Below are 288,358 nucleotides of genomic sequence, written 5' to 3' on the forward strand. Positions count from 1 at the left end.
GAGTCTGTGAGAGTCGGTGAGTCAGTCAGTGAGAGTGAGTGGGAGAGTCTGTCAGCGAGTGAGAGTGAGTGGGAGAGTCTGTCAGCGAGTGAGAGAGAATGGGAGAGTCTGTCAGTGATAGTCTGTCAGTTAGAGTGAGTCAGTCAGTCAGTGAGAGAGAGTGGGTCATTCAGTCAGTGAGAGAGAGTGGGTCATTCAGTCAGTGAGAGAGAGTGGGTCATTCAGTCAGTGAGAGAGAGTGGGAGAGTCAGTCAGAGAGAGTGGGAGAGTCAGTCAGTGAGAGTCAGTCTGTCCGTCAGGCAGTGAGAGAGAGTGGGAGAGTCTGTCAGTGAGAGCGAGTCTGTCAGTCAGTGTGAGTGAGTGAGTCAGTCTGTGAGAGAGTCTGTCAGTCAGTGAGAGAGAGAGAGTCAGTCAGTGAGTGAGAGTCAGGTAGAGAGAGTCAGTGAAGGAGAGTAAGTCAGTGAGAATGGAGTCAGTAAGTCAGTGAAAGAGAGAGGGAGAGTCAGTCAATGAGAGAGTGAGATAGTCTGTCAGTGAGAGTCTGTCAGTGAGAGTGAGTCAGTCAGTCAGTGAGAGAGAGTGGGAGAGTCAGTCAGAGAGAGTGGGAGAGTCAGTCAGTGAGAGTCAGTCTGTCCGTCAGGCAGTGAGAGAGAGTGGGAGAGTCTGTCAGTGAGAGTGTAGTATCTTGATATTCCCTATGCTATCCTTCTCTACCTCTATTGGAATGTTCCTGTGATGCACCTTTGAGAATGTTGGTGATCTGCCTGACAGATTACAGTTGGCTGGGCTGAGCACCATGTTGGATGCTCCTGGTGGGGTCTCTATACAACTTATAATAAAGCATCACTAAATACTACTCAACATGTGGACCTCTCTTCATTACAGAGAGTCTGTCAGTCTTTGAGAGTGAGTCTGTCAGTAAGTGAGTGGGTGAGTCTGTTAGTGAGAGAGTCTGTCAGCGAGAGAGTGAGAGTGAGTCTGTCAGTGAGAGTGAGTCAGTGAGAGTGAGTCTGTGAGAGTCATTGAGTCAGTCAGTCAGTGAGACTGAGTGAGTGAGTCAGTGAGTGAGAGTGATTGGGAGAGTCTGTCAGTGAGTGAGAGAAAATGGGAGAGTCTCTAAGTGATAGTCTGTCAGTGAGAGTGAGTCAGTCAGTCAGTGAGAGAGAGTGGGTCATTCAGTCAGTGAGAGAGTGGGAGAGTCGGTGAGAGTGAGTCAGTGAGAGTGAGTCAGTCAATGAGTGAGAGAGATTCTGTCAGTCAGTGAGAGTGAGTCAGTCAGTCAGTGAGAGTGAGTGAGTCAGTCAGTGAGAATGAGTGAGTCAGTCAGTGAGAGTGAGTCAGTCAGTGAGAGTGAGTCAGTGAGTGAGCGAGAGAGTCAGTCAGTGACAGAGTGGGAGAGTCTGTCAGTGAGAGTGAGTCTGTCAGTCAGTGAGAGAGAGAGGCGAGTCTGTCAGTGAGAGTCTGTCAGTGAGAGCGAGTCTGTCAGTCAGTGAGAGTGAGTGAGTCAGTTGGTCTGAGAGAGTCTGTCAGTCAGTCAGTGAGAGAGAGTGAGTCAGTCAGTGAGAGAGAGTTAGAGAGTCTGTCAGTGAGAGTGTGTCTGTCAGTCAGCGGGAGAGTATGTCTGTGAGAGTCTGTCAGTGAGTTGTCAGTGAGAGTGAGTCTGTCAGTGAGAGTGAGTCTGTCAGTGAGAGTGAGAGAGTGAGTGAGTGAGTCAGTCAGTCAGTGTGAGAGTGGGAGAGTCTCTCAGTGAGAGTCTGTCAGTGAGAGTGAGTCAGTCAGTCAGTGAGAGTGAGTCTGTCAGTCAGTGAGAGTGAGTCTGTCAGTCAGTGAGAGGGAGTGAGTCTGTCATTCAGTGAGAGAGACTTTCTCAGTCAGTGAGAGTGAGTGAGTGAGTTAGTGAAAGCGAGTGAAAGCGAGTGAGTCAGTCAGTGAGAGAGAGTGAGCCATTCAGTCAGTGAGAGGGTCTGTCAGTCAGTCAGAGAGAGAGAGAGGGAGGGTCTGTCAGTGAGAGTCTGTCAGTCTTTGAGAGTGAGTCTGTCAGTCAGTGAGTGGGTGGGTGAGTCTGGTAGTGAGAGAGTCTGTCAGTGAGAGAGTGAGAGTGAGCCTGTCAGTGAGTGTCTGCCAGTGATAGGCTGTCAGTGAGAGTCTGTCATTGAGAGCGACCACTGTGCCTTACCTAGGCCTGGTCGCCCCCACGCTCCTCCTCCTTCCTGCTCCTCACGGCCCGCTCCTGATTTTCGCCGCTGCCTCACTTCACTTCCCTGCAGGCGACCCAGCCGCCGCTGAGCCGCCCGCCCGCCCGGCCGCACCCGATTTTCCCGCCGCTGCCTCCCTGCGGCCCCGCCCCCCGCCAGCCGATTGGCTCACCCGCTCCCGCCACCCAGCGGACCCTCCTTCCCGGCTCCCTTCTTATGACGCCCCCACGCACACGCAGCGGGCGCGCCGATTGTGCGCCGAAGGCGCACCAAAGGCAAGCCGGTCTGCGCACGTCCTCGCCTGGACCGCGCCCAGCGCCAGAACCCCTGGCCCCCCCAGATGCCAGCCCTCCCGCCGGACCTACGACTTCGCCACCCTCAATGCACTCAACACAGGCAGGATCACCGGATGCTACCGAGCCACCCCGCGACGCACCCACGGACCCTTCTGCTGCCGATCCTGCAACTTCTCCTGCCTCCGGACCTGCACCGCACCCGCCAAGCCGAACACCAGCAGCAACCACCTGAAGTGCATCCTGCTCAACACCCGCTCCGTCCACAGACACGCCGTGGAACTCTGGAACCTGCTCGACACCACATCCCCAGACGTCGCCTTCCTCACGGAAACATGGATGAACGCCTCCTCAGCGCCCGACATCGCCATCGCCATCCCGGACGGATACAACCGTGTCAACCAGACAGGAGGAGGCATCGCCATCGTCCACAAGAACACCATCCGCATCACGACCAACTCCGACGACACCCTCACAGCCGCCGAACATCTTCACTTCCAGATACACACTGACCCCAAGACCACACTCAGAGGCACCCTCATCTACAGACCCCCGGGACCCCGCACACAATTCAGCGAAGACATCACAGACTTCATCAGCCCGCACGCCCTCGCCTCCTCCGACTACATCCTCCTAGGGGACCTCAACTTCCACCTGGAGAACAACAAGGACAGCAACACCACCACCCTGCGATACAACCTTGCCAACCTCGGACTCAAGCAACTGGTGAACACCCCCACCCACTACACCGGACACACGCTTGACCCCGTCTTCTCCTCCAGCAAGGACGTCTCCTTCAGCCACTCCACCGGACTCCACTGGACAGACCACAGCTGCGTCCACTTCAGCTTCAGAAGGACCATGACCCACCACCACCCGCAACAGGTTCCCCGAAGGAGCTGGAACAAGATCACCTCCGACCAGCTCTCCACATCCCTGAACCTGAATCCTCCCACCAGCTCAACGGACCCCAACCAGGCAGCCAACAACCTCACACAGTGGATCACCAACTGCGCTGACGACCTCGCACCCCTGAAAAACCTTCCCAGCAGACCCAGCAGCAAGATGGCCTCCTGTTTCAACGACGATCTCAAGAACTCCAAGAAGAACTGCCGCACCCTCGAGAAAGCCTGGCGCAAAGACCCGACTACAGACAACATGACGGCCCTCAAGCACGCCACCCGCAAACACCACCAGCTGATCCACGCCACCAAGAAAACAGCATTCAAGGAACGACTAGACAACAACGCACACAACAGCAAAGAACTCTTCAACATCGTCAAAGAGCTCTCGAACCCCAGCGCCGGAACCAACGACATCACCCCCTCGCAAGAACTCTGCGACTCACTCGCTACGTTCTTCCACAACAAGATCGCCGACATACACAACAGCTTCGGAACACAGACCACGCACCCAACCACCAAACCGACGCCACCCACCACCACCCTCCGCGCCTGGACCCCGGTCAGCACCGAAGACACCATCCACACGATGAACACCATCCACTCCGGATCACCAACCGACCCATGCCCCCACCACGTCTTCAACAAGGCCGTCTCCGTCATCGCACCCCAACTCCGAGACGTCATCAACTGCTCCTTCAACACCGCAACCTTCCCGGAGAGCTGGAAGCACGCCGAGCTCAGCGCCCTCTTGAAGAAACCCACAGCGGACCCCACCAACCTCAAGAACTTTTGCCCCATCTCGCTCCTCCCGTTTCCTGCCAAAGTCATCGAAAAGACCGTCAACAGACAGCTTGCCGCCTTCCTCGAGACGAACGGATCCCTCGACCCCTCGCAATCCGGCTTCCGAGCCAACCACAGCACCGAGACCGCCCTCATCGCAGCCACTGACGACATCCGAGCCCTGCTCGACAACAGGGAAACAGCCGCCCTCATCCTCCTGGACCTCTCCGCTGCGTTCGACACTGTCTGCCACCGCACCCTAGTACAACGCCTCAGCAACACTGGGATCCAAGAGAGAGCTCTGGAGTGGATCATCTCGTTCCTCACCGGAAGAACCCAGAGAGTCCGCCTCCCCCCGTTCAGATCCGAGGCCACCGAAGTCATCTGCGGCGTACCACAAGGATCATCACTCAGCCCCACCCTCTTCAACATCTACATGAGCCCCCTCGCGGCCATCACACGCCAATACAACCTCAACATCATCTCCTACGCCGACGACACTCAGCTGATCCTCTCCCTCACCAACGACCCAGCCACCGCCAGAACCAACCTACATGAAGGGATGAAAGAAGTAGCCGAGTGGATGAAGAAAAGCCGCCTGAAACTCAACTCAGACAAGACGCAAGTCCTCATCCTGGGAACATCTTCCTCCGCCTGGGACGACTACTGGTGGCCCCCTGCCCTGGGCAGCGCACCCAAACCAACGGACCACGCACGCAACCTGGGCTTCATCCTGGACTCCTCCCTCTCGATGACCAGACAAGTCAACGCCGTCTCGTCCTCGTGCTTCAACATCCTACGCATGCTCCGGAAGATCTTCCGATGGATCCCCACCGAAACCAGGAAGACGGTCACCCAGGCACTCGTCACCAGCCGACTGGACTACGGAAACACCCTCTACACCGGTACCACAGCCAAACTGCAGAGGAGACTCCAACGCATCCAGAACGCCTCCGCACGACTCATCCTGGACATCCCCCGTCACAGCCACATCTCCGGACACCTTAGAGACCTGCACTGGCTCCCCGTCAACAAGAGAATCACGTTCCGACTCCTCACCCACGCACACAAGGCTCTCCATGACCTGGGCCCCAGGTACCTCAACAACCGCCTGACCTTCTACACTCCCACCCGCCAGCTTCGTTCGACCAGCCACGCCCTCGCAGCCGTTCCCCGCATCCGAAGGACGGCCATGGGAGGAAGATCCTTCTCCTACCTGGCAGCCAAGACGTGGAAATCTCTCCCCATCCACCTCCGTCAAACCCAAGACCACCTCTCCTTCAGGAAACAACTCAAGACCTGGCTGTTCGAGCAGTAGCAGACCCCCCCCCCCCCCCCCCCCCCCTAAAGCGCCTTGAGACCCTCCGGGTGAGTAGCGCGCTATATAAATTTCTTGATTGATTGATTGATTGAGAGTGTCTGTGAGAGTCGGTGAGTCAGTCAGCCAGTCAGTGAGACTGAGTGAGTGAGTGAGTTAGTCAGTCAGTGAGAGAGAGTGGGTCATTCAGTCAGTGAGAGAGTGGGAGAGTCAGTGAGAGTGAGTCAGTCAGTGAGTGAGAGAGATTCTGTCAGTCAGTGAGAGTGAGTCAGTCAGTCAGTGACAGTGAGTCTGTCAGTCAGTGAGAGTGAGTCAGTCAGTCAGTGAGAGTGAGTGAGGTAGTCAGTGAGAGTGAGTCAGTGAGTGAGAGAGATAGTCAGTCCGTGAGAGTCTGTCAGTGAGAGTGAGTGGGAGAGTCTGTCAGTGACAGCGAGTCTGTCAGTCAGTGAGAGTGAGTGAGTCAGTCTGTGAGAGAGTCTGTCAGTCAGTGAGAGAGAGTGAGTCAGTCAGTGAGAGAGAGTCAGTCAGTGAGAGAGAGTCAGGTAGAGAGAGTCAGTGAGAGAGAGTAAGTCAGTGAGAGTGGAGTCAGTAAGTCAGTGAGAGAGAGTGGGAGAATCAGTCAGTGAGAGAGTGAGATAGTCTGTCAGTGAGAGTGTGTCAGTGAGAGTGAGTCAGTCAGTCAGTGAGAGAGAGTGGGGGTGTCAGTCAGTGAGAGTGAGTCTGTCAGTCAGTGAGAGAGAGTGTGAGAGTCTGTCAGTGAGAGTCTATCAGTCTCTGAGAGTGAGTCTGTCAGTAAGTGAGTGGGTGAGTCTGTCAGTGAGTGTCTGTCAGTGAGAGTGAGTCAGCGAGAGTCTGTCAATGAGAGTCAGTCAGTGAGTGAGTCAGTGAGACTGAGTGAGTGAGTCAGTGAGTGAGTGTGAGTGGGAGAGTCTGTCAGCGAGTGAGAGAGAATGGGAGAGTCTGTAAGTGATAGTCTGTCAGTGAGAGTGTCAGTCAGTCAGTCAATTATCTTTATTCGATTATTAAAAATCATAAAAGAACGAGCATTAGTACATAGCAACATTTCATCATAACACAGAGTTAATACAGTCAATATTTAAAAACTCTAAAATCACAATGTATAAAATGAGTTATGCAAAAATGTTAAGAATATTAAAATCAGTGAGATAAAAACAAAGGGTAATCAATATTCAGGAATAAGGTGCCTAGTTCTTGTGCGATGCTTATTTATGCGTGCTCCTGCGACTAGAAAACTAGCAACATGAAAAGCTACTTTTACATTAGGAAGTAGTTGCAGGAACATCAAGGCTGGTTTTACTTATTATTATTATTATTAAATTACACTTGTATAGCGCTATCTACCCGGAGGCCTCGTAGCGCTTATGATTAAAACTTGCTAGCGCGGGCTCAGGGCAGATCAGCATGATTTCGCATACAGGTGTGTTTTCAGGGCTTTCCTGAAGGAGAGATGATTAGTAGTTTCCCGGAGGGGTAGAGGGAGGGTGTTCCAGAGCTTGGCCGCAGTGTATGAAAAAGAGCGGCCGCCCCAACGGGTTTTCTTGACCCTGATGGAAGTGGCCAGCTGGAGGGAACCGGAGCGGAGGGAGCGAGAAGGGACATAGGGAGTGACCAAGGACTGTAGAATTGCGGGGCCAGTGTGATGAAAAGCCTTGTGTAAAATACACATAGCCTTGAACTGTACTCTCGCCGCAATAGGAAGCCAATGAAGTTCCCTTAGGGCATTCCTCGCTGACTGCCAACGTGGAAGATTGTAGAGTAGACGGGCCGCACTGTTTTGGGTGACTTGGAGCTTCTGAATAACAAAGGAGGGGGCTCCCATAAAGAGAGCGTTCCCGTAGTCCAGGCGCGATAATATAAGGGCCTGAACCAGGATCCTTGGCATGAAATGGAAGCAGGGGGAGGACCTTCCGCAACATCCTCATCAACCAAAAACAGGTGGCCGCGATCTTTGTGGCTTGCACCGAAAAGTTCAGGGCTGAATCAAACCAAATCCCCAGGCTTTTTATCTGGGGCTTGGGAATGGGGGGCGCGCCCAAACATGGTGGCCAGATGGATGCAAAGACAGAGGGGGAAGGGTTACCCAGCAAGATGACATCGGTCTTCTCCCCATTAAGTTTTAAACAGGAAGATTGCATCCATCTGGCGACCGCCACCAGACAGGGGCCTAAGGTGTGGGACGATCCCTCCGCGTGGTCTAAGGAGACCACCAGTTTTACCTGAGTAAAACCCAAATTGCACAAAATTGGACGCAAATATCTTTTTCTAATCTCAGTATAATGGCTGCAGAACATGGTAAAGTGAATCGTGTCCTGGATGGAAAAGTGATCACAATCACATGGTCCAGCATTATCGGGTCTATTCCATATTTTAAAATTGCCCAGAATGAAGTGAATCAGATCAAAACGAAATCTCGTTAGAAGGAAACGATGGTATGGTTTAGTTACCAGGAAAAGATATGGTTCCATTCCTGGGACAGATGTCAACATACAATGTTTCCTAACCATGGGTTTATTTAGCTCTGTGGCTTCCCTCTCCATAACATATAAATTTGTCAGGGTATTTTTTACTATTTTTAAATCCTCCTGCTTTATCAGATGTGGAGATGAGAAAAGCTCAGGTCGACCGGCTAAAATTAGCTGCATGTGAACATATTTTACCCACGGAATGTTTTGAGCTCTATCCAGGGCTAAACAATCTTTTAAGATGATATGATTTAATGTAAGCTCCTGGTTAAGCCAAATTTTCATCCATCCAATAACTGGGGCTATTTTTAAAATGTCGGTTATATAGCCCAATCCAAGCTCTGTATGTATTGCATAGGTGGGAATCGATTGGGGGACAGAAAGCAGAGTTCTCAGAAATTTATTTTCTACTTTCTGGATTTTGTCATGATTAGTATACCCCCAAATAACAGAACCGTATTGGGCAACAGACAAACATTTTGCTTTATAGACCTTTATAATGCATTCCATGGGGCGGGCTCCAAGTTTTTTAGCAAAGCCAAGCAACCCGGCTGCCGCTCTTGCCACAGTGTTGCATTTGACGGAATGCTGGGGGCCCCACGTGCCCTTTTCATCAAAGGTCACCCCTAGATATGGAAATGATGGAACTCTCCTGATCTCTTTCCCAGCACAAAAAAATGTTTTCGACTTTCTTTTCCTGCCTGCAGCTCCTACAATCATTACATGAGATTTATCTGTGTTGGTTCTCATGTCCAACAAGGACATGAAATCCCCAAAAGATGAAAGGGGTTTATTTAGTGCCACTCCGGAGCGTGCCAAGAGGACTGCATCGTCCGCGTACAGGAGGACAGGTATCTTTGTCTCACCTGCACGCGGGATGTCGGTGTGGGATGCTGCCAAGACTGCCTCAAGATCGTTTATATAAAGAGTAAAGAGGAGGGGGGCAAGGATACACCCTTGCCTAACCCCCCTCTCTGACTTAAAGTGGCAAGTGCATCTTCCTTCCCTGGTCACTCTGACCGAGGTCATAAGATCCCTATGTAACTCGGCCAGGTAACCAACCAAAGGGGGGTCAATGCCCATGGTCAAAAGGACCCTCCACAGCTTAGCCCTGTTGACCAGGTCAAAGGCTGAGGAGAGGTCCATAAAGGCCATGTACAGAGAACCCCCCTTGGCGATCGCGTATTTATTTATGATCAGTTCTAGGTTTAGGCACTGATCTAAAGTTCCTCTTTTGGCTCTAAAACCATATTGTGCGTTTGATAGGACAGCCTTCCCTTCTAAAAGCTGAGTCAGTCTTCCTAAAAGGACTCTTCCCAAGATTTTAACGCTGGAATCAATGAGAGAGATTGGCCTATAACAGGGCGGGTCTGTTCTCTGACCTTTTTTAAAAATCGGTATTATCGTGGACTTGGCCCAACTAGTAGGAAAAATGAACTCCCTTGTAGCATTAAAAATGTTTGTAAGAATTTTGGCACTTAGTTCAGGGGCACTCTTAAAGAAATCAGCGGGAACCCCATCGGGCCCCGGTGCCTTTTTATAGAGTGTGTCATTGATTGCTTTTTTCACCTCCTCTAAACTAAAAGGAGAGATGGTAGTTACTGCTTGTGTGAATTGCATTTCACAGCCTGGGGTAATATCGGAACAGCTATAGATGTTACTGAAATGTGTGACCCACTGTTCGTCAGGTATGATGCAGTCTGCTCTCTGATTCTCTAGTCCCACGAAGTATGGATGGTTTATTATTGCCCAAAATCTAGCACTATCTCTCAGTATATCAGGCGACAATAAGTCATTCCAGGCCTCCTTTTTAATCTCAGATTTCCTCGTCCTGATAGCATAACTGTATTGTTTCCTCAGTGATGCTATCTGCTCTTTATCTCTAGGTTTATTTTTTAGAGCATTTAGGAGGATTGAGTGAGCCTTGGAACAATTTGAGTCAAACCATTTGGGGCCCCTGAGCATATTAGGCTTTTTCTTTACGGTCAGGTCTAGATTGACCTGACGGCAGATAACATTAAAGGCCTCTATCATGATAGAACCAGAGTTGTTATTATCCAAGCAAATGGCAACCTCCCCCTCAACTTTAGCCAGAGTATCCTGTAGAAAGGTGATTGGGGTTACGTGGTCCCATTTCAGTCTGCGATTCTGATCTCTCAGGACTAAATCTGTCACACATAGAGCATCAATCTCCCTTTTTTCCAAAACTCCCTGTGATACGATCTCTAAAATTACAGGGTTGTGATCACTAAAAACTGTAGTTTCTACCTTATAGTTAATAACTTCAGGCAGAATACTAGAAGATAAAAAGATATAATCTACAATTGTACCTGTGTTGTTGCCCGTGTATGTTGGTAACCTCGGGCCTGTGGGGCAACTATGAGATCCAAAGAGATTAAAAGTTGCTAGGAGCGATTCTAGAGCCTCTCCACGTGATGAGTGTTCAAAATGCGGTGTAGAGGAATAGGGGGAAAATTCCTCATGTTCCACATGGCAATCCACATGGCATGGATGGATGTTAAAGTCGCCCATAAGGATCACCTCATACCCATGGGCACTATTCTCACTGTGGGTAGACAGGAATTCCTCTAGATTTACCAAATGCTCATTTGGGGTTTGACTGACAGGAGAATTATAAAAATTAACCAATAATCTGGGCTGAGAATTTGGTGTAGTTAGTTCAACCGCTAAGACGTTTATTGAATTAGTTTTAATCTGTCTTGGCTTTCCTTGAATATCTAGCGAGATGTATATAGCCAAGCCCCCCTTTGCCCTTCCAGCTTTACTAGGATCTGCCGGTACAGTGAAGTGGGAAAAGCCGTCCAGAGCCAGTCTGTCTGACGTTTCCCAAGTTTCTTGAAAGGCAAGAACATCGTTGGATCTAATTATCTCCAGCCAGTTCTTGTCGTTATATTTGGCTCTGAGGCCAGCGATGTTCCAGCTCATAATTCTACAGACCCTAGTGCATGCAGAATTCCGAACTAGTAGCAGGCTGAAGACCCTCACCATTATTGTCTTGTCCTGGGGACAGTCAATCGTTTTGGTCCATGAAGGATAACGGGGCATAGCGATTAAACAGTTGAAGGGGTTCTGCAAAAGGATTGTGCTGTACTAAATGGGAACGATGGACTGCTACGTTATGCCTTGGGTCCTGCCCCCATCTAAAGTTTGAATCCCAATTTCTATCCCACCCTGGCGCGGGGGTCCTTGGGTAGGTAACATTCTGCTGTTCACCATAAAAGAACTTTAGGGTTAAGGGAACAACAGTACCCTGTCTGCGTTGGGGAGGGAATAAGTTAACAAGAATGTTGGGAAGGACGTCTTGATTTGAAAAGCTTACTGCCACGCAGTCCCCTTTAAACTTTTTTGGCCGGTTTCCCAACCAGGGGACCCTAGTTGCTGACTTAATTACACTTGCCAGATGATCCTTTCCCCCTGGTGCTAACCGCATGTTACTGGTTAGCCAGTGTAAGGCCTTACTTGTGAGAGAAGTGGAGCTTTCCGCTGTTCCCCCTTCCAGAGGAGGGACATTTGCTAAAACTAAAACCACCGGTGTGGCTTCGACTATAAATTGTAGGGGGTCCATTGAGTGAGCTTGTACTAGGGGGATGGTGACAGAAGGGGTTATATCTGTTGGAATGTTGACTAATAGAGAACCCTCTCTGTTAGCAGTCAATGTTGAGGGATACGGTGGCGAATTCTCTTCTGGCAACTGATTACCTACGCCATCACTTGCAACCTCTCTAACTACATTTCCCCCTGTGTTATTGCTCATATTTGTAATTATCATAGTTATATTTTCTACCCCACCTGCAACCTTAGTATGAAGACCACCCAACTTTTTAATCTCCGCTTGCAATTTATCAATTTTTGATATTAGGGGTTTAATAATAGTGTTGATTTTTATCTCAAGAAAATCAGCAATTCTTTCAAAAAATGCATCCTCAGATGTATGATTTGATTTGTCCTCCACAGTATTCACTTGCTTTGAATTTGGAGTAATGGCCCTCTTCCTTCTTATCCCCGATCGTGGTCCACCCTGCTTTGGTGGGTTTTTGGTGCATAATCGTCTTGGCCTGGTGGCACGTCCTTTGGGCGACTGCTCGTCAGATGAGACATGAGTCTGTTTCTCCTGATCGGAGTCAATGTCAGTGTCGCTCTCAGCCTCTACATTAGGTACCTCAGAGGCCGGAGCTACATTAACAGATGTGCCACTTGGTCCTTGAAAAATAGGGCCGCTAGTTATAGCCTCGTGATCAGCTTCCTGCAGTATGGTATCGTCAATCAGAATAGATGCGGAGGGGGACAAACATTGTAAGTCTGGGGATTGGCTCAGCCCCAGAGAATTCCTCCTCTGCGTATTAATTTTTTTGACAGTTTGGACAAGGTAATTGTCAAGAGTGTTTAGCGGGGCTTCCTTAGATTTTGTAGACATGTTTACGATATACACACAAGTTCACTTTTGTTCAATTTATAATGTCAGGTAGCAGAATCTTAAAACGAAAAAGTCTTACTTGGGGTGAGGGACACGCAAATATTTCCTGCAGCGTTTCTGGCCCTGTCCCTGCCTCCTCCTGCCGATGAGTGCCGTAGAGGGCCCGCCCTTTGCCCGGGCTTCGCCCCGGGCGTCCCGCGAAGCGGGTTTCTGTGGCGCTTATGTGCGCCTCCTGGCGCCCTCGCGGTGTCGGAAAGCGCGCCGCCGCGTAGGCTGCCGGGATTTGTGGTCCCGGAGCGGCGGCGCGTGTAGTCAGCTGTAAATTGACTCCTGGCGGTGGCGGCGTGCTTCAAGGTACCTGGCTGCCTGTAAATGACTCCTGGCAGTGGCGGCGTCTAGCAGGTAAGTGCAGTTTCTTTTTTTGTTCGTCTCCCCCGCTCTGCCGGTTTCTGTGGCGCTTATGTGCGCCTCCTGGCGCCCTCGCGGTGTCGGAAAGCGCGCCGCCGCGTAGGCTGCCGGGATTTGTGGTCCCGGAGCGGCGGCGCGTGTAGTCAGCTGTAAATTGACTCCTGGCGGTGGCGGCGTGCTTCAAGGTACCTGGCTGCCTGTAAATGACTCCTGGCAGTGGCGGCGTCTAGCAGGTAAGTGCAGTTTCTTTTTTTGTTCGTCTGTTGTGAGTCAGTCAGTCAGTGAGAGACAGTGGGTCATTCAGTCAGTGAGAGAGTGGGAGAGTCGGTGAGAGTGAGTCTGTCAATGAGTGAGAGAGGTTCTGTCAATCAGTGAGAGTGAGTTTGTCAGTCAGTGAGAGTGAGTGAGTGAGTCAGTCAGTGCGAGTGAGTGAGTGAGTCAGTCAGTGAGAGTGAGTCAGTGAGTGAGAGAGAGAGAGTCAGTCAGTGAGAGAGTGGGAGAGCCTGTCAGTGAGAGTCTGTCAGTGAGAGTGAGTTTGTCAGTCAGTGAGAGTGAGTGAGTCAGACTGTCTGAGAGAGTCTGGCAGTCAGTGAGAGAGAGTGAGTGAGTCAGTCAGTGAGAGAGAGTTGGAGAGTCTGTCAGTGAGAGTGAGTCTGTCAGTCAGTGAGAGAGTGAGAGAGAGTGGGAGAGTATGTCAGTGAGAGAGTCTGTCAGTCAGTGAGGGAGAGTCTGTCAGTGAGAGTGAGTCAGTCAGTCAGTGAGACTGAGTGAGTGAGTGAGTGAGTCAGCCAGTCAGTGAGTGAGAGTGAGTGAGTGAGTGGGAGGGTCTGTCAGTGAGTGAGAGAAAATGGGAGAGTCTGTCAGTGATAGTCTGTCAGCGAGAGCGAATCATTCAGTCAGTGAGAGAGAGTGGGTCGTTCAGTCAGTGAGAGAGAGTGGGAGAGTTAGTGAGAGTGAGTCAGTGAGAGTGAGTCAGTCAGTGAGTGAGAGAGATTAGGTCAGTCAGTGAGAGTGAGTCAGTCAGTCAGTGAGAGTCAGTCAGTGAGAGTGAGTCAGTGAGTGAGAGAGAGTGAGTCAGTGAGTGAGAGAGAGAGAGTCAGTGAGTGAGAGAGAGAGAGAGTCAGTCAGTGAGAGAGTCTGTCAGTGAGAGTCTGTCAGTGAGAGTGAGTCTGTCAGTCAGTGAGAGAGAGGGTGAGAGAGAGTGGGAGAGTCTGTCAGTGAGAGTGTGTCTGTGAGAGCGAGTTTGTCAGTCAGTGAGAGTGAGTGAGTCAATCTGTGAGAGATTCTGTCAGTCAGTGAGAGAGAGTGAGTCAGTCAGTGAGAGAGAGTGGGAGAGTATGTCAGTGAGAGTCTGTTAGTGTGAGTGAGTCTGTCAGTCAGTGAGAGTGAGTGAGTGAGTCAGTGAGGGTGAGTGACGGACTCTCTCACTGACTGACTCACTCACCCTCACTGACTTACCCACTCACTCTCATTGACTGATAGACTCACTCTCACTGACAGACTCTCACTGACATACTCTCCCACTCTCTCTCACTATCTCACTGACTGACAGACTCTCCCACTCTCTCTCACTGACTGACTCACTCTCTCTCACTGACTGACAGACTCTGTCACAGACTGACTCACTCTCACTGACTGACAGACTTGCTCTCACTGACAGACTCTCACTGACATACTCTCCCACTCTCTCTCACTGACTGACAGACTCACTCTCACTGACAGTCTCTCACTGACAGACTCTCCCACTCTCTCACTGACTGACTCTCTCACTCACTGACTCACTCTCTCTCACTGACTCACTCTCACTGACTGACTGACTCACTCTCACTGACTGACAGACTCTCTCACTGACTGACTCAGTCAGTGAGGGAGAGTCTATCAGTGAGAGTCTGTCAGTCAGTGAGGGTCTGTCAGTGAGAGTGAGTCAGTCAGTGAGAGTCTGTCAGTGAGAGTGAGTCAGTCAGTGAGAGTCTGTCAGTGAGAGTGAGTGAGTCAGTCAGTCAGTGAGAGAGTCTGTCAGTGAGAGTCTATCAGTGAGAATGAGTCAGTGAGAGTCTGTCAGTGGGAATGAGTCAGTCAGTCAAATTCAAATTCAAAAGAGACTTTATTTCGGTTTGATTCAACCATAAAAGTACACATTTCATACTGTACATACATAAAAAATTAGTAGAATCTAATTACAAGGATAAGTTTCCCTATCCACATTAGTTCCACAGAACTGTAATTCATTAGTATATTAACATTCATTGATCCAGACAAATTCTCATTCTAAGAGACAATTTTAAAAATTTAGTTATTAGGAGGACACTATCACTGTGCAACAATTGTAAATATAAAAAGGATGGTCGTATCTGATTAAAATGAAGTTTCTTTAAAAGAACAAGCAGGTAGGGTTTACGCGGATATTCATAAAATCTACATAAAAACATGAAATGCAGCATATCCTGTGGAGACTTTCCGTCGCAGCCACAGGATGCAGGAAGTTTATTAAAAACATCTTTTTTTGGTCTTATAAGCAGATGGTGGAACAAATTCAATCTAAATCTTGTTAACAAGAACTTTTCATGGGTACTAAATGTGCCGAGTAGGTAAGGCTCCATTGTCATACAGGTTTTAACCATGATATATTTCCTTACACTTGTTTTCTGTAACCCAGCACCCTCCCTCACGGCCTTCCTTCTCAGAAGAAAAGACTGCTTAATTGCTTCAACATCCCCTTTTACAATTTCAGTCGGACGATCGAATAGTTCAGGGCGACCCAACTCACAAAAACTGGTTTTTAAATACTTCAGCCATGGGGTGCCTAGTGCCTTATCATGAGAAATGAAATCATTTACAATCAAGTGTGTTAAGGGGATGTCTTGGCTCAGCCACAGTTTCAGCCAGCAGGTCAATGGGCGTAGGGATAGAATATCGCTCAAATACTCTACTCCTAACTCCTCATGAACTGCAAAGTTGGAAGTGGCGGCCGGGACACACAGGAGGCGTTTAAAAAATGCATTTTCTGTGATCTGTAGTTGTTCACAGGGCATATAACCCCAACGTTCACTACCATAGACTGCAGTTGCAACTGATTTAGCTTCATATAATTTCATCATTGCAAGCGTTGGTTTTTTCCCTAATTTTGAAGCAAAGTTAAAAATAAAAGCATTAACCCTAACCACATCACATCTTTTCTTTGCAAGTTGTGGACCCCACGACAGTTTGGAATCAAAAAGAACTCCTAGATAAGAGAATGTATTGGAAAATGGAATTACCACATTATCTAGTTTGAATGTATATTGTCTTTTTGGTCGATTACCAACTTGCATAATGAATGATTTGGAGTTGTTAACCAGCAGATCTCTTTCTTCCATAAACTGTTTAAAAGTATTAAGTCAGTCTGTCAGTGAGAGTCTGTCAGTGAGAGTCTTCAGTGAGAGTTTGTCATTGAGAGTCTGTCAGTGTGAGTCTGTGAGAGTCTGTCAGTGAGAGTCTGTCACTGAGAGTCTGCCAGTAAGTCTGTAAGTGAGAGTGAGTATGTCTGTCTGTCAGTGAGAGTGAGTCAGTCTGTCAGTGAGAGTGAGTCAGTCTGTCAGTGAGAGTGAGTCAGTCTGTCAGTGAGAGCGAGTCAGTCTGTCAGTGAGAGAGAGTGAGTCTGTCTGTCAGTGAGAGAGAGTGGGAGAGTCGGTCAGTGAGAGAGTGAGTCTGTCAGTGAGAGTCTGTCAGTCAGTGAGAGTCTTCAGTGAGAGTTTGTCATTGAGAGTCTGTCAGTGTGAGTCTGTGAGAGTCTGTCAGTGAGAGTCTGTCACTGAGAGTCTGCCAGTAAGTCTGTAAGTGAGAGTGAGTATGTCTGTCAGTGAGAGTGAGTCAGTCTGTCAGTGAGAGTGAGTCAGTCTGTCAGTGAGAGTGAGTCAGTCTGTCAGTGAGAGTGAGTCAGTCTGTCAGTGAGAGCGAGTCAGTCTGTCAGTGAGAGAGAGTGAGTCTGTCTGTCAGTGGGAGAGTCGGTCAGTGAGAGAGTGAGTCTGTCAGTGAGAGTCTGTCAGTCAGTGAGAGTCTGTCAGTGAGAGAGAGTGGGAGAGTCTGTCAGTGAGAGTGAGACAGTCTGTCAGTGAGAGTCTGTCAGTGAGTTGTCAGGGAGAGTGAGCCTGTCAGTGAGAGTGAGCCTGTCAGTGAGAGTGAGTCTGTCAGTGAGAGAGTCTGTCAGTGAGTTGTCAGGGAGAGTGAGTCTGTCAGTGAGAGTGAGTCTGTCAGTGAGAGTGAGTTTGTCAGTGAGAAAGTCTGTCAGTGAGAGTGAGTCTGTCAGTAAGAGTGAGAGAGTGAGTCTGTCAGTCAGTGAGAGTGAGTCTGTCAGTCAATGAGAGTGAGTTTGTCAGTCAGTGAGAATGAGTGTCAGTCAGTGAGAGTGAGTCAGTCAGTCAGAGAGAGAGAGTGGGAGAGTCTATCAGTGTGAGTCTGTAAGAAGTCAGTGAGAGTGAGTCAGTTAGTGAGAGTCTGTCAGTGAGGGTGAGTGATTCAGTCAGTCAGTGAGAATGTGGGAGAGTCAGTCAGTGAGAGAGTCTTTCAGTGAGAGTGAGTTAGTCAGTGAGAGTGAGTGAGTCAGTCAGTGAGAGAGTCTGTCAGTGAGAGTCTGTCACTGAGAGTCTGCCAGTAAGTCTGTAAGTGAGAGTGAGTCTGTCTGTCTGTCAGTGAGAGTGAGTCTGTCTGTCAGTGAGAGTGAGTCAGTCTGTCAGTGAGAGTGAGTCAGTCTGTCGGTGAGAGTGAGTCAGTCTGTCGGTGAGAGTGAGTCAGTCTGTCGGTGAGAGTGAGTCAGTCTGTCAGTGAGAGAGAGTGCGTGAGTCTGTCAGTGAGAGAGAGTGGGAGAGTCTGTCAGTGAGAGAGTGAGTCTGTCAGTGAGAGTCTGTCAGTCAGTGAGAGTCTGTCAGTGAGAGAGAGTGGGAGAGTCTGTCAGTGAGAGTGAGACAGTCTGTCAGTGAGAGTCTGTCAGTGAGTTGTCAGGGAGAGTGAGTCTGTCAGGGAGAGTGAGTCTGTCAGTGAGAGTGAGTCTGTCAGTGAGTTTGTCAGTGAGAGAGTCTGTCAGTGAGAGTGAGTCTGTCAGTCAATGAGAGTGAGTTTGTCAGTCAGTAAGAATGAGTGTCAGTCAGTGAGAGTGAGTGAGTGTCATTCAGTGAGAGTGAGTCTGTCAGAGAGTGAGTCAGTCAGTCAGTGAGAGAGAGTGAGTCAGTCAGTCAGTCAGTGAGAGTGAGTCTGTCAGTCAGTCAGTGAGAGAGAGTGGGAGAGTCTGTCAGTGAGAGTCTGTCAGTCTTTGAGTGAGTCTGTCAGTAAGTGAGTGGGTGAGTCTGTTAATGAGAGAGTCTGTCAGTGAGAGAGTGAGAGTGAGTCTGTCAGTGAGTGTCTGTTAATAGAGAGTGAGTCAGTGAGAGTCTGTCAGTGAGACTGAGTGAGTGAGTCAGTGAGTGAGAGTGAGTGGGAGAGTCTGTCAGCTAGTGAGAGAGAATGGGAGAGTCTGTCAGTGATAGTCTGTCAGTGAGAGTGAGTCGGTCAGTCAGTGAGAGAGAGTGGGTCATTCAGTCAGTGAGAGAGAGTGGGAGAGTCGGTGAGAGAGAGTGGGAGAGTCGGTGAAAATGAGTCAGTGAGAGTGAGTCAGTCAGTGAGTGAGAGAGATTCTGTCAGTCAGTGAGAGTGAGTGAGCCAGTCAGTGAGAGTGAGTGAGCCAGTCAGTGAGAGTGAGTGAGTCAGTCAGTGAGAGTGAGTCAGTGAGTCAGTGAGTGAGTGAGTGAGTGAGTCAGTCAGTCAGTCTGTGAGAGAGTGTCAGTCAGTGAGAGAGAGTGAGTCAGTCAGTGAGAGAGAGTTGGATAGTCTGTCAGTGAGAGTGAGTCTGTCAGGCAGTGAGAGAGAGAGTGGGAGAGTATGTCAGTGAGAGTGAGTCTGTCAGTCAGTGAGAGTGAGTGACTGACTCAGTGAGAGTGAGTGAGTCTGTCAGTGTCTGTCAGTGAGAGTGAGTGAGTCAGTCAGTCAGTGAGTGAGTGAGTGGGAGAGTCTGTCTGAGTGAGAGAGAATGGGAGAGTCTGTCAGTGATAGTCTGTCAGTGAGAGGGAATTATTCAGTCAGTGAGAGAGAGTGGGAGAGTCGGTGAGAGTGAGTCAGTGAGAGTGGTCAGTCAGTGAGTGAGAGAGAGTATGTCAGTCAGTGAGAGTGAGTGAGTCAGTCAGTGAGAGTGAGTGAGTGAGAGAGAGTGAGTCAGTGAGTGAGAGAGAGAGAGTCAGTCAGTGAGAGAGTGGGAGGGTCTGTCAGTGAGAGTCTGTCAGTGAGAGTGAGTCAGTCTGTCAGTCAGTGAGAGAGAGTGGAAGAGTCTGTCAGTGAGAGAGTCTGTCAGTCAGTGAGAGAGAGTGAGTTAGTCAGTCAGAGAGAGTGGGGGAGTCTGTCAGTCTGTGAGAGAGAGAGAGAGTGGGAGAGTATGTCAGTGAGAGTGAGTCTGTCAGTCAGTGAGAGTGAGTCAATGAGAGTGAGTGAGTTTGTCAGTGAGAGAGTCTGTCAGTCAGTGAGGGAGAGTGTCAGTGAGAGTGGGTGAGTGAGGCAGTGAGTGAGAGAAAGAGGGAGAGTCTGTCAGTGAGAGTCTGTCAGTCAGTGAGAGTCTGTCAGTCAGTCAGGGTCTGTCAGTGAGAGTGAGTCAGTCAGTGAGAGTCTGTCAGTGCAAGTGAGTCAGTCAGTGAGAGTCTGTCAGTGCAAGTGAGTCAGTCAGTGAGAGTCTGTCAGTGAGAGTGAGTGATTCAGTCAGTCAGTGAGAGAGTGCAAGTCAGTCAGTGAGAGAGTCTGTCAGTGAGAGTGAGTTAGTCAGTGAGAGTCTGTCAGTGAGAGTGAGCGAGTCAGTCAGTCAGTGAGAGAGTCTGTCAGTGAGAGTGAGTGAGAATGCATCTGCGAGAATGAGTCAGTGAGAGTGAGTCAGTGAGAGTCTGTCAGTGAGAATGAGCCAGTGAGAGTCTGTCGGTGAGAATGAGTCAGTCAGTCAGTCAGTGAGAGAGAGAGAGTGGGAGAGTCTGTCAGTGAGAGTCTGCCAGTGAGTCTGTCAGTGAGAGTCTGTCAGTGAGAGTATGTCAGTGAGAGTCTGTGAGAGTCTGTCATTGAGAGTCTGTCACTGAGAGTCTTCCAGTGAGTCTGTCAGTGAGAGTGAGTCGGTCTGTCAGTGAGAGAGTGGGAGAGTCTGTCAGTGAGAGAGTGAGTCTGTCAGTGAGAGTCTGTCAGTCAGTGAGAGTCTGTCAGTCAGTGAGAGTCTGTCAGTGAGAGTCTGTCAGTGAGAGTCTGTCAGTGAGACTCAGTGAGTCAGTCAGTCAGTGAGACAGAGAGTGAGTCAGTGAGTGAGAGTGAGTGGGAGAGTCTGTCAGTGAGTGAGAGAGAATGGGAGAGTCTGTAAGTGATAGTCTGTCAGTGAGAGTGAGTCAGGTAGTCAGTGAGAGAGAGTGGGTCATTCAGTCAGTGAGAGGGAGTGGGAGAGTCAGTGAGAGTGAGTCAGTGAGAGTGAGTCAGTCAATGAGAGAGAGATTCTGTCAGTCAGTGAGAGTGCGTTTGTCAGTCAGTGAGAGTGAGTGAGTCAGTCAGTGAGAGTGAGTGAGTCAGTCAGTGAGAGTGAGTGAGTCAGTCAGTGAGAGTGAGTCAGTGAGTGAGAGTGAGTCAGTGAGTGAGAGAGAGTCAGTGAGTGAGAGAGAGTCAGTCAGTGAGAGTCTGTCAGTGAGAGTGAGTCTGTCAGTCAGTGAGAGTGAGTGAGCCAGTCTGTGAGAGAGTCTCTCAGTCAGGGAGAGAGAGTGAGTCAGTCAGTGAGACAGAATGGGAGAGTCTGTCAGTCAGTAAGAGAGAGTGGGAGAGTATGTCAGTGAGAGTCAGTCAGTGAGAGTGAGTCTGTCAGTCAGTGAGAGTGAGTGAGTGAGTCAGTGAGAGTGAGTGAGTCAGTCAGTGAGAGAGTCTGTCAGTCAGTGAGGGCGGTCGGTCAGTGAGAGTGAGTCAGTCAGTCAGTGAGTGAGAGAGAGTGGGAGAGTCTGTCAGTGAAAGTCTGTCAGTTAGTGAGGGTCTGTCAGTGAGAGTGAGGCAGTCAGTGAGAGTCTGCCAGTGAGTGAGAGTGAGTCAGTCAGTCAGTGAGAGAGAGTCTGTCAGTGACAGTCTGTAAGTCAGTGAGAGTGAGTCAGTTAGTTAGTGAGAGTCTGTCAGTGAGAGTGAGTGATTCAGTCAGTCAGTGAGAAAGTGGGAGAGTCAGTCAGTGAGAAAGTCTGTCAGCGAGATAGAGTCTGTCAGTGAGAGTGAGTTAGTCAGTGAGTGTCTGTCAGTGAGAGTGAGTGAGTCAGTTAGTCAGGGAGAGAGTCTGTCAGAGTGAGTGAGTCAGTCAGTCAGTGAGACTGTGAGTCAGTCATGGAGTGAGTAGGAGAGTCAGTCAGTGAGTGAGAGTGAGTGGGAGAGTCAGTCAGTGAGTGAGTAGGAGAGTCAGTCAGTGAGTGAGTGGGAGAGTCTGTCAGTGAGAGTGAGTGAGTCAGTCAGTGAGAGAGAGAGAGAGAGAGAGAGAGTGGGAGAGTCAGTCAGTGAGAGCAAGTGGGAGAGTCAGTCAGTGGTGAGAGGTGGGGAGAGTCAGTCAGTGGTGAGAGGTGGGGAGAGTCAGTCAGTGAGAGAGGGGGAGAGTGAGTGAGAGTCAGTCAGTGAGAGTGAATCAGTCAGTCAGTGAGAGTGAGTGACTCAGTCAGTCAGAGAGTCTGTCAGTGAGAGTGAGTCAGTCAGTGAGTCAGTCAGTCAGTCAGTGAGAGAGAGTGAGTGAGTTAGTGAGAGAGAGTGGGAGAGTCTGTTAGTGAGAGTGAGTCAGAGAGAGTGTCAGTGAGAGTGAGTGAGTAGGAGTGTCAGTCAGTGAGAGAGTCCATGTGAGTGAGAGTCAGTGAGAGAGTCAGTGTGAGTGAGAGTCAGTGAGAGAGTCAGTGTGAGTGAGAGTGTGAGTGTCAGTGAGAGTGTTAGTGAGAGTGTGAGAGTCTGTGAGAGTGTCAGTGAGAGTGTGATAGTCAGTGAGAGTGAGTCAGCCATTAATGCAAGGCATTTACAGTTAGGGTGAGTACTCTAAAGCTCAACTTTCATTGTGAAAATAGTTCGAATATTAAACCTGTACATGTTTGCAGAGTTTAAAGATGTGTGGCTATTCTTAATGCTCTGAGGATACAACATTATTATATGCAAATAAATACATGCATAACAAATAAAAGAAACAATTATAGTGAAGACTTGAATCTGCATGTTCTGAAAACCTGTAATTTCCCATCATTCAAAAGAGCAGGAGTGGTGGGGGAAGGGGAGGAGCGTTGAAGCCAGGTAAAGGCACTCAGCGCGGTCATAAAGTGTGTGCACAGGAAAACAAGATGTGCGGCCACAAGAGCAGTCTTCACTTTTTCAAGCACTGCACTCATACTTGTGTGGTGCCACTGCGCGCTCCCGCAAGGTGGATGTCGCCACAAACATGAGTGCAGTGCTTGAAAAAGTGAAGAGCGACGGCTAAAGGCCCTCCTATGCAGCTGCGTAGGTGAGACCTAAACATCCCCCTCCTGTGATAATGAAGGACTAGAACCACTTTTTAAACTGGGAAATTAGACCGAAACAAACAGGCAGGGACAAGGACAAGGCTGAGCAAGATGAGAAGGGCGCTGCTGTTGGCATGATCCTGTGCATACAGCTCGTGCGCCCCTCAGAAAATTGGCGGCCTGGGTCTAGGTCACCCATGCTAAAGGCCGGTTCTGTGCCTCCCTTCTCTCCAGCAAACATCCACCTAGTGAAATTGGAACCAGCATCACTGCCTGTGGTGAGTCACAAGCATCAGCCTTGAAGCTCCTCTGAGTTATGAGGTTGGCTTTGGCATGTATGCAGCAGACAATCAGCTTCCTTTCAAACTGCAGGAGACTGGTATGGGCATCTACTGCACACCCAGGGCTGGGTGTACGGTGATTGACAATGTCTAAAAATATCCAAGATGCTGGTCCTGCTAATCCAGGCTCTACTTTTCGAATGGTCGCCTCTACTGGGTTTGCATCCTCACCCCAAGTGTACAATCAGGAAGTAATCTTCAGCTGCAAGTGGAGACAGTTTCCACTTGCAGCTGAAGATTGCTTCACTTTTACCACCAGGGGCTACTTTGAGGCCGCCTCTCTTATCTGCCAGCACCGAAATGGATCACAAGTTTTTTTCATCCATCCTGCCTGACTAGATAATTACAGTTGGACACAATGTGGGCTGCCTGCTGAAATGTGGAGCAATGTACAATGTGCTCCAAACTGTGGCGCCCACCTCATCTTCGACTTAAAGAAAACTGGCCACAACTCTCAGGCCCAAAAAAATGTATGCTGGCTCCCAACAGAACAACGCATGACTGCAAGACAGCAAGACACTGTACAAGGGCAAAACATTTTCTGTGGCCAGGTGCCATTTGTTTTGGATTCCAGTGCTAAACCCACTAACCAGACGCCTAAATGAGACTTTTAAAACCTGTTCCTCTCCAGATACACATCAGAGACCATTGAACTTTACTGTGCTCTTCCCTGCACCTCTTTGTCACCCCTTCTTTTCCACTCGTTGATATTGTCAGTGCTTTGGAGTGCCTTTATATATATGTTAATATACGATATCCAACATAATTTTACAAAGAAAGCAATAAGACCAATAGCCTTGATCATTCGGCTGGTCACCATAATCAACTCGACCCTACTAATAAGTGCAAACCAAGACCTCTTGTTCCAGCAGAAGCACACAACTATCTGCACAATCAAATCCTGTACGAAGGAAAAGCAACATGTGGGCTGAGCCAATGCCCCTCTCTCAGTGGTGCTTCTTTAAGCTCTTTTTGTGTTGATCACATAGGGCCAGAAAACAGTTTCTCCGTCAATCAAGACCTAAAAAGGTCAGACTCATTGGCTACTCATTATAACTGCATCACAACCAAAGTTGCTGTCTTATTATGTGATAATCTACAGCTGAAGAAATCCTAGATGATGGGGATAACCGAGGAAGACACGTCCACTAACTTGATTAATTTGCACTTGTGATAAATCGGAGTCCATGATCAGCTCCAGGTTTCTTGCTTTATCTGATGTCTTCGGAAGTGGTCCAAGTTACTGCTGACAGATGGTCACAGGGTGATAACTCTAGTAGCTCCTACAGCTTTTGAGGTGTTCAGTTGCATCTATTTGTCCATGTCTCCATTCGAGGCAATAGTCTAGGCCAGAGAAGTGTAAGTCTGTCAGGCTTTCGATCTTGAGGATGATCTGGTTATTGTAGGATGTCATATTTGTAGCACACAACAAAATGTAAATACCTGTAAATGAACTGTACACATTCAGCTGTTAGGAAGTCAAAAATGAAGCATATTTTTTGTAGTTCTCAAGTGTGAGGGAAACAAGGATTTTAATGGGATCAAAACCAAGAAAGACACTTCACTTGGTGATGCACAAATTATAAATATGAACTGAAACCTGCTTATCACAGATTATCATTTGTGTGCATATGGTTTTATCAGTACATCTGTGCAAATTTGGTGGCCATGTCAACGAAAAATGTGCGGTCTGTAAATTACAGTGCGCTACCCCACGAAGCTTTAGTCACATTACAAAAAGTCTCATATTCATTAAAGCTAGATGGTTCAAGAAAGTTTGACGGTCTATAAAGTGGGTTGTGGTTCTAAAAAGTTTGTGAATCACTGGTGTACATATTTGTATTGAATTACATTGAAAGATTTGATGAGGACTTTGCGTTACTGTATACTATGTCACTGCATATGTCATATATTACAGTACAGTTTATTTTACAGGGTAATTGAAGGATAGCGTAGTCAGTGAAATTCAGGGGTGTGAATCTCAAATTTCTAAACTAAAAAAGTAGTGGGCTACAAGGCGAGTGGGGGAGAACACCAAGGTTCAAGATGGACTGTTCCCACAAGGATCAGGGTCAGTACAGATTTACACTAACTAGGCTGCGGCTGATTTAGAGTTTGGTCGACAGGTACTCCATTGCAACAGTGACTCAATGCTGCTCAAGATTCACACGCCTGATTTTGAGTCCGGCAGACCAAGTTATACAACAATAGAGTAAAATTTCTTCTGTTGGTGTAAAACTTCATACAACGGCACGACAGAGTAGGTGGATTTGAAAGAAAGCCATTCGACCATCCGCCCTATTTAGAGTGATAGTCAGATTTTGTTTTCCATCCGTCACCACTAGGTTTTTCCTGAAGGCAACGGACCATAAGAAAGGAAAAATTATTCTCACACCCTGGGTGAAAACTCCTGTGGTGTACAGATCATTATTTCTTTTTTTCCCCCAAACAAAACGTTAGAAACGTTTGACCATTGGAAGTCATGTTTGATGGAGCTGTCTGTCACGCTTACAATAACAGGAACCACCATGGTGGTGGTTCCTGCCAATGAAAAAAGAGATGTCTGCGAGGCCAGCAAACATCTCTAAATATGGCGGGCAGAGTAAAACCAGAGTGGCAGTTGTAAAGTCCTTTGCCGCCCTGTCTGTCTTTACTCCATCCACCAAACCCCAAATCAGGTTCTTTGTCTAGATTGACACAATGGGCTAAAAACAATGATTTGGAATGCCAACCTTAGGGATTGCCAGTGGTTAGACTATTTGCAAACCTTCTTTACCATTACATTTGGGTGTTTGATTGCTAGTAGTATGCCTGCAACCCAGAGACTGGTGCAGCGCTCCAAGCCTACTCCTGGCAAAGTTTGTGCCAAGTCTTGGAATGACCTCCCCCTTCACCTCCGAACCTCAGGAAAGAACTCAAGACTTGGCTGTTCAACTGAACCTCCCCTCTGCCGCAGGGTTTGCAGCGCCTGGATACCCTTACGGGTGATTAGCTGCACTTTACAAGTCCTGTTCGATTGATTGAATTCTAAAAAGTAGCACATTTGCATTCCTTCAAGGAGTACTTCAATGGGTGCAGATTTGCTCATTTTTTGGTAAACCGGTCACTACATATTTATGTCCCGATCCAATAAAGGAATCTTTTTGTGAAATCAGGACGACAAGCAAAAGCGACACATAGATAGCAGGCCCAACTTTCGGCCCACAGACCCAACTACCAACCCAAGAACGGATTCTTTTGGGGTGTGTCCTGCCCAAACACCCCCCTAAATCTATTCCCCCCCCCCCGAGTCTTATGTACACTGATGTACAGTTTGATGGTGATTTATTTCCTGTGAATTGCATATCAGACCCCTGGCTGAAGACACAAGTAAATGCTCCCAAAAACCAGGAGTACCTCTCTGCTGATGCCCTGCCCAGATGCAGCTTGTAGGCGCCTGGCACACATGCAGTGGCAGTTCATTTTCTGTCAGTTACAGCTTATCTTGTAATGAATCGGCGGGAAGTGTCTGACCCGTTTATCTCTCGCAGGCCTTGGGACAGCAGTGCTGTTTCTTATCTCTGATTTCATCAAAGATCAAGGGTTGGAGCTGAGCCCTTCGCCCATCGGCCTTGTGCAGACTCGAAGACGGGTTCATTTACCTCATCGGGCCATGCTTGTGTGGGCGCCCTCTGCACGTTCAGAGATAAACCTCGCCTCACACAGACACGACCCCACCACACACACGGCGCAGGGGTAACTGACCACCAGGATCTTTGTACACACGCACAAACCATCACAACAACTTCGTGCTCACACAAGTTTAATACAGTCACACTTTGTCCCACCACAAGCACAATGCAACGTCAGCTGATAGCCACGATCCCTTGACAAACACACACAGAGGCAGTGCACCCGTCACACTATCTCATATTGTACCCAAAATAGCAGGACTTCAAAGATTCACCTCAGGCACGTTATCCCAGCACAAGCTCAATAAAGTGCGTGCTGTGAGAGAGAGATAGACACATACAACTCTGTTCAAACATTGAATACAAAAAAGAACCTCACATACACAATTATACTGCACAAGTAGCGTCAGTTGACAACCGTAATCTCGCTCACAAACACTGTACACCCTTTAGAGTCAAAATCACAGCACTGCTAATAAAAACACCGACTATCCTGCACAGACACGATTTAGTGCACCTGCTGTAGGCACACAGTACGCACTCAGTTCACACAATACACTCAATCCAGAATCAGCTAGCAAGCATGATCTCTTCACCCACACAAACACGAAGGGTATTGGGTCGAAACTCGAAAGCTCCTGATACGGCAGCCGCCCTGCTCCTCCTTTTCTCATTCTGACTGACTAGCATGTTTTCCTGTGCAGGAGACTCGTGCTATACATGTCCTACATGGTGCTACACTGTTGTGCTGTTGTTCACCAGCAGAGCTAGACTTTTACTAGTACCTTTAAAGTGCTTCCTTAAAGTGCTTCATAGGGAGTCCGAGCTGCTGACGGCCACTCCACTGCTCTTTTAATCTCTTCCTGCAGATATTCTTGTAAAATAAGTGCATATGACCATTTTACATGGACTGACCCTGAGCAGGTAGAGATTTTTATGTCGACCAAGCCAGTGCCAGCAGGTAAGCCTGCGGCCTGGACAGACGGCCACGCCAGCCTCCCACACTAGTGTGGACTGCCAGCCAGCCACCAACCACGGCCTCTATCCTGAACTGTTAGAGAAGCAAAGGGCCATCAACAGCGCTCGGTTTGCCCAAGGACTGTCTGGCTTCAATCTACCCTGAAGTAGCCATGATGGGCACCTGCAATCCCCAAGGAGACCAAAGGGAGCCCCTTTAGCAGCTGATTGCCCTGGACCTCTACATCACCTACAGAAAGATGTTCTTTCCAACGAACGGCTCCTGGCGAAGCTTGGCACAGCTTTAAATTGGAGTTCTCAGTTGGCCTTGGACTGCCAATGGCCGCTGCCACTTGCTTACCCAGTGTTCGCATCTTGACATGGAAGAGCTCTGTATAGCTAGGCAGAGAAAGGCTGCTAGCAGAGACAAGATACTTTGGATGTCGATTCTCCATAGTGGAAGAAAAGACTGGTGCTGCAGCGACTTGAGGAAAGCGAGGTAGACTGCGTGGCAGAGGACGGAACCGGCCTTATTTCAGTCCTGCCATGAAGCACCAGAGACTGGAGGCATGGTCACTGCCCAGACTGACCAAGATTGCACATCCCAGTTGCCCAGTATTGTATGGAAATAGTGAGAGCACCAAAAGGGCAGACTGTTAGCAAGTGTCAGCTGATCAAGACTTTTTTCCCCCCCAGTGCCTTGTTCATTCATGAATAGTATCTGGATTACACCACTGCTGATCAACCAGGGAAGGTTGTACAATGGTAAATACATTGTATGCCTTTGCCACGCATTCTTTAGCACGCATGTTTTACTGGGAATGTACATTTATAACGCATGCCAATACCACATTTTTTTTAGATTTAAAAACAATGCATTTGTGGGGGGAAAACCCCCACCCCCGAACTTACCTTAAAAGTGTGGTATTGGCATGCTTTGTAAATACATATTTGCCGTAAAAATGTGGGTGCTAAAAATGTGTGGTAAAGGTACAACAAGGTAAAAACTTTGTTGTAAAGGTGGTTCCCCCCAAGGAATGCTTGTGCGCCTTTGTATCAGCAGCCACCATACAGGTCCCATGCATTGATGGTGTCAACCATCCACGAGGACCCGTGAACCTTCCTACCAGCAACAGCCACACCATTAACCAGCTTGGTGGGACTGACCCTATACATGCGGGCCCCCTCATCCACCAAACAAGCGCTATCCATCCAGGACAGATGAGACCTCCAGCTTGGCTCTACTCCTGGTACCACCTCCCTTTGTGCCAACCACAACCGTAAGAGCCTCCGACTCTGGTGGCCATATTCTGTAACAGCGTCTCCTTAGTCTACGATAGGAGTGAAGATGAGAGAGCGACCACTGTACAGCACAGCCAGTGTCAGAGCTTGTTGCCAGATAAGCACATCATGCACAATCCCCTTCTTCAAGAATGAGCAACACTGAACTTCAACCTCAGGCTCACACAAAAACTTCACTCGGTGCTATGGCTAAAATTAACCTCTCTCATTTGAATGGTACCCTCGCTATAAACACATCCATACATCCCTAAGGATAAGACAAAGATACAGAGGATGGCAGAACCTTATTTAACACGATTAACCACACAATAGAACTTCCATAAGTCCCAAATTGTGAATGGAATCATTTGTTTTAAAAAGAAATACCACTACCTGGGCATTAGATTTATTGTGAGTGATACAGGTGCGTTCTGAACCTACATGGGACAACTAATGCACATGAGAGGATGGTGTCCAAGATATCTAGGTCCAAAGTTGTAGAATGATCTGATCTTCGCAGGCTCCAGAATCACCAGTCATTTCAAAGGTCCTCAGGGCCTTTCTCTAATTGACTCACGGCCCAGAGCGTTTATTATTAATCACAACCTAGTCACTCTGTTGGTTACTAGTTGCTCTTAGCATCATGATGCACCCTTACACATTTTCGAAATAACAAATATATGAAATAAAACAGGGTGACAAAAGCGGGTGATACAGGACCTCTTTGGCCAAAGTGCAAAATGGAAAGGAGTGCGAGTTCTGGTGTCAATAACAGAGCATGTATTGAGAAATATCCCAATAGAAGACGTTGCACAGTCAGAAAGCCATCTCTCCAAGTTCAGAGGAGCCTGGAAACCATAAAATGGGGAATATTGTTTGGAAGACGCAGGTAAATTGAACAAGTCTTGGTTATATTCCGCATCCTTGGCCAATCTGATAATTCCCAAAGCCAAGAAACTCACCTGGGGGGTAGATTTTTTGTCGTGGGAACAGCCAAACTACGGAACTCTACGCCACTGGAATTAAAAGTAAAAAAAATGCAACCTATTGGCATTCCACAAGGCCCTAAAGACATGGCTCGTTATTAAATAGGTATGGTTAGACAGGTATATTATATCCATTTGCATGTTATTTTCTTCCTAGGTATTTCCATCATGTCTCTCCTTCCCTCATCCAAACAGAAGCGGGTTCTCACTCCTGGCCCAGAGCACAGCTTGTAAGAATGTTTCAATCACTTATGAGCTTATCCATGATGAGCATCAATAATCCATGTACTGCCAAAAGTTGTAAGTCCATTATTTTATTTCTTGATTCTTTGTTGTGAATAAACACGCAAGATGAATATGTTTTTATACAGCTTCTAATGCCTCGGGTATGCTCATCCAAGCCTTTGCCCGGGCACGTGGCAAAAACATAAAGCATTCATAGTTGTAGTCATAGTTCACAAATCACCCAATGCATTTCGGGCTATCATTAAGCCCTTCTTCAGCGGTTTACTACAAATAGAAAAAAACATTAATCAGAATAAGATCGTCTGGACATCATTCCATCACATATACATTTGCCATGCTAACAAGTCGATACTCTAGGTTTTCCCCGCGCTTTTCCCTCTACACAAGCGGAACTGCACTCCTCCCGCTATTATACCTAAAAAAAGTTATCAGCAATTATCACTGTTGTTACTAATGTTTAAATCACCTTTAAATCCCCTCCCTTAAGGCCACCCAGGACAGTTTTTCAGTCATGTCATAAAATACTAAAAGAGTAACCCGTACCTTTCACATCTCCGTTGCGTCTATTCACGCTGAAAACCATTTTCTCAATTCGAGACTGAAAAACTAACAACGGACTTCCTATACCAATTTTAAACCAACCTGACGTTACCCCGCCTCCAGTAGTTGACCTATCGCGATGTATATGTGATGGAATGATGTCCAGACGGTCTCATTCTGATTAATGTTTTTTCTATTTGTAGTAAACCCCTGAAGAAGGGCTTAATGATAGCCCGAAATGCATTGGGTGATTTGTGTACTAGGACTACAACTATGAATGCTTTATGTTTTTGCCACGTGCCCGGGCAAAGGCTTGGATGAGCATACCCGAGGCATTAGAAGCTGTATAAAAACATATTCATCTTGCGTGTTTATTCACAACAAAGAATCAAGAAATAAAATAATGGACTCACAACTTTTGGCAGTACATGGATTATTGATGCTCATCATGGATAAGCTCATAAGTGATTGAAACATTCTTACAAGCTGTGCTCTGGGTCAGGAGTGAGAACCTGTTTCTGTTTGGATGTTTAACTTTGCACCATGACATCGGGTAGATCACGGTACCCAAGATGCACGCAAATAAACTTTAAAGCTGAAGAAAGTAAATGATGTGGACTAACAGGTGTGCACAGCAACCTCCCTTGATAATGCTTCATTTTTTGTCTACCCGACAAGCTAGATGCACCCGCAAAGTGGAAAACATTGGACTAATCGGTACAAACACGTAACTCAACACACGTGAGATGAACATTCGAGTTTGTTGAAGAAAGCGTGAGCTAGCATTTGATTTCATGGACACAAACTATTGCATTGTATTTTTCCATTTTTTGAACACTGTTTTTACCATCAACCACTAAATATTTATGTATGTACAGGCTAAGGATACGTGCTATTTTGCGCTATATTTTGACATCGTAAGGGAGGGCGGGGTACACAATTGAAACGTTTATTGCTACTATCCAAGAACGATAGTAAAGATAGTTTTTGACCAAGTTGAGGGTTGCTAGATATTCGATTAGATGGTGTATGGGATATGTAGGCAACAGAGGTCGGTAACGACTACAGGGCAGGAGCGATAGGTCAACTACTGGAGTCGGGGTAACGTCAGGTTGGTTTAAAATTGGTATAGGAAGTCCGTTGTTAGTTTTTCAGTCTCGAATTGAGAAAATGGTTTTCAGCACGAATAGACGCAACGGAGATGTGAAAGGTACGGGTTACTCTTAGTATTTCATGACATGACTGAAAAACTGTCCTGGGTAGCCTTAAGGGAGGGGATTTAAAGGTGGTTTAAACATTAGTAACAATAGTGATAATTGCTGATAACGTTTTTTTAGGTATAATAGCGGAAGGAGTGCAGTTCCGCTTGTGTAGAGGGAAAAGCGCAGGCAGGGAAAAGAGTATCGACTTGTTAGCATGGCAAATGTATATGTGATGGAAAGATGTCCAGACGATCTTATTCTGCTTAATGTTTTTTTCTATTTGTAGTAAACGCCTGAAGAAGGGCTTAATGATAGCCCGAAATGCATTGGGTGATTTGTGAACTATGACTACAACTATGAATGCTTTATGTTTTTGCCACGTGCCTGGGCAAAGGCTTGGATGAGCATACCCGAGGCATTAGAAGCTGTATAAAAACATATTCATCTTGCGTGTTTATTCACAACAAAGAATCAAGAAATATTTATTTATTTATTTTATTTATTTTTTACATTTGTATGGCGCACAGCTACCCAATAAGGGTTTCCCGGCCCCGATGACTGAACAAACAAACAAGGAGGAAGCTGACGAAAGAAAAGGTGATTTATTTCTGGAAAAGCCAAATAAAATAAAATAATGGACTTACAACTTTTGGCAGTACATGGATTATTGATGCTCATCATGGATAAGCTCATAAGTGATTGAAACATTCTTACAAGCTGTGCTCTGGGTCAGGAGTGAGAACCCGCTTCTGTTTGGATGTTTAACTTTGCACCATGACCTCGGGTAGATCACGGTACCCAAGATGCACGCAAATAAACTTTAAAGCTGAAGAAAGTAAATGATTTGGACTAACAGGTGTGCACAGCAACCTCCCTTGATAATGCTTCTCCTTCTCTCATGCCAGAAATACTTAGCACCTAGACACCACTGGGTAGTAGAGCACTCTACAAATTGCGATTTCATTTCATATCAGCTACTTGAAGGGCCATCATCATTTCAGAATCATGAAGGACTCTCTTGATTATGAGTGGTGAGTCTGCAGAAGGACAACTTCAAGGTTTCGGGTCAGACCTGCCTTGGAAAGCAGTTAACTCATGCTGTGCTGCACCTACCAGAATATCAGGCTTTGACACGTTTACCTTGAGGTTGTTTTGTCCCGTCCAACTATCAGTGGACAATAGACAGCTGGAGAAGTTTTCCAAAGTTGCAGGAGTGTTTGGTTTAAGGTTGAACAGAAGTTGGGTATTGTCAGTGTAATTATACAAAGCAAAGCAAGTGGAGCAAAGAATCTTGATAAGTGGGGGGCAAATCTGCTACAAAATAGATGAAGAATGGTTTCAATCCATACAGAACTCCACAAGTGATATTAGAGAATGAAGAAAAATGGCAGGGTTACCATAACCTGCTCCTTCAATCAAGCAAACTGAAATTCCCACTGCACTCAGTTTATCCCGGTGGATCTCGGAGGGGACAACATTGAAAGCTCCTGGAAAGTATACAAGAATGAGCCTTCTGACACTGCCACAGTCTGCCTCCTGCTTCAGGTCTCTAAAGATTGGGAGGCCTGCAGATCACATGCAACCAATTTGGTGAGTGGGTGCGGAGCTCCATAGTATCTAGGTTGTTATTAGATTATAAATCCAGTGCTTTAAGTACAATTCTTTGCAATGTTTGATCAGAAAGAGGTGATGTTTTTATATACGTTAATAGGTTTTCATGTATGCTTCTTGTGAAGAGAGTTGAAAACAAATACAGAGGTGAAAGTGACTTATATGATTTATTTATGAGAAGGCAATGCCTGGTAGCACAGCACACATCCTAAAAGATGCTGCTGGGCAAATGTTGAAGAGAGTGCCTGAGTAATTTAGCATTTTTGATGACTTAGGTAAAACTCTTTTCTGCTAACGAGACAGGCCTAGTAAGGTAGGTCAGGAACAGTTATTCTGATTAACTGGCCAGATGAAGTGAATGAGCTGTCTCAGAAGCCGACTGTTAATCAATATCTCCTGAGATTTTTCTTTTTTCGAACATGTGGATGAAAAATATGAGAAGGGAATTACTGTCAGGGAGATCACCTTTGTATTGCTTCCAGGTCTTTAGTTTATCCAAGATGGGAAATAATTCATTTAGCCAGTACTTAATTTGTGAAAAGAAAAAAAGTGTCAGGGCCCTCGTCAGGAGGCCACTGAAGCTTGCACCAGCCATTGCTCCTGCCAGCGCTGTCAATGATATGACTTATACAACTACTAACCATCACATTCAAACAAGTGTGACAATTCAGACTATTTCAGCACCCCCAAAGCTATAAGAATTGCGTGGGTGGCAGGTATTACTCATTTTTAATATATATTCATGTGTTTAAACTGTTATTTTGAATTTAGTCAAACAGCATCACCATGTGGAGGACTGTAACACGTGCCGGTGTGGTTGATTAAGTGCCTGTAACGAGCACCAGACACCGGCTCAAATTAAGCACTGCATTTGGCCTTTTTTGAAGATAAAGTCTCTCAGTAAAGTAGAACCTCTTGCCATTGTGGGAAAGTTTGCAAAAAAGCCTAAGGTGTCTTAGAGTTCAAACTGGTGTTAAGAGGATATATTTGCCTCCAGAGTATAACTGATAATTTGTCCAGGCTGCTGTCTACTCCCAGCTGTGGCATGGGCCATTTTACATTTATTTTGTATTTAAGATTGTGTACTTTGAGTGTAATATGCATGTCAAGGTCTCTAGTGAACAGCTGATAAAAGTAGACTCATGATTACGCAGAGGTCGCATCACTGGAAGATTCAAAAGGAAGCTGGAAAGGGTAATGGTTGGTCTCAATGAGCAAGTTGGCTTCCAGATACATTTCAATAAATTTCAAGATGAGCAGTAATTATTGAATTTAGTGGTGGAAGTCTAAACTAAATTGTAGAATGGTAAAACCAGCCTGACATGAAAGGTAGGATAATTATAGTTCTCTTCAGAACAAGATTTGGGTTTATGCATGTAGCCCCAATCGTGTGCTGGGCCAAAAACATTTTGCTGAAACCATAAACACTTCACATTGGGGAGCAGGGTGCCAAGTTGCTGGTAAGTGAGGCATCCCTGTGATCATCAAAAATTCCCCAGAACAACCAAAAAGGTGCATTTCATTTTATGGTTAGGAACAAAATTTGTGAGATTTTTAGCAAACTATGCATCTGGCTCGCGAAACGCTCATTGGAATTGGGCGAGATAGGATGTGGAATCAATACGTTTTCTGTGATCACTGCAGTGTCTCCTCCTTTCCACCATGTGTTTAATTTTTAACGTACATTAACATCCTGCCAGAATTAGATCTGAAATGATGTTTATTTGTAGTTCAAATTTCAGTTATAAGTACTGTAACAAGAGATTGAGGTCTGACCCGTGAGCACCTCAAAAGAGGAGAAAAGATTCATAGAAATTGGGTGACATAGCCGGTGAAAGCAATAGGATTTCTCCCTTGGAGTAACTGTTTTTGGGAAGCGATATTACTTTAAGAGATTTTCTGTGGACCACTGAAGGGCTTCTTTCTTCTCCCAATCTCTTGATTTTTTAAGGTGTACTAATACCCTGCTGGAAGGAGGTCTAAAATTGCCATTTGTGGTTCAAAATTCATTCACAAATACTTCATAAGACTATTGATGTTTGAAAATAATTGTGAATATTCTGTGTTTTATGACATACCTTGCATTAACAAGGGCACGGGAGATCTGCAACAAAAAAGAATAGATCCCACCCTTAGCAGAGGGACACTGTGGTGGGACTGGTGGGGAAAAATGGGATTTAGTGCATTATACAATAACAGATATCTTCTGGGAGTGGGGGGAAAAGGTGGAACTCCATTCAATGTGGATTATTTTCCATGGGAGGGAGAAGTGGGACAGAATATCCCGAATGTTCCGGCCCAGACAGGTTTCCCTTTGGAGTACCCCAAACAAGCACAACACGTTTGTACTCGGAGCTATTTCCAATGTATGAGGTTTGCGACATAATGGTAACATGGTCATAGCAAGAAACGGTTGCATGCTGCACTGCAAAATGTTAAAGAGACTCATAGTGGGGGACTTCTATTAGGAAGTCCTAATTTTGCCCTATTAGGGTATCAGATAAGGATTAAGCCACAATTCAGCATGACTATCAGCTTAGTGGAGACATGCAACATTGAAAAGTCTTGGGTCAGGGCAGCTAAAACACAAAAAACAAACTAATGATCTGCAAACAATAAGATAGCTGAGTCTCATACGGACTATTTGAAGGCTTGTTTTCAAATATTTTAAGGGGTGAAAAAGTTCAATTGGCAGTATCGCAGCTACGGACTAGCACTTTGCTGCGTAGATTGTGGTTGGACAGTAACAGAAATGGTCATTCGCAGTAGCTGGCTGTTACGGAGGCAATGCTGACTTTGCAGTATTAGGTACACTACAGGGTAAATTTTTTTGAATCGAAAAAAATGGTTTGGAGTCTTTTAAAAACAAAAGAAAGTTCTGACGAGTATCTTGTTACAAACTGCCCCATGGCAGGGTTTGTGCCACCCAGTGTCATCTGTGGGGGGCAAGTGTAGACTGGGCCAGCTGCGGCTAGGTCAAGTTCTCCAGGTTGGTAGTTAGTAAGGTTAACGGGATGTAATCAACAGTTTGCAGGTGCCTTAAAAAATTAAACAGGTGTGCAGTGCACTTAATTCTGAGGAATTAGGGAAAGCATTTGGGAAGAGTGCGGCAGGTGCCAGGATAAAGATTAACACTGGTGAGACTGCTCAAGGTGGTTACAGCAGATACCATGGGATCTCCAGGGCAGGCTCAAAGGTCTTGTGTCATAATGGGGCACTGCCACCATGGGCAGTGAGGACCCCATCCCACACCACCAAAAAGGACTTGTTGTTTCACTGTCAGTGCAGGAGATGAACTGACAAGAAGCAGTTTGTCCCCCCACAAGTTGCAAGGCAAAATCTCCCCATTTCAGAGAGGTCAACAAAAGACCATGGTTATCCCTACAGGTGCCAAATCTATAGCCATCCTATGGGTGCCTCTTTTAGTCACTCCACCACTCTGCTTGAAAGTCAGGTTGGTGGGCTCAAGCACTCCCTAGTTACTGGCAATATGGATGAAACAATTGCCTGGATTTTACTGCACAGAGTGTAGCAACATGACAGGGAACCGCCCATGTCAATAAATAAAAAGCAAAGTGCTTTTCAAGGTAAGCGGACATCATTGAAGGTTTCGCTTACAACGTCTGGAATTCCAGCCAAGGGTCAATAACACCCCTGCTATTGACTCAGAGGCGTCATCGTGGTGTGATAACTCGTGAGGCGGAGTCATGAAGTACGCAGGGTTTATAATGCTGCACACCTGAGGAGAGGGTATCCATTCACACCATCACCTTCCAGTACTGCGCTCTACCCTCTGCCGACAGAAACATGAGTTTCACTGGAAAATACGAAGTGGAGAGCCAGGAAAACTATGAAGCCTTCATGAACCTTATTGGTAAGTAACATTTTAATGGAGTATTTGTCAAGGGACATGGTAAATGAATAGGAGCAGTATGTGACCCTATACGAGAGCGTGCAATGTTTATTACCACAAAGGAATGAGCAATGTGTCAAGCTGCGATAGGAAGAGCAATGTGCCATACTCACACAGGCGGATGGAAGTCTGATGATATGAACAGATAAGCATTAGGTAACTAGTTCACAGATGTTTAGAAGTTATGAATCTTAGAAGGAAAAAAAAAGGACCAACGTGTGATGTTGAGCAACATCTAATCTGGAGGATGGACAAGCGATGAGTAATATTGTGGATAGAAGAGCAGCATGGGATAATGTAGATAGCCTGGGAAAGGTGTAACTTTGCGCATAGATGAGCAATGCTTGGTATTGTGGACGAATGACCAATATGTGGCTTTGTCAATAGGCGAGCAATGTATTGCATTTTGGACAGAGGGACTGTTCGCCATGATCTAATAACATGCAGGTATTGAAAGTCATGGGATTACTAGTTAAATAGGGCCATAGATAACTAGACAAACTCAACAGTCACCTACTGGGGTCCACAGTGGAGGGCCATGGGTGACAGTTAAGTGTTAAAGGGACTGTAAAGAAAGCATTCTAAAAACAGAGTTGCCAAACAAGCAGTTTCCGGATTGGTGTCAAGGACCGGAGGATAAATGTCTGCATTAGTTGAAAAGCAGTGATCTAGAGGGGCACGTGCATGGTTTGCAGACAATGATGATGTACGGAAAATGCATTCTTCATTTACTTAGGAGTGCGGGACTGTGCACACAGCACAAAATAAACCACATGCATGATTGACTACGGTGTGATCACGAAGGAAACATGGGTTTTGCTCAGCTGGAAAGAGCTAGCATAGATTCTGTTTTTTTGATCATACTGGCAATGCAGACAACCCAACTAGAAAACATGTCAAAGAGGGCCAGGCGAGTGCCGGATGACAGCACTCTGGTCTGGGCAGGGTGACTTACTGAAACAAAAGGCTGCTTTTGTACACTAACTATGGAGGATGAGCTCACATTCCCTAAAAGCCTTCATTTCTTCCATTCCGATTGTTTAAGGTATTCCCAGTGATGTCACCGCAAGGGGAAAGGATTTCAAAATTGTCACAGAGGTTGTGCAAAATGGCAACGACTTCACCTGGTCGCAAATTTACCCTGGCCAGACCATGACCAACAAATTCACCATTGGACAGGAATCGGACATGGAGACAATGGCTGGTAAAAAATTCAAGGTAAGGGAATGTCATCACTTTTGAGCCTAAATTAACAAAAATATGACAGTATAAAATAGACCACCCTCAAAGACTATAATTACCTGTGCCCTTTCAAAGGAGCACTACCATTTAATTCGGATTTGCGAAGTATCGGTCATCGAACCCTCAGTGTTTTCCATTTGATGTTCCTCCTGTTCGATCCCCAGCACATTCCATTCAATCACCCCCACATATCCCATTCCACCCTGTCTCCAATCTGATCCCCCTGCACTTCACATGAAACCCCCTTCGCCTCACATAAAAACCCACTACTTCCCCCATGTAACCAGCATTACTTTCTAATGGGTTGACCCAGTAAACCTCAGGATCCGGGAAACAAGTGCTCACACTTGAAGCGTCAGACCGGCTTGGCTAGCGCTCATTCCTCCTAACAATTTGGAATAGCGAAAGTATTGCCTATTGGCCCATTCGTTTCCATTCGTTAGTTTGAAGGGCTCATGTCTAGTCTAGTGTTTTCATTTATTGATTTTGAACTGATTGAGACGAGCAGGCTTGCCGTCTTTTTACCCTCCATAGGACCCTCGGGAAACGGCCTTTACAACGAAGCCGTTTCCCCGAAATCTTTAACCACGCATGCAGTACAACGCATGCGTGGTTACCACTAATGCCTTTACCACGCATACCTTTACTACGATGTTTGTAGTAAAGGCATATGTGGTAAAGGTAAAAATAAAAAAAGGGGGGCTTGGGGGGGTCTCCCCCCCAAATAAAACAACTCACCATATGTCACGTCGGCGTCAGCGTCGTTTAAGAGAAATCGGAAAAAAATGCCGTTTTCTCTTAACGACGTATGACGTCACCACGCAATTATTCGAGGAAAAGTTTATCCGTGGTAAACGAATTCCGTTGTAACGCATGCGTGGTAAAGGCATGCGTTGCAACGGAATTCGTTGTATCATCATATATTCAGGACCCTCATGGAAGGTTTCAAGCTGCCACAAGTATGTGGGCCGAAATGTCGACGATATTAATTGTCTGCACTAAAGTAATAGTCAACCGTGGACTTCTAAGAAACTTCTAGATGCCCCTCGGGATGAGGATTTGTTCATTTTGTTTTGGGCAGACAGCTGGCAGCTGCTCTAGCACTGCATTCTATATTGTATTGTATTTAACAGGTACACTTTATACTTCACATATTCACTCTGCATGAGCACTTTTGTTACACTGTTCTAACTACTTGGAGCAACCTTAAGTCTGTTGTACATAGATATCTTCATGTACCTGCGCTAAAAATACATGCATTTTGTAAGAAAACATTTCTCACTGATTGTGTTTTCTGATTCCTCGTGCTGCTGTCGATCAGTTCTTCGTTTGACCATTAATTCATTTTGGTCTTGTATGTAATTGATTGCCGACAGGAGTTTTGTGGTTTATACTACCCATGCAATCACCAGCAGCTCCCATTTAAACCCTCGCGCCTCACAGTTTCTACAATAAGCTGCTGTATCTGGAAGATGCAAACTCCAGATTAAGTCTCCCAGTTGCATTGGTGTGTGGAAACAAACTGCAGAGAATATATAACAACTACACAGCAAAATAATCAAGCATATCCAAAGTCATTCAATTAGTCAGAAAATGCTCTGCATGCAATCTACCAATCAATGACAGGCAAATGTCAATTTAGAAAAACTACTGAAATGGATATTTTTCCTTCCCTTTAAATGTAATTTTTAATGACAGAGATTAAACACAATGAGAAAAAGCAGAGCATGCGCATGTAAATCATTATCTAGTGGGCTCGAGGAGAACGCGCTTGATCTACCTCTGAGCTGCTCACAGAAGTGGGACAAGAAATCCTATTGGGACACTACACAAGTAGCCTCTCTTGCATTTTCAATCAACTATAATTCAATATTGTATCTTCTTCTTGCAGGCAACTGTAAGGCAGGAAGGGGAAAAGCTGGTTGTGGACTTCCCGAAATACCATCACACATCTGAAATTGTAGGCGGAAAACTAGTGGAGGCAAGTTTTGAAGTTTAAGGTTTTGGGGCAACACTTGGTAAATTTGTGAAAATCCCTTCAGGTGAATGAGTGGCTCCTTCACACAACTAAAGGGGCGTTGGGGGGGGGGGGGGGGGGGGGGAGGGGAGTTGTCATGACATGGTAGCTTGCTTAATCTCCACAACGGCCCCATCAGCGCCGGGGTACAGTGCGCTTTACAAGTAAACTTACCTTACCTTTACCTTTATGGTGCCTTTAATTTAGCTCAGCAGTGGGGCGGTGATTGTTTCTGGGAATATTTGAGATGTATTGTCTTGGGGGTAGACTTAGTTACTTTGCAAAAATTATATTGGGTGGATGAATTACTTCTTTCAACAACTAAGTGGGTGAGAGCATTGCTTTAAATGGGCCGGTACTGTCCGCTACGGAGTACCAGCCATTTTTTATTTTGAGAGGCAGAGTACTGGCACTTCTCAAGAGAAATGCTGTACTTTTAATTGGAGAGTACCGGCACTTCTAAGAAACAAGCAGGTACTCTAGTACAGAATACCCACACTTCTATTTTTCCATTTGAAGCACTGGGTGAGAGGAAGAATGGAATCTCATGAAGTGTGCCGTTGATTTTCAGCAGTGGGAGAGAAATACTTTGTCACTAATATGCTTCTGGCTTGGTTTATTGCAGACATCAGTGGCTGGAGGTGTGACCTTCAAAAGGACCAGCAAGAAGGTGGCATAAGGAGAGAGCCTGAACACATTCTTAAACTAACAGATAGACGGTTTCGAAGTCTGGCAGCATTTTTATAATGTTTTTAACGCACCATATGAAAAATTAAAGTTCATGAAAATATAGTATCTTTGGCATCTCGTGTAGTTTTTCTGGCCTGGAGGGGAGGAACTATTTAACATCTGTAACAGAATTTGGTGCCCTATGGTAAAGGGACTTCGTGAACTGAATTACAGTAGCGAGGAATTTAATGGTCATACTCCAGTATGTTACTGTGACACCAGTGCATGGCAGTGGTGGCAGGGTGTGGGAGTGGATAGACCAAGAAAACAAAATCTGAATCTTCTTGGCAATCAAATTTTCTGTCAAGGTTCTAGCTTGCAGAAGCCCAGAACCCTGGAGGGTGTATGGTCCATGCGAGGTTCCACCAGTAGAGCAGCTGTAGTAATGAACTAGACACATGGCAAATAACCACATTTATTGTATGCTACACACGATTGCTAATTGGATTTTGAAGAGGTGACCAGCAGGAGTTTTAAGCATCAGGATGCAAGACTGAATTAGATACTTATGTTTATGGAGAATAAGCAAGAGCCCATGGTCCGCACCATGCAGACATAACTTTAGCCTGCTAAACATACTCTAAAAGCCGCACAAGATGCACAGTCAACAGAATCCAGACCATCGAACGAATCTCTACCACTGGAATGATTTGAAGTACCTCCATATGAGGACCTGCCATTGAACTTTAAACAAGGACTATGAAATGACTATGCTATATAACAATCTCTGTGCATAGGACCATCATTTTTTCTGCCGGTTAGCACAAATATGCACTAGATTATACGGATGGTATTTCTGATTACAAAGGCTTTTACAGTGTTTTCAGTTGGTCTTGAAGGAGAGTAAGGAGGGAATACCCCTGAGATCTAAAGTAGAAGGCATTCCATTGGACAGGGCCAAGTGGGTAGAATGAGCAAAAGCTTGACTAGGCACAGGAAACATCAGGCACTGTGAAGAGGTGATGGTTAGTACATTACAGTAATCAAGCTGGGGTGTAGTAGGTGAGGAATGCGGCAAGGTGAGAGGGGGCCAGGGCTTTAACAGTTTGTGGGGTAAGAAATTTAGGTTTAACTCAGCAGCAGGGTAAAACAGGCTGTGTGTTCTTGCTGTGGGGGTGTGAAAAGTAACCTGGTTTCTAAGTTGATAACTATCAATTTGGGGGAAGGCTTTTTCGGAGAGTCCCACGAACTATCGCTTGTACTGGTACAGCTTGCAGGCACGTAGGTGTTCAGTATATTTTAGGATTGCCGGGGAGTACATACTAAAAAAATATGGACAACAGTGTTATCAGAATGGGAGAACAGTTATTATGGGTATCTTCAAGCAAGTCTGTACCCCACACACCTTGTCTTCTAACTAGAACAAACTCGTACAGATGGTACACCCGATAGCACACTTTAGGCACATTTAGGCAAATTTGCAACAGCAATAATGTTCTACTACGGGTCGTTTGGAGGCAGAAAGGCATTGACAATCTTAAGAACCTTGTAGATGGATCAGCAGTAGGCTAGAGTTACTCCACCCCACTCTTTCTTTCAAGACTGGGATCGAAAACGTGGCTTTGTCGAAAAAGGGTTGAAACAGAACAAGGATCCTTCTTGAATCTATACAGTAAATAACACTGGCATTGAAGTGGGTGCAGGGCCATCAGAGCAACCCTACCTAAAGGGAACTTACAGATTGCTTTTGAATTTACAAGGACCAACCAAACTATTTAAACCTCCAGAATTTGGCATCCAAGTTACAAGAAACTACACTTTCATTTACAAACTCAAACAAAGTTGAAACGACAGCAGTTGTGTAAAATGGTTTTATTGGTAAGAAAGATTTCTGGCAACGGGGAACAAGACTAACAGTGATTCCCACAACATGTTTACTTGGGTACCAGACATCCAGCTGGACTATGCAGTGAACCAGGGTACCCGTTACATAGTAGCAACACTCAGGAGGGCCACACACATCAAAACTTTCTCACTGCTGATCATTTGGTAAAGACACACAGTCGAAATGGGGTGTATAAGAGGAAGTAGCAATACATTTCGCATAAATACAAAAAAGATAGTTTAGAGAAAAAAAACGACTCCACTAATTGCTAAACTTACGTGTTTTAAGCAAAGAAAGGGTCTCTAAACTGCTCACAAAGCTGTGTATTTCCCTTAGTAGTTCCTATTCTCTGCTGTACATGCTCAAAACTTTGACAAATGTCAAATGGTACTCAAAGTAAAGGTTGCAATATGCAACATTGGAGGAATTCTAACAGTTACTGCAAGTTCAAGTTTGCAAACCCCTCTGAGGAGATTTCAGTGTGCTACGGTTTCTATAAAAACATACAAACTTGATTCGCTGTACATAAAATACATACGTTCAGCAGTGTGGGCGACAGGGCAGTCTTTGTTGAGTTCACATCATACAGAGACTTTCAATGAAGAGTAGGAGCTGCACACTCCAAGTTATGTTATGGTCATATTGCACATTTGATCGATCGGGAGACATCCTGAGAAACCAATCTACGTAAATACATTTAGAGAAGAATGAGATGCAATTGCTGGTCAGGTCCCAAAGGACCATGTGGACAAGTGACCCCAATGAATGTGGCACTAGAGAAATGCCCGCTCTTTGCAATAAAGACCACTTCTGTGGTGTGGAAGTAATGTTAGATGGTAAGCACCATCCTGAAAGCCTTTGGAAGCACAGTCATTTAGGAAACTTTGAGATAATCCGTGCAGGCCGCAACATGAGCAGGTGAGGGGAAGACACCTTCAAAAGAAATTGTGTCCAAGCTAAAACAAGATCACCCTACTGCTCCGAGGCAAGGCCAGGTTTCTATACTGTTCCCAAGGCACCTGTATTGTGCCCATGGCCAACATCATGGGATCGGTCAATGATGTGCAGAAAGAGCTGTCGCCCTAGGTATTTGGCATGCCAGGTCGACCAGGAAGCATGCAAAATCTGAAATGTCAACATACAAAGGCCCAGAGAGAACATCACAGACCGTGGCAGCAGTAGTGTGTTGATTGTACAAAACAGACTTAACGTCACACTTAAAATTGAAGTAGGTAGTTAGCAAACAACACATAAAATCAGGACAATTAAACACTAAAACATTTTAAATTATTTGCTTGAACTACAAGCCACAAGACTATTTAAAGCCTCCAAAACGTTATCTGAGCACAGAAGAGAAACTGTTTTAATTCATAAATAAAAACAGCAACATTTGTTCAAGTATTATTCTGTGAATCCCTGATATAAGCTCCTATCGAAAGTCCTTTGACTCTTGCTCATTATCAGTCCATTTAAGGCAGCAGCTAATAAAATAAAAATTGAAACTAATCTCCCAACTAAAGGCAACATCTTATAAAGAAATAACCAAATAACCAACCTATGTATATGGATTTTTAAGGCAAACAGAATTGCTTTATTGGTCGCCTGAAATGACCAAAAGATGCTTTTCTTCATAAAGTAGTAAATTCCCTTTTGAAGCTTTGCAAGATGTCGCCTATTCTGGGAGGGTATAACAACAAATTAAATACTGCACCTCTCACCCTCCTATATTGGGGGCTACTATGATACAGCTACAGTAATAAAAGTGATACACTCCTAAGTATGGTGGATGGGCAGAGGCATCTGCTTGATTGACGAATGGGTCAATATCTCATGATGGGAGTGCCAATTATTTTTTGTCGGTCACTACCAGATATCTCTGCTGTAAGGACTGGTCACCCTTGGAGAGGTGGTAGCCATCGTCCTGGTGCTAGAATTAGGAACTTGACTCCAAGCAAAAGGTAATAAACAGACTCCAGTGTTTCTGCAATCATCTACCTTCCAAACAAGTAGTTGCCAGAGCTCTATGGCGGTTGGAATCACCTTGTATTTGGGAGAAACATTGAATCGGAAGTTCTCTACCAACTCTTCCTGTAATAAGCCTCTCACCTCAGTAGAAGGTATTCTAGCCCATCATTGGAGCCCGCTACCTAGAATCTGTGGGAAGCACTGCAACCAGAATCCCCTCTACACATGCCTGCAACAACAAGCTTGTATCTTCAAAAGACTGTTCCAACATCGCTTTTTTCAGGACCCACCAGTCTATTTGTGAGGTCAGTCATCAACATTTTTCATGCAGTTCGCCTTAGCCGTCTAAGAGCGCCTGAATGAGAAAAGCACAGCTTAACAAAATACAAAAATGAGGTATGTGTTATTGCGTTTCTTAACATATCTTACAAAATCTCAGCTTTAAGGCAATATCTTAATACTTGTGGTAAACAAAAGTAGGTAAAAACAAGAGAAGTCCCATGGAAAAGATTTCACATACGAGTCAAGTGGAAAATGCTAGCCTCACTTTCCGAGGATAAGCTCAGAGTTGCCATCTCCCAGCAACAAAAATGTTTTCCAGTGCCTCAAATGTCATCTGTTAAAGCATCCTGTGGCGTACGAGTGGCCACTGAGAAAGCCACTTCTGTAGGTCATGGAAATGCAGTGTCTGGGTTCGGTTGTGATCGCCACTTGCATGGCAATGGGTCCTTGGATTGGCAGTGTTCGTACAGTAGGTTGCAGGCCAGTCTGTAGCGTAGAGAATGAATGTAGTGAGGCACAGTGACTTCCGGCGAGCATGCTGGGAGGTCGATGGGCCTGTAGCGAATCCCGGTAGGCCGAGCATAGATCCTGCACTGGTGACTGGAACTGGGAGAGTGGCATTGCTGTGTGCGGCAGAGGCTGGTAACACGACTGCTGGAAAAGAAGTGGTGCGGCTGTTTGAGGGTGTGCTTGGACAACCATTGATTGATGTTGAGATACAGTTGGCTCAGACTTCAATTTGCTTGCTTCTTTGACGTCATTATCATGCGCTCTGTGGAAAAACACGCAGATGTAAGACTTGGTGAAGAGTACTCCAACGGTAAACACAATGTGTACAAAGCAAGAGTGCATAACAATCTGTTTTCTGGCCTTAAAAGGATTTCTCAATCCAAGTCAAAGAATAAGTACAATAACTTGAGTTCCTGTGCACAATCTGGGTGTTTGAAACACCGCAGCTCTCTAGCTGGGACCCAGGAATATTTTTCACATTCTCAATGTGCAGTGCGAGTGTCACCTATCGAAGGTCACTACACCAGCAATCCCGTTGGTTAATGACACCCCCTTCCCAGGCCCCTCAATTTCCAGACATTTCAAGTGGCTGATACACTGCTGAACTATATAAACTCGATTATAAGTGATGTTCCCAATCAAAGCAAGCGCATAGACATGGTTTACAGAGTCGAAGACAGCAGTTGTGTCATAAAACAAAAACTAGAATAGATAGGGTTTTTTTTTTTATTCAGGAGACGTTATCATTCAAGTTTCAACTCTACATCCTGTATATGGCACTTTTTTATTCCCCATCACTGCTAAGTACCCTACACTGCACTTCATAGTGGAACTGAAATCTGCTTCTCAAGCTGTTCAAAGGCGGTTCCTCTGGTGCCACCCATGCATACAAAGGCAGCCACTCCCCTTGCATCCAAAGACGTTCTCACCCTCACCAGATCCCTGATGAAGGCCCATCACTGTAACTTTGACTAATGACAGGGGGACAAGAGGGTCTGGTGTAGGAACAAGAAAAAGGCTTGTATTAGGAGTAACAAAATGGTTACTTACCAGTAGGAGTAGTTTTGCAGCTTGAAGAGTTTTCTGGATTCACATGCTGTGCATTATTCCACTATCTAGTGGTTGTGTCCAAAATAGTCTTTGTTTGTTTTTTTAGGTTGAGCCTGAGTCAGCGGGCATGCACTGCTATGGCGAGCTACCATAGTGGAGTATGGAAGAAAAGTCCCGCCCACACTCCACCCATATTTGTCATTGGCTTGTGCCTTGTCCTTCGTAAAATGCAGGCTTTTGATTAATAGGCTTGTTAGTCCCTCCTTAGTACCACCTTGTCTTCATTTGTAACCTTCCATGGCTACTGGCCCCTTTACTTCAGTTGTTACACGATATCTGCTATTTAGTCTTGTAAGCCCTATTTTCTTGATTAAGTTTCTCTTTCTGCCGGGACCACACGCTCTGCTTAGATTCAGTGCGCCATGCACACTTTCACTCTCTAAGCAGCCGGACAACCGAGGCCGCTTTTCTTTATAATGCATTTAGACATCTAAACATTATAGATCAATACTCCTATTTTACTAGGTGCTTTTTATGCATATATGTATGCACTTACTAGCAAAATTATTTTTAATAAACATATTCCCGATATTGTCCAAACGTTTAATAACTTTTTACTATATCAGTATCTTTTCACATACCAAAGATATTTGAAGTCGTACAGAGTGTACCTAATTTAAATTATTTCGAATAATTGAACCAGCAATGAAAGCCTCCTACCCTTCTACTGCTATATTTGAACTGCAGAGGTTGCAAGATGGCCATCTTACTATTCAGAGACTGCACTAAAGCCGGTCGCCCCTAGTACCCCTTCTATATCTCTTACCTTCTTTGAACACAGACACGCCGGGCTCCCATCCCGTCCCCTCCATTTCCAGTAACTCACTGGACATGCTGGCTGGACATGGTGGCAGGAGCCAGAGTGCTATCTGCTTGAGGGTCTGTACTGAGGGGCGCGCAGCTGCTATGAGGTGAACGGCATGGGGCGCACGACCATTAAGCAGGAGATCGCTCGTGCCTACCGCCACGACATTACGACCCAGATCGCTACCGCAGTCAGCCCGGAGACACCGACCAGACTACGCACGAGAAGTTCCTGCTGGTAGCAACCACTTACGAGACATTGAAGGTCAGCTATGTCTTCAGTCCAACTGACCTGTATATCATTCTGTTGCAGCAAATTGCAGGCAACGGTTTAGGAATTCCATTTTGAGGGGACAACGCGTGAATGAGAGATTGGTCAAATACCATCCGTATCGATAGGTTGTAACACTCACGTAAAATGAATTGCAGCCATCTCAAAAGTGAAACCTTTAAACCAGTCTTGGGTAGGATATGTTTGAATTTACAGATTTTACCGCGGTTAGCTAAGAAGCGAGGATAGCAGTGATCGTTCTATGAGGACACTTGGCAGAAGGGTGGCAAGAGAATGGAAAACTAAATTACTGCACACGATGGGTCTCGTATATTTAAACACCAGTTAGTTCTTGTGCTCATGGTTAGCACTCGCATTCTTGTCATATTTAGTTTTCTATAGCGCGAACATGACCAGTGGGAGTATCAGATCGCTTTATATTAAAGGACGAACGATATAGAGGGTAATATGTTAAGGGTGTGTATGGATCAGGTATTTGTAAAGCACAAACTTAGCCAAAAGGTAGGTGAGAACTATAGAGGGTCAGAAGCAAGGATACAGTCGGATGTGTCTTCAGCTCCTTCCCAAAATGGAGAAGGGTTGGGGTAAATGTAGTTAAACTGACAAGCAGTGTTTTCTGTTTTCATGAAATGTGCTTTTAGGGCACATTTAGAGAGTTCAAGGTATTTGATGAACACTTATAGCCACAGAGATCTACCTTGCACTAATGTGCGATAATATTCTGCATCACTAAATAGTTATCCCAAAGGAGAGACGGCTGCATTGCAAATGCTTGTTTACCTTCTGTTTGGGGTGTCAATCATCATTTGGTGCTAGGTCCATCCCTTGTATGATGTCAGACGGTGCCCCGGAAGTTCCTGTGCGTGGTAGCCATCTTTGGATTCTTTTTTCCCCCTTTTTTCCTGTAGGGAATGTCTTAAATTCGGTTTAGTTTAGATGATGGTTCTTTGGTTTCAGTGATATCTTGGCCCACCTGTTCGTATTCCTGACTATAGGGGAAACTACTCCTACTGGTAAGTAACCATTTTGTTTTGCAGCCTGAATCCTTTTCTGGATTCACATGCTGTGCATTAGATTATGTAGCGGTTCCACCTCCTTGGGGTGGCTGTGCAAAGAGGAGGAAGACTTTGTAAACAGGTGTTGAAGTACCTTTTGTCCTACATGAGCTTCCTTACTCATCTGAATAGGCATACAGTAATATTTGGTGAATGTATGTGGAGATGCCCATGTTGCAGCAGCACATATGGTGTCTATTGGCACATTGGCCATGAACACTAGGGTTGCTCCTTTTTTTTTCCTTGTTGAAAGTGCTTTTGGCAGTGTGTTTAGGTTCTTACCTGCTGAGGCATAGCATGTCTGGATTGCTTCTACAATCCAACAAGCAATTGTCCCCTTTGTCACTGGTGCTCCTTTTTTGGAGTTTGAGTAAGAGAAACAATTAATTGTTTTCAGGAATTTGTTTTGTTGTACATAGTACAATAAAGCCCTCCTTACATCTATGGTATGGAGGCTCCTTTCTATTCGTGTTTGTGGATCCTTGAAGAAGGCTGCTAGCTGTATGCTTTGGTTGAAATGGAAACTGCTTATTACCTTAGGTATGAATTGAGGATTTGTCCTTAAGATGACCTGGTCTTTGTGGATTTGCATGTATGGTTCTTCAGTAGTTAACAGTTAACGCTTCTAGTCCACTTACTCTTCCTAAGGATGTTATGGCTATTAAAAAGGAAGTTTTGATAGTGATGTATTTAATGTTCTGCTTTGTGCATGGGCTCGAATGGTTCCCTCATTAGTTGTGTTAGGACTGTGTTTAAGCTCCACATCAGTGCTGGAGACTTTCTTGGTGGTGCAATTTGTTTTGATCTTTAAAGGAATCTTTTGATGACTGCTGCTTTGAAGAAGCTTTTACATGATTTCCCCCTGGTATAGGTTGGCAGGTGTACCTTGAGGCTTGAATGGTTGCTGTTACTGTTGAGCAGGTGTATCAGATATATGAGCACCGTTTCCTGCGTGGAAATTGAGCTTAGGGTATTGTTTTTTGTACACCATATGGTGTACCGTTTCCACTTTGCAGCGTAGCATTGTCTTGTGGTTTGTTTTCTTGCTTCTCAGTATTTCCATTGTTCTTTGGGAGAAGGTCAAATGTCCGAACACTATGTATTCAAGCAACAAGCTGCTAGGTTGAGCGTCGCTGGTTCTGGGTGAAAGACTTGGCCCATTTGCATTGTGAGGAGGTCTTGGTCTGCTTTGAGCTTGATCATTTGTCCTTTGGAAAGTTCGAGCAGGCTTGAGTACCAGGCTTGTCTTGCCCATTGAGGGGCTAAAAGTATTAGATGTGTTCCTGGTTGTCTGGCTTTCTCTAGGACTTTATCAGCGGAATCAGAGGAATAGTGTATGCAAATGTCTCTGACCAGTTTAGTGACCGGGCATTCCTTTTGATAGGTGGTGATGAAACCTGGAGGCGAAGAATTGGCATTTCTTGTTCTCTATTGTTGCGAATAGGTCTGTCTCTGGGGTCCCCCATAGGTTGAAGATTTGTTGTAGGGTCCGGTTTCCTTTCCCACTTGTTTGAGCTGCTGGTCCGTCTGCTAAGTTGATCCGCTTCTGTGTGGTCTTTTTCTTGGCAGGTGAATTGTCTGTAGACTGATTTTCTTTGAATTGGCCCATTTCCAAATCTCTGGAGCTAGCTTGCATTGTGTAAATGACATTGTACCTCTCTGCTTGTTGAAGTTGAACATAGTAGTGGTGTTGTCTGTTTGAATTATTACGGTTTTCTTCAGTATGTGGGTTTGGAAATCCTAGAGTTGAAGACGATGTTCCTGGCACTGAAGGAAGTTGGTGTGCTTAATGGAGTCTGGTTCGTTCTTTGACTCCGTACCCTCAGGTGGCCTGAATGAGCTTCCCACCCCTTGTGATACGCATCTGTTGTGATGGTGACTGAGGAAGTTGGAGTCTTTAAAGGTCTGCCTAGTGTTATGTTTTTGGATGCCCACCATTGTATCTCCGTCTGCACTTTGTGTTACAACCACTACATCTTCCCAACTCCCTGTGGCTTGTGACCAACTGCTGCAAAGACACTCCTGAAGAGGGCGAATGTGAAGGCGTGCATGAGTGATAGGGGGGGATGCATGATGTTATCATGCCCATGAGTTTCAGGACAGTCCTCACTGTCAGAGAATGACCCTTCTGGTATAGGTGAGCCGTTTGATAGCTTGAATTCTTTCTTGTGTATGTTTGTGCAGGTTTGGAGTTTAATCTTGCTCCTAAGAAGGTTTTTTTCTTGTTCTGGTTTTGTGGATGATTTTTTGTGGTATATTGAAAAACCCAACCTTTGCAGTGTGTTGATTACTTGATGGACTTGTGTATGTTCGCTTTGATTTTGCCTTAATTAGCCAGTCGTCTAAGTAGGGGGAAGACGTGGATCCCCGTCCTTCTTAGGGATGCTGCAACTCCAGCTAGGCATTTTGTGAATACTCGTGGTGCTGATTTTATTTGGAAAGAGAGTACCTTGAAATGGTAGTGCGTGTTCTCGTGGAAGACCCCGAGGTATTTCTTGTGAGCTTGGTTCATGGGGATGAGTAGATAAGCATCTTTTAGATCTATTGTTGCTATTAAGTCTCCTTTTTGCAGCTGTGGGATGATCTCTTGTAGTGTTGTCATTATGAAATGTTGCGTGTGAATGAACTGGTTTACAAATCCAAGGTCTAAGATTGGTCTTAGTGTGAGATCTTGCATTGGGAATAAGTAGTATGGTGAATAGTTTCCTTTGTTGTGTTCTCTCTTCGGTACCCTTTCTATTGCTTGTTTTTGCAGTAGTGGCTTTATTTGTATTCGTAACTGTAAGAGTTCTGATTTTAGGAACTTTTTATTCTTTGGAGGGATGGTTGGTGGTTTGTTTGTTAATTCTATACAATATCCGTGTCGTACCAAATTTAAGATCCAACTGTGTGGTGATGTCTTCCCATTGTTGCAGGTGGTGCGCTATTCTGCCGCCCACTGGTGTTGTGTATGGGACTTTTGTTGTGCGCACATCACTTTGAATTTGCTCCTCCACCTCTCGAGGGCTGCCATCTGCCTCTTCCTTTGCCTCAAAAGGGCTGCTTTGGCAGTTGCTGCCAGGCTTGATACCCGGACTGCTGGTTGACTGCTGTAAGCTGCCTTGATTCTGTTATTGTTGCTAGCCTACTGAGAAGACTCCTCTTCCTGCTGGTCTTCTTGTGTTTAAACCTCCTCTTTTGAGGGTGCCTCTCTGTTGTAGGGCTCCCATTGCCCTAGCGGATTCATGGTCTTTCTTTATCGGATGTAGTGACTCATCTACTTCCTTTCCAAAGCGGGCGTCTCCTGTGAAAGGTCTGTTAATAATTGAGGTTTGGACTTGACGGATATTCATAGCTAGGCGTGCCTTCATAACGTAACTGTGCACATTAGTCTGCTGACTATCGGCTGTATCTAGGGCAGATTTTAGGAAGGTATTAGTTATGTTCTTACCCTCTTGTATGATGTATTTGGCTCTTTTCTCATCTTCCTCTGGGATCTTGCTCATGAGTTCCTCAATGGTATCCCATTGTTAGTGGCCATACCTGTTAAGAAGAGCATTGGAGTTAGCAATGTGCCATGGTGTTGCTGCTTCTTTCTCCCTTTTTCTCCCCACCATGTCCATTCTTTTGCTCCCTCTCTCTCAGGAGGTGGGCCAGTGGAAGAGTGGGCGTTGCTCCTCTTTCTTGTTGAGGTGACAATGATGGAGTCTCGCACTGTGTTTCCTTTAATGTATTTAGCATCCTTAGTTGAGGGTTTATATTTCTTTTCCACTCTTGGTGTTATCCCTTTAGCTGAGGCTGGTTCTTTGAAGGCCTCTTTTCCCTAGTCCAGGATGTTTGGTAGCATTGGTAAATAGTGTGTCCCCTTGGTGGGTGGTGTTAAAGTCTCTAGGAGGAAGCAGGAGTCTCCCTTTTCCTCCTGTAAGGGAACCCCAAAGGTGTCAGCTGCTCTCTTGATGAGGCTGTTGTAGAAGGCTAGGTCATCTGGTGGTAAAGCCTTCAAAGGATAGCAACAGACTTCTTCTGGGCTTTCTGTGTCGAGGTCGTTCCATTCTTCCTCAAAAGTCAAAGGCTTCTTCTTCTGGAGCGTTGAGTTCTTCGCAGTCTACTTCACGTGGTTGGGGGTTGCTGGCGAATCGAGGACCTCCTCCTCCTCATAGACAGTGGGCTTCGCGGGAATACAGAATTCCTAGAGCGCTTCGTCAAACTCCTTTTTTTCTTTGAAGGAGTGCTGCAATTTCTAATTTGAGGCGTCTTTTTCTCCACCTAGAGGGCCCTTTCGGCGTATGAGGCCTGGGAGATCCTCTACTTATTTGTGGTCATTTCAGGCTTCCAAGGTGATGTCTTTCCCTTTGAGCCTTTTTGTTACTTACCTTAGGCGTTTGACGATCTTCCATTGTCGGTATACCTGGGGTGGGATCCGTGGAGTTCTGATCGTGTCTGACCCTTGATTGTGATTTTCTTCGATGTCTGGGCTGCCTTTTGTTGTGCCTTCTTTTCTTGGCCTCTGTGTTACGATGGTTGAGGGTTTCTTACCTTGTCCGTCTTTTTCTCAGCGTCCTTAGTCACCTTCTTCGCGGTACGCCTCTTCTCGGCGTTCCCCCTAGAGCATCTCGACGTACGAGTCTCCGTGTTTCAATTTTGAGGGCGCACCCTGGTCGTCCTAGTCGCTTGAGAAGCCCAAGTCCCTTAACAAAGGTTGTTTCTGGCTCTGTGACTTTTAAAGGCAATAATTTTACTTTGTTTATTGTATGACATGGGGTGCCTTTTATGCTTCCTAATACTGCTCTTATTAAGCATCATCTACATTAATGAACAAAAAAGTACGTTTCTATTTCCTAGATTCCTTGGTTAAAAAAAAAAATAAAAAAAACATCAATCGCAACACAGCAACTTTAAATAATCCCAAAGAGTAAGTACCAAGCTGTATTTTACGGCAGAATGTGACAACTATTTTCGTGCTACTGCACACAAGTTATGGGCTCTTTGCTTTTCTCCTCATTTTGCCATTGATTACATTATATAAACTGTCTATTTTCAATTGGATTTTAATCACAAAGTTGCTTTTGTTTCATGCCTTTTTGTGTACCTCTTTGGTAAGATTAATTCCTCACTGTGCTGCCTCTGGTGTTGTGCAGGAGACCCAATTCTCCTTATGGCAGGATGCCTTGCCATAGATTTAGGCCTTGTATAAGGAAAGCTTTTAGATGTCTGCTGCTGATCTATTGTGTACTATATCAATATTTTAAGCCAGCTTCTGGTCAGCTCATGCTTTCCATTGGTTGGCTTTCTTGTCAATGTCATCTGCCTACTTCTTATTCATCGGTTTTCCTTCCTCTTCTTGTGTTTGCCACTCTTGTGGAACACAGTTCCTTACCATCTGTTCGAGCCTACGATTTGTATCCTTCCACTGCTTACATTCAGGAAACAATTTGTTTGTATTTTTCTTTACCACATGAGTGGTAGTATTTTCTTGCTCTTCCCCTTGTGTGCGGTTTACCCTCATCAATTCCCCACCCCCTGATTTCTCCTTGTCGCTTCCCCAGCTCTCCCAATCCTACTTTTCTTTTGTTTTTTTAAACCCCACCAACTCAAAAATACTCTGTTGCTCCCTTGTTCCTCTCCCAGTTCCAGCAATGACTTCTCCACACTACCCAGTCCTCCACTTCTCTCTCACCACTCCTTTTCTCATGTTTTTTTAAAATTCTATTTTCTTATTTTGTGGAGGCTCTTGCAGCAACAACTGGGACGTGCCCCGGTTCTGGTATCAGACTGCTTTTCCTCTTTGTGGAGTTTAGGCACACATTTTGAAAAATATTAAACTGCTTCAAGTTTGGTGTCTGTTAGACGGGGACCCGGAGGGTCGGCCGAGTACAGGGGGGAGAGGCCTCCGGTGAGGGTCCTCCCCGGTAATCGTACAGACAGGTAACTTCCCCCCCACAGATAGACACCACACAGGGACGCGTTCTTCACACTTTTATATTTCTTAAGAGCAAGGTAATTGACGGTACAGCAGGACCAGGATACGAGGACCCTGTCAATTCTAGTCTCTTTGGGGGGAAGGGTAGCGGGACAGTCTCAGTACCGGACCGGTACGGGGGTAGCAGGTGTGGAGCTCACAATCCTCGAGCTGATGGTTCGCAAGTAGGGGCCGCGGCAGTGCTAGCAGGCCTTCGGGATGGTTCACGAAAGGATGAGCCGCGGCAGCGCCAGCAGGCCTTCAAGATGGTTCACGAAAGGATGGGCCGCGGCAGCGCCAGCAGGCCTTCAAGATGGTTCACGAAAGGATGAGCCGCGGCAGCGCCAGCAGGCCTTCAAGATGGTTCACGAAAGGATGAGCCGCGGCAGCGCCAGCAGGCCTTCAAGATGGTTCACGAAAGGATGAGCCGCGGCAGCGCCAGCAGGCCTTCAAGATGGTTCACGAAAGGATGGGCCGCGGCAGCGCCAGCAGGCCTTCCAGATGGTTCACGAAAGGATGGGCCGCGGCAGCGCCAGCAGGCCTTCAAGATGAGTTCGTCTCGGTGTCTCTCGACTCCAGGATCCAACTGCCTTCCTGCTCTGGAGCTGCCCCAGTTATAGGCCTGGCGCCCTTTGATGTCCGGACCCTCGCACTTGGAGGTCGGGGGTCCGGGATGAGGGAGTCCAGACACCCAGCAGGGGGGTGGAGTCAGCGCCCAGGGAGGCTGGGGCGATCGACACCTGGCGGAGGGGAGCCGTTGACACTCCTTCTCCCATTGACCTGCCAAGTGGTCTCTTTACCCCCTGGGTGGATGGTGGTGCCTCGATGTCGGGGCCTGGCTGGGCCCGAGGCCGAGGTCGACCCGAGGCCACGAGGCCTGGTCGAGTAGTGTCCAAAATGGCGGCTGGGCCGGGGACAGGGGTTCTGGAAAGGACCCGGGCCAGCCGATACGGTGGTGTTCAGGAGCCAGGGTTCCGTCGGGGAAGGGCCGGAGGTTGCCCCGGCGGGCTGCGGGGGTGGTTCTTGTCCGGGGAGCAGGAGGAGCAGGGGTCCGCGACCCGCCATGCGGGGAGGGGACAGCCTGGCCACGAGGCCTGTCCAACATGCGTCCCCCCCCAGCTGAAGGCAGGGAGAGTCAGCCATCCGCTTGGGTACTCTCCTCGCCGAGGTGGAAGAAGCGGGACAGGCCGTCTGCGTTGGCGTGATCTTGGCCTGGGCGGTGCTCCACAGTGAAGTCCATTCCCTGCAGGGAGATGGACCAACGCAACAGCTTCGGGTTTTCTCCCCGCATCTGCATCAGCCATTGCAGGGGTCGGTGATCTGTTTGTACCCGGAAGTGGGTACCGAAGAGATAGGGCCGGAGCTTCTTGAGGGCCCATACTACGGCGAAGGTCTCCCGCTCGATGGTGCTCCAGCGCTGTTCTCGGGCCAGCAGGCGTCGGCTGATGAAGACCATTGGCTGATCGACCCCCTCGGTGTTGAGTTGGGAGAGGACGGCCCCTATGCCATGATCTGAGGCGTCCGTCTGCACTATGAATTCCCGGCTGTAGTCGGGGTCTTGGAGTACGGGGGCGGTGCACATGGCGGACTTCAGGTTCTCAAAGGCCGTCTGACATTCCGGCGTCCAGTTGACTTTCTGGGGGTTCTTTTTGGATGTGAGTTCTGTGAGGGGCCCTACAATGCTGCCATAGTCTTTTACGAAGCGCCGGTAGTACCCGGTGAGCCCCAGGAAGGCTTGGACCTCTGTCTGGGTGACCGGGGGCTCCCAGGCTTGGATGGCGGCAATCTTGAGCTGGAGGGGGGCCACCAGGCCACTTCCCACCTGGTGTCCCAGGTAGGTCACGGACCCTTGGCCGATCTGGCACTTGCTGGCCTTGATGGTTAGCCCGGCCTGCCGGAGGGCGTTCAGGACCTCCCGGAGGTGGTGGAGGTGTTCTGCCCAGTGGCGGCTGCACACAGCAATATCGTCCAAATAGGCGGCGCTGAATTCCTCCAGACCCGCCAAGACTTTGTTCACGAGTCTCTGGAAGGTGGCGGGTGCGTTTTTCATTCCGAATGGCATCACCTTGAAGTGGTAGTGGCCGTCCGGGGTGGAGAAGGCGGATCGCTCCTGGGCACCTGGAGTGAGGCCGATCTGCCAATAGCCCGCTGTTAAATCGAAGATGCTCAGGTAGCGGGCGCCCCCCATGCGGTCGATCAGCTCATCTGCCCGGGGAAGGGGGTGAGCGTCGGTCCTGGTGACGGCATTCAGACCCCGATAGTCTACACAGAACCTGAGCTCGGGGGCGACGCCCGGGGCGGCGGCCTTGGGGACCAACACGACGGGGCTGGCCCAGGGGCTGTCGGACGGCTCGATCACTCCCAGAGCTAGCATCTTGGAGACTTCCGACTGGATGCAGGCGCGTACTCGATCAGGCACCCTGTACGCCCTGTGTCGGATAGGGGGGCTATCCCCGGTGTCAACGTCGTGGAGGCACCAGGGGGTGACCCCAGGGATGAGGGAGAACAGGTCGGCAAACTGTAGAAGCAGCTCTCTGCAGTCTTGGCGTTGTGCTGGGGACAGGGCCTCGGAGAGGTGGACTCCCTCCACGGAGCAGTCTTTCTCGAGCGTTTTCATGAGGTATGGGAGGGGCTCTGAGTCTTCTTCAGCCCCACTGTCGGTAGCCATCAGGAGGCTAAGTTCAGAGCGTACAAAGTGGGGCTTGAGTCTGTTGGCGTGGAGGACCCGCAGGGGGTTTCGGGGGGACTCCAGGTCCACCAGGTAGGTGACGGGGCCCTTGCGCTCCACCACTTTGAAGGGTCCTGTCCATTTGTCCTGGAGGGCGCAAGGTTCAACCGGGGACATCACCCAGACCTGTTGTCCCGGCTCGAACTCGATGGATGAGGCATTCTGATCATACCAGCGCTTCATGTCCTCTTGGCTGGCTTCGAGGTTGGCTTTGGCGAGTTCCCTGAACCGCCGGGTCTGGTTACGGAGAGTCAAGAGGTACTTGTATACATCAGGGGGAGTCTTCTGAGGGGTCACCTCCCATCCTTCTTTGACTAGGCTGAGGGGGCCCCGGACGGGGTGTCCATACAAGAGTTCGAACGGGCTGAAGCCCAGGGATTTCTGGGGGACCTCCCTGTAAGCGAACAGGAGGCACGGGAGCAGCACGTCCCATTGGCGACGTAAGGGTTCTTCCAGGCCCATGATCATCCCTTTGAGGGTGCGGTTGAATCGTTCTACTAGTCCGTTCCCTTGCGGGTGATAGGGGGTCGTGAATTTGTAGGTGACCCCGCATTGTTGCCATAGGGACTTGATGTACTTGGAGATAAAGTTCGTGCCCCTGTCACTGACGACTTCTCGGGGGAAGCCCACCCGCGAGAAGATCCCCATCAGGGCTCGGCCCACCACGGGCGCCGTCACGGTCCGGAGAGGTATGGCCTCGGGATAGCGGGTGGCATGGTCCACCAGGACAAGGATGAACCGGTGTCCCTGTGCTGTCCGGGGCTCCAGGGGCCCCACAATGTCTATTCCCACCCGCTCAAAGGGGGTGGTGACGATGGGAAAGGGTTGCAGGGGGACCTTCAGTTTTCGACCGCTTTTCCCGCTGGCCTGGCAGGTGGGGCAGGCCCGGCAGTGGTTCGCTACATCGTTCCGCATCTTCGGCCAGTAGAAGTGGGTCACCAGGCGGCTGTACGTCTTGTCCTGCCCCAGGTGCCCGGCAAGAGGCACATCGTGTGCCAAGTTCAATAGGACGTCTCTGAATTGGAGGGGGACCACCAGCACCCGGCTGGCTCCAAGTTCGGCGATCTTTTGCTCTCTGTAGAGCAGCTCGTTGTCCCAGTAGATCCAGTGGGCCCCCGATGTATCCCCTGCGCTCTGGGCTATGGCTTGTTGTCGGAGGCCCTCGAGGGAGGGACACGCTCTTTGTTCCTGGCGGAACTGTTCCTGAGTGGGGCCACCTTCTTGGCGCCACTGGGCCAGCTCCGGGAGGTCTGGGGGCTGATCCCGTTCTTCGTCGTCGGACCCCGGAGGACCAGGCTCAGGGGTGGTTTCTTCGGTGACAATCGGTGGGGGAGGCTCGGGCCACTCTGGTTCCTCTTGGCGGGGGATGGCGCGGGCGGCCATGGATCGGGTCGTTACGCAGACCCATTCAGGGAGACCAAGCATCCCCAGGTTCTCCCTCCGTTCAACGGCTGACCAGGGGGAGCTTTCGAGGTCGTTCCCCAGAAGGCAGTCCACCGGTGCATCGTCGCGGTCAGTTACTTTTAGCATGCCGGACACCCCCCCCCCCCACTCAAAGGGGATGCGGGCCATCTGGCACAGGCTTTCGGAGTCGTCTGCCGACCGCACTGGACAAAGTACATTTGGTAGGATCTGGTCAGGGGTCACCAGGTGGCAGCGGACTGCGGTCACACTGGCCCCTGTGTCACTGAGGGCTTCCGCCCGGCGTCCATTGATTGTGACCCACTGGCTGTATTTCTGCGTGTTGGCGGGGATGGGCGCCCGCGGGACCATGTCCCTCTCTCCTAGACAGACCAGGGACATGGCAGCTGGTTCCCACTCGGGCTGGTACGGCTCGTACTCTTCGGTGTCTTCCTGGCCTAGCTCTTCTCCCAGAGCGGCGGCAGTGATCTGGCGGTTCATGGGACTCTGATTTTTCGGGCAGTTGGGATCATTGGCATAGTGGCCGGGTCGCTGGCACTTGTGGCAGGTAACGTTGGCGCGGAAACCTGGTCGCGTAGGAGGGCTACCTCTTCCGGCCGGGGGCAGGGGGTTGCTAGTGGAGGGCACGGTGACGGTGTCCCGGCCCCGACCCTGGCCTCCTCCTCCTCCCCGTGGCCGGTGGGGCCCTTGGGAGGCTCTGTTTTGCTCGCTGGGCCAGCTTCGAGGGACTCGGGTGCTTTCCCATCAGTCTGCTTCGATGGCGAGTTTCCGAGGTTCGGTCAGTTTACTATCAAGGAGGTGCTGTCTTAGTTCGACAAAGCAATTATTGGAGAGGTGCTCCCATACAATCAGGTTGAATAATTGCTCGTAGGTGGTGACCTGGCTGCCCTTGATCCATCCCTCAAAGGCTCGGCTAAAAAAGTTCACATACTCCACCCAAGTTGTACCAGGGATCCGTTTGCAGTCCCGAAATCTCTGCCGGTACATCTCGGGCGTGAGCCCATAGCGAGTGAGAAGGGCGGCCTTCATGTGGTCATAGATGTCATCTGGTGGTCGGGGAGTTGCAGCAGGGCGTCTCTTCCTTCGTTAACGAATTTACCCCATAGCCCGGCTCCCCAGTCGCTCCGTGGAATTCGGTGGGAGGTCATTGCTACCTCGTAGGCTTTAAACCATTGCTGGATATCATCGTTCCGGTAGTATTCCCGGACGACGTCCTTGGGGATGTGGACCTTGGGGTCTGTCGGAGCAGTGGGGCTTGGGTGCCCGGAGACGCCGAGGTCTTTGTTCTGCCGTCGAATTTCTAGCTCCTTCAAGTTGCGCTCATGCTCGTATGCTAGTCTTTTTTCTTCCAGCTCCCTCTGGCTCTTTTTCTCTTCTCGTTCTTCCCTGAGCCGTAAGTGTTCGAGTGTTATTTTTTTCTCTGCCAATTTGAGTTCTCCATCTAAGCGGAGTCGAGCCAGCTCCAATTCGTGGAGCCGGGTTTTCTCCCGTTCTCGGGCCTCTTCGGACGAGAGGCCCGATCTTCTTTCATCTGCAGGGGTGGTACTTGTTTCGGTGGTCTCGAGGCTTTGATTTTGGGGTGGGGATGTTTCCGTCTCCACCCAAGCTTCTAAGGCTTGCTTGAGGTCATCTTTCGTGCTCAGTCCCGTGGTAGCAATGCCCAGCTCTATGCAAAATTGCTTTAGTTCTTTGTGGCTGTATTCTTCCAGCTTTTCCATCTGAAATTTTTCCGTTGTTCCACTCTTCTTTGTCGTCATGGTTGCTGTGTGTCGTGGGGTGAGTTACTCTCTGTACGATTATGCGTCGGCTCGGATCGCGGCGCTGGCCACCAATGTTAGACGGGGACCCGGAGGGTCGGCCGAGTACAGGGGGGAAGAGGCCTCCGGTGAGGGTCCTCCCCGGTAATCATACAGACAGGTAACTACCCCCCACAGATAGACACCACACAGGGACGCGTTCTTCACTCTTTTATATTTCTTAAGAGCAAGGTAATTGACGGTACAGCAGGACCAGGATACGAGGACCCTGTCAATTCTAGTCTCTTTGGGGGGGGAAGGGTAGCGGGACAGTCTCAGTACCGGACCGGTACGGGGGTAGCAGGTGTGGAGCTCAAAATCCTCGAGCTGATGGTTCGCAAGTAGGGGCCGCGGCAGTGCCAGCAGGCCTTCGGGATGGTTCACGAAAGGATGAGCCGCGGCAGCGCCAGCAGGTCTTCAAGATGGTTCACGAAAGGATGGGCCGCGGCAGCGCCAGCAGGCCTTCAAGATGGTTCACGAAAGGATGAGCCGCGGCAGCGCCAGCAGGCCTTCAAGATGGTTCACGAAAGGATGAGCCGTGGCAGCGCCAGCAGGCCTTCAAGATGGTTCACGAAAGGATGGGCCGCGGCAGCGCCAGCAGGCCTTCCAGATGGTTCACGAAAGGATGGGCCGCGGCAGCGCCAGCAGGCCTTCAAGATGAGTTCGTCTCGGTGTCTCTCGACTCCAGGATCCAACTGCCTTCCTGCTCTGGAGCTGCCCCAGTTATAGGCCTGGCGCCCTTTGATGTCCGGACCCTCGCACTTGGAGGTCGGGGGGTCCGGGATGAGGGAGTCCAGACACCCAGCAGGGGGGTGGAGCCAGCGCCCAGGGAGGCTGGGGCGATCGACACCTGGCGGAGGGGAGCCGTTGTCACTCCTTCTCCCATTGACCTGCCAAGTGGTCTCTTTACCCCCTGGGTGGATGGTGGTGCCTTGATGTCGGGGCCTGGCTGGGCCCGAGGCCGAGGTCGACCCGAGGCCACGAGGCCTGGTCGAGTAGTGTCCAAAATGGCGGCTGGGCCGGGGACAGGGGTTCTGGAAAGGACCCGGGCCAGCCGATACGGTGGTGTTCAGGAGCCAGGGTTCCGTCGGGGAAGGGCCGGAGGTTGCCCCGGCGGGCTGCGGGGGTGGTTCTTGTCCGGGGAGCAGGAGGAGCAGGGGTCCGCGACCCGCCATGCGGGGAGGGGACAGCCTGGCCACGAGGCCTGTCCAACAGTGTCCATCTTGGAACAGTAAAGTAAAGATAAGGAAGAAAATGGCCATCAGGATATGACCATACAAGGTGACATGAACACGCATATACATCAGAAGGTTAATTATTTAAGCCAATGGTGCTCCACAATGGCAAACAAGCACTTGTGTCAAGTAGTCTTCATGAACATGTTTCTGCACTAGTTAAATGCCTCGTCTGGATGAAATCCAGGTTTACTATTTAGTGCATATTCATTGGTGAAGTTAATTTTGGTGCGGTCTATGTGGTATAGAGGCATATATTTGGATTATTTCACTGTAGTTGGTGTGAAATGAGAGGATCCATAGTAGAGTGGATCTGAACAAACCTGCCTGTTTTGCAACCATAAAATAAGTTGGACTCATGACTTGTACAATGAAGAAGTTAATTTTGATGTGGTCTATGTGGCACAGAGACATATAATTGGGATATTTGGATTATTTCACTGTAGTTGGTGTGAAATAATATGATCCATAGCGGAGCGGATCTGAATATACCTGCCTGCTTTGCAACTTTGCCAACAATGTTGTTTGTTCAACAGGGCTGTAGGGAGCCGCGTATTCAAGCGATGTCAGGGCTATTTCGATGCTTTTGTATATAGCTAGGAAGAGCTCTTCTACAAAGTTTCAGATTAAGTGACTCCCCTACTCGCATCCGCTGGCTTTGATGATACCGGTGAAGGCAGTTTAGCTCAATGCACCTTCGAAGTCCTCTTGTTACTTCCCCTTTAATGATTTTAATAGGAAGGTGGAAGTTGGAGATTTGCCGCAGTTTGCCAAGATCTAAGGGTATGTGTTGGACTTGGCCCTTCTGGCAGGTTCACCCCTAAACTTTTTGCTTTTAATGGTGACCTGGTGATGGTGATTTTTGGTTTCTGCGCACTTTCACTGTGTCCCAGGGTAAAGTGCGTGTGCACTCTGCAAGTGGTGAGATAGGCCTGCCCTCCCATAGGAATGCATGGGGAAAGTATGTCTCCCTGGTAGTTCCTGATGCGTGGGGCGTGCAGGCTCGAGTCTGGTATGTGCGGACTCGTGTGATTGAATGCTGCGCAATGATGCATGCGGCGTGTAGGTGTCTAGTATGGAAGTGCCACTTCTAGAAGTGTGCCTGTCTGTGCAGTGAATGTGCTGGCGTGTGATTGGCTGGAGCTGGCTGGGGTGCCATGCTCCATGAGTCATGATGGGTCTGCCCGGTGGTGAGTGTTGAGATTAGCATGTGTGATGTGAGCGAGTGGTGCACCTGGGACCTGAATAGGGCTGGGCTTTCCCCACACAATGCTGGCTCCGCCCCCTGAGGTGCAACTGATGACCATAGCCTGCCTGGTGAATGGAAAGGGTGGCTGAGGAAAACAAAGTACTCAAAAACCAGCTGCGACTGGTTTCTCCCCCACCCTGCACCCTGAGACAAAGGATTTTAATGTATAAAAAGGGGCTGTGTCCCCTTGCAATTTGTTCTCTCTTCCAGGACCCTTTTGCTGAGGGGGGCTGCTGCTGCTGGGCGCCAGGAGGACCGCCACATGGACTGCGTCCATGCCTGGAGGCCCAGTGAGCTGGCTCTGGTCCCAGCCTTGCCCCCCCTTCTCTCTTGCTGCACCTCTACAAGGACTTTTTGCTGGACCTTTATTTGCCCTAGCGCTGGGAGCGCTTCTTGGGGGTCTTCCTGATGTCACAGCGCTTGGAAGCGCTTTATTTATACTTCTAGCGCTTGGGAGCGCTTTCTTTATCCCCTATAGTGCTTGGGAGCGCTTCAAGTGCTGCTAGCGCCCAAGCGCCCTATTTCCACTTATAGCGCTTTGGGGGCGCTCTATTTATCTTTAAAGCCGGTGCCCACCCGGCATTGCCCCCGCGGGATTGTTGCCTCGAGGGTGCCCACCCCTCATTAGGCCGAAGCGCTGCCTGCGAGCGCTGGGGGAGGGCCGCCGCGCTACCCGCGGCAACCCAGAAGGACTGTTGCTCAAAGGCGGAAGTCCCGCCCCGCAGCCTCGCCGCTTGATAGAGGAGCGCCGCCTGGAGGAGCAGCCGGGGCTCCAGAGAGAGGAGAAGAGCGCTGTGTCCGCCAGCGAGGCGCCGGAGAGGAGCCCCGCCCGCGGCACCAGGGCAACCACCGGAGTGCTGCTGGGAGCGAGGCTCCCATGTGAGGAGAGGGAACTCTCCTTCCCTAGCCGCCGCCAGACCCGGTGAGTGTTGCAGAGGAGAGGGGGGCGTCGGGACACATTGCCGGTGTCCGCCCCCCCCAGTAGCGCGATCTCTGGTGCGTTGTTGTGAAGCCCACGAGGGCTTCAGGGGCATTTCCGGTGGTTGGAGCCCACAAGGCTCTGGGGGCATATTGTGCAAGAGTCCTCCGAGCGGGACTCCGACGTCCGAGGCCCACGAGGACCCCCGGGGGCAGATCTTGGTTCTGAGTCCCCCGAGCGGGACTCCAACGAAAAAGGCACCATTTGTTGAGGAGTCCACGAGGGGCTCAGGCGCCCCAGTTGTTTTTGAGAGCCCAGAGAGGCTCAAGGGGGCATTCGTCTGGCATGGTAGAGTGGCCCCAGAAGTCAGCGGGCCGCTCCCACCTTGCCCCACATTGTTGTGCAGAGCCAGGGAGGCTCTAGGGGGCATCACTTTGCTTTAGAGCCCAGCGAGGCTCCAAGGGGACAGTCAGTTGGTTTGTTCAGAGCCTGCGAGGCTCCCAAGTTGGCCCCCTCATTATCTACACAGCTACCCAGCACTTAGTGGGCAGCTGCTCCATTTAGGCCCCCTGATATTGGGATACAGGGCGACCTAGCCCTAGAAAGGCCAGTTGGCCTAGGGACTGCCACAGGTGGTGGTTGATGTGAGTACTGCACAATTGTTCTTACACCTCTGAATGTAGGTTTATGCATCATGTGTTTCCCTGTGCTGCATTTCTGAATGTGTTTTGATGCATCATGTGCCTTGTTCTTACACCGCTGAATGTATGTTTATGCATCATGTGTTTTCCTTCCCTACACCTCTGAATGTTTATGCATCATGTGTAATGTTCCTATGCTTATACCCCTAAATGTATGGTGATACTTAGGTGGTTGTTTTCTCCTAGTACAGGTGTTGCTAGGGAGGTCCTGGTTCCCTGAGAAATATTTTCCTAAGGTGGTTAGGGTTGCGTAGGTGGTACTTACCAGTTACCAGTGGTTACTGGTTGTGTGCTTTATGTTCTATTTTTTTTGCTACATTTTCTATTTGGTCGTACAAGTGTTCTATGTGCTAATTACTATTCCTGCAAGTGCTAATTCTACCAAGTACTAAGTCTAAAAGTGCATATTCCTGACAGTGGTCCAGGTGGCCCTGTCTTGTACATATCCCCTGTAAATTCTGCCCGTGCCTGTTGGCACATTGTAATGTGTGTTTTTATCTAATGTGTTTTGGTAATACAAAGGCTATTTGTATACATAACCTTGTGTGGAGTTTCCTTTGTGGTGGGCCTTGGGTGTTGTTGCTGGGTGCACGCGCAGACGCTTAACTCACATTGTCTCCGAGTTTAGCCTTACTGCTCGAGTCACGTTACCAAGGGGGTGAGCAGGGGTTATCTTGGTGTGCAACACCCTTGCCCTGAAGTGGTGGTCTGTGACTGACTTTGGCGCAAGCCCTGGCCAGGCAGGGATCCAATTTCTAACAGTATGCTGATCAGCTGATAGAATAACACGTGCATTTGTAAAGCACACATTCACCTTAAAGGGTATCTTGGCGCTGAATAACATGTTTATTGATTATCATGAGGGGATTGCAGATGTGGTTCAAAGGTGAATCCAGACTTAAGAGACATTAATATGGTTTGGAGAATACAAAGACGAGAGTAGGTAGAAATTGTGAAAGCATGCTGCTAATGAAGGAGCCACAGGAAAGTTAGACACTTGTCTAGAGAACCAGTCCTAACTCTTAGACTTTAGTGGTCTGAATGAGATTAAAAAAACAAAATAAATACCAGAATGTAATCAAGGAGGTTATGGAGATGGCTTTACTTATTTTTGGCCTCCAATAACTCTGGTTGGGGAACAATTGAAGGGGGTTTTTAGAGATTCAGATCTCTCAGGCGCACTACCTCGGTTATACGTTACAAAGTATAGAGTGACAAGATGGTGTGTAGTGCGTAAAGAGCAGGCGGAAAAACACCCTTAACCGTCTAAGAAGTCAAGGGACTAAACAAATATATACAGTTATGCTCTCGCTACTACAGTAAAGTATCACATAAACAGTACAGTGACTGGTGAGTTTAAAAATAGACAGAAGCAGATTCTTTGGTGTGTTCTTGGTCACAGCAAGACGATGGTTTATTCTCTCCAGACTTGAGGACTGTCATACAAAGCCGACACGTGTTTCGTCGTGTACAGTTGAGTCAACACGACTCTTCAGGGCTGATAATACAAGAATGAGATATGCAAATTCAGTACTGTGTCTTGTAGTAGTGACATACTGCAAATGGTGACTAAAAGTGCAGCCAACATGCAGTAGTGCAGTACGTCTGAGTATGCACCTGGTGGTCGTGTAAGGTGGTGACGCTACATATCTGGGAAGTGTGTCACCCCAAGGCTGTGGGTGGTTGCCCTTGGGTGGCGGTGCACAGACGTGAGGTCTTGTGAACATGAAGCTTGGGTGTGTGGTCTTTATTGACACAAACACGGTGATCTTGCACTCCAAAGGTTCGTGTGGTAGTGAATCATCCAATTAGAGATTGAAAATGGTGAACTATTGGGTGGGGGTGTTGGTGAGGGACTGTAACGGTAACATGACGTGGTTTGAAAGTGGTGTTCCTCCGTGAGGTATAAAAGCAAGCAAAATTATCCGTTACCGCGCAAAAAAAAATAAAAAATGTATTTCATTGTCTAATAGACCATTATAATCTCTCTCATCATGATCGCTTGTTTACCTTAGGGCTCAGTTCAGTAGTAGTGATTCACAGTAGGTCTGGACTAGTGTTCAGGTTTATTGCGTTAGTATAGGAGAGAGACTAAAGGAGAAAACATAAAGGGATCATTAGGAAAAACATTCCAAAGGGGGGATGGCATCTATTCAGTAAAATAGATGGTGGACAGCGGATACTAAATTCTTACCGCTGTATTGATCCAATGTGACTATTTAGAGACAGTAAGCTCTATATGGATAGTTGCGTAGAAAGTACTTATGGCTAGGCAATCTGCCTTATTGATTGCCAGAAGTCCTTGAATTTATGCACTCTATTTGCAAAAAAAGGAACAAAATAATGAGAAAAGGAAGAGAGGAAAGTCACATTAGTTATGACAGCTGAAAGCGTGGTGTGACGCAATGCTTTAAAAAACAACCAAAATACATCTCGTGTTGATGGTTTAGGCTCATGAAATACCTGACTACTGGTGTGTGTCAGGAGGTAGCCGGGAGGGGATCCGTCTTAAAGAGTCTCGCTAGAAACGGGTGCGTTTCACTAGTGGCGGTGCGCTGCAATAGAAAGAGCAAGTGCACAAGTTAGCTTTAGGAAAGCCCGAAAATAAGAGCCTCACACTATACAATGAAGGCGGGATATTAACTGGTGGTGTGTCCTACGTTCACGCTTACCCGTATTCAGGTATCCCTCCTCCCGTGGTTCCCGGTCGCCGTCTCACGGTACGGACACGTGACCAAGTGGGAGGGGTCTCTTTATAGGAAATATGGACATCGAAGATGTCCAAGTAAGCGGTGGAGTGAAAGCAAAAGGCTTCGCCATCTTTACATGGCAAACGTACATCAGGAAATAGGCAGTTTTATGAGAATGTCGTCTCATAAACACGAAAAGAATACAGTGTTTGTAAAGGAATCCACACTATAAGAAAACTGCCAAAAAGGCATGTCTAAAGTTTCTAAGTAAACGATCGTAGTTTTAGCTGGTAAGGACTCGTGGGTGTTTAAGAAATGTCAAGTTATGGGAGGAATAAAGATCCACGCCGTTTTCACATGGAAAAAGTGTAAGGAGATGAATACCGGCTGGAAATAATTCTTCTCCTCAGACATAAAAAGGTGGTGATACCGAAGCCTTTAAGAACGGTAAATGAATTATGAGTAGGGGGCGCGTCAAAGAAAACCAGTATAGGTGTAAGGTATTCGATCACAATCGCTGAGCGAGATGAAAAAACGTGAATTTAGTGATCCTAGCAATTATGTTGACGCCTGCTCAGTGGCCAAAAGTTCTATACGGTGAGCAAAAAGAAAAATGTGATGGCTTCTCGAGTGAAAGTGCCCCACTATCACCCCTTATTAGTGAGAGTATCATAATATTCACCCAGGGGATTTCAGCAAACAATTACAGTCTTATTCTTAGCATCGTACGGTTATTTAACAATATTAGACCAAGGAAATGGTCAAAAATATTACATGGTACAGCCGCTCATGAAATCATGTCTAAATATAGTACATACAATTATTATCATGTTTGTCTTACATGAAGCCTTGTGAGCATGTCTAACAACGTCTGTGTATAACACTGTGAGTTCCTAGCTGTTCATACATCAAAGGTTACGTCGGTCTTTGTAAAGGAAGGATCCCCAGGACGGCTAGTTAGTCGCCCAAGAAGAATTGAAGCTCAGGGTCATAGTTGAGCCCCTGTTCCACGCATTGCAAACGCATGATCCAGGTAGTCTCCCTACGTCTGAGTTTCAATTCGCGGTTGCCCCCTCTGATGTCGAGGGGAATCATGTCTATCCCGAAAACACGTACTTTGATATCATCTCCCAGTGGTTGACATTCTGCTACATGTAATGCTACCGGGTATTTGGGGTCTCTCTTCTGAATTGCTCTTATGTGTTCAGAAATTCTTTCCTTGAAAGCCCTGATGGTGCTGCCTACATAGATCTTGCCACATTGGCATTCTATAATGTATACAACAAATTTGGTCAGACAAGTGATGTTATGTTTGATTTTGTAGATAGCTCCATCAGGGCCTGTGAAAGTTTTAGTGCCATGTTTGCCCCAGATGCACATGGAGCAAAACCCACATTTATGGAAGCCAAGACCTCGTGTGGATAGCCAGTCCTGCCCTGATGTGTTGTGGGGGACTGTAGGACTCAATTTATTTCTCAGGGTGAATCCCTTTCTGTAAGTGATGGACGGTCTGCTTGGAAGAAATTCTTTGAGTACAGGATCATCTGTTAAGATTTTCCAATGTTTGTTGAAACTCTTTTTGATGTAATAGTTGAGAGCATTGTATTCTGTAATTAGTCTGATTTGTTGTCTGGAGGACTCAACCTCCGTACGTGTCCTCAGACAATCTGGTCTAGGGATGTCTCTGGTTCTTCGTTCTGCTTTCTGAAGGGATGAGTTCGAATACCCTCTCACGTGAAATCTGTTTTTCATGTTTGCAATACAATTGTCAAACTCCTTCGCTTCACTGCAGTTACGTTTCGCCCTTAAGAATTCTCCATATGGGATAGAACGTAGTTGGTGCTCAGGGTGAAAGCTGGAAGCGTGGAGAATAGAGTTACAGGAGGTGGGTTTCCTGAATAGTTTAGAATGCAATTGGTTATCCTTCACATAGAATTCTAAATCTAAGAATTCAATATTAGTCAGGCTGTGGCGCATAGTGAAGCTGATTTCCCACAAATTGTTATTCAGATACTCAAAGAAGGAAAGAAGAAGTTCCTCAGATCCTGACCACAAGAGAAAACAGTCGTCAATGTATCGCCCCCAATAGACTATGGAGTCGATATATGGTCTGCCTTTGGTGCCCCAGATTAAGTCAGCTTCCAAGGCCCCCATAAAGAGATTAGCGAAGGAGGGTGAAAATTTCGAGCCCATGGCTACTCCCTTCTTCTGTCTGTACCAATTCCGATCAAAAATGAAAAAGTTATTCTCTAAGATAATCTTCATCATGTGTAGCAACATGTTGGTATGTGCCCATAGTGAAGCCGGTCTGTTAGAAAGAAGTTTAGTAATAGCATTGATACCAAGTTCAGGATTGATGCTGGTGTACAGGGACACCACATCCAAGGTTACCAATCTGGTATCTTGTCGCCACTCTATGTCTGACATGATGTTTAATATGTGTTTCGAGTCTTGTATATAAGACGGAAGGTTCTTTACTAGAGGTCCCAAAAAAAGATCCACATACTCTGCGATTCTTTCGGTGGGCCCCCCAATCCCCGATACTATCGGTCTGCCTGGTGGAAATGGTAGATTCTTATGGACTTTGGGTAAAGTATATAGCCAAGGATACGTAGGTCTGAAGACTTTAAGGTACAGGTACTCATTGTCATCCAGAAGACCGGATTGTTTCCAGTTCAATAGGAGTCCATTTAGTAGTATTGTTAGTGGACCCATCGGGTTATGGTTGATTGGCTCATAGCAAGAGTCGTCCCTTAGTTGGCCAAGGACCTCCCTGTTGTAGTCAGTCAGATCCATGACCACCACGTTACCCCCTTTGTCCGCCTCCCTGATGATAATATTGGGGTTGTCGCTGAGAGTAGAGAGTGCTAACCGTTCCCCCTTGGTTAGGTTGTCTCTATAGGTTAGGGGAAGACACCCAGAGGGCGCAGGTTAGGGGAAGACACCCAGAGGGCGCAGGTTAGGGGAAGACACCCAGAGGGCGCAGGTTAGGGGAAGACACCCAGAGGGCGCAGGTTAGGGGAAGACACCCATAGGGCGCAGGTTAGGGGAAGACACCCAGAGGGCGCAGGTTAGAGGAAGACACACAGAGGGTGCAGATAAGGGGAAGCAACACAGAGCAAGATTTAGAGGAAGCAACAGGGAGGGCAAGGGCTAGGGAAAGCCACATGGAAAGCCCGGTTGGGAGAAGCAACACAGAGGATGCGGGAAGACAATATGTTGAGAGGGGGAATAAGCAACATAGGGAAGAGAGTGCACAACCTGAAGTGTGGAAAAGAAACTCACGGGCAAGAAAGCAACAGGGAGACAGAAGCACACAAAGGCAAGTGCAACACAGAGGGAGCAGGGGAGAAGCACACTGGCAGGTGCAAGTAACCCAGAGCACAGAGATGGAAGAGGACGGCATGAGAGAGACCGCTGAAAAACACATGCACTTTTATGGACTGCTTAACCAAAAAGGAAAAGTAGTGCCTGCGAATTAGGCATTGGAAGGATACTAGTGATGAGGCCATGCTTTAGGGACTGTCAAACACAAGAAGAGGAAGAAAGCCCGCACAAGCTAACAAATAAAAATAAAGCAAGTGAGAATGAAATTAAGCCAGCCATTGGTAAGTGACGAGCAGGCCCTAAGCCCACTGTAATATGACCATAGGTCTTTTCGCAAACAGTCAGCTTTCGTTGTTTGGTAGGCAAGACATAAACAAGCATTTACATTGCAACGTTTCGCCTTTGGAAAAGTTAGAGCTATTGTCATTGTAAATGACCAAATTTTTATTTATGTGTTGGTTTTGAAAACAGATAAATAAATGGCATTGTCATTCACATTGCCATTAGCTTAATCTCGCGCAAATGTGAGACCTATTGTACCCTACGGTGAGCAGAGCTGCAATTGTGATGTTCACAACCTCCTTCCTGACTCGGGATTGCTTGTGCTTCACATGCTCCAGCAATAGGCAGAGCACCTCCTGTGGTCCTACGACTTTCATTAGCTTCATGTAGGTCTTCATGTACTCCTGCCTGATGACTGCCTTGTTGTCCCCCAAGACTTTGACCGTGGCGGAGATGACGGGACGCAGGTACTGTCCAGTGCTTTGACCAAGGTTCAGCACCAACAGGTTGAGCACTTCCAGTGCACAGTGCAGGACTGTGAAGTTAGAGTCATCCATCAGGTTACCCAAGAAGCTGAGGAGACCGAGGACACTGGAAGAAGGAGCCAGGGCGGGGGAGAAGTCCTGCGCCTTGGCTTTCAGCTCCTCCATTGCACAGGCACGCACACACACTCTGATGCGTACACATATATAGGCACACACACATAGGGACGCACACATCCCCAGACTCAGATGCTTTCACATACACAGGCAAACACACACAGATGCGCACACACGCACACAACCCCTTAGTACACAATTTGCACCACAGCTGGGATTCAAACTTATTTTGCAGCACATCGGGATGTACACGGCCCTTGGGATACAGAAACAGTGTCCATCAGGAAACAAGACAGATTGGCTGACAGTAAAACCAAATGCTTTCAGTTACAACCTCTCGTCTTTCACAGGGGAGGGTCGAGGGGTCAGGGCTGCTCGGGTTATATTGTTGCCATCACCGAGACAGTTGTAACCTCAATGGACTGATGCGCAACTGAGTGCACCAGCAACAGCTCAGAACTTTTCACACGTGAACTCTCAGGCCAAGCACAAGATGAGAGCTTAAATGCTTGCGCTTGGACATCCCCTATTATCAGTACTGCGTGGGGTTGAGTCTCAGCAGAACAATTGGGTAATGGTACCCGATAATTATAGCGCTTAGAAACGGCAGGCATGTGTTGAGTGACACCCTTTAGAGAGAGACAATTTTTGTTTTAGTCCATTTCTTGTTCAAGTGCTGGTTTTTCGCTGACACACTGGATGCAGAACATGCCCTCTTTAGGCGCCCACGTGTAGGAGTGTCGACCTGTTGTGGGACTGTAGCTGCTGAGAATGCGTGGCTTGTAGTTCATGTGCGGGGCTACGCCCAGTCCAGCGAGATGTTTACCTCTGGGTGCCCCATAGCGTGAGGCATTAACGGGGCTTAAAGGGGTCCGTACTGATGCTTGATCCCCCATCGCAGTTTCTGCACGGGACGGTTTCAGTGTGGGCCCATGCGTGTGAGGTCCGCGTGCGATGTGTGCCCCACGCATGTGGTTTAGCATCCTGCGCTTGACCAATGCATCAGTAACTTTACTGGACAAAGAATGAAAACAGCGGCCAGTTCGTTATTTAGTGGCTTATACGAGACAATTGTCCTGGGGCAGATGCAGTAATACTATAATATTTATTTGAAAGAAACTGTATCCGAGACCCTAGTACACCAATGGTGAACTGCAGTATCCATCATGTTGTATCATGCGCGTGATAGTAACGTGAAATCACTGCGCAGCTAGTATCGTGGAACTCCTGGTCACATCCCATGCTTGTGGATTCAGTGACCTAGATGTTATGGTCGGGGACATGTTAAGGATTTGGGGTCCCTGTTCGGATGAACTTGATATTATGATCTGGTTTCAGTTCTTTTATGCCTTCTTCAGCCTGGTCGCTAACATTTGGCTACATTCTAAACGTGTTTATATCTAATATTCAAGGATAGTGCTGTGTGCTTTCAATATAGTAACATTACCAAGACAGGGTCTGGGCTCACTGGTTTGTAGTTATTCAATATAGTAACAGCAGCAGCTCACTAATATTACTGTAAGTAATCTCTGTGACACTTCCATTTCTCACATGCGAGGTCCTGTTTTGGATCTAAAAGAAACTTATTTTTTATGGATGTTGCATACAACAAACACATCTCAGCAAAATGTCTGTAATATTCTCACACATCAATCACATTAAACATAAATTAAAGTAAACCGGTATTAAAAACAATCTATTGAAGAATTATTCAGGGGCATCAGGGCAAGGTCTCTGTAGAACAGAACTGGGTGGAATCAGTGTGTGCATAATATGATTGTACCACGGTGCGCGGTATGGTGGAATCGCTGCAGCGGATGTGGTGGAATCCTCTCTCTGGCTTTTTTCCCCGTTGCCCACTTTAGCAGTCTTTGATATTTCCCGTTTGTGCCCGTGCTGGGTGGCAGAGGACATCTAAATACTGCGCCTACTTGTGTCTGGCAGCTGTGCCGAGGATTTGCGCCTTCTCCCTGATGCTTGTCGCTGCTGTCAGCCGCCCTCTGTTGGAGGGCTGCCCGCCTGGCTGTGCCGGAGATGATGTGACACCCGCGCCCCGCAACCCACCAAGGCTTCAGTTTCTCGATTCAAGATGCAGACCCTTTGAGGGGACACCTGTAGGAAACTTGGTGTCCCCAAAGTACAGCGGGTGAGACTGACGTCTGGTGATGGCGTACACCGACAGCGATGTTTCGACAAGTGATGCAGTTATCTGAACTGACACAGCCAGAAGGGCGAGCAATAGAACCAATACAAACAGAGGGAAAATGAGACGATTTGTAAACCCAAGTGAAATGCCCTGGGGCACGTGCATTAAACCATCCGTGCTTGTTTGCATCAGTTTGCAGAGAAGGAAGAGTGCCAAGATTGCCCTAGCGGCGGATTTGGACACTTTGTGAAATCCCAGATTACTTTCATGCCTTACACTAGGAAAGGGATTCACGGGCCAGATGCTGGGCGCTCTGTGCTGTAGCGTAATGGCAATATAAAGTACAGTGAAACGTAGTGTAGTGGGCTATGTAACCTTAATTGCTACCCCATCGTCACTACTTCGACATGTGCTACCCCTGGGTATAACTATCCCCTCTGCCCCTGGCGGCTCCTTCCGAAGAGGGTTCGGGGTGCTCTGCGGCTCTCCTCCGGTCAGTGCCCCAAGGCTGGCACTGGTGCCCTGCTGCTTACTCGGAGGACGTGGAACGGAAACGTGCATCTGCCACCACGGAGCGGTGAAAAGGGAGAGGTCTGGAAAGCCGAGCGGTGCTCCCTGGGCGCTCGCCAGACCTCCAGTCACCAGACTCCGCCGCTCATCCTCAGACCCGGAGTCACATCTCTGGAGACCCTTGTTTCACCTGAGCCCCCCCCCGTTAGTGGATTAGCACTTGACAATCCTTTTTGCGCTCTGTGATGTTGGAGTTTGTATTGAAAGCTTTTCTAGCGAAAATGTAAGCAATACAGGTTCAAGTTTGATTAGTTTAAAAATAAGCAACGAAGTGCATGGAAAGGAATACAAGATAACCACAGACGATGGCTGAAGGGCGCGAGGGGTGGGGGCGCTTCCGGCGGCGGTCGGCCGCAGAATGGCGAAACACAAAAAAATAAACGAAACTCCGCCCACCGCCGCGATGACGACATCGCAGAGGCGGAGAGGGAAAAAATCTCGGGAACGCCTACGAATCTGGTCCGGCCATGACGGACAAATCTCTGTTCCAATGGCTAGCCTCCATTTATGGAGCTAGCCAATGGAACAGAGGGCGTAATCCCAAGCCCACTCTGTTGTATAATAAGATTGGAGCTCCGGCCCCAGGCGAAACCTAAAAAGGCAGGCTTTGACATTACATTCAATACAAAGGACATGTTCCAGAGTTTATCCATGTGCCGATATTAAGCTCTAGGGAACACAGCAACTTACAGGGATAGGTTTGGAGAGCTTCATCAATATTCACAAACTGAAACGGTTTAGAACTACAGCATTCAAACCAATGTAGTGCACCTTTAGCAATTCCAAACCTTTAAGTATATGTAGGAAGATTTCATGTGTGCAGGATCTCAAAGCTGTGGATAAATCAAATAAAACTAAAAGACTGATCTCATTATGTCAAAAGTTTTAGAATGCCTCCCTCCAGTTACCATGGACGTTTACGGACTACGACTAAATATAAATCTGGCGGTTCTTTGCTTCCAAAAACTTTGAGTTGTGTGAGGGCACCGTTTTCGAAGACATTCAGACGGAATATTAATTCCATAATAGGGTGAAACGTTTAATGAGGATTTCCATCCTGTTGTAGTTTTAGAAGAAAGGTTTTCATACCGTTTAGAGTCAGGAACAATACCCTGTTTAAGGAGGATATGCTTACTTTAACCAGTTAGGAGCTAGTGCGTGACGGTTTCTTTTCGCTAGATTAGGAAGAAGTGGATCAGCCTTATAATAGCTGGTTTTTGTGCTACCGACAATCTTTGAGTGACCTCAATTTACTGGAGGTGGTGCTCATTAAATACAAGTGCATCACTGATTTTATAGTATAAGATTGAAAACTGAATATCAATGACCACCTTTAAAGTCCTGGTAGTTTAGGTGCTTAAAGTTTCTTTTCTCTGTCGAGTTAAAATTACATGTGATTTGCTCGTTTTGGGTATTGTTCAAGATTAAAGTCTCACAGAAAGAGAGTTAGTTTTTCATGTATGTGCGGCACTCATTCACAGGTTGTTTTGCCATCTGGTGGGTGCTAGATAATATAGTTTTGCACAAGTATGTCCATTTGTAGGCACTGGAAAGAATGGAATACAGGAGTATTTATTTTAGGACATTCCAGTAAGACCACAGGAATTAGGCCAACCATTCCCCACTGGAACAGTCCTGACCAGTCTAACGATCTCAAAACCAGAGGGGACAGGTAGATTCATATGGAATTGAGAGACGTATTGTTAGACGGGGACCTGGAGGGTCGGCCGAGCACAAGGGGAGAGGCCTCCGATGAGGGCCGTCTCCAGCGATCGTACAGACAAGTAACTTCCCCCCCACAGATGGACACCACACGAAGATCAGATTAACACCTTTTATAGGCAGTTCTTGAAGTAAGGTAGTACGATACAAGGAGATCAGGACACGATGATCCTCTCAATTCTAGTCTCTAGTAGGGAAAGGGGGTAGCGGGACAGTCTTGGTACCTACGGGTACTGAGGTGAAACGGCGGTAGCTCACAATCCTCGAGCTCGGCGGTCGGACGGGTCGGATCGCGGCAGCGCCAGCAGGTCCAGAAGAGATCGTAGGGGGCAACGGGCCGCGGCAGCGCCAGCAGGTCCCACGAGGATGGAAGTTACAACGGGCCGCGGCAGCGCCAGCAGGTCCCACGAGGATGAAGGTTGCAGAAGGCCGCGGCAGCGCCAGCAGGCAGGACGATAGTTCACAAGGCAGGGCTGCGGCAGCGCCAGCAGTCCGTCAAGGATGAGTTCTTCTCGGTGTCTCTCGACTCCAGGATACAACTGCCTTCCTGCTCTGGGGCTGCCTCAGTTATAGGTCTGGCGCCCTTTGATGTCCGGACCCTCGCACTGGGAGGTCGGGAGGTCCGGGATGAGGGAGTCCAGACACCCAGCAGGGGGGTGGAGCCAGCACCCGGGGAGGCTGGGGGCGATCGGCACCTGACGGGGGAGAGCCATCGACACTTCTTTCTCCCATTAGCCTGCCAAGTGGTCCGTTCACCTCCTGTGTGGATGGTGGTGCCGGGATGGCGGGGCCTGGCCAGGCCCAGGGTTGGGGTCGAGCTGAGGCCACGCGGCCGCGTGGTGCAGTGTCCAAGATGGCGGCTGGGCCGGGCAATGGGGCTGACGGGGGCCCGGGCCCGTGACACAGAGATATCCGGGAGCAGGCGTCCCGGAGGGGACGGGTTGCGGGTTGCTTCTGCGGGTAGCCCCCGGAGAGCCGGTGTCTGGGCCCTGTCATGCGGGGAGGGAGCGAGCCCTTCGTGGGGCCTGTCCAACATGCGTCCCCCCCAGCTGAAGGCGGGGAGAGTCACCCATCCTCTTGGGGACTCTCCTCGTCGAGGCGGAAAAAGCGGGACAGGCCATCCGCGTTGGCGTGGTCTTGGCCAGGGCGATGCTCCACAGTGAAGTCCATCCCCTGCAGGGAGATGGACCATCGCAATAGTTTGGGGTTCTCCCCCCGCATTTGCATTAGCCATTGCAGGGGCCGATGATCTGTTTGTACCCAGAAGTGGGTTCCGAAGAGGTAAGGCCGGAGCTTCTTGAGGGCCCATACTACTGCGAAGGCCTCTCGCTCAATGGTGCTCCAGCGCTGTTCTCGGGGCAGTAGGCGTCTGCTGATGAAGGCCACTGGTTGGTCGACTCCCTCTGGGTTCAGTTGGGAGAGGACGGCCCCGATGCCATGGTCGGAGGCATCAGTCTGGACGATGAACTCACGGCTGTAGTCGGGGGCCTGGAGCACAAGAGCGGTGCACATGGCGGCCTTCAGCCTCTCGAAGGCCGCTTGACAGTCGGGAGTCCAGTTGACTGTTTTTGGGTTGGTCTTGGATGTGAGTTCCGTGAGGGGCCCCACAATGCTGCCATAGTCCTTTACGAACCGCCGATAGTATCCGGTGAGCCCCAAGAAGGCTCGGACCTCGGTTTGGGTAACGGGGGGGGCGCCAGGACTGGATGGCAGCGATCTTGAGCTGGAGGGGGGCCACCAGACCGCTCCCCACTTGGTGTCCGAGGTAGGTCACGGACCCCTGGCCGATTTGGCACTTGCTGGCCTTGATTGTGAGGCCGGCCCGTTGGAGGGCCTGCAGGACCCCTCGGAGGTGGCGGAGGTGGTCTGACCAGTGGCGGCTATACACCGCGATGTCGTCCAGGTATGCGGCGCTGAACTCTTCGAGGCCTGCCAATACCTGGTTCACAAGTCGTTGAAACGTGGCTGGAGCGTTTTTCATGCCGAATGGCATCACTCTGAAATGGTAGTGTCCATCCGGGGTGGAGAAAGCGGATCGTTCTTGTGCCCTGGGGGTGAGGCCGATCTGCCAGTAGCCCGCCGTCAGGTCGAAGATGCTTAGGTAGCGGGCCGCCCCCATGCGGTCAACTAGTTCGTCGGCTCGGGGGATGGGGTGAGCGTCGGTTCGGGTGACAGCGTTCAGACCCCGATAGTCGACGCAGAACCGGAGCTCGGGTGTGGTGCCCGGGGCCGCAGCTTTGGGGACCAGTACAACCGGGCTGGCCCAGGGGCTGTCCGAGGGTTCGATGACTCCGAGTGCGAGCATCTTGGAGACTTCTTCTTGGATGCAGGTGCGTACCCGATCTGGTACTCGGTACGGCCGGTGTCGGATAGGAGGACTGTCGCCAGTGTCCACGTCGTGCAGGCACCAGGGGGTGACCCCGGGTGTGAGGGAGAATAGGTTTGCAAATTGCAGCAGGAGGGCCCGACAGTCTTGGCGCTGCTCCGGGGTCAGAGCCTCGGAGAGTTGGACCCCGTCCACCGAACCATCTTTTTCCCCGGTCCCCAGTAGGTCAGGGAGGGGCTCGGAGTCCTCTTCCACCCCACTGTCTGTAGCCATCAGCAGGCTGAGCTCCGAGCGCACGAAGTGGGGTTTGAGTCTGTTGGCGTGGAGGACCCGGAGGGGGTTCCGGGGGGATTCCATGTCGATGAGGTAGGTGACGGGGCTCTTACGCTCGACCACCTTGAAGGGCCCCGTCCACTTGTCCTGTAAGGCACAAGGTTCGATGGGGGACATCACCCATACCTGCTGGCCAGGCTCGAATTCGATGGAGGAGGCATGTTGATCGTACCACTTCTTCATGTCCTCCTGACTGGTTTCAAGATTGGCTTTGGCGATCTCTCTGAATCGCCGGGTCTGATTACGGAGGGTCAGGAGGTACTTGTAGACGTCTGGAGGGGTCTTCAGGGGGGCCATTTCCCACTCTTCTTTAACTAGGCTGAGAGGCCCGCGAACAGGGTGTCCGTACAGGAGTTCGAAAGGGCTGAAGCAGAGGGACTTCTGGGGGACTTCTCGGTAGGCGAAGAGGAGGCACGGTAGTAGCACGTCCCACTGGCGGCGTAGGGGTTCTTCCAGCCCCATGATCATCCCCTTGAGAGTGCGGTTGAATCGCTCGACCAGTCCGTTTCCTTGCGGGTGATAGGGGGTTGTGAATTGGTAGGTGACTCCGCACTGTTGCCATAGGGATTTCATATATTTTGAAATAAAGTTCGTGCCCCTGTCGCTGACGACTTCCCTGGGGAAGCCCACTCGAGAGAAGATCCCCATTAAGGCTCGACCTACCACTGGGGCTGTTACAGTTCGAAGGGGAACCGCCTCAGGATAGCGGGTGGCGTGGTCCACCAGGACCAGGATGAATCGATGCCCTTGTGCTGTTCGGGGGTCCAGGGGCCCCACAATGTCTATTCCCACCCTTTCGAACGGGGTGGTCACAACGGGGAATGGTTGCAGAGGTGCCTTGAGTTTGCGGCCGCTCTTCCCGCTGGCCTGGCAGGTCGGGCAGGACCGGCAGTGGGTGGAGACGTCATTTCTCATTTTCGGCCAGTAAAAGTGAGTCACCAGGCGGTTGTATGTTTTGTCTTGCCCCAAGTGTCCAGCCAGGGGGACATCATGGGCCAAGTTCAAAAGGAGGTCTCTGAAGCGGAGGGGCACCACCAGCACTCGACTGGCCCCCAGCTCCGCTATTCTTTGTTCGCTGTACAGGAGGTCATTGTCCCAATAGATCCAGTGGGCCCCTGCGGTGTCTCCTGCGCCCTGGGCGAGCGCTTGCTGTCGCAGTCCCTCGAGGGAGGGACATGTCTTTTGCTCTTGCCGGAATTGTTCTTGGGTGGGCCCACCTTCCTGACGCCACTGAGCCAGGTCCGGAAGGTCTTGGGGCTGAGCGGGCTCTTCGTGGGTTTGTTCCGGGGTGTCGGGAGGGATGGAGTCTCCCTCTGGAGCGATCGGGGGAGGAGGTGCTGGCCATTCGGGTTCTTCAGATCTAGGGATGGTGTCGGCGGCCATGGACCGGGTTGTTACGCACGCCCAGCCCGGGAGGCCTAACATCCCCAGGTGCTCTCTTCTTTCAACGGCTGCCCACGGGGAACTCTCGAGATCGTTCCCCAGGAGGCAGTCCACGGGGGCATCGTCGCGGACAGTCACTTTTAACATACCGGAGACTCCTCCCCATTCGAAGGGGACGCAGGCCATCCGACACAGGCTCTCCGAATTGTCGGCCGATCGGACGGGGCAAAGAACGTTTGGCAGAATTTGTTCTGGGGTCACCAGGTGACAACGGACGGCCGTCACACTGGCCCCTGTGTCACGCAGGGCTTCCGCCTTACGCCCATTTATGTTCACCCACTGACTATTTCCTGGTGTTGGCTGGTAGGGGGGCCCGCGGGATCAGGTCTCTTCCCCCTAGGCAGGCCAGGGTCATGGCGGCAGGTTCCCACTCGGGCTGCTCCTGCTCGTACTCTTCAGGCTCTTCGGAGACTTGCTCTTCTCCTAGGGCGGCGGCAGCCACCTGGCGGGGCCCGGGTGTCTGGTTCTTTGGGCAGGTCGGGTCACTGGCATAGTGGCCGATTCGCTGGCATCGATGACACGTAACGTTGGCTCGGAACCCCGGGCGCATCGGGGGGTTGCCCCGGCCGGCCGGGGGCGGGGTGTTGTTGGCGGGAGCGGCCGGGACGGCGTCTCTGCCCCGGCCCTGTCCTCCTCCTCCTCCTCGGGGACGATGATGACCTTGGTTGGTCCTGTTCTGCTCGTTTGGCCCACTCCGGGTCACCCGGGTGCTCTCCCATCGGTCCGCCTCGGCGGCGAGTTGCCGGGGGTCAGTCAATTTACTGTCGAGGAGGTGCTGCCTGAGCTCGACGAAGCAGTTGTTGGAGAGGTGCTCCCACACCATGAGGTTGAAGAGCTGTTCGTAGGTTGTTACGTTGCTACCCTTGATCCATCCCTCGAAGGCTCGACTGAAATAGTTCACATATTCTATCCAGGTTGTACCCGGGATCCGGGTGCAGTTGCGGAACCTCTGGCGGTACATCTCGGGCGTCAGCCCATATCGACTGAGGAGGGCGGCCTTCATGTGGTCATAGGACATCATTTGATGGTCCGGAAGCTGCAGCAGGGCATCACGGCCTTCATTGACGAATCTCCCCCATAGACCGGCTCCCCAGTCACTTCGAGCGATCCGGTGGGCAGTCATGGCGATCTCGCAGGCCTTGAACCACTGCTGTATGTCGTCGTTCCGGTAGTATTCACGGACCACATCCTTGGGGATGTGGACCTTCTGTTCGGTAGTACCTGGGGGCGCGGTGGCTCGGGCACCCCTAGGTCTTTGTTCTGTTTGCGCATTTCTATCTCCGCTAGCTTGCACTCTTGTTCGTATGCCAGTCTTTTTTCTTCGAGTTCTCTCTGTCTCTGCTTTTCCTCTCGCTCTTCTTGGAGCCGTAAGTGTTCTAAGTTCATCTTTTGTTCTGCCAGTTTCAATTCTCCGTCTAATTTGAGCCGTGCCAACTCTAACTCGTGTAGTCTATTTTTCTCTCGTTCTCTGATCTCTTCCCGGGAGAGATCCGTTCTCCTTTCTTCCGTCAGCGTGGTGTTTGTCTCCGGGGCTTCGGGATCCCGGGGTCCGGCGATATTTGTCTCTGCCCAGGATTCTAGGGCGTGTTTGAAGTCCTCTTTCGTGCTCAGACCGGTGGTGGCAATGCCTAGTTCTATGCAAAATTGTTTTAGCTCTCGGTGGTTGTACTCTTCCAGTTTTTCCATCTGGAATTTCTCTGCAGATCCGCTCTCTCTGGTCGTCATTGTGGATTAGTCGTAGGGTGAGTTACTCTCTGTACGGTTACGCGTTGGTTCGGATCCCACCGCTGCCACCAATGTTAGACGGGGACCTGGAGGGTCGGCCGAGCACAAGGGGAGAGGCCTCCGATGAGGGCCGTCTCCAGCGATCGTACAGACAAGTAACTTCCCCCCCACAGATGGACACCACACGAAGATCAGATTAACACCTTTTATAGGCAGTTCTTGAAGTAAGGTAGTACGATACAAGGAGATCAGGACACGATGATCCTCTCAATTCTAGTCTCTAGTAGGGAAAGGGGGTAGCGGGACAGTCTTGGTACCTACGGGCACTGAGGTGAAACGGCGGTAGCTCACAATCCTCGAGCTCGGCGGTCGGACGGGTCGGACCGCGGCAGCGCCAGCAGGTCCCGAAGAGATCGTAGGGGGCAACGGGCCGCAGCAGCGCCAGCAGGTCCCACGAGGATGGAAGTTACATTGGGCCGCGGCAGCGCCAGCAGGTCCCACGAGGATGAAGGTTGCAGAAGGCCGCGGCAGCGCCAGCAGGCAGGACGATAGTTCACAAGGCAGGGCTGCGGCAGCGCCAGCAGTCCGTCAAGGATGAGTTCTTCTCGGTGTCTCTCGACTCCAGGATACAACTGCCTTCCTGCTCTGGGGCTGCCTCAGTTATAGGTCTGGCGCACTTTGATGTCCGGACCCTCGCACTGGGAGGTCGGGAGGTCCGGGATGAGGGAGTCCAGACACCCAGCAGGGAGGTGGAGCCAGCACCCGGGGAGGCTGGGGGCGATCGGCACCTGGCGGGGGAGAGCCATCGACACTTCTTTCTCCCATTAGCCTGCCAAGTGGTCCGTTCACCTCCTGTGTGGATGGTGGTGCCGGGATGGCGGGGCCTGGCCAGGCCCAGGGTTGGGGTCGAGCTGAGGCCACGCGGCCGCGTGGTGCAGTGTCCAAGATGGCGGCTGGGCCGGGCAATGGGGCTGACGGGGGCCCGGGCCCGTGACACAGAGATATCCGGGAGCAGGCGTCCCGGAGGGGACGGGTTGCGGGTTGCTTCTGCGGGTAGCCCCCGGAGAGCCGGTGTTTGGGCCCTGTCATGCGGGGAGGGAGCGAGCCCTTCGTGAGGCCTGTCCAACACGTATCAAGACACCGGGCTAATGTTAGCACCATGAGATATGTATGTTTTGTTTGATGCTGTAGTAGGCTATTTTTATGCTACAAGCATATCGATAGTAATGCAAATCACATTTTAATTTTCCATCCAGAAAGACGTTTGGGAAGACTGTGATGAGAAGGATTCAGTTATTTTTATTGGTTCTCCTGCGTGGTTATGGCCACCTTTGAGTAAGTCTTTTGTAGTTTTGGATCTGGTAATGACGGACATGAAACTAACAATATAATATCCCTTTCAGTGGACTGCTACACATTTTGAGGTAACATGTCAGTTTGCAATTCTGGAGTTGATGCAGGATGAAATTCATCAGTTTTAGAATAGTTTGCCAAATTATAGGACTTATGCACTACTTTCATTTGAAGATTCTTAAGGTTTTCATCATTCTTTTGTTGCTAGCCCACTATCAGAAACGAATTATCCCTCACTTACTGCCTTTGCTCATCTGCCTGTCAGCTAGATTTGACTTGTACAAATACCACATTCATATGTTTAGAATAACACCTAAAACCCACTTCTGTGTCTTTATTTTTTTCTGAAATCTGTTTCAGTAGTATTTTTTCTAGTAAAGCTGATGCACTGGCCTTCAGAGATATCATTTTTTATAAATACCGGCGTAATTTAATTCACAATAATTTACCGCTCCATTTATGGTCTACGCTGTTGCACAAGTGTATAGGAGCTCAAATTTAGGGTTATAATTCTTGGGGCATCACCAGAGAACAGGCAATGGCCCTCCAGACAAATACATCAACTTGCCAGGCACCTGAGGGGGACCTCTGTACAAACCCCATCATGTCAACGTTACTTACCTGTAAACAACATTTTTGCTGGTTTCTCTGCAGAGTAATGTGTGGTGTATAAACCCACCATCAAAACAAACTCCGATAGACGGACTACTTTAAAAACATTTTTTAAACATAATCACACTAGCCACAGGCAATCTAGATAGCATTAAAACCCATCACTTTTAATTCACTGTGCGTCTCCAAAAGGAGGCCTTTCTTATGCAAATCAGTAGTGACCTTCCCCTGCATTGGAACAATCTCTTCCAAACTGGCAGGCAAGACCCCCCCCCCCGCAGAAGAAAACACAAGCAATACCAGACCAGTTTCTACTTTGTTATGCCTCGTCAGAGAGTATTTGTCGGGTCAGGTTTCAGTGTAGAGTGGCACAGTGGGTAAATAAGAAAGGTCTGGAACGCCAACCAGAGCGATTGTTGGTGCTTTAATCTATTTGCAGGTATTCCTCCCTTCTGCTTTTGTGCATCAACTGAAAATAGTTTGAGGTTGCTCGTGTTCACCTACGCACGCAACAAATCCCCCGCAGATGCTGGAGCAAAATCACCACAGACCAGCTCCTCTCATCACTAAGCCAGAACCCGCCCGCCGACACCGGGGACACCAACAACGCAGCCCGCAACCTCACACAGTGGATCACCAATTGCGCAGACGATCTCGCTCAACTGAAGAACCCCCAGGCGAGTCCCGCAACAGGAAATCCTCATGGTTCACCGACGCCCTCAAAAACTCAAAGAAATCCTGCGGAAACCTGGTGCCACAATCAGACTACCGAAAACATGACTGCCCTCAAGAACGCCACTCGCGAACACCACCAGCTGATCCGCACCACCAAAAGGGCATCGTTCAAAGAGCGGCTAGACAACAACACCCACAACAGCAAGGAACTCTTCAGCATCGTCAAAGAGCTCTCCAACCCCAGCAACAACGACATCACACCATCACAAGACCTCTGCAACTCCCTCGCCACGTTCTTCCACCGCAAAATCACAGACATACACGACAGCTTCGGACCCCAGACTCCGCCTCCAGCCACCGAACCCCACCACCATCCTCAGCGCCTGGACCCCCATCAGCACTGAAGACACCACCCTCGCCATGAACACCATCCACTCTGGCTTCCCCTCTGACCCTTGCCCCCACCATAACTTCAACAAAGCAGACATCATCATCGCACCCCACCTCCGGAACATCATAAACTCCTTCTTCACGTCAGCCACCTTCCCTGAGAGCTGGAAGCACGCAGACATCAACGCCCTTCTGAAGAAACCCACAGCGGACCCCAAAGACCTCAAGAACTTCCGCCCCATCTCTCTCCTTCCCTTCCCGGCTAAAGTCATCGAGAAGACCGTCAATAAACAGCTGACTGCTTTCCTCGAGGCAAACAACTCGCTCGACCCATCCCAGTCCGGATTTCGAGCCAACCACAGCACCGAGACCGCTCTCATCGCAGACACCGACGACATCCGGACCCTGATGGACAGAGAAACAACCGCTCTCATCCTCCTAGACCTCTCGGCTGCCTTCAACACCGTATGCCACCACACCCTGATAACCCGCCTCCTCAACACAGGGATCCAAGGAAAGGCCCTGGACTGGATCACCTTGTTCCTCTCCGACAGAACCCAGAGAGTCCGCCTACCTCCTTTCCGCTAAGCGGCCACCGAGATCATCTGTGGCGTACCCCAAGGCTCCTCGCTCAGCCCAACCCTCTTCAATATCTACATGAGCCCCCTCACCGCCATCGCACGCAAACAACATCAACATCATCTCCTACGCCGACGACACCCAACCGATACTCTCCCTCACCAAAGACCCAGCCACCGCCAAAACCAACCTCCAGGAAGGAATGAAAGGCGTCGCAGAATGGATGAAACTCAGTCGCCTGAAGTTGAACTCAGACAAGACGGAGATCCTCATCCTCGGACAATCCCCTTCCGCCTGGGATGACTCCTGGTGGCCCACAGTGCTGGGCTCCGCACCAAAACCCACGGACCACGCACACAACCTGGGATTCATCCTGGACTCCTCCCTCACAATGACCAAGCAAGTCAACGCCGTTTCATCATCTTGCTTCAACACCCTGCGCATGCTCCGTAAGATCTTTCGGTGGATCCCCACCGAAACCAGAAAAACCGTCACCCAGGCCCTCGTCACCAGCCGACTGGACTACGGAAATGCCCTATACGCAGGAACCACAGCCAAACTTCAGAAATGACTCCAGCGCATACAGAACGCATCCGCACGACTCATCCTCTACATCCCCCGCCACACCCACATATCCGCCCACCTGAGAAACCTCCAGCGCCTTGAGACCCTCATCGGTGAGTAGCGCGCTCTATAAATGTACCGATTGATTGATTGGAGGTGGACTTGTCTAGCAGTTTTGGATGGACAGTTCCAATGAGGAGCAGGTGAGTACTGATATCCATTTGGTGGGTCTCGTTCTAGAATATAACAGTGGGCGCATAACGATGGGCTAGAATGCCACCCACATTTTAAGCAAGAACTACTGGCTCTGCTAATGGTCGTTTATCATAGTATGCGCATTCTTTTGCCAAATTGAAGTAAAAACATATACATGTGGTGCATAACACAAGCAGTAGATTATGTGGCAAGACCTTAGCAGGATAGCGGACCAACCCAGCCCTCAAGCTAATTTAATTACATTTTGCATGATATTACACCCCAAAAAAAATGTAATAGAATGTCTATTACTTCACCTATATTCTGATGACTAGCATATAATAAATATACTAGTCTATAGCAGAGTAGTAATGAAGGCGATTTATTCAATTTTTAGATTGTCACCACCTAGTCTTCCAAGGCCAAGTACCATCTATTCAACCCAGCCGAGGAGGTATTTAACATTTCTAATGTGTAGAGCAACAGGGAATAGTGGTTTAGATTACTTGCAAGTATTCCTCCCCTCACCTGTTGTACTATTGCTATAAACCACTCATTCACCGTTAAGACTGAAATTTGGATACATGTTCTTTCAAGTTTTTTTTCAGGAACTGGCTGAAGACATTCTGCAATCACTTTGCACTAGGCCACCCATACAACTTAGGGACACAGACTTCCCCTTATAACACAGTCACACATATAGTTAGTTGTCAGATTCCTTTCACTGCCCATATTATTCCTTAAACCTTTCTCAGAGCATTTTAGGATCACCCTCTGCAGTAATACTGTGCCTCGAAAAATAGGAAACAAAAATCAAAAAAGATAAAGGGGAGGTGGCTCACCGGAGCAGGCGCTCGATGCACGGAGTCAGATGTTCCCAGGAATAAGCAGATAAAAGCTGAAGCTGTGTAGTCCAGGATGGGGTAACCTGCAAACAAATCCGAGAAGCAGCAACACAGGCGGCAGCAACTAGGGATGGGCGGAATCCAAGGAAAGTGTGGTCTGGAGAACACAATGAGGTGCAACAATTATAAAGGTGCACAAATACATGAAACTACACATTATGTGCAACTGCTTGATCGCATTGCATGTCTGAATGTACACTAGATTCACTGTGATTGTATACACAAAATGTTGAATAAAAAGAATGTTAAAAAAGACACATTATGCTTCACTACTAGGTTTAGCCTACACTTCACTATACCATTCTTTTTTGCATAATCCAGGATGTAAAAAGTGAGCCAAATACTCACTTATTTTCCCCGCAACCAGTTACTTCCATAGCAACATTATTTTAGCACAGATTCAAAGTAGTATGCATGTCTGGGTCCACCCGATGCTGAATCTTCTAGTCCTGAAGTAAGATTCCGAGAATGGAGTCTCTGGTGGCATTCAAAAATTTTAGTGGGTGGGGGATTTCCTACTTGTAACTCTAAGACATAGAATTCTGTGAAACTAAGGGTAAGCTGTGAGACGCCGGGAGAACTGTTTTTCACCAAATGGTCATTCTTAGTGTCAACTCACCCATGTAGATGGAATTCTACACACCTCTCACATCTCTCATGGTGCCACTACAAATGCACTTCAAGAGCACCAGCTAAAAACCATTGTTGTCAATTATATGCCAGAGTCCCCATTTAACCTTTCTATTAAACTTGCGCCATTACATGCGCTATCCATGCAAAAACTGCTCAACTTTAAACCGTTTTCATGGAAACAACTAATCAAGTGCCTGCTCCACCCAACAGTTCTAAATAATTCTAAAAATGTCCTCTCCTACCAGCTTGTACACTACAAAACATTCTAAGAGCTTGCGACTGTGCACCTTGTAAGGAGACTTCCAGGAAGTAATGGGTATATTTCTCCATGAAGACTTTGATTTTGGCTAGGGAAGTGATGGGCCAGCCATTGTGCAGATCACCCTCGCAGACGGACAGGATGAGGTAGTAGTCTATATAATGTGCTGGAGTTGGCAAACACAGATTCCAGTTGAAACAATCCAGGACCAGTAATTCCATCTTGAGCAAATCTTTCTTATTCAGCGCCAGATTCAGGCTGCACATGAAGCCCAAGTTATTGATGTTCTCCAGCTTTGGTACTCGGTCTTCCTTTTCTTCAAATTTGCCTGCAATTGAAGAAAAAAAACGGATTGATTTCTAATAATTGATCACAAGTTAACTGCTAGGCAACATTATCAAACATTATGAACGTTATGTGCATTTGAAGCTGCTGAACTTTCAAAGTGGTGGAGCATCAACACCAATCAGCAAACTTAGCCCATTCCTACTTGGAAAAAGTCCACCAACCAGCCAAGAAAATATTAAAACAAACTGGGCCAAATGTTGCATTTTACAGCTCTTTCACATAAATTGGGCTAAAAATCTAAAGAGGCTAACAAAATATTCCAAAACTTTAGTGGTGTGCCAGGCAAGTCTCATCCTCCCTGGGCGTGTTGAGGTACACACTCACAACATTAAAATGTGTAAAACCTAAAGACTGGGCAACGGGCTACCGACAGAGACAAATCTGATTCTGAAATGTCACAGGGACTATTATGAAGATTCTCAGCTGTCATGACAGATAAACTACTTGTATGGGGCTGTGTGGAACAACTGTTACATGTCTCTCACAATCATTGGTAAGCATATAGGCTTTTACACGAATACTGCTGCTAAATTATTCAGATTTTACAGAATCAGCCCAGAGACAGTGTCATTTTGTACCAACCAGGAACTAGAAACCGCGCTAGGCCTCGCAAACTCTTTATGAACTATGCATCAAATATAACGCTTACATTTATTTCAGAAATACAATAATTGTTTCTGTAAAATGAGCTGTCAGTTTCAATAAGCTATCCCACACTTCAGTCACATCCTACTGTATTGTTGTGACCATACTAATATACATGAGCATATACACCATATGTTTTATGTATGTATTATTGCAACGGCTACTTATTTCACTGATCTGGTATTGTTGATGCAAAAAAATAAAAGCATAAAAAATAGACCTGTTGTCCTGAAATAAAACATTTTCATTTTGCACAAATGATTACCCCTAAACAGGAGTTTGTCATTTTCTTGGAAAGAGCAGTATTTTTAATCTACAAAACACCAGATATTTAGCAGAATCGTGTTTGGTTCATAAACATCAGCGAAACTATTTCAAGTTGCATCCACGAGTACTACCATCATACAGACAGAATTTGCCTCTCATGTCCATTAACCTCATCATAATTCTCAGCATTATCATCTTCGAGGGATGTTCACCACCTGGAAGACGTTTCCACGAGCACTGTGCCAGGGATAGTCATAATTAAATTAACACTGGCAGCAATAAATCAGGCTGGGGGACAAGGCATTCATAGAGGGCCAAACTCTGAAATGCAGAAATTCAAAGGTAATGTCTACTACACTTAAATAATAAGGGAGATGGCTTATGAGACACTAACAAAAGCATGATGTTCTATAAATAAGTGCAAAGCACAACACTAAAGTAGTAAGATTCAGCAGCATCCTCTGGGTTGTGTATCACTAAATTTTAACTGCCACAACCATTTTCACAGATCGCAGACGCTTTCGGAACAACTCTTATCGTGACGGTTGCAGTCCTCTACTTAAAGGCACAGGAATCTTGGAGGAGGGCAGGCTTTCATGTTCATTTGCGCAGTGACCTCTGAGAAGTGTGTAGGAAAGTAGGATCTACTTCTATGGTTACCCCCACTTTTTGCCTGGTACTCAGCTGTATTATGACATGTCTGACTGGGATCCTGCTAATCAGGACCCAAGTCGGTCTGCTTTCTCCCTAACTTGTTGTGTTGAGTATTTGGGTACACTCCAGATGGGATACTGGGGTAACCTTATCGGTACCTGGTATCTGGTACTAAGGTACCCAGGGCATAGGTATCCCAGAGATTCTCCCATGGGCTGAAGCATGCATTATGCCACCCATGGGAGACCATGCAAAATGGAACTACATGCCTACCATTGCAGCCTGCGTAAATTGGTGCATTCACTACTTACTGAAGATATAGGTTTACTATATCTAAGGGTCACTGCACTTAAAACTTATAAGTTAGCCCTATAGGAGGCCTTTGCAATCCTGAAGCCAGGGTGCTTAGTTCTAAGTGACAAGGTGCCCCTTCAGCCTACGGAGTCCATTCTCCCAGGTTGTCAATGAAGCAGCCCTATACTATATAGAGGGGCACTGCGTAATTACGCGATGACCATCTCGAAAACGGCTGCAACTAATCCCATCGGTATGAAACATGTTGGAATCATACCCCACACCGTAAACAGTGTGGGAGTAGGATTCCAAGCACTGAAAGAGCTTGCGTTAGGCTCTCCGTGTTCCCAGGGCCAGTCTTCCAGAACCGGACAGCACAAAATCTTTGCTGCTGACCAGAGACACATTTCTGCCCTCCAGCTGCTGAGCCAAACAAGAGCAGAGGAAGGTGGAACAATAGGCATCCTGTTACAGGGAGGTGTGACCACCTCCCAGACAGGATTTAGTGGATTTGGGCCAGGTGGCAAGAAGTCTGCATGAGGGGCACACTTGGTGTCCCCATGCATAGTTCAGTTCAAACCAGTTCTGGGAGCTGTTGGCTCCTGCTCTGGCACAAAACTGGACAAAGGACATGGGAGTAATCTCCCCCGCCCAGACCCTCCCCTGGGAGGGTCCCCTGAATCTTCCCAACCCTTTCCCTAGGGTACTGGAGGGCTTACCTGGGTGTAGGTCCATAGATTTGTCGTGGGATAAGAGTCAGATCAGACACCACTGCACTTCTACCGTCTGGGCACTTTGGACTTCACTGGACTTCGTTTGGGCCGGACTTAGTCTCCCTTCTAGTCTGCTGCATCGTCTGTGCATGTGCATCATACAGGAACCTTCAAAGGCCTGTGAAGCATCAAATGCACCTGAAGTAATCTCCCTTGGAGTCACTCCCCTGCATTTGCAGGCACCGCAACCAAGTCGACCGGTCTGCAGATCCTGAGCTCCTCCGGACTCCGTGGGCTCTGCAACACAGGTGGTGGTTTTCCACAGCTCCAGAGGCCGGCTCTACCCGCTCACCAAGTTTGAGGCTAGTATCCCTCGTAGGGGTTGCAATAACCGAACCCCTGTGCACTGTGTCCAACTTGCAGTTGCAAAGGCTTGTTGGCTTATTTTCAAGAAGATCTTTGGACTCCAATTAGCCCCAACCTCGAGCACCTCCTGTGACCAGAATATTCAGCCACACCGCATCGTGTGCACTGTGGCCTGCATCTTTTGCTGAGCTGCTTGAGGTCCTCTTACAACTCCAGTGCCTCCCATTTAAAACAGTTTGTAAGAGATAAATTCTTGTTACGATTTGGGCGATATCCCACAAAGGACGGAATTCCTTTTTGGGTACAAAACTGGCCATCAAACAGTTGTAGACTATGTGGCTTCCATAATGACTCATTAGTGCATATTGTATTTATTTGTCCACGATTGCTATAGAAGAGGAGAGAGCCCGGTTAAAGTCAATCCTTAAAGAAAATGGGGTGAGGACATGTCATCATGCAATTATAACTTGCCTTTCTAGGAAATCTGCAAGTTTGACAACACAGTTTGTAAAGTTCATCCTCGCACTATAAAAATAAGATCACTTTTGAGTGGCCTCCTGATACTAAGGGTAGTTTGTAATGACTAGTAATCTGTTTTGTCAATGTTTAGTATGGCGTAGGAGTGGAAATTTTATATGGTTTTATTTGATTCTAGTAAGGAGTAATAACCTGAACTATTAATTACTTGACCGACTTGGTGTATGTTAACCTATGGGAAATATTTTATTCGTATAAATTAGAATATAGAACATTGTTTTAAGTAAGAATGGCACTTTTTGAATGAGATGTATAATGGCACCTTAACTATGGCACTAACTCAGGAATTTAAAAGTAATGTAGTATCAATAGTTTTATGGAAGATTTCATTAAAATATAAAGAAGCGTTTTGATAAAGAAAGATAAATTAATTGAAATATAAAATGTATAATGAAATGTAACTTTAAGGATGGATAGCCGTGACAGCTATGTTATGTTATCCCTAAAATGATTACAAAATCAGTAATGTATGGTCTTGCATTTGTTGACTGAAGAAAATAAAATTGAACAGCGCGTGTGTCGTAGTCACTGGACCACCAAAGACAGGTCCTAATAAATTTCTCAGATCCCTCGTAGTGCAAGCAAAACAAGGATTGACGACACCTCGTACTGGCCACAGATAGTTTATTGTGTCAGCTGTTTCGGACACGTTTCGCCTGACCAGCAGGCTTGATCACCAATAGTTTTAAGTTCGTAATGCGCCCATTTAAACCATTGTGTACATCTTAAAACTTCATGTGATTGGACTACAAAAACAGTGTATACGAAAACAGACTCGTAGTTTCACATTGGGACATGTATCAAAAGAGATTACAAACATACTCTGCAGTCCTTCATTCCTACTAGAATTAAAATTACTATAGTAGAGTTTATTTACACGGTGCCTTTTCCCGCAAACTTTTAATTAAGCAGCGCGGTAAGCGGGATGAGGGCACCTGAGTTAGAAAGCTCTCTCCTCACCTTTCACCCAACTTTGACACCCTGCGCTCACATATGCACCACAATTCTTTTTTTTTTTAAATTTAAAGTTTCAAAAACCTTTATTGCCAACATCTCACTTACACAGCTTTCAATGCCTACAACCAGGAGGGCGGCAGCAAGAGATATATATATCAGTCAGACCACTGTAACACAGCCATTGTACCGACAACCAGCATGGTCCGGTGGCAAATATACTAATGCACATATATACAATGTCGTAATGAGTGCAGAATGAATTCCATGGGTTACAGTCAAATCGCTTTCCATAGTATGCAAGTTATGCGCTCCTGTTCCCTGCCTCACATCCCTATGTCTTTGTAGGCTCCCAGAGGGTAAACTATACCTTACTCTCTATAACTGTCCTATGTCCTACTCTGCCCCACTCCGACATATGCACCACAATTAATACAAATTAATGTACTTGGCGTCATGCTGGCGACAAGGGGTCAATAAACCACCTTTGAATTCAATCTATGCGCTGTGGAGTGGTCTGTACCTGTCTTTCTCTACTGGAATTGTTATCAGCAAGGGAAGTGGAGCAGGAGTGAGAAATATATAGATATATATATATATATACACACAAATTAATGTACTTCAAATATTTCTTGATTGTAATGATTTTTATTAATTAACAATAAAGACTCTTCTTCTTCAGTGCCTCCAGTCTGTGGGTCCACTTGAGGGTCACTCTTTTTCTTTTGGGCTCCCCTGATTACTCGGGGCCTGCCCAGACTCCCCTGCCTTAGGTGAGTCCCCTGGCCCCTGCTGGTCCAGACGTTGCTCCATCTTTGATTCCTGCGTAGCTTGCCTTTGCCAAGGCTTGTTGGTGCTCCCGCTGGACATCAACCCCTCAGCACTAGACATCCTTCGTGGGGCAGCTTGTGCGCGGCTCCTGGTCTTATTCAGCGGCGCCTGATCCTCACAGCTGCTGATAGTGTGAGTCAAAGAGGGACCCCCCTGTGAAGCTCTAGAACTCCTAGGACAGGGCAATAGCATAACGAGTACAACTTTACTAGGCAGTAAGTACTGTAAATATTACATTGGTCTAATTAGCATGACTGTGGCTCACCTGATGGCCACAGCCCATGCGAGCAGAAATACGGAGCATAGCGTGTTCCCACAGTATATTACATCGACCCGATCTAATCACTAAACTGAGGTCAGTGGAGAAAGTGAATATGCTACTTACCAGTATGCATCTGTTCTTGGCATGTAGGGCTGCTAACATTCATATCTATTGCATAGATCGCCGCCTAGTGTTGGGTCCGGATGATTGCACATTGTTGTCCTGGAAGAGTCTTCGAAGTATCACGAGATAGGTGGCTCCTCCCCTGGACTAGTGCGCATGGGCATCGACTCCATCCCCAGATTGTTTTTTTCCGCCATTGGGTTCGGATGGGATTTCGACGTCTCCGTGTCGGAATCGAAAAACTCTCTTCTTTAAGGCCAAAAGGCCTTTGTTACCTGCGTCGGTATTGTTTGCGTACGGTCTCGAGCATCTCCGGCTCTTTGAGTCGGAATTCTGCGGAGTCGAGTAACTCTTCGGACTTCGAGGCCCTCTCGTCGCAGCAAGTCCCAGACGACCTTATCATGGAGCGGAGCCCGTTCAAGTTCTGCCCCGTCTGTGGATCCAAATATCCACATATCGACGTGCATCCAGTCTGTAATAAATGCCTCTCGCCGGAATAGCATGTTCCCGCAGTAATCGCATGTAATATGACCTACTCTGTACACTGGGGTCCTGGGAGCTTGGTGGCTCCCGTTTAGTCTGTTGCCATTCTGATCACGAGCACGGCGGTCTGTACTCGTATTTTTACATCACTGAATAAACAAAAAGATTTGGAAGATTCCGGCACTGCATCGCTATATATCTATGGCACACTGACCTACATGAAGCCTGATTATAACTCTTAACGCATGAACAGCATTGCTCTATCTTAGGTCGCAGATAGCACAGCTGTACCCTTGCCCTTGGTTACCCCAGGTGGATCCCCTGGATTAGTTTAACCCTACCCTTTTCTTGATATTCTGTTGTGGCTTTCCTGACGAAGGCACGCCTTGTGCCGAAACGCGCGTAGAGATTTTGTCACCTTTAGCCACCAAATATCAACTGTGTGAAATTTTGTACCTGAAGTTAAAATATATCAATTGTCTATTTGAATCGTGGTCCATTATGTTGTACATGTATTATGTTTGATTTTTATTGTGTTGTTGTGTATAAAGTGCGTACCGCTCGTAACTCATGGTAAATACACCGTAACTGATGTTTAGGCACTTATGCACAAATGTTTTTTGAATATTCATATGCCACACTTTAAAATAAAATCTTAATAAAAGAATCATTAACATGTTTTAAACAGTTGTCAATTGATTGCACGGAGCTTGGGCTATCCCCCACATCATGCTAAGTAGACCAATGTAATATTTACAGTACTTACTGCCTAGGAAAGTTGTTCTCGCTTTCCTCACAGCTGCTGAGTCATGGTCACCTTCCCTGAAGCACCTGACATCAGATGGCATTCGTCTTCTCAGTCTGTGACAGACTCAGTCCCCTCTGCTTTCAGGAACTCTTCAAGAATCCTCGTTTGGATTCCCACAGACACTTTCTTCTCTTCAAGCAGCAGCACTTGCCTGAAGTCCTCCAGTGGGTTCAACTGCGGTTTCCAACACCACTTCACACGTATGCACCCGGCTTCCCTGGTGAAGGTAACGTGGCTACTAGGGTATCTATGGGTGAGGTGGCTTTCCAACCTGTCTTCCACGGGGTATGTTCGGGGTCCATTGGGAAGGGCCCTCAATCTTTAAAAATCCAACTGCGACTTGCACAAAGAGTTGTACAGAGCACGCAGTCATGTTTCCACACTGCACACGCTCTCCGTGGGGTCCCTATCTACTCCCCTTGGGTGGTTCCTTGGGGTCCCAGCACTTCTACGTCCTCTCGACATGGTCTTGACCCGAATTGTGGTTCTTATACTATTTTCTTAGTATATGGTTTGGTCCCCCCTGGTGTAAATGTGTATTTTGGGCTATTTTTTATTTAGAAATTTATAGAGAGCACAGCTACTCCCAATGGAGGTGTCCCGGCGTTCTCAAATATGGAAGGCCTCATGGTATCTCTATTTCAAACATATGACAATAAGCAGCAAGAGCCTAGCGCCAATATTGGTCTCACTCTCTACTTTTGTTACCTGCTTGCGATGGGTGATAGCTGGTCACTGCAGGATAATGACACAGTGATGGCTGGTGCCATAATTAATCTATGCCGGGCAGGAGAGCTTTGGCCTATCATCTATGTCTGCTTTCTTCTTTGTCTCTGCCTAATATAACTTCCTAAATTGTGTTTTCTCATCTCTTTCATCGATTTTCACAGCTCTGTTATCCCAAGCTACTACATCTTTTATACCCCAAATGCTTCATAGTTTTCTCCCTCTGCCTTTAATATAAGTCTGTTCTTTGATCGGCATTACTGTCACCCACAGTCAATATTTTCCACCAATTTCTGCCACATTGTCTAAAATATCACACTTAGTCTCTTGGGTCTCTCTCTCACACATTCTCCACTCTGTCGATTTCCACATGTTCTAAAACTCCTTGTCTCTCATTTTTACAAGTTCTCACACATTCTCCTCATTTCCGGTTCGGCCTCTGGAGTGACTCCAAGGCGAGAGGAGCAGAGCCCGAACCGGAAACCTAGAGGTTCGGATGTACACGTTCGCACCCGCTCGTGTACCACCTTTACCCATGTCCTTTTAGCACGGACTTACCCGTTCGGCTGCCTTCTACTCTTATCGACCGTCCACACCCGTGGCCCCAGATACCCCGTTACCGGTTCGGAATTATCACCGGTACACCGATCCGCGCCATCACCACGCGCCACTTCAGCCCTGAAGAGTCACAGGCTTGGTCCTGATGACGAACACGTGTCGGCTGGCGTTGTTTTGTACATATGAAGAATTCCATCTATATAAACAAATGATTTTGAACCACCGGTATCACCTTCCTTACGAGTACCTGAATAGTATCTATACTGTTTATTTGAAAACGTGTGCCCAGTATTTGTTGTATAGTCGAATGTTCTAAATTAATAAAAAAGGGAGAGTCAGATAGACAAACATTGGGTCGTTAGAGCAGAAGGTCTATACCACTCTTCATTGGCTCGTGCCACTTCTGTCTTCAACTGAGCTCTCAATATACTAATGTAAGGTATTTCACAATGTGTTGTTCCTACAGTGTGGTGATGACACCCAGGTACAATATTAAACTAAAGCAGGGAAGCTTTTCGCTGCACTCAAGATTTCAATAAAGGAATATGAACCGCACAGTCATGTTAAATGTTTTGCGTTAATAAGGACACAGGACTAGAAATTAATTTTAAGTTACTAGGGCCGTATTAATAATAATTTCAAACTTGGACAGCACAACAAACTACCTTCACATTTGGCTGAATGGTCAAGGAAATGTGGGCCTTTGCGAAAGACACCTGCACTACAACTCTGACATGCTCTCCCACATAGCTGTACTTTAAGTTAAAGCAGTAAGCACTATATCAGCCTTGACTTCTTACAATGCTTATGTCAAAGAGCAACTTGTGCTGCTTCTCTGTCCCTTTTATGCTAGAGGACAGTGGTCCCTAATGATAAAAAACTACATATTGTATCCAAACGGTATTTTACGCAAAGTACAAAAAAAATAAAAGAAGCAATAAAAGCAGCCACAGAGTGGGTGATAAGTGCAGAAACTTGCTCGGTGCTCTCTAATAAGCGATATGTAAAAGTGATAATAGTGATCAGAATGTGTACCAATAAAACAAGAATCGCACAGCTGTTTTGGTGTAATGCAAAGTCCATGTTTAATTTAAAGTGGATGATGTTTCGATTCCTGCGAGTGTCTTGGGATCATCATCAGGACCAGAGAGGATAGAGAAGGAGAGTAAAAACAAACAATAAAATATATGAACATGAGAGTTAAGCTGCAGAATTTAAAGAAGATAACGGAAAAGATAGAAAGGAGGCTTATTTACATAATGAAGGAAGGAGCGTGACCAGGCAAAAGCTCACCTTTGACGGGGATCTGAGCATATGGTGCTCCCAGGCAATAGTCAATCCCTTCTCCAGCGACCACCATTCCACAGCTGTCTTCTTTTTCCACCTGGCATCCATGTATTTTTTCAATACTTTATTTAAATGTTTCTGGGCCCATTTAGTTACAGGCCAATACCTTGGTTGTACTTCCTGGCACAACCCGCTCTGGGCCATCGGGTCCCCATCAGGGTGAGCCCATTTACCAGGTACTCTCCTTCCTTACTCGACTCCACCTTCTATACAACCTTATATAAGTTGCCTTTCTGTTTGTCTTTTTAGTGAGACTTGCACGCGCCTTCAAAGGAGTAGGAAACAGCAAGCCATTATGTAAATAAGCCTCGTTTTCTGTCTTATATCTTCTTTAAAAACGTATGCCTAAATTTCATCTCTGTATATTTTCTATCAAGAAGGGAGACTGGAACTGAACTTTTAGAGGAAGGAGTGATTAAGATTTGAAAGTTGACGTGGTTTCGTACAGAGGTATAGAATCTGTTTTGTAGGTTATCTGGGTGGGTTTCTACAGCTCTTGTATGAGGCTTTAGAGGAGATGCCTGAATCAGGCTTTGCAGAGTGGGGTAAAAAGGTTTTATTGATGGGATCTTGTAGATGAGCCTGGATAGGTCTTTGCAAAGGTGATATGGATGGGGCTTACATGGGGAATTGTAATGGGGCTTTGGAGAGTGTCACAATGCGGCTTTGCAGAAAGGGTATGAAGGACTTTTTGTATAGAATGTTTGTGCTGCCCTGCGGAAATGGTTAGCGGTGAGAGATTTAATGAGTTGACGATATCGTTTTCTACAGTGGCTTTGCACAGGGGTCTGAAAAATGGTGGTAGTTGCTGCTTTAAAGAAGACAGTACATTGGTATTATGCAGCAGTGTTACAGATAGGCATTTGAAGATGGGGTTTAGCAGGATGTATGGTGCGTTGTAAAGGGGTTCTGAATGGGATATAAAGCTGTGCCTAAATGATGTGTAAGAGTGGGGTCTGGAAGAGGCTTGGTAAAGGATGCCTGAATGATGCTTTGTAGAATGGGGTGTGGGCACTGCTTTTGCAGGCGAGATATGTGTAGTGTTTTGCACAGAAAGCTAAGGGGGTTCTGTCCGGGCGGCTTTATAGAGGCTTTCTAGTGGACAGTGCAGTAGAATGAGCCTGGGTGCAAATTTGCAGACTGTTCAGGAGAGGACGGTGAAAGGAAGAGTCAGGATGGTGCTTTGTAGAGGAGGTCTGGACAGGGCTTTTATGAGTGAACCTAGGTGGGAATTTTGTCCAATACAATCCTCGCTGTGCTGAGAAACTAGTAACCCTGGTCTAAATCTGACCTTTCAATAGATTGATAGGGAACAAGACACCCAAACAGTGGAGAGGGTCTTGGTATAAAGTTTGAAGACCGCTGCTCTATATGCACAGGATCGAATAAGACTTTTTCTTGCACATTCCCCCCTCAACAGGACATTTTCACGTGGGACCCTCAGTATCAGCCTCTCCGCAACCCTCTCATATCTGCCATTGAAATTTCATCAGACCAGACAGGTTTTACAAATATGGATCCACTCCACTCCAAGTCAAAGAGATTTATTAAGTGCACATATCACCCAAGGGGCTCAAGGCACTAGTGTAAAATTCCGCTGGGGCTGAAGGTCAGTAGAACTAAGTGGCTGGTAAAGGTGATCAAAAAGCCAGGTTTTTAATTCCCTGTGGAATGGCTTGTGATCTGTGATAGAACGGAGCTATGATGGACGTTTATTCCGAAGGGCAGGTGCCAGAAAGGAAAAAGATCTATCGCCATTCCTGACCGTACGAATGGTAAGGAGGAATTTAGTACTGGACCTCAGTGTCCTGTTAGCTGATACCAGCTGAGTTTTTTGGCAAGGTAGTCTGGCCCATTTCTGTACATGCTTTTGTGTGCCAGACAGAGTACCCTACAGTGGTTTCGCTTCCTGATGGGAAGCCAGTGGAGAGTCTTCAGACTGGACGCCAATGGAGACCTCGATTGGAGCCTTAGTTGCGGCCTGGCAGACGTATTTTGCAGGACCAGGAGTCTTGAATAGAGCTCCTCGTTGATGGAGGCAAACAAAGCATTTCCATAGTCGATCCGGCTTATTAGTCCCTGGACAAGTGGTTTCCTTGATTCAATTGGGATACATAGAAAGGTTTTCGTAGGCTGCGCATTATTCCGTAACAAGTACTGGCTACATGATTTATATGGCTATTCATGGACAACTGATTTTCAATCTTCACTCCAAGGTTTCGCACTATGGGCTTGGGAGACGGACAGGGGTCTAGACTCTGGGGCCACCAGTCATTCGACCAAAGTTTGCGTGCCTTGCCAAAAAGGATGACCTCTGTCTTTCTTCCGTTGAGTTAGTGACGATTGGTGTGCATTCAGTTGTCAATGTGGGTCATACAGTTTTTTAAATGGAGCCTTGTGTCAGTAAGGTCGGGGCTAAGATGATCAGTAGCTGGGTGTCATCAGCATATGATATCACATCAAACCCGTATGACCTGACCACTTTGTTTAGCTGTGGCCCAAAAAGGTTGAAAAGCATGGGGCTTAGGATGGATCCTTGGGGGACTCACATTTTTACTGCCGACTGCGGGAGACCAGGGTGCCCAGTTGTATGGTGGAGGTTTGGTGGCTTAAATAGTTCCTACGCCAGTCCAGGGATAAACCCATGAGTCCCATCTCCCAGAGCCCCTGTTATAAAATACTATGGGAGATGGTGTTAAAAGCGGCCGACAGGTCCAACAGGAGATGCATGGCTGACTTCCAGTTGTCCTGGGCCAGTCTTATATTATCGATAACTTCCACCAACGAGGTTTCAGTGTTATGGGCGGCCCTGAAACCTGATTGCGAGGGATCCAACAATCTATTGTTCTCCAGATAGGTGGTGAGCTGCTAGTTGACCAGGGACTTAAGTACCTTTCCAAAATAAGGAAGCAGTGGGATTGGACGATAGTTACTGGGAATCTTAGAGTCAGTAGATTTTTTTTCAGAATGGGCTAACCCTTGCTGCTTTCCATCTTCCGGGCATGTTGCTTGCGACAAGGACTTGTTAAATAGGTCGTTAAGATTACTGAGGAGCAGAGGGGCAATGGCTAAAAAAAACCAACAAAAAAAAAAACAGCGAGGTGAGATCGGATCTACTGGGAACCAGACTTGATCTTAGAGCAGCTAAGACTTCGCCAGAGTAAATTCAATAAACTCTTCTAAAAGAGGAATGGTAGGGTGGAGGTTGATGTCAGACTCAGTGAAGTGATTTTTAGTGTTGTGGTGTGAGAAAGAACTATGTATGGTACTGATCTTTTCCTCAAAAAAAGTGGACGGCGTGTATAAGCAATCTTGCAAAGATGGGTTACAAGGCTGACATAGGGGAGGGTTGGTAAATTCTTTTAGTATTTTATAGAGCTTCTTGTTGGAATTGGCAGTTTCGTTGATTCTGCTGATGAGATAGTTTTTTGGCTAGTTTAATAAGGGCACTAGCTGGCATTTTCCGCTGAGCCTTGAAGTTGCCAGATGCTCTTTTCTTGCCCGATTCTGCCACCTTTGCTCCCTTATTCTTTTTTACCATTCTTACTTTAACACTGTTTTCTTCTCTATACTACTTGTCATTTTGATTCCCCTGCAATCACTAAGTTATCACGGTTGTCTACTCTTCTATCACTTCCCCACTCATGGTCTCCTCCTTGTTGCTCAAAGAGAGGAGAACTCGTAGCGTAAACACTTTTACCCAGTTAATGCTCTTAATTTTGCTATTAATTTGTCCCTATTCACTGTGTTGGAGGGAACCACAGCCATCAATACTGTGAACAGGAAGTATTAGGAGTTTGGCACAGGAAAGAGGTTAGGGCATGACCGGACACTAGCTTCTTGTGGTACATGGACAGAGTGTGAGGGGCTTGTAGGGCAAGGGAGCATGGGGGGAGGGTTTCAGTCGATCAGACAAATAGGGTCTGAGCGCCTAGAGGAGACAGCATGCAATGCACTCTACGTGGACAAAAATAATCTAGGACTTTTTAGATTTGCACTGCTTGATTCTGTTATATGGCACGCCACTAGTTGATAACAGCACATTAAAAAGTTAACTACATTGCTCACAGAGACTGCAATATATGCTTGCATAGATATCCATCTAGCTGGTTCTAATGTCACAAATGCCTATCATGCTCTGAAGTCACCACTATCCCAAGCACGCACACTATAATTTCAAGATTATAAAACTATTGGTTCCCGAAGGACTGACTGAAATTACTGAATGCCATTTTGAGACAATCAAATGTGCATGTCATTTTAAAACAGAACAAAATAAATGAAAACAAATGTTAGAAAAGAAAAATGCTGAGAACATACAGTCAATGAAAAAGGAACAAATAAGCATCACAGTCAGCAGGTGCCCTGATAGGTTCTGCTCGAACATAAATGGCTGGACACAGACTCTTACCTTTAGTTATGTTACCCAAACTAAATAAAGAGATGGTTGAAAGATCTTGAATGTGTGGAGGAGAAGGAACAATTCTCCCAGCTCTGTGAAGTCGACTGGGGGTAGCTAGGGCTTCTGTGTGGCTTGACTCCACTTTAAGGTCCAAATGACTGCTTTCCCCAACATGTTTGTTCATAAGGGGAGCCAGCTTTGTAAACTATCACAACATTAATAAACGCATAGAGTACATTTGTTATATACATTGAATAAAAGAAAGATAATCCAGTCATAAGTGGGTGGCCACAAGCATTATATAGTGAAAAAAGATGCAGAAGGGAAACCGATATGGTAAAGGTGCTTGCGAGTGAATAGAGAAAAAAGATGAGTAACATGACAAAGATACAATGTCAAATAGGAGACCTTTGTACCATAGTTGGTGATAAATCACAGTGATTTTTGGTTCTGCAGGCATAACCATGCACATATTGTGTAGAAATGATTGCGTAAAGCACACAGACAGTAATAAGTTAAGAGTGTTATAGGCTTATATCCTGCTAGTGGTCTAGAATAAAACTAGTTGTGAGAAGTGTAAGACCGTGAAAATAAAAACCGAGCCAAAAGTATTATGTAATGGGTACCTCTAAATCGTGGGTACCTTACAGAGAAACTAATATTATTATAACACAATATTTGGACCCGTTCCGAAATAAAAAGGTCAAGGATACAAGGTTGAAGGTGGTGCTGAAAGGTGTACAGAGGATCGTCAACAAAAAACCGAGGACCGCCATTAAACGTGTATTCGTAGGTACAATAAAATGACTGTGGTAGAGTAATATTAGACTGAAAATGCTGCGGACCACTAGCAGCATATTTCGATTTGCCACTAAACTTGGATCTAGAAGCATCCCAGACATGATCAACATATATAATGTTCGCTGTGTCTCTTCTGCACTGTATGGGGCAGGTGTATGGGGCCACAGCGAAGGTCCATCCCTCCAAACTGATGAAAATAAGTTTTTAAAGAAACTGTTATGTGCTCCTCCTTCCGCCTCTGTTCAATTGATCCATGATGAGGTAGGGATCGAGTTTATATCTGACTTAGCAGCCGTTCGGCCACTCTTATTGTGGCGTTCTATTTGGGCTAAGCCAGAGACTCGATTCACTCAAGAAATAATTCTTGATTGTATAGGTTTGGACCACTCATCACGCATACAGTGGATGAGATACATTCATTTCTGGTATAACTTTTTATTTAATATTGATGTGTTACTTGATCCAGAGCAGGCAGTCGCCATCCCTAAAAAAGAAATTAAGTCAACGTTCTTAAACTTCAAAAAAACAGAGCGAGACAAAGTACACGGTAAGCTAGCCACCGTGAAGTTCTACAAGGACCTGAAATTACCTCCGGGACTCCAATCTTACCTTGTATACGTGACCCGTCCATCTCACCAATTTGTATTAACTCGCGTCAGATTGGGTATTGTCCACCACCTTGTTGCGTTCCCAAACCAGAAAGTTAGATCCGAGACACCCTGCCCGTGCGACAGTACTTCACATCAGAGCTGTTGCCACTTTTTACTTTTTTGTAAATTTTTTCACTTTCTTAGGGTAAAATACCTTAAGCCCATTTTTATAAAGTATAACATCCGATCCACAAAGACCGCATTGATATTACTATCCTCATTGGAAAATGAGGATATTTGCTTCTTTTTGGCTACCTATATTTTGAAATGTACAGCTGCCAGGAAAGGTATAGTGTTGTAACCCTCTTATACTTAACTGTCTGTACTTGAGATGTACAGCTGCCAGGAAATGTATAGTGCTGCTATTATTTTATACATTCCTGTCTGTACATAAATGTTTTAATAGTTTTGTAATATTGAATAATCTTTCATGTTTGATGTCCACAGTATGTATGGTATGGTCCCTTTTTTTATACTCCAAATTTACCCTTTTATGCCCATTTGAGTGGTCCGGATTTTGTTTAGTTTTAATGTACAGCTGCCAGGAAACTTCACTTGTTATGACAAATTTATTGATTTCCTGTCTGTACACATATGAACGTTTTGTATATATCCTCGCATTGCTTATATTTTTAAACTATTAACTGTTGCCCACTAGCTTTTGTGCATGTCTGCTATTCCCCTTTTTTTCATACTATTCCTGTAAATATTGTGCTTTATTTTTTATATATAAGGTTTTGTATTTCAATGTGCTTGTATGATTTGTATTTTCAAATCGAATAAAAGCTTATGAATTGAACTGTGGTAGAGTCGCCATCTCCTTGTAATTTATCTACGGCACAATACCACATAACATATGGACAGTCTTATTTAAATAATTATAGAAGCAACATTCATATCCGAATTTACATGGCTTAAACAAATGTGCAAAGCATAAAACAGTACAAGATCTGCACAACTGAGCACATGGAGCTGGAAGACATACTGGGTTTCGGGCGATAATGGGAACAAAGAAGCATGCGGCCTCGTAAAACGATAAAACTGTGGGACTAGTATATTAGTCCTAGTTCAGGACGCTGCCTTTAAGAGGGCGGTTTTAAAGAAACACGGAAATCAGCCTGCCCAGTCCTGGCTTTCGCGACTTGGTACAGTTTGAAACTCCCGGCCTGCTTGCAGGGCAGGGCCACCTTCTGTGCCTTTCATGCGAGGCATCTGAAGTACAATTTTCGGGAGGCTTAAGAGATCTCCTCTTGAAAATTGCGACATTGATACAATCTTTACACAATGTATTCCCGGTTTGGAAGCTCCCATGTGCAATCAATTACTGGTTATGCTTAGTACTTAGCTTATGGAGTTTAGCAAGCATGTATACGCTTCAATTACGTTTCAAAAACGTTTGACAACTCGAATTGCTTTTTTGGGTTTTATCATAATACTCTTTTGGGGATCTGGAACTATTATTTATTGCGCTTAAGCGTTCAGAGACCCGTGGAAATCGTAATGGCTGTTAAAATACTAATCATTAAAATGCCAAGTCGAATTGCATGGAGAAAAACGTTTTTTTTTTTAAAGCATACTGGGCAGGCAGGAACTGTTTAAGAAACCACGGTTCTGGCGGGAAACACACACCAAGTCAGAGAGATGGAGGCGGAAGAGACGGATAACGGCGACAGGAAGGGGAGTAGGAATAAGACGAGAGTGAAAGATGGGCTCGCAAAAAGAGCGGGAAGAGGAGTGAGGACAAAAAAGCTTATTTATGCGTCATATGGGCTCTCAGTAAATAAGTGATACTAGTATGTAGCTATTCCTTTGTAGCATAAATCTGCAATTCTGGAAGGGACCAGGTCGCCAGGAGGAGTTCTCACAAATCAGAGGCGGAGAAGCAATTCCAAACACCCCTCGGAAACCCGAGACGGCTGTCCCGAAGTGTAATCCAGAGTGCAGCTGGAGCCCGAAGGGTTTAGATGTTGTTTGTCCCCTGGCTTCTGGGGGCGGGAAGGTTCCCTTTGTATTTTCCATGGGAGTAGAAGAGCTGCTCGTCTGCCCCTTGGAGTCCCCCACCCCCGCACTGTCTGACTGCGAACTTAAAGGCAATCTCGTGGGGACCGCAGCTCCTTTATCAGGCAATTCAATTCGGGAGGTGTCTGGTCCTCTGAAAACCCTCACAATCACATACGATCACCGTAAAGTAATTACATTTAAGTGTGTTTACTAAAGGCTGGGTAGAAGGGCAGGCTGCACCCTTAGCGAGCAAAACCAACGCTTTCTGGGACCGAACAAAACGCACTCTCTAAATGGAAGCAAAAGTTTGCAACAATAAAATACCAAAAATTAAACTAATTTAGGGAATAGTTTAAGTTTTAATATGATGAAAGACGACTCGCCTTCACCACAAACGCTGTTGTAACAGGCATTTGTAAGCCGCAGCATTCGCAGCGGTTGTGATTCATCCAGTGATGATTCTCCACCAAAGGAGCGCGCCCAAACTATAGTGACGCGTTGCGTCGTGTTAAGGGTGTGTGTGTTATCCGCACAGAGGGTGATGAAACCTCCAGCCAGGGCTTTAAGTGGAATGAAAAAACGGGGGGGGGGGGGGGGGGTTCAAAGGGGCGTAGTCAATGTAATTAAGAGTGTGGCTTAAAACACATAAGCTAAAAATGTGATTAGCATAGTGTGCCGCCCGACTCATATTTTGCGGTTTCCCTCATTGCATCCAGATATATGATACAATTAACATCATACCTAGAACAAGTCAGGACTATTGGCGTTGTCAATGGTTGTTAGTTCCATAAGATAAATAAGCAGCAACTATGGCTTGTATATAATATTGAAAAAGCTTCCACTTAAAGCCCTGGTGACACCACGAGAGAGTGTTGTTGCTCCTGAGTTTCACAAAGAGAAGGGAAATCCAGAGAGAAAATGCCTCTTCAAAGGATTTCCCTTCCCCCTACAACGCTCACGTTGCATGACGTCATGCCGTGCTGTAACTTCTCCACTTGTGTTGGAGAGAGCAGTGTGAGCAGCGCACATCGATGTGCCTGCTGTCACTGAAGTCCGGGAAAAAACGGACCGCCTGTGCCAGGGCTCAAAGCAGAGCCCGATAGACTCGTTTCGAGGCCTCCTTTAAAACACTGCCGGTGCTCAGCACCAGTGAGACCCGGCCCACTTAAAGCCGTGTCTTCACCCTACCAGGGTTTAAGTAGGATGAAAAAATGGGTGGTCTCTCAAAGGGACATGGTCAATGTTTTTAAGGGCATGGCTAAAAACACCGGAGCTAAAAACCTGTGCTCAGCATAGTGCCTGACTAGTATTCTGTTATTGCATCCAGATATACAATACAACAGGTAACATTACACCTACTAAAAGCCAGGAATAGTGGCTTGGTCAATGCTTGCTATTTGTATAAGATAAATAAGCAACAACTAATGTTTCGTTGTATGGAATATTAACAATGCTTCAGTTCTGAAATGTTGAGAGTGTGAAAGAACTATAACGAGACTCTAAGTTACATCAAAGGTAGTGAAGGGTGGTAATGCCTCAGAGTTGAGATTGCTTTCCACCCTGAGGGTGAGGGTAACAATGGAGAGACCGATAGGGGCCCTTCTCTGCACCGGCTTTTGAGAGCGGTTTAAGGCTTGTTTAAGACGCAGCAATAAAAATAATATAATGCAAGCTTAAAACACCTTTACTGACTCTCCAATGACCAGAAGATTCCCTTCTCAAGCCATGTCTGAGAAGCACAGGTGTGCAACAATGGCCCCACCGGCTCAGGAAAGGCCTATTAATAGCGGCAAAACAACAGAAAATAGGTTTGGCTTTAGGATCCGCTGTGCGGATGTGGTGGTAAGCGTTCCCGAGCTCATCTGCCCGTTTTTGTGCAATAAACTGGTCACCGAAATTCAAAACGCTCGAATACAGCGAATTTTAAATAAACTCCCAAAACGCACCTTTCCAGGCACTCGTGTAATTGAATCTCTTTGTTGAGCACTGCTCTGTGGTTTCCCTTCTATAGTTTCTGTCCTTTGCGCCTTGCATTCAAGCATTTTAGAGCAGCCTGTGCATGTAGCGCTAAACTTATGAACTCAAATATTAAGAACGATATGAAATATTCCTTTCTACATGAACCTCAGCTGTTGTGCTCTTGCTTCTCAGCTGGGGAGAGCAGAGGATGGTTGAAGGTCTCCCGCTTGCTCTCTGCCGCCCTGTAACATATGGCAAAGGCCGGGCCTTACAGGCAGCCCTTCAGGAACAATGGGCTCTCCGGTGCCAGGCTCTCCCCCGAGCACAAAGAGCCGCAGCTACCGCTCCCGGGGCAGGGCTCCGAGCTAATGAAGGCAGCCAGGACAGGGTTCACGGGAAGCAAAGTGCCCAGCTCCTGTCCTGCAGCGACCGACTGACCCCGCGACCTCGGGAGATGGCAGAAGCTGAGCTCCGGACCAGAAGGGAGGCCAGGGGGCGCGGCGCCCGCATCATCTACGGCAGGATTCCTTTAGGGGCCTAGCAGCAACTGGGGTGGGGGTGGGGGCGGGGGCTTGACTGTGTGCAGAAGGCTTGGAAACTGATTTGGGAAACAACCTTGGTGTGCCTCGGCTACTCGGGCAAGGACACTGCGTCTGCAGGCCGGAAATCATAGGCCTCAGCCGGAAGTACACGATCCCAGCTACTGGCGCTCCAACTCCAATCAACTGCCATCATTCCATGCCCCTTCACATTCACACAGCATCCAGCCTCAACCTTCTAAAGCTACACAGTCAAAGGCGCAACTAGAGCCAAATTTCGGGGGGGGGGGGATCCCACTTTTCCAGTGCATATATGAGTACACCCAGGGCTCGAGTCGGGGTTACACGCAGGTACACGGCGTCCCCCCACTCTTTACACAGGGTGGACGCCGTCCCCCTTGCCAACACAGAAATATGCTGAACATGTTTCGGTGTAATTTTCAGACACCAGGACACGTTCAGCACATGACGTCATGAGCTCATTTGCATATTGTCAGTCCCCCCACTTTTTTATAGGACTGAGTTGTGCCCAGAGTACACCTTTTCCACGACACCTATGAGTGCCACCTTTCTCCAGGACATATAAAAGGGTGCCCCCTTTTAAGAGCATACATGAGAATGCCCTTTTTAGGTCTCGCCTGAGCCAATGCGCTTGCAGATTGCTCCGGCGAGATTATAGTAAGGGGAAAAGAACAGTCTACCAAAACGGTGGATTAGACACAGTTCATGTGATCTATGCGCGTGCACAGCGCCAGCCATGTCACACACCACCATTTGTCTGTGCCACGCACCAGACTTCAAAGGCTGCCGCTCCCCCATCCCAATCAGACTTCAAAGGCTGCTGCTCCCCCGCACCAGACTTCCGCTCCCCCCCGCCACAGCAATGCCGAGAGCTTATTTTGCTTGCTACTCCTTGCCCTCTGGTCTCCGCCTGCTCTCCCGTGTGCTTGCATCTTTCTTCCTTGGCCATGGGTGTTTACCATGTTCTCCCATTCAGTGTCTTCTCGACCCCGTACTCGATCGCTGTCCAAGCCCCAGCCCTCGCTGCCTCTATCATACACTCTCCTTGTGTTTTCCCGTTTCCCCATGCTTTTTCCTGGCTCCATCATTCTGTGCTTTGATGAACTGAACGCGCTTTGTAGCACTCAACACTGCGTGTTCTTAGCTCCAGTCTCTGTGCTGCTGCACCACATCACTCAGGGGCACCACCACATCACTCGGGGACACCACCACATCACTCTAATACAACACCACATCACTCTAATACAACACCACATCATCACTCAGCACCACAACAGCACTGTCCTTGCTTGCTACCAATAAGCATTGCCATAGCCAATAGGACTCGCATTAGGAAAGTGTAAGCTATTGGCTTTGTGAATAACAATGCTATTAATTTATATATTTTCAAAGCCAACACATTAAAAAGAAATTGTCATTTACAATACCAATAGCTAACACTTTCCTAATGCGAGACCTATTGCATTGCAAATGCTTGTTTTTAGTGCGTGGAGTAGAGCACGGGTACTCACAAACTTTATCTCAGGGCGGGGGCCAAAGTTCAGTCTGTTTTGTGGCAGAGGGCCACATCGATGGGCCGACAGGTAGGGGCGGGGTTCGGCAGGGTCAGTGGGGGCGGGGCTACTTGTAGAGATAAATCACCACCTTTTCAAAACTACTTAACAGTACTGCATTTTATAAGCAGATGCAACTATAAAGCTATAAGGAGGAGGCAAGAGGGTTGGCTAAATTTGCACTGTAGCGTAATGTTGCATGTATTTACTTGCATTGGTTCCCCTCTTCTCTGCGCCTACTTTGACTTTAACGGATTCAGAAGTATTTATTGCACCATGGTGGGCAATGGGCACAGAGCTCATGCACACTCACGTACGCGCATGTAAACACACGTTCATAGACATGCACTTGTGTATACGTACAAACTCGCTCACATACAAACAGTATTTGAGGCATTTCACGTTTTTTTTTTTTACACTTAACTCCCACTGCCAGGGGCTGCATCTCCCCTCCAGTTCATTGCTGGAATACTGCAGGCAAAGTTACTACTGGCATTCAAAGGAGGAGGGAGTTAAATATATGCATGCCTCAAGCAAATGGGTGAAGAAGCGATTGTGTGGGGTTTGGGTGAGCAGGGAAAGGAGGCAGAGAGGACCATAGATTGTATTTTGGGCAGCCAACAGAAGAAGCAGAGAGGGTTATAGGATATGCTTTGAGCAACTCTTGGGACAGTAAAGGAGGGCATCACATGTTCTTTTTGGATTTCGGATAGGAGGAAATGGAAGCCACTGAGTTTGCTTCATAAATTGAGAGAGAAAATGGAGATGATCATTGGATGTGTTTCAGTTTATATGGAGGACTAAGGGGGGCATTGAGTGAGCTTTGGCAGGTAATATATGGAAGGGCGGAGGGGTCTTACACTGTGCTTGGCAGCCAGTGGAAGGTATGCAAGGGGTCCATTGGGTGTGCTTACAGTAACTGTGGTAAGGGACCACTAAGTGTACTTTAAGTGGCTGAGAGGGAGGTGAAAAAGGGGGGTTAGACAGGAGTGCCTCCAGGGTCCGGCAAAGGATTGCTGGATTAGAAATCTTTGGGGGTCAGGAGAGGTGGAGGGCTGGGCAGGCTCTCATAGTTCCCATCTGCTAGACGCTTCCCTTCAGGTGAACGTAAAACCTGATAACGTCTGATACATGCAGACTTCAGTACAGAACTCAAAATTATGTAGTACAATACACCATTTTCTTGAGCATACGCAGAATATGCAGCATGTCACACATCTGATAAGTGCCCCACAAGGCTGCCCCTGGGTATGGGTGAGCTGGGTCCAGTCCCTGGGCACAAATATTCCGAGGGATGCTGCCGGGAGTTAACTGACAATGTCGTACAAACAGCAGCTCCTTTATCCCACTTGGTCTCAATCGGTTCACATTAAAGACTTTGTAATCAGCCCTTAATGTTCCTCAGAGTAATTGTTATCACCCCATCAACCCCCATCCTCCCCCCTACACACCTCCTACCATCACACCGTAAGGACCCCCTGCCCGCACAACAAACCCCACATTTTCAATCTGCCCAGGGCGCTGTCCGGGTCATTCCGATGTAGAGCCGGCCCTGGTGCAACCCTCGTCCCAAGTGTTGATATTTACCAGGTGCAGTAAATACCCCACCACCACCAGCCTCACTTATAATTAAGTCCAAGGTAGTCCTGAAACGGAGGCAATCACCACAAGGGGGAGTTTAACTCTAAATCTTAGCCAAAATCTGGTTTGCACAAGGATTGGAAATCTAGGTAAACACCACCCCAATATGCATTAAATTTCAATACATGCAGTAGTATGGAAAGCATCACTCATGTTATTCCTAATTTTCCATAGATAAACTTGGAATAAGAGTATTTATCGTATCCATTACAGGCTCTCCCATAATGAGGATCAGAGTATATTATTGAAATATGAATGTGAGTGTTTATTACGGTTAAAACAGTCAATGGTTGCCCAGGTAAACCTAGACATTATTCTGCAACAATCATGAAAGAATGTCATTGATAATATGACATGATAAAAGCATACCTTGGCACAAAGAGTTCAAAGCACCTTCAAATGGAAAGCATATTGAAGTCAAGAGTTTCTGAAGCATTTTCCTAGCTCTACACTGAGCACCAAGCTCTTTATGGCTGGTTGAGTAAGGTGCTACTCCTTTTATGTGTACGGTCGGATGACAGTGATCAGTGATGTGTCGAATAAAAGTTGTGTGAATTGATAATGTTTGCTAGACTCAGACTTGATACAGCAGCATGTAACAGGATTTTATGCATGGAATGATCTGCAAAAGGCTAAGAAGGATAGTGTTCTACTTTCCCTATACAAATCGGAGTGCTTTGCTAACTGCAAGGTTGTTAAAGCATGGCTTCCAGGAGAGAGGGTCTGATTCCTGAAAGCACAAAGCAGAAAACATTTCGAAGTTAAAAGCAACTGGATGCAAACCAAACCTCAGAGCCAGGGGCACTTTTATTCAAAAAGACCGTAGAACTGAAAATTGATATTTTAGTGCCTAAGAGTAATAGGAATTCCTTCCTCGCCCTCTTGTACTGGTGAGGGGGTGAGGAGGTGAGGAGGGGCACAGGCTAGCCCAATCCACGGGAGGCACCCTGCAGCAGTCCGCAAAAGGCTGCATCCGGCGTTGAAAAGAGCAGGCTGTGGGTGGCGACGTCATTGGCAAAGGCAGCAGAAAGGTTTCGGAAGGGAAGGCCCCTTTAAAGTCAACTGTGAATGTGCAACAGCTGACTTTAAAGGGGCCTTTGCTTCCCGCCAGTGCCAGGCGTGCATCACCATCAAGGCTCACGAGAAACACAAAAGAGGGCCGCTGGAGCATGCGTAGGAAGTTATCATCACGCATGCTCCAGCGACCCTCTTGTTTTTTTGAGAGGCCGGCTGCTACAAATGTGGTTCGGTGAAAAAGGTCGGCGGCCTGCCTAGGAAGGTCTGCCGGGCTATACTTTACGTACCACGGGAGTACAGTGAAAATGGTAGTAGGGAAATGTCCCTTTTACTGAGAAACCCCTTTCCCAGTAATCAAAAAAAGAATGCCCACTTTCCCAGGGTACAAATAATCAACGAGGTCCACCTCATATATAATTTGTGTATATATTGGTGTTAATGGAATACACTGTGTGTTAAAATACCCCTCACACACCAAAAGGGCCCTTGGTGTCATGCTTCATCATTGGGGTCTTCCCGCCCCGCTGCGGGACGGGGCGGTGCTGCGACAAGCGACTACGCTGGAGCACCTTTTCATTGAGGGTACTATGTGAGTGGATAGGAGTGAGTGTCAGTGGGGTCGGGAGTGATAATGAAAAGTGAAGTTAAAAAATACCTGGCCAAGTGGAAGAAAAAACTATTTAATAGACACTGGCTGGTATTGTTAAAAGGGTGATGCGGAGAGATAAAGCAAGTTACTGGGCTTACTCTCCTGTGTGGGTCAACATGTTTCGGGGCACCATGCCCCTTCGTCAGGACCGGGTATAGATCCCCCTGTCACTCACTAATGTTAATGCCACAAAAATGGGTGGGTTATATATTCTTATTATCAATGTGTATAAATATAATTTATAATTATACGTGTTCCTAGCTATATCAGAAGTTCTGAAATTGTGTGCCTGAAAGGATAAGAGCACAGGGTTATTAGTGCGCGGATCCCAAAGCGCTAGACTCTAGGTCACCTGTAAGGGAGGGAAAATGAAAAAACACTCACATGTAGACTGTGGTATCTGGCATCGCAGTTGAATCTGGGATATGCCATGTTACCAGTCATTACAGTGTAAATGACACATAGTGACAACACACACACACATATATATATATATATATACACACACACAACATAACACTTAAAGTTTGCCAACACAAGGAGGAAGTATTCTATCCAAGATACATACTTAGGTAATTGTGAATAAATGCCCCATGAGCCATGGCTGGGCGAAGGGTATTAAGGGGGGTCCAACTGCAATTGGAGAGAAAGTGGGAATAAAGGAAAAGAAAGGAATTTTTGCTGGTTCTTTGTTGTGCTACATATAAGCTATTTTTTAAGTGAAAATAGCGAAAGAAACTTTCTTCTGGTCCATCCGGCTATGCCGTACTTACTCAACCCCCAGCACCACGGTGCTTCCTCCTTCGTCAGCGGCTTCCGTGTGAATGAGAAGCCAGGATGGGGCGGGTATTATATACTGTGTGGTCAATTGGATAATGGCCAGTTAATTGGTTGAGGATTTTTACTCCGGACAGGTGTGTCCGCGAGAGCGAGTCATGGAACCCGGTGCCTGCGGCGGCCATTAATGCATGAATCATTGTATGAGAAAGAAGAGGCAAAACAATGAGTCATGCGCTCCCGAAAAACACTGCGTGAATGTGCCCCCTGGGTTGTATTCGAAAAGACTTTAGATTGGTCTCTGGGAGCAGGAGCTAGCGGCGAGGCGGGGTTCTCAACGTAGCGCGCATGCGCGAGGGAGTACCGGCTATTTTGATATAGTGCGCATGCGCGAGGAAGTGTTGTGTTAGAGCGCATGTGCGTGCTATGTCTCTGATGCCTCGGGGAGGGGAGGGGTTATGTTGGAGACGTTCCACTGAGTATATGGGCACAGAAAAAGAACAACAAACCGAACAAAAAGGGGTATTGTACACTGTGTACAATTAGTGAGAGGGGCATTTGAGAAGTTTATTAGGGAAAGGGTATTTAGGTATTTCTAAGTAGGAGGAGGGATAGTACATAGGGTTCTGCTGATAAAGAGTGTAGTAGACACTTTTGTGGTACAGGTTACATTTTTAGTTGGGACCAGGGTATTTCATCATTCAAGCCTGTCTGGTGAGTGCCCAGGCGGTACACCCAACGTTGTTCCTTGGATAGGAGGTCCTTGTCATTCTTGTATGACTATGACTGTCCATTTCAGATCATGGATGCTGTGTCCCATTGTCATATAGTGAGTGGCCATTCTGGTTGTGGTTTTTTTGCAGCGCACATTGCTGCGGTGTTCTTCCATGCGAATTTTCACTGGCCTGGTGGTCATTCCCACGTATTCTTTCTTGCACGGGCAAGTGACCAGATAGACTACGTTACGGCTGTTACAGTTTGTGAAAGAGCGTTGTTCCCAAGTGGACTGATTGGAAAAGGTAATGCTGCGGCTTTTTTGTGTATATTGACAGGACGCGCATGAGCCACACGGATAATGCCCGCTTACAGATGTTAGTTTTGGGGGTTCATCAATTTTGGAGGTTTTTGGTCTAGTATGGACCAACAGATCTTTTAGATTCTTGCCCCTTCTGTGTGAAAACATGGGTTTTGGAAAATTCAGTTTGTCGCAGTTGAGTATTTTCCAATGTTTGTTTACAATCTTAGTGATGCGGTGCGAATTTGTGTTATATGTTGTAACGCAAATGGGGCGTTGGTCAGGTTCCTTTGTCACTGATGGTTCTAATAACGCCTCTCTGTTATCGCGAGCTCTTTTGAAGCCTTTACTAACCACAGTTCTTGGGTAGTTTCTGTTCAACAGTTTCATCTCTAGATCAGCTGCTTGAGTTTTGAAGTCTTTGATGGCACTGCAGTTTCGCCTCAGGCGAAGAAATTGCCCATAGGGTAGATTATCACGTAAGTGTCGTGGATGGAAACTGCTGTAAAGTAACAGGCAGTTCTTTGCAGTGGGTTTAAAATTGGTACATGTTTCTAATGTACCATTGATGGGATAGATATTCAAATCAAGGAAGACAAGGTTCTCCTTGGAAACTGTGTGGGTGAACTTTAGGAACCGGTCTTGTTGGTTCAGCCAAGTCATGAACTGGTTGACTGAGTCTTGATCGCCCCTCCATATGACTAGCACATCGTCTATGTACCTTTTCCATGTCACTACATGGTTCTTATATGGATTCTGGTCGTTGAGGATTTTAGTTGTTTCAAGGTGGTGTACATACAAACCGGCTAGGCTGGGTGGGGGCACATGTGCTCCCCATGCTCGTGCCGTGTTTCTGTAAATAGTACGTCCTTTCATACTGAAAAAAGTTTTTCTTCAGGGATAATGATATACATTCAAGGACCACCTGTCTTGGTGTATGGTATGCCCATGGAATGGAAAAAAAGGACTTCCTCTATAATATCCAAAGTTTCTTGGTGAGGGAGACTTTTATAGAGGCTCTCCACATCCAGGCCCAAAAGGAGGTCCTGTTCTGGATCAAAATGTACTTCTTTAACCAATTGTAGGACAGCTTTCGTGTCCTTCAAATAGGTATTAGTCGCTTGCACTACAGGTCTCAGGAAAGCGTCAGCAAATTTAGACAAAGGTTCAAGGATTGACTCAATCCCGGACACTATCGGACGGCCAGGTGGATAGGGGGCTTCCTTATGAATTTTAGGTATCGTGTAGAAATACGGTGTCTTTGGATTGTTCTGACAATGCAAAGTTCTGGCGCTGCAAAAAAACCACAACCAGAATGGCCACTCACTATATGACAATGGGACACAGCATCCATGATCTGAAATGGACAGTCAGAGTCATACAAGAATGACAAGGACCTCCTATCCAAGGAACAACGTTGGGTGTACCGCCTGGGCACTCACCAGACAGGCTTGAATGATGAAATACCCTGGTCCCAACAAAAAATGTAACCTGTACCACAAAAGTGTCTACTACACTCTTTATCAGCAGAACCCTATGTACTATCCCTCCTCCTACTTAGAAATACCTAAATACCCTTTCCCTAATAAACTTCTCAAATGCCCCTCTCACTAATTGTACACAGTGTACAATACCCCTTTTTGTTCGGTTTGTTGTTCTTTTTCTGTGCCCATATACTCTGTGGAACGTCTCCAACATACCCCCCTCCCCTCCCCGAGACATCAGGGGCATCAAAGACATAGCACGCACATGCGCGCTAACACAACACTTCCTCGCGCATGCGCAGTATATCAAAATAGCCGATACTCCCTCGCGCATGCGCGCTACGTTAAGAACCCCACCTCGCCACTAGCGCTAGCCCCTGCTCCCAGAGACAAATCTAAAGTCTTTTCGAATACAACCCAGGGGGCACATTCACGCGGTGTTTTTCGGGAGCGCATGACGCATTGTTTTGCCTCTTCTTTCTCATACAATGATACATTCATTAATGGCCGCCGCAGGCACCGGGTTCCATGACTCGCTCTCGCGGACACACCTGTCCGGAGTAAAAATCCTCAACCAATTAATTGGCCATTATCCAATTGACCACACAGTATATAATACCCGCCCCATCCTGGCTTCTCATTCACACGGAAGCCGCTGACGAAGGAGGAAGCACCGTGGTGCTGAGGGTTGAGTAAGTACGGCATAGCCGGATGGACCAGAAGAAAGTTTCTTTCGGTATTTTTCACTTAAAAACTAGCTTATACGTAGCACAACAAAGAACCAGCAAAAATTCCTTTCTTTTCCTTTATTCCCACTTTCTCTCCAATTGCAGTTGGACCCCCCTTAATACCCTTTGCCCAGCCTTGGCTCATGGGGCACTGACTCCCAATTTCCTAAGTATGTATCTTGGATAGAATACTTCCTCCTTGTGTTGGCAAACTTTAAGTGTTATGTTGTGTGTATATATATATATATATGTGTGTTGTCACTATGTGTCATTTACACTGTAATGACTGGTAACATGGCATTTCCCAGATTCAACTGCGATGCCAGATACCATAGTCTACATGTGTGTGTTTTTTCATTTTCCCTCCCTTACAGGTGACCTAGAGTCTAGCGCTTTGGGATCCGCGCACTAATAACCCTGTGCTCTTATCCTTTCAGGCTCACAATTTCAGAACTTCTGATATAGCTAGGAACACGTATAATTATAAATTATATTTATACACATTGATAATAAGAATATATAACCCACCCATTTTTGTGGCATTAACATTAGTGAGAGACAGGGGGATCTATACCCGGTCCTGACGAAGGGGCATGGTGCCCCGAAACATGTTGACCCACACAGGAGAGTAAGCCCAGTAACTTGCTTTATCTCTCCGCATCACCCTTTTAACAATACCAGCCAGTGTCTATTAAATCGTTTTTTCTTCCACTTGGCCAGGTATTTTTTTAACTTCACTTTTCATTATCACTCCCGACCCCACTGACACTCACTCCTATCCACTCACATAGTACCCTCAATAAAAAGGTGCTCCAGCGTAGTCGCTTGTCGCAGCACCGCCCCGTCCCGCAGCGGGGCGGGAAGACCCCAATGATGAAGCATGACACCAAGGGCCCTTTTGGTGTGTGAGGGGTATTTTAACACACATAGTGTATTCCATTAACACCAATATATACACAAATTATATATGAGGTGGACCTCGTTGATTATTTGTACTCTCTGAAGAGGAGGATTCGCCCACCTCGGTGCCGACCGGCACCACCTCTTCACTCCCCTTTTTGATATTCCTTACACTTTCCCAGGGTGACACAGTAAGTATACAAAAACAGTGACGGATGACATGCTTGAATTATTCTTAGCTACTGGTAATCATGCTGGGCCGCATCCCAATCCATCATTATTTTGCATACCATTGCCACCGCATGGATCCAGTAATATGCAAATCAGTTTTTACCTTGTTCCAACAGTTACGGTCCAGCTCGAACAGCCAAGACAGGTCCTCCTTGAACCAACCCAACAAGCAACCCAGGACCAGTTTTTTTTTTCTTCTTTTTTTTTTAATAAAACAGTTTATTGCAGGTGGTCTAGCATACACAGCTGGTCAGTGCATACAACCCGGAGGCTGGCAGCGTTCAACAGTTGTAAGATATGAGAATGGTACACAGCCTAGTTGCCGACATCCCGGGGGTTCGGCGGCGATGACATATCATGATGCGGTGATATAACCATGTATTTGATCACGGTAAATGCAAGCAGACTGTTCGGTATTCACAGTTAGTGCTGCATATAGGAGTCAGTGTCTAGTTTAAACAAAACACCAGTTAGCGCTGGTGTCGTCCTACAGGATCATTATGTGACATAGCTAGTTCAGCCGTAGGAGAATCACAAAGTTCACCCCTGTAAGCATTCCAGTGCCCCCACTTTTTGTCCCACACCCTAGGACAGCCACGAACCTTATACACTGTCTTTTCTGTGATCATGCAGCGGTCCATCTCGACCACCCAGCCCACCACCAGCAGTCTGTCTTGGGCGCCCCATTTCATTGCAATAGAGCGTTTGGCCAGCAGGAATCCTAGTGCAGCCCATTGCAATTCGTGATCATTAAGGTCATTCGCACCCCATATGTCAAGGATACACGGTTTGGGCAAGGAGGAGAGCGGTTTACTCAATGAGGCACTCATTTTCCCAACAACGCAGTTCCAGAACTGTTGCACATTCGGGCAGCTCCACAATATGTGAAAAAAAGTGCCAGCATACCACAGCCTCGCAAGCACAGTGCGTCAGGGCGTCGCCCAATTTTCGCCAGAGTAAGAGCGGACATATACGTCCTATGTAAGACCTTCAATTGTATTACTCGGAACCTGTGGCAGATAGCAGATTGTCTAGGGGACATGAGGGCCGAGCGCCATTCCTCCTCATCTAATGGACCCAAGTCTACTTCCCATTTGGTCCGTAGTGACTGGAAGGAGTTGGGAAGATTATTGCATAGTTTGATAGGTCTAACAAGGGGGGTGAATGGGACTTGCACTGCTTCTTTCCTCTGTGGTATGCATACCACAGAGGAAAGAAGCAGTGCAAGTCCCATTCACCCCCCTTGTTAGTCCACTTTTTCTGTCCAAGGGACACTGCACGCCATTGATTTAACCATGAATTTCGACACCATTTCCCCAGCAGTGCTCGCAGGAGACTACCCCCTTGTTGGGGTTGCTTTGTAATAGTTTGATAGGTGTAAGAGATGGCTTTTCAGTAAGTGGCTCAGAAAGCAATCTTCTAAGGGGGAGATGGCAGGAATGAGGGAGAGGTCCGGAATGGCGGTCTGGATGGCATGTGTGATCTGTAGGTAGCGGAAGAATTCCGTGGATGCAAGGGAATATTTAGCCTGAAGGGCAGTGAAAGTCAAAATAGCACCCTTCTGGACCAGGTCTCCCAACTCTGAAATGCCGATCGTGTCCCACTTATCGAAACCCTGGGAGAAGCAGAGGGAGCCCAGGCATTGTGACGACCACAAGGGGGTAGCTTTAGTGAGCTTGTCTGCCCATCCCAAACTCCTGTTGGCTCTGTGCCACAGTGCAACTGTATGAGCCATGGGGCCAACGTACCGATGTTTAGTGGGTGTGTGGTAGAGGGCCCCCAGATATCCCTCTCGCCCGGTCTGGCTTCTGTCAAGGAGGAAGGCCGGTTTAAGGGGCGAACCATGTATCCAGTGGTTGACAGCCACTAGTTGCGACGCCCAATAATAGAGGCGGAGGTTGGGCAGAGCAATGCCACCGTCGTACCAGCCTTGAAAGAGCTTACATAAGGCAATCCAAGCGGTTCCCCCATCCCACAATAGGAGACGGAGCTCGCCCTCAACCGTTCGAAAATAGGAGTCAGGGATTAAAAAGGGGCAGTTTTGCAAAACATAGAGAAAGCGCGGAAGAGCTAGCATTTTGAAAAGCACCGCCCTGCCCAGAAGGGAGAGCAGGAGGGAGCGCCAGTGGGCGACGTCGCTACAGAGTCTACGCAGGGGGCCCAATAAATTACGGTCATGGAAGGTCTTCGCATCCGGTGTGACATAGATTGAATATGCTACTTACCAGTATGCATCTGTTCTTGGCATGTAGGGCTGCTAACATTCATATCTTAGCATTAGATCGCCGCCTAGTGTTGGGCTCGGATGATTGCACATTGTTGTCCTGGAAGAGTCTTCGAAGTATCCTGAGATAGGTGGCTCCTCCCCTGGACTACAGTGCGCATGGGCATCGGCTCCATCCCCAGATTGTTTTTCGCCATTGTGGCAGAAGATGGAGTGAAAAGTGTAAAGGATGTCCATGCTAATGAATAAATACAATAGTATATCTGCAGCTGCGACAGGCACCGGGGAGGAGGGCGGGCGATATGAATGTTAGCAGCCCTACATGCCAAGAACAGATGCATACTGGTAAGTAGCATATTCAGTTCGAGGCATGTGGGCTGCTAAATTCATATCTTAGCATAGAATACATAGCAGTCCCTCCATCAGCGGCGGTTGCCCGTGCCAGCTGCAGAAACCTGAAAAAGTGTTTTGAGAACAGCCTGTCCTACAGCAGCTTGCTGCTTGGAATGCACATCAACATAGTAGTGTTTTGTAAAGGTGTGTGGTGTAACCCACGTGGCTGCTCTGCAAATATCCTCTAAAGGAATGTTCCCTAGGAAAGCCATGGATGCCCCCAGTTTGCGTGTGGAGTGCGCCCTTGGGGGTATTGTTAAAGTGCGCTTGGCCTTTTGATAACATATCTGGATGCACTTAACAATCCATCTGGCTATCCCTGCTTTGGAAATAGGGTTGCCTTTGTGTTGTGGTGCGAAGGCAACAAAAAGTTGTTTTGTCTTTCTAAAGGGTTGTGTTCTGTCTATGTAGTACATCAACGCCCTCCGTACATCTAAGGTATGGAGCATTCTTTCTGCCACCGTTTGCGGGTTTTGAAAGAATGCTGGCAAGTCAATAGTTTGGTTTAGATGAAACTGTGACACCACCTTCGGAAGGAATTTGGGGTTAGTGCGTAGCACTACCCTATTTGGATGAATCTGAATGAATGGCTCTTGGATTGTGAGCGCTTGCAGCTCACTGACACGCCTCAGAGACGTAATAGCTACCAGGAAAGCCACTTTCCACGTAAGAAACTGGAGTTCACACGAGTGCAGTGGCTCAAATGGCGGTCCCATCAGTCTGGTGAGAACGACATTGAGGTTCCACACCGGAGCTGGCGGTGTTCTTGGGGGAATGACTCGTTTCAGACCTTCAAGGAAGGCTTTAATGGCGGGCACTCTGAAGACAGAGAGGTGCTGCCTGTTTTGAAGATAAGCCGCTATGGCGGATAGATGTATCCGAATGGAAGTGTACGCTAGATTGCACTTGTAAAGATGCAACAGATAGCAAATGATGTTGGGGATAGATGCATCTAGCGGGTTGATGTCATTGGCTGTACAGTAAATGACAAAACGCTTCCATTTCGCAGCATAGCATGCTCGGGTAGTTGGCTTCCTTGCCTCCTTGATGATGTTCATGCATTCTGGAGGTAGGTTAAGGTATCCAAACTCTAGGACTTCAGGAGCCAGATCGCCAGGTTGAGCTGTTGCGGATCTGGATGCTGAATTTCTCCATGGTTCTGCGTCAAAAGACTGGGCGTGAGGCGCAGTCTTTGATGCGGCACCACTGAGAGTTCGAGGAACGTGGTGTACCAAGCCTGGCGCGCCCACGTTGGAGCAACTAGGATGAGAGTCATCGCGTGTTGCCTTAGCTTTCTTGCGACCAGCGGTATCAGAGGGGCTGGCGGAAAAGCGTACGCAAATTTGCCTGACCAGTTCATCCATATCGCATTCCCCTGCGACTGTGGGTGAGGGAACCTGGCGGCAAAGAGTTGGCATTTTGCGTTCTCTGCTGTGGCAAACAGGTCTATCTCCGGATGACCCCACTGCTGGAAGTACGGGTGGAGAACAGATGGGTGTATCTCCCACTCGTGCATTTGATGGCTGTATCTGCTGAGCAGATCCGCCATCTGATTGTCCTTTCCTGGGAGGTGTTCCGCCATGAGGAAAATGTTCCTCTGAATGGCCCACTTCCACATGCTCTGAGCCAGATGAGACAGCTGTGGCGAGTGGGTGCCTCCCTGCTTTTGAATGTAGTACATCGCGGTCATGTTGTCCGTCCGGACTAGCACGACTTTGTTGCACAGATGTACAATGAAGGACTTGAGCGCCATGAAGATTGCCATCAGTTCCAGATAGTTGATGTGCATCTTTTGTTGCTGCGTCGTCCATAGTCCCTGCACTGTGTAAGTGAGCACATGAGCTCCCCATCCCTGGAGAGATGCGTCCGTTGTCAGGACAATCTGCGGCACGGGCTCTTGGAACAGTCGGCCCTTGCAAAGGTTGTGTGGAGTCCACCAATGCAGAGAGTCGTATGCCCGACTGGTAACCAACACTAGGTCTGTCAATTGCCCACGAGCCTGTGTCCACTGATTCGCTAAGCACTCCTGGAGCGGGCGCATATGTAGCCGTGCGTGAGGGACTATGAAGATGCAGGAGGCCATCATGCCTATCAACTGCATGAACACTCTCGCTGGAAGCGAGTGTTGTGGTCTGAACTTTTGGATCAGAGCCTGCATGCTGTCTATCCTGACTTGGTTTGGCTGAGCCATGGCCGTCAGGGTGTTGATCGTTGCACCCAGGAACTGCCGGACATGCGCCGGCTGAAGATGCGATTTTGGGTAGTTCAGGGAGAAACCCAGATCGTGAAGAAGGTGAATTGTAGTCGACATGTCTGCGGCGCACTGTTGCTCTGACTTGGCTTGCACGAGCCAGTCGTCCAGGTAGGGGTAGACATGGATGTTCTGCCTCCTGAGGTGCGCCGCTACTGTCGCCAGACACTTGGTGAACACCCTCGGGGCTGTTGTGACTCCGAAGGGTAGGACTTTGAACTGGTAGTGCCTGCCTTGAATAGTGAACCTGAGGTATTTCCTGTGTGACGGGTGTAGTGGAATGTGGAAATAAGCATCCTTGAGATCTAAGGTTGCTAAGAAGTCTCCCTGGTTTAGCAAGGGAAGAATCTGTTGCAGTGTAAGCATGTGGAAATGTACTGATAGTATGTACAGGTTGAGGGGACGTAGATCTAGAATGGGCCTGAGAGATCCGTCCTTCTTTGGAATAAGGAAGTACAGGGAATATACCCCCGTGCCTTCCTCCCCCACCGGCACGAGCTCGATTGCTCCCTTTTGCAGCATCACCACTACTTCCTGCTGCAATAAGAGCAAGTGCTCTGCGGACATAGGCCGTTGCCTTGGCGGGATGTTGGGTGGAGTGGACTTCAACTCTAGGCAATAACCATACTGGACTAGTTGTCGCACCCACCTGTCTGTGGTGATGTTTCTCCAGACGGGCAGGAACTGCTGCAGTCTCCCCCCGACAGGCGTTAGGTGGTCGGGGGGCAGTGACAGAGAGTCACTGCTTGCTGGGAGTAGAGGTGCGGGAGCTGTTGTTTCCTCTGCCGCGACCTCTGTTGCTGTTATTCCTGTAACCTCCCTTGTTCTGTTTAGTGAACGAGGATTGTGTTCCACCTTTTGCGAACTGGGATTGTTGACCCATTTGTCCTCTGGTGACTCCACGTGCACCTGAGCGACGAAAATTGCTGCCACGAAACTGTTGTGACTGTAGGGCCCCCATAGACTTAGCAGTTTCTGTGTCCTTTATTTTCTCTAGGGTGGTGTCAACATCCGGACCAAACAGACTATCAGGATTGACTGGCTGATTAAGAATTGTTGTCTGAATATCCGGTTTAAACCCTGAGATGCGGAGCCACGCTTGTCGTCTCAGCATAACGCTAGTGTTGATAGCTCTAGCAGCTGTGTCCGCAGCGTCAAGTGCACACTTGATGGCTGCGTTTGAGATTAGCTTCCCTTCCTCAATAAGCAGTTTGGTGCCCTCTTGGAACTGTGGAGGCAGGTGTTGTACAATCTGTTCTAGGGTGTCGTAGTGCGCCCTATCATAACGCGCCAAGAGCGCCTGTGTATTGGCGATGCGCCAAAAGTTTGATGCCTGTGCAGCTACTCTTTTGCCCCCTGCCTCAAGCACTTTGGATTCCTTATCCGGGGGAGGAGCTTCACCCGTAGTCTGGGAGTTGGCACGTTTCCTGGCATTGGCGACCACAAGAGAGTCCAGTGGCAATTGTCCCCGAATGTATGCGGGGTCTGCAGGTGCAGGTCTGTACTTTTTTTCAATGCGAGGGTTGACCACTCTCGCTCTCGTAGGCTCCTTAAATATGTCCCCAGCATGCTTGAGGACTCCTTTAAGCATAGGCAGTGTCTTTACTGTCCTTTCAGAGACTGAAAAAGTGTCGAAAAGGAAGTCTTCCTCAACAGGGTCGGCATGCATGTCCACATCGTGATTGGCTGCCGCCCTTTCGAGTAGTGCATGAAAACCTGCTGAATCCTCAGTCGGGGATGCCCGTGCATTAAAAGGCTGCGGGTCCTGCCCTGCACCTTGGGTGTTCTGGTCACCAGTGTCATCATATGAATCCGGTTGCACATCAGGTTCATTGATTGGGAAATTGTACTGCTCGTCCTCATCATACCCCTCACCCGCAGAGTGTTCTGGGGAGGGAGTAGGGCTCCGTCTCGGAGGAGGCTGGATTGGTTCCGTGAGGCCTGAGGCGTCAAGGGGCACCCTCTTCTTCTTTAGTGGGATAACATAGGGGTCCACTGGCTCCGAAGTGATTTTCCTCTTATAGAGGGTCAGTTTGCCTGTGTCAGCGTCGATGAAATGCTCCTAATCGTCCTCGGATTCGAGTACCTGACGTGGAAGTGGGCCAGTCGGCGAAGAAATCACCTGTTTCGGTGCCGATTTGGTTGAAAATGCTTTTGGCGCCTCCTTCGGCGGCAAAATAAAGAGAAGTTTCCCAGACGGCTTCTCTGTAGTGTCTTTTCGCGGCTGCGTTGATGGTATCGGAGCCGACGGGGCAAAGGCCTTTTCCCTGATTCTTTTCAGTGATTCGGCTATGGGGGACGGCACACTCACAGGTTGTGTCGGCGCTGACGAGGATGGCCTGATTTTCCCCTCGGATCCGACGTCCTTGTGGGCCTTGTGCGTTTTGGGCGCGGATCCTGTCTTTACCGCCTCCGATTCCTGCGTTCGGGGCACAGACTTCTTTCCGTGTGCCTGCGTAGCCTCCTTGGAGCCGACTTTGGCGGGTTTTGACGGCGTCGAAGCCGCTGTCCCGTGCCGACCATCTTTCTTGGAGGACCCCTCCTCTGGCGTCGGTTTCGATTTCGCAGCATCGGAATCGACGGACTTCTTCGACTTCTGCGGACCGGAGGTCGACGGAGTCGATGGGGTAGCGGGCACCGTTGGTTTCACCGGCACGGCAGCCATCTTAGGGACACTCGAGTCCTTAACTTTCGGTTTCGTTTTCGGGTCGGCCATTTTAGGTGTTGTCGATCCCGATGGTTTCGGTTTCGGTTTCGAAACAGTCTGCCCAGCAAGTAAGTCCGCGGCCGGGCCCGAAGGCGGGGCTGTGGCTTGCGGCAACGGGTCTTGGGTAAGGCCGACAGGCGATCCCGTGTCCCGGTCGGTATCCTCGTAACCTTCGGGGCAGAGCTCGTCCGCTGAGCTATCCGCCGCGGCCCCATAAATCTCATCGTCGTCTCCTACCTCGTCGACGTATTCAAGGCCTTGACCCGCGACTCCGTCGTCGTCTCCCGGATCCGCCTCGACCTCCGTCTCGGGTGGGGAGATTTGGAGATGATGACCCTGGTCCTCTTCGTCTTGGTCGCCGAAGATGTTCTCCGGATCCGGGGCCGCTTGTTTAGCTTCCATGCGCATCGCGCGCCGAAGCTTGAGAGTCTTCTTAGACCGGAACTGTGCACACAACTTGCACTTGCCGTCGTCGTGGTCAGGCGAAAGGCATTTGTTACACACGGGGTGTAGATCGATGTGTGGGTACTTGGACCCACAGAGCGGGCAGTACTTAAACGGGCTCCGCTCCATGTCCGAAAAGGCTTGCAGTCGTGTCGCGATGAGAAGGCCTCAAAGTTCCGAGAGCGAAGAAAACTCCGCTTATTCCGGCTCCAAGAGACGGAAGACTCGAGACCGTGCGCAGACAATACCGACGCAAGAAAATCGAGGCCTTTTGGCCGCTAAAAGTTAGTTTTTCTTGGTTCCGACAGTAAGACGTCGAGACCACATCCGAACCCAATGGCGGAAAAAAACAATCTGGGGATGGAGCCGATGCCCATGCGCACTGTAGTCCAGGGGAGGAGCCACCTATCTCAGGATACTTCGAAGACTCTTCCAGGACAACAATGTGCAATCATCCGAGCCCAACACTAGGCGGCGATCTAATGCTAAGATATGAATTTAGCAGCCCACATGCCTCGAACACCGAGGTATTGGAAGCCATCAGTAGCAGTCGCAATGGAGAACCCTCAGGTCAGCCGGGGAGGGGGGCCGTGCAGCTTGTAGAGCGTAGATTTAGTCCAATTGATCGAAAAGCCCGAGTATTTCCCGAAATTGGTGAGGACATGAAACAAACTGTTAATGGAAGACCGAGGGGAAGAGACATAAATGAGGATGTCGTCGGCGTAAAGGGAGATCTTGTCTGTCACATCTTCCTTCCATTGGAGACCCCTGATCGAGACATCAGTCCGGATCCAGTGGGCAAGGGGCTCGAGAGTAAGGGCGAAGAGTAGTGGGGACAGAGGGCAGCCCTGCCTAGAACCCCGGTGGAGGCGAAACCGCCGGGATGTGTGGTCGTTGACCCTGACTTGGGCAAAGAGGTCCGTATATAGGAGTCTCACCCAGCCAATAAATTGGGGTCTAAAACGGTCAGAACCTCGAAGAGGTAAGGCCATTCGATCGAGTCAAACGCCATCGTAGCGTCAAGAGAGAGGATAGCCGCATCCTGCTGGAGAGTGGATTGGCGGCTTATGACATTGTGGACCCTTCGCAGATTCAAAGCTGTGTTGTGGCCCGGAAGGAAGCCGGATTGATCGTCATGTATTAGAAAGGGGAGGACGAGGAGAAGACGGTTGGCCAGCAGTTTGGCCAGGATCTTTGCCTCCGCACTGTTCGGGGAGATCGGTCGATAAGAGCCGCAATCAGTGGGTGGTTTAGTCGGCTTGAGGATTACAGCAATGGAGGCCAGCCGTTGGGCAAACAGGAGTATACTGTCTTCGCGACTTTGTAGAAACATATTACGTAGATGAGGGACAATCTCCCTGGCCATGCCCTTGAGGAATTCAATAGGGACACCATCCGGGCCCATAGCTTTCCCAGAGTTGACGGCGAAAAGCGCTGTAGTCCGCTCGTCCACCGGGATGTCAGCGTCTAGGGTCTCCCGATCAGTGTCCGAGGTGACAGGGAGGCGCATTTCCTCCAGGAGTTGCCTAGATTCTTCAGGCGTATAGCAGGAACCAGCGGTGTATACGCGCTCCAGATGGTCGGCAAAGGCCTCCGCAATGTCTTGCGGGTCCACAACTGTGGAGCCATCCGGCCTAAGGATGGAGGGAACCCATCGGGATCCTTGGTCTCGCCGCTCCAACCATGCAAGCATTTTTCCCGTAGCGTCTCCGAATTCATACACACGGTGGCGTGTGTGGAGTAAACGGGCCTGCGCTTTCTCCTGGGTCAGCGCTTTGTACACCAGTTGCGGAGTACGGAGGTGGTGGGCAGTGTCATCGGTGGGGGCGGCGTTGTGTACCGTTTCGAGGTGGATAAGGTCTGTTTCTGCCTGGAGGATCCGTTCTCTATGGGCCCATAAATAGCCCGTTTTTAGTGCCAGTGCCTCACCCTTTACGACCGCTAGATAAGCCTACCAGAGCGTTACCGTCGAAGCAACCGAGCCGACGTTTTCAGTGAAGTAATATTCGGTGCGCTCAAGGAGGCAGTCTTTAATATCAGGGATTTGCATGAGCCAAGGGCTAATGACAATAGGGCCGCGCGTGTATGGACAATGATAGGTCAAGTCTACGCTGAGGGGTGAGTGATCAGAAATGCCCCGCGGAAGACCCGTTGGGCGAATGAAACAGCCGAGGTCAGCAGTGGGGCGGAATAAATATTCAATGCGGGACATGCTTTTATGCGCGTTTGAATAGTGTGTGAAATAGGATGTGGTCGGATAATGGCGGCGCCAGATGTCTTCCAGCTCTATGGCGTGTGCAAAGTCGGAGAGGCCGGAGCGCGACCGGTGAGAGGTGCGCTTGGGACCAAGATCTAAATTATCGCACATCGTGCTGTTAAAAGTCTCCGCCGATCAGAAGTGTACCTACAGGGAGGCTCAGCATGTGAGCGTCCAGCTCCTTAAGGGAGTCTTGGATTAATGCCGGTGGAATGTACACAGAGAGTATGTTCAGGGGGCGGCCCTCCCAGGAGGCCTCAACAATCGCAAAGCGACCCATGGGGTCAGCCCATGTCTTGGAGGGAATGAGTGCGAGGTTCTTTTTGACCAGGATACTGGTGCCGCGGGACCCAGAGGTGAAACCGGCGTGTACCAATAGTGTATAGCCGCTTCCTTGAAGAGCGCGACAATAGTTTCCCACAAGGTGTGCTTCCTGTAACAGGACGATGTCAGGGGAGCGACGCCGGAGAAATTGGAGGACCACACTCCGCTTAATTTTGTGTCCCAGGCCATTTACATTCCAAGACAGGATCTTGAGGGTTCTAGAGAAAGGACGTGACATAATAATAAATCAAGTGGAGTATGTGGAAGGAGAAGTGGAAATAAGGCCGGCCAAGGCGTCAGGACAGAAGACCAAAACAACAAATTGGGGTAGGAAGCCTATCAAGCTCTAGGGGACCAGGCAATCTCTTGGGTGAACAGCTCGGCAGTCTGGGGCCCACAATGGGCCGAGAGCTATAAGCAATGTGACAAGTAAAGACTCCGCGTGAAGGCGAAAAAATAGACAAAAGGAACAATGCAATGACAACAAAATAAAGCCACATTTCCCCACCCCCCGTTCCAACCCCCCTCCCTACTTCCCTGCCCGCGGACCTCAAACTATCCACACCCCAACTATGCAGAGTGCCTGTCGCCCTCCCAACCACGGTAGGGGTACCCGGTGAGCCGGTGCCGCCCCTCCGCCTGTCACTAGCAGTGGAGTGACCAACATGCATATGAACACAAAGTTTAAAACAGTTCCCAGTGCTATATCCTCATGGTAGAAAGAGTACCTGGTAAGCAGTCAATGTGGCCCCGGCCGGGACCGAGGGGTGCACCGTCCAAAATCAGGAACCAACAAGTCGTGGAGATCTGCTATACAGAGCTGCCCTCACAAAACAAACTCCCAGGAAGAGGAGCAGGCCCGCAGATCAATAGCTAAGCCCGGTGAATGAAGAACTGCTAACGGCAAAGGGTCTTCAATCATCGATGGAGTTGAGGACTGTAAAGAGTTCCTGACTTTCCGGCAGTTCATCTTCTCGCGTGTGTTCGTCCTGGTCGTTGCGAGCGTCGTGGTTTTCTCGGAGATCTCTCCACTCGGCGCCAGCCCTCAAGCCAGTCCCACACCTCATCCGGTGATAGCAAGAACCAAACCTTGCCTTCATGTTCCACACTCAATTTCGCTGGGAAGAGCATTTAACATTTGATGTGCTTATCGCGTAAGGCCTTCTTGACCTCCAGGAAGCTGCGTCTCCTGGCCTGTACCTTCATGGTGAAATCTGGGAACAGCGTAATGCAGGCATTGTCCAGGAGGAGAGGTGGTCCCACCCGGGCAGCCTGGAGGATGGCGTCGCGGTCCCGGAAGTTGAAGACCCTCGCGATGATAGGTCGGGGGGGAGCTCTAGACTTGGGCTTACCTCCTGGGACCCTGTGCGCCCGCTCAATTGAAAAGTAGCCTGAGAGTTGTTTCGGCTGGAGATGGGTCGTAATCAATTTTTCCACAAAGAGGTCCGCCGCCGGCTCCTCCATGCGCTCCGGAACGCCCAAAATGCGAATGTTGTTGCGTCGTGCCCACCCCTCATAGTCGCCCAGGAGGTCGCTCATTTGTTTTTATTGCTGCTGGAGCTGCGTCACCTGTCGCTGGCGCGTGGAGGTGTCATCAATGAGAGCTGCTGTATTAACTTCAACGTGCTTTACTGTGGAGTCCATTTTCCTCAGGTCTGCCCGCAACAGTGTCACCTCTATATTGACTGAGTCTATCCGTGTCTCTAGGGAGGATCTCACTCCAGCTATCGCCTGCATGATGTCCTCTAAGGTAGGGGGTCTTCGCCCTCGACGAGGGGGATGCAGAGTTCGGGGTATCAGGGGAGGTCACTGTTTTATTTTCTCCTTTAGTGCCCCAGGAGTTCTTATTAGGCTGTCTCTGGCTGGAGGACCGGTTTCCTTTGTTCGACGCCATGAGGAACAATGCTGTGAGGGTGGAGGCGTGCCAGGCTCAATGGGAAGCAAAATGTGGCAGTAGAAGCGGTCTACGTCGTTGGAGCGGGCAGTATAGATTCGTCAGGTCCAACCAAACCCAGCCGGCAGAGCAGCGCCCAAGGAGCAGCAAGTAGTGGAGGGCACTGCGTGCGTCGGCGAATCGTGGGAATCAGGAGCAGCACAGAGGCGCAAGGATCGTATGTGAGGCCTAGGTGAGCGCCATGACTTACTGCGACTCAACCATAGCCCAGGATCACCACATGTTAGCTGAAGGGCGGACCCGATGTCAGCAAGGGCAGCGGCGGACCATCGAGGTGAGCAGGAGGATTAGGCCGCGTCCAGGGCTCCTGGTGGAATAGGATCGACAGGGACCACTCTGCGGGCGACACTGTGTACCTGAATCACGCAGGCGCTAGAATAGCGCTAAAGCAGCCCACCTCTGCAGTGTCGTCCCGGTGCCCAGCGCAGGTCCGGTGATAGGTCGGGTCCAAAGGCAGTGACGTTCAGGCTCACGCTTCTGGTGGAAGTACGCCGCAGCAGGGCGGAGCGGCAAAGGTCCGGGGGCCCGCTGGCCAGGGACAGAGAATGGAGGCAGCTCAATGTTGTCCCCGCTGTCAGTCCCTCCGGGCACGCTGTAGGAGAGCCTTGGCTGAGGTGGGGAGCGGGCAAGAGAAGTCATTGAGTGTCGGCCGTCACGGGCCCAGAAGCTGGGGAATTGCGTGGTAGGGCAACACCGGCAGAAGCTGCAGTGTAGGCGAGATCCGACCCTGGACGGGACGTGGGCGCCGCAGCAGCGCCGGAGTGCCCCACAGGTATCGCGCCGTCCCAGCAGCCAGCACACCCCCAAAGAAGAACTGGGCCCTCTGAATGTGACGGTCTGGCCCTCACAGCAGACGGGGGTGGACCGCAACGGCGGAAGCCGGGGCGGCCCGAGATCCGCCAGCAGGAGGGAAGGTCAGCGTGTCTCAGCCGCGGCTCACAGTCAGACGAGCCTCACAGGTCCGCAGCGGCAGAGTAGCAGTGAAAGAAGGGGCGCGAGTGGGGATAGTTTATATATGCACGTACCACAGCCCCAGAAGCCGGGGTGTCGCGTGGGCGGCACTCCCACAGTGAAGCGCCTGGATATAGTTCCCCCAGGGCAGCACAGCTTTAGTACAATGCCGGCGAAGCAGTCTGGTCAGCCAGGGAGGTCACCCGCTGGGCTCCGGTACGGCGTAGGAGGGTCCGCCACGCAATCTCGGTCCCGGACAAAGCAGAGGCAGCGGGGACATTCTGTATCGGAGTCGGAGCTCAGCTGTAATGCCATCTTGTAGGCTTGCAGGACCTCCGCCCCCCAGGACGAACCACCCCCGCACAGCAGCAGAATCTGGGGTCGCTTCAGCACCAAGGCAGGTACTGGGGTCTTCTAGACGGTACCCTCGATGTTTTAGGGGGAACACAGGTCACGAGACGGATAGTTTGTGGCGGATAAGCAGGCGGGGCTCGGGAGTCGCTTTAGTGTGCGACCATTCCCGCCGGCTGCTGGCCACGCCCCCACCCAGGACCAGTTTCACCCTAGTTGTGTGCTCATCATCCAGGTACAGTGTGGTCCCAGCGACAGTGTGCATGAAACTTATGTTTGGCCATACAGGTCGCACTTAGGGCCTCAACTGCAACAACAAGACGATGGATGGATTGTTTGAATTGCTGAGTGATTACCAGTGGCTGCTAAGATTAATTCAAGCACTCCATCCATCACCATGTTGTTGCAGTTGAGGCCTTAAGTGCGACAGGCATGCCCAAACGTGGGTTTCGTGCACACTGTGCTGCTGTAATCAAGCTATACCTGCATGAAGATCCCAAAATAGGGCGAAACCTTTCCTAGTAGGCTTGTATTCCGGTTCATGGAGGACCTGGCTTGGCAGTTCAGCCGGGACTGTTCCCATTTGAGCAGAGTCAGGCCTGGGGTCCAAACTGCAGTGGCATGGTGGGTGAAAAGCTATGGATAAGGATGCGGCCTGAGCATTTGCCAGTGGCTGATATTAATTCAAGCATTCCAGCCATCACCTTGTTTTTTGTTTTACTTTTACAGGGCACGAACAGAAGAGCACCCCAATGCCACTGTGTGTAGAGGATTGCGTCCACCTTTGCCAGAGCACACGAAAGACAGAACCTCTTTCCCTGTGCAAGCCTAAGTGTCCTTTGTGCAGTACATGAATACGAGCGTGTCCTTTTTCCAGTTCAAGTAAGTGATCCCATCAAACTGTGCACTCAACACGTGCCTAAGGCCGATACCTATGCCATTATTTATAATAACAGACATTGCATCTTGCAATGGCATCCCTGTGCCTCTCAGTGCAGGCTAGGATCACTGTAGTGGGAAACAGATGCTGTGTCCGCGTCGTACGCATAAAGTGCTTCTAACGCAACCAAATTATAACAAGATAGAGCAATTGTTCTAGACAACTATTCAAAAGCCATCTTAAGTAGATAATACCGTATAGACAGCAAGACACTTACTTGCAAGGAGCAAACAGGAGAGAGCAATGACATACAGCTGCTTGATTGCCACATCGTAGTGATCCATGAAAAGGTCCAGCAAGTAGACGGCGAGGTGCCGTGCAGTGGGGCAGAGGTGGTAGCGGTTGCAGAGTATAGCCAAGAGGTCAGCAAAGTATCGCCGCATGCCAATCTGTGGTGAATGTGCATGGTAGGTGGGAAGCTTCAGCTCCTGAAAATAAAAACACAAAAAGTTCATGAAGATGAGGCTCAACAAATTGACATATCTGCTGACCTCCACCTACATATTGCATACGATCAGACCCAAGTATATTAAAAACAAGCATTGGCATAACGGTTGATCCAAGGATATTGTGCTGCTTAACTAAATACTTATAAGGTCCCAAAAGCGAGACCTGTTGGCTTGCTACCAATAATCAGTGACCCATCAGTATATGTTAAACAGTTCCACAATACTCTTTAAGTAACCACCAAACAGCTACCTAAACTGCAACCTAAAGCACCAAATTAAAGGAATATAATTAAATTAAGGATACAGAGTGAAGTCTGACCCTTCTGCAGAGGATGCAAAGTTCTAATATTGGTGTTATGAGGATTGAGCGCACTGTCTCCTTCCGATACCTACAGAATCCTTGCTTACTCTGGTTGACCTGTGGTGGGTGATTTACTTCCCATGGAGGTGGACAACATGGCGAAAGGGATGAGAACATTTCTAGATGAACAGCATAGGCCCGAATTTGCCCTCCCACCAGATCAGCGGCTTGTTTGTGCTCAAACACGGTGACTCTGCAAAAACACAGCCCCTCCGAGTGATGTAACAGAGCCATAGAGATGGGAGAAAAGAGCAGTACAATCACACGCTGAATCTTCAAGCATAAGTGCCATAGAGTTGTGTGTCCTTTTTTTTCAAACGAAACAGGGCATCTACTAAAAACTTTCAAACACAAGTCCCCCTTACAAAGTGTTTAATTATCTAAATGTAGAAGCCATTATAGACAAATAACAGACACACAATAATTTATTTCTAAATGTATTTTAATGTTAAAATATATTTTAGGTTTAATATTTGCAATGGCATTTTCCAACTGCAATATGCTTCAGAGAACGAATTAAAATTATACAGCAGAAAGTAAATAATTTTTTCAGAACTTTTAGATAAATAAGGGAATTAGAGATAAAAGAAATAATCTGACTATAGGAGTTCTCCTTCAGCATTTTCTCATCCAATGTGGCAGCAATGCTAAAGTAAGGATGTCAGCAAGTTTTAAGGAACATACGTTTGTGTTTTCCCTCTTTCTATAGACGGGCTTGTTGTTGAACCGAAAGCTTGGAGGTGTAAGTCTTCTTTTCGTTTCAAATCACGCTGCTGTCATGGCCAGAAATAGCTCTAGTGCGCAGTGATGGTGCCTTCTAGAAATCAGATGATGCAGTGGAGTCTAGTCCTGTCTCTTCAAGCAGAAGAAAATAATTTGAAGAGGTCTGCAGTTAATTTAAATAAATAAATAAAAATGTTTGGGCGCTGAGTGCACAACAAAAGAAAGGCACGGGGCGCCATGTTAAAGATAAAGAGCGGTGTGGCGTGTTCGAAAAAAAGAAAACGTTTTATGTATATACACAATGCTCCCTCGGGTAGCATGTTGCTTCTTCTCAGTGTTGGAAGCAGGGAAACATAAGGCGTGCCCAGCTGATATAAAAAAAAAAAAAAACAGTTGGGAGGAGTGGGGGGATTGCGGACGAGAGAACACACAGCGTTTCCCTTGCGGGTGCGAGCACGGGCACCATCTGTTTGAAAGTTAATTACAAACAGATTTCACCAGAGCTCACTCCCGCAAGGTAATCCCAAACTTGCACACGTTGCCATTGAAAGCAATGCAATGTGTGCACGTTTTTGGCCTAAAGAGCGAATCGATTTCAAGAGGTTTCCTCCTATGCAGTGCATACGCGCTGAGTAGGCGAGACCTAAAAACCTTAAAGGACACGGCACAGAGGTAATGCTAAGACGTAATCAGCTGGACATCAGGGAACAAAGAATTCAGAAATTAGAAAGAGAAAAAAAAAAAACTATAAAATATATATACACATTTATAAATCAGAACCATTTGCAAGTTAAAAGGACTCGAAAGGACAGAGATAAAATAATGAAACCGGGAGAAAAAACCTCAGCAGGGTTTCTGTTCTTTTTTTTTTGTTTATTTTGAAGTGAAATGGGAATGTTGTCTTAGTGAAAATGACTCACTCCCAAGTTTAGTCCTCAAGATAAATATGGCAACATTAGGAAGCTCTGAAGAGTAATCTTTAATGGTAAGGTATCTAGGCAGTATAACTCCATCAGTCACTCTTTTACATTTCACTCAAATTTTAGACCATTTTTCAAACAGTCCCCTAGAGCATTGGTTCTGACTTCTGTGGACCCCCACTGAATCCTTACTGGAATGCGGTGACCCCCACTGAGTGATTATTGGAATTCAGGCACCTTGGCCTAAGCAATTTTAATGAGTAACTACAAAACAATACACAAAAATACTCAAATAAGAATTCATCAAACAAATACACAAATAATTATTTTATATAATTCACAAACAAATATTAGGAAAAACTCGATCAATTTATTTTAATCGTCCAGTTGGAGATTTTCAAAACTAAACTGAGATCACCCATCATTCATACTATATTTTGTTTGATGAACTTGCACTGTTCCCAGACAACAACCAGAGGACAACCACTTTATTTTTAGCATCCTATTTCAAATTCCTTCACATTTACAGAATGTTTTTTTGCATATTTATATACACCTTATTCATCTGTTAATATTATTTCATTTGTTAAGAAGTCGACGATTAGGTGTCGTAGACCCACCAAGGGTCCCCAAACCACAAGCTAGGGACTGCTGCCTCAGAGCAGAAGGTTTACAGGTGTCTAACATTCACAACGCCACCATATCTGATGTATGCAGCTATGCCCTCAGTGTTGTCATTAGCACAGTTGTGGGTAAGGAGGTTCTCTTGGGATACAGCTGTTCAGTAAAAGAATGATCACTCCTATAGAAAACAAGAAGCAGAAAGTAACAGTGGCAGACAGTGGAATAATGGACTGAACCAGCACAGTTGAGTACAGACATGGCCAATGGAGGAAACAGGCAGGACTGGGAACTCAAAGCTGCCCTGGCAATTCAGTCAGGCGAGCTCCCGGGGGGATGGTGAAGGGGGGAGGGAGCAGGAGGCAGTGCAAGTGTGAAGCACTGCTGCTTTTGTTACTGGGGGCAGATATTGCAGTACTACTGCAAAACGAACCTGCACAATTGCAAAACCGGCCCTCCCCCTTCCAGCCTTCCAGGGAAACGCCTGATATCTGGAACTGCCAGTCTTGCCCTAGGAGGAAATGCCAACAGGTGCAGAAAATACAAGTGCAAGCCTAAGTAAGTGGAGGGAGGCAAAGAGAAAGTCGATGTATTACCAATAGGGCTCCCTGTTTATAACCTTTCCGGTTGTATTTATCCAAATTTATTTTTTGACGATCTTATTGATATTTATCCATATTTATTTTGTTTTTTGAGAATAAATGGAGTCGTAAAATGGAATATTTCCACATTTATTTAACTGATAAACATGCACTCATACCTTGCTACTTTCAGCGTTTTAGCAATTAAGCAGCCAAATATAGTGAAACATTACACCTACATGTAAATATCAGCATTATAATATTCATATATGTTAACATATGCCTGTAGTCAGGGAAATCTGAACCTGTTTTTTAACTTCCCATGCTGTCTATCTGCTCAGCTGTTGGCTTGGAATTCATGACGGACAGCATGGAGAGTCACTAACAGGAAGCACAATTTCCATATTTTTCCACTTTTAAAAGTAAATACAGACTGGAAACACATTGTTTTCTGTCTGTATTTAGCTTTAAAAATCTGTAAAAACGGAAAACTGTGAGCCCTAATTACCAACAGCGAGGTAGCAGGGTCTACTAAAAGTGACTCATTGAAAAAGTGTATGGTGGCCATCTTCCCAAGTACACATTCTGTTGGGAAATCATGGCAGCTCAGAAACCGAGTGGACATCAGCATTCTTTAATAATGAAATTTGGAGGGATGTGGGTTCACCACCTCCAACAAAACTTACTAAGGTGCCCAATGCTGCTGCAAAGAGCACGGTGGGAAGGTAAGGGAGGCTTCTTCTTGGTTGTTATAACTGGAAGAAAGCTCCAGTGGCAAGAGCATACATTTTGGGTGGGTGTGCGGAGATCCCGGTCCAGGGACTTAATTGTTTGGAGAGAAGGTTGCTCAAGGGCAGGGAGAAAAGGGGAACTCTTTAAAACGGAGGCATTGGAGAGGGTGGTGGGTCTAGCGAGAGAATTTGAAACAGAATACATAGCAGATTGGCCAGTTTAATTTTAGGCTTTTTCTTTTGTTCCAGATTAGAGTACTAATGTACTTGCTCCCCCAAAACCTCATAACAATAACAGAAAATCTCCATCGAAGCCTTGGTTTGATGAGGAATGGAGAATACACAAGCAACTTTGTTGGAGACTTGAAAGGAAATGGAGGGCTAATTATAGGTTAGAGGACAAGATGATTTATAAAATTACAAATCAGACATACAAAAACATATTGCTCAAAGCTAAAAACGAGTTATTTTATCAACAAAATTAAATCTGCCATTACAATCCCTAAATACTTATTTGCCACTGTGGTTAAACTCATCAAGCTCCCAGAAGTCAAAAACTTTATGGCTGACCAACCTTTTAGTAATACGCTAGCCATAAAAAAAAAAAAAAATAAATAAATAAATAAATAAATAAAAAAAAGCATTTGCAATGCAATAGGTCTCGCATTAGGAAAGTTTGAGCTATTGGTCTTGTAAATGACAATTTTTTTATTTATGTGTTAGTTTTGAAAATAGCTAAATTAATAGCTTTGTCATTTACAATGCCAATAGTTATAACTTTCGCGAATGTGACACCTATAACCTGGGGTGGCGCCGAGTGATGGCTGGGGTGGCGCCGAGTGATGGCTGGGGTGGCGCCGAGTGATGGCTGGGGTGGCGCCGAGTGATGGCTGGGGTGGCGCTGAGTGATGGCTGGGGTGGCGCTGAGTGCTGTGGTGCTGCGGAGTGATGCTGGGGTGGCGCGGAGTGATGGCTGGGGTGGCGCTGAGTGCTGTGGTGCTGCGGAGTGATGCTGGGGTGGCGCGGAGTGATGCTGGGGTGGCGCGGAGTGATGCTGGGGTGGCGCGGAGTGATGCTGGGGTGGCGCGGAGTGATGCTGGGGTGGCGCGGAGTGATGCTGGGGTGGCGCGGAGTGGTGCTGGGGTGGCGCAGAGTGGTGCTGGGGTGGCGCAGAGTGATGCTGGGGTGGCGCGGAGTGGTGCTGGGGTGGCGCAGAGTGGTGCTGGGGTGGCGCAGAGTGATGCTGGGGTGGCGCAGAGTGATGCTGGGGTGGCGCAGAGTGATGCTGGGGTGGCGCAGAGTGGTGCTGGGGTGGCGCAGAGTGGTGCTGGGGTGGCGCAGAGTGGTGCTGGGGTGGCGCAGAGTGATGCTGGGGTGGCGCAGAGTGATGCTGGGGTGGCGCAGAGTGATGCTGGGGTGGCGCAGAGTGATGCTGGGGTGGCGCAGAGTGATGCAGGGGTGGCGCAGAGTGATGCTGGGGTGGCGCAGAGTGATGCTGGGGTGGCGCAGAGTGATGCTGGGGTGGCGCAGAGTGATGCTGGGGTGGCGCAGAGTGATGCTGGGGTGGCGCAGAGTGATGCTGGGGTGGCGCAGAGTGATGCTGGGGTGGCGCAGAGTGATGCTGGGGTGGCGCAGAGTGATGCTGGGGTGGCGCAGAGTGATGCTGGGGTGGCGCAGAGTGATGCTGGGGTGGCGCAGAGTGATGCTGGGGTGGCGCAGAGTGATGCTGGGGTGGCGCAGAGTGATGCTGGGGTGGCGCAGAGTGATGCTGGGGTGGCGCAGAGTGATGCTGGGGTGGCGCAGAGTGATGCTGGGGTGGCGCAGAGTGATGCTGGGGTGGCGCAGAGTGATGCTGGGGTGGCGCAGAGTGATGCTGGGGTGGCGCAGAGTGATGCTGGGGTGGCGCAGAGTGATGCTGGGGTGGCGCTGAGTGATGCTGTGGTGGTGCTGAGTGCTGTGGTAGTGCTGGGGTGGCGCGGAGTGATGCTGGGGTGGCGCGGAGTGATGCTGGGGTGGTGCTGAGTGATGCTGGGGTGGCGCGGAGTGATGCTGGGGTGGCGCGGAATGATGCTGGGGTGGCGCGGAATGATGCTGGGGTGGCGCGGAGTGATGCTGGGGTGGCGCGGAGTGATGCTGGGGTGGCGCGGAGTGATGCTGGGGTGGCGCGGAGTGATGCTGGGGTGGCGCGGAGTGATGCTGGGGTGGCGCGGAGTGATGCTGGGGTGGCGCGGAGTGATGCTGGGGTGGCGCGGAGTGATGCTGGGGTGGCGCGGAGTGATGCTGGGGTGGCGCGGAGTGATGCTGGGGTGGCGCGGAGTGATGCTGGGGTGGCGCGGAGTGATGCTGGGGTGGCGCGGAGTGATGCTGGGGTGGCGCGGAGTGATGCTGGGGTGGCGCGGAGTGATGCTGGGGTGGCGCGGAGTGATGCTGGGGTGGCGCTGTGGTGGTGCTGAGTGATGCTGTGGTGGTGCTGAGTGATGCTGTGGTGGTGCTGAGTGATGCTGTGGTGGTGCTGAGTGATGCTGTGGTGGTGCTGAGTAATGCTGCTGAGTGATAATGTGGTGGTGCTGAGTGATAATGTGGTGGTGCTGAGTGGTGCTGTGGTGGCGCAATACCGAAGCTATTATTATTGTCTGACATGAAACTTTAGTAAATATCACCTGCCCTAAGACCAGACAATTAATCTCAGGGAAAGAAGTAGATTAGAACTTATTTCACTAGCTCTGCAAGCATTACCAGGGCCTTCAGGAAATGTCCAGCAAGCTTTATTTTGCACATGTTCCTAAATAAATGAATACTTTTATCATTTACAAGCGAACCGGTTTCAATAAATGACGACCCGGTAAACAGTAAAGTTTATTATATGCTTGGTGGTTAATATGCATGGTAGTAGTTTATTTTATAGTGCAGTTTTATGACTATTCTTCTTCAGTGTTGTAACTGCGTGTCAAGCAAGTTGCATACATGTATGGTCAGATAGCTCTTTGAAGACAAAGTGGTGGCTTGTTCAAGGAACTAGCAGTAGCATAAGCAATAACAAAAATTTAAAAAGCACAAAGCAGGAACGAGAGTTTGAGCTATTGGCTTTGTAAATGCTGTTTATGTGTTTTGAAATCTGCAAGCGGTGCGTAAACACGCACTTTGTACTTATAGTTGTTCCTTATGAGAAGTAAGGCTGGCAGTAAAAGAGTATAGGTACAAAGTGCATGTTTACACACCTCTTGTAGATTTTTAAAGAACATAAATGAAAGCCAATATCATTTACAATGTCGTTAGTTCAAACTCTCGCAAATAAAAGACCTATTTAATTGCAAATGCTTGTTAACGACGGGTCTTCGGCACCGGCAGGACTGGCTCCAGTTAAAGCTCTGCTTTCATGTCATAACTCTAAAAGATTCCTCTTTTACCACCAATGTTGAATCCTTTATACCAGTTAAAACGTCCGCTTTTTTCCCTACCTTTTCTATTATTTCCGAATATCGAGCTCACTAATTAAAAATCTATTCATGTTTGGAAGTGGCTACTATTTTCAAGTGCAAAACTCTTAAAGTAAAAATAAAATCCCAGGCTAATTCAACATTGAAAGTCGCTCTGATGAGTGGATCTGTAGCGAGAAAGTGAGATGGGAGTCCTTTGTGAAAGGGACAGTGTCTTATGTACCAGCAATAGCGGAGTTTGTCCATCACTCATTTTCTTCACACAAAACCAGGCCAAACCTGTGTGATCATAAATCAAGGGGCAGTTCTACTATTTCCATTTTAGCAGCATCAACGTTCGAATAGCGAAGGATTATGAATTAGTGGAATTCTTTTTTTTTTTTTTTTTTTAACATGAATACTTACTTATATGTTATTGATGTGAATACCTGTATATGTGTCACCATCACCGACTGAACAAAGCACTGTAGTTTTGTAATTCAGAAACCATTCTACTGTAAAGTATTTATCAAAAAAAGAACTTCGGCCTTAGTGAGACCTAGGCAAATGATTCTCCAGTCAGGTGGTGGCATGGGGTGAGGTGTGGGCGGGCACCGTCTGCCGTATTTAGAGATTCCCTGTCTTCTTATTGGGGATCTTTGTGCTTCGAAGGAAGTCACAGTGGCTCTGAAGGTTATTCCGAGCTGGTGCTTTGGTTAAAGAGTACACTCTGAAAACTTTTTGTTCAGAGTAAACAAAAAAAACAAAGTGGGACTGTTTTATCTGAAAATTAGCTGAAAAAAAGTAAGTGGCCCAAAACCACTAGGAGCTTTTCCGTACGTGTCGGGGCCAACAAACATTTTCCCTGTCTCTTTCTGCATGACCTGCATGGCAGCAACACTGAAGATGGTGGATAGATAACTGTGCAGCAGTCGCAAGTGGGTGCAGCAGCTGCGAGCGGGTGCAGCATACTGCTCCCGGCTGAGGAGGATCTGTGGGCTGTTAACTGCGCTCTCTACATGTTATGTGAGCGTCTATGCTCCTTCATGACCCATAGTTCGGCGTGTGACAGCGAGCGCTTGCTAAAATATTAAGTGTGGCGCCTGTGTTAATCTGAAAGCGGGGTGCTCAATGGGTGGGCCGGAGAAGAGGGGCTGCAAGCCAGGAGACCATTGTTGACATGTGTTGATTGAATTTGGCGGCTGCACATAAAAGCAATGCGCAGCCACCGAATTGCAGTGTACCTTGCATTTCAAACAAGCATTTGCAATGCAATCAGACAATTGGATGCATTTACGCGAGACTTATTGTACTGCAAATGATTAGCATCGCAACAACGGGAGGGAGAGCGGGGGGGTGGAGAAGGCACGGACAACGGGGTGGGAGGGCGGACAGGGGAATTTTGATGGCACGGACAACGGGAGGGTGGGGGAGAAGGCACGGACAACGGGAGGGTGGGCGGGGTGGTAGAAGGCACGGACAACGGGAGGGCGGCTGAGGGTCGAAGGCACGGACAACGGGAGGGGGGAGAAGGCACAGACAACAGGAAGGAGGGTGAAGGAAAGAAGGCACCAAAGCACGTCGTGGGGCCAACTAACATTTTCCCTGACCCTTTCTGCCATGACCTGCTTGGCAGCAACACTAAAGATGGTGGATAGATAACTGTGCAGCAGTCGCAAGTGGGTGCAGCAGCTGCGAGCGGCTGTAGCATACTGCTCCCGGCTGAGGAGGATCTGTGGGCTTTTAACTGCGCTCTCTACATGTTATGGGAGCGTCTATGCTCCTTCATGACGCATAGTTCAGCGTGTGGCAGCGAGCGCTTGCTAAAATATTAAGTGTGGCGCCTGTGTTAATCTGAAAGCGGGGTGCTCAATGGGTGGGCCGGAGAAGAGGGGCTGTAAGCCAGGAGACCATTGATGACGTGTTGATTGAATTTGGCGGCAGCACATAAAAGCAATGCGCAGCCACCGAATTGCAGTGTACCTTGCATTTCAAACAAGCATTTCCAATGCAATCAGACAATTGGTTGCATTTACGAGAGACTTATTGTACTGCAAATGATTGGCATCGCAACAACGGGAGGGAGAGCGGGGGGTGGGGGTGGAGAAGGCACGGACAACGGGGTGAGAGGGCGGGCGGGGGGATTTTGAAGGCAGGAACAACGGGAGGGTGGGGATGTGGTGGGGGAGAAGGCACGGACAACGGGAGGGCGGGCGGGGTGGTAGAAGGCACGGACAACGGGAGAGCGGGCTGAGGGTCGAAGGCACGGACAACGGGAGGGAGGGGGGGGAGAAGGCACAGACAACAGGAAGGATGGTGAAGGAAAGAAGGCACCAAAGCACGTCGTGCGTGCAGTAGGAGAACCTCATTAACAACAAGAATATACATCAACCATGTATAGCTAGAGTGTAGTTAAAGGAAAGAGTCACGTGGACTGAAGTTTTCTCTCTCAAAAGGAGTTCTGAATAAGCCGTTATGTGTTGAAGGAACAAGGGAAACAGCTAAAACAGATCGTGCAGTAACAAGCATCCGCTGTAAATGAAGTTCGCTAATGGAACTGCAACTGCAAAACTTGACTCAAAGTCGATGCGTATCAGTAAGTTGCAAGAGTTACCTTCTATGCTGCGATGCACCCTATACGCCGTGCCTTATGGTTGCCAGCTGTGAAAGCAAGTGGAAGCCTATTAAGACCAAGGTGTCCACGACCATGTAAACAACATCAAATATTGTGCGTCATTATCCTATAAAAAACATGGATTTAAACTTACTTGAACTTCTCTGGAGACACTTCTCTCTACATCCAGACCCCCAAACGCTAGAGTGATGTGACATGCCCGATAATGAGTGTTAGCGTGCTAGAGAGAAGGGGGGGGGGGTGATAAGCGTGAGGCGAGAGACGGTCTGGCGGCCGTCAAAGTGAAAGCCGTGGGCAGTGAATAAATTAGGGGAGGAGAAATGCCTTAAGCACAGCGCACGCTGGGGGATGCCTGTGGGAGGGAGGCTGGTGGCTTTGATGTGCACGCGCTTTTTAGGTCAATGCGCATTGAGCCTTGCTTTTCACGGGCACAGCATCAAATCGCCCAATGGTTAAGCTCTGGTTAAGCCCCAATATCTCTCGCAGCTCAATGAGCAAGCGCATTTACAGGCTTGACCTAAAAAAAAAAAAAGTATAAGATTTCTTTAATATATTGCAATGAGTCAGAGTGCCGGCTGTTAGGGATAGTCGATATCAGGGAAGATATTGACATGTGTTCAGGGCTGGGCTCATCTTTGCCATGTGTAACTTTGAGACACCCCCTAATTCACGTAAAGGGACGCCTCCCAACACAAACTGTTGCTTGGCTTACTGATTCTTTCATGACCACGCCCTCACCTTGCTTCCTGGTTGTTCCTGTGTGGAGTTACCGGTTCGGAGCCTTTCCTCGCGTTCCCTATTCGGAAGGAATCTTGGTTTGTAGGCTTCCACGCCTTTCCTTCCTGAATTGGCCGCTTTGTATCCTGCTTGTTGCTTCGTTCGAAGCATATTTATTTACCCGCATTTTGCTTTCCTTTCTCGAACGGAGCTCCGCTACCCCTCTCCACGAGTGTGTCTCTGTTCCGCCCAGTAACCCCCACAGCCGGACGGAACTCCTCGTTGCCCGTATTGAGTGTGTTGCTGTTCCGCTCTGTCCCTCCTCCTAGAGCCGGACGGCACACCTCTTGAGTGTGTGTCTGCTCCGCCCTCAAAGTTTCTCTGGGAGCCAGTCGGAACACCTAAATTCCATTCCTTTCCCACTTTTAGAGGTTCTGTGTCTCTCCAGTGGCCATCCGAGACGTACAGAGCCCCCTATATGAGTATTTGCTTTATTGGGGTGTTTCGCTTCTACTCTTCTTTTTTAGCGAGACCTCTCACCTCCATTGTCCCCTCCACTTACTTTCCCCTGGTGTGGATGTTGTGTGAGAGTACCCCCTCTGAGATAGTGCCCTATATTGTGCTCTCTACTGAAGACTTCAACCAAAATGACGTCATCTGTGACTACAAACATTTAAAACCATTGAAGGACTACCTTGGGGTAAGTGGAACATGAGAACTGAACACATGTCAATGTTTAAAAAGAGTGTAGTGTGTTTTAGAGAGTATTGTGCATTATTGTTACCACACCAACTATTTCTTTACAGTACCTGTTGCTCCTGGCAGATCATTACCACCAGCGCATCCAGTGGTGGACACTCCCTGGTTTATTCCCCCATACTTTTAGAGAACAGTTACTGAGAGTGTGTTTTATACTGCATTTTGGGTGCTGGTCTTCAGAAGTTAGGGGTATTTATCTTCGCTCCTGTGGAATCTGGCTTAAACAGGGCCTCACCCGACACCGGCAACACTAACAGGTCCAAAACCACGCAAGGTGATGGGACTTGTCATACCGGGAGTCTTACAGACAACAGCCTTGGAATAATTTCAGCAACAGCAGTTCAGGAACTCGTGCCACAGAGGGACGGCTTACTGATGTCGTTTACCCCTCTCTCAGGGGGAGCAGGCCATTGCACCGTTTAGTTAAATTAAATCAGGTTCACCACTTGACCCCCACACCTCTTAGAGTTCTCCACCTAGCACCTGATGATGTTCCTGGACATCTCATAACTATCTTTAACTGAATGTTCTCCCTGGGCTATTTTCTAAAGAAAAGCTTAATGTAGATACTAGTATGCCTAGTAACTATAAACCCATATCACATCTTCCTTTTCCAGAAAAAAGTTTGAGAAAGACATGAACGTGGAGTTCACATTTCATTCAGAAATACGAGCTGCCGGACCCCTCACAATTTGGTTTTAAAAGCCAACACAGCACCGAGCTGCCATGGATTACTGCCACAGAACAGATCATGAAAACCCTAAACGGTGGAGGAAGCGCTCTTATCCTATAGACCTCTCGGCAAAGTTTGACACAGTGAATCACAGTCTTCTGATCAAACAGCTCTTTGCCTTAAGCATCAGAGACAAGGCTCTTAAGCTATTTCAGTCTTTTCTCTCGGATAGAGAGAAATCTGTGGAACAAAATGGCCACAGAACCTCCTCTTTTCTATTACCGTGTGGGGTCCCTCAAGGGTCAGCCTAGAGTCCTACCCTTTTTAATTTGTATGTTACCCCATTAGGTAATTTGATTAAAACCCATCGATTCACAGTAGTTTCATATGCGGACGACACGCAAATTGTCGTGTCGCTCACAGGGAACCTGGAGAGGACTGCCTCCCGTTTTCATGACCACATGCAACAGATAGGTAGATGGATGACGAACAATTGTCTGAAATTGACTCTGACAAAACTGAGGAACTGTTATTCGGTAGAAAAACCTCGTTCTGGTCCCCAAGCTGGTGTCCTCAGGAACTTGGAACACTTCCGACTCCCATCCACAAAGTTAAACATCTGGGAGTTCAATTTAACAAAAAACGTATTTGAAGGACATGTAAACTCTTCCACCTCCTCTTGTTTTCAACTCTCAAAACAATATTTCCTTTCAGTACTATGGACCTGCATAAAGCAGGGATTACAGCATTTTGCTCCCCCTAAAATTGACTACTGGACTACTCCTTAATATGCATAAGAAATCCCCACATAAACTTCAGGTTCAAAATGCGGCAGCTAGGTTACTTCTTGAGATCCCTACATATGAATCAGTCTCCCACACTCTCCCTGCACTCCACTGACTACCGGTCAAAAGCGGGTGGAGTTCAAATCTCACTGCATTGCTTTCAAGGCTCTGCACCACAACAGCCCTGAATCTTTGAGGCAATACCTTCAGTGGTATGTGCCGCCAAGATCTTTAAGGTCAGCATCCTCGGCCATCTGATTATTCCCAAAGTCAAGAAAGACACTTGGGGTGGTAAAAGGTTTGCTGAGAGAACGGCCAAACTATGGAATTCTATGCCCTTGGATCAGGGAAAAAAAACAGCCGTTTGACATTCTGCAAGTCCTTAAAAACTTGTCTCTTCAATAAATAGGTATGGCTAGAAAGGTAGATTACAATTATCCTCATGTTAGTCTCTTGCTAGGTCTTTTCATTCGGCTTCTCCTTTCTCTCATGCCAGAATCTTAGCGCCTAGACACCTTTGGGTAGTAGAGCGTTCTACAAATTGCTATTTCATTAGTTTAAAGCAGCAACCAAATAGATTATTGGTAGATAGTGCAATGGTTTCATCTGCAATTTGCATCGTTTTAGTTTTCATTTCATTCTCACCTTTTCACTGCATCTTTGCACATCCCTACATGGCTCCCACAAAGCCATGTTATTTTAGGCATGACAAAGTGGGCTTCATGGCATAACATCAGGTAATGTCATTCATCATTATTGATGCAGGGGCCTAAATACTCCATGCCCTTTTTTGAGTGGAGTATCATCGCATTGCTGGTTTGCTGCTACTCCTTGCTCGCACCCATCTGTTAACACTGTGCCCAGCTGGGAGAGGCTTGGATGAAGATGGTGGTATGAACAAGGCACACAGAAAAATGTCACAAAAGGCATCTAGAAAGAGAGCGGTGTACAGCTTACTGCCTAACACCCAAATGTCACATTGGTTCTACTGAGAGCAGGCTTGCAAAGAGATAAGACAGAGGGACAGCATATTAAGAAAGGCAGAGCATGCAAACACAGATTAAGTGGACCCAAACCAGATATGGAAGGTGGATGTCAGTCCTATTCCGGGTAGTGTCTCTTGACAACTAATTGTACTCAATGTACAGTCAAAAAGCTTTATTTGAATGCGAGGATAATAGAGCAGTAAAATAATCGTACACAGAAACCATTCCTAGTGAGATGGGAGCCCTAGGCAGTCTGACACCAAAGAGACATGCACAGCCATAAGCTCAGGCTTTCCTTCTCCTTGACAAGAAAGACTGAACCAGTATCAGAAATGATATAGTTGCCAGAGAAATGCCCTCTACAAAGGTAAGTCTATAGCCAGGCAAAGCACCTTGGCAGTGTAAGTGCTGGAGATTGTGTTTCATCACTCCCACTACCTGTGCCACCTTTCAATTTATTTTTATTTATTTTTTTAAACGCTTACCCTGTGCTGTTATAGGTTGACTCACCTGATGAAAGTGGGCATTCACTGACTTTGGGTTGAAAATGAAACTGACAAAAATGAAAAGCACCAACCATGGATTTTTATCAACAATCTAACATATTTGTTTATATTTATGACCGACTGACTGACTGACTTCAAAGCAGACAGGTGGTTTGTGCAGCTTTCAGATGTTCACAGAAAAGAACCATCTTTTGGATCCTTGGTATCGATGTTCCTTCATTTTTGGATTCTACATCTCTTTGGTCAAATTGTCAATACCGCAACATTTTATCTAATAAACAGAGAAATTAATGAAAGCAATTCATATTCCCCTTTCTCTCTTACCACCACTCCTCAAACAGACTATCTTTTTTAATGCTCATTTGATTGATAAAGTTCTGTTGAGCTACAGAAAGTGAGGAATGTGAATGATAGTCAAGCTGTCGTAGAGTAAATGAGTGCTCCTACAAATTTTTCGGGGCTTTTGAAAGTCTAAATCAGGGGTCTCCAAACCGGTCCTGGAGGGCCGGATACATGCCAGATTTTTAAAATAACTACATGTATCTCAATGGGGATATCCAAAAAATCTGGCATGGATCCGGCCCTCCAGGACCGGTTTGGAGACCCCTGGTCTAAATGATCCTCAAAAAGAGGAGAATACTAGAGGCTTGATAAATAAATATAGAAGATACAACCAGTTTAGGAATAATGAATAGTGTTTGGCCAGTTGATAATGAATGAGCTTCTTTTGCCCTAAGACCCAGCCATGAACAGCGCTTTGAAACAAATTCTATGTCAGCTATAAAGCTTCATCTTACTCCACTTTATTGAATAGCAGCCATTTTTCAGTCAAACCAACTACAATTCCCATGGAACACTGCGAACAGTAAAAACAAATTATGTCCAACAGTCCCACAATGCAGTAAGTGACCAATCAGAGGCTAGTATCCCCAACATAGTCCTTTGCCTCCGTCATCAACTCCTCTTTCTTTACTGCTCACAGCCCAGATAAGTGTTTTTTTATATTTTCTGCACCGCATGAGCTATTTGTTTAATTTCTTGTGCATGTTGTTTTAGCATTGCAGGAATGCTTTGCGCTTCTACACGACCATACTATATATTCCTGGCAGTGGTAAAGTCCGGCGGGATCCTCCTCCCACTAGGGGGCATTGTGGTAGCACCATTTCTCTACGGCCCACAGTGTGCGCTGGGGATCCAGAACCGCACACTATTTGCCACCGCCTCTACCTGCCCCTGGTAAGTGGCACCCCTATCTTGGGTCTGTACAGGCTTGCAAGCCTGAATGGATTGTTACCGGACGCCCTGAGGGGCCGGTTTGAATGCCTGCTTTGTCACCCCACTGTGTTCTGTATTGTTGACCGCCTGTGAAGCTTGTATGGGACCCGCTCATAGGTCGCCTCAGCACATCATCATTAAAATTAAGAACCAGGTGGTGGTGTCCCCAGGGCTTGGACACCTCTGACTAGGAGTCTCTGCTCACTATTTGACTCGCTGGACTCAAGCACCCAAATTGCTAGCCCTTCGCGCTTATCCCATATTAATAGGCACGGATAGAGAGACACACGGGTTTGCCCTAACCAGGTGCAGCGGGCGATTTTTGCATACTTATAGATTTGCTGCATAATCCATTATCTGCCACATAATCTGCAGATTTTACAAAGAAAATGTGTTTCCAGCTCCCCAAAAAAATGCAAAATTACTAAAAATGCAGCAAGACGTGCTGCTGCATAATGGAAGGTACTTAAACAAAGCTGTGAACCTCTCACCTTTCTGTTGCATATAGCTTTATTTGGATGTTTAACAGGTACTAAAAAGGTGCAACCAATACCCAGATAGTATCAAGTTTAACAAGTATTGGCATAGTCTATAGGTCTCGCCTTGGGGAGTTACAAGTGTTTAGACAGAGCTATTGGCTTTGTTAACATTTTTAATATGCGTTGTAGAAGGTATCACGCACCACAGCTGCGGAGAGATGTGAAAGGAAGCACACACCACGGTGATGAAAAAACGTGAATGTTAAAAGGTGCAGTCAATTTTTAAGCTGTGTATTGTGCAAGGGGGGGGGAGGAAGCCCGCACCACAGCTGTACACTGTGCAGAGATGTGAACGGTAGCAAGCACCACAGCTAAGCAGAGGCATTATTTAGCAGCAGGTGCCAGCAAGCACAAAAAGCAAGTGTTGATAATTAAGTGCCCATGTGTGCACCGACAGACACCCAGCAAGGGCCTGCGTTACGCCCCTGTATCGAGTGAGCACCAAAAGCAATGTGGGGAAAGGAAACGCGCACCACAGCTGTGCACTATTCAGAGACGCCAAAGGTAGCACGCAACACAGCTGCGCAGAGGTGTGAAAAAAAGCGCGCACCACGGTGATGAAAAAAAGCTAAAGTGAAAAGGTGCAGTCTATTTTTAAGATGGTACCGAAAAAGAGGAGACTATAGAGGCCAACAGCAAATGTCTTGACAATAACATACTGATACAAAGAACGGTACAGGAAGAGAGTGTTGACATGGATGAAACGCGAGTGCTGGAAAAAGAAGCGTGCGCTCTTGTGGCGGTGGGGTCTGTCCCTTGACCGGGGTGGAGGGGACGCACCTAGTTAGTCTCTTATTGTCATGAATGCGAGTGCTGGAAAAGAAGAGCGCACTCTTGTGGCGGTGGGGTCTGTCCCTTGGCTGGGGTGGAGGGGACACGCCTTGTAAGGAAAGCTGCATGGTCTTGAAAAGAAGCATGATCCACAATAGATGGCACGCTGCGCACCACTGCTTGCTCCAGACACCTAAACGCTGTGGGAGTAAACATTTTCAGAAAAGGTGGGACATGCACCCGCCTTTGGCCAATTGCATGCTTTCATTTTTGAAATTTTGTATTAAACAGGAGTAAAACCCATAAACCACGTTGAGATTTGGGAAGGTACATGAAATAGAGCAACAATATATCAACTGTTATCATGAGACAGGACAGTTAAACATGTATGTAAAATAAATTACACAAAAAGAATAGGAGACGGTCTGTGGGTTTTTTGAAATGTGCACATGGCATCATATAATCATGTTTGAATAAGAGGCACAGTTGTGACAGCACTGTAGGCAAGAAATTGCCTGAACAACCCGAATTGGACTTGGTGCTCAATTGTGTACGTGACACAAAGTGGCGATGCAAGTGACAATGTGTAATCAGCGAGAAACTGCGCAAGGTGCAAACGTGAACAAGTATATAGAGTGAGTATTGTGGGTCAAGGCAATGATTTACAATGTTTTTGAAAAATTGATAATACTTTCTGTTGAATCACAAAAGGAATGTGCCATCAGTTGCGCTGACAGGTCGACGACGTTTTGATCCAGTTACTTAGGATCATCTTCAGGGCCGGGTTGAAAAGTTAGACGGTGCTGGATGGACACGGTCCCGTGTCCACTGCGGAGGTGGTGAGCCGGTGGGGGAATGTACCAGTTTGCCGAGGTTCAGAGGAACCGGTGTGTAGAATCGCTTGTGGGTGTGACCGCCGTGTCTGGGGAGACATCGGCGGTAAGCGAGGCTCCTTTAGGCACAGGGACAGACTGATTTGCATATGGCCATGTCTGAACTGGGGTGGTGGAGTGAGCTAAAGAATGATGATGGATTAAACCCAGATCAGTTGACTGGGGGTGAGTGTTTGATTTGCTCAAACGCTCTGCCCATAATCCCCTTTGGTATCGCTTTCAGCCTCTCTGCGGCCTGTGGTGCTTCACGAAGGTCCTCAGACCAGTTGTGGAGCACCTCAATGCCCATGGGACATGCCAAAACGTATATCTGGATACAGGCATGCAACGCCAATTGGGCTGAATGGGCTTCAGCCCCCCCATCGTATGTCTCAGCCCGAGCTGCTGCAGCTCGAGCTGCTGTGGGCTCAGCTGGGCAGTGTCTGGAGTCTCATCTCTGGCACACCCGAGTTTTTCAAGACCATTTGCATATTTACATACCTTTGTAAACTGGTTACCAAGGCTTAGTTTTTTGTCTATTTCCACTACCCCCTGGGCTCCCACTCTTCCTATTCCTTACATTGTATTTTAAATTTACTACCGTAGTGGGAGACTGCATTTCATGAAAAGGAATATAAAGTAGGGTTGTCAAAAGAAAAACCCCAGCAATGTGTTGTTTAGAGAGCCTGCAAAAAACCTCGTTTTGACACTAAATAGGGTTATAAATAAAACAAGCATTGGCATTGCCAATAGGTCTCGCTTGTGGGACCTTATAAGTATTTAGTTTTGTAGCACAATATCCGATTATGCAACAAGGATATTGTGCTGCAAAACAAAATACTTATAAGGTCCCACAAGCGAGACCTATTGGCTATGCCAATGCTTGTTTTCTTTTTCATCTCCTCTTCATGGTCGAGTCAAGCTTAAATTCTCTGGGGCTTGTTTTGTGTTATCGCGTTCTCGTGAGGGGAACATCAGCGCACCTAGCAATTGGCATTCTCAACTAGAGCACCGCATTGATGTACAGATAAAGAAAGCGGCAAACAAAAAGCAGAATTACAAAAATCTCAGATGAGTTCCGAAACAAAGGAGATAAGATACCAGGAACAGGCTATGTTGTGTGTTGATGACTGTGTGATAGCGAGTTAGTGTGAGCAAAAGCTACTGGGCTGGACCTTGGTGTGGAAGAAGAGATGCGCAGAGAGGACACGGAACTGGTGTGAGGCGGAAAGGAAGGAAAGTAATGACAAGAAGGGAAGAGGACCGAGATGGGAGGAGAGAGGATGAGCACGAGGGGGAGAGAGGATGAGAAGGAGGGGGGGGGGGAGAAGTAGGAGGAAGAGATGGGATCGGAGAGAGATCGAGGAAGGGGGTGGGGAGAGAGAGGCGAAAGAAAACAGAAGTGCAAGTGTGTGGGGATTGCGTGTGAGAGAAAGATTGCGATCTAGATGAGACAGAAGGGGTGAAACGCTAACCGAGAGTGCGAGAGAGAGAGTGATGGAGAGGAACGGAAGGAGAGAGGGAACAAATGACACGAGCAGTGGAAAGAAGAGATAGAAAGATACATCTGTGTCAGTGGAAAGAAGGGGCAGCGAAAGACCAGCAATGACGAAACAAGACTGCCTGTGGAGACCAACTACGGGCAAAAGCAAATGGAAGCAAAAAGTGGGGGCCTGAAGGAGGAGGGGGTGCGAGGGATGAGGGAACACGGCCTGGGGGAAGCTGGCTGGGGAGGGGGAGGAGAAATGCAAGGAAGGCTGTGTGCGGCGTAATTAGGGGAGGAGAAGTCGAGAAGCCGCAGAGCGCACGCTGGGCGAAGCCCTTTGATGTGCTGTGCGGCAAATGGAGGGAGGCTGATGCGCGTTCATGTTTGAACACGTGGTTCACATGAACTTCATGAAAACGCCAGGCAAAAAGCTGGTGGTTTCATGAAGATTTTGCCGACTTGAACTCTCGCTCCGCTCGATGCGCATGCGCGCATCGATAGGTCGCGAGACCTAAAAAGTATGTATTCATTTGTAATGTGACTTAATATTAGTCATGGATCATTCAGGCAGCCCTAGACCACAATTAAAAGTGCTTTCTATTTATATTTGCTGTTCGAAGTAGGCACAGATAAGAGCTAAAACAAGCATTGGCATTGCCAATAGGTCTCAAGCGAGACCTATTGGCTATGCCAATGCTTGTTTGTCTTGTTGATAATTGCAATACGTGGCGCTACTCCACCTCGACTCCACAGGGCCTCGTGGATACATAGCCCTCGGTGGGCCGCCCTAGCCTTCCCTGTAGTGAGTAGCGGTTGCATATGAATTTTGTAAATTAGTCATCGTTGCGTTTTTTTACGGACACTCATTCTTGTGCGTCAGCGCTGTGAACCACGAGATACTCTGTTATTGCTGAGTTAGAGCGAGACACGTGTTCCCCGTCTCTGATAATGCGCCTCTGGTTGTTGAACGTGCGTGTAAACACGAGTGAATAAACTGCCATTGTTCCCGAGGAAGTCTCTTCTCGGTGACAATGAAGCGTTAAAGGTCTCCGAGTTTCTCTGCTACCTATAGACAGTGGTGTAGTGTACAGGATGCTTTATTCAACATTTCCCACTTTACAAGTTGACGTGTGTGTTTCGGTGCTCGTTGAGGCTAGGGCGGCAATTATTATAGCAATTATTACTATGGCGGCAGTAGTGATACATGAAGCAAAAATTACAAGTGAGCATGTTACAAAAGCAAACGTTACGTTACATGGCGGCAGTAGTGATACATGAAGCAAAAATTACAAGTGAGCATGTTACAAAAGCAAACGTTACGTTACATGAGGCAATAGTGACAGTTGTGCAAGTATCAAGAGCAACAAATACAAGAGGTAGCAAACGATATGCAATAGCATATCTGAGGGAACACGGCCTGGGGGAAGAAAATGCGTGCGCCGGGAAAGGAAGGCAGAGAAGGGGAGGGGGGAGGAGAAATGCGAGACGGCGGGCAGGGGAGCGGCGAAAATGACTAATTAGGGGAGGAGAAGCCGCAGAGCGCACGCTGGGCGAAGCCCTTTGATGTGCTGTGCGGCAAATGGAGGGGGGCTGATGCGCGTTCATGTTTGAACACGTGGTTCACATGAACGGCAAGAAAACGCCATGAAAACGCCAGCAAAAAGCTGGTGGTTTCATGATGTTTTCGCCGCTTGAATTCTCGCTCCGCTCGATGAGCGCATAGGTCGCGAGACCTAAAAACGGTTTTAGGTGACTGCTTATTTTTGTACCGTCTGGGACATCAACATAAGCTGGCAACCCTAATCATAAGACTGGAAGTTTGTTGTATGTTCATCACATTCATTTCCTCACTCTCCATCCCTGATTATACCCATAATAGCAGAGCTTTAAGTGGGCCGGATCCTGCTGGTGAGCGTAAAAGCAGGTGCCGAGAATGGTCCCTAGCGGGCTCTCCATTTTACCATCGCACTCCGACTGGAAAAATCTTAACTCTGCAGCAGTTCACTTCTTTTTTTGCAGTTCTTTGTTGCTAAACTTGAAGTGCTTTACATGAGCACCAACAAGGACATCTTCATTTATTTTTTTGTTAGGCATGGACGACTAACCGCTTTGGTGCGTCGGACGGCCGCCTGACGTCACGATGGGCGTGTGCAGAGGATGGCCGGGGGCCGTTCGAACCGCACAGCGTGGGAATTCCGGCCGCAGCAAAGCGGTTAAGTGATTTGCCCAGAAACACAGGATGTCGAGCCGATGCAGAGACTCAAGCTTGCTTCCTCAGCTCCAAAGTTGGCAGCTCTAGCCATTGAGCCACAACCTCTTGTCACACACTCAGACTGAACTCAGACCAATTTGCTTGTATAAAAATATTATTTAGTTATTTTATTTCTAAAACCAAGCCAGACCTGGTGCAGGTAAGTGAAATAATACTTTGAAAAATCTTATTCAGTGATTTACCGTTGAATGAAGATTCAAATGCAGTTGGTTGATTTACAGGTAAGCAAACAGTTCAAAATTACTTTTCAGATTACTGTGCACATTACTTTTTAGCTTACTTTTAAAGTTACTTTTGCTAATCTTTGTGATATGCCTAGATATCACAATGACACATTTCCTAGACAAAAGTTACTACTTCAGTTTTTACACATATGCAGTTTTTCAATGTTTCTTACAAACCAACCCCATACTTAAAAGAATTTTCAAGGAAAAGCAGTCAATGCAATCCTATCGCAGAAAATTAAGTTATCGGTTTGCAGGTAAGTGCTGGTTTGTTGGAGTTGGTATTCTGGGGTTCGAACCAGGGTTCCCCAAGAGCCGAGGATGCACTCTCAGCGGCACTAGGGCGGCCGGGTGCAGAGTGCTGAGGCACAATGTAATCCAATGGGGGATAGGGGGCCTCCGGTTGATAGCTGCTCACAAGCAGGCCACAAGGTTGTGGGAGCAAACCTCCTGGTGTTAGGCTCAGGGTAAAGGGGGGTCCGAGTTAGCATACAAGGTGCACCCACAGGAGCGGGCAGCTGGGCGCAGGGTGCTGTTTTGGCATTGGGTGCCCGGTTTTCAATGGGGATTGCCGGTTTTGGCTGCAGGCTTGGTCCAGGAAGACTTCTGGGAGGAACCAACAGCTGGGCAGTTAAGTTGGAGGGCTCGGGACGTAGGTACGCCTCCGGTTCTCTTCTACAGGGCGCAGGCTGGCTGGATGCAGGAGTGTCTTTTGAGGTAAGGTTTCACCATACTGAGCCACTCGCGGTTGGGTGGCTACAGGCGACGTCAGGGAGACCTTGAGGGGTCAACTCACAGTGGACTCAGACTCTGAAGCGCTGGGAGACCTCGCTGGGACTGGTGGGCCACCCAGATTCAGGCCGTAGGCGTTGGGAGTAGTGGTGGTTCCAGGCGTTGGGTTTCTTTTTCCTAAGCAGGCTCAATGTCTGTCTTGGGAGTTTATTTTGAACAGAGCTTCTGTTCACAGGAGATCCGGTCTTTGTGGAAGGCAGTCAGTCCTCCCAAGGATTCTGGGAGTCACAAGCTGCAGGACAAGGTGACATTTGGCACAGGATCTCTGGAAACTGCAGACGGGCTGGGGCAAAGTAAGTTCTCTGCAGTCTGCTCTGCTGGGTTTCTTCTTTCATCCTTCTTCTTAGGTTGTGGGAATCTGTCTTCTTGGTTCAGGGCGGACTCCTAAAAACTGAATTTAGGGGACATTTTAGGGGTCTCGAGGTTACAAAGGCAGCAAGGCCTTTGAAGCTCCCGTACCACAGATGGCTCTTCCTGGCCCGGGGCAGATGTGACCACCTACGCCCAGGAAAGGCTTTGTTTCTGGTCTCAGGGAGCAAAGGCTCCCACTCCAGGGGTCCAGAAACATGTCTCGGGGTGGCAGGCTAGTGTGTACCAGTCAGGGATCATACCAGAGGCTGGTCGTTTTTCAGGGGGCATCTCTAAGATGTCCCAGAGTGCATTATATAATAAATCCCACACTGGCATCAGTGTGGGTTTATTATGCGGAGATGTTTGCTACCAAACTTCCCAGAATTCAGTAATGCCATTATGGTGCTGTGGAGTTCGTAATGACAAACTCCCAAACCCTTTATTCTTTATGGCTTTATTGCACTTACAATGTCAGAAAATGGACTTGGACACTGTAGGGGTACAGTGCTCATGCAACTGTACCCTCACCAGTGCTATTGTGCACCCAGCTAGAGGAATATGTGCCATGTCGACTTTTCATTTTTCTCTGCACCAAAACAAGCAGGCTGCAATGGCAGTGAGTGTGTTAAGGTACAGGACCTCCAAGGGCGACTCCATATGTGCTGCAGCCCTTAGAAGCCCTTCCCTGGTCACAGAGTGCTTGGTACCCATAGTAGCTCTTACAAGGGATTTACATGTGGCCAGAGAGGTGCAAATTGGGGGTACAAAGGAACAGTTTTTGGGAAATAACACAGGCCCTGGGAACCCGATTGGCCGGGACCCAGGGCCCATCAAGTCAAAGTGCATTAGAAATCGAGCAAAAAGTGGGGGGTTACTGAAACAGAAACCAGCTTCCTACACTCCCCAGTTTTTTCATTCCACTTAAAGCCCTGCATATTAGCAATAGTTTAACGTACATCTGAAACTATGCCACCGTAAAAAGCATGCTGAGTCACTTCAAGTGTCTGGGAATGCACCCTGCATTCAGACAACTCGCGCCTCATTCTCACCCTTCACTTTCACACTCACCTTGCACTCACAGCGATCACAATGCACTCACACTGATCACCATTCACCCTGCACTCAGTGATCACTCTGCACTCACAGTGCACTTGCGCTGTTCACCCTGTACCTCACCCTGTAGTCCCATGAACACACTACACACCCACACTCATGTGACACTTCACCCACCTGTCCCCCTCACTGCTCTGCTGTCTGTAATCTCACTCAAACAAGCCCATTACTAACCATGCATTCATTCATCCCACTCTTGCACTTACATTCGCACCGTATGGTCAACTCACTCACCCGGCAGTCACTCCTCTTACTCTACTCTCACACTGTTGCATCGCTCACCTTTTACTCACATGGGCACCTGCCACCCACACAGTGCAGATAATTAATGTGCCTGTTACAAAGAATGTGTACCAGGCAGATCACAGAAATGAGTGTGAGTGTACTATGAGTAGCGCTATAAAAAAATTTAAATGTTTATCAGAAAGGTGCTGTGGAGAGATGAGGTGCATTGTTGGAGAGTGGTACTGAGGGAATTCATGGAAAATGAGGAAATGGTGGAGGGGCGCCCAAGAAAATGTTGCACAGTGTGCAACCACTTCTAGGGCCAGCCCTGGCTGGGAGGGTTAGCACCCCCCGAAAATTTGGGTCTAGTTGCGCCCCTGTCTGGACAACATGATCCCCTTGGGACAGGATCCCCACTAGTTGTCGTCCCAGCTACAGGGGGGTGATTCCCCCGCTGGAAAGCCTCAGTTTGGTTATAAACATGAGTAAGTCCCTCCTGGTTCAGGCGCAAAACACAGTTTTCTTGGGCTTGGTTATAGATTCCACAGAGGCTACAGGAAGGTGACAAAAGTCAGGTACGAGTTGCGGCACACGTTGACCAGACAATGTCCTTGAGACAGATTGAATGTCTGGTAGGTCTTCCCTCCTCCTTCATCCAGGCGATCCTTCAGGGGCCCTTACAATACTGCGCTCTTAAACACCTCAATGAGGCGCACTGGAGGAGGGGACTCTCGTATTCCCAGTCAGTAGTCCTTTCGGAGGAGGCATGCAGAAGATCCGTTTGCGGCTTTCACATATGCAAGTATGGAACAGAGGAGCAATGTTACGCTCTGCCCCAGATCTCATCACGGCAGCAGATCAGGCTGGGGGGTGGGTGTGGAGATTTTTCCACAGGTGGGGCATGGTGCCCTCAGGAACAGGAATTAAACATCAATTGCCTGAAACTCCAGGCAGGATCTTCTGTGGTCCAGTGCTGGATGTGAGTCAGGGTCCAGGCCTGTGTCCTCTTATAGACTAACAACATCTCTCCCATCAAATACATAAATCTCCTAGGGGGCACCCGGTCCATGGTTGTGTCAGAGTTGGCAACCGGCTTTTGACAGTTCTGCCTAAACCACCAGATATCAGTCACTGCAGAGTACCTTCCAGAACAGGGGCACACAGTAGCCGACTGGCACTCCCGGCATTTCAGGGACACCAGTCTCTGATAACTTCATCCCGAGATTTTTGCCTATCTCCAAGATCGCTGGGGTCCATTTTCTGTGGGCCTTTTTGCCACTAGGTTGCATCACCAACTACCCAGATTTTTCAGTTCACTGCTGGATCACTTGGCGATCGCCACGGATGCCTTTCTACAGAACTGGCAGCTAGAGAAGGGCTACGCTTTCCCCCCATTCGCAATAATAGCCAGAGCTTCTGCCCAGATCAGACGCCAGCAGGCAGAAGTGGTATTGATCACCCCAGTCTGGAAAGAACAGCTTGGTTTAAAAGTCTTCTGGAACTTTCTTAGAATTCTCCAATCCCTCTCCTAGTTTCCGAAGCTCCTCCTCAGTCCAGATCAGAATTCGCATAAGATGGTCCTAGCGGGTTCACTTCGCCTCATGGCGTGGAGGACTATAGGGGACGATAGGCTATACAGGGCCTTTCAGCACAGGTGGAGGACAAGCCATCCAAGGCATGGTCTGGCTCCGAAGAAATCAAGGGGACAGAGCTGGCATTGTGACCCCGAGTCGGCGCCGGGAAAGAAAGGAGGCCACTGATAGCAATGCCCCGAGACGAATGTGAGGGTCATATGCAGAAAGTATCAAGATGGTGAGGGCGGCAGACGGAGCCTTTACACTACCACGCATGAATTGTGGCTACTGTTCCCTCTTGAACAGAAAAAAGCGGCCCAGAGAGGTGGGAGCTGATTGACTGTTGGAGTGGCTGGCACTGGTGAGCCCTACGGTCTCGGGGAAATAAGGCTCCGCAGCGTGAGGTAACGCGCAGGGGAGTGAATGCAGGCCTGGCTGTGGTTGGAATTAGATCGCCGGTTGTGTGATCCTGGCGCCTATGATAAAAGTAGAGGTGCCAAGGAGGGCTAGACGTGATTCAGCAAAAATGAAGAGGTGAGCGTGAGAGGTATGAGATACCAGAGTGAAACAAGAGCTCATTCTGTTCACAATATCCCCCCCCAGCGCCTCCTGCCCCAATAAAAATAAAGCTACAATTGTTGCTAGAAATTTAAAACAAATCCCTCCTGGAGCACTTGAACATAAACACCAATCCCAACTTAGTCTCTCCCCCACCCCCTCTTCAAATGCTAATGATCTCACAGAGCATTTCAACAAACCTGTAACGGAGGTGTTAGACCAACTTGCCCCTCTGAAAACTAAAACCTTAAAAAATGACCCCTCTAAATCATGGTTCACCCTAGACCTTAATAAAGAAAGACGCTCGCTGAGACTGGCGGGAAGAAGATGGAGACAACACCCCTTCCCATCCCATCTTGCCCTCCTTAGAACTGTGAGACCCTCTTAAAAAAAAACACATCTTTTCAGAGAAAGCGTCATTCTTTCGTCTTCAACTCTCTCACGCCAAAAATAGACCCAGAGAACTGTTCAATATTATTAGAAACCAAACCAACCCTGCACCCCTTAACCCGGTGGCCTTAACTAACAAATGCGAAGAAATTGCCATCTATTTCTGTGGAAAAAAAAAAATCACAAAAATAGACCGCGCTTTCCTCGATACTCCAGCCTCGCTCACCCCTCAACCACCCCCGATTACCACACCTCTTCCCCCTCTCCCCTTGAACACTTCCCCGACCCCCTCTTACCCCCTCCCTACTCTTACCCCACCGGAACCCATTTCCCTTCCGCTTAAAAATAGCGCCTCATGGCTTAAATTCCACCCTGTATCTGAACAGGAGGTCTTCAACATTTTAGCCAAAATCAAACCTTCCTCCCACACCAAAGACCCACTCCCTTCCGCACTCATCCAATATTTCAAACATGTCATCGTCCCCTACTGGACCAACATCATCAACTCCTCCCTCTCAACAGGGAGTGTGCCCATCTCCCTTCAACTCGGGCAAATCAATCCCATCCCCAAAAATACCAAAGATGACCGCAACGACCATAATAATCTCCGTCCCATTTCCAACCTCCCCCTCCTCTCCAAAACCCTGGAAAAATGCACCCTTCTCCAACTGGACAAACACATTGACACGTTCAACCTGCTTGACCCCCTTCAATCTGGCTTCTGCAAAGGGCGCAGCACAGAAACCACGCTTCTCAATATAGTCGATGATATTCACCTAGCCCTGGACATGGGCGAGACCTACCTACTCATCCTTCTCGACCTTTCCGCGGCATTTGATACAGTTTACCACCCAACCCAATCCACACACTCAAATCGCGTTGGCCTCAGTGGCACTGTCCTTAACTGGTTTACCTCCTACCTTCAGCATAGAACCCAACAATTTAAAATTCTAAACTGCCTCTGTAGCCCAACCTCTGTCGCCCTTGGTGTCCCTCAAGGATCCATCCTCTCTCCCGCTCTCTTTAACCTCTTTATGGAACCCCTTACCCGGATACTCCAACAAGAAAAAATCAACTACCACCTATATGCTGATACCCAATTGTACTATAAAATAAAATCCCATGCTGATATCCTGCACCTTAACACTGCCTTAACCAAGATCCAAACCTGGTTTCACAACAATCATCTGAAACTCAACCCGAACAAAACTGAGATCATTCTCTTCTCTCCCAAAAAGAACCCTCTCTCCATCCAATCGTGGATCGCCGACCTTAATGTGCTAAACTGCTCTCTGTCCCTCACCGATTCGGCATCACCATCAACAATAAACTCACACTAAATTCCCATGACAAGAACTCCGCAAAAAGTGCACTTTTTACTCTCAGACATCTAAAAAAAAATCAAAACCTTTTATCCCAGCTGAAGACTAACTATCCAGTCTCTTGTTCTAGCCAAAATTGACTATGGTAATGCCCTTCTCTCTGGCACCCCCAAAATCCATCTGGCCCCCATCAAATCCATTCTCAACATCGCCCTCAGGCAAACAACAAACTGCTTTGACCACATCTCCCCTGCCCTCAAGTCCCTCAAGTGGCTCCCCATTGAAGGCAGATCCTCCTATAAAATTGCCTGTATTACACAAAAAGCCCTTTACCAGAAGACCCCATCCTACCTCTCAACTAAACTTAAAAAAGCTGACTGTGCCCGAACACTGAGAAGCACCAACACTCTTCTGCTCATACCCCACCCTACTCAAAAAAGCTGCTTCGAAATCCCGCTCCTTCTCTAGTAAGGCCCCAACCATTTGGAATGCCCTACCCAAAGACCTTTGTTGCAACCCCTCCTACTATAGATTCAAAAAAGACCTTAAAATTAATTTGCTCACTAATTTTGGGGGAAATTAAATCCCGGATCTCCTTTATGACAACCTCTCCTTCTCCCTACTTAGACTTCTCCCCCTTCCCACATTCACGCCCCTTCTTTTTCTCTTGTCACATCACTCTCCCCGCTCTTCTCCTCCCACTATCTACTATCTACTATGTCCTTTGAATCCTCCTTGACACTGTTAAATTTACTATTTTCAAAAATCATCCTGGTTCCGAAAACTTGCTTCTCTTTCTTTATCTCTATCTATATGTACCTCTACTCACTATGTTCCCTAAATTACTCCCTGTATTTTTTATTGGTTCGAGCACCTGTATAACCCGTTTTAGTTCAACTGCCATGATTGTTTTTATTATGTACTTCCATTGCTGATGTACAGTGCTCTTATATCCTCGGGTGGAGCTAGCGCTATATAAAACCTTCAAAATAAATAAATAAAATAAACAATGAAGCGAACTACATCAGCTTGGAACAAATGGTATAGGTGTATGTGACAGGACTGAGATTCTGTGGGCGCAGAGATAGTGCGAAATGTGCATTTTTTGCCTAACCTGGCAAAGAAAGCCATGGCATACCTTCAATTAACACCTTCCACTCAGCCATCTCAGTGGGTCATGTTCCGATAAAGAGTTCCCCGGTATGGGAACACCTATTTGTGTGTAGGCTTCTACGTGGGATCAGACTCTCCATGCCTCTGGAGCCACGTTTCTCGGCTCTTTGGGATGTTGGAGTTTTAAACCTTTTTCTCTCCTGGTAACCTAAACAGTTCCTTCAAAGAAGGAGTTATCCGCTAAACTAGTGATGTTGCTCTGCATAGTGCCATGTGGAGGGTTTCGGATGTTCGAGACCTCAACATTACAGGAAGATCCTTCTCTCCCTCTGGAGTCTCTTTTACGCTGGCCTGATGTACAAAGTCTAATACTAGGGTTATTGAATCTCAGGCTTTCCAGTATTCCGACAAATTGTACGTAGTGCAGTGTCTCAAGGTCTATGGACAGATTGCTGAGAAATTACAGCTCCCGAGTGAACGCCAATTTCTAACCACTCTCAGAATACTGCAGAAGGTGGTTTCCTCACCGACCATAGTCGGTTAGGTGTGTTGGGTGATGCAGGAAGCGGGTATAGATATTAGGTGCACACTTTGCTCGTGGTGCGATGGGCTCTAAAGCCTTTTCTTTAGAGGCCCGGTTGGAAGATATCATGAACACGGCCAATTGGTCCTCGGACTCAACCGCTAAAAGATTCTATTTTAAGCCAGTGTTGGATATGGCTCAGCTAGTGGTAATTAAGCTTTAATGTAGCATAATCCTCGCCTCCAGTCCTTATACAGAATGAAAAATTTCTACGCCATCGTAACGGAAAGTTTCAATTCTATTTAGGACTCTGAGGCAAGGATTATCCGACCCACACATTAGTCATCACAAAAGCCCTCCACTTGACTCCCAAATCAAGATTTTGATTACCATGTCAAATTTATGATGTTACTGACCCAGTAATCAGTATTAATGCATACCATGTGTATGGTTGCACCAGCAGATTATGCTTGACAAGCTGATAGTCTTCTAGATCTACTTACGGTTTAGTCAACGGATATTGTTTTTTCATTTAAGGAGCAGAGAATGGGAAGTTGAATTCTTAAAACAGAGCTGTTGGTGACACAGGCAAAGAGCTATTGGGGATACTTGCCTATGATTTGACACCTACTGCATTGTGGTAACTGATATCATTTGTTTTTACTATTCCCAGTGTTCCATGGGAAATTTCGTTTGATGAATAAAAATCGCTACTATTCAATAAAGTGGAGAAAAAAAAGCATAATTTTTTTTTTGCCTCCGAATCGAAGCTTTCTGTTACAATTGCTAGTAAATTTGTCAATCTCTACTATACTGGTAGGCAATCAAAAGATTTGCAGGTGGAAACACGAGCCCATGATACAGTCTTCTCCACAAGCGAGATAGTATTCTGGCAATCCCAAATAGGCATTGGTATTGTCAGTTATGGGTAGATGGTATTATTTTCGAAATGTATGCCATTCAAATAACCCAGAGAAATCACTTATTTTGGAGATGTGAGTACACACAGATCCCAGTGGGGATACAGGGTAACCATTTATTTTGTTTTTAGATTCATCAGCAAGGACGGGGAGCCCTATTTGTCTACAAGTTGCACCTGTGTCTAAACCTTACCCAAGGCTGTACTAGACACTCACAAAGTTGCACCTTTGGGTCTCCAAAAAATATAGCACCTGCAACACAGTGCAAAAGAAAAAAAAATGCAACTTCCAGATCTAACCACGTATTGCCTATTACTGTGGTCTCCTAAACAAACTATCGCCATGGCCTCAATAAAGGTGTAGGAGATAATGTCCCATAAAATATGCAAACTACCAAGAGAAGTGACCCTGGGTAATGGAATACATCAGTCCATCATAAAATGAGACTATCACAGTTACGTTTGTGTTCCACAAATACCCACAGCACACTTTGGTGGCGGGTGAAGGATACCACAGTCAAAAATACAGTAATACCAAAAAAAAGAACTGGCAAAGCCAATAGGACTGGCGCCATTTGCCAGCCTTTGGCAGCGCAAACCTATTGACTTTGCCAATGCTGGATTTCATTCATCTCTGCTTTTGAAAAATACTGTTAGGGGAGCCGCTGGGCCCCTGCTAATGATTGAAAAAATGCCTATAAGAACAACATATTCTTTGGTCGGAAAAAGAATACATTTCAACAATAGCCTCTTGCGTTAAAAGGAACAATTTTGACTGTGGATATCCTTACTGTGAAAGAGAAATGTGCTTTCACTCAGAGAAGTTAGCTAATGCCTGAAGCGGTCAAACTTACAGCTGCATGCTGAAGTTGGTGAAAGAACAAGCACTGGCAGAACCAGTAGGTCGTCTACACGTGGTATTGGCTGTGTCAATGTTTTTTTCAGCCATGTTGTACAACAACATCGCTGCTGTGCAGCATGGCTGAAACTTGAAAAAACCCAAAGGGTAGGACGCAGTCAGTGCTGGACGCGTTAAAGAACATTTTATTTTCTATTGCTGGTGGGAGGGAGGATGGGTCATGGCGCAACACGGAGGATGGGTGAGTGAAAAAAGTGCTATGATTCAGCCAGCTGTGTCACAGGGCCATTTTTAGGTCAAGCCTAGCAACGCGCATGCACTGCAAAGCATGGTGTATTTAGTAAAAGGGCTTCAAGCAGGCCCATCTCTCGTCATTGGTTATTCCGGGTGCCTTTCTTCTGAATGGTACATCGTGCCTATTTGTCCCTCCTTTTAGTCTGTGTTCCCTCCTATAACAACTGGCCCAGTTATAGGGCTCATTTAGCTTCTGTCCATTTCAGTTTGTGCACTATTTTTTCTGATTGCCTGCCTCGGGTCCCGGAAATGTTGCAAACGCGAGCAGCTGCCCAGGGTTACTGCTTTCCCCTCCCACCCACCGCTTCTCTGTGTGTTCTCCCCTTTGCACCTTAGCTTTCACTTACAATGCACAAAATTCTAGGTCACTGAAGCATTACGTTTTACTCAGAGCTCCTTTGCGCCATTTCTGTAAACAGGGCTGTAAATCTTGTTCTTTATCTGGTCACAAATCTGGCACCTGTGCTGTTCCCAGTGGTAATTCACCTCTCTTAGTCCTTTAGGCAATGCTACAGCTGCATTTGTTCTCCGGGGTAATTCCTCATTCTTAGTCCTCTACCCACTGCTACCAGCTGCTTCTCTGGCGGATCAAGGGTGGGGAGGGCGGAACAAAGGTGGGAGGGCATGTCGAAGGGAGAGAGCGGGCGGGTCAAAGGGGGCACACTGACAAGAGGGAGCGACAGCAGGACAAGGGGGAGTGACAGTCAAAGTGGGCAAGGGGAAGGAGGAAAGGTCAAAGTGGGCAAGGGGAAGGAGGAAAGGTCAAAGTGGGCATGGGGAAGGATCAAAGTGAGCATGGGGAGGGATGGCGTGTCAAAGGGGGAATGGGAAAAGGGAGCGCGGGACAAAGGGGAGACTAACAAGGGGAGGGAGGGACAAAGGGGAGACTAACAAGGGGAGGGAGGGTCAAAGGGGACACGGTCATGGGGAGGGAGGGTCAAAGGGGACACGGTCAAGGGGAGGGAGGGTCAAAGGGGACACGGTCAAGGGGAGGGAGGGTCAAAGGGGACACGGTCAAGGGGAGGGAGGGTCACAGGGTACACGGTCAAGGGGAGGGAGGGAGGGTCACAGGGGACACGGTCAAGGGGAGGGAGGGAGGGTCACAGGGGATGCGATCAAAGGGAGGGACGGAGGGTCAACGGGGCCAAGGGGGAGGGCGGGACAAAGGGGGCATGGACAAGGTACAATGGGGTCACAGGCAAGGGGAGGGCGGGTCAAAGGGCGAACGGACAAGGGGGGGGGGCAGGTCAATGGGAACACAGTCAAGGACAGGGAGGGCGGGTCAAAGGGGGACCGGGCAAGGAGAACAGGTCAAAGAGGGATCGGGCAGGGGGAACAGGTTAAAGGGGGAACAGGCAAGGGCAGAGAGGGTCAAAAGGTGGCAAAGGCAGGGTAGCGGGTCAACGGTGGCACAGGCAAGGGGAGGGAGGGTCAAAGGAGGCACGGGCAAGGGTCAAAGGGGGCACGGGCAAGGGGAGGGAAAGACAAAGAGGGCACGGGCAAGGGGTAGGCAGGTCAATAGGGGCAAGGGCGGGTCAAAGGGAGCATGGGGAGGGAGGGTCAAAGGGGGCATGGGGAGGGAGGGCATGTCAAAAGGGCAAGGAGTGAGGGCCAAAGGGGGCACAGGCGGGTCAAAATGGGTGGATGGTGGGTCAAAGGAGGCAAGGCGGGACAAAGGGTACTAGTTTCAAAGGGGGCATGGACAAGGTACAATGGGGTCACAGGCAAGGGGAGGGCAGGTCAAAGGGCGAACGGACAAGTGGGGAGGGCAGGTCAATGGGAACACAGTCAAGGGCAGGGAGGGCGGGTCAAAGGGTGACTGGGCAAGGAGAACAGGTCAAAGAGGGATCGGGCAGGGGGAACAGGTTAAAGAGGGATCGGGCAGGGGGAACAGGTTAAAGGGGGAACAGGCAAGGGCAGAGAGGGTCAAAGGTGGCAAGGGCAGGGTAGCGGGTCAACGGTGGCACAGGCAAGGGGAGGGAGGGTCAAAGGAGGCACGGGCAAGGGTCAAAGGGGCACGGGCAAGGGGAGGGAGAGACAAAGAGGGCACGGGCAAGGGGTAGGCAGGTCAATAGGGGCAAGGGCGGGTCAAAGGGAGCATGGGGAGGGAGGGTCAAAGGGGGCACGGGGAGGGAGGGCATGTCAAAGGGGCAAGTAGTGAGGGCCAAAGGGGGCACAGGCGGGTCAAAGGGGGTGGATGGTGGGTCAAAGGGGGCAAGGGGGAGGGCGGGACAAAGGGTACAAGTTTCAAAGGGGGCATGGACAAGGTACAATGGGGTCACAGGCAAGGGGAGGGCAGGTCAAAGGGCAAACAGACAAGGGGGGAGGGCAGGTCAATGGGAACACAGTCAAGGACAGGGAGGGCGGGTCGAAGGGGGAACGGGCAAGGAGAACAGGTCAAAGAGGGAATGGGCAGGGGGGGCAGTGAAAGGGGAGGGAGGACCGGTCAAAGGGGGCAAGTCAAAGGGGGCACAGGGGAGGGAGGGCCGGGCAAAGGGAGAAAGGGAGAAAGGGAGGGAGGGAGGGAGGGAGGGTCAAAGGGGGCAAGGGAACCAAAACACAGATGAAGTGAAGCAAAAATGCGCAGACACTCACTCACCAATGGAGGAAGAAAATTAATAATAATGAAGCCTACCAATGGTAATTAAAGGTGGGCTAAAGGTCCCTTTTTAGAGTTTAAATTTTTTTTTAAATAGATTGTCGCAAGAACTATTGCATGCGAGACCTAAAAAGTACATTCGGTAATTACTGGCAAGAAATAATAGAGGAAATATAAAGGGCATAGTCAAAGAACCTGGTCAATTCTTCTATGCTATGGTTAAATAACAGACGAGTGTGCAAAATAGTGCTTATAGGTAGGAACACATGATGTAACCCAATGACAAAAGGCAAGTGGGGGAAAACAATGCATTTTGTTAACGCATGAGAATGATTAATTCAGCAAAAGACTAGGCAAGAAATTGCCTAGAAACGTCAGTCTTTTTTTGGAACAAACACCAAATGCACATGAAAATCCGAAGAAAGTTGTTGTATTTTTATATAACAAGAGTTATTTCCTAACTTTTAAGCTAATAGCATATTGCGAACCAGTTATTTCGATTTCTAGTACGTATTTAAAAAGATTAATGAAATCCCGTACTCGAACGAAGCACGGGTAAGAATGTACAATGTGCACCACTCCTCCCTCCCCGAGGGCTCCAACAACTTTGCTTCACGTAAGAAACATTGAGCGGGAAGTCACAATAAGCCCCCTACCCCGCCCCCAAACCCATCGACTTTCTTTGCTCATCAGCTAACAGAGCAGTAACAACCCCGCAGCCGCAGGCGACTTTATCAGCAGGAACGGATGTCTGAAGGCCGAGGTTAAAAGAGGCATATTTACAGCTCTAGCCCATAAGTGTCCAGAGGAATGCAGGCCGCCCCTCCTGGGCTTGTCCAAAGAAGGCTTTTATGGCGGAAAAGGAAGGAACCGTGGCCTGTGTGTTGGCTTTTGTGAAACCATGAGCTACACTGAGAAGCAAATAAAGGGCAAAAGGCGTTGAACAAACAGCTGCATCGCCACATACAACACATATCCATCACACTCCCCTCAACAGCCAATAGCAGCCCACACTTTACGAAGCCACCCTTCACCCCTCAAGTGTAGAATGTCTTTCCTTAATTTCAAGTCAAATCGTCAGTGGCCAACTCATTGCTTTAACTCACGGTCTTGCACACGGCAGCAGCCTTCCCATGTAGGCCTTGTACCTCACACATAGATACTCCAGTAACGAATTGACCATCTTGCAACAAACCAGCAACTTCAGAATCTCGCTTTCAAAATACAGTAGAAAACAAACGACTAAAATACTGCAGATTAAGAAAATGCCACTATTGAGTAGAATGTATGTGTTGCTGGGCAGATAATGTACAGTGCCTTCTGAGGGTTGGGAGGAGGCATGGAGGCGCATAATCTTGGTGGGTTGAACAAAGCTCACATCTTTGCGATAATACAATAGTTTTCTTGCAGGTCCATCAGTAATGTTTCATTCTTTAATAGTTTTTGAGTACAGAGTTAAAACCTGAAGGCAACCTAGCTCTTCCTCGTTGAGATTGAGAACAAGCCAAGGTGGGCACAGTAGAGCTATATTTTCAGTACTTTCTTTTGGCACAGCATTTCAATTTTTAGATGTCAGGTAGTCATAGCCCTCCCTCACTGCCAGACGCATCTGCCCAAGCTTTTATTCTTAAAATTTGGAAATAGTGCATTTAGAATTCCATGCAAAGCATTCAAGGAAGACCTGCCCGCTGGGGCCAGAAGTAACTACTTAAATGTCACCAGGGTCCCATACAATCAGGAGTGCTAGTTGGTGTGTTTTTTGGTAGAGTTTTGTGCTACGGAATGGTTCCAGATCTTGGGTACCAAATAACCTTCCTTTCAAAGGTTCCCGTGGCTTCACTCAGGACTGTGGCACAGTTTAACCCTCAATCTCAGCTTGTTAAAGGTTATCAATTCTCATCTGTAGCATCAAGGACCCCTTGTGCCTCGAGTTTGGTGGTGTGGGAGCGAACCACCAAGCCGGCAGCCTGCATTGCCAAACCAGTGTGCCCACTGCTCACCAGATTATGAGTTCCCTTGTGTCTGGCAGGCTTTTTTTGTGGGGTCCCAAGGTGGTACCTCTGAAAATGGGCACTGCCAAAAAAAAGTACTGCCCTAGACTTTATAGTCCATGCTGTGTAGGAACTGGTGTGCATGCACACAAGGGGCACATGTGACCCCCTGCATTCATCCCCATGCAAACGGGCAACAGGGGGCCCTGTAGGGCCCTCTTTGATTAAGGACCACCAGCCTTTTCATGGAGTAAAGACCTTCATGATACCGCTTGCAGTCCTGAAACTCGTAATATGCATGGCGGTACATTTAAGTGTTTCTTACAAGCCCTACAAATCGATTTTAAGCCAGCTGACTTTATATGGTACAATTCACGATGTCTTTTAAAGCCAGATATAAAGCGGATATAAAGAGAAAGTGCGTCCAAATTTCTGCACTCCCAGGAGAAACAAAGTAAATAGGGAGTTTGTTGTGTTCTTCTTTCGTTTCTGGGTAGATTACAGACAGGGCCGCTTTTCTATACGGTAACCAAATACAGACCACGGCAGAGAGATATGAGCAAGTAAGAGTGCTCTCAAGCACCAGTTGGCAAAAGAAAACAACAACAGTAAGGCTTCTAAGGGAGCAAACTGCTTAAACAAGAACTGGTAAAGCATTGGCTTCGCCTATGTGATGATTAAAGAATTGTTTTTAATCAATTATCGTACAGGAAAAGGAAAGAGCTCTCTGACAAATAACATGAGGGTGGAGAGGCTGTAGCGCTGCAGTCAAAGCTGCTAACTTGAGAGCTGGGGGATCCCGGTTCAAACCTTGGTGCAAGACCGTTTATTGGATAAAATATGAAAACTCCGCTTCAGACGAAACTCTGAACCAGCACATGCAACAGCCACACAGACTAGTATAAGGAGCTGCGAACAACGACAGGCGGAGGAGGAGGCCAGGGTGTGGATGCACCCTTTCTGCAGCCTTCTGGGCCTGTGCGCTGCCATTTTACGAGGCCACTGGTGGGGTAAGACGATCCATTTCATAGCACCAGTCCTAGATAACACCAATATTAGCGCGTGCAGGTTCTTCTCAGGACCGTAAGTCCAAGGTAATATTTACATTGGTTGCTCCGTTAAACAAAGAGACAGCTGTACCCGCCCTCACACGTGGTTAAATATTAGAAAACGCCATAGCAGCACCATAAGTGAAGGTGCCCTTTGGAGTCTCCTCTGTACCCTCCCTCAGGAGGCTGACATCGGGTCGAGGGAGGCAACTTCACATGCCAGTGCAAAGACACCACACGCTGGGAAGCTCACACCCTGGGGAGGGGAGGCGATAAACAAAAGGCATTCGACGTCCGGCGTGATAATCACATCACCACAACGTTGGGCCCTGGGCAGAGTCCAGCCAACCTTTTAAAGTCAGAATGAGCTTAACAATTCCCAGAGACACCCAGCTTCCAAGGCCGAAGAAAGAGCGATCTTTATAGCTTCCCTTCTTTAGTTACCACTAATAGCATTAAGGTTCGTAAAGAACCGCTCCCTCAATCAGACTGGGGCTGCCTGGAGTGGTCACACAAGGAGTTCGAAATACCAACCTACATCAAGATTATTATACAGGCTCCCGAAGCATTGTCAAGACGCAGTTATTAATAATAAATCTACACTTACCTTTGACAGGAGTTAGTATTATGTCCACGAAATATACCACTATTTCAGGGGGTCGATATTGCGACAACCCGCTACAACGGTTAAAAAACGCCTGTGCCCATTCTGGGACACTTAAGCATTACTGGGGTAAATGTAAACACTTACAATTATGGGAAAGAGAAGAACAATAGACCGCCTGTGTCAGATATAAGCTAGTCAGACACAAAAGAAGACTGTGCTACAGCTTACGAGACTTCACAGACATGAGACACTCCAATGTGTCCTTGGGGCGTGCGCTAAACAAGCATTTAACAAAGACAAACAAAAAGCGCCTAATCCATCAGGCACAACCTCCCCACCTACTATTTTTTTTATTTATAAAGTTTTATAGAGCTTGCTAGACCCGGGGGTATCAGAGCGGTTTACATACACAAAGGAAAAGAAGAAGTTGCACTACATCGTGGGCCATGAGGAATCATAAAATATATAAGCAAATACATCATACTTTAATATACATTAAGGGAGTGAAAAATGCAGGTGGTTGAAACAGTCCGATGACCCCCATCCTAGAAAAAGTCAGAGTGAGCGGGGAGATTTTTAGTCTACTCTTAAGAGAGGATAGATTCTAATCCCTCTCTAATCATGTCCATATTGCCTCTTGAGGGGGGCAGAGGGTCTCCCAGTGCAAATGCTGCTCCTCTGGCCCTAAGACACCTTCCTCAATTATACTTTGTTTCACTTAACAGTATTAATTTCGGACGGTAGAGGCCAAAATAGCCACATGTGAATTGCCCATTTCTACCTGCCTTCTTTTGATTCAGTTGCTAAGATTAATTTGGAGGTCAAGAGAAGCCCATCCCGTCAGAAATTATGGCAGGTTATGGATCCCTTATAGAGAAGAAGTTTGTATGGCCGGGGGATGTCTCCAAAAATATGACGAGATATGGGGGCACGGACGCACTAGAAGCAACAGAGCATTCAATCAATCAATCATAGCATTTGTAAAGCTCACTACAAACCCGTGAGGGTCTCAAGGCGCAGGGGGGGTTTGTGGGGGGGGGGGGCTGCTACTGTTCGAAGAGCCAGGTCTTGAGGAGTCTCCTGAAGGTTAGGAGGTCTTCGGTCTGCTGTAGGCGGATGGGGAAGGTGTTCCACGTCTAGGCAGCGAGGTGGGAGAATGATCTGCCACCGGCGGTCACTCTTCGGATGCAGGGGACGGTGGCGAGGACGTGGTCTGCTGAGCGGAGCTGGCGGGTGGGGGTGTAGAGGCTGAGTCGGCTGTTGAGGTACGCTGGTCGGGTGTCATGGAGTGCCTTGTGTGCATGGGTGAGGAGCTTGAAAGTTATCCTCTTGTTGATGGGGAGCCAGTGCAGGTCTCTCAGGTGGGGTGAGATGTGGCTGCGGCGAGGGATGTCGAGGATCAGGCGTAGGGAGGCGTTCTAGCTGCGTTGAAGCAGTTTCAGGAGTTTTGCCGGGGCGCCTGCGTAGAGTGCGTAGCCATAGTCCAGTCTACGGCTGACGAGGGCCTCGGTGACCGTCCTTCTAGTTTCGGTGGGGATCCACTTGAAGTTCCTGCGAAGCATGCAAATTGTGTTGAAGCAGGAGGAGATGGCGTTGACCTGCTTCGTCATGGAGAGGGCGGAGTCGAGGATGACCCCTAGGTTGCGTGTGTGGCCAGTGGGTGTGGGGCGGTGCTCCTAGTGCAGTCGCCCTGCAAAGCTCCGCCACACACTACACACTTGATATGGAACAGGGTCCAAGGATGCCGGACCCCATAATGGCCGATAATGATGACTCCTTCCCCCCCTTGCTGAACTTTGACTTACTCTACCCGGTCCAGGAATGCGCCCACCCATGAGAACATCTGCAATTCTTTCGGGCCATGGCTCCCCGACGGGGCCGCCACTCTTCTGACTATCCCTGAGCACATATGACCTCTATCCTGACTTCGGAGTCCGAACATTATGTCTGACGCCAGGTGGAGCTGCTCTGTTCAGCTAATGAGATCAGCCTTGGCTCACCCCTTGACCATCACCTGCCCAGCCGGACCGTGGGCACAGTTTCTCCCCTTCTCCCTGTCTCGCCCATTTACCCCCTCTACTGGCGAATAATCTCACCCAGCGTTTTAACCTCAAGATGGTGCCTGAGAAGGAACGGATCTGCTTTTTGAATGACTCGAAGCAGATCTATGGGAACCTTTACCGAACTACCTACCCCCTACCCCTCCCTGCTCTACTCCTCCACTTTCCTGCTACTGACGTCTGCCCTCACCTGTCCTGGCCCTAATCTCCACCCTGTTTACCTGTGAATTTTCCCTCGTCATTTGAGATCTAGCTATTTTGTCTGATGCCCGATGGAGCTACCTTTTTTAGCTATAGGGGAGACAGGTCGGGGATTCCCTCCTTGGACGTCACCTACCCAGTCGGTCTTTAGCCAGACTTCCTTTCGTCTCTCCTGTCATCTCTTCACGCACCCTAACTCTATTTATGTCTCTCCTTCTCTCCTCTCTCAATGTATTGAGACTGAACTATTTTGTCTGATGCCAGATGGAGCTACAGGTGAGATGGGCCGTGGACTCCCTCCTTGGTCGTCACCTACCCAGTCGGCCTTTAGACAGACTTCATTTCGTCACTCTTTATTGTCCCTTTCCTCCCTTTCTCACCTTCCCTGTCCCCTCCCCGCTCCATTTATTTTGCCCTCCATGTTCTTTAAATGTTTCCCATTGAGACCTAGCTATTTGGCCCGGTGGAGCTACCTGATAGCTATAGAGGAGATGGGGTTTGGGACTTCCGCTCGACCAGCCGGACTTTGGGCAGACTTTCTTTCGTTTTTCTGCCGTATCTCCCTCCCACCCCTTTACCCATACCCCCTTCTCCTCTACACTTCACTTATCTCCTTCTCTATGCTCTTGTAATTGTTTGTCTAGCAACTGATGTAAATTGGAACCAACGTAATCTTGTTGTTTTGTGGAACCTCACGTAAAGCGCTCTGATACCTCCGGGTCTAGCCAGCGCTATATAAAACTCTTAAAATAAATAAGGAGCCGTCCCAGGCCGCAGGGGGGGGATCTGATGATGAGGACCTCCGTCTTGTATGAGTTCAGCTTCAGTCAGCTGTTTCTCATCCAGTCGGCAACGGCCTTCATTCCTTCGTGGTGGTTGGTTTTGGCGGTGTGGGGGAAGGGTGGGGTTGTTGGTGAGGGATAGGATCAGCTGGGTGTGGTCAGCGTAGGAGATGATGTTGAGGTCGCGCCGTCGGACGACGTGGGCGAGCGGTGCCATGTAGATGTTGAACAACGTTTGGCTGAGGGATGAGCCTTGGGGTATGCCGCAGATCTCGGTGGCTTCGGAGCGGAAGGGGCAGAGGGAAGGGGGGTGAGGGGGGAGGAGGTGGATGCTCTTGAGTTCTGCCGGAGAGGAAGGAGGTGGTCCAGTACAGAGCCTTCTCTTGGATTCCGGCGTGGTGGAGGCGTGCTCTTAGTGTGCGGTGGGAGACCGTGTCGAAGGCGGCTGACATGTACAGAAGGATGAGGTCCGCGGTTTCTCAGTTGTCGAGCAGGGTCCTGATGTCGTCTGTGGGGGCGATGAGGGCAGTTTCGGTGCTGTGGTTTTCTGCGAACCCGGACGGATCCAGGATGTTGTTCTCTTCGAGGAAGCTGGTCAGTTGTTTGTTGACGGCTTGTTCGATGACCTTCACCAGGAACGGGAGTAGGGAGATGGGTCGGAAGTGCTTGGAGGTCTGCCTTGGGTTTCTTGAGTAAGGTGTTGATCTCTGCGTGCTTCCAGCCCTCCGGGAAGGTTGCTGTCTCGAAGGAGATGTTGATGGTTTTCCGGAGGTGGGGTGCGACGGTGCTGCTGGCTTTGTTGAAGATGTGGTGTGGGCAGGGGTCTTCTGGGGATCCGGAGTGGACGGTGTTCATGACCTTGATGGTGTCGTCGTCAATGTTGGACCAGGCGGTTGATGTGGGTGGTGGTCGTGGGAGCGGGGGTATCAGCGGTTGCCGGGGTAGTGGCGACGACGAAGCGGTCGTGGATGTCTGCGATCTTGCGATGGAAGAAGGTGGCCAGCGAGTCGCACAGGTCTTGTGACGGTGGGATGTCGTTGGTGTTGGAGATATCCTTCACGCCGCTGAAGAGCTCTTTGCTGTTGTGTGCATTGTTGTCTAGGCGGTCTTTGAAGGGGGTCCTTTTTGCGGATCTGATGAGGTGGTGGCGTCGGCTGGTGGCGTGGCTGTGTAGCTTTCTGGTGTTCGTTCGCGGATTGTTTTTTTTCTAGTTTTCGGCAGGTTCGTTTGGAGGCCTAGAGGTCTTCGGTCAACCAGCTGGCTCTCTTGCTGGTGTGGGTGTTGGGGGGGGGGGGGGCTTCTTAAGCGGGGCGAGGGTGTTGGCGCAGGCGTCGATCCATTGGCTGCAGCGTCGGTTGGGTCTGCGGGTGGGCTCTGGGCGAGGGCGTTGGTTAGCTGGTCCTCTGTGACCTTGCTCCAGCTGCTGCGAGACATCTGTTGGGTGCCGTGGGTTTCTGGAAGGTGAAGTGGATGCAGCGGTGGTCGGTCCAGTGGAGTTCGGTGGTGCAGTTGAAGAAGACGTGGGTGCTTGCTGAGAAGATGGGGTCAAGCGTGTGGCCGGCGGAGTGGGTGGGAGTTGTGACGAGATTTCTGAGTCCGAGGTTGGCGATCAGGGTGGAAGAGTTGGAGTCGTCGTTGATCTCAAGGTGGAAGTTCAGGTCCCCGAGGAGGATGTAAGCCGTAGAGGCGAGGGCGTGTGTGCTGATGAAGCGGTCTAGGCGCAGACGGGCGAGCCTTCGGCTGCGCGCGGCTGCTGCACGGCCTCCATGTGGGCATGTGGGAGGGAGGAGCCTCTGGGAGGCGGGGTGGCGAATGGGAATGCAGGGGGGCGGTGCCGCAGCGGCAGGGAACACAAAGGGGGGAGCGGGTGGGGGTCACAGAAGGCAAAGGGGACACAAGGAAAAATGGGGGCACAAGGAAAAAAGGACTACATACTCCTCGGAGACCTCAACTTCCACCTCAACAACCTCCACTCCGCCTCTCTTCTGGACAACCTCACCAACATCGGACTGAAACAGCTGGTCACCACCCCCACCCACAAGGCAGGACACCCTCAACTCCATCTTCGCAGGAGGGAACAACATCCACTTCAGACACACCACCCAACACCCCTGGACTGACCACCACTGCGTACACTTCTATTTCGACAATGCCACAGCTCACAAACCCACACTACGCCTACTGCTTTAGGAACTGGAACAAGGTCACAGAGGAGCACCTAAACGCCACCCTCAACCACGATCCCCCTCCCGCCTCGACCAACCTCATCTCTGCAGACAAAGAACTACACTGGTGGATCACCAACTGTGCAGACAAGCTCACCCCCCTCCTGAACAGAGACAGACAGCACCCTATGAAGGTTCTTGGTTCACAACCGACCTCCAAGAATACAGACGCAGCTGCAGACATCTCGAGAAGCGATGGAACAGCAAAACCACTGAAGACCAGACTAACAACAAGAACGCCATGACATAATACCACCAATTCATCGGATCCACCAAAAGGACCTTCATCCAGAAAAAAATCCTCGCCAACTCCAGCAACTCTTCAGCTTCATCCAGGAATTCACCAAACCACCCAGCAAAGCCACGGACGTCACCCCCTCCCAGGTCCTCTGCAACAAGCTTGGCTCCTACTTCTGTCTCAAAAATCAAGGCCCTTTACGACAATTTCAGCTAACAGGCTCCAGAAACCACTCCTTCCTCCAGCAACGACAGCAGGCCTACCATCGCCGCCTGGACCCAGTCATCAAGGAAGATACAGCCATGACCATGAAGAACATTCACTCAGGCGCCCCCATGGACCCCTACCCGCCGCACATCTTCCACAGAGTCGCTGCCGTCTTAGCACCCGAGCTACGACACACCATCACAGCGTCCTTCGAATCCGGCACATTCCCCGACAACTGCAAAAGTGCAGAAATCAAGCCCCTCCTCAACAAACCCTCTGCAGACCAGACAGACATGAGAAACAACAAACCCATCTCTCTACTCCCTTACACGGCCAAAGTCATGGAGAAGATCATCAACACCCAGCTGAATAACTTCATTGAGGAGAATGCCATCCTTGACCCATCCCAATCTGGATTCCGCAGCAACCACAGCACTGAGGTCACCCTCCTCGCCGCCACAGACTACATTCGCACGCTCCTCAAACAAGGCCACACCGCAGCCCTCATCCTACTAGACCTATCCGCAGCCTCAGCCTTCAACACAGTCTCCCACCACACTCTCACAGCCAGACTCCACGAAACCGGCATACAGGGATCTGCCCTCGACTGGCTCAGCTTCTTCCTCGACGGTAGAACCCAAAGGATCAGACTCCCGCCCTTCCTCTCCGAACCCACCGAGATAAACTGGGGAGTACCCCAAGGATCATCACTCAGTCCCACGTTCTTCAATATCTACAGGACCCCCCTCGCCGCCATCGTAAGATAGCATGAACTCGGCATAGTATCCTATGCCGACGACACACAGCTCATGCTCTCCCTCATGAAGGAATGAGACGCCACCAGACTCAGCTTCCAGGAAGGAATGAAAGACGCGGCATCCTGAATGAGCAGCAGCTGTCTGAAGCGCAATTCGGAGAAGACAGGAGTCCTCGTCCTCTGACCCATCCCCTCAGCTTGGGACAACACCTGGTGGCCCACCACCCTCAGCAACCCCCTTCACCCCCACGGAACACTCTATTCCTCCCTCACTATGAACCACCAGATCAACACCGTAACCTCCACTTGCTACAACAGCCTCCGCAAGACCTTCAAATGGATCTCCCACCCCCCGAATCCAGATAGACCGTCACCCACGCACTCCTAACAAGCAGACTGGACTACGGAAACGCCCTCTATGCTGGAATCACCAAATACCTGCTACGCAAACTCCAGACCATCCAGAATACTGCAGTCAGACTAGTCTCAGCATCCCACGGCATGCACACATCACCCAACACCTGTGAGACCTCCACTGGCTCCGTGTCAAGAAGAGAGTAACTTTCAAGCTACTCACCCACGCCTTCAAATCCCTCCAAAACACCGGACCCAAATACCTCAACAAAAGATCCTCCTTCCACGCACCAAAGAGAAACCTCCCCTCCCCCAACCTTGCAGAAACCCCAGGATTTTGCAGGTGGAAGAGCCTTCTCCTAGATCGTGGAAAAGGCCTGGAACGAGCTCCTGATCAACCTCAGACGCTTCCCCACTCTCCACACCTTCAGGAAGCACCTCAAAACCTGGCTCCTCGGCTGACTCGGAGCTGCATCCCCGCGCCTTGAGATCCTCACAGGTGAGTAGCAAATTTCACAATTCCCTGATTGATTTGAAGTGGGATCCTCCTTGTCGCTCTTTTCCCACCCTCCCCCCACCTTAGTTTCCATGAAACAATGACATAACATAAGCCAGACTACCTCTAGTTGGGGCACTATATATGCCGGACTTAGTTAAGAAAGTTTGACACTCAAGCATGCTTCAGGAATCTACTCTCCCTCTGGACTGAGGGCATTGTTACCCCTTATTTAGGGATCCAACTACTGTCATCTCAAAGTCTTTATTCGCAACTGGACCCCAAAATAAAAGAAAGTAAAAGACATAAAAAGATTAGTAGGACCCAAATACCATACAGAAACGAAAACAGTTAATTTATACTGGAGAGGTGTGGTGCAGCGGCCAGGGCAGTTGACTTCGGAGCCCAGGGTTCACGGTTCGATCCCCGGCTCCGGCGTCAGATCAGCACCATGTGACTCTGGGCAATAGCTCACTTAATTTCCACGACGGCCCTCAGCGCCTTAAGACACGCAAGGGCGAGTAGTTTGCGCTTTACAAATACGGATTTACATTATCACTACCCAAAACATTTAAAACTTGTTATAAACAATCAAAAAATGTAACCATTTAAGACAGGCATTCAAAGCTTCTCTTACGCAAAAATGTTTAAGCCTCCCTATATAGAGCTTTATCATCACCTGTTTCAAGTATTTATGGTGATCATGCATAAGAGCTAGGCAAATGCACAATTAATTAACAAAACTGTCAAAACCCAATACACATAACCAACATAAGATTGTAGAATGATCTGTCTACAGAGATTCAGGGATCAGCTGAGTCTCCCAAAGAAGGAAATGGGGCAGAATAAAAAAAAGTTTCTGGGAGCGTGGCTAACCAAGATGGCAGAGCGGACGTGATCCGTGAGGCCTCCGCTGCAATCCTGTGGCAAGGACCAGAAATGGGCCGAAAGTGCGACTGAGCGATGCCGACCTGCGAGACATGTCAGCTCTGACAGCATATAACCCATTGGAGGAAAGCAGGGAGACCCCCAACTCCCCTCGATGTGGACGAGTCATGGGCAAGGCCAGGCCTACCAGATAATTGGAAAGAGACACAGGCAGCCTTGGTCGGCCGAGATGTGCTATTGACTGGGGCGGAATGGGCGGTCTCTACTCCTGGAAAATTCTTGGCCTGACGATGGAGGGCGGATGCCCGGGGCCGAGCAGCAGGGCCCGCGGGAGCAGGGGTGGGGCAGACTGAGCATGGGTCTCCATGCCGGAGGCCTGGTAGCCTGCCGAACCATCCAGCGATCGAGTGATGACACCTCTAGAGAGTTCCAGGACAGTAATGAGAAGGTGGACCTGCCTGCTTCGTCTGGAGCCTGGTGAGTTCCATCCGGAGACAGGAGCCTGCCGGCTGAAATCCCCACAGGCACGTGAATCCCTGAAGCAGACCTCCCACATGCCTGATCCCAAGAAGGACCTGAAGTGGGTCAGGCGGCGCAAGAGAGTGCCTCTCTGAGGAATCCGTGGCTGGAGGCCTGGAACAGCTGCTCGGGCAGATCATCAAGCCTGTAAAGCAATAAACACTCACATGGATTGATCCATTCTACTGCCAGAGGGGACTGTAGCAGTGCAATTAATCTACCAACCTGGTAGGCAACCAGACTGCGATTCCCCTGCAGCCTATGTGGGCAAGTCGAAGCATCAACACACCGGACCAGGACGAGAGAGCATAGATGAAGTACGCATTGAAGGCAGACACTGCAGGAGCCGCATTGCCCCACGACCACAGTGGAGGAGTCCCGTCCGGTCTCTGGGGAAGTGCACCAGCTAAGCACCCTGCTGAAGCCTGTATGCCTCCCAAGAAACCCCAGAGTAAGAGAGTCTCCAGCTATTTCATAGCTGCGGAGTATTAGGACATGCCTACTCGCTCTCAGTCCACCGACACTATGACCCTCACTAAGGAGTACTTTCTGGCCTCCCTAAGAGACTTTAAAAAAGAACAGAGAGGAGCTAAAGGCGGACATGGTTACCTCCCTGAACATACTTCGAACTGACATTCATAACCACCTAATACATCTTCAACAAGATGTCGACTCCGTCTCCAGATCCAAAGCTCTGGTGACGACTAAGATGCTGGAGCTGAAGAGCAGGTCAGAACGTATGGAGACAGAGGTTGATCTCCTCCGCAACCAGCTCAAAACTTAATTCCTGAAAAGTGAAGTTCTTGAAAATAGGCAGAGGAGAGACAAAGTACGGATCTGGAACTTACAGGAAGGCGCAGAGGATCCGGACTTGGAAGCCTCTATCCAAACTCACATGAAGGTGAAGATCGAAAGAGCTCATAGAGTGGGGCCCCCAGGCCCAGAGAGAACCATCGCCCTAGGGATGTAATGGTCAAGCTATACTCCTTTTAGGTGGAAGAGGCAATCCTTCAGGTGGCGCAAAGAACCAAGGAGGTTTAATTCCAGGGAATGACCTGCGCCATCCATCAAGACATTGCCACAACCACGCTAGCAATACGCATGCAATTTCGACAAATTAGCGACAAACTCCATCGAGAAAACATCAAATACGGGTGGCATTATTCTTCCACTCTTCACTACAGTTCAAGCCAGACACCTCTAAGATAGACAGGTAGATTCATCATGGTGAAGGGCTACATACGAGGTCACTGTTGTACTTTTGATACGTTATATACCCCCAATACAAACCAGGTCTCATTTCTGCACACATTTCGCTCTACATTGGGGACCTTTGCAGAAGGGACAATAGTGGTTATGGGGGAATTTAACCTCACATGGGCTCTAATACGGACAGCACGCACCCAAAACGCTCACTTATGGGAAGCTTTCCAAGTCCTTGAAAAAAGCTTTTGGAGAGTTGGGCCTGTTAGATGCTTGGTGTGCATTACATCCAGAGGCCCGAGACAAAACATTCTCTTCACATTCACATAGGGTATTACTTATGAAAGCATGAATAACTTCTTTGTCAGGCTTTACAACAGGTCTCATTCTATCTTATAGCACTACCTGATTATGCTCTAGTCTTCTTTAGCTTGGACTGGGAGGCTCTACCCTCGAAATACAGTAGGCAGCTTTTTCCAAGATCCCTAGTGAGTGATAGCCTTTCACGTGATAACCAGATAAAAACCCTAAACGAGTATTTCCAGTTAAATACCTGGGACACCTTCAAGGCGGTGCTTCAATGCATAGCCTTAAACTCTTCCCTGAAGACTAGGGCCAAGGAGAGAGAGGTATTGGAAGAAGAACTCAAAGTTGCTGAACGAACGCATAAAGTGAACCCTACTCTCCTCCATCAGAAAAAGGTCACCGCTCTCAAAGGGAAACTTAACGCGAGTTATAATAACAGAGCGGAATTCACCCTACTACACTTACAGCGCACGACATATTAGTGGTGTATTAAAGTGGCTCTGACTGGGCAACAGAGGGTGAAGATTGAGAAAGAATACATAGGGGATAACCATAGTGACCATGGTGAGACCATTAGATGAGATACAGAGAAAGACCATGTCTTCGGACATTTCTACAAGTCTTTATACACTGCGGATATTACAGACGAGAAGGAACAGCTAGAATATTTACAAAGCGTACCTCTCCCCAGGTCTCAGTCACCCAAAATGACATATTAGGGCGCCCTATCACAGAAGACGAAGTACGCCTGGCGATAGCTAATGTTAAACTGCACAAATCACCGGGCCGGGTGGCCTTGCGGCCCAATTTTACAAAACATTTAAAGCAGAACTAGTCCCCCACATGGTATCCCTCTTCAACTACATGGCCGACAACTGTGCGGTTTTCTCCTCTATGAGCGAATCGGTTATCCCTAAACAAGGAAAGGACTTGAGGAAGTGCGGCTCCTACCGCTCAATCAAATCTTGATGCTAAAATATATTCTTAAATCTTAGCGTCCCGTCTGGAAGATTTACTCCCGGATTTGATACATCTGTACCAATGCGGCTACATCAAGTTAAGGCAAACATGATAACATCAGAAGGGTGGTTCACCTGGTTGAGAAAGTCACCATAAAGCCTGTACCGGCAGTCCTGCAGGCGCTAGATGCGGAGAGAGCTTTTGACGCTTGGAGTGGCCCTTCCTGTTTCACATATTGAGGAGATTTGGCTTTAGTAAGCGCTTCCTAACTAAGATTAAAGCGAACTATACAGCACACACAGGGTCCTGATTAATGGAGTCAACTAGTCCCCTGGGCAGGTGCATACGCCAGGAATGTCTCCTATCATGCCTGCTATTTGTGTTAGTGCAAGATACAAGAGGTCCTAGGCGGACGTGGCACTAATTTTAAGAAAACAATCTTTATGTAGAAGAAGATACATTAATATATCAAATAAGGCACGAACAGCATTTACAGAAACATAACTTTCAAATGACACGGCCAATCGGGTAGTGATTGAAAAACCAGTTTAATCAATCATATATGGTATTTTATCCACAAAGATACATGTACACATGGTTATCATCAGACAGTAAGTGGTATGTGAAAGGTCAGTGCTCATGTGAGAGAAGATAGGAAAAAAGGGCGGAAAAGGAAGCAGTAATTTGTTTCAAAAACTTCTAGTGTATGAGATCCAGAGTAAGTAAAGAAACGGTATCTCATAATTCAGGCCTACCCCTATACATACAGTAAGACATAATACAACTTATTAGCTTTATACTGTTGTTTTCACCGTGTATTCTCTTCTGTTTTCTAAGTGTAGGGTGTCAAGGGAAGGGTGTGGGCCTATTCGGGGGCGTCAACGTTTCAACCCTAGTGCTTAAGGGTTAGTGCGGTCCTCAGCGGCGGGTCTTCCTCAGGACGGGGAGGGGGGAATCACGGAATCTGTTGGGTGAGTAACCATGAGTTGAGCAATCATAAATCGATTAGATTAGCAGTCCGGTGATAAGTCTATTTTGTGGCTATGACTGGGAGCAGCCAAAATGACAGTGGCTGCAGCATGGAATCGAGTGGAAGGACCATTCCTGCCACAGTGGCATGCACGACTATTGAGAGCAATTACAATGGAGCGCATGACGGATGTGTTACTGGACTCCTTACAAAAATGTTGAATACATTTGGGGCCCCTTTGTGAGCTACCTTTTTGAAGGCCTACAGCTGTGTGCCTGCATTACTAGAAATTACTAGAACGAGGGCTCTCGAATCTATTCCAATTCTGATTGACAGTGTTAGTGATTAGGTGGGAACTCCTTGGGGCTAGATCTACCTTTTTAGAAGCGTAATATGCATGCTTACAGAGATGATTTTTTGTACTGTTTTAAGATACTCCCATGTACCGTGATTTACTTTGTGGGACTTAGCTGGGGATCAAAAGTTCATTTTGCTGAGGTGTGGGGAGGGGCATTTGTTAATCTGTACTTTCATGTAATGGACATGAAAAGCTATCCGAAAACTAGACACTTTCATAGTTGTGAACACTATCTCTATGCTAGCAATCAGGCTTTTAGAAGGAGTGCCAATTGCTTGTTTACATTGAGAGCCTGTGAAAAATTAGTAAAGAAAATGTTGAGATAAAAAAATGTTTCTCATCCTAAAATCCAGAAACTTCAAATATAATGTTGCAGATTAAAAGGCTGTGGTTGAATAATAAAACAAAAGCAGTTTCACTTGACCTAATCTTCTCCAAGTCCAAACTACAACTGGTTAATTGCCCAAACCTTTAACAGATAACTTAAAGCTGCTCTTATTCACAGCAGATTCAACCCATGCAGTGCAGTAGGGTCAACTCCTACAAGATGAATACACAGGGACTAGTTTTACTAGCCTTAATTTCGTCACAATGTTAATTGGCTACATGGAGAGAAAATAATTTAAAGTAAAACATATCAACTTGACTCCAAAGATGTCCAAATTCTAGACATACAAACACCTGATGGGTCCACTGACAATTCGAAAACGTGTCCTAATAGTTTACAATCCGTAATCTTAAAATGATCACCACATAAGCAATATTACCATAACAAAGATGTTAGCACTCTTTGATTAAAATACTTTATTCCCATTTATCCAACATTTGCCTCCATAAACTGCTAACAAAATTACTATGTTGGCTGTTGCAGCAGGGGAGGGAGGCAAGGGGCTCACAAAGGTTTTCTGTTTGAGTTGATTTTTATAACCTCTCTTCTTGCAAAGCCACATCCCCTAGCCTGATTGGTCAGGTGAGACTTTATACAAGGAGGACTGTTCACTATGTGGTAATTCGGGGAAAGGACCTAAGCATCTAGGGTTTTAGGTGTATACTGGATGATATGGTAAAAACAGAAGATTAAACAAGTGAACCTATACTAAAGCCACAGTATTCAAAAACTATTAATCAAGCCTCTAGTATAGTATTTAAGATGTTCTACATGTTGGATAACAGAAGGCAGAGTTGGATTGTCATAAGATAGAGAAAATGGTATTAGTCCTCTACGGCATGGTAGGTACTTCTCCATTTCATAGTCAAGCCCTTTTTTCCAGCTACAGACACCAAGCCAGCATGAGGTCATTGGTCGAATTAAGCTTCTGGGTGGTATTAAATTGTCAATAATTTGTATGGATTTGAGCCTCACAGATTCTATAGGAGTAGACACAGACATACCACATAAAGAGGAATCAACAGAACAGAGAAGATCAAATGACTGGACTATCGCAGCAGGAGATTTTAATTCATAGAATTGTTCTTTTATTTCCATGGTGCGGATCATTAATCTAGTTTTCACAAGAGTATATTTGTTGCTAAATATGTTATATGCAGAAAATGTGACAGTCTTTAAAAGCACAATGACATCCTTCACTTAAAAATGTTTATCATAACCTAGATCTGTATTTTATACAATCAGGATGTATACCGCTTGAAATTTAAAATCCATCAGGGGTAAACTAGAACTTTAACTCACACATTCATCCAATTATGAAGCTTTCCATTTTTGCATAAAATTCAGCAAAACTCTAAACTATTTGAGTTGTTGTGCACTCCTCTCATGAAGCTGGCTTTCAAATACACTCAACTAGAGCAATGGAATGCTCACCTCCAAGTGCGAGACTGCCCTCTCCTGCCCCTAGCACAATGGAGCACTTGTTGGCACCCTGAACCTCCATCCTACCAACTATACGCAGATGCACCCCAGCAAAGAGAGGGACGAGTTCCAAGTGCCCGGGAAGATGTAAGCATGTCTCCAGGAAGGTAAACCTATTCCAGAAACACTAAGAACGCTCTATTGAAGATGTTTTATGTTTACCAACAATATCAAGGACGAAGTCCCTACAGTCTCCAAATCTTTGCTTGTGCCACGCAAACGTCTGCGAGTTTAATACAACTCAATGCTCCTCGACTTTCACAAAACAAGTGCAAAACAAAAATTGCACACTTGATACTTTAGAAACTGTGCTAGAACTAGAAGATACAAGCATTACAGAAATTGTGGACCATGAGTCAAGAACACAACAGAAAATTACACAGTAGCAATCAAACAGAATATATCAGTATAAACCGCTGATACTTTAGTTGCATGAACATAATCCATTGGGCGAAACTCTTGTCTAGAATCATCAAAATCCCACTGTTTTAATATATAATTTGTGCTTAAAACAGCTGATCCAAATATCCTTCTGAACCCAGATCTAATCTGGGAATCAGATGACCAAAGTTCATCTGAACATGCAGGTCTGTCCTGCTGTGTGCATGATGCCCCTCTAGCACAACACACACAGCAGGGTTCTGTTTCGATCTTACCTCTTTTCTCTATCCAAAGGCTTTAGGAGACAGTGACCCCTTCTTTGCCTTCACCTACCACCTCGATCTTACACCTATTTGTGAAAGATACCAAATTATCATCTCCGGTCCCTCCTACCTACCCACATATTCAACAAGTTATCTGTAATCCTTTGTCCAATGCTTCACATAACTTTACTTGTTGAACTCATCAAAACAGAAATCATACACTTTACTTTATTCCTACCTGCTGTCAATATCAAATGTTCTATAATCACCATGTTGTCCTCTATGTTTAATAGGGCTGAAACTTTGGGGTCCACCTTAACTGTCATCTTTTGGTTTAATTGCCTCAACAAGCATTCCATCTACTAAATATAAAAAAGTTAAATTTTCGCAAGAGCTCACTCCTCATCCCACTATTCACTAACACTGCTCTCTCTGCTTGACAATGGGGGATCCACTATTGACAGAAAAAAGTAATCACCACCAACATCACATCACGCTATTCCCGTTGTTCAGACATCATGTACCTCTAGTCATGCTTTTAAACCAGCTGTCAACAATCACCTACTTATATTGAAAATCATGAACTGATATTCAGTGAGCTACTCATTTACACAGATAGTGGTGGTGCCAAAATGCCCTGCCATGTTGTTAGAGTCTCAGACAGAGAAATAGGATGACTGGCTTGCTATCACCCTCCTAGCCTCTTGTGTTTAATCCTGTGCTCTTGTATAGCAATTGAGGTCACCTCTATGTGGACCCTTGCGTAATGTTCTACATGTATCAGACATAGTTTGGGGTGAATGATTCTGGTAGAAATGCTTAAATATTATAAGGCCATTAGAACTGCCTTAATGTGAACATGGACTGAAACGTACGCAAGGAGGTGTGCAAACTGTCACTAACCAATGCAAAGGGGATGATGAAACAGGAGATTAAATTACCTTCACACAATGAGGCAAGACTGCATGCGCAAAACAAGCATTTACAATGCAATGGTCTCGGCATTATTAAAGGTAGAGCTATTGGCATTGCTCATGACATTTTTTTCCTTTTTTTCTAAACATAAATAAATGGTATTGTCATTTACAATGGCAATAGGTGAGCATTAGAGAGTGTCCGGGAATACTCTCTACTACTGTCTACTGCTCACCTATTGCCATTGTAAATGACAATACCATTTATTTATGTTTTAAAAGAAAATGAAAAAAAATGTCATGAGCAATGCCAATAGCTTTACCTTTAATAATGCCGAGACCATTGCATTGTAAATGCTTGTTTATATATGTCATGTCAGGATCATTATTCTTATGATTGCCAAATCAAAAGATCAATATCTTGAAAAATGTTAAATCAATAACAAATAATGCTGTTTGTTGAACATGATAAACAACGATGTGATGTCCAGAAGTGACATGCAGGCCAAATATACATGTTTCTCAGGGCAATGTTAGAACTATGAAGTGAATAAACTGCAGAAATGTGAGCCAAAAGAACTCCAAAATTGTGAAAAAAAGAAAAAATTGAGAAATGAGAAAAAAGAAAAAACAAGAATAGGTGACCATGTTGAAGTCAACAGTGCCTCAACTTTCTCATGTGGTTAAAGTAGGAACATATCTACTTGTACAGTTTACACGTTACTGAACATATCGACAAATCCTGCGAACACTTGTGCTTACAGCATAAACAACATACATCAGGTATTCTCCATATTTGATACTTGTTTTAGGGGTGGAGCAAACCGATGTTGTCCGTGTTGTAGTTCCAAATTATACAGCTGAAGAGAAAAGAAAAATACATTTGTTTCATGTGTTATTTGACACACAACTAAAACGGCGTGTAATGATTTCGCCCTGTTTGTGCCTTGGAGGGAAACGGTGAAAAGCGTTATCCAATATGGCCTTTTTGGGTTGCTTGTGCCTATCCTATCACTGATGACAATAATGAAAGGCTTAGATCTTAAGTGCAGATTTCTTACTGCTGTAATTGCGTTGTTTTTGTGGCAAGCATGAGTTTTCTTTTCCAATCCCTGGGAGTTTCGCACAATTCATCTCTGTAAAGGGGTTTCTTTTCCCACTGCACCAACTGTCACTCAGCATTTAGACAAAGGTGTCTGCGCAGTCCCCTCATCAGGTCCTGTGTATACTCAATACATGCCCCAATAGCCTATTCCTGACGTTATTGCCCCTAATGGCTACTTGGAACAAGCATTTACAATGCAATAGGTCTCGCAGCATTAAAGTTAGAGTTATTGGCATTGTGTATAACAATGCCAATAGTTATAACTTTCGCAAATGTGACACCTATTGCATTTGTACTGCAATATGTGTTGAGAGCGAGTGAGTGAGTCAGTGAGTGAGAATGAGTGGGCGAGTCAGTCAGTGAGTGAGAGAGTCAGTTAGTGAGTGAGAGAGAGTGGGAGAGTCAGCCAGTGAGAGTCTGGTAGTGACAGTGAGTGAGTGATAGAGTTGGAGAGTGTCAGTTTGAGTGAGAGAATCAGTGCGAGTGAGAGTCAGTGTGAGTGAGAGTCAGTGTGAGTAAGAGAGTTAGTGTGAGTGAGTCAGTGTCAAAGTGTTGCAACTAGTGAATTGTCAAAGTGTGACAACTGGAAGGAACAAGGCACGTTTATTTCAAACTTTTGACTCCTTCGAAATCCACTAGAGCAATAATAAAACATCACAAGATAAATACATTTTTACAACAATAAATAAAATAGATGTGGTAACTAGGGAATTGTCCAAGTGTGGTAACAGACAACAGTAAATAGGGCTTAAAAACCTGCCTGTTGCTGTCGCACCGGTGGTGAAGACTGCATTAAGATTTGTGGAAAATCTATACGCTAGCAGATCCATGCACCTTCATAAGTGTGAGCTAGTGGTGAAAAAATGGGTTCTCCGATAGAATTAGTAAATGTGGTTACCACGGCCACAAAGCCTGAACATTTCATAGATTAGGCATCCTTAATAACTTTAAATATAAATCTGAAGTTATGTACACCAGCAACTGAATTTCTGCCGCTAGCACATCTCTAATTACATTACTTATATACCATGCCTGACTGCAACATTTTTGGGTATGGGGTACAGACTCAATGCAGAAGATAACTACCGGTACATAACCTTTTCCTGGTTCTGCATTGCAGGAATCTTCAGTAAAGTCAAACATTTTATTAATCTGCTTCTGCATGTGTGGGCCCTGGAACATCTTTAGCATAACTTTCTTCCATAGAAAAGCATAATAGAATCAATCAAAGATTTTATTGCGGCCCACAGAAGGGCAAAGTAAAAGCACAGAAACTTAGATAAAGTATTTAATAAATTACAGTACACAGCTCATTGCAATGCAGATAAGCTTAAATGACTTAAAATCAAGTTACATCCATGAACAACCAAGTCGATTCGATAGAGTGCCTAGGCAATTGCCAAAAACGCAAAGACCTCAAGAAGAGGCAACCTTTGTGTTGAAGGTAGGATCTGCGGAGGCAAGATGGCAGACACGGCTGTGTCCGAGTGAGGTAGGTTATGAGTGCTCTCCGTTTCCCGCCCCCCTGCACCCCTGGATGCCGGTGAAGAAACGTGAAAGTGAATGCTGAATGGTGCTAAGCGCTGGTTAAACTACCCGGAATGCTGAGGCTGCTGTCATTTTTGTATCGAGAAAGACGCCGACATAGCTGGTACTTTACCGCTCACTGGGCTTGTCAGTTCGGCGGAGCTGCGGTCGGTTCCTGGTGTCAAGGGGAAAGAGCTGCAGCTGCTGATTAGCAGTGTCAGACACGGGGCTCTATCGAACACCTGGGCCGGAGCAGTGATGGGTCCTAAGAACGCTAACACCAATGTTGTCTCTAAGGGTCCGAAGACTCGTGCAGCGGCCGCTGCAACAGTACCAGCGTCTGCTCATGTCGGCAGTCACCCAGCCCCGGTGCACGGTGCTGGCTTGGGGGATAGTGACAGAGAGCAGAGAGTTGAAAAGCGGTGCTCTGCAGGACAGCACCTACATCCGGTTTGGCCGGCAATGCTTCCGGGTCGCCGCAGGCAGCGCGGCGGCCCGCCCTGCACGGGGAAGGGAGGCAGCTTTCGAGGAGGACAGCACCTGGCCGCGAGCGCGTTCTCGTTCGCGTGACCTTAACAAATCGCCGCGCGCGGCCAGTGCTGTCCTCCTGGAAAGCTGACACGCTCACTATAGGTCTTTGGCGAGAGCGAGCGAAGCTTCTAGCCGAGACCTAAAAACTGGGAACAAGGCCATGTTCATACATTGTAGTCAGCTATTGCTTGCTACCACTTGCAGCCAACAGATCTCAAATATGTTATAGGCCTGAAAGACAACTTCGAAAAGATACAGTCATGCACTTTCGACATAGCAAACCGGTTATTAATTTTGACCAAATAAACAACCATTCAATTCTATGCTCAGTTAAGCCGCACATACATGTAAGAAAAGATTACACCACCCCCAGCATTCCCCAGTCTCTATTTTGTGAGAATCCCACCTCCTGGAGGCCGCATAGCCATCTAATTGTAAAGGTAGACATTATCCAGTCCTGCAAAGTGCTACTATTGGCCGAAAATATATCAACAAACACACATAGACCACTGTCAACAACACGCGAACACGAGTACACACATTGTTTGTAAACAAACCCACATGTGTGGTCCAAAAAACAGCCACACCAGCACACTAGCGCAGATACATCAGCACACAGGTGCTGACACACATATGTTCGAACAACTGTTCGTGGTCGCGTCAGTCAACAATAATCATATTGGCAAGCACAAATACGCTCTACCACCTCTTCGCCCACACTTCGAATACCGGAGGCACCATTATCGTTCGAAAGGACGACCACAGACACACATACACCTCCCCTATTTGCCAAATACATAAATACCGACTTTTAATATGTATAGTCCTATGATTTTGATAGTTAGTGGTATTCAAATGTGATCAACCACATAAGATTGTCAACAATTCACTGTGCTCAGCTAAGTGCGAGTGCGTGCCCCACCACACAGATCGTATCACACCCACTGTTTCCCAAGCCTCTCTACTGCCCACAATGCGAGGCATTGTGCCCGGGCAACCATCTTTGGACCTTTGGGATAAGTGTACCACCTTTCCTAAAACACTGGTGGGAAACACTTCCGGGTCTATAATTAACTGTTTAGCAGGCAGGGAATGAGCCTGTCTTAAAGCGCGTAACAAGAATATCAGATCAAACTCTACAGGATACGTCTGTCTCCTATATCAAAGTAATAAAAGCTGACAAAGTTTGGAGCAATGGATAGCAAACAAAAGCACAGGTAATGGGCAGAAACGGCAGTCCTCCAAGGCCACTGTCCTTCAAATCAACCTAAAAGGAACTTTTTGTGAGAGTGCCCCTTCGTGGGACTGCTTCATAATGTGTTCGTTATCACCCTCTTTTTCTTTTTATTTCTTAAACGAGGTCGAACTCTGTCCTGGAAAGGTTTGCTATGAGACAAGGAGACTTTTTAATCATCGTATTTACATTTCAGTCGCCCGCAGGAAGCGGAGCTCTTTGAAGAAGTGACTGTCGTGCGTTGGGCAGTGGTGAAATGAAGTTCAATAGGCGTGCAGTTTCTCCCACCGCGGGTGGAACAGTTACTGGCTCCGCACCATCTGCCTCATCGCGCCCTGGAAATCACCGACAGGCTTTGATGTGGAAGCCGAAGATGTGTGAGAGTTGCAAAGCCTTGGTCTGGCCTCATGCGCCCACGGAGACCCGTGCACACAACCGCGTCTTGCAAAAGGCACAGTGTATTGGCCCGTTGAGAGTCAGAAAACTATCCGCTTGCAAAGCCACTGACTGAACCTACGATACTAAAACTGCCAAAATACCTTCATCCTGTCCAGACGCGGAGCTTTCGCTCACTTACCCGGCCAGGTCTTTACTTATTTCCTTCAGTATGTATAAAATTGTGTCAATCAAAAACACCGACACACTTGGTAAGAGGGAAATGTGCAAAGCAAATCTGCCGCGCCCTGAAAAAACAACAGGTTAATATGAAAGAATGCCATGCGAAAGAGAATGGGCAATAAATACAAACAAAACAATTTATGGCTTGAAATAGAACTGATAATGCACGGCACACGAGCACTTTCATCATTGTCTGACGAGCCCAGAGACAGGTGTGGCCTAGGGTGCAGTAGCTGAAAAACTCCAGCCTTACCCAACCACATTTATACAGCAGCCTTGTGCAGCTGCATCCAATGCCGTGCATAGTTGCCATGAACAATAAATATGTATAACGCCCTGTCTATGGCTTCTTCTAACATGCAAGCCCAACTACACACCGAGACACGGTGTCTAAAAAGATGATGAGGCCTAAACAAAGGATGCACGCGCACCGACGCCCACACACCCAAGCACACATGTGCGAACACTTGTTCGCTGGCGACCCAAACACAACAACTCAGTTACCATCCTTAAAGACGCCCCTCGGCGAGCACACATACCCACACTTGTGCACAGGCCTACCCACTGTCGGCCAAGCTACAACCATTCAAGAACACAGGAACTACCAACACACCCTACTGACAGCCAACAATGACAGTTACCAGCAACACATGAAAGCCACGACGCCATCCTCTGCCAGCAGCGTCACGCCCTGGGACCCCCTCCCCCTCTGAACCCCTCACCCACCCCCGACAGACCAGAGGGAGGCGAGGTGCAGTACCTAGGCGGCACCTTCGCTTCTTCCTCCCCCAGCCACCTAATCTCGACAAATCGTTTGTTTCCTTAATTGCCCTCTCAGGGCAAAAGTGAAGAAAAAACGGGAGAATAACAATTTTACTGAACAGAGGAGGCAACTTTTAAAACAACCAGGAACATTCGGCTCTCACAAGGGCAGCATGCAAATGAGCAATGACGCGACACTCCAGACCTCGCGCCCCCAAACAATCTCCTCCGACTTTGTGACATAGCTCGCTATGAAAGTGGCATCTCATATGGACTGGTGTTTCAAAACTGAATGAGATAATTCACCACCCCTAAAAGTCCCCATATATCGTCCACATCGGCCAATGACAATGTCAATTTCGGGGCACACACGCTTGTACAACATCGTGACATTTTTTCATTGCATTTTGTTTTTGAAGGTCACCATGATTTCCCGATTTCTCCCTTTTGTCTTCTTTTTTAATCACTTATGATAGTATTTGTACTTTATACGTTGGTATTTTATCTAATGATTCACATGGAACCGCGGTCTCTACAGAATCGTGTGTACATCCTTTGCATACATATGTTAACCCTTGCATGAATCGAAATGGCCAGGCCCTCTTCGACATGCAATGCAACACATATTCAATGCCAGCACTGCAAGCATCCTTCTGGTTCAGCCGCAGTAAATCCTCGCAGAGGGGCACCGCTGCCTGGCAGCGGAAGCCATCCTTCAATGCGCCACAAACAGCAACCTCCGAGCGCCGCGTATCCAAAATGTTATCATTTCTTCTTCATCTGCAGCCTGCCTTTCAAACCGATTGCTCTTGCAGAAGACTTCATTAAAGCATCATTACTGGTGCCGCGGGAATCCATTTAATTACAATTTGTAATAATGCACATGCTCCTAAGGGCCGCGCAGCCAGCCCTGGACTTGATTGGCCTTTGGTTCAGAATAAACACGGCCTCCCCCGTTTCTCCCAGGTGGAGCCGGCTCCAAACCATTTCGACACACAGCGGCCCTTTCAGAGCCGCCGAAAAGGGGAGTTCCGGAACGAAAATTACGTCGTCACCAGAAACAAGGGCAAGATAAACAACATTGGTGCATTTCTGAAACGCAACCGAACGAAAATGTCGCTCCCTATAAGAACAAAGGGAAATGTATGCTCAGCTGCAATCCTTTTCATTGTTTCAAAAAGTAAAGATTAATACATGGAAACTGCAGACATGGATGTATTTGTTAACTTGCGGATTCAAACCCACGGGCCTGCCGCAGTTGTTCGTCATCATTCCACGACTGACAACGTTGGTATATTTTTGGTTTGCAGTTACACATCACATGTCTAGCCCAAGAAACAATCCAGTCTCTGCTGAGCGCCACGTGATTGGCCGATACGATTTTGTTAGACGGACTGCTGTGGATACCAAAGGGTTAGCCTGCCTGCCATAGTACTATTTATAACAGTAATTCGGTCATATGCAGAATTCAGAAAGTATCTATTTATAAGGAAACACAAACGGGGCACTTGTAGCGTCTAACTGGTCTGTGCATGCCATAGCGCCTCGTGAATACAGGGGTGAGGTCAACTGTGCGCTGCAGGGCTTTCAGGGGCTGTGGAGACGCGGAAGGGAAACAGGGCAATTGAAATTATGAGAACTATGATGCAATGCAAATATGTGAAATAAAATGCAGTAGATATGTGTAGTTCCTCAAGTGATGTACACGATTCTTGACTCTGTTTCTGCACCGCCATCCTGGCCTCCACCTCAGCCCTTTAGTGCTGCGCTGGGTTCCTGCCTTGCCAGTTTCACGCATACACGGACAGGTGTCTTTATAAATGGAGTACGCATTGGTGTATTAAAAGAAACAGGCGGGCGTCCACCACTCGTACGTAAAATGTACACGGCCCTCTTAATATTTTAGAAATGGCTCTCCTTTTCACAGGATGGGCAGGGAATGCCCAAACTCACCGCACCCTTCAGACTCCGCCCCTGCCACACACTTTCCTTCAGAACATCAACAGTCCCCCAATTGGCTAATGATAGATAGCTCGTGATAGCGGAAAACAACAAGATATAGTGCAGAGATAGCCTGTAATGAGCTGTGGCGATCCGGGTACAGCAGGAGGGGGGGCGGGATACAAAAACACGGACAGCGGGAGGGGGCGGGAAAAAAAGACGGCGAGAACGAGGAAAGAGCAGCCTAATTACACGGAGGCAAGCTCCGTCTTTTTTCGGATTTGGGGGCGTGTTCGGTGGGCGTGGCTAAAAAGTGGAAAGAAGAACACCGAACACACCTCCAAATCCGAAAAGGACGGAGCCTATTTGGAGTGACGGCTCTCTCCTGCAATGGCTGGCCTCCATTTAGGAAGCCAGCCAATGGGAGAGAGCCAAAATTAGAGGCGGGATAAAGAGCCCCTCTAAGAAACATAAGATCTCGCTACTTCCGGTTCTGACGAACCGGATAGTACCTCGACCTAAAAAGGATACAGGGTTACGGGGATGTGCTTAAAAATAGGAGTGCCATAAGAGGTAAATGGGGAAGTGAAGAACCAAAACACGGGCCATCAAACTAAAGAGGGTTTTGTGTGAGTACTGGGCTGTTTACAACACTCAATCACTTGTTAGCTTGGTTCACACCACAGAAGTTCTAAAACATAAATACAAACATAACTGATGTCAAGATGAAGATGTGTTAAAACCAACCGATGTTTTGAAATTAACTACTATAGTTTTGATCCACTTAAAAATGTAAATACGTTACAGTTAATATGTACGAATAATATTTTTTAGTCATGTACCCGACTATGCGTTATTCATAAAAAAGACTAACAAAATTCAAGAAAAAAAACGAATCTAGTGCTAGTCATGACATGAAACAGGACTAATACAGGAAGAAATTGTTATCAAGAGGAAATGGTCATTAAGCTACAGTAAGAATATTTAGCCCAACACAGGTATCAGCAAGCAAAGCTGCGCTGAAAAGTTAACTCTTCAAAGAGCAGCTCTTGCCAATGACAAAGAACCTTGTCTCCTTCTGCCCTTTAGAGCAACGCTTTTGTACATGATCTTGAATCGTTCCCACTCTGCTACTTCTCAAACAGCACACTTATGAATGTCAATATAAACTTACATACAGAGAATAATTCCAAAAAGAAACCATTCCCATCTTTCATTCAGGAAAACTGTGAAAAATGTAGATTTGCACAATGACAGGGAACATTGCTCACAAACAATAAGAACTTGCAAACGAAGGCATCCCCAACCTAACAAACTACACAACTATTTCTTAAATACACTAGCTTGGAAGAAGCCACAAGTTATTAGAGGCTAGCATAGCAATACGTCTGTACAGGCAGGCAGACAGTCAGGAGTTCAGTTGACCACAGATATCACAATCCTCAACTCAGCATTGTCTAATCTTGCTGAAGGATTTCTAGCCACCCTCTGCGCATGGTGACTTGGCATTACCAACTTAAGCACACTTTGTTGTATCTCCAGGTTCTGGACAAGTAAGTTCTTTGGAATTCATAGGAGTGCAAAATTGTTACTTGAAACTTTTGTGCAATAGTATTTTGATACAATAAAGTGAAAATTAATTTGTTTAAAATTAAATATCCACCTACCTGCACTGGGCTCTAAAACAGTTACGCTCAAAATAATGTTTTTTTAATAGTGTGTGCTATTTTATGGAAGTGTCAGTCTTACTAAAGCAGACGAAGTCACTCGATTCTAAGTGGTAATTTATCCATTCTGGCACACTTCTGGAAACTATTTATTCTTAAACTATTGCTTTGGGGAAAATGTGGCAACTTACCATGCCAATTTCTCGTTTGGCCACTCAGGGTAGCGGCCAGCTTCATTTGTGAAACACTACTCGCATCCCAGGATGCATAACGCTTTTTAGGGGCATGACATGGGCCTTGTACGAAACAAATGGAGAGCACCACTTATACCAAGGGTTTTGTATGCAGGCAAGGTAGTCAGAGTTGAAATTATGTATTATGCAAGCATAATAATCCACAATTATAAGCATAAGCATACAACAGTTTTAAAACCTATACCCTTCCATGTTACAGCAACCTGACAACTTCCTATCCCCTATGAATATTGCTGCCTCCCCCTCCATCCTGAGACACTGCCATTGGCTCTTACACCAGTGCAAAGTAAGTCTCTGATACTAACCTTTATTCGCAAAGCCTGGTGGATGTCTGAGGCCAACTGTCCTTTCCACCAATGTGGCTCCAACTCCATTCTCCCATCCAGGGTCAAAGCACCTCCGAGATCTATAGAAATTAAGGATTGAGGTCATTAAGGGATCCTGCAACATTAGAAATCCAGAAGTGGCTCTATCAAAACTACCATCAGGGAAGAGCATCCAGATGTCACTAACCCGAGAATCCCAAAAACCTCTAGAGGTTCTCCCACCCTTTTCTTAAATCTTTTAGCAGATAGCTCTAGGGGTTGCTCCACCTCCCAACACCACAGAAAAAAATACCAGTATGTCTCTCAATCCCAGTGAAAATACCGGCGCGGTTTCTCATAAGAGCACCATAAAGTATTGTCCCACTTCCCATTATAAGCATTTCCAGAGATAATAAGCTCACCTGTTCCAGCCGATTATGAATCCATAGTTCGAATTGTAGAAGACCCTACTCTCCCTCTCGGGCCCCCGTCCCAAAGTACACCTTTCAGAAGTCCCGTCCTGCAGGCGAATGCTTTCCTTCTTATTTCACCAATGCCCCTCTCTCTGTCCCCTTCAGACTTCTGCTCCTCTTCCCAGGACCTAGCCTCCTAAAGTGGCTGCCTCCGCTCAGTCTCCTGCTCACCCACTCCCCATCAGAGTCCCAAGGTACCCTTCTCGAGAGTCAGTTATAGCGCATAGAGATTGAACTTCAGTGTACGCTGCAACAATCTCACGATCATCAACAGTCTGCGTCGAGTGAAAGGAATCATCCGCCTCCTGCTTCATTATCCATTCTCTACAATCACCTTTCCTCAGCCTAACTCCTTACCAGCCCACACTCCTCTTTTTCACTTCCCTCCACCAGCACAATTTCTTACACTCACTCTCTTCCACGCTTCCCTAACTCTGCACTCCCGTAGTCACCGTATCGTCAGTTCCCTCCCCCCCCTCCTGCCTCCTCACTCAGACACTTCTATCCACCTCTCCCTTCCGTGGGCCTCTTCCAGCCTTTCTCCGTCGCTCGCTCAATGGGAGCTTTGGGCACCAGTCGCCGCGCAGGCGCGACGCTAAGCACTCTGGAGATTGAAGTTTTTTTCTTGTGACCGAAGGAGGGAAATTAGAAAAAAATCACGAAACAGAAAGAGGACATGTCGTGAACCTATGCCCTGTAATACAAGGTGTTGCTATAGTCATCTTTAAAAGACCTCAACACTGCAATAACAGAAAGAGAAGGCCAAACAATTGTCCTTAAAACTGCTTAACGCCGAAAAAGAACAGGCAGCAGGGCCTGCTTAACTCTGACTTTACCTTTTTGTTGTTGAAGACAAGAGAAATCCGCCCGAAGACGTTCAATACGGTACGATTCATACCGTTTCTTCCCGTTTCAAGATGGCCGACGCAGGCACGAGGGGCGTGGTTCTGTTCAAAGATTATAAAACCCGGGAAAGGATGGCGTAGTCGTATGACGAGTATGCAAAGACTGCAGTAAGTGTTAGCACGTGCCCCTTTCGAAATGGCTGATTTTCGTTGTAGCTGTCTAGTTGCCAGGTCTTTAAAAAAGACAAGCACAACTCCCATTAAAAAAAAGCCCAATACAAGCGAATGTGTTACAAAAATATACTTAATGAACATAAATGCCCTGAATCTAGGGCGACCTGATGTCACACATTTTCTCGGACAGTCCCGGTTTTCAGCGGACTGTCCCGGTGTTCTGACACTTGGTAATTTTAAATATATGACCTGGTTTTCGGAAGGAAGGACACATCTGCGAATTCAAATGTATGCTCTCCTTTCACAGGTACCTCTGAAGACTCAAAACATTTCAGTAATTTATCTGTCTCTGTCAGGCAGAAAATGAGGTCAGCCACATGTTTCCGGAGAGGGGAGGCGGGTGGGAAGGAGGGAACGGGTGTTTCAGGGTGGAAGTCCTGCTAAAGATAATGTTATGTAAATGTAGGCTTATAGATATGTGCCGATATATATATATCTAGCGGCACAAGCACACATACAAATACATATATATATATATATATATATATACTCATATTTACTAATTTACAAGGCTCTGCGAACAAGCATTGAAAATGCAATAGGTCTCGCCTTTGATTAAGGTAAAGCCATTTGCTTTGCTAATGGTATTGTATAGCAAAGCAAATGGCTTTAACTTAATGAATGGCGAGACCTATTGCATTTTTAATGCTTGTTCATGGCTGCAATATATATCATTAGAGTTAGGAAACCTCTTACAGTGTGAGTTAAGAGTCTGTCACCAATGGGGTTGTAGGGTCTTTTGCTACTAGTGTTAGGAGGTTGTAGTGTCCTTTGACACCTAGAGCCAGGAGACCATTCATCTCAAGAGTTAAGAGGCATGGAGACCTCTAATGTTAGGAGGCCTTTCACCATCTTTAAAATAGGAACTGGGACTATTAGGTGGCTATTTCAAGTATGTTTAAGGTCAGGAAGTCAGCGCCCACTAGTGAGTGCTCTCTCGTCCGAAGCTGTATTTTTAAGATTTTGTTAGAAAGACTGGTATTTCTTGGAGGCTGTCACACATAAAACAAGAATTTGCAATGCAATAGGTCTTGCATTAGGAAAGTGTGAGCTATCGGTATTGTAAATAACACATTTTTTTAATATGTGTTGGCTTTGAAAATATATAAATTAATAGCATCGTTATTCACAAAGCCAATAGCTTACACTTTCCTAATGCGAGTCCTATTGGCTGTGGCAATGCTTGTTGGTAGCAAGCAAGGACAGTGCTGTTGTGGTGCTGAGTGATGATGTGGTTGGGCTGAGTGATGTGGTGGTGTATTAGAGTGATGTGGTGGTGTATTAGAGTGATGTGGTGGTGTCCCTGAGTAATGTGTTGGTGTCCCCGAGTGATGTGGCGGTGTTCCCGAGTGATGTGGTGGTGTCCCCGAGTGATGTGGTGGTGTTCCCGAGTGATGTGGTGGTGTTCCCGAGTGATGTGGTGGTGTCCCCGAGTGATGTGGTGGTGTCCCCGAATGATGTGGTGGTGTCCCTGAGTGATGTGGAGGTGCCCCTGAGTGATGTGGTGGTGCCCCTGAGTGATGTGGTGGTGCCCCTGAGTGATGTGGTGGTGTCCCTGAGTGATGTGGTGGTTTTCCCGAGTGAAGTGGTGGTGTCCCAGAGTGATGTGATGGTGTCCCAGAGTGACGTGGTGGTGTCCCAGAGTGATGTGGTGGTGCCCCTGAGTGATGTGGTGGTGCCCCTGAGTGATGTGGTGGTGCCCCTGAGTGATGTGGTGGTGATCCCAGAGTGATGTGGTGGTGTCCCCGAGTGATGTGATGGTGTCCCCGAGTGATGTGGTGGTGTACCCGAGTGATGTGGTGGTGTTCCTTTTTTTTTTTTTTTTTAACAATTTGTATTCAGATTTTTACAACATATTATTTATCACCCCCTAGCGCACCCACCCCCCACCCCCCATGAGGACAGGTACTCTATAATTACATACATTGGTATTACGATACACAGATATAAATTCCTTAAGGAAGGAATAAAGGAGACAAGAAAGAAAACAAACATAATAGCATCAAAGCTCTATGCACTCTTAATCATACATTTCTTTCTGTAATGATTTTATGAGACACCATTAAATATTATCAAAAAAAAAAATTTTTTAGATTGCATTATTTAATGATTAAAGTATTCATTGCGCCTGAATCCAATCTAGCAGAGGTGCCCACATTTTCATACCCCTCTTCCGAATATTACGCCCCTTTTGTTTATATATGGCAACCTCGAGACTGCATGTCGCTAGTAATCTTGCCTTCCATTGAGGAAAGGATGGTGGATTGGGATCTAGCCAGGCTGATGCAACACACAGTCGAAAGATAGCCATTGCCACGAAAATCAGCCCTTTAATCTGTCTAGAGCGTTCTTTACTAGAAATACCCAGCATAACCTCTTCTGTTGTTATGTTAACCCTGGCATGTGTAATGTCCAAAAGAAACCCAGATATTTCATTTATAACATTTGTTAGGATATTACATGTGGCAAACATATGGACACTGTCTGCAGCGGGGAGCGCACATCGTGGGCAAGTGGTGCCTTTACCAGTCCCCCATTTAGCAATTTTATACGGTGTATAGTATAATGAAAAATATGTTTTGTAAAACTGTGCCTGTAGTTTTATGGACATTAAGTAAGTAAGTGACAAATCATAAGCAATAATGGGGATACTGGGTGGAACTTCAAGTTTAATTGTTTGTCCATATCATCTGGGAGTAAAGCGTTAAAACTTTCATAGATCTCACCAATTCTTGGGGGCGTATTGCTGCATATATTTTCTATGATTTGGCATATTTGAAATTTAATACGACCACCCCCCTTTTTTAGTAGGTAATCTCTCACCTGAAGATATTTAAAAAATTTCTGTTGGGGATGTTATAGTCTTTTTTTAATTCATCAAATGATTTAATACCCTGGGTAGTAAAAAAACAACAGAGTTGCCCAATCCCTGATGCACACCAGCTCCGTACATAGGAGTCATGAAATATTTCTGGGAGATCTGTATTCTGAAGCACCGGTGTGTAATGTGAAAATCGGCCAAGGCCAAGTAGTTTTTTAACCTTTCCCCAGACTTTGACAACACTAGCGATGGTTTTGAATGTCACTTTTTTAAGGTGATCATCATTAGCATGTCGCCAAAGACAGCCTGTACTCCCATTCCCCAGGATAAGTTCTTGAGGTGTGGGAATACTCAGATCGCCTGGGTTAGAGTTTAGTAATCTTATGCTGTAGTTCATTACCGAGGCCCAGTAATAAAGCATGAAGTTAGGTAAAGCCCACCCCCCACGCTCTCTAGGTAGTGTAATCCATTTTAGTGCTCTCCGTGGCTTACTATAACCCCATAGAAACCATAAAAACATTGAATCTATATTTCTAAATACATGTGGTGGGAATTCTAAACATATCGCCCTAAAAAAATACAAAAACTTCACTAAATTGGTTCTACCTCCAATAGATAGATGTAAGTTATCTAGACGTGACAATTCTCTCTTAGTGTGCAACATAAGTGGCTCCAGATTATTATTTACAATGTTCCCAACATCAGCACAAATGTTGACACCCAGGTAGGTCGCTTTATCAGTTACTCTCGGATCTCTCATCACAATCTTAGTATTAAGCAGACCCTCCAGGATATCGTGATTTCGCGATTTCGCGATTTTCCGCGAAATCGGCACTTTTCTAAAAATGCCGCTATATTTACGAAGGTGCCCGCGAAATCGGCACTTTTTGTAGAAATCGCGGCTTTTTACAAAAGCCGCGGCTGACTCGGGCATACATTGACCTTCCGCATTAACCTTCTTTCCATTCCGCGCCTAATCCTTGATGCTGAAATTTCCTGTCACTACACGAAATAGGAGGGGTTTGGTCCAGAAGGGGAAGGAGGGGGGTAGGACCCAAAATCAGTAAAGAGAAAATTTACCAACACCTCCATTCATTTTAGGATCGAAATTACGATCACAGATAAGAAAGACCAAATCAATTATGTCTCTCAAGGCAATGACTTATGCCTATTTTGTTTTTATTTTCATAGAAAAAAGTTCGTCGATACTTTTTTGAGGCCACGTCAGGACCACACTGTCAGTTTCACAGAAAATCGTAACGGTTCAAAAACTCATTACCAAACACAATTGTTACCTATCATACAAAAATCTCCGCTAAGATTAGTGATAAAATTGTACACACAAAACAGAAACAATACATCAATATTGATACATTCAAAATTATAAATATGTCACAAAAAAGTTGTTAACCATATATACATATACATCCAAATACATCTTAATATTTTATAAATCCAAACAACTCGAGAACAAGTTTCTAACACCCAATAGGTTGCTAATCCAAATTTATAGGTGTTACGCAATCTAGTTATGATTCAAATCTCATAATGCCGACGCGTTTCGAGTTCGGGTTATGTGAATTCCCAACTCTCATCAGGGCAGGGCGAATCTTGTCTTGAACAACAATTTCTGACAAAAAAGAAAAACAAATAAGGATTTTTAGAATAGCTTCTCTGAATATTTCAGCACCTAACTTCTTAGTTAATTCGTTTCAAAGTAACATACCTCTACGGAGCCAGGAGATGCATCTGGCTCAATTATTCTCATGCGCAGTGGTTGAAAAAAGTCTGCAACAAAGTGACAAGCCCTTATTTATTATATAGCCATGCCTCACTGCTGTTCATAAATCAACCCGTGCTTGGAATGGAAAAATACCTTAAGCCTCCAGCAACGGGGATGCTCCAAGGCAAGTGTAAAACGTGATCTTCAAAGTACGTGGTTTCTAAAAAGAAAGGGAGCATTTTTACTCTCTGCTTTCTGCTAGTAGACTTTTATAGTGTAAGGCCGCTAGGTTCAGACTTACTTGATTAAATTAGCCGTGTACACATTCATGTTACTCCCAATTAATTTTCAGTTGTTGGCGATCTTTGAGGAAAGCTACAAAACAAGAAGGCGGACTGTGATGAGTGCCGCGTTTTGTCATTTTGATTTAAGGATTTGGCATTCTTTTCTATTTGTTTGCTCCAAACGCTTACCAAATTTAACAGCAAAAGCGCTTGGCATTCAATGGTGCTCCTTTCTCGGTCGGTTGTTTGTGAACTGGGTTTCTTTCCCAACACAAACGTGTAATGACACGGCATTAGGTCACATGGGGTGTGTCAACCAATGATTGAAGGGCCATGGGGAGTGTAACGGGGTGAGGCTGCGTGATGCAGGAGACTGGTGGGCACCTGGTTCTGACCCGGTACGACCTCCTTCCTTACAGACAGAGCCATGGGGTACAGAGTCCGAGAATCACGAAGAAGAAGAACGCGGCTCCTTTAAGTGGATCTACACGGAGGAGGAGGATCCGCCCAGTGTATACGTCAGCAAGACCGGATTGGCCAAAAGACAGGAAGCGATGTGGATGGCGTGTGACATCACCCCCGAAGTGCCGGCGAGGAGTGAAGACGGAGAACCAGAGACCGGAGACGGCAGAACCGAAGGAAGAAGCAGAGAATCCCGAAGAACAGCTGGGAGCAAGCGGAGGAGCGGCCGAGGGAAAGCCAGGAGGCCAGCGACCCTGTGAGCCGCCGTGCCACTCTCCCGGGGGAGGAGCGTGGCTTGCCCAGGTACAGCAGCGTATGGCAGCTTGGGTGGGGAACAAGCGTGTAACATAGTGTATAGATCCCCTGTTTGAGATCCTGCGTCCCCCCCCCTCCTCTTGTTTCCTTTTACCCCGCGTTTACCCTCACAGTCTGTTTCCACCCCTCACCCCAGCACTGACGTGTGCTAGAGTTGTGTGATCACTGGTGCATACTCTCCCAACTCACCACACCTGGGCCCCGGTGCATGTACTCCCCGAGGACGTTTGAACTAACGGCGCCTTTCTGTTGGTCTCCCCTTTCCCTGGGTCACCGGAGCCAAGACGACGGCTAACAACCCCAACCGTGACCAGACCTCGGAGGGGCAGAGACCCCTAGCCTAGAAGGAAGAACACCCGAACGTCACAACGGAACCCAGTCAGTTTGCGATGGAGAGACTTACGTTCAGAACACGGAGAACTCTCATGTTAAAAACCCAACGTGGAATACTAATAAAACCCTAGTTGACCCCAAGAGTTAGTGTCCTGCCTGTTCCTACACCACCACCCGATACCGCCCCAACCCCTGGTATACAGGCCCAGTCCACAGGGAGAAACCAGTAAAGTGCATGCTGGACCTCGTATTTTGCAAACATGAATGAGAAATCAAACGCAGATTATTTTGAGTTTTAAACTCTGTTTAACTCGCTCATACAGTTTAACCCATTAGTGATGCTGTCAAATTTCATAATTAGGTACGCCTCCTTGCGCAATAACGCGATTTCCACATCAGTTGATCGGTATTTAGGGTCAATCACAGCCAGCACTGTCCAGTTGAAATCATTTTCCGAATGGTTGGCAGACATAAAGTGCTCAACCATAGGAGCAGTTAATATCTTGCGCCTAATCCGGGATCTGTGTTGTGTAATCCTCATGTTGACTTGTTGGCAAGTTTTGCCAATATACACTTTGTTGCATCTACATACCACTGCGTAAATTACATTTTTAGTTTTACAATTTGTAAAGCTGTCATGTCTCCATTTGATATGATTATGTTCAAACGTATTTCCCTCCAACGTCGACGGGCAGGCAACGCAGCAACCACATTTGTGGCGGCCACATATCGGTTTTAAATTCCAATGGGTGATCAAATCACTTTTTGGTTTTGGAATGTAGCTGTCAGCTCGCACTAACTGTTGTCCTATGCTGCGGTTTTTGCGCATTGCAAAAATCGGTTTAGGCATAGGGTGCTCAAGGTTCTCCAGTAAATGCCAATTTCGCAAAATAATTTGCCTGAACTTATTCGTGTGGGAACCATAGGTGGACACACAAACAAGTTTGTCCAAACCTGTCTTGTCTTTTTTCTGCAGTAAACTCTCTCTTGGAGTGAATCTCGCTCTTTTCTTTGAGTGCCTTAATAGCTTCTTAGGATAACCTCTCTTTGTCATTTCTTCACAAAAAGAAGTGGCGTGAGTCTCGAATTCGACCAAATCCGTACAGTTCCCTCTGATCCTTAACAGTTGGCCATACGGGAGATTTTCCTTCAGGCACTGGGGATGTGAACTCCTATAATGGAGGATGGTATTCCGGTCTGTCTCCTTCTTGTACAATGTTGTATTGAGTGCTCGTTCCACAGGGCCCACTGACACGTCCAAAAAAGTCATTTTGGATTTGGATCATTATAGAACTGGCTGAAATCTCTTTGAAAAACAACTATTTCAAATTTGAGAACGAATTTTTCGTACAAGTGAAGGGGACAGCTATGGGATGTCCCTACGCGCCGGAAATGGCCGTTTTGTTTATGGCCCAATATGAAGACAGGTTTGTTTTCAATAACAATCCTTTTTCTAACAAAATACTCCAATGGCTGAGGTATATCGACGACGTCTGGCTCCTGTGGCAGGGGAGCCAGTCAGAATTGGATGCCTTCGCAAATTGGATTAACACGAGACACATGGACATTAAGTTTTCCATGCAGTCAAGTAAATCCAAAATGACTTTTTTGGACGTGTCAGTGGGCCCTGTGGAACGAGCACTCAATACAACATTGTACAAGAAGGAGACAGACCGGAATACCATCCTCCATTATAGGAGTTCACATCCCCAGTGCCTGAAGGAAAATCTCCCGTATAGCCAACTGTTAAGGATCAGAAGGAACTGTACGGATTTGGTCGAATTCGAGACTCACGCCACTTCTTTTTGTGAAGAAATGACAAAGAGAGGTTATCCTAAGAAGCTATTAAGGCACTCAAAGAAAAGAGCGAGATTCACTCCAAGAGAGAGTTTACTGCAGAAAAAAGACAAGACAGGTTTTGACAAACTTGTTTGTGTGTCCACCTATGGTTCCCACACGAATAAGTTCAGGCAAATTATTTTGCGAAATTGGCATTTACTGGAGAACCTTGAGCACCCTATGCCTAAACCGATTTTTGCAATGCGCAAAAACCGCAGCATAGGACAACAGTTAGTGCGAGCTGACAGCTACATTCCAAAACCAAAAAGTGATTTGATCACCCATTGGAATTTAAAACCGATATGTGGCCACCACAAATGTGGTTGCTGCGTTGCCTGCCCGTCGACGTTGGAGGGAAATACGTTTGAACATAATCATATCAAATGGAGACATGACAGCTTTACAAATTGTAAAACTAAAAATGTAATTTACGCAGTGGTATGTAGATGCAACAAAGTGTATATTGGCAAAACTTGCCAACAAGTCAACATGAGGATTACACAACACAGATCCCGGATTAGGCGCAAGATATTAACTGCTCCTATGGTTGAGCACTTTATGTCTGCCAACCATTCGGAAAATGATTTCAACTGGACAGTGCTGGCTGTGATTGACCCTAAATACCGATCAACTGATGTGGAAATCGCGTTATTGCGCAAGGAGGCGTACCTAATTATGAAATTTGACAGCATCACTAATGGGTTAAACTGTATGAGCGAGTTAAACAGAGTTTAAAACTCAAAATAATCTGTGTTTGATTTCTCATTCATGTTTGCAAAATACAAGGTCCAGCATGCACTTTACTGGTTTCTCCCCATGGCCCTTCAATCATTGGTTGACACACCCCATGTGACCTAATGCCGTGGCATTACACGTTTGTGTTGGGAAAGAAACCCAGTTCACAAACAACCGACCGAGAAAGGAGCACCATTGAATGCCAAGCGCTTTTGCTGTTAAATTCGGTAAGCGTTTGGAGCAAACAAATAGAAAAGAATGCCAAATCCTTAAATCAAAATGACAAAACGCGGCACTCATCACAGTCCGCCTTCTTGTTTTGTAGCTTTCCTCAAAGATCGCCAACAACTGAAAATTAATTGGGAGTAACATGAATGTGTACACGGCTAATTTAATCAAGTAAGTCTGAACCTAGCGGCCTTACAATATAAAAGTCTACTAGCAGAAAGCAGAGAGTAAAAATGCTCCCTTTCTTTTTAGAAACCACGTACTTTGAAGATCACGTTTTACACTTGCCTTGGAGCATCCCCGTTGCTGGAGGCTTAAGGTATTTTTCCATTCCAAGCACGGGTTGATTTATGAACAGCAGTGAGGCATGGCTATATAATAAATAAGGGTTTGTCACTTTGTTGCAGACTTTTTTCAACCACTGCGCATGAGAATAATTGAGCCAGATGCATCTCCTGGCTCCGTAGAGGTATGTTACTTTGAAACGAATTAACTAAGAAGTTAGGTGCTGAAATATTCAGAGAAGCTATTCTAAAAATCCTTACTTGTTTTTCTTTTTTGTCAGAAATTGTTGTTCAAGACAAGATTCACCCTGCCCTGATGGGAGTTGGGAATTCACATAACCCGAACTCGAAACGCGTCGGCATTATGAGATTTGAATCATAACTAGATTGCGTAACACCTATAAATTTGGATTAGCAACCTATTGGGTGTTAGAAACTTGTTCTCGAGTTGTTTGGATTTATATCATATTAAGATGTATTTGGATGTATATGTATATATGGTTAACAACTTTTTTGTGACATATTTATAATTTTGAATGTATCAATATTGATGTATTGTTTCTGTTTTGTGTGTACAATTTTATCACTAATCTTAGCGGAGATTTTTGTATGATAGGTAACAATTGTGTTTGGTAATGAGTTTTTGAACCGTTACGATTTTCTGTGAAACTGACAGTGTGGTCCTGACGTGGCCTCAAAAAAGTATCGACGAACTTTTTTCTATGAAAATAAAAACAAAATAGGCATAAGTCATTGCCTTGAGAGACATAATTGATTTGGTCTTTCTTATCTGTGATCGAAATTTCCTGTCACGGCGCATAGGTCGTGGCCTTAACTGAGCATCTATAAGAAGTGCCTTAAATTGAAAGACGCTTCTTTTCCGTCGGAGATGCAAGCCTCCAACCTGGTAATTGCCCGTACTTTAATGAAGCCCTGGACTTCTCAATGACAGCTGAAATGGGACCCAGCAGGTGGTACTGTGAAGCATGGCATTAAATCAGCATGGCTCACCAGAGAGCCAACCGGGAGCCGAGGACCGCGGACCGCCCCAAGAAGCGGCTGTAAATCAGCCTTTCGCATGACTGCATATAACACCGGGAGGCTAACACTTTCCCTAAACTGCTCACATTAACACATACGTACCACTCTGCACGAAGCCAGGGTGCTGGCCTATCATAAGAAACATACCTCTGGCTGCACCGTAGACATGAGGTCACCGCCCGAAGTGTGGCAAGCACCTCTGTGCATTTCCTGCTATGCAAATGTGCTGGATTCTTGTCATGCAAGACGAGGCCATCAATTAGACATTACAAGAGGTGATAATTGCTGCCTAGACGCTTCGACGCCTCGTTGAGGTAGTAAGCGCTATATTTATCCAATTACAATACACTACCATGCACCTATGTTGCTGCTTGCAACTACTGTGATTTTATCAGCCTGGCTGTTGGTGATTTAACTTTGGCTTTTGTTCGATTCGGTAGCTGTTTTAGTTTTTGTTATAGACACCTGTTTATTATTAAGACGCTGCAGCCTCGAGGTTTCAAAAAATCAATTGTGGCATATCACTAAGGTCATTCAGTGCCCCTTTCTGAGATGGCATCAAGGTCAAGGAGCATGTGATGTCATTTTCGCTGTCCCTAACTATAATCAAGTGTTTCTATGGAGGAATGCTTACATTAGTATACATACATAGCTTCATGTTGTTAAATAACAAAAAAACGAAGATATCTGTGTTTGTTATAGGAAAAATGGGCAAATAAAATGCCGCAAAATTGCCGCTAAATTTCCATATTTGTGCCGCTAAATTTCCATTTTTGTCCTGCTAAATTTGCTACTCCATGCCGCTATATCCTGGGGGGTCTGATTAAGCACGATCTGTGTCTTACTGGAGTTTAGCTTGTACCCCGAAACTCTACCGAAATTCTGAGTTTCGTTTTCAATCCAATTCATGGCATTTGTAGGATCCCCTGTAACAATAGCGATATCGTCGGCGTACGCTAAGCATTTTGTTTCTAGACCATGCACACATATAGGGGAAATTAACGCGTTTTTTTCGAGCCTGTGTATGAACCCATCAATATAAATGGCAAAAAGGAGGGGCGAGCAGGGGCACCCCTGCCGTGTCCCTCTATTGATGTTAAAATTGTCGGATAACTCCCCATTGATCAGTACCCTGGCACTGGGATTAACATATAGCTGTTGGATCGCTGTAATATATTTTTTGCCTATGCCACAGTTTAACATGGCGGCCCACAGGAATTTCCAGGAGACCCTATCAAACGCCTTCTCTGCGTCGAGCAGTATAAGCGCCATAGGGTCTCCTGTCGTTCCCGTGTAGTCCAAAAGGGATATAGCTCTTTGCACATGGTCGGTCGTAGATCTACCTGGTATAAACCCGTGTTGTCTTCCAGAGACAATATTATGGATTCGAGGTGCTAGCAGTGTTGCTAATAATTTAGAGTATACTTTGGAATCCCCATTAATCAATGTAATCGTTCGATACGACCCCATTTCCTGAGGATCTTTGTTTTTCTTGGGAAAAACTATTATTTTAGCAAGTGACCAGGATTTCGGTGGATTTCCGCCTTGAAAGATGTATTGGAAAAGTTCTGTCATAATAGACCTGAGTTGTGGTGCAAATTTGATATAGAACTCAGTTGGAATCCCATCCAGGCCTGCAGCTTTTCCACTGGCTAAGGAGTTCATAGATAGTAGAATTTCCTCCCAACATAGTGCGCTATCTAAGATCTCCTGGTCTTCTAATCCCAAACCTTCTGTAGCTAATGGATCTATATAACTCATGGGGTCCTCGCATTCGTTCTCATCCTCATGGTACAACTTCTGATAAAATACTTGGAAGGCTTTTCTAATATCCGCCGGATCCGCCTTTAAGCCAAGCGCAGGATCATTAATTGCTTTAATAAGAGTACTAGATGTCTCTTCCCGGGTTCTAACCGCCAAATGATGACCCACTTTCTCACTCAATTCATATATAGTCTCCCTACGGGTAGTTGCTCTGACCATTGCTTTCTCAATTAAAATTTCCGAAATGCAATTTTTAGCAATTGCCACCTTGTTCACCTCCCTATCTGTCACCTCCCCATCCTGTACTGCCTTGATCAGATCTTCTTCTGCTCTCCGTAGATTTTGTTCCAATAGCATTATTTTTTGTCTTTCTATATTGTTACGTCGGTATGAGAATCGCATAGTTTCACCCCTGACACATGCCTTCATAGTATCCCAAACAGTTTCTATTGAGGTGGACCCCAAATTATCCTCCAAAAAGGCCGGAATCCAGTTCCTCATATGCAAGCAATTATCTTCGATATTCAATAACGCTCTTTCAAACGTCCAACTAGTAACTGTGGGTCTATCATCCCCCACAGTGATGGTAAGTTCAAGTGGGTTGTGATCCGAGAGAATTCTCGGGAGTTTTTTTATTTGGCAAGTTGATTTTAGAGTACAGGACATAAGCATGTAGTCTAGTCTTAAGTGCCTAGAATGAGGATGCGAATAATAAGTATATCCAGGATCTCCCGGGTATACCTCTGACCACCCATCTATTAACCCATGGAGCACACACAGATCTTTCAAGGATTGATATACTTTTCGTTTTCTACCATGATTTCTGAAGCCTGGGTCAGATAGCCAATTGCCAGGTAGGTGAATATTAAGGTCTCCACAAACAATAACGGGGAGGGGCCAATGTACCAGTTCGTTGGAGATCTTGTTCAATATTTCTGGGTCATCGCTAATATTGCCATAAATAGTGCATAATGTTACTTTGCTTTTCCCTTTATAATAACAACACTCAGTTATCACATATCGCCCGAATTTATCCGCGATTGAACACGAAAACTGGACCCCCCTCCTTTTGCCAAGATGGCTACCCCTTTCGTGCGTGTCCCCTGAGATGTAGCAGAGATAAGTCTATATCCAAGTGTTTTCAATAGGTACTGCTGTGCCCCCTCAATGTGAGTCTCCTGGAGACATATAATATCTGCAGCAGATAGCTTAAAACCTTCTGCTACTTTCTGCCTTTTCTTGTTATCATTCAGGCCGCATATATTCACTGAGAGTATTTTTAGTTCAGTCATCCAGATCTTTCAAAATTACCAGGTAAATCAAATGCAAGCCCTGAACACAATCTTTCCTCCTTATCCTCCATTCCCATCTCCCCCTGTATACACCTTGTGTCCCTTGTGAAAGTTCCGGTCCCTGTCCCCCTCCAACCCTCCCCCCTCCCTCCCATTCCAACCCCCCCACCTTTATTGAAGCTACCAGGTTCCACTGGAGCCTGTGTGATGGTGTCTGGCTAACCTCCCCCACACACCACTCCACCACCCACACCAAAGGTCTGTGCTGCACCCTACCACACCTCAAGAATCAATGACTTTCCTATCTTACGTGCCCATCTCTGACATCATTTGATGCTAGAAATACCTTATGTTGATTCTTTTCATCGAGACGAAGGGTGAGATAATACATACACATACATAATAATACAGATTAGTACAACAAGAGAGAGAAAAAAAAAGAAAGGGGGGGGGGAGAAAGAGAACAAAGTGGAGAGTTTCTATTTAAATATCAGCTTATCCACTGTATCTGCTTCATTAGTCAAAAAGAAAGTTCACCATTATTATCTCCCCCCTGCCGCACTGTTCTTCTCCAGAGAAATATCTTTGAGGGCCTGCTCCGCCTGAATTTCTGAAGTAAAAAACATAGTCTTACCCTGTGAGATTACCTTTAGCTTAGCAGGGTTTTGTAAATAGGCTAATGCCCCAGCCTTTTGAAAGGGTGTTATCAACTGTCGTAAGCGCCAACGCCGCTCCACAGTCGCATGAGCGAAGTCAGGCTTTGCAAAAAAAGAGAAGCTCCCCCAGTTTCGTTTCTTGTTGGGTCTTGCCAGATCATAAACCGCTTGTCTAAGCAAAAAGTTGCCGAAAAAAACCAGGATAACTCGGGGAAATGCCGGTTCGCCTCTCGTGTGTTTAGGCAGTGAAAAAGGGAATCTATGCACCCGCTGGATTTCTTTGTCCCAATCCCAGTGTATCAGCTCGGGAAACGCTTTCTTAAAGAGGTCGATTGTGAATGCCCTAATGTCGTTCCCCTCGCTTTTTTCCGGGATACCAAGGATCCTAAGGTTGTTTCTCCGTTGGCGATTCTCCGCCTCTTCCATTTTCCACATCTTATCCTTGACGGTACTATCCTGAGATGTCATCTGAGTTTTAATATTTTCTACAGTACTCTCAAGAATTTCTGTGCGGGTTTCCACCATACATAGTCTCTCAGCTATATCCGTGCAAGTTTTCCCAACCTTACGCACTGCCCCTTGGATTTTTTTACCAGCGGCTCTGGCAATCCGACTTTCCGCTTTGACTTCTTTTTGAAAAGAGTTTAGGGATTGAAATATCATTGCCAACGTTGGTTCCGAGCTACCATTACCTATACTGCCTTGATCCTGATTTGTTAGAAGCTGGGCATTCCCTGTATTTGAATCTTTCCCCTCTGCTGTGCAAAGTGATAGCGTATCCGAGTAATCCCATCCAAGATCTTGCTCTTCCTCTGTATCTTCATGTGGGTTTGATCTCCGCCCCCCTGGTACCCTTTTGGGTCTTATCATTTTTTTTGGGCTGTCTTGTTGTATTTCACTACTTGTTGAAGACTCTTCGCCCCACTCTCTGCTACTCGCACTTGAAAGGTGAGTATCTTCAGACCCCCCAGATTCCTCATTCACCGAGTAAAAGTTCTCGACCAGGTCTGGGGATACATAACCTGCTTCTGTCTCAGTATCTGCTTCCGAATTTTCCGCATTATTAGCACTGCCACCACCATTTACTTCACTCTCCTTGATCATTTGTTTTGTTGAGTTATTCCCCCCATCTGCCACCTCCAATGGGATGTCTACCAGATTGTTAGTTGCAGTACCTGATTAATTAATTTCTGAGTTTGACCCCCAGGTTTTTTTGTACAGAACTACTGGTCACAATACTCATATCTATGGACTCAGTAATGTTTTTTTCGGGGTTGCTATCTTTAACCGGTATCAATTCATCCTGTCCCCCCTCTGCTGCAGTAGTCATAACCTGGTCAGGCACAGGATCACCTGTATCGACTGGAAAAATGCCATCAGTTTTACTTGTTTTACCAGAAAAAAGACTGGTGATGATAGCTTGTTTTTTAATCTTCAATGGGGCAGGGTTACTAGAAGCAGGTTTAATGTTCTTATCCCACGTTTTTTTCTTACCAGCATTAGCAGTGGGTTCACGTTGTTGTTGTTGTTGTCCCTTCCGTGTCTTACCATCTTGCTGTGGGGTCACCACTGTAATTTCAGGAGCCGGTACTGTGGAGCGCGTCTTACTCCGTGCACCGCCGCGGGCTGCCATAGCCCTCCACGAGGCCGCTTCCGCGTTCCAGGCAGGCCTCTTGTTCCTTGTTGCCGTGGTTTCCTGATGCTTACTGCTGTTGCCCGGCAACCGGCAGCGCGCTTCGCTCTCTCCACAGCCGGGGACGATCCGCTGTACGAGCCGCGTCAATGCCTCCCAGCGTCGGCTGCAGACTGCAAAATGGTACCGTTTGCTCCGCGTTGTTTGCTTGCTCCTCGCTGACACGGTCGTTATACTTGCATTCAGCCCCCCTCGCTCACGCCAACAGCAAGAGCAGATTCCACCCATGCGGAGCCGGGTCCTGGGCGCAGTTTTCGATGATCAGCGAGATAGCATAGGCGAGGTGGTGTGGAGGTGAGTTGTGAGAGATCTCACTCAGCCACCATCTTGCTTCCCAAATCTCTGGTGGTGTACCTGATGATGTGGTGGTGTGCTTGAGTGATGTGGTGGTGTGCTTGAGTGATGTGGTGGTGTTCCCGAGTGATGTGGTGGTGTTCCCGAGTGAGGTGGTGGTGTCCCTGAGTGATGTGGTGGTGCCCCTGGGTGGTGCCCCTGACTGATATGGTGGTGTCTCTGAGTGATGTGGTGGTGTTCCCGAGTGATGTGGTGGTGTCCCAGAGTGATGTGGTGGTGTCCCCGAGTGACGTGATGGTGTCCCCGAGTGACGTGGTGGTGTCCCAGAGTGACACAGTGGTGCCCCTGAGTGATGTGGTGGTGCCCCTGAGTAATGTGGTGGTGTCCCTGAGTGATGGAGGGTTGAGTTGGAGGGTGGAGTTGGAGTTGGAGGGTGAGTTGGAGTTGGAGGGTGAGTTGGAGTTGGAGGGTGAGTTGGAGTTGGAGGGTGGAGTTGGAGGGTGGAGTTGGAGGGTGGAGTTGGAGGGTGGAGTTGGAGGGTGGAGTTGGAGGGTGGAGTTGGAGGGTGGAGTTGGAGGGTGGAGGGTGGAGTTGGAGGGTGGAGTGGAGTTGGAGGGTGGAGCTGGAGGGTGGAGCTGGAGGGTGGAGCTGGAGGGTGGAGTTGGAGTTGGAGGGTGGAGTTGGAGGTGGAGTTGGAGGGTGAAGTTGGAGGGTGGAGTTGGTAGTTTGAGTTGGAGGGTGGAGTTGGAGTTGGAGGGTGGAGGGTGGAGTTGGAGTTGGAGGGTGGAGTTGGAGGGTGAACTTGGAGGGTGGAGTTGGAGGATGAGGTTGGAGGTGGAGGTTGGAGCTGGAGGTTGGAGCTGGAGGTTGGAGCTGGAGGTTGGAGCTGGAGGGTGGAGTTGGAGGGTGGAGTTGGAGGGTGGAGTTGAAGGGGGGAGTTGGAGGGTGGAGTTGAAGGGGGGAGTTGGAGGGTGGAGTTGGAGGGTGGAGTTGGAGGGTGGAGTTGGAAGTTGGAGTTGGAGGGTGGAGTTGGAGGGTAGAGTGGAGTTGGAGGGTGGAGCTGGAGGGTGGAGCTGGAGGGTGGAGCTGGAGGGTGGAGTTGGAGTTGGAGGGTGGAGTTGGAGGTGGAGTTGGAGGGTGAAGTTGGAGGGTGGAGTTGGTAGTTTGAGTTGGAGGGTGGAGTTGGAGTTGGAGGGTGGAGGGTGGAGTTGGAGTTGGAGGGTGGAGTTGGAGGGTGAACTTGGAGGGTGGAGTTGGAGGATGAGGTTGGAGGTGGAGGTTGGAGCTGGAGGTTGGAGCTGGAGGTTGGAGCTGGAGGTTGGAGCTGGAGGGTGGAGTTGGAGGGTGGAGTTGGAGGTTGGAGTTGGAGGTTGGAGTTGGAGGTTGGAGTTGGAGGGTGGAGTTGGAGGGTGGAGGGTGGAGTTGGAGTTGCAGTTGGAGGGTCACACCTGACATATACCCCATCTTTTTCCATGCACACATTTAGCCAGCTTTGTAAGAAAGTGAAGAATTCTAAAGTGCTTTGATCAGCAGTAGGGCCCAGTACGGCCATATTTACGGAGCCAGGTTAGCACTCTAGCTGCTCACAAACAGCCATCGAACCAGTGAAGCATGGTGTTATGTGTACATGTGTTTCATCTGCTGTAATAGGGCGTGTCTCCGTTTCTATTAGTTATTCTACCTGGCTAGGAGCAAACTAAAATAGAGCATCTTGGTAATATATTACAAATGTATATTCTTCTCTATATATGCCATGAATTTCTGTTCTTTATCATGCCTGCTGTCTGAACCATTCCCTGAAGATTCTGTAAATAACTTTCTGATTGATGGCTTCTTGACAGCATGTGCCCTATAAGAGAAAACGATGAATTGGTAAATGTTTCTACAGTGATAAGTTAGCGCAACCTGACGTCTTCGAATGAGGCCCAGTCTTTCAGCTGCTGGCCTCTGAGCTTACATTTAGCTATCAGTATGTTAAATCTAGAGTAACATTTGTAAATGTGATTATTATATAAACCAATAAATAATTTAAACAACAATGAAAGCATCTGAGCAAAAATTCAGGGCACCATATGTCGACTGATTTTACAGGCAGTGTTTACAAAAAATACATTCAGGCTACACAGCATTACAAGCAAACATTCATGCTAATGGCCCTTAATTCACTGCCAGCGAACATTACCAGACGCAATTCAAAGGACTGAAATAAATGACACTATGGCCCAGCTCCATATGCATCTGAAAGCCTTCGGTTTGGGGACAAGCTCCGGATTTGTAAACAAGGTCATCCGGAAAGGAAGATTAGGCATCTAACTAGAATGCCAGCCAGATTGCTCAATTGTGAAAATCCTCAGATGCTCCCTGTGATGTGTGTAATCAGATGGCCACAGTTTCAACCTAAAATAACGCCAACTTGGTTCAGTCTTTGAACAGGAAATGATTTTTACAGCAAGATTATTACCCCATGTAATAAGCTCTCTGCAGTCATTCCCGCTTCAGTCAAAACCTTTGAAATCTGGTTACTTCTCAGAGGTGTTTGGGATATGTGGGTGTCGAGGTTCGTAATCAGAGGGAAGACCCAAGGTTTTATTCAGATATTTGGTGATCAGCATTTAATAATTCCGCATGTTATTGGCTAGGAAACCAGATTGGCCTGGTGTTATCTGTCATTACGAACTAAAAGAACCTTCTCAATAACAAATATTGCACGTGATTATTTCCTACACTACAAAAAGTGCTGTTCTCTTGGGCGTTAATGTTGGAGAGGAAAGGTCAAAGGTTTGATGAATAACACCAGAAATAACGCCAATCTGTATCACCAACGCTAAAAAAGTGCAGCTTGAAAACATCCCACCAAATAAAAAATAAAAAGTCTTCGGAGAGGGGGGAGTGGGAGGGGACGTAGGAGAGGGGGGAGTGATAGGGATGAAAGCGCTAGCGGCAAATGGTGACCTGCAGAGCGCGTGAAAAACAATCACTTCAGAGCAGCGCATTGCTTTGCAGTCTCATGGCGGGGGGCGGGGGCGGGGGAGCAGCTTGGGAGGCATTCCATTGAAGTCTGGTGCTGCGAGGCTTATTTGTTTGACGTAGACGCGCGTCTCACACGACTGGGTCACATGAACTGCACGTAATCCGTTTGGAATCCGCTTGGTCAAAGAGTTTGTTTCAACTACTATAGACTCGCTATTAATCCCTGCGGGATGTAATAGCTCGACCTAAAAAGTACACTATAATCGTCTCAATGATACTATTATATAGGGGAGAGGAGTTGGCCTAACTACTAGGACGGTCAACCTCGAATCTGGGGAACTGGGTTCGAGTCTCGGCAATGACGCTGAACATCCTGTGATTCTGGGCAAATCACTTAACCTCCCTGTGCCTAACACAAAATGAATGTGCCCTTGTGTAAAGCTCTCTGATTCCCGATTCGGGTCAAGTTTGTGCTATATAAAACTCTGTAAGAGAAGGGGGGGCGGAGCTTGCAGGCAGCGACGATGGCCGCCTAATCCCTTAGCTCCGCCGGCACCACTAATAATCCTGTAATTATCCTCATTCAGAGCAGAGATTGAAACCCCCCTCCGCTCTGCTGACAATCGGAACGGCTCTGGACCCTACCTGTTCGGCTCCGGTGGAGACTTGGAGCGGTGTGAGGCTCGTTCGGCTCGGCGAGAGTCCGGGCGGTGGCAGGCCGCAGTCCGGGGTCCACAGCAGTCCCTGGATTCTGGCTACGTCGCTGTGCGTGCGGCCGGGGGAGACGGGTCGCTCCCGCGCCCCGGAGGTCGGCACAGGAGTCAGGCATTTTCCGGCACGCACAGTGGCCGCGGGATTGGAGCAGTCTGGCTGACCTTCCGGCAAGGTTGGTCACCACACGGTGTGCAAGTAGACGGCCCCGGGAGGTGGAGGTAGTGCCGCAATTCACGAGTCGGCGCCATTTTGGATCCCCAGTGCGGCCACAAGTAGACCCACGATTGCTGCGGCGGGGAGCCGGAGGCCGAACCTGGGATGTCTCGGAGCCAACTGATTATTGCTGTGTACCTGCGCAGGCCTTGATGTCGGCGGAAGGCGGCCGACTGTGCCACTTGTTCACTGTGCATTCTGTATAAGTCACTGGGCGACCTGGAGCCCGGGGCCTTCATTCAATAGCCTGCAAAAGGGAAACGCTGCATATCCACAAGGACTACTCCCCTCCCGAGGGCAACGACTTACCTGGGGGTGAGCATTATTGAAACCGCAACTGCCTGGACGCCGAGATTGACGGGGGTCTTCGCTTCGCAGCAGTCAGCGACAAGTTCTGCGACGAGATCGACGCGCTGGAAGCGCCTCCCGTACCACAACAGGTCAGACTTTGTTAGGCAGGTGCAGGTCTCCAGCGTGTTGCCTTACCTGCTGGGCCGGGAGGATAGCGAAGGGTGAAGTGTGGGGCCTGGTGTGGTCCGTCTTCAGGGGTCCTGGTCCTCGCGCCTGGTGTGCCCCCCCCCCTGGCTGACATAACTCTCCTGTTCCGAGCTGAGTGGACGCAGATCACCTCGACGCAATGGGGAAGGGGGATAAAACCCAAAGCAAGCTCCCTTTCTCGCAGCGGCGGGTACCGGTACTAAGCCCTCCTTCACAGCACAGAGAGGAATCCTGCCCTGAGGTGTCCCACGCGGAGGACGATGACCTTAAATCCATGCTCCGGTCCATGGAGCAGAGTCTGCAGTCCAGTATCTCTGCGCTGGGCTCCAAGATGGATGCCATGTCTTACAGAATGGACCGCATGGCTGAAAGACTTGACAAACATTGTAGTGTAGTTCCTATTATCCCAATAGGCTCTGCGCATTGGAATAATACCTTCAATAGTATAGGCCTAGACCAGACGTTAACTAGGTCTACTACTGTCGATATTAGACTTAAAGTTTTGGGTTTGCCAGCTAGCTCAGAGTTCACTAGAAACTTTCTCGACTAGGCAAGGAGGAGTTGAACCTCCCTGGATAGACAAGAAGGGATTTAGTTTCTGACAACCATAGAACATGACAACTTTGCTCTCCCCTAATCAAGAGTGTATCTCTAGAGTCGTGTGAAAACAAAAGACGACTTATTTTACTCAGTCAGTACGTGCATTCTTAGTCTCACCAGATTGTAGAGAAAAGGAAGAGACGGGCGTGTCCAATAAAAGATGTTATTTATTGATCAGTCTCTTTTCTCATACAAGAGAAATGGATTGATATTATTGCAATACTTATGGTTAAGTAAAGTGCATACATTAAAAGCAGAAGTATGAAATAATACTGTAAAAACATTGATATGGTTTCTAAGCCATATGATGGTTTAAAATGGATAAAATAGATACATACACATATACATTTGACTAATCGTACTCAACTGGTGTTTCTAACTACGCCTACCCCAGATGTACCTGACCTAAGCCTAATACGTGGGCGGGAGTAGAAAGTAGCAGTTTAAGTTAAGTTTTGTTTTGCCAAGTGACTGACTCAAGAATTCTCTGTGAGGGGTTATTCAGTTCTGTACCTGGAGTCTAGGATGAATGAGGGATGGTATCTCTCGTCTCTGGTCTCGATATTCCAGGCTGCCTGCGAGGGCTACCCGGAAGCGCCGGAGCTGGATTTCTCGGCAGGAGAAAGCAGCGTCTCGTTCTCAGCGCGTCAGGAAGGCGGGGCTGCGCCAGCGGGGTCTGCTCTGCTCTGGGCTTCGGCAAGTCTGGCTGCTCCGATCTCGTCACCACCGCGTGTGTTTGCATAGGGCAATATCGGTAATATTTATACCTTTAAGGTGCCGAGATTGACGTAAGGATGGACATAGATACGTCAATAAGGATGTCATACGACTTGGTCGTTAGCACATTCTTTTGCTGAAGTTCTCGGTGAAATCAAAACAATGGCCGCAGGGTTTTTCCCAGGTCTGTCATAGGTTTGATTTGTTTTGAGAACTCCGTATGCCTTATCAGGGGCTGGAGGAATATCGCTTGTCTAATTAGATGGCAAGCCTTAGGACCTAATCAGATAACACGTTCCTGTGCCGTAGTGTGGCTTAATCAGATAACGGTTTCTGCATCATGGGGGTTTTCTGCCTCATGGGATGGCTGCTAGTTAACTTGTTAACCAGAATAGGGTCAGGAATAGGGGGATCGATACAGAACCTATAGGAATACATCACACCCACTCCACGCTAACTATGGACATATTTACGAATCTATGCATAGTAAAACATACTGTAGAGTATCGTGTATACCTTACCACCCCAAAATTCATAAATGCATTTTGAAATTATCAAATAAACGGAAAAAACAGTCACATGTAATATATGCAATCAAGCTGTAGAAAAATGCTAAAGTAATCACGCATATCTATACATTGTCACTAATTTGTATACGAGAATTTACACATGAAATGGCTCTTAATACAGAAAAAAGGTTCGAGACCATTCCATCACAGAATAAAATAATTATGAACATACCAGCGGGCAGCTAATGTCTATAAAGTATCTAAAAATAGAAATTTTAGTTCTCTAAGAATAGTTCTTACTTTAAGCAGAAAATAAGTGTCCCGAAAAATTCGTAAAAATATTTTGGGGCTGCTGAAAAAAAATTGCTGTCCGTGAACTGGAGGGAAAATTGTTCATGGTATTTTGCTATTCTAGTTGAAGGCCAAATTCAGGGAACGCCGTGTGCGAGCTTGCTCAAAAGTCTCTATTTCTGCTCTGGTGAGAACATCATATCATTTAGACTGTCGAAAAAGCTGTCAACAGCTTCCTGGGAGAGTTCCACTAACTCGGAAAAGGATGTAACCATGCATTCGTGCGCATGATCGTCTCCATTGACGTTTTCATTAGAATTGTTGACAGAAGGTCGTACCTGATCAATGCTGCTTTCATCTTGAACTTCACTACCCCTTAATCGTAGTGGTGAAGCTTCCACGAATGCCGTCATCAGGATTGGTAGCCGTTGAGGGCAGCACAAAGCATGAGCCTTTATTGGACTCAACAATGTTTCTGCATCCATTGGCGCATCTGATTGTAGCGTCAGACAGGTGTCTAACACGCATTCTTCTCCGCATAGCAAGCACCTTAATACAGGTAAAACACATCGTTGCCACATTGGTCGAAATGAAAGAAACCAAGTCATGTTCAGGTCTCTAAGCCGGGATAGTCCCAGGATTTTTGATATCCGGTCCCGGTATCCAATGGCTAGGATTGTTTCTTCCCTTGTCGCAGGTGTTTTGTCTGTGACATGGTTTGCCATAACGAAATATGAGGACTATGAATAGGATTCCTGCAAATAGTCCCAAAATGAGGGGAAGTCCGCCAAAAATCGAATGGACGAAATCTGGAAAAATACCCAGTATGGCTTTGAATGGTGTTAATGCCATCGAAAATACTGTCTTAAATACTTTTGAGACTCCACTGGTATCAGAAATATTTAAGATTTCATTCAGGATTTCTGCGAAATGTATGGGGGAATTAGTTGATAACAATGAGTGAATCTCTGCAGTCGTCCTTGCGACTAGGAGATCATACGTTTCTTTTGATGACGTGAGCCTGGTCGGCGTCTGAAGAAGCACTGTTTTCATTCTGCTTAAAGTATCTATTCGAATAGAAGTAATTTTCAAGTTGGGCCATGCCCTTGCCACCCTGTCTGGAAGGAAGCTGGGGAACAATAAGCGTCCACAGCACTTGACCTTCGCAGTCGTAGTTACGAGATAAGGAGTCCCGGGCATAAGACTACAGCATCTGCGGTCCACAATTAGAACGTAACTCCCATTATAGAGTCTTTGAAAGAATGGTTCTATCTCTGTTGCAGGTGCGCCTAGTTGGTGACATGAAAGGTTATTTGAGTTCCCTTCACAGGCTCCATGCAAACTAATTCCATTACACAGAAGTGTACCGCTCAGTGACATCGCACAATTATTGCCACTAAGAAACACTTTCTGTCCTTTATTACTGACACATGCATGTGAATAGGGCAAGTTCCATGTTGTTTTAATGTACCCTTTTCCCATTTTTTCGTACATGCCAGCCTGTATATATTTTTGGCAGTATTGAAACCTGAAGGTAGATATTGGAATATTAATTATCCCATGTATTATCCATTCACTGACAGGTCGTTCTGACATTGTCACTGGTAATCTCTCGAGTTTCTCAATGCTCAGGATTGTATAATCAGCACCCTTTTGTGCCATACTGATTTGTTTATCAGTAAGGTTAAAGATATTGAATAGTGACGTTGTGTTGATTAAACGCCAAGGCACATAGCCTGAACGAAGATTTTGTAACGTCCAGCCTAGCTGTACAATAGAACGCAATTGAGACTGACCGTGTTGTAACAACAGTAAGTCTTGCGATATTATGTCGATTGCTGAAGACACAATGCTGTCCAGAGAAAAAATTCTGGAGGACAGAGTCATTAACCCATTGTCCACTACAGAAAGTGATTTTTCCAAATTAATACGGTCAATTTCCCGTATTCTTTCTGCTGTCTCAATTTGAGTCACCTTCCAGGCCTCGTTGTATGCTGCATATACAGAGGCTGCTATGAAACGTTTCTGACGCTGTTTGCGCGGTCCCATAATGAAATCACGCAAGTCAGCACCATCAGTAAGTAAAGTTAGGTGTTGCTTAATTTCTGCCAGTGTGGAAGTTTGTAGCCATTGAAGGCATAATTTGCCCACACTGTAGGTGGTTATTATTCCTGGATGTTGTCTTTGGGAATATCTAGGGTCTGGCCTGGTCATTTTGAACCCCTGTGTTTTGTTCAGGAATCTGTCTTGACAGTTATTTGTATCTGTGGGCCAGATCAACCACTTTTTCCAATCAGGATGTGTTCTGTTTTGGTTTAATACATAATTTACGTCTATCTCTTCATCTGTAGAGCTATTGCTGTTCATTGTTGGTTTTGGAATAGACGATTTATTTAAGTCTTTGATTTTGGCTAGGCCAAGACAGGTAGTTTGTTGAACAGTGTCATTTAAAAATATAATTTGTTCTGGGATCATGCAGGCTCTAAACAAAGATTCTATACCCTGTATTCGCCATTCTTTTGTACCCCAAACACTCTTTACTTCAACATTTTTGTCCCAATAATCAAAACCAAAAGTATTCATTTGTTCAAAGAATGAGTCTGAATATATCAATTTCGTGTTTGTTATCATGGTCTTTGTCCCTGTCTTATTTGACAATTTGAAATAAAATGTTTCAGCATTACTTGTGTTAAAACCTGAAAAGTATGAATATTTGTCATAAATGGTTCTTGAGCTTCCTTTTGGAGGGGTTGCACAATGTTCCCATTGATTATAATTTAAAACATTTCTAGGTTGTGCAGATCTATGTAGAAAATGGTTACCATAGTGGTTATAACAGTACATACTTTCATAATTTGTCGAACCCTGCAAATAATCATGTTTGGTAAATTTAGCAGACATCACTAAGTCAGACATCATATTATTTATACTTTCAAAGTCCCAATCATCAGCAAATGAGCTTGGTTTTACAAAGTCACTCAACAAGATCTTAATTTGGTGTGGATATTTCAGGATTTCAACCGACCATAAATTTCGTAGTCAGTGATGTCCCATGCTACCCCACCCGGTATAGGATTGGCTGTGAAGTTGACTGAAGAAAGTTCTCTTTTCTCGACGTGTGAAGATGTGTGTGGTTTGAGGATCAAGTTGATTTTCTGACTTGCTGTGTCCATTTTAGCATATTTTCCCTCAATGAAGCGTCCCAAAGTTAGTACCATGATGAGCCAAAGTATGAGGATAAATGCACCAAAACCCACCCAAAATTCAATCCATGGAGAAATCAGATATGTTTCTTTCAGTTGTTTCAAACGTATTTTAACTTTATCTTTAAAGGTTTTTGTTGATGGCTGTGTTTTTGATTCAGTGAAGCCTTCAGAGGAATCATCGAAGTTTATGAAGTAGCCGGATGCAGTTCTGTCAATTGTCCCAATTGCTTCAGGATTACTGTTTCTTGCATAGTCGTTTGTTACTTCATTATAGATTGGTGTGTCTCTGCTAAATGTTTTTATTTGGGTTTTCAGAGGTCTAAGTTCCATTGCATTGTTGCATAGTCCTTGTTGTAGTTCTGTAGGCGTTTCGAATGTGATTAGCCTCTTAGATTGAACCTCTGTGTTTGTAGCAAATCTTGGTGTTCTACTACTTTTCGGGAGTCCACTTGGCCTACTATTTGTTATCGGCCACATGATTGTGGTTTTACCAGGTCGATGAATACAACTCGGTTCTCCTTTATACCAGCAAGCGGCGGTAGTACAACTGATCTTGTCCCGTTGATAGACAAGACAGGAACTGCTTTTCTGTAAGAAGGCCCAAATTCCTTCTTTACCGCGATCTTTTCTCTGACTAGATCCCCGACTTTTGGAATCCAGACAGGTCTTGCTGGGACAGGTGGTGGTTCTTCAGTGGTTGTTGGCTGCTGTTTCAACCTTATGTTGCTCAGGTCTTTTCTTGTTTCGTTTAAGTCCTGCAAAATAGCCAAACGATCTTTGATATCAAAGCATTTTTCCTTCACCACTGAAGTCTGACTGTCGAGATCTAAGACTAACATCCTAGTTCCAAATAATAATTCGTACGGACTGAATCCCCTCAGAGAATTTCTTGGCAGGTTATTTAGACTACGTTGGACACTTATTAGATGTTTGACCCACCCAGCTCCCGAACCTAATACCTTTGTCGTTATAGATTGCTTTATGTCACGGTTTTTTCTTTCAACAATTCCGTTCCCCTCAGGGTGAAATGGACAAGAGTACCGCAATGTAACGCCCATGCTGACCATGGCCTCCTTATAAGCTCTAGAGCTAAAAGCAGGACCATGGTCCTAATGCAGCATGCCAATTGCGTATGTGCCGATAAAGACTCGCAAATCTTTTATAACAGTTCTGGCGTCAGCCGTTCGCTGGGGCCACATCCATATGATTCTCGTGCATGAGTCCACTGCAACCAAGATATATTTATAGTTACCATCCCTTTGTAAGGGACCACAGTGGTCCAGGTAAACACAGGCTAATGGTTTATCCGAGATTAGAAGGGGCGTCTGCGCTGGACGTCTCACCGTTGATACTTTCATTCTTTGACATATTTCACATTCTAAAACATAGTTCCTTGTTTGTCTTCTCATTTGTGGCCACCAGTATCTCTGTTTTAATAATGATACTGTGGCTGAGACGCCAGCATGTATAGAAGCAAGCCCTTCGTGTGCCGCTATTATCAGTCCTAACCTATGTTCCATGTTTGGAATTGCCCTATCCCCCACTCCAGGGATTCGAGCAAAAGGAACATTGTTTGCATCAGTTATGTATGAGTATTTTACTGGAAAGCCTTTCGGGAGTGTTTCTATCGAATCCTTTTCTGTAGCGCTGACAGCCTGTAATATTTCGCTGTCTATTTTTGTTTTTGACCGTGTGATGGCAGCTACGGAAGCCGTTTGCACAGCTGCCTTCGCCGCCTCATCAGCCAATGAATTCCCTGCAACGTGAACGCCATCACGTTGATGACTCAGCGTATGTATCACGTGAGTCTTTGGTAGTTCTTTTTGTAATAGAACTACTTGTTCCCAGAGCATCTTATGCTTGATTGTGCCTCCTTTTGCATCCTTAAAGCCATTCTGAAGCCAGATCTGCAAGTATTCATTGTAAGACTGAACGCAGTAATACGAATCGCACACTATGAGTGTGGGGAATTCTCGATCTGTATTTTCAAGCGCCATCTTAAACGCCAGTAGTTCAGCTTGCTGAGCTGTACAATCTCCTAGAGATTGTGTCTTAGTGATAGCTGGTTTGAATTTTCCTTCGTGCCAGCGACCTTTAACAATCGCGCACGCAGCACTGTAAGCTTGTTTACCCCCTACTGCGGGTTGTGCTGATCCGTCTGTATATATTATACAGCCGTAATGTTCTAGAGGCAGAATCTCGGTCGGCGGAGGACATTCAAATTCATATTGGAGAAATTCTTGTGTTTTTAAGTTAGGATCAAATTCGTATGCCACGTCTGTTGCAGCAAGAGAATTAGCCCATTTTATCCATCTCGGATGGAGCGCTTTAGCATTTGGAATGCTTGCTTTTGTTACAGCCTCTAGGGCTGGTATTGGTGTCACGATTATTATTCGTTTACCTTGTGCCAGGGCTCGTTCTTTTGTTATAGCTGTCTGTGTTGCAGTAAGAATTTTTTCCGTTGGGCTAAATTTCATTTCAGCCTTAGTGTACAAGTGTGATTTGAATGCAATTGGTACCTTTTCTTCCTCATTAGAGGTCAGGTATGTGAATCCGCATCTTCCTGGGATGACTCGAATCACAAGATTGCGTGTGTTATCACGTGTTTCTAATTTTGTTTTAATTAACATGTCTGTTTGTAAGGATCTCAAAATTTCTGTGTGTATTTGAGTCCAATTGGTTCTTTTAAAATCTGGTTTTATTAGATCATAAAGGGGTTTGACCCTTTCTGCGTAATTTGCAATGTATGTTCTTCCGAAATTTAGGAAGCCTAGAATTGACTGTAGGTTTTTTAGTGTTCTAGGTGCTTGGAGTACGGCACATTTCTCTAGGAAATTGTCAGCCAGGCTTTTGCCTTCACTTGATAATTCGTATCCTAAGAACAGGACTGTTAGATGGGCAATTCTAGATTTTTTAAAGTTGAATTTGTAACCCTCTGCTGCGAACCCAAGTATTATGTGTTCACTCTCTTCAAGTGAGTATCCAAGTCATCATCTGTTAGGTATATGTCATCGACATAAGATAATGCTTCGTCATCATATGTTTGTAGTAACTCTGTTACTCTCGCTGAGAATACCCCTGGGCTATTCTTGTACCCCTGGGCTAACCGACAGAATTGTTTTTGAGTGCCATTTATTGAGAACGCAGACAAATATCTGCTCTCTGGTGCTATGTTTTGACAAAAGAATCCATTAGAGATGTCTAATGTTGTTTTGTATTTTTTGCGCACTATGTTATTCATTAGTGCAGCACTATGCGAGTTTTGCACTGCAAAAGTTTTGCAACATGAGTTAAGGTGTCGGTAATCCAAAACTAGACGATATGAATTGTCTGGTTTGGAGACCGGAAACAAAGGGTTGTTCATTTGTGAGGTGCAAGTTTCAATCACCCCCTGGTATTCTAATTGATCTAGGATTTCTTTTACCTGTTTTTTAGCTTCTTGCTTAATTGGGTACTGTCTTTGTGCAGTAGGTTGTGATTTTAACTGGATTTTGTGAGGAGAGTCCTCATCCCATCCTATATGATTTTTATATAAAGCAGGAGCTTGAGCTACTGCCCACTTTCTGGCAAGTGTGTATTTTTTATGAATTGGGATATGATTTGAGAAGGCAGGCATAATTATTTCTTCGCCATGAGGGCACTCCCTGACAAACTCTGGTGGCCAGTCTTTTTCAGCTAGAAGGATGTCATAGCCCTTGGAGAGATTATCCCAAAAAAGGCCCCTTATTTTTCTAGTCTTATCCCCTTCTATACGTAAAGTTATTTCATATATTTTGTGAGGTTTGCTAACTCTGGTGTCTGCAGTTTCCACTTGAAGATATTCATTCGTGTCCACTGTCTCCAGAAGATTCATAAGGACTTTGCGAGCTATGCTCACTTCTGCTGCGCTGTCTAGCATTGTCTGAGCCCATTCTCCGTTTTTCAGTTGTGTCCTCAGTATTCTCGGCATTTTGTTTACTACCTTGATACTGGCTACCTTCTTTTTAGGGCTCGCCTGCTGTGCGCACAGCTGGCGAAGCTCTATTGGGGCTTAAACAGCGTTTAAACAAGCACGATTCCACTGGCGATTTCACCAAGTGCATGTGCTTTTTAGGCCATTGCGCAAGTGCAAGCCCTAAAAAGCGCGTGCACAATGCCACCAGCCGCCTGCCTGTCTGCCTCGCATTACCACATCAAAGGCAGCTTCTCAGCGTGCGCTCCTCCCCTAATTATTCACGGCCGGCCGGCCGTACTTTCAGTTTCACGGCCGCCGGCCGTGTCTCCTTTTATGCATCTACTTTAGATTGCATTTCTCTTCTCGTGACTTCTGGTGACTTGTTTTAGTATGCACGCGTTACTTTTTGTTTACTGTTGGTAGTGGATTTAATAGTCTCTGCAGGAGAGAGCTGGATCATCAACAGAAGCAACAGGTTTTACGTTTTTCAGTGCGACCCCCCCATGCACTCCAGTTAGCAGCAAAATCAAGCACAACTCGTATTTAAAACATGAATGACAAATGTGTCACACAACACAAGCCCTTTCATGCGCTCTTGACAGTCGGACTCCTACATTAACTGGGAGGGCACTGGCAAAGACTATGAAAAACTATCAGGTTAGTGAACAATCTGGCATATGTAGACCGTGATTAGCATAATTTCAACCTTGTAGGTGCATTCGAAAAGTAAACACACATTTTTCACCAAATCCATAATTAGCCTCTTACTTCTAAGTAAAAACAAAACCTCAAAAATTGAACTCAAACAGGATCAGCTAAATCCAACCTATCGATTATGGTATGTCCTTCAAGAAATATAAAAATGAAACAAGGTGCACTGGGTTGTAAGCACTTGCACATCTCGTCAATTGCCATACAAGCAGGAGAAATACTTTTTTTTTTATTTTTTTTTTTTAAATACGATCATTCTCTCGTGATGAAATAAGAGACCCGACCACCCTCGATGCCTTGCAATTGTATTACATATGTGCTCAGGAGCCAATATAAACATTTCCATTTGTAAAGGAAGGTTATAATCTTCCTTCGAATCGGTCATATGTGTACTTGCAGGCATGGAAGCAATTTTTACATGATATAAAAATAAAATCAATGCCCCATCAGTCTATCAGCAAGTAATATGCAATTATTAAGAAATGCTGCATTTTGTTTATATTTTTAGCCCTAGGAGCGAGATACGTCAAAAAACAGAAAACTTAAGCAGGTGCAGTTTCATGTAAAAAAAAAAATTCATTAAAAAAAAAAAAGCTTCGACAAAGTCAATATTAGGTATGGCATTGGTTAGCATCCTTTTGGCTTGCCAATGTTGGATTTGCCACGTTTGTTTTGATAAAACGTTATTGTTGAGGAAGCTGCGAACCCTCGTTAACATAGAATAAAACAAATTGTTCACAAGCAAAAAAACATTTGTATCTCAAAAAGCACACATAGCTATAGCAGTCCCTTGCACGAGGAAACAAGTCATTGAACGTTTTTAGCTGCAACACTTATTACAAGGGTTGAATGTTTACTGACATCGGATTACTTTCAATCAAATTTATAGAAACTGGTAGATTAGATACATCCAAGTCACGTAAATACAAAACATGTTGCATTACAAATGCTATAGGTGTCACATTTGCGAAAGTTATCACTATTGGCATTGTAAATGACAAAGCTGTTAATTTAACTAATTGAAAAAATAACACATAAATAAAAAAAAAACATTTATAAGACCAATAGCTCAAACTTTCCTAATGCGAGCCCTATTGCATTTATAATGCTTGTTTGGAAATTGTAGTTTCTTTTTTAGATGAGCAGATTCCTTGTCTTTGGACTTGGCGTGCTCTTCTCTTTGTTCTGATCGTCCTCTTCTTTCCGATTTCTGTCTGAAAAGATTGAGAGGGACGTGTATCAATGTCTTGATATCTATCAGGCTTCTTTATATTATCCCTATTCCTAAGGTTATATCTTTTCCCAGAGGGGTCACTTTGGGGTGACCTGTGTCTTTGGTTCGGAGATTTTTCTCTCCGCCGAGGAGACCTTCCTCTGGACTGGAATTTCTTTTCTTTAGGATTGGATTGTTTGTTTCCATCCCAGCTCTTTTTTTGTGATGTTGAATTATTATTAAAAAATATTTTTTCAGGACTTTCAATCAGTTGTGGTTTTACTGGTATTCCACCTAAACTATCTCTACCTAGTTCCTCATAGGATTTTTCTATAATTCTGGCAATTTCAGCTGGTTGGTCTGCTATATCTGTCTCCTTTAACCTCTGGCGGATCGCCACGTTTGCTGCTTCTCCCTTTATGTTGGCTAATAATATAGCCGAGACCTGCTTGAAGTCTTTCAGTAATTTCATACCAAGAGTTAAAGCGGGTTCTGGACCGTATTCGTCTTGAATTTGTTTTAGCACATCTGGTATTACCGAAATGGATGGAACACCGTGCGTTTTTGTGTAGATGGAAGCAAAGACTGTACCCCAAGTGTCACAGTCCTCCACGTGTGGTGCGATTCCCATTGGAAGACAGATAGTCAGAATCCTGTGTTTTTCTAACGGGGTGGTGTCTGGAAACACCGCCTCTATTTGGGTGATTTTTTGTGCTAACCAGAATGGTATTTGTTCCCGTTTAGCTGGTACTTTACCTAGGCAGGACTGTATGTTCTGTGGTGTAATTTTATTTGTGTTCCCCTGATGAGGGGTCAGCTGTGGAATTTTAATTGCTGGTTGGATTGTTGAAGTCCGCATTACATATTGGACTAATTGTCTATGTATTTTTATTAATTGTTTTAGTTGTATTAAAAGGTTTGCTGCAGACATCCCATCGATGTCTGGATGTGGTGTGTATCCGGCTAGAACCGGCCACGTTGCTCCTGGTCTACCTAATGGACCGAGCCTGGTGATGTGATTATTATGTTTTAGGGCGCCATTAAATAAGATCAGATGCTCTTGAAATTTAAGTGGTACTTCCACCTCCTCGAAAGGAGTGTACTCATTAGGAGGGTCCTCTGTTTTGTAATAGTGGAAGACCTTTGTTACAGCATTTGCTGCTGGAAAATGTATCCATGAATAGAATACCTCTGTCTGCCGATATTCGTGTGCCTCAATTACGAATATGGAGGCTACATTACCCATTCTTACTACGTTTCACCCAAGCCCCCAAAGGTTTATTGGGTTGCTCACTAATATTTCCTATAATCAATTACGAATATGACTGTGCCACCTCTAGGTGTCAGTCCATTTTCTATACGTTTTAAAGTTATAGATTTTCTTACGTTGACCGGGATGAGTATTATATCCGGGTCAGCGTCTTGCAGTGCATTATCAGCTGCTGCGAGTTCAGTTGCTATTCTAACTGCCTCTCTTTCTCCTTCATTGTCTGACATTGTACTGTCCAGAAGGTTATTTTGTTTGTTTGCAGATCAGGTTCTTATGGAAACAAAGATTAGATGCACAATATTTTGGAACAGTATATCCTTCAACGTTGACTAAACCAAGGACCATACATAGGAGTTTCCTCCTGCGAGGTTTGGCGGATATTACCTTTCACCCACTCCAGACGTCTTTGGAGTATTATGGGAAAAAGGGGTCTGAGTGAAAAAGCACGACTGAGTTACTCTAAATGTCTTACGTTAGTTTTATCGCCCATCCAAACGCGTTGGGCGCCATGTAGTGTAGTTCCTATTATCCCAATAGGCTCTGCGCATTGGAATAATACCTTCAATAGTATAGGCCTAGACCAGACGTTAACTAGGTCTACTACTGTCGATATTAGACTTAAAGTTTTTGGTTTGCCAGCTAGCTCAGAGTTCACTAGAAACTTTCTCGACTAGGCAAGGAGGAGTTGAACCTCCCTGGATAGACAAGAAGGGATTTAGTTTCTGACAACCATAGAACATGACAACTTTGCTCTCCCCTAATCAAGAGTGTATCTCTAGAGTCGTGTGAAAACAAAAGACGACTTATTTTACTCAGTCAGTATGTGCATTCTTAGTCTCACCAGATTGTAGAGAAAAGGAAGAGACGGGCGTGTTCAATAAAAGATGTTATTTATTGATCAGTCTCTTTTCTCATACAAGAGAAATGGATTGATATTATTGCAATACTTATGGTTAAGTAAAGTGCATACATTAAAAGCAGAAGTATGAAATAATACTATAAAAACATTGATATGGTTTCTAAGCCATATGATGGTTTAAAATGGATAAAATAGATACATACACATATACATTTGACTAATCGTACTCAACTGGTGTTTCTAACTACGCCTACCCCAGATGTACCTGACCTAAGCCTAATACGTGGGCGGGAGTAGAAAGTAGCAGTTTAAGTTAAGTTTTGTTTTGCCAAGTGACTGACTCTCTGTGAGGGGTTATTCAGTTCTGTACCTGGAGTCTAGGATGAATGAGGGATGGTATCTCTCGTCTCTGGTCTCGATATTCCAGGCTGCCTGCGAGGGCTACCCGGAAGCGCCGGAGCTGGATTTCTCGGCAGGAGAAAGCAGCGTCTCGTTCTCAGCGCGTCAGGAAGGCGGGGCTGCGCCAGCGGGGTCTGCTCTGCTCTGGGCTTCGGCAAGTCTGGCTGCTCCGATCTCGTCACCACCGCGTGTGTTTGCATAGGGCAATATCGGTAATATTTATACCTTTAAGGTGCCGAGATTGACGTAAGGATGGACATAGATACGTCAATAAGGATGTCATACGACTTGGTCGTTAGCACATTCTTTTGCTGAAGTTCTCGGTGAAATCAAAACAATGGCCGCAGGGTTTTTCCCAGGTCTGTCATAGGTTTGATTTGTTTTGAGAACTCCGTATGCCTTATCAGGGGCTGGAGGAATATCGCTTGTCTAATTAGATGGCAAGCGTTATGACCTAATCAGATAACACGTTCCTCTGCCGTAGTGTGGCTTAATCAGATAACGGTTTCTGCATCATGGGGGTTTTCTGCCTCATGGGATGGCTGCTAGTTAACTTGTTAACCAGAATAGGGTCAGAAATAGGGGGATCGATACAGAACCTATAGGAATACATCACAACATGCGGAGAAACACGATATGGCGGAACGGAGAATCACGGAGGTTGAGGAGGCACTGACGGAATTGGATACAGCCCACAGGAGAGTGGAGAACCTGATGAGATCCCTTCAAGACAAGACGCAGGACTTGGAGGCGCGCTCACGTCGCTGTAACCTCCGCATCACGGGCCTGCCGGAATCCACTCAGACAGGCAAAATGGAGCTCTTTATTGAGTGGCTGCTCACCACCCTCCTGGGAGAGGGGGTATTTTCGACAATGTTCGTGGTGGAACGAGCCCATCGTACTCTGGGTCCGCAGCCAAAGCCGGGACTGCCTCCCCGCCCGATTATTGCGAAGCTCCTCAACTACAGGGACAGGGACACGGCTCTAAGGCTGGCGCGAGCCAAGGCGGATCTACAATATGAAGGCTCTGCAATTTCCATTTTCCCGGACTTCACAGCTAGAGTGCAGGAAGCACGTAAGCACTTTGCTCCACACAAGAAACGCCTTAGGGAATTGGGCTTGGACTACGCTATGCTGTATCCCGCCAAATTGCGTGTCAACAGACAGGGCCACTCACACATCTTCACAGATCCCACAGAACTGCAGAAAGCGCTGAAGAGCTGGGCTAAGGAGAAGAGGAATGGCAACACTGACCAGCAGGCGTGCAGTGACAAGAGCCAACTGGATGAACAGGAGTGATCAGGTGCTTGGTCCGCCATGACGAGGTCATGTGGTGGCGGACACTGTTCGCTACTGTGAGCCAATGTCGATCCGATGAGATGGAGTGGACTATGAAACTCGACCTACTTACAGACTGATCTACTGCAGATAAGTGGAGGCCGGGTTTCTGGGGGGATGCACCTGCTGATTGGCACTAGCTTTAGATAGTTCGCTGGGTAGAGTTATACAGTTGTGCACCGTCCTTGGGACTGGGGTTTGTTACCACCTCTGGGATGGGGGGCGAGACTCCTGTCTCCTGGTGCTTAACAATGCGATATATGGTACTGCTCTGTTTAATACTACGGTGGTGCGTGGCGGGGGGGGTGGGGCCTAGACTTCACTAACGGAGGTTATCTAGATGCTGACACTGTCTGGGGACCTTGGCCCCCGTGCGCATCGCTCTGTGGGAGTTGTAGACAACTTGTTTCATGTTTTTGCATCGGGGTGGGTTGGGTGGGATGGGGACCGACAAGGCCATGTTGGGGTGGGTCTGCTGTGGGAGGGGGGTGGACGTTCTGGTAATGTTGTTGTCGCACTGTTAACTTTTCTGCTGGCTAGCAGGGATAGCCCTGGTCCTATGTTTTACATGGTTCTGTATGGGTACATCACTCTTCGGACTTCCACACTACACACTTGGGGCCCCGCTCCAGATAGTCCTTCTTACCCAAATTGCCGATCTGCCTGCGGCTCCTCACTATGTCCCCCTCCAATGCTCCCACTAATCGCTTTTCTAATCGCTTTGAGGTATACAAGCTATTATTTCGAGTATGACTGAGTCAATAACACTTTTGGCAGACACCCCCACTGAAGTCCTAAGAACCCTGACTTGGAACGTGAGGGGCCTAAACGACTATCGGAAGCTTAGAAAGGTCTTTAATTATCTACGCAGACAGCACATAGACCTAGCACTACTACAGGAGACACACCTCCCTCTCACTAGCAAAATGCTCTCAGCTAAAGGGTTGGAGGGTTGCAGTGTGGCGGCAGGGTTCACAACACACTCAAGGGGGGTGATCACCTGGGTTAATCCACAATCCAAACTGAAACTAACGGCGCTCGAGAAGGATCCAGAAGGTCGCTATTTAATTGCCAGATGTGCTGGTAAGGGGCATGACCTCCTGGTGGTAAATGTCTATGGTCCAAATTAGGACTCCCCTGACTTTTATGACATGCTAGCCCAGCGTTGCAGGACTCACGATTACTCCAGAATGCTTTGGGGGGTGATCTCAACTTGGTGTTTGACCCGGAGTTGGATAGGTCAGCGGGGCCACCCCGACGTCCGTCGGCGGCCGCCCAGTCGATGCAGGCGGAACTCGTTAAATTAGATCTAGTGGACATCTGGAGAAGCCGACACCCCCTTAGAGGCGGGTACACGCACTACTCGGCCTACCATGACATCCATACCAGGATAGACTATTGGCTGGCATCACAGGCGCTCGCTCACAGTGTTAAGGAATGCATAATACTACCGCGTACTCTCTCAGACCACTCCCCGTTGCTCATGACTCTGGAAACTCCTCTACGGAGGATCCCGCCATTTACGTGGCGTTTCCCCCCGTATGCATTGCTGGATGAGGTTTTCAGGGGGGAGCTGGCAGAGGAAATCGATAACTTCTTTGAGACCAATGTTGGGTCCGTTGATAGTTTTCAAACAGTGTGGGAAGCATTTAAGGTATTCATGCGTGGGATAGCCATGTCCAAACATTCCGGCGTCCTTAAGTCCATCAGACGGTGGTTGCAACACTTGGAGTCCCAACTGTCGGACCTTGAGGCACGACAGCGAAATGAGCCCGATGCAGACACCGCTGCGCAGATTAAACTTCTAATTACGGAATACAATGAGGAGGCTGACAGGGAGGTACAGCACATGGGCAAATATGCCACAGCCCGCTCCTATGGCGAGGGGGAGCGACCTGGCTCCCTCCTAGCCCGTCTTCTACGTAATGAACATCGCCAACAGGGGGTGGGTGAACTGGTAGCGGAATCTGGGAGGGTCCTTACGGACGACTCGGAAATAATTGAGGAATTCCGGACTTTCTATTCTGGCCTTTATAAATCCCGATCCTCCCAGGTTGAAGAAGAAATAGACGATTATTTAAGCTACATTAAAAGGCCCCTTCTATCAAATTCCCAGAGGGAATTCCTTATGATGCCCATTCAGAGGGAAGAGATCTCAGATGCATTGGAGGGGATGCGGTCCGGTAGCGCCCCTGGTGCAGACGGATTAACAGTAGGCTTCTATAAGGCGTTCAAGGACAAGCTGGTGCCGCTTCTGTCCACACTCTTTGATGATATATGCGAAGAGGGAAGTATGCCTGGCTCTATGAGGGAGGCCCTACTCGTTACGCTTCTGAAGCCTGGGAAGCCCCCTAATGAATGTGGCTCCTACAGGCCCCTATCCCTAATAAACGTTGATGCCAAATTGTACGCTAAGGTATTGGCTACACGCCTAGCTCTATTGGCGCCGGAGTTGGTTGCTCCGGAGCAGGCTGGATTTATTCCCAGCAGAAACCTCACATATAATATCCGCACTGTATTGGGGACCATGCAACACGTGCGACAGGAGAACAAGGCGCTAGCGGTTTTCCTCGACATGAAGAAAGCTTTCGACTCGGTAGAATGGCCATTCATGATCAGAGTACTACGGAAGCTGGGGCTAGGAGAACCGTTCCTACAGATGATAGGTGCCCTGTATTACAAACCCAGAGCCAGATTGCGTATGGGTGACCGGGTCACAGACGCCTTTGATATAGGCAGAGGCACCAGGCAGGGCTGCCCTCTCTCGCCTCTGCTGTATGCTCTAATGGCGGAGCCACTGGCATGCGCGCTCCGAGAATACCATCGGAATGAAGGTATTAGCTTCCCCACATACAAGATCTGTATTTCTACTTACGCGGATGACACCTTGTTGTATGTCCGTGACCCGGAGGCTAACCTTTCTTCAGTACTGAGGGAGGTGCTTCGGTTCGGAGCTCTTTCTGGATTGAAAGTGAACTGGAATAAGTCAGTGGCGTTCCCCCTAACACCCGTAACACGGCAATTTGACATGGAATATCCACTGCAGTGGACCACGGAACCGGTTAGATACCTGGGAATCCAACTCCACCCAGATCCCGATGTTTTGGTGCGTGAAAATTATGGCATTGCATACACTAAGTTAGTGGAGGACATAGATTAGTGGTGTAAGCTCCCTCTGTCCCTCTTGGGCCGTATCGCCATTATGAAGATGGTTGTGTTGCCCAGATTTCTGTTTTTGTTCAATAACATCCCGGTGGTCCTATCCAAAGCCTTCTTTGCAACTTTGACGCAGGCTCTCATCCGGCTTGCTTGGGGTGGTAAACAAACCAGAGTGCAGTGGAGAGTCCTTATGCTCCCATATGAATTGGGTGGGTTGGGCGCACCGGATATGGAGCGTTACTACTGGGTCGCCCAGGCGGCTCACCTGCACACTTGGATACACGGGGACCGCAATACTCCACATGTCATTCTGGAACGTCTGTTCACGAACCCATTGCCCCCCCCGGCCACGGTGTTCCAACCTGCTGACCGCCGCATAGGTTTACTGGACTCGATTAAGTCTACTAACCATGCATGGCACACGTTGTTGAAGGAGCGGGGAGGCGAGCTACTGTACTCTCCGCTGGTCCCGATAGAATGGGCGATGTGGCTTGCTCCACTGTGCGAAAAGGGGGTCACGCGTGCTTTACACCAATTGGGTTTAGTGAAGCTGGGTGACCTCTTCAAAGACGGAGTGGTTAAGACCTGGGAACAGGTCGTGTCCGTTGAGACGATAACTACGCTATTACTGCGCTTCCAATTCCACAGAGTCCGCATAGCGTTACTGGAACTTTTGGGTCCCGACCTGATAGAACCCCCGGAATTCCCAGAACTTACGTATGTGATTAAAACACCCTCGTCGCGCACATTGATTACGCATTTATTTAAAATGGGAGCGCAATATGGGGCGCAACAGCCACTCTCAAAAGCCAGACTGGCGTGGCAGTGCGATCTGCAAATGCAGATTGATGATGCCATGTGGAAATACTGCTGTCAAAATACGAGGAAACTGTCTCTTAACGGCAGGCACAGGCTGATACATTTCAATTATTTGCAAAGAGTGTATTATACTCCAGAACGTCTACATAGATACGGCCTTCGACAATCTGCCGAATGTGAGCATTGCCATGCCTCAGTGGCGGACTTCATGCATATGGCATGGGGCTGCCCCGGTGTCAATACATTTTGGAAAGAAGTTTTTTCGGAACTGAGCCTGATACTGGAGACGGAACTCCTGGGTAACCCAGCGCTGGCATTGCTGGGATATTCCAAGACACTCCCTTTGGCAATACGCCGCCTTGCGGATATGGGTCTGCTGCTGGCTCGACGAGTTGTCGCCATATGTTGGATGAGAGGCCCTCTGCCGACCACACGCAGATGGGCCAGGGACATGCTTTACTGTAGCACGCAATCACAAATTTATAGTGAGCTCCTTCCACCTTGGAATAGACCTAAAAACTTTTGGGGCCTGTACCAAACATATTTACATTCCAAGGATGGGGCGGTAACGGAACAGGGTGGGGTGGACGATGGTCAGGAACCACTAGAAGAGTTAGTCAGACAGTCCGATTAGGCACTTACTGACGTAGAGGGCATCACCTGGGGTGGGGGAGGTACCCGGCCTCACTTATCCCGGGTCACTGGGGGAGGTTTGAGGATTACGAGCCTCTCTTCGCACATTCATTCTTGGGGGTATGTGGACGTGGAGGGTTGTATGGATGATCCAGCTATATTGGTCGTGTTGGGTGGGGGTGGGACCGAAGTGTGGGAGGACTTATTACAATGATGGGTGGAACTGGGTCACAGCATATTTTCTTTTTTGAGGTAAATGGTATGTGCTAGCGGGCAGTTAGTAAGTTACGGGGGGGGGTTTGTTGGGTAAAGTTCACACAATGTTTAGCGGGAAGGGACTTAGCGAATCTACCTCATAGCTTAGCGCCCGTAACGTTGTTCTATGACAAACAGACTGCCCTCATTCTTTTGAGACAGGGCTGGGTAAGGGCCCCGACACAGCATGGGACTTGAAGTTGTTTGAAAGTTATTTTCCTGCACGCCGCCGGACCCCCGGGTTGTCGGCTTACTGGCTGTGTTTGATCCGTCCTATGGCTTGACTTCTCCGCCCTTGTTTGCTGCCGGCCCTTCCGGGTTGTAGGCTTATGGCTGCGTGAGTTGTATAATACCTGAATAAAGGTTTTTTAGAAAAAAAAAAACTCTTTAAGAGAAAAAAAACTCTTTCACTGTACTACGCTTCTTTTGGCTACGGTGCCAAGTATTCATAAAAAAATTCCCAAAGATACCTTGTACCCTACGTGTTCTTGGCCATGCAGAAGAACAGCAATGCACACTAGGCGAGAGAGCGAACGATGTGCAATAATCAAATAGCATCTTCCTAATCCAATAAAGTGGGATAATTTAAAACAATCTTATTATGATTAAATCACATTCTGAGTAATTTTCTAAATTATTGCTAACAATATATTGATTTCATTCCGCTATAAATGTTAAGCAATATTATTGCTCAAGAATCATTTATTGGCCTCAAAACGATGAAAGATCTGTCTGCCTGCAAGCTTGACACAGTAAGTTGCATATATCTATATATTATTGCTATGAGTGATTAACATATATTTTGAAATAAACTATATTGCAAAAAACATGCCATCCAATAAATGGAACCAAGCCTTCCAGGTTTGCTATATCATTACTGCCACTTTTATAATTATGGAGGGTGCGTGTGCTCCTAAAATGTACATCAGCACCTCTTTGTCCGGCAAGTTGGTCCAGCTACAGACATTTGGAAATTCGGTGGCCAGCTCTCAAATTACCATCTTAACTGGTATTAATCAGATCTATTTGGGCAAGTCCCACCAGAGAGCACAGGGGTTGAGGGCATGGAACCTGGATTGAATCTTCACCCAGAATCCCTTGCTTTGTTGTGGTCAGTGGGCGACCAGTGCTACCTTTGGCCCAGTCCCTGCTGCCCCTCTCATCTGCAAGATTTCCATAGTCAAGTCAAGTATAAAAAAGTTATTTCGGCTATACAGCCATAAAAACACATATGATTATAGCATTATATGTATTACAAAAACGTAAAATACACGAACATTATACACTTAAAGTAATACACAATATCCTTAAAACCAAATGAGGTAATATGGTACAAGTTTATAAAATGTTTTCTGAGTCCACTACTACTCATCACCCTGTTGTTAACAACCTTAGATGTTAATCATTACCTAGTAATCTATTAGCATAATTTTAAAAACATTTAAAAAACAATTACAATATGTACATGATAAAAAGATAAAATAGCTCAGCAGAGAAAGGTTTTAAAACAGTTTAAGGAAATGTGCAAACTTAGCTTAGCAACTTAATTAATGGGTGAGCACAGTTAGATTATTCCCAAGCTCTCGTTTCTTTATAATGCCCCTACGTATACACCACATCGTAAATAAGATCTTAGAAGTAGCAAATACAAATGGTAGGTGTGTCTCATATTTTAGTAGCCTAAAGGCCTCAGTGTGCTGTCTAATCCCCACATTTCTGCAAAGCTGAAGCCCCACTTGGACCTTGGCCTTCTGTAGGCAGGACAAAAGAGAAGGACATGGAGTTATTTGTCTTCGGTCAAGGAACACCCTGGGCAATCTAGTTTAATGGCCCCCTTCCATTTGTTTGTGAGTGCCCGGACGGGAGCACCCCATGTCTAAATTGTAAGTACAATTTCTTTTCCATAAAAGGTTGGATACTATCCGGGCCACCTCTAACTTGTATTGCTGTTTGACATCCAGAAATCTGGAGGTCAGACTTCATGAGTTAATGCTCTGCGATAGTTGGGAACATTTTTGTTCTTTGTAGGCAAGGAATAGGGACGTTTTGGGAATGGAGGGACAGGTCTCTTCTGGTGTTGACCACATATTCACCCTCCCCAGTGCTTGGCATGTGTTCCTAATGTGGGACAGCCATGGTATGTTCCCTGCTCCCAAGAGGGTCATGACATCCTTCAATTCCTCCCTATAATCTACTAGCTCAGGGGTACTCCAAAGACGGCGTCAGAATAGAAGTGGTCAGGAAGCAATTATATCAGCAATGGGGCCAATACCCAGATCCACCCTTAATGGTGTTAAGGGGGTGCTCTTGGGAAGACCCAACAGCTGCCTAAGGAAGATGTTCTCTGTTATAGACAGTGTGTTGGATGGGCAGTGGCCCCAGAGTTCTGCTCCATATAGTGACGCTCCCCTTTCCAGTGTTTTGTATATTTCTGCAGGTGGACCTACCACTTTCTGAGTGCAGTTTTTATGTATTTTTAAAATGCCCCCTGTGGACTCGCAGTTTTAGATTGGCTTTCTTTACTTGGGTCCCCCAATCCATCTTATCGTTAAGTATGAGGCCCAGATAATCGAAGATGGACAACCTCTCTAGGGCCCTGCCTTCCATTTGAGGGTGTGGGCAATTGATAGTATTAAGTATCATTCAAGATGATTCACACTTCCAAGATCCCAATGCATTTCGGCCAGCATGGGCCTTCGTCAAGGGAATATCTGTAAGTAATCATAAAGTGCGCCACTCAATATACAGGAACAAGACCATAGGAATCATTGTTACACTAAATAGTGTTACGTTAAACAACCAAAAGGTCGTTCTAGGGTGGTGCCCGTGAAGCGGTAGTCAAACGATAAAGACTGTGTGTTTAAACAAGAAGTAAAACCAAAACCTATAAAGCGAGCACGAGAGTGATGAAGATATAGAGAGTGCTGTGTTTTACATGCAGGATCAGAACTAGTATGTGTAAACAAGAAGTGAACCGAATAAAGTCCCTGGTTTCGCAATCAAAACCTCTAAAACGGGTACGAACATGATATAAATGTGAAGGGTGCCTGGTTTTTCATGCAAGATCAGAACTAGTAGTCATAACGGGGATATAGTTCTAATGAGCAGTTGAGAGGTCGAAGTTAAAAAAGTAGCGTAGTAACATAGTGACCTTAGCGTGCGCATGCAAACAATTGTAAGCTGTCAGGACTCGAAAATTAGATTCCCAGATATGTGGCTCCGTTTTGACCCAACCTGATCAATTTATCCCTGTCTGCATTACGTGGACAGAAAAGATCCGAAACTGGAGAGACAAGATGGCCGCCACCGTGGCCACGATGATTTGAGGTCGGAGTTCTAGTCTTTCTGTCATTACTAGTTTCTGAAGGCTATGAGCAGTGCGCGAGCGTTGGAGACTACGCACTTCACCAGAGCCATAGTTTAGAGAGGACCTACGTTTCTGACTCTGGTTAAAAAATTCCTTTTTTCCTAGTTTAAAAGCGGTTGAAGTACTCCGCTCGTTTTATCGCGAGTGTAGAGGAAAGTGAGTTACGGCGCAATAATTCAAGCGCGTAACTTAACTCCCTAAGTCCCTTGTCCTAGTCAACTTGTCTGAGGTAGAAACAAGTTACCGACTTCAACTGAAGAGAATGGAAGTTGCCTCTGGCGTCGCCTGAGAGGAAGTTAAGAGTCGTTGCCCTCGGCTGAGGAGAAAACGATAGACTCGAAGAAGTTCCAAGGGGATGCGAAGCTAAGTAAAAGGACACGCATGCTTGGTCTAATAGAAGAAATATGTATATATCGAATTTCGTATCAAAAGTTAACTACTGAGAGGATTCGTTGTAAATAGTTATTTCTGGAAAGAAAAAGGAGAATGAAAGACAGTTATATGCATGTCAAGAAAGACTGAGATAATAAGAAATAAGGAATTGAATTCATACTTACCAAGCCTAATCTTGACAGTAGTTGAGGTGCTCCTGTAAAACAAGAAAGGAAGAAAGAATAAGTCAAGAGCAATATCAAGTAACCACAATAACCACCTGATCCCCCTTTACAAGGAACTCTCATCTAGTCAGTGAAGTAAGTGCTAATTAATTTAGACATAATAAGATTGGTCAATAGTATAGCAATAGGAAGGCAATAATATATTATTTATTTCTTGAATCAATATAGTGACAACTAACTAGAAGAGAGAGAGAGAGAGAGCACTCATACAACAGCTAAAGAATAGAAGCCAGGTCCAGAGACATAAGGGTGGGTGAACGCCTTTTCTCAGCAGAAATAGTAAGGCTAGTGATAAGGAGAGTAGGGTATAAAGATGTGTTAATTTTCTAGGTTTCCTGGTATGCAGACCGCACCAAAAGAAGTAGTCTGAGGAAACAAGTCCGGACCAGTCTCTTCTCTGTTTATTATTTTATCCAATTCCCCCTTCCCTGGAGATAATGTAGGAAGGTTCTGAAATAGACCTGCTGGCATTGTCTTTAGGGATTTGGGTACTAGCATCTCTGCTCCCGTGCAAGATACGAGAAGTTATCAGGTAAATTACTTGGAGCCCTGACAGAGTGAAGTGACCAAGTTTTATTTCGCACCCGAGCAGAGATGGCAGAAGGAATTGATGTCCAATCCTTAGGAACCATTTTAGATGCTATTCATAAGGAACTGGGAGCGGTTAGGGAGGAAAACCAAAATCTAAGGCAGGAGGTAGTGAGCGCCAGGAAGGAGACAGCAGAGTTGGCCTTAAGATTACGTCAGATGAATAGTTTAGAGAGAGAGGCCATGAATCCGGTATTAGAGGCAACCAATAGGTCAACCACACAAGTTATACATTCCCTGTCTCCAGTAATACCCTTAGCAGCTCCAGAAAGGTTTAATGGGGATCCACAGAAAGCACAGATATTCCTTTCACAATGCTCTCTACATTTCCTGTGCCGTCCTTCCATTTTCCCTGACGCTCAGTCTAAGGTGGCCTTTATACTCTCGTACCTAAGTGGAGATGCAGCCGCCTGGTCAATGCTTTTAGTCTCCAGAGAAGACCCTTTGTTAAGGAACTTTGAAAATTTCAAGCAAGAGTTTCTTCGTATATTTGATCGTCGGAGGATTTCACAAGTGGTGGACAATGAACTGCTTGATTTGCGACAAGGTAACCGAGACCTAATAGCATACCTGGCTCAGTTCAATAAATTGGTAGTGGAGACTGATTGGCCCGAAAGTAAGCGGGCGGCAGTTTTCTATCGGGGGCTGAGAGACGAACTAAAAGACACGTTGGCCCAAATTCCGAACCGACCCACCGAGATCTCAGCCCTCATCGACTTGGTTCTTGAAATAGATTTCCGTCAGGGAGAGCGAAGAGGAGAAAGGAAGAAGGATTTTCGAGCAATTGTCCCAAGATTCGACAGAGCCCGGTCCGAAAGCACAAGAAACACGGAGACGACACAGGGTACCGAACCAATGCAAATTGGAACCATCAGGGGACCATTGACTAAAGAAGAAAAGGATAAGAGAAGAACAAATAACTTGTGCATGTACTGTGGGTCTGGTGGACATTTCGTCCGAAACTGTCCAAAGAAACCTAAAGGAACTTTTAAGCCGAAGGAAAACTAACAGCACCACCTGTGGACGGAGTTGAACGGGTGGGTGCAATTTCAGAAATAACTCCAAACGAACATCAAGTGGCGAATACATTGCAATCTGCGGCTCCACATTTAATCCTGTCAATGGAGGTTAAATTCGGATTGATGACCCTAACGGAAGTATCAGTTATGATAGACTCGGGAGCGACAGGAAATTTCTGTGACTTGCAATTTGCGGAAAAGGTGGGCATCCAAGCTATAACAAAAGCGAAGAGTGAACCGGTCCGAGCGGTAGATGGAACTAATCTATCATCTGGCCCCATCGTGAGTCATACCGAGCTGATTCAACTGATTACCAATGATGGGCTCCAAGAACAAATTCAATTCAATTTAATAGATGCTCCTCAGTTTCAACTAATTCTTGGACTGCCATGGCTCACAGAGCATAACCCTACGATTAACTGGAGCTCCAGAACAGTTGTAATGGATTCAAGTTATTGTCGTGAAAACTGTTTTGATTTAAGGACTACAGTTGTGGAGAGTAACCCAGCTCTCTCCTTGTGCTCTGGGGGGCATTCTATGTGCGCAATTGATACGTACCAAATTCCAGAGGAGTATAAGGAGTTTGAGAATGTATTTAACGAAGTGGAAGCAGAACACTTACCTCCGCATCGAGTTTATGACTGCAAGATAGATTTGGAGCCAGGAGCAAACTTGCCATGCAGTCGAGTTTATGCATTGACAGAGAAGGAACATCAACACTTGAAGGAATACCTGGACAGATATCTAGCAAATGGTTTCATCCGACCATCGCAGTCACCCGTCTCATCGCCCTGGTTTTTCGTGCCTAAGAAGGAAGGGGAATTGAGGATGTGTATCGATTATAGAGCCATTAACAGGATAACAAAGAAAAATAGATACCCCTTGCCATTGATATCGGTCTTACTGGACCAAGTGAAAGGAGCCCAAATCTACACGAAGTTAGATTTAAGAGGGGCTTACCATCTAGTTCGAATGCGTGAAGGAGACGAGTGGAAGACGGCCTTTCGGACTAGATTCGGGCTATTTGAATACCAAGTAATGCCATATGGTTTGTGTAATGCTCCAGCTGCATTCCAGCATTTTATTAATGATATCCTGAAGGAGTTTATTGATCAGTGTGCCATCGTGTACATCGACGATATCTTGATTTATTCACCTGATGTGACAAAACACCATGAGCAGGTGAAAGGAGTTTTGAGAAGACTGCAAGAGAATAAATTGTTCGTAAAACTGGAAAAATGCGCCTTTGATGTTTCGCAGGTAGAATTTTGGGGATTTGTTCTTTCGCCATCTGGCATTTTGATGGATCCTCGAAAAGTGGAGGCGGTGACAACTTGGAAATCTCCGACGAGCGTAAAGGAAGTCCAAAGTTTCATCGGGTTTGCCAATTTTTACCGAAGATTCATTAGTGAGTTTTCCTAAAAATCCTTCCCCTCACCAAATTGCTAAAGAAAGGGATTAAATTTGAGTGGTTAAAGGAGTCGGAGGAGGCCTTCCAATCCTTGAAGAAAGATTTCACTACTGCACCAGTGCTGCTTCATGCCAACCCGTCAGAAACATTCTACGTGGAGACCGATACATCGGATCAAGCTTTAGGAGGGATTCTGTCTCAGCGTCACAAGACCACGGGTCAGCTACACCCAGTAGCTTATCGGTCCAGGAAACTGACCCAGGCTGAGATCAACTATACCATTACAGAAAAGGAGTTACTGGCCATTAAGGATGCCTTTAAGGAGTGGCGACACTACCTGATGGGAACCCAGCATCAAGTAACGGTGTTTACTGACCATCGAAACCTAAAATTTTTAAAATCCGCCAGAACGCTTACACCAAGACAACTTAGATGGTCCTTGTATTTTGCGGATTATGACTTTGTGATTACCTTCCGCCCTGGAGCGCAAAATGGAAAGGCAGATGCACTCTCAAGATTAGGCACAGAATCCCAGAGAACAGTCACAGACATTCAACCGATCATTCCAGAAACAAGGTTTATTGGAGCAATCGTCTCAATCAATTTGCAAAAGGCCATTGCAGAGAACATGAGTCCAGAGGCTATGCAGGACTGGGTAAAAGAAGATTCAAATAGAACTATCATTCACCAAATGCCATACCACGTTGATGCCTTGTATGTGCCAACGGCCGAACTTCAGCAACAAGTGATGCGTGAGTGTCACGATGACAAGTTAGCTGGTCACAAGGGAGAGAACAAGACTGAAGAGTTAATTAAGAGACACTACTGGTGGCCTCGGATGTCGGCGGATATTGAGAGTTATGTTAAGGCCTGTGAAATCTGTGCGCAGGGAAAGTCGGACCGACAAGCACCTAAAGGATTGTTACAACCCTTGCCTAAACCCCCCTACCCTTGGCACACAGTTACACTAGATCTCATTACTGATTTACCTTCAAGCCAGGGTTTTGATACAATCTTAGTGGTGGTGGATGCATTTTCTAAGATGGCCCATTTCACAGCTTGAAGGGGGATTCCTTCTGCTAAGCAGTTAGCAGGACATTTCAGTTCCCTGATAGTTAGAATCCATGGTATCCCCAAGGTAGTCATCTCAGATAGAGGTTCCCAGTTTGGGCCCCATTTCTGGAGGGCCTTTATGGAAGGATTAGGAACTGTAGTCAGGTTTTCCACTAGTTATCATCCGGAAACTGATGGATAAACTGAGAGAGTGAACCAGGAGTTAGAACAATACCTTCGGCTCTTCCTCCTGAAGGAGGAAACAAACTGGTCAGACTATTTGTGGTCAGCGGAATTCGCCCATAACAATGCCAAGAATAGTTCGACAGGGTTCTCCCCCTTCTTCCTGAATTATGGCAGACATCCAAATGCGACTATTCGACAAATGGAGGTAGCTGTTCCTGCGGTCAAGGAATTAGTTTCGCATTTGAACCAGATTCAGCAGAAGGCGGTAGATAATTTAAGAATTGCCAAGGAAAGATATAAGATTTACGCAGATCGAAAGAGACAAGCAGGACCTCCATTGGCACTTGGAGATAAAGTATGGTTGAGTACAAAACATTTGAGACTGAAAGGAAATCGAAAGTTTCAACCTCGCTTTATTGGCCCCTACTCAGTTGAGAAACAAGTCAATCAGGTCACCTACCGACTAACACTGCCCTCCAGGATGAAGATTCGCCCAGTCTTTCACGTATCTTTGCTCAAAAAGGCACCCTCAGATCTGAGAATTCAATCACCCCCTAAGCCGATCCAGTTCGAGACAGGAGCTGAGTTTGAAGTAAAGGAAATTCTGCATTTTAAGACATCCAGAGGAAAATTATACTACTTCATTGACTGGAAAGGTTATGGACCAGAGGAACGGTCATGGGAATTAGCAGAAGATGTTCATGCTCCCCGGCTGATTCGCTCCTTTCATCAACGTTTCCCTCACAAACCCAGAGGGAAGGGGCCTGCCTTGTTGGGGGGTACTGTCAGGACTCGAAAATTAGATTCCCAGATATGTGGCTCCGTTTTGACCCAACCTGATCAATTTATCCCTGTCTGCATTACGTGGACAGAAAAGGTCCGAAACTGGAGAGACAAGATGGCCGCCACCGTGGCCACGATGATTTGAGGTCGGAGTTCTAGTCTTTCTGTCATTACTAGTTTCTGAAGGCTATGAGCAGTGCGCGAGCGTTGGAGACTACTCACTTCACCAGAGCCATAGTCTAGAGAGGACCTACGTTTCTGACTCTGGTTAAAAAATTCCTTTTTTCCTAGTTTAAAAGCGGTTGAAGTACTCCGCTCGTTTTATCGCGAGTATAGAGGAAAGTGAGTTACGGTGCAATAATTCAAGCGCGTAACTCAACTCCCTAAGTCCCTAGTCCTAGTCAACTTGTCTGAGGTAGAAACAAGTTACCGACTTCAACTGAAGAGAATGGAAGTTGCCTCTGGCGTCGCCTGAGAGGAAGTTAAGAGTCGTTGCCCTCGGCTGAGGAGAAAACGATAGACTCGAAGAAGTTCCAAGGGGATGCGAAGCTAAGTAAAAGGACACGCATGTTTGGTCTAATAGAAGAAATATGTATATATCGAATTTCGTATCAAAAGTTAACTACTGAGAGGATTCATTGTAAATAGTTATTTCTGGAAAGAAAAAGGAGAATGAAAGACAGTTATATGCATGTCAAGAAAGACTGAGATAATAAGAAATAAGGAATTGAATTCATACTTACCAAGCCTAATCTTGACAGTAGTTGAGGTACTCCTGTAAAACAAGAAAGGAAGAAAGAATAAGTCAAGAGCAATATCAAGTAACCACAATAACCACCTGATCCCCCTTTACAAGGAACTCTCATCTAGTCAGTGAAGTAAGTGCTAATTAATTTAGACATAATAAGATTGGTCAATAGTATAGCAATAGGAAGGCAATAATATATTATTTATTTCTTGAATCAATATAGTGACAACTAACTAGAAGAGAGAGAGAGAGCACTCATACAACAGCTAAAGAAGAGAAGCCAGGTCCAGAGACATAAGGGTGGGTGAACGCCTTTTCTCCGCAGAAATAGTAAGGCTAGTGATAAGGAGAGTAGGGTATAATGATGTGTTAATTTTCTAGGTTTCCTGGTATGCAGACCGCACCAAAAGAAGTAGTCTGAGGAAACAAGTCCGGACCAGTCTCTTCTCTGTTTATTATTTTATCCAATTCCCCCTTCCCTGGGGATAATGTAGGAAGGTTCTGAAATAGACCTGCTGGCATTGTCTTTAGGGATTTGGGTACTAGCATCTCTGCTCCTGTGCAAGATACGAGAAGTTATCAGGTAAATTACTTGGAGCCCTGACATAAGCTTACTGGTGTATGAAAGATAATTTCCCACAGCTCTTCACGGGCACCACCCTAACACGACCTTTTTCACCCATTGAGTATTGTATTCAATGAAATTGTAATTTTTTACCGTCATCAACCTCATTTGAGGATTCTATACCAGTGCCCTGGGGACGTACCCCAATGGATATGGGGATGCAGCTAGAATTCATATGCATCACTCGGGTTCAGTGAGTGATTCTCAGGAGGCACGGTACACACAATACAGCTTTATCAAATAAATTGGTTGTGCACCTACAGCTACCACATATCTAGTATGGGAAGAGGACTACCACATGATCACGCTGGATGTGAACTCACTGTACTCCATTATCGACCACTCCCTGGGCGTCCTCTGCTGCCAACACTTTCTGAACACACGGAAATGTGTTATTTAGAACACACGGAAATGTTATTAACATTTAGAAAATAGAAAACTTCTCAGGGGTCCCACTGATACTTGGTCCTTTTAAACCAACAAAGAAGAAATTGGCACAACAGCTGAAATATAAAAGTAACATCTTTATTAACGTCACATGAGGGAGACTAAGTCACACAGAAGCCTTAGCAACTGAATGAGGCAGTCTGTTAGAATGGTCTTACTTCACGACTTATATACTCTTTTTCCTGCCCCAGGCATGTAAGGGAGTTGTACCAATTACATTCCTAAACAAATGGAAAATCTGGAGGGTCAGCAGGTGAGTAGCCTTTGGGGTTTTAGCAGGATATGGGCAAAACATTAAAATTACATAGTTCACAGAGGTTAATCTGATTTAGATGGCACTGCAGGGCATAGCATGATTACATGTCAAACAAAGGTTAATCTGATAAGCACAGGTAACGGCGAGGACCCTGTAGGGTGTAGGCAAAAGGCATGTTTATTACAATTGAGTCCGTAAATATTTTTCATTTGGACTACAGCAGGGCAAAGGTGAGAGGTATGACTACACAGCAAACAGAGATAAGTCTGATTAGGCCTGTTGAAGGACGCCTGCAGGGCGTACTGTGCAGGGTGAGGATGATAAACATCTGAGAAACTTCATGTCCGACTGGTTCAGCATGGGCTGGACAGTTAGTGGCAGGCCAGAGCATGAACAGAGTGTCCGTGCTGGAATGCAACAGGTCAAAAAGTAGAGCTCCAGCGTGTTCGTAACACAGAGAGAAAGTCACTCATGAAGGTTAAAGCACAACCTGGTGGAATTAAGCACAAAATGGTGGAGTGAATGGCAAGATAGCAGACCCACTTTCCACAGTCCCTCCTTTTGCCATAGCCAAACCATTTTCAGTCAAATACAATGTTCATCAATAGCTGTGTCTCACGTTCAGTCATTATCTTGTTGTTTTTGACGTGGGCATTCACGGGGACTGGTTTGATAGCATTTGCACATAGGCCGCAAAATGGGGGGCCACAATGAAGGCAAAGACAGCAGAAGAAGGTCAGTGCAAGAGGTACTAGGAGAATCATTAGGCAGAGTACGGACTTGATGCTGCTCTACTAAACAGAGCACTACTTTAAAACAATGCCAGCAGAACAGTCACACAAATTCACTTCTGGTGGACCATTTTTGGATGCTAGAGGCGGAGCCACTTCCTTTTCCATGGCAATTCAGTCAAATGGGAACTTATCTAACATTCACTTTATACAATTGCACTGGAATCGCTTGTGCAACTGTGCCCAAAGTCCGTTCTAAGCCTCTTTGGTAGGCTTCTCTCGTCCATCCATTGTCTTCTTCCGCGTTGGGCCTCTCGATCTAGACCTTTCCATGAAAATAGTGCTTCTTAGTATCTGTTGGAGTGCCCTTCTGGCAAACACTCACAGCTCACTCGAAAGTCTCAATGTCTCAAGGCAGGGTACCAGTGTCTCTCCTCTGCGGCAGGTACCTCAGATATCGTGCTCTTCGTTGGTCGTGGGCGCTGATCATATCATGCAGACCCAAGTACTGTTTAATCACGAAAGAGCAACAGAGTTTCAGGTTCAGCAATACTCTCAGGCTCCAACACTCGTTATTCAGTGTCAGAGGGCGCTCAGGCTGCTCTTTCATTCTAATTTTCCTTTCAACATGGGTACTACAAATGTAATGCCTCTTGCCAATCTTGGATCCTCCGGTGCACTGCCCTTCTGTTGGGGCAAAGAAAAGGAGGGAGTGGCCAAAACTTAGGCCAAGGGGGTCAAGGGACCGCGCGCTGTCAGAGGTTACCAGCACATGACAGGTAGAAAACTGAAGCATCAAACCAGCCCTGCTGTCAACAACAGGGATCATTCTCTTTCGTTCTTTTGCGCTGAAACTCTTGTTCTGCAACAAGCAGGGCACCTTCTCCTTCTTCTTCTCTGTTGTCCAACGCCGTCTGATGGAGCAAGCACAATGCTTTGGAGATGCCATTGATGAGGCGCTGGCGATCGCTGTCCAGTCTTGCTACTTTCTGGGTGCTGGGACTGCAAGACGTCCGCCCCTCATCTGTAGCTGTCACTGATGTGAGTTAGGACTCATCTTTATAATCGTTCTGCAGGGTATAATGACTCTTCCTTTTACTCTGGAAGATCCTGCAGAACCTAGTGATGTAGGAAATGTGACACAGTTGTTAGTTTCCTTCAAATTAGCGCAAAAACAATTCATTGTATTTAACAATATGACTGCAAGCAGGTGGCCTGTTGTCTTCGAGGGAGTGGCCAGACGCCATGGGACTACTCTGGTCTAGAATACACTGTCACTCTCATAGGATACAAAGGCAAAGGCAGTGCTTCTAGTCTCTTCAATTTGGTACTCTTCATTAGCCTCATTAACTTCAATGGGAGAGCATTATCCTCTGCCATCTAAGGGTAGATAGCTACATGGGAATTCTATCTGAATGTATGTCCTCACACATAATGGCATTGTCTAATGGGGTCAACATCTTTTGAATTGCTACATCTGTGTGTTCCTACATTCCTTATCTAGAACACCTCAAAAGGGGAAACGCATGATACAGATTATCAGGGACATGTGGATACCTCCCTTTAATAATTGTGCATCAGGTGCACTATGCAATACACAGGCTAATGATCAAATGTGGAAATGAAAGACAAGGACTAGAGAGTTCTGGTATTTCCACGATTAAAACACATCTGATCCCACTGAAAATCAAAACAACAGGAATAAAAGGATAACAACCAAACTAGAATAGGCACTGAAAATATGTCATGTTCAAAAAATAAACGTAAAGTATCCCCTATTAAGGGGGAAAACTTGTCTTCTATAGTAAAAGATCTTATTGAGTCAGTTAACCAGTCCATCACTACCCTGACAATCAGACTGGAAAACATCGAAGTGGGCAAGAAAAAATTCTTGAAAACCATTCTAGTCATACAAAAGGGAATAATATATAATATAGGGGTCCCTAGTACATCACTGCAGTCTGGGAGTGTGAACTTGAACAATACACCAACAATTATAAAAGGGCTGACTGGTGAAAGGAATACGTGAAAGGGAAATGGGACTAGGACACAGCTAAAATCCCCAATAACTAGGCACAATGCGACATCGATTAGGGGAGAGGGGACGAGAGAAAAATCTATAGGACGAACAAGAAATAACTTGGGTTATAGTCAGGCATGTGACACAACACCAAGAGTACGGGCAATACACAGAAGTCAAAGTAGTACACAGATTTTAACTCTACCGCCGGCCGCTACACCATATACTGTAATTTCAGCTAATGTTCCAGTTTCTTCCCCGGGGGAAATGAAACTTGGTTCCCTTTGAGGAACAAAGCCATACACTGCCTAGGAAGCAGAACAGTATTAACTAGTGCAATATCATGAGAAACGTTCGGTCACCTTAGCAAGAGCCACAGATTTATAGTTCATCCTTAGGGTCCAATCAAGGAAAATCAATCTAGGCTGCTCGTTCCTTAAAGGAAGGGGCAGTAACGTGACTAACTGCAGGTGACACACTTTTAATCCTGTATAACTCTTTTTTTTTTTTTTTGTTTGGTTTTTTCTTCAATACCATTATAGTCAAATAGACATGCACTGGTGAAGTGTTGTCTGTCATGTTCACAGCATAAAATATCATATCTGTGAAATTTAGTAACCAGAACAAGTCCAACCAACTGTTGCGTAGCGATGGGCATCATCATGACCATCCCCTCACAACACAGGGGATATTGTAATAGTATTAAAAGTAAAAGCATAAAAACAAAAACATGTATAAAAAAACACACATGCCAAGCCGCCAGATATAATTGCTGTATACCATGCACAGAAAGCATAGACAAATTACAATAGCATATGTAAATGAGCGGTGACGCAGAACACTATGTCATGCACTTTATGGACAGGGAACCTGTAGCCCAAAATGTAGCCCAAAACAAATATTCTGGCCTGCTTAATTTGTTAGGCTTAAAATTAATATTCAATTTCCTTACTTTCCTCACCCCCCTCTGACAGCATGTCACCAAAGTGGTGATCGTCTGTCAATACAACTTACTGTGTCGCTTCTGACACACAGGAACAGCAGGAACAATTCATAACAAGCATTGGAAATGCAATAGGTCTCGCATTAGGAAAGTTTGAGCTATTGGTCTTATAAATGACATTTTTTTTATTTATGTGTTGTTTTTTAAAATAGCTAATTTAATAGCTTTGTCATTTACAATGCCAATAGTTATAACTTTCGCAAATGTGACACCTATAGCATTTGTAATGCAACATGTTTTGTATTTACGTGACTTAGATGTATTGATATTACAAATAACAATGGCTTTTAACTTTTTAAAATAATTAATACTTAAATAAAAGTGATTGTCATTTATAATGGCAATAGCTTACACGTTTGTAAATAACTTTAGTGAAGATTATGTTCAGTGTATTTTATTGTGACGAAAATCCAAGAACAGAAGTGAAATATTAACATCTTTTTTGACATTTGTAATAAAGCTTGAAACATTGAGAGAACATATTTGAACCAGTGATGCTGTGGTGATGCTGAGTGATGCTGTGGTTGCGCTGAATGATGCTGTGGTTGAGCTGAGTGATGCTGTGAGAGAGTTGAGGGATGGAGACAACATAGCAGAGCGTTTAGAGGGGCCATAAAAAGAAAGGGTACAGAGAGAGAGAGGGGGTAGGGAGAAGGTAAGAGAGACGGCAGTGACAGTGACGACGCGAGGGAAAAGAGAGATGTCGCCATAGCAGCCATCAGCCTGTGCCACCTATAGAGACCCACACACCCATATGTAAAACTGCGCCGCATTACTTAGGAACCTGCAGTAATAAACATGTATGTCTATAATGCTTGCACATATAGAGAGAGCGTTTCATACGAGACCTGGTGTTTGAAAGCACCTTAATAATTTATCAATAAAATAAGCATTGTAAAATAACAGATGTTGCTTTTACCACTCACTTTACCAACCTCAGAAGGATGACAGGCTCGGTCGGCATTGCCAGGATTTCAAATGGCGACTTTCAGATCACTATATTTGCCAGCAGGGAGTATTCAACTCGCTGTGCTATCTTGCAGACAGCAAGCCAATAAAGCGATGAGCTATACCCAGCCCAGTGGGAAAATGTGACTTTCAGCATTTTCTATGAAAAGTTTATTTCCGTCAGTCATCACCCAATCCATAATTCCGTTATTTAATTGACAGTTATTAAAAGTGCTGCACCCAGACACTTTAGGAATGTTAACCAGTCGTTTATTGCTGTAGTCCGGCATATAAAGAAGCGACAATGTTGCCCAAGATGAATAAACCTCCCCCAGTGGAAAGATCTTTGTCCTGAGCAGGAAACAAAAAACGCACGGCCTGATGCACATAAGAGTTTTGCAGTCGTAAAATCTGTAATTTGGAAAATTACAGGCTTTATAGAGACACAGCCCTAAATCGCAATGTACGTAAGGTTCATTACAAGACGTAAATAAATGTCTTTGTGACTCACAATGCGTTCTTTGACACATAATATGGATTGATAGGGAAAGGCGGCATAAACTGGGCGTCCCTACTGATTCGAAAATCTTTAATGGGTGTTGGTTCCCCCCCACCAAAACTGGGGGTGACCATTCACAAAGTGGTCCACTTGCATTTTTTAATGTGAGGGTGTGGGGACAGGGGGAAGCATGCAGGGGACCCCCAAATGCGCTTCACTTCACTCCCAGGGGCAGAGGCTGAAATCCATAAAATAAAAGAGCATTTTGCGACTGTGACTGCAGGGACGGGGTATGCTGTCCCTCGCAGGCCTCCGTCCCGCCCAGCCCTTTCAGTAGGGTTCAGACTCAATCTGCTGGTGTTGCTGTTTGAGGATTCCGCTTTGCAAACCTGTTGGCAGCTGTGCAAGGCTTTATTGCACGTAGTCTTGGGCGGGGCCCCACTCGCTGAAGTTTAAACCACCGCCGAGTGAGGCACATGAAATGAGATCTGCTGTTTTACACTGATTGTAAACTAAAAGAGGTGCCACATAATTATAGCATAATTTTTCTTTCTTTGCTGCATAAACAAGTCAACTCTGCCACATAGAAAGAAAGAAAGACAGAAAGAGAGAGAGAGAAAGAAAGGGGGAGGGAGAAAAAGGGGGAGGGAGAGAGAGGGGGGGAAAGAGAAAGAGTTAGAGCGAGAGAGAGGGAGAGAGAGAGAGGGGGAAAGAGAAAGAGAAGGAGAGAGAGAGAAAGGAGAGAGGGGAGAGAAAGGCAAGAGAGAGGAGAGAGGGAGAGAGAGGGGGGAAAGAGAAAGATAGAGCGAGAGAGAGGGAGATAGAGAGAGGGGGAAGAGATGGAGAGAGAGAGAGAGAGAGAGAGAGAGGAGAGAGAGAGAGGGGGGGAGAGAGAGATGGAGAGAGAGAGAGAGTGGAGAGAGAGAGAGAAAGGAGAGAGAGAGGGAGTGGAGAGAGAGAGAGAGAGAGAGAGAGAGAAAGGAGAGAGAGAGAGAGAGAGAAAGGAGAGAGAGAGAGAGTGGAGAGAGAGAGAGAAAGGAGAGAGAGAGAGAGAGAAAGGAGAGAGAGAGAGAGGGGAGAGAGAGAGAGGGGGGGGGAGAGAGATGGAGAGAGAGAAAGGAGAGACAGAGAGAGCGAATGCGCCCTGGTGGGAGCTGCAGCCTTCGCACTATTTCTAAAGAATCTCGTAATGTCATTTTAATTTTCTTCCCTATCTATAGAGTTATTTTGAGTATTTCCCTCATTTTTTCTATTCCGGTATTTTTAGCTGGGAATATCTTTCTATTCGTGGAGGAAGAAAGAGCTGGCGGGGATGGGTGGGGGGAGGGCGGTGAGGAGAGATGGGGAGGGAAGTGGAGAGACCGGGAGGAAGAGGATGAGAGAGAAGCAGACAGACAGACGGAGCGGAGATGGGAGAGAGGAGGGGTGAACACGAGAGGAGACAGAGGGGTGGACGCGGGTTCAAAGGGGGGGGGGGGAGTGGACAGGCCCAGGAGGTGGACACTGGAGAGAGCGGGAAAGAAAAGGGGAGAAAGGACAGAGCGAGAGAGAAAAGATGGAACGGATAGGGGGGGGGGGCTAGACCCCATAACTGAGGGTAGAGAGTGCATAGTTACAAGCAGAGGGACGAGAAGTAGGTTAAAGGTGGGGAGAGTAAGTGGGCACAGCCATTTATAACAAAATAATAAACATTGATTAAAATAGAAGGAGACGCGGCAGAGTATCAGCAGTCACGCCCCCATTTCACTCCTTTAGGATATCATCATCATCCTCGCAAGTAGCACTGTGGGGAGCTATGAGAGAAGGCGCTGAAGACCACTTGAACAGAATGGAGCCACTTAATCAGACAAAAAAGGATCACCCACGGAGCAAGAAATAAGAACAAAGAGGTTTTGACGACACTCCCCCATGTGGACATCACCCTGTATCAAGCAGGGTCAGGTATTAAAGATATTACGACCCTATGGGCTGGTAGCGGATCCCCACTTGCTGCCCTGGATGCATTGAACATACAAACCAAATGGTTTCCTTTTCAAAACCACAAACGCACATTTTAAATGAAACTCTTTTCACACGTCTATTAGGTTTCACTGTTATTTATTCACACTCTTCGTTTGTCTTACTTTTGCTGATCAAAATTCTGTGTTTACTCTAGTGATGTTACTGAATATTCTATCAATATATCAAATAATTGCGTATGCCTGTACCCAATGCATTCCGGGTCGGATGACCCTATTTCAAGGGTCTCTACCATAAAATAAAGAAATATAATAGGTAAATATCAGCACCTAAGAATTCCAATGAGTAGCATAATCCAATACAAGTGTGTTGGGGTGAGCCTGAACAAAGTTAATATTAGCTAAATCTGGGCATAAAAATACAGCTGATGTTTTTGAAATGACATGCACTCCCTATGCTGAGCGCGCTCGGACGTACATACATAACTACCCAGATGGTCTCGCCACCATGATACTGCGTGAGTTTAAAACCTTACAATCTTAATCCCAATGTAAGAACGGTGAACACGTCATGGTCGGCATAGTTAGCTAGTTAGGGCTAGTTCAGCTATCTGAGGCCTAAACATCTGTTCTGAGTAGGTAGAGGCCTTGCTCTGCTACCTACTGCACAATACACTGGGCTCTGTGTTCATCGAGGGGTAGCTCTGCTGTGGGACACCCTGTAGCAGACACAAAAGCGAAACGTTATTACCAATGTAGCGCGACAGTAAAACATAACATTACAAAAGCGCAAAATTAACAAAACAAGGAAGAAAGCAACAAAGGGAAAGAGTAACACGAGAACGAAGGATAGGACAAAGGATAGGATAAATGGCAGATTTAAACAAATGCCGAAGAAATGCGAGAAAAAATAAAAACCAGAATCAACAAAAAAAAAAAAGGAGAAACACGAGAGACGGCCTGCGGCCGTCAAAGTGAAAGTGGGGGAGGAGAAATGCGATAAATGGCAGATTTAAACAAATGCCGAAGAAATGCGAGAAAAAATAAAAACCAGAATCAACAACAAAAAAAAAAGGAGAAACACGAGAGACGGCCTGCGGCCGTCAAAGTGAAAGTGGGGGAGGAGAAATGCGACACGGCGGGAGGGGGCGGAGCGGGGAGAGCGGCATGAGGGTGTGAAGCAGCAGGGGCCTTTGAAGTGAAGCAAAGCTTCACTTCAAAGGTGTGGGAGGAGTGCGGCTGAGGGAACAGATGGCGATTTGATGATGTGCACGCGCATTTTAGGTCAATGCGCTTGCGCATTGACCTAAAAGCGCACGGGCACAGCACCAAATCGCCACAGTTAGTTAAACTCTGTTTAAAGCCCTATAGTCTCGCTCCGCTCAATGCGCATGCGCATTGATAGGTCACGAGACCTAAAAAATGCACAAAAATGAAAAACACACAAACATTTATTTTCTAAGAAGTTATGCATTGCTATTTCACAGACAGCTAAGACAGGCTAAACAATTGAGAGAGCAACATACATATTACCTAGCCTTTATTTGTAGAGGAGCTAGCCTCCTTCCCCCATTTTGACAGTAGGAAATCTGAAACAGGTTTCACTTCTGTCAACACCATCAACCCCTATTTGTAGCAACTGGCCATAAACAAAGTTATAGGAGGTACATAGCACTTTTGAGAGAACTAAAAAAACAGTGAATACCCAAACCCCAATCCTTTTTGCAAATGTACACATTTCATTGCCTCACCTTTTAAGCATTAGTGCTGTATAAATATGGCAAAGCTTATCTGTTAATCAAAGTTCACATATACCATTATATCATTGTCTATCACATGAGTGCATAAAGTGCTTGTTTTTTGCCCAAAAAAAGGTAAAACTTCTCCTTTTCCCCTGTCCTCTTTCAAAAAATTGCAGAGGTCAAAATGGCAACGCAGACCTTGCTCTGGGAGGCATGCCATGCTTCTAAATATAGAGCTGACATGTAACTCTTCCCAGCTGTCCTATTGTGTGTGAGAATGCAGCTTTCCCTAGTTCAAAGTCACCGTTAAAGCAGAAAACTGACCCATTCCTCTGTTTGTCAGTTTAATAACTTCTGCTGTTTTTTAGGTCTCGCCTGTCGATGCGCATGCGCATCGAGCTTGCGAGCCTATTGCGGCTTATACAAGCTTTAACTAAGAAGCAAGGAATCGTGGCGATTCCTTGCAGTGCCCGTGACTTTTAAGCTCAATGCGCATGTGCATTGAGCTTAAAAGCGCGTGCACAGCCGCCCGCATTCCTCCGACACCTTTGAAGTGAAGCTTAGCTTCACTTCAAAGGCCCGGCTTCTTCACACCCACATGCCGCTCTGCCCCGCTCAGCCCCCTCCCCTGAGTCATCCTGCCTGCCCAGACTTCTCCTCCCCCCTAATTACATCCCGCTTTCACTTGTTTGTATTTACATCATGTTGATTTATGTGCAACATAAGTTTTATCACATTACTCGAGGCTTCGTGACGCTAAATGCGCTGACCAGCATTGCAATATTAGACCTTTCTTTTCTTTTTAGCTCCGGCCGACATATGCTGCGTGTTTTTTACAGCTACTTTACACGGCAGGGATGCACCTTCTTGTCGATGGCCCTCGGTCTGCCAACAGTTTGCCTCTTGCTTTGTTCGTACCGCACAAGTGGAAGGTTCAGTCTGATGAGTTTTTGCCCACTTGGCACAGCCACGAGTACAGTCTTTCTTATCGACGGCGCCACCATTTACAACTCATCAATAGCGCCTCAAGCTGCTCACTCTCCTTCTCCCCCACCCCCCACCCCATCCGACTTGTTTTTCTTTTAACTGTACCCCAACCGAAACGGACTCAGAAGGATGAAAGGCTTTTGCATGCGACTACCCAACTCATGCGAGCACCCCCCCAGTTCTTCCTGCGCCCCGCCGATTACCACCCCCCCCCCCCGCATTCCTTCACTTCCATTGAACCACGCAGCCCGGGACACAATCCCCCTGCACCCATCCCCCTTTAGCCTCCTCCCGAGCCATGCGATCCTCCCCACGTCCCTCACTCATCCAAATTTGAACCCAACCCCGCTTACTGAAACTTCAGCTTCTCTCCCCACTCTCCACCACAAGCCCCCGCTAGCACATCGATCACGGGGGTGAAATATTCAGTTCACACTATTTATTTTGCTGATTTCTTCGTTTTCTTAGGTGCAAACCGCGTGCGCATTATAAACACTTTTTATTTGTCCTCTCTTTTGTGTGTTCTGTTACATTATATCCTTCCTTCCACTGTTATCTCCCTCGACTTACATGCGAAGCAAGCGCCCGTCACAAACAGGCTGTCTAGTCTCTCTTTAGTTTGCTGGCGCCATTCAATTCACACTATTTGTTTTTCTGCCATCTCCTTCTACTTACATGCAAAGCGAGTGCGTACTTCAAACACTTTGTATGGCCTCTGTTTAGTCTGCTGTCTACATTAAAATCACACTTGAATTTTAGGTTACCTTCATTTGCTAGTATACACATCGGGCGTGTATTACAAACAGTTGTATATTATATGTAGCTTTTGCAAGCACAAGTGATGTTGTTTACCTATATCTTAATGTCGATTAGAGCTGCTTATCATTAAAATATATAAAACCATTGATAGTATAAGGCATTTATTTTTTATATTTTTCTATGAATCGTCATGTGTAATATAAAACAAACTGATGTGTATAAACACATGCGCTCAGTGTTACAGTAGCGGACCATATTAATGCGATCTTCCTTGGTCTAATTTTTGCTGAGGCGGTTAAATAGGGTACTCTGTGGCAAAGGACCTTTGTTTTATATATCTTCCGCTTTTATTGTATCAGCATGGGGTCTGGCTTGTTAAAAGAACCATAACAAGAGCTGAGCCATACAAAGATGTTGCGCGTAAATCGGGGAACACTTGTCATGTAAACATACGAGAAAGATCATTCAAAATTAAAAAAGTTATTTATTTTTTAGCATTAGAATTTTATTTTGATGGACATTTATTGAAAGAAATTGTTTCAAATATGAAGCCTTCAATAAAACCCCTGTACTCTAAAAACATTGCCACGCAACGCCACTCACCCACGCAACGCCACTCACCCACGCAACGCCACTCACCCACGCAACGCCACTCACCCACGCAACGCCACTCACCCACGCAACGCCACTCACCCACGCAACGCCACTCACCCACGCAACGCCACTCACCCACGCAACGCCACTCACCCACGCAACGCCACTCACCCACGCAACGCCACTCACCCACGCAACGCCACTCACCCACGCAACGCCACTCACCCACGCAACGCCACTCACCCACGCAACGCCACTCACCCACGCAACGCCACTCAGCCACGCAACGCCACTCAGCCACGCAACGCCACTCAGCCACGCAACGCCACTCAGCCACGCAACGCCACTCAGCCACGCAACGCCACTCAGCCACGCAACGCCACTCAGCCACGCAACGCCACTCAGCCACGCAACGCCACTCAGCCACGCAACGCCACTCAGCCACGCAACGCCACTCAGCCACGCAACGCCACTCACCCACGCAACGCCACTCACCCACGCAACGCCACTCACCCACGCAACGCCACTCACCCACGCAACGCCACTCACCCACGCAACGCCACTCACCCACGCAACGCCACTCAGCCACGCAACGCCACTCAGCCACGCAACGCCACTCAGCCACGCAACGCCACTCAGCCACGCAACGCCACTCAGCCACGCAACGCCACTCAGCCAAGCAACGCCACTCAGCCACGCAACGCCACTCAGCCACGCAACGCCACTCAGCCACGCAACGCCACTCATCCATTTGCAAAACGAAAAATGTCAAACTCTTCTATTGCGAGACCTATTGCATTTTCAATGCTTGTTTATACATATTTTCATTTATAAGCAGTGTGCAGTATACTTTGGCAGCAATATAAAGATCAGCTATTTGTTTTATACCTAAATGTATGCATTTACTGAAGCCTAAGGCACTTTAAAAGCTACTCTAAATTGAAAAAATGCTGTTTAAATAGTGCATTTTACCCAATTTCGACATTGATATTTGGGGCACTTGAAATTGAATATTCTATAATTTTCATTATCAGAATGTTCATTACATAGCCCAGGAGTTAGAAATTGAAAATAATTATATATACCTTTATAAAAATGAGTTTCTTACGCCTGCGCAGAGTGATAGTTCACATGCAAATGTCCTCATTATGCGGTACAACACAACTTATATTTAATTTGAATACTAGGAGGTCACAGTATGAGTATTTAGCTTTATAAATATTAAAAAACGAATATAAAAGCACTTATTTTTTAAATAATTTTTCATAATTATTAAAAAAAAAGTTTAATAAAACCAATCATTTTTGATAATTCCACATGAAAAGCAAGCTGCATCCCTTGCCTATCATAGGGGCGTCACTCCTTTCAAGCCCCATCTCTTTCGGATTCGGGGGCGTGTTTTTTTGCGTTCTTTCGACCTGTGACAACACCCGTCACTCAGAACGCCAAAAACACGCCCCCGAATCCGAAATGTTCGGAGCTTTGCAGCCGCCATTTTGCTGCTCGTTAAGATGAGGTCGCCCGCTCCCGCTGTCCTCGTTCCCGCCCCCTCCCACTGTTCGTGTCTTTGTTCCCGCCCCCTCCTGCTGTCCGTGTCCTCGTTCCCGTTGTATCCTGCCCCCTCCCGCTGTCCGTGTCTTTGTTCCAGCCACCTACTGCTGTCCGTGTCCTCGTTCCCGTTGTGTCCTCCCGGAGGTTTTAGGTCACCGAGGCCCCAAGCTCCGGACATTAGAATGCCTGCCTCACCTCTCCGAGTGGCCGTGGTTTGCTCCAGTAACCAGAATCGGAGCATGGAGGCTCACAACAACCTAAGGTAAAGGAGAAAGGCAAAACCACCCTTTGGAGCATAACACGTGACTCAGCAGTCTTTTCTGTCGGGGGCGGGTCTTGTGCCAGTCTCAGGCCATTCTAAACCGCCTTCGCCCCCGCGCGCCAAGTTGTGCTCTACGCCGCTGGGGCTCGGTGAGCGGCTGAGAGCGCTAGAAGAGGCGTTGCGGCGGAGCGAGGAGCCTGCAGAGAAATCGGAAAGCGAGTACTGCCAGCGCTTCTGTCAGGTGAAGTACATAGTGTCTTAGTCTTTTGTGTCTGTGACCCGGGAGGTGGGAAGGGACTGGCACTGGCCTCAGCGCTCTGTCAGTGGTGTCGCTGTCCAGAGCGCCGATTTGCGTAGCTTTTGTGCGTGCCCCTGGGAACCTGTCATGCGAATAGAGAGGGTGTGGGTCCAGGCCTTCACCGGTTGGTCTTTAGGCCTTCTGTGTGGTGTTGCACACTGGATGAACGGCTGCCTTCTGCAGAGGTTGCCTCGGCGACACTCCTTGCGCAGCCCCCCAACCAGGCTTGAAGGCTGAGGTGTTGCCCCTTGGTAAAGGGTCCTTTAACTGTGTTTGCTCGTCCTTTGCCATCATAGAGCCAGTGGCAGCGGACCATTTCTTCTCTCTGTACGTAACCATCGTACCTGTACTGTCCTTGTAATTTGCTGGAGTACTGTCGTGATCACGACTGTTTAATGGGTGCTGACATTTTTGAGCCTATGCCAACAATGTTAATAGTGAAACTGCACCCGCTAGAGTGCATTGTGATATTGCTTAAAATACAAAGAATGACTGGCGATATTACAAATTCTGTGGGTCTCTTTGCGGCAGTGTATTACAGTTAGTTAATAAACTAACAGTGTGCCACAGTGATGAATGGGAAATTCGTTTTCATCTTCAAAGTTAACGTTGAGTTTATTCTTTTTTCTAAATAAATGAAGATGAGCGATTCCAAAGGGATGCTCGGGCCATGTCTGGGATTGATATAAAACTGGCAACACTGCTCCAATTTTATATACTACATCCTGAACTAGCTATGTATAAATTGGCATTTCTCTTAGTCTCGTTCTGCCTCTTGTTACAACATTCACACAGTACAAAATAGCAACCACTCTTTCAAAACTCCTATTGTGCTTAAAAATGTGACTTCCGGTTCTCACACACTTGGCTGACATTGTCGTAAATCTATCAACACATTTACCATACAACTTTTAGGTCTAAGGTGACAGTGCAGGTGTTTGCAAGGCCTGTTGCTCATAATATATGTAGAGTAGTGTAGGAAGATGGCTTTCTATGTACTATGCCAAACTGAGGTATAGTGTGCAGAGTCCAGTAGATCCTTAAAGGCTTTACTGAGACTAAAGTAGATAATACTAATGTTCTCTTTTTTGTGGTAGTGTGGGTGAGCAGTTAGGTTCATCAAAGGGCAGTGCTAAGCGTGTGTTGAACACACAGTGGCAATAAATGAGGCGCATACACACAATGAATAAATCCGAGAACAATTAATAAAAATACTTGGTTGTATTTGTACTGTCCTTGTAATTTGCTGGAGTACTGTCGTGATCACGACTGTTTAATGGGTGCTGACATTTTTGAGCCTATGCCAACAATGTTAATAGTGAAACTGCACCCGCTAGAGTGCATTGTGATATTGCTTAAAATACAAAGAATGACTGGCGATATTACAAATTCTGTGGGTCTCTTTGCGGCAGTGTATTACAGTTAGTTAATAAACTAACAGTGTGCCACAGTGATGAATGGGAAATTCGTTTTCATCTTCAAAGTTAACGTTGAGTTTATTCTTTTTTCTAAATAAATGAAGATGAGCGATTCCAAAGGGATGCTCGGGCCATGTCTGGGATTGATATAAAACTGGCAACACTGCTCCAATTTTATATACTACATCCTGAACTAGCTATGTATAAATTGGCATTTCTCTTAGTCTCGTTCTGCCTCTTGTTACAACATTCACACAGTACAAAATAGCAACCACTCTTTCAAAACTCCTATTGTGCTTAAAAATGTGACTTCCGGTTCTCACACACTTGGCTGACATTGTCGTAAATCTATCAACACATTTACCATACAACTTTTAGGTCTAAGGTGACAGTGCAGGTGTTTGCAAGGCCTGTTGCTCATAATATATGTAGAGTAGTGTAGGAAGATGGCTTTCTATGTGCTATGCCAAACTGAGGTATAGTGTGCAGAGTCCAGTAGATCCTTAAAGGCTTTACTGAGACTAAAGTAGATAATACTAATGTTCTCTTTTTTGTGGTAGTGTGGGTGAGCAGTTAGGTTCATCAAAGGGCAGTGCTAAGCGTGTGTTGAACACACAGTGGCAATAAATGAGGCGCATACACACAATGAATAAATCCGAGAACAATTAATAAAAATACTTGGTTGTATTTATTTTGTAGAACCACAGAACTTTGTATCGGGTAAATACGTTCAGCAATAAAAATACTTTTCAAAATCAAAAGTAGACACCTTGTGCAAGTTTCAGTCTTTGCAATGTTTACCTATGGGAGGAAGAAAACATTCAGCATACAGACAGGTAATATCAACTTACGAAACCAGTCTTCAGGAGTTAAGATCCGTATTGGGCAAGGTTCAGTTCATCACCAGCAGGTTACCGCCAGCGGCACAAGGGTGTAAGGGTGCTAATACGATGTTGGGTGCCCAATTCAATGAAGAATGTGGCATTTGGATGGATGCTTCTTACAGGTAACAGCGGCTTTGGGGGGGCGTCTCGGAGAGGGGGGGGTGAAGCGAGGTGAAGCGAGATACAACACCGGGCAAGCACGCCACCTGTCGGCATAGCGGGAGCAGCGATACAATGTACCAGAGGAGGACCAGCGAGATGTGATGGGCAGAATGTCTGCGAGGAGCATCGAAAAGCGTGGGCCATGGCTAGAATGTCTGGTTAGTGCAACGGAGCAACCACGCAGCGAAATCTGATGAAGAAATAATGTGCTATTTTACCTCACATGTTGCGTCGCAGCTCGCCGTTGTGCACGAAAAAGCGGATTTGGAATGTTGATTTTTACAGCAAGGCACCAAATGCCACAGTTTTGAGTTTCACCTCTTTAGGGTGCCAGATGACTCCATATATTTCGAGAGCATAGTGGTCCAGTTATAGGTCATACATGCCAACACACCCGATTCACGCGGGGAAATCTCTATTTTTAAAGCCAAAGGTCGCTTTATTCTAGTTTTCTATTGCTTGAAATTACCCACATTTCAGTGTACACCAATGGAACCATTAATTCCCCCCGATTTATTTTTTAAAATCTCCCTCCTCACTTCCAAATGTTGGCATGTATGTGTTTTCCATTTACAAATAATTGTTTTCAGGCTTATTGGCCCAATTGGATCACTTGAAACAACCCAAGACTACAGCGCCCAATTGGATCGCTTGAAACAAACCAAGACTACAGCTCCCAGAATATTAAAAGAATACCCAGGACAGGAAAATTGAGTCCCTGATGGGTTGCCACCTAGCTGTTTTTAGGTTTGTTTGTAGGTGGCTCTATGTGTGGGTGGCTCTGTGTGAGAAGGGACCCGGCGGGACTCACCATATGGCCGGACTACAGGGCCCAGACTCCCCTGCACGAATAGGACACTGCCCTGTAAATGACAATGCCATTTATTTAACGATTAAGCTATTGGCAATGTAAATGACAATGCCATTTATTTATGATTAAAAAAAAAAATAATAAGTCATGAGCAATGCCAATAGCTCTACCTTTAATAATGCCGAGACCATTGCATTGTAAATGCTTGTTTCTTATTCCTATTGAATGTGAATTCTAATTTTATCTTTTTTTTTTATTCCAAGTCTGTTTTATTATAAAGAATAACACCCATGGTAGGGTCTCACAGACACAGCGTTAAGCCTACAACCCCAAAGCGGGGCCAGCCGCTAAGGAAAGCAGTATTCGAGTCATAAATGCTGCACATAGAAAACAACTGAACACAGCGCCTTGCCTACAATCCCAGTGGGGCCGGCCGCGTGGCATAACACAAGCTGTCGTAGCAACGTGATGCATAGATAACACAGATCACAAGGCCATTGGGAGTGATGTAACTGAGAACTGGTCCAATACTCATGGACGGCCCAACGGGGCGCTACAAACACATGAAGAGTCCAAAGATGGAGTAGAGAAAGGAAGAAAGTAGAGGGAAAGTAGAAGAAAGGAGAGATAGAAAGATCTTCGTGAGGGCGGGGTACACATGCGTCATGGGGGGGCTAGCAAGGAGGGGGCCACCCAGGCAGCTTCCATGGCATACAGGTTGTCTAAGGGAGTAGTCTGGTGGGGTCTGCAGGGGCAACAGCGTCATCAAAAAGGCGCAGGGCTCTAAGCTTGGTTGGCATGTGGAGCGCATGTTCTATTGAGCAGAGATAGTGAATTAGGGGCTTCCAGACCGCCCTAAAGCGCTTGCAGTCGCGCAGTGAGGAGTTCCATCGCTAGAACGTGCCAAAGTCGTATAAACCAGGCTGCTATGGGTGGAGCTTCAGATCTTTTCCAGTATAGGGCTATAAGTTGTTTGGCCGCCCCTAGCATTTGGAGCGTCAAAATCCAATCGCTGCGGGTGAGTGCCTTGAGAGTAGAGGGTTTGATACCAAGTAGAATAGTGCTCACGGCTTCAGGCAGGGAAAACCCCAACACCCCCCTAATGTGGCTGAGAACGTCCTTCCAAAAGACAGTTAGGATCGGGCACGCCCACCATATGTAGACAAAATCTCCAGATGCAGAACGACACCTCCAGCACAGCGGGAAAGCCATGGGGAACATCTTGTGCAGCCGCAAGGGCGTGTAGTACCACTGGGTCAGGAGTTTGTATGCATTTTCCCTCTGCGGGATGCTCCGGCATTCCTTGGGGATATCTCCCCACAGTCTGTCCCACTGCGAAGATGGAATGTCCGCACCAACCGCTAATTGCCACTGACGCTGATACGGGTGGGTGGGGACAGTCGGCGGGTGTTGCAGGATGTGGTAGATCTGGGAGACCAGCCTTTTTAATCCCCCAAGGGAGCGCGCCAGCTTTTCAAAAGGGGTAAAATCCATGTGGCTGCCTTGTTCATTTCCCCGTCAGAGACCCAATGGCGCAGTTGAGCATACTGCAGCTTTGCCTCCGGTGGTACTCGGTATTCTTCCCGACAGTGGTCAAAGGTTTTGAGTGTGCCCGCTTCATAGAGGTCGCAGATCACTCTGCAGTCCCCTTGTGTCCATTTATCAAATGCTCTGGACTGATAAGCCGGCAGAAAGTGTGGGTTCCCCGCGATGGGAGTATGCTGGGACGGGAACATGGTAAGCCCCCTGGATACGGCGATACTATCCCAAATGTCTAAGACCGTCTTCGTGGGCACCGCCATAAAGCGCTCTTAGAGCGGGCTGTCCGATGGAGCCACGGCAGGCCCCAAATGGTGCGCCCCGTTACTGCCCAGTCCATATGTAAACAACCTTTCTCGCTCTCTCGCACTTCCTACTCCACCACAAAGCGGAGATGGGAGGCCCAGTAGTAGTGCACTAGGTCGGGGCAAGCTAAGCCCCCCCTGTCCCGTGGCACCATGAGGATCTTCTGTGAAAAGCGAGACCGTTTCCCTCCCCATATGAAGGACGTGAGTTCGCGTTGTAGACTCCGTATGCAGTGAAGCGGGATCAGGGTGGGGAGACATTGAAACACATACAGGATTTTGGGAAGGATCGACATCTTAACAGCATTGAGCCTACCCAACCACGACAACATCAGAGGCTTCCATCTGCGCAGGTCTTCTAGGACCACTTTTCTGCATTCCCGCCAGTTTACCGATGACCATGCGTCCAGAGAGGGGGTCAAAAGGAGGCCCAGATATCGAATATGGCGTTCAGCCCACTGGTAAGGCGCGGCCTTTCTCAAAGAGGGCAACTCCTCTGCCGGGATGGTGAGGTTGAGGGCCCAAGACTTGTCATGGTTGATCTTAAGGCCGGAGGCCTCTTCATAGAGGCAGAGCACCCTATGTAGGGCCGGAAGAGACTCCTGCGGACGCGTAAGGGAAAGGATCAGGTCATCTGCAAATAATGCCACCTTGTTATCCCGCCCACCATGAACGACCCCGTGAATGTCCGGTTCTCGGCGTACAATCTCCGCAAGGGGTTCTACTGCAAGAGCGAACAACAGGGGTGAGAGGGGGCACCCATGCCTCGTGCCCCTGTGAATAGCTAGCGGCGGTGTCAGGCGGCCATTGACCCGAATCCTGGTCTGGGGCCTTATATATGGGGCCATGATCCTTGTAATCATCTGTGTGCCCAGACCAAATTTGACGAGTATCGCCCTAAGGAAGGTCCAGTCCACCCGGTCGAACGCCTTCTCCGCGTCCAGTGATAGAAGGCAGGCCGGGATTTTCCAGTGGTGAACCTTCCCCACGAGGTGTGCAAGCCTACGGACATTATCCGCTCCCTGTCGGTCATGGGTGAATCCAGTCTGGTCGGGGTCCACGAGCCCCGGCATATAAGGATCTATGCGTTTGGCGAGGAGTTTGGTATAGATTTTAAGATCCGTGTTCAAAAGAGCAATAGGGCGGTAGGATGCACACATCGTGGGGTCCTTCCCGGGTTTCGGGATCAGCGCAATCTCCGCCATGCCCATGTCGGGGGACGGTCCTTCGTCATCGGTAAAAGAGTTGAACAGCCTCAAGAGATAGGGCCGAAGCTGGGCCTCGAATGTGTGATAGAAAGACAGGGGCAGGCCATCCGGCCCTAGTGTTTTCCCCAGAGGGAGATCTCTAACTGCCGCCGTGACCTCCTCCGCAGTTATAGAGCCCTCTAGTTCCGCCACGCACACCGGAGGCAGTGGGGTGCCCTCGTAGTTGTTGAGGACAGCCGCTAGTGGATCCGCCGAGGTGGGTTCCCTCCCATACAGGGTGGTGTAGTAGCCCAGAAAGGCGTCTCGTTTAGCCTTCTCCAAGACAGCCCTGGTCCCATCAGGGAGCTGGATATTAGTAATGTGGGCCGTGCCCTCAGCCTCCCCCCAGCAGTCGCCCCACCTTATCTCCTCCCTCGTAGTACCTCTGCTTCAGTGCAGGCAGGCAGTGCTCTGTCTTGTTGGTGCGTAAAAGCCGAAGCTGAGCGTCAAGACCTTTAGAGGCCATGGGATGTTCACAGCCATTGCGCGCAGCAATCAAGGTTCGCACACGCTCCCCACTCCCGCCACTCTGGAGAGAAAGGATGTAAGGGCAGCACCCCCACCCATCCCGCCCAGGGGATTGCAGCCACCCGATCCCCACCCCGTCGCACACGAAGAAAAGTGGAGAAAGAAGAGAGAAAGCCAGAGAGGAGATATAGAGGGAGGAAGCTGAGAGAAGTTCCATAGGCGGCCGAGCAGGCCTTTCAACAGAAAAGGTCAACAAAGGCCAACAGGGCCATAGTTTACTGTCCCGATCACCGGGCATCCTCTACCCAAGGGTTCAGACGCACTCAGAGATGGCACTCCCTAAGGGACAGTATGGGGGGGTACCTACAGCACACTCAGTAGTTAGCAACCATAGAGCCCCAGTACCCCTGCCACCCGACCTGGAGCAGGGGGGGTGTCATGCATCCGCATATTCCAGAAGAATGTAGTTGCGTCCATATGATGACCACAAGGAGTGGCCCATGCAAAGTATTCGGTTTGGGGTCCCTGTGGGTTTTATTTTTGGGGGTTGGTATCGGGAACCGTACGGGAAAGGACTGTCTGATGTGTTCCACAGTGTGGCAGAGTCGTTGGGGAGGAATGCTTGTAAGTAGCAGAGGACACTGGATGGTTGCATGGGAAGAGGATCAGTTTCGTTCCCTACAGCGGTGCCAGATGTCATGTATCGGGATAGCTCAGAGCCCAGTACCCCATCTTGCATATGATGTAGAGGTGTGTCGTCTCTGCAGGGTTGTAAGAAACGTCTGGTCATCGCTATCAGACCCAGATGGTCAGTGACGATGCCCACAGTGGCAGAGCCGTAGAGGCATTATTCCCCGTTGATCGCTAATTCACAGGGTGGGTGGGTGCGACGTCGGTCCCTCGCGCTCGCCCTCAAGGGATCGGATGTACGCTATGATGTCCTGCTTGGCCTGCAAGGCAGACCTCTCATCCATCGGAGGGGAGCGGCGTTGATGCTGTACTGTGGTCCATGCCGGACGGGCCGGGACTCTCTCCTGATGCCGCGGCCGAGAGGGGCTGTGCGCCAGCGATTCCGGCAACTTGAGCAGTTGCGCCGCTTCTCGGTAGGACCGTATGACCCTGCGTTTATCCTCCCAGTGGAAGATAAGGGCGAAGGAGTGGCCCCATTGGTAAGAGATGTTAAGGGCCCGTAACTTCTCCGTCACCGGTCTGAAAGCCCTCCTTCTGCGCAAGGTGTTGGGCGCCAGGTCCTGGAAGATTTGGATCTTGTGGCCGTCGTAGCTAAGATCTGGCTTGTCCCTCGCCGCTTTCAAGATGGCCTCCTTCTCAGTAAAGAAGTGCACTCGTGTCAGAATGTCTGGGAGTAGGCCTGGTCTTCCCGCGGCCCCGGAGACTCGATGGGCACGGTCCAAGGTTGGCGGAGAGGTGTCCTCATCCCCCCAGACCTCGTGAAGGAGTTGCGCTACATAGGTCATGATGTCTTTTCCCTCTTCTTCGAGTGGAACACCCCGAATGCGAAGGTTGTTCCGGCGGCTTCTGTTTTCAAGGGCCTCCTGCTTGACCTGTAGCTCTATGTTCTGTTAATCCAGCGCCGCCAGTCTTTGCCACATCTGTTCTTGGTCCCCTGTACGTGCATCTACTATTTTCTCAAGCCCGTCGACCCTGTCTCCCAGATCAGTGACCTCCTTCCGCAGTTCCTTGACGCAAGAGTGCACCTCGGAGCGTAGGGAGCCTATCTCCGTCTTGAGCTCAGACATGAAGGAGGCCATAAAGGCCTGGGTCACCGACGGCGAGTCCTCACGGCCTGCGAGGATCCCTCAGTAGGCGCCGCCGCTCCAGCCTTGCCCCATATGGCTACCACCGAGTTGTCCCTGGACGTCGCCGCCGAATCCGCTCTGCCCCCCAAGACCGCGTCATTGCCAGGTCTGCGGTTGAAGTCCGTCAGTGCGTTCCACGCTATACAGTTAGGGCGCAGCCCAGTAGGATTAAAGGGGCGAGGAAGAGGGGGGGGTATCGCACCAGCCCTTGTCTTCACCTTCAGCACAGTTCAGGGATCAGCTCCCCCACTCCAGTGCATCAGACCCAGCCCCAGAACAATCACACCGCTCCAGAAGGTGCCTCCCCTCTCTGCCGTGCAACATTCCAGGCTGCAAGTTACAGTCGCAAAATGGCAGCCCCAGCGTCCCAGGCTTGCCGCCCAAGTGGGTTCAGCTCTTCAGAGACTCCCGGCTAAAAGCCCTTTCCCTCAGCTCAAGTAGTGTCTACTGAGTTCCGCTCCTCTCCAACAGTGTCCTCCGGCCTCAACTCCAAGGTGGTGAGTGACGGCAATGGACGGGCCCCCCAGTCTCTCAGGCCCCACAGGACCCGCCAGGCGGTGGTGGCACAAGCAGCAGGGGCTATAGACTCCCGAACCCTCCACAGGTCAGCGCTGGAGAATGCACGGGGGCACACAGTGAGGGTCCGGCCGCTGAGAGGAGCCTCGGGAGGGGGAGCAAGACGCAGAGTCTCAGGGGGCAGCAGCACGCAAAGTTCAGGGCCCCCAGCCGTCAGGGTGTTGCGCCCAGGAATGGTTCCATCTCCCACCACGCCATGCCCGCAATCAGGGTGAGCCCCACCTCCGCCACCGCACTGCACCTCTTGCCTCTCACCCGGGGAGGCCTTCAACAATCCACCTCACCTCGCTGATCGCCTCAGTGCCGACTCCCAGGGCTCTCGGCAGTCACCGTCCACCAGGCTCTTGCCGTCGCCTCTGCACCCCCGTGCCGATTCTCCGTGGGCCCTCCGCTCCGTTAGGGCCGGATGCTGTGCTCTGTATCAGGGCGATCTCCCTGGCCCAGGCGTCTCTGCTCCGCACTCCGCCGTGGTCAAGGGCACAAAATGGCGGGTGCAACCACTCTCCCGGGCGCTGAGGCAGGGTAATGGCACGTCTCCCGCTCGTCCACGCGGCCGTCACCGGCCGTCACCGCCGCTCCTGCAGACCGCGTCGGATCCCACGTACCATGTTCAGGCGCCCGGCCCCACCGGGCTCCGCCTGCGCTCTCTCCGGCGTTTCTCCGCTTCAGTGCTCTCCGCCACCTGTCCGTGCCCGGTCGGGAGCCCGCAGGCAACGCACAGGCGGGTCTAGGGTGTGGGGAACTGTCTCCGTCAGGCAATCCAAGATGGCGGGCACGGCTGCTCTCATTGGCTCCGACGATCGCCGCCGCCCCCCTGGGCAGGTCTACCAGCCGCTCGCCACACTCCACAGGGGCCCCCACTCTCCGGTAGCCTCCACCGTTCTCAGTGTCACTGGTCGGCTCCCCAACTCCGCCAAAGATAGCTTATGCAGGCGGCGGGGCACCAGGGCTCATGGAAGGCACGTCCTATCACATCGCCGCCGAAGCCACGCCCCTAATTTTATCTTTTAAGCATCAGCAGTTTGTACATGTGCATAGTTGCTTACTCTATAAATTAAATAGTAACATATAATTATTTAGTATATCATATGGTTCATTTCTGGATTTTTATTTAATTTTTATTTAATATTAATTAAATGACATTTTGCATAACAGATTGATGACAGCAAAAAAAACACAAACACACATTGAGCTCATTCCAAAGAAACACAGAAGGGGGTAAACCACTCAGGACACACAATACAGCACGCTTAAGGCTAGCAATCCTTACACAAAGAGCGCAATCGTTATTTACTTACAGAAGTTGCAATGTAAAACCACGAACCACATAGACATTTAAACACACATTTAACCCACAGATCAACACTTAGGACAGAAACAAAGGACAGCCCACAGACTGTTCTCAAACCAAACCATTTGTAAATACTAGTTGTAAGTCATATTTACAAGAAGCGCTTCTCAATAGTATTACAATAGTATTACAAAAGACTGCAAAAAAAAAACAGCCCAACAAACTGTTTTATTTCCAAGAAGCCAGAATACACTCAATTCACTAGCTTTGTCTGGCAGAACACCAAAAAATCGCTCTGCATATCTCCATTTATAAACGTGCGCAGAAAAGGATCCTTGTTTGTATTTTTGTCATATTTTAATTCCATGGGGATACAGAATCACCAAGGAAGAAATATGTTTTTATACCTAATCCTATCTAGCTATTCCCTCAGGGGAGCCGGCTAATTCAATTCATATCTGACTATGGTACCTCCAAAAAGCAACACATTCTCCGATGTGTGCTTGAAACAGGCATGCCAAAAATATTGCAGAATATGCAAATATTATAATCAAAGTAGCGCTTAAGGTACTCTTCGTACGTTGCGCCGTTCAAACAAATTGAAATAGAGAAAAATCTCATTACCTTCCTACATAAATTGCAATTTACATATTACATACATACTAATCAAAAAGTTGGCCAACGCAAATCTAAGCCACAGTAAGTGTTACTAAACTACCTTACCAAACAAAGGTATCAAAACCAACAGCAAGTGCCGCAGAACGACTCTTACCAAACAAATGGTTGTCCAAATTCTAACTGCCAAGTTCTGAATGACCTAACGGTGTTTTTTTAGAATACTCACGCCAAAAAGGTTCTCAGTCAGGGGTGACATTATGTGGAGGATCAAAATCAGGAAGATCAGAAATATACGGGGCTACAGAGACAGAGAATCCACAGAATCTCCGTGCACAGAGTACCTCCTTAGTAGAGTCCTGTCCTGTCCTCCACAGTAGATTTCTGTCTCCTGACAAGATCACTTCCTCAGATAGCCACTTCTCTGATGAGGTCCACGTTGGAGCGCCATTTGTAGAAAATAGAAACCTTCTCAGGGGTCCCACTGATACTTGGTCCTTTTAAACCAACAAAGAAGAAATAGGCACAGCAGCTGAAATATAAAAGTAACATCTTTATTAACGTCAAATGAGGGAGACTACGTCACACAGAAGCCTTAGCAACTGAATGAGACAGTCTGTTAGAATGGTCTTACTGCACGACTCATATACTCTTTATCCTGCCCCAGGCATGTAAGGGAGTTGTACCAATTACATTCCTAAACAAATGGAAAATCTGGAGGGTCAGCAGGTGAGTAGCCTTTGGGGTTTTAGCAGGATATGGGCAAAATATTATTATTACATAGTTCACAGAGGTTAATCTGATTTAGATGGCACTTCAGGGCATAGCATGATTACATGTCAAACAAAGGTTAATCTGATAAGCACAGGTAAAGGCGAGGACCCTGTAGGGTGTAGGCAAAAGGCATGTTTATTACAATTGAGTCCATAAATATTTGTCGTTTGGACTACAGCAGGGCAAAGGTGAGAGGTCTGATTACACAGCAAACAGAGATATGTCTGATTATGCCTGTTGAAGGACGCCTGCAGGGCGTACTGTGCAGGGTGAGGACGATAAACATCTGAGAAACTCCATGTCGGACTGGTTGAGCATGGGCTGGTCAGTTAGTGGCAGGCCAGAGCATGAACAGAGTGTCCGTGCAGGAATGCAACAGGTCAAAAGGTAGAGCTCCAGCGTGTTCGTGACACAGAGAGAAAGTCAGTCATGAAGGTTAAAGCACAACCTGGTGGAATTAGGCACAAAATGGTGGAGTGAATGGCAAGATAGCAGACCCACTTTTCCACAAACACTTATGAAATTCTGCTTACTGAATAATATGTTTCTATATCAATGGGACTATGTTTAAACAATCCTTGGTACCGCGATGGGTACTTGTTTTGCCTCCAGTTTTGCTAATCTTTTTCTGCGGGTATGGGAGGAGGAAGTCCTTAAAAAACTTGAACAAGACCCTACTGGTAACAAAGGTATTAAATGGTACAGGTACATAGACAATCTGTTTGTAGTGTGGAAGGGTAGAGAGGAGAGTGCTACTGACATGATCAAACAACTGAACAATAACACCTCCAATCTCATGCTTCCCTACAACATCAGTAAACTACAAACAGAATTTCTTGATGTGGTGGTGGAAGTCACAGAAAACAAGCTTAACACTAGACTCAGCAGGAAATCGACAGCAGGAAACACGCTCTCAGCTGCCACCCAGAAGGGGAAGATGGCGGATTGACTCAACTTCTGGAGGACGCCTACCTCTCCTCGGGACCCGGCTGAGCCACCGCTGCTCCCTTATGCTTCTGCTGCCACCGAGGGTGTTATGGGAAGCGACGAGGCTGTAATTACCATAGAAAACCGACAAAGACAATTTGTAAACTAATCTCCAAGCCTAAAAAAAAGCTAACGGTTGCAGCGGTTCATGGTCGCCTCCTTGCCGCTGGATGTGTCGGATCGTACAGATAAGCAGCGCGGTGTATGGCGGCCGTGCAGCGAGGTGGTTTTCAACTAGAACATCTTTACTAGCGCTGCCATCACAACCTTTGCAACTCCAGAGTGTCAACAGTATTGGATGTGACAGGAGGTTGCGAAACAGTCGCGGGGGAGCACCCACGCTCGAGAAGGGGATGGCACCGCCGCGAACCACCATCGGGGACGAGCAGAGGCCCTGATGGAAGCCGGTGGGTCCGCAGAAGCTGTGGGTGCATCGGAGGCACCGGAGAGCGGTGGAGTTCCACTTGGAGAAGTGCCGGTAAGCACTACTGCACTTCTGGGCGCGTGCAACTTATGCAATGAAGGTTTTGGGGAAAACAATCTTGAAGCTCTTGTGTTCCGGGAGGGCAACAGCACTTCTCCGATCCTGTGTCTCAGAGACTGCCATCTCGGGTCTTCAAATAGCCGAAGTCCTAAATGCCACTGTACACGAGGCTGGGTGTGTGTGCAAGATTCTGCTATGCCCATAGAGCTTACCGCTTCTCCCGAATCAAACTTTGGAAGTAGAATTGCGCCCCCATAATAATCCAAGATACGAACGCGGCAGAACCTGCTCATGAGGAAGTGCTTGACCTAAGTTTCTCCCCTGCTGATACCGCTTTGGTTAATTCAGGTCAGACTTTTGAATCCATCGGGTCAACTGGTGAGGATTCCTTGGCAATTGTGAACCAGCTAAATGCTAACTTATCGAGCATTGGTCCTGGCAAGGTGGGGGAGAGTGACGGAAATTTTGAAACCTGCGAAAATGGTATCTGCAAGGGGCAGACTAGTGTCTCCAATGATAGCGGGAGCAATACTGCTTTAAAATCCGGTCAGCCCGAATGCTCAGATTTCTCTTCCGACGCTCTCGTACGGGGGCAGGATATTATGTCTAGTCCTAACAGTGAGGTAGGGGCCCCCAATAGCCCTAAAACTAACACCCCAGCGGGGGGAGAGCTGCTAAAAGGAAAGGCCCCAAACCAGTCCGCGTTGGCAAAGGTGGTAAGGGCCATAGCTGGAGCTATGGCACAGGTAGCAGCGGCGTTGGGACGACTCAAGGGAACAGCAAGTGCTGCAAAGATTAGCTCGGGTGTGAGCCCATTACGGAAGTGGGTTTCTTCAAAAGGGGAAGTTAAATCAATTATTTCTAGACTATCTAACTCAGGGGACCCTTGGAATATTCCAAGTGCTACTTTGCATAATGGCCGCCCAGAACTGGCAGCAAATACTTTTACAAGTACCCTCGAGGCTCCTCTGTCTGTTGGTATGGGCGCTGAGGACCCGCACGCTCATGGCAGTTTACAAATTGGGACTAATGACGGAAGTCAAGGCTCTTCCCAAAGGGCAACAACAATGGTGACAGCTCAAGCCACAGGGTCTAAATCTCCTACTTCTATACTTTCTACGATGTCTCCAATCTCTAATTCCAATATACCTCCATCAGTATCTTCTCCAATATTGCTTATAAAAGAAGTAGGAAATGCGAGCAGCACTAAGCATACTCAGCATACCCAGCCTGCTGGTAGGGATGGTAAGGAACCTTCACTCTCCAGAATTATGCAGGCGCGCGCCATTCAGAGAACGGAAGCACAATATTACCAGCAGGCCAAAGCCGACAGTGTTGAAATTAAGCAAGCTCTGTCAGAAGTCACTGTCAAGATATCTCGTCTAACTACTGAGGTTTTTGACCTTCAACAACGGGTGGCTGCCATAGAGGCAGTTAATACTCTAACAGTGAACTTGGTTAAATCACGAGACTCTCAAATGTCTATCATGCAATTTAAGATCGAAGATCTTGAAAACTGGCAGTGGCGCCAGAATTTGAGGATCTTTGAAATTCCGGAAGGTAGGGAAGGCTCTGACCCACGGGCATTCATCGTAAATTTGCTACAGAAGGCTTTCCCTGATTTAGAAAACTGGGATATGGACACACAAGTTCAGAGAGCGCACATACTGCCTCTATTTCTTTCTCAAAGCAGCCAAGTCAAACCAAATTTCGCAAGGCCTATTCTTGTGTTTTTGGGCAATTTTTTGCTTCGTCAAGCAATTTCTTTCAAGGCACGGCCCACGGCTCCAGTTAAAATTGATACTATGTCTATCTTTGTGCATTCAGATTTGTGCAAATCAACCATGGACAAGCGATGGCAGCTTCGTCAACTTATGGACCCCTTCAAAGCCGTGTGCCTGCAGGTTTTTTTTACAGGAGCCAGTTTGATTAAAAGTCATTAAGGATGGTCGTACACATTTTTTTTTCAATGAGCAGGAGGCTAAAAAGGCACTCTTTAAGTGGCTGCTTACTTCTAAAGATTGACTTGATGTTTAATAATGGCTTTAAAAAAAAGTGGGGATGATCGATCACTAGTTTATAACTATGCTTGTCTAATTTTTTTTACTTATTGCCTTATATGGTACTGTTAAGATGTGGGGGGACGTCTTCTGTTTGCTGTCATTCTAGGACAGCAAGGAAGGGGTGGTTCCTTTTCTAAGAGACAGGGTGGGGGGTTGAAGGGTGAGTGATGTGTGGAGATTGTTGCTTGGCCAATTCTGGCCATTATTTTGGGTCAGTAGGTGTGGGGGTAGCCAGGGAGGGAAGGGGATAAATAGCCAAGTTGTAGTTAAGAATGCACAGACAGAGCACAGGACTAAGGAACTTTTATTTTGGTCTGAATTTACAAAACTTACACAGTCAGTCAAAATACTTTATTGCGATAACTTAATATCATACAAAGACAATGGCAAAATACATATTACATTAAGACAAATACAAAAATTACGTACATTAAAAACAGTTAAAATACAACAGGATAAAAGTCATCATAGACCATAATACAGTTCATATCAAGTACGAAGTATAAAGTGCAAAGTGCTAATGTGCAAAAAGCTTAGAGAAAGAAAAAGTTACGAATAAGATCCCCAGCAAAATAATCGTTACCAACACCAATGTCCCTGTTACAATGGTTTTTATAATTACAGTCCCAATATAATTACAAATAGCCTAATTAAAGTGCACAATCCGTGCTACAAAGGGAGGTAGACACATTCTTTAATCTAATATTCCTGCTCCTAATAGCTCTCACCAGAAAACTAGCCACATGAAACATAATCCTGGGTCCATGGAACACCGTGGGTGGGGGGAGGGTAAGGAAGGGGGGGAGGGGGGTTGCAGCATCCTATTGACACCGACCTAACAGTTTGAACGGACCGGATGATGGAAGGGGGGGGTTGGTGGAGGGGGGAAAGTAAAGTTAAAAGCAGACAGCGGTTGATCATCGGATACGCCATTGAGTAGTGATGAAGGGGAAGCAATTGGTGAAACGACTACCACCCAGCCCCAAAACTGCGAGCAACGACGATGTGAAAAATTGTATTGAAGAGACTTTGAGATTTCGGGATCCCGCATGTATTTACATAAGAAATAACTGTAATGCTTGAATTGACATCTGCAATAAAAATTGTTTTACAAAAAAAAACAATGAAACATAATCCTGGGAGTCTGTAACAGTTGTAAAAAAATAAGAGCAGGTTTAACTAGGATAAATCCAGCTTCCTTAAGTATGGGCACAAGGAACATTCTCCGAGCATCAATGTAGTGACTGCAAAACATTACAAAATGCATAGTATTTTGTTCAGAGAAATGATCGCAAGAACATGGTGGCGCCTTTTCTGGGGTACTCCATACAGGATAAAAACCAAGATTAAAATGTATCAGATTAAAACGAAAACGAGTTCAGTTAATTATCTTTATTCGATTATTGAAAATCATAAAAGAACGAGCAAAATTACATATCACCATTTCATCAGAGCACAAATTTTTACAAATTTAAAACAGACAATCATTATACAAAACACTAAATTTACAATGAAACATACATAGATATTTAAAAAAGATAAAAAGAAGGGCTTATTAAAACACAACTCATTCAAATAAATGAGAAAAGAGGAAATTCATTTTTCAGAGATAAAGTGCCTGTGCCTTGTACGATGCTTATTCAAACGTGCTCCTGCAACTAGAAAACTAGCAACAGAGAAAGCTACTTTAACATTAGGGAGAAGTTGCAAAAACAACAGGGCTGGTTTTACCTGAATGAAGCCCTGGTTACGTAGAATGGGGAGCAAATACCTTTTTCTGATCTCAATGTAATGTCCGCAAAACATGATAAAGTGCATCGTGTCCTGTGTTGAGAAATAGTCACAGTCACATGGTTCAGCCTCATCAGGTCTAGTCCAAGTACTGAAGTTGCCCAGTATAAAATGAATTAAATCAAAACGAAATCTCGTTAAGAGAAAGCGATGATAAGAATTTGTTACCAGAAGGAGATATGGTTCCATTCCTGGAACAGAGGAAAGCATACAGTGTTTCCTTACCATGTTTTTTTTTAGCTCAGTAGCTTCCCTCTCCAGGGCATATAAATTTGTCAGAGTGTTCTTGACTAATTTTAAATCTTCATAAGTTATTCCATCTGGAGATGAGAAGAGCTCCGGTCGGCCTGCTAAAGTAAGCTGCGTTTTCACATATCTTACCCATGGGATATTAAGGGCTCTATCCAGGGCTAAACAGTCTTTTAGAATAATGTGATTTAAGGTGAGCTCCTGGTTAAGCCAAGTTTTTATCCAACCAATCACTGGGGCTAGTTTTAAAATGTCAGATATATAGCCCAGACCTAACTCTGTATGCAATGCGAAGGTCGGAGTTGATTGGGGAACAGAAAGCAGAGATCTCAAAAATTTGTTTTCTACATTCTGTATTTTGGTGGAACTAGTATGTCCCCAGATAACAGAACCATACTGGGCGACTGACAAACATTTTGCTTTATAAACTTTGATGATGCTTTCCATGGGACGGGCGCCCAGTTTTTTAGCAAAACCTAGCAGCCCTGCAGCCGCTCTAGCAACAGCGCTGCTTTTGACCAAAAGCTGGGGGCCCCAGGAACCCTTTTCATCAAAAGTCACTCCTAAGTATGGGAAGGAAGGGACTCTCTTGACCTCCTTCCCCGCACAGTAAAATGTTAACGACTTTCTTTTCCTGCCTGCGGCTCCAGCAATCATTACATGTGATTTTTCGGTATTAATTTTCATGTCCAGCGATGACATAAAAAGTCCAAAAGATAAAAGAAGTTTGTTTAACGCCACTCCAGAACGTGCCAATAGGACGGCGTCATCCGCGTACAGGAGGACAGGTATCTTTGTCTCACCTGCACGCGGGATGTCACTATGGGATGTTGTCATTACTGCCTCAAGGTCATTAATGTATAAGGTAAAGAGGAGGGGGCAAGTATACACCCTTGCCTAACCCCCCTCTCTGACCTAAAGTGACAAGTGCATCTTCCTTCCCTAGTGACTCTAACTGAGGTCATAAGATCTTTATGTAGCTCAGCTAAGTATTCGACCAAAGGGGGGTCAAGGCCCATGGCCAAGAGGATCCTCCACAGCTTTGCCCTGTTAACCAGGTCAAAAGCTGAGGAGAGGTCCATGAAGGCCATGTACAATGAGCCCCCCTTGGCGATCACGTATTTATTTAAAATTAATTCTAGGTTTAGGCACTGATCTAAGGTTCCTCTTTTGGCTCTAAAGCCATATTGCGCGTTAGATAAAATGCCCTTACTTTCTAAAATCGAGGTCAGTCTACCTAAGAGGACTCTCCCCAGAATTTTAACACTCGAGTCGATGAGGGAAATAGGCCTATAACAGGCCGGATCTGTCCTCTGACCTTTCTTAAAGATTGGCACAATGGTCGAATTTGCCCAGCTAGAAGGGAAAATAAATTCCCTTGTAGCATTAAAAATGTTAGTTAAGATCTTTGAGCTTAGTTCAGGGGCGCTCTTAAAAAAGTCTGCGGGGACCCCATCTGGTCCTGGTGCCTTTCTACAGAGTGTGTCATTAATTGCTTGTTTTACCTCCTCCTGAGTAAAGGGAGAGATATGAGTTGACGATTGTGGAAGAGATATTTCGCATTCTGTAGTGGTATGAGTACAACTATAAATGTTGCTAAAATGTGTCACCCACTGTTCATCTGGGATAATGCAGTCAGCTCTCTGATTATCTAATCCCACGAAATATGGGTGATTTATAACTGCCCAAAATTTGGCACTGTCTTTCTGTGTCTCCGGCAGTAACAAATCATTCCAAGCCTCGTCTTTTATCTCAGATTTCCTCTTCCTGATTGCTAGGTTATATTGTTTCCTTAATGACGCTATCAACACTCTGTCTCTAGGTTTGTTCTTTAGGGCCTTAAGGAGAGTAGAATGGGCCTTAGAACAGTTTGTGTCGAACCATTTGGGGCCCTTTGGCTTATTAGACTTTGCCTTTACAGTCAGATCTAGTTTGACTTGGTTACAGATAACACTAAAGGCCTCAGCCATAGTAGCGCTAGGGTTTTTATTGTCCAAACAGATGGCGACTTCGCCAGCGACTTTGGCCAAAGTTTCCTGTAAAAAGGTTATTGGAGTGACTTGATCCCATTTGAGCCTCCGGTTTTGGTCTCTTAGCACAAGATCTATCGCACACGATGTGTCTGTCTTCCTTTTTCCCAAGACTCCTTTAGCTGACATCTCTAAAATCACAGGATTGTGATCACTAAAAACAGAAGTTTCTACCTTATAAACGAATACTTCAGGCAGAACTTTAAAAGATACAAAAATATAATCTATAATTGTGCCTGAATCATTGCCCACGTATGTCGGTAACCTTGGAACATTAGAACAGATACATGGTTCATAAAGGTTGAAGGTAGCCAAGAGCAATTCCAAAGCCTCACCACTTGAGGTATGTTCAAAATGCGGCGAGGAGGAAGAAAAATATTCCTCTGGTTCCCTTTGACAACCCGCCTGGCATGGATGAATATTAAAATCTCCCATAAGGATCACCTCGTACCCATAGGAACTGTTCTCAGTGTGAGTAGATAAGAGATCCTCTAGGGATACCAAATGCTCGTTAGGAAATTGACTGGTCGGGGAATTATAAAAGTTAACAAGTAAAATAGGATGGGAGTTTGATGAAGTCAGTTCAACCACTAAACAGTTTTTAGATTTAGACTTAATGTGTCTAGGTTTACCTAGGACGTCAAGTGAAATATATACAGCCAACCCTCCCCTTGCTCTTCCTGCTTTGCTGGGGTCTGCAGATACAAAAAAATGAGAATAGCCATCTAAGGCCAAACAATCTAGCGTTTCCCACGTTTCCTGAAAGGCAAGAATATCATAATTCTTGATTATGTCCAACCAGTTCTTGTCTTTGAATTTAGCTCTCAGCCCGGCGATGTTCCAGCTCATAATTCTACAGACCCTGGCGCTTACAGAAGACTGAGATGACGAACCAAGAGCGGGCTGTGGTCTCTCCACATCATTCTCTCGACTTGGCAAAAGTCAATCATTTTGGTCCATGAAAGATAGTGGCGCAAAGCGGTTAAACAGTTCTAAGGGCTGTGTAACAGGGTTAAGCATTAAAGGTTGATGACGATGAGCTGGTGCGTTATTCCTTAAGTCTTGTCCCCATCTGAAGTGAGAGTCCCAGTTGGTATCCCACGCTGGGGCGGGAGTCCTTGGGAAAGATACATTCTGCTGTTCCCCGTAAAAGAATTTCAAAGTGAGGGGGACCACAGTGCCTCGTCTTCGTTGGGGGGGAAAGATATTTGCAAGGATATTGGGAAGAACGTCTTGATTTGAAAAGCTCACCGCCACACAATCCCCTTTTAATTTTTTGGGCCGATTTCCCAGCCAGGGGACCCTAGTTGCTGATTTAATTACACTTGCTAAGTGATGTTTTCCCCCTGGAGCTAGCCGCACATTGCTAATTAGCCAATGTAGGGCTTTGCTACAAAGTGAATTAGAACTTTCCGCTATGCCTTCTTCCAGCGGGGGGACATTTGCGAGGACTAAGACCACAGGTGTGGCTTCAACAATGAATTGTAGAGGGTCCGTAGAAAAAGTTTGGGCTTGTACTTGTAATTGCGCAGGGGGATGTTAGCCGAAGGAGTTGGGTCTGTTGAAGAGCATGCTAGTGTACGACCCTCATTTATAATAGCAGTCGAAATTAGTGGCGGTGGATTCTCCCCAAGCAGGTCTATTCCATCTCCAGCACCCATGTCACCTCCAGCGACGACTCCCCCAGAGTTATAGCCCAGATGTTTAACTAACGTGGTAATATTTTCAAAGCCACTTTCAACTGTGTTTTGGAGGCCACCCAACTTCTTAACCTCTGCTTGCAGTTTGTCAATCTTAGATATGAGAGGTTTGACAATAGTGTTGATTTTAATCTCAATGAGATCTGCAATTTTGTCAAAAAGAGCTTCCTCAAAAGAGCAGATAGGTTGATTCTCAGCATGAGTCACTTGTTTGCGTTTTGGGGTAGTAGCCCTCTTCCGTTTTGTCCCTGAGCATAGCCCACCCCGCTTTGGAGGATTCTTTGTGCATTGACGTTTAGGTCTGGCTGCGTGCCCTATAGGAGATTGGTCAAGGGCAGAGGCCTGAGACTGTGTATCTTGGTCGAAATCATTATCGTTATCGTTATCTGTAGTGCCCCCAGCAGGCAAACCCTCAGAAACCGGGGTTGCATTATCCGGTGTGCCAGGTATAGGTTGGGAGGTAATGTCAACAAAGGTGGCTGCACTATGAACATCTTGCATGTTAATATCATCAGTCACAGGAGTGACAAGTGTGGTTGGGGACAGGCAAAGCAAATCAGGAGATTGGCTCAGCCCCAATGACTCCCTCCTTTGCATGTTGATTTTCTGAACAGTCTGAACAAGATAAGTGTTAATCTTATTTTGCTGAACTCCGACAAGTTTTTTAGACTTAGCTTAGTGTTTGAAAGGTTTTGAAGTTGTGCACATGTAACAATGTAAGTCGAATCGTGAGCAGGCGAGACTTACTTGAAAAATGATCGCTGAAGTGAATCCTGCAGCGGTTCTGGCCCTGACCCTGCCTCCTCCTGCCGCTGAGGGCCGTAGAGGGCCCGCCCTTTGCCCGGGCTTAGCCCCGGGCGTCCCGCTCGCGTCCCGCGACGCGGGGTTCCTCCTCCCTTTATGGTGCCTGGAAGCGCTCGCTGGCGCGTGATGCGTCACCTCCTCGCGCCGCCGCGAGGCCTGCCGGGAGTTGAAGTCCCCCCGGAGCGGCGGCGCGGATTCCAATGCCCAGGAATGACTCTCGGCGGTGGCGGCCAAAGCGTCAGCACAGGTGAGTTGTTTTTACCCTGGAATGACTCTCGGCGGTGGCGGCTGCAATTCTACCCAGTTAGGATCAGGTAAGTGCCAGGTAAGTGCCAGTAAGTGACTCTCGGCGGTGGCGGCAGGTGCGTATGTCTCCCGGCGCTCTGCCGGGTTCCTCCTCCCTTTATGATGCCTGGAAGCGCTCGCTGGCGCGTGATGCGTCACCTCCTCGCGCCGCCGCGAGGCCTGCCGGGAGTTGAAGTCCCCCCGGAGCGGCGGCGCAGATTCCAATGCCCAGGAATGACTCTCGGCGGTGGCGGCCAAAGCGTCAGCACAGGTGAGTTGTTTTTACCCTGGAATGACTCTCGGCGGTGGCGGCTGCAATTCTACCCAGTTAGGATCAGGTAAGTGCCAGGTAAGTGCCAGTAAGTGACTCTCGGCGGTGGCGGCAGGTGCGTATGTCTCCCGGCGCTCTGCCGGGTTCCTCCTCCCTTTATGGTGCCTGGAAGCGCTCGCTGGCGCGTGATGCGTCACCTCCTCGCGCCGCCGCGAGGCCTGCCGGGAGTTGAAGTCCCCCCGGAGCGGCGGCGTGGATTCCAATGCCCAGGAATGACTCTCGGCGGTGGCGGCCAAAGCGTCAGCACAGGTGAGTTGTTTTTACCCTGGAATGACTCTCGGCGGTGGCGGCTGCAATTCTACCCAGTTAGGATCAGGTAAGTGCCAGGTAAGTGCCAGTAAGTGACTCTCGGCGGTGGCGGCAGGTGCGTATGTCTCCCGGCGCTCTGCCGGGTTCCTCCTCCCTTTATGGTGCCTGGAAGCGCTCGCTGGCGCGTGATGCGTCACCTCCTCGCGCCGCCGCGAGGCCTGCCGGGAGTTGAAGTCCCCCCGGAGCGGCGGCGCGGATTCCAATGCCCAGGAATGACTCTCGTCGGTGGCGGCCAAAGCGTCAGCACAGGTGAGTTGTTTTTACCCTGGAATGACTCTCGGCGGTGGCGGCTGCAATTCTACCCAGTTAGGATCAGGTAAGTGCCAGGTAAGTGCCAGTAAGTGACTCTCGGCGGTGGCGGCAGGTGCGTATGTCTCCCGGCGCTCTGCCGGGTTCCTCCTCCCTTTATGATGCCTGGAAGCGCTCGCTGGCGCGTGATGCGTCACCTCCTCGCGCCGCCGCGAGGCCTGCCGGGAGTTGAAGTCCCCCCGGAGCGGCGGCGCGGATTCCAATGCCCAGGAATGACTCTCGGCGGTGGCGGCCAAAGCGTCAGCACAGGTGAGTTGTTTTTACCCTGGAATGACTCTCGGCGGTGGCGGCTGCAATTCTACCCAGTTAGGTTCAGGTAAGTGCCAGGTAAGTGCCAGTAAGTGACTCTCGGCGGTGGCGGCAGGTGCGTATGTCTCCCCGAAACGAAAACGAGTTAAAATAAACCTGTGGTATGGATGAGTCACGATATTCAAGTAACTTTCTGGGCCATTAGGTATGGACAGTATTAGACTAGCCCTGACACAGGGTTTTTTCAATTCAGATTCTTCCCTCTCCAGGGATAGGAGCTCCTTAATTGCATGTTTTATAGACACAATATCTTTGGATGTTATAGAATCAGTTACAGTATAAAGCTCAGGCCTTCCCAACCTCAAAAAGTTTCCTTGATATAAGTCAACCACCTAATATTTTTAGCTTTGTCCAAAGACAAGCAGTCTCTCAATATAATATGGTTTAGAGGAATTTCTTTATTGAACCACAGCCTCAACCAAGCAACTAAAGGTGCTATTTTTATCAGGTCTGTGATGTAGCTTACCCCCAATTCCAAATGGACAGTGTAAGACGGGGTTGACTGTGGGACGCCAAGAACAGATCTAAAAAATTTGTTTTCTATTGTCTGTAAAGGTTCCACTCCCCTATACAAAACTTACACAATGCTATGTGTTAAATTTATGAGTTGGAACGTTTCTGGGCCTAATCAAGCCAGTAAAAGACGATTGGTAGCAGAAGAGCTTAAGGTGTTTAAACCTCATATAGTTTGGCTTGCTGAAACCATTTGGGCTTTAAGGATAGAACTTTTTTTAAACAACTTGGGTATGAATTGATAGTGTGTACCTCACAGTCAGTATCTATCCGCGGGGTGGCTTTATTGAAGTCTAAATAATGCATAATATCGGTGTTACGGACTTTGGCCGATTCTAAAGAAAGATGGGCAATTGCCCAACTTCTGATTTTTGGCCGTTAGGTGATGATATATATGTTTTACGGCCCTAATGTTGACTGCCCT

The 288,358-nt window shown here is 47.1% G+C and overlaps 2 protein-coding genes across 3 annotated transcripts; one reads left to right on the plus strand and one right to left on the minus strand.

Annotated features, from left to right (window-relative positions):
• The first annotated feature begins 36,894 nt into the window (after positions 1-36,894).
• On the plus strand, positions 36,895-41,137 carry FABP6 (fatty acid binding protein 6). The gene is made up of 4 exons (XM_078650751.1): positions 36,895-37,044; positions 38,129-38,301; positions 40,217-40,306; positions 40,968-41,137. Exons 1-4 carry the CDS (start codon positions 36,978-36,980, stop codon positions 41,019-41,021), a joined length of 384 nt encoding a protein of 127 aa, XP_078506877.1. The 5' UTR covers positions 36,895-36,977; the 3' UTR covers positions 41,022-41,137.
• A 1,731-nt stretch (positions 41,138-42,868) lies between these two features.
• On the minus strand, positions 42,869-198,857 carry LOC144769594 (cyclin-J-like protein). 2 transcript variants are annotated; one of them, XM_078653752.1, is made up of 6 exons: positions 198,770-198,857; positions 197,788-197,888; positions 133,528-133,738; positions 88,259-88,558; positions 87,276-87,435; positions 42,869-45,915 (listed from the first exon to the last, which is right to left on the minus strand). In XM_078653752.1, the coding sequence occupies exons 2-6, from the start codon at positions 197,854-197,856 to the stop codon at positions 45,474-45,476; spliced, it is 1,182 nt and encodes a 393-aa protein (XP_078509878.1). In that variant the 5' UTR covers positions 197,857-197,888; positions 198,770-198,857; the 3' UTR covers positions 42,869-45,473. The 2 variants fall into 2 exon arrangements, with proteins under 2 accessions (XP_078509878.1, XP_078509877.1); XM_078653751.1 differs by having other exon boundaries at positions 198,210-198,819.
• Between the last annotated feature and the right edge of the window lie 89,501 nt (positions 198,858-288,358).

The sequence above is a fragment of the Lissotriton helveticus genome, chromosome 7 (genome assembly GCF_964261635.1).
Source record: "Lissotriton helveticus chromosome 7, aLisHel1.1, whole genome shotgun sequence".
NCBI classification, from domain to species: Eukaryota; Metazoa; Chordata; class Amphibia; order Caudata; family Salamandridae; genus Lissotriton; species Lissotriton helveticus.

Excerpts from the sequence above, each read along its gene's own strand:
- FABP6 (XM_078650751.1), top strand. The coding sequence starts at position 36,978 with ATGAGTTTCACTGGAAAATACGAAGTGGAGAGCCAGGAAAACTATGAA. Across the intron at positions 37,045-38,128 it reads AGCCTTCATGAACCTTATTG|GTATTCCCAGTGATGTCACC; the intron begins GTAAGTAACATT and ends CGATTGTTTAAG. Across the intron at positions 40,307-40,967 it reads TAGGCGGAAAACTAGTGGAG|ACATCAGTGGCTGGAGGTGT; the intron begins GCAAGTTTTGAA and ends GGTTTATTGCAG.
- LOC144769594 (XM_078653752.1), bottom strand. The coding sequence starts at position 197,856 with ATGGAGTTGGAGCCACATTGGTGGAAAGGACAGTTGGCCTCAGACATC. Across the intron at positions 88,559-133,527 it reads CTCCTGTTTGCTCCTTGCAA|GCAAATTTGAAGAAAAGGAA; the intron begins GTAAGTGTCTTG and ends CTTCAATTGCAG. Across the intron at positions 87,436-88,258 it reads CCTGGAAGTCTCCTTACAAG|ACCACACTTTCCTTGGATTC; the intron begins GTGCACAGTCGC and ends TGTGTTCTCCAG.